The following is a 288358-nucleotide window of genomic DNA, read 5'->3' as shown; positions in this document are numbered from 1 at the left end:
TGAGAATAAAGTCTTCTCTGTCACAAAGGTGTTATGAGGGGAGAGGATATTTGCTTTTTTGAGTTGAGCTGAGATAAACTTGAGACAGTTATCTTGCTGTAAAATGCAAGGGGCCACAGGTGCTTGCAGGTTTTGCTAACAGCTAGGCAAGGTCAGCAGTATTCTAGACCCTCATGATTCAACCTCAGCTAGTTCACTTCCCAGTAAAACTAAAATACCTCAGTACATCCACTGTCCTTTCATTGTATAACAGCTGTGGTACAAGATGTCCTATGTTAAAAACGGCTTTCTTGTCACTGAATACAGAGTAAATTGTTCTGCCTTGTAATAGCTTTAAAGAGGTTCTATATAGCCAAGTTCTGGAAGCAGAGGGTTTGTCTACAGCATGCAGGTTGTCCTGCAGATGGTCTCAGACAACCCCTCAGCTTGAGCTATCATAAATACTTAGGTGGATTGGTACTCAAGCTTCCCCAAGGTGCACATCTAATAGTGGTGATTCTCTCCCTTTGGCTTTTCAGAAACAAAAAAGATTCTCCACCAAAAAGCAGCAGGATCAATGTGCTTCATATTTAGCAACAGAAAAACCTCAACAGGTTCACATAGGCACGTTAGCTACCCATCACCCCTGAGGAGGGAGCAGGCGAATGGACTCTCTTGGAAAAACTGGCCCTACTAAAATGAATGTCAGAACTCACACTGACTTCAGAGTGGCAATTTTACTTTCCCTAAATTGCCAAAAATTACAAAATTGCAGTGAATATCTTCAAGAATACACAGTCCAGAGATTTCGAGTACTTTTGTTTAGTCATGTTATCAGTACTTGATAAATATGCTTAGCCATAGCTTGTAAGTATTTCTGCTTTAGTGAAAAAGGAAAACACAATAAGACACACATAATCATTAACTTCCCTGTAAAAAAGGAAAAAAAAGTTTTAGAATTTAAAATAGTGTTTAAGTAACGTACTCTGTGTTAGCACAGTCATCAGATTTTTAGGTGCTGCCTGTGCTGACAAATACATTTTCTCCTTCTCCTTTCTTCTTTTTCTCCTTTCTAACAAACTTCTGAAGTGTGACTTGGCTTAGGCCACTGTTAAGAAAAGGGGACTTAAAAAAAACAGTAACATGCAAGAGTACTTTAAAAGCAATCTTAAAAAGATTTAGAACTTAAAAGATGTAGAACTGTTGTTCTACAGCTACCTCAACTTTTTCAGAATAAAGGATTATCTCACCTTACTGCATGAGATAGAAAAGGTTGGGGTCTTTTTTTGTGAAATCCTAGAAAAAAAATATTGTTGCTATACCACAATGTGTGTGCTATAACACAATGATAGGTTCAAAAGCACCTTCTTTAAAAACAAGATGGGAGGCTGCACTAGAAGGCAGGTTTGCTAAAGCTCAGAAGTCCCTCTCCCCTTTCGTATAGCCCTCAGGGTGATAGAGATTACTCCTATCAGCTGATTTGATGTAGTCAGTAAAAGTTTTTATGCTTCAGTTTAAGAAAGGGAAGGGGAAAGAATGTCCATGTCCTTGAACTTACAGTTCACTGATACTCCTCAGGTGAGGAAAACTTTTAACTACCAATGACCTTACTAGCAGCTGTTGGCTTTTACTAATGGATGACAGCAGTAAGAAATAAAAAAAAATAATAAATGAGCCTTTATCATAAGGGGAACTTTTCATTTTTTAATGCAGTGCCTTTTGGAATTTAGTTACTTGGCCAGGTTTCAGGATTAATGAACACTCACTTGTCAGGTTCAGTATGTCTATATATCGTGCAGTTTACTGAGACTATGCAATCAAAGCTTCCCCCTTCAAGTTTGCAATGGCTCTTTAAGGACTTAAAAGAAGTTTTAGAGAGAGAATTAAATTCACAGGTGTGCCTATAAAATTAAACTGCTGCTTTTTGATAGACCCATAACTTTTCTGACATCGAGTTTTTTCAGAAAGATTACAGCCTGACCCAAACAAAGCAGTGACTGTAAAAATTGTGAAAGCTACCACAAAACAGAAGAGTGCTCTTATAAAAAATTGCATAACATCACCAGAATCTTGTATCTAATTGTTCACATAGCCAGAAAAATGTTAATGGCACACTTCACTCAGAAATACACACCCACAAAAAAATGCAAGCTTTATTCTCCTAGCTATCTAAACACCAAAGCACCTGGTAAACTGTGGTTGTAACCTGAACACTTAAGTTGTGTGCAGTTCTGGTGTCCTCAACATATAAAGGACATGGAACTGTTGGAAAAGTCCAGAGGAGGGCCACGAGGATGATAGGGGACTGGAACACCTCCTGTATGAAGATAGGCTGAGAAAGTTGGGGCTGTTGAGCCTGGATAAGGCTGCATGGAGACCTCATAGCAGCCTTCCAGTATCTGAAGCGGATCTACAGGGATGCTGGGGAGGGACACTTCATTAGGGACTGTAGTGACAGGGCAAAGGGTAATGGGTTAAAACTTAAACAGGGGAAGTTTAGATTGGATATAAGGAGGAAATTCTTTCCTGTTAGGGTGGTGAGACACTGGAATGGGTTGCCCAAGGAGGTTGTGAATGCTCCACCCTAGCAGTGTTCAAGGCCAGGTTGGACGATGCCTTCGGTGATATGGTTTAGAGCAAGGTGTCCCTGCCCATGGCAGGGGGGTTGGAACCTGATGATCTTAAGGTCCTTTCCAACCCTAACTATTCTATGATTCTAAGTAGGGAGCTTCCACCAAGCAAGTTGCAGGGGTGGCTATGCTAGCCAATGGGCAGGTGGGAGCACAGGTATCTTCAGCTAGCACAAATGGGCTCAGAATCGGGTATTTCTTTACTCTCCCTGCTACCTGTTAACCCAGCTGCCAACTCTGGGTGCACAGCAGGGCCCTAGGACAGAGACTGACCCTAATGGCAGTATTAGATGCCTCCTGTGCCAGTCTGCTTCCTCATGCAGGTGATACCAAAACACAAGATCAATGGCTGAATGGGACACATGCCCTTATCCAAGCTATCCAAGTTTATAGTCTAATCTGCCAGAGTCAAATGAAAGTCATACTAGTGCATGTTAGCCTTGTCCTGGGATGAAAACTATGGTGGTACAGAAAGAATTATGCACACAGTCTGCTCCTGAGTATAAACCAAATATAAAAGGACTCCAGGTACCAGAAAGTCAAAAGGAAGGTTAAATAACAACATAAGTGTGTTCAGAGAAAACTGAAATAATTTATGAATCAAATTCCCTACTTTTTTAGCTCATTGTCACTTATTGCAGAAAGCTGTACATTAAAACATATTTGTATGCTCACTATCAGTTATTATGCCTCTGCTGAAGATCCAAACTGATGCAATAGAGCTGGCAAAATAGACTACTGGGCCAATTCTCATCCCACCCCATCCAGATTAGCTTCACTCACCACAGAAAAGCAACCAATGTACCCTAGGGGCCCAACACGGGGTCACCAAGGAGCTCTCCCAAGCTTCTCTATCAGGTCAGCTGCACGTTTAACAGCCAATTGTTGAGGAACAGTGGCAAATAACCTAAGAAATGAAAGACCACAAATGGGTCCAGCTTTTTCCATTGTTAATAGCAGAGTTACCTCAGGTGAGAGACCTATTGCCACCTGCTGCCTATACAGCAGGCAATCAACTTACCTGTTAGAGTTGAAGAGCACAATGTACCCAGATGGGGCTGCCTTGCCATTGCAGGGATTGGTAGGACTTCAGGCAGTACTTACATACAGCATCTTTGCATTGGTATGAAGAGGTTTATAGAATGGGTTTTGTTGGGTTATGAAGACTGATGAAAATAAAACCCACTCTTGGCCGAAAAATGCTAGGCTGTTACAAACAATGTGTGTGTGTGATTGGTCTGTGTCTGAAGCCAGAATGCAGACATGGTGCCATCTTCTTCCTCTCATACTGTGAGGGGTTTTCAGAGAGGAAAAGTTGGGTAAAAGCTGTCAGATGAGGCAGACATTCATCCTTCAGTGAAAAAAAATCCACAGAAAGCGAAACTACAAAACCCAAAGGTGACTGATGTTTTGACACAGCAGTGATTTGGGTGGCTCCAAGGCTGTTTCAGGCTGGCCTGTCTCAGCTGTCATGCAGATTGGTGAATGCCTCCTCACCTCTTCAAAGCAAAGCAACCTAGACCCAGCAGTGCTGTCAGCCCATGCCATGATGCTCCAGTGCAGCCCCCAGCTCTGGCATGAATTTGCTGTTTTCCAGAAGACCTCTACTCATCCTGCAGGTGTCTGTCACCCATGGCCCAACCAGCACTGAGTTTCTGCCAGAGCTACGCCCAGCTGCCTCCTTCCACCAGAGGAAGGAGCTTCCTCAGACACTCATTACCCGGTGACATTAATGGACCACAGTGTGAGATGGATGCTGTGCCTTTGGGCTGGCTTGGCTACCAACCCTTTGCTGTGGTGTTCACTCATGTTAGCTGCTTTTCCTCCCATCTTCAGAGATGTCAGTGTTGTTTGGGCTTTACTGGACAGTGTTGGTGCCTGCTTAAAACAGCTTTGAGCTGTCTTATGCAGGTGGAGAGGTGTCTTTTTAGAAAGCAAATGCATGTTGGTTACACCAGTGAGAAGCCCACTGCACCAGACCAAACTACTTCTCCTGCTGCCAATAGCACTACCAGGAGATGTTGTGCTGGGGTTGCTGCCTGATGACACCCCTAAGTAAGCATTAGCATCAGTAGTTACTTTCCCATTCCAGTCAAGCAAAGTCTAGGCAAACTAGCGGTGAGGCACTGGCACAGGTTGCCCAGAGAAGCTGTGGCTGCCCCATCCCTGACAGTGTTCAAGGCCAGGCTGGATGGGGCTTAGAGCAACCTTGGTCTAGTGGAAGGTGTCCTTGCCCATGGCAGGGGTGTCGGAACTACCCCATAAGTAGCTGAAACTAAAGGTCCCTTCCAACTCTAACTGTTCTATGGTGCTATGAAACTCTTTCCACTTATTTCAATATTTGTTAAGGCCTGTAGTGGTATCTTCCTGAAAGAGCAAGCTTGGGGCTGCTATGTCTTTTTCACACAGATTTCTCACAAAGTGATTTGGGAAAGGTCTCAGGGATCTTTGAGCCATAGCATCAGCACTGTAGTGAGGTTCCCAATGTGCTCACACCTCTCACTAGTACTGCTGTACACCAAAGCAGGCACCACAGCACCAATTGTGTGTGGTTTTTAAGCAGCAAGGGATGGTTAGGCTTTTGTGTCTACTGGTTTGTTTCTAATGATAAAAAAAAAAAAAATCTGGAAAAAAATTCATGATGTAGGAGCTCTGATCTGGGACTGAATCCAGCACTGGCTATAGAGGACACGAGTCATGAGGGATGTGTCATACTAGTAGCTTGCAGCTAATGGGCTGGCAGAGGCTGGAAGCTGTGCTGGCTTACTGCCCAGGGCCCATGGAACTGCTCAGGTAACAGCCTCCAACATCTTGGCCAGCAGACCTTGACAGTTTCTTCATCCAGAGGTAATTAGCTAAGGTTTCCACAGTGCATCAGCTCCATTCAGAGGTACAGTCACCCTCCCCCTCCTACCTCAGCTGTTTAACGTCTTTCTTGGATCACAAAACCACCAGTGTCAGTGCCCTAGGTTAATGCCTATTGCAAATTTCTAAAGGGTAGTAACTGCCTCTCTGCATCAGGCACAAGCAAGCAATAAGCGCTGACGAAATCAGACAGAGTAGGCAAGAGTGTCTGACTGTCCTCTGGGCAAAAGGATGTCAAAAAACCCATTCACAAGGAAAACATCATGAGAGTGACAACTGACAGCTTGTCCAACCAGCTTATGTCAGAACCAAATTCAGCAGAAAGGCTGCAACACAGTGTAAAACACTCATTCATTACAGCCTGGCATTAGCAAACAGGAAGCACTGATTCCCAGCCCAACTCGAGCCAGAAGGGGATAGTGAAAAGGTTAAAAATTATAAAGGAGGAATGGAAAATAGCAGAGCAATTGCTGGAGATTCTGCTTGCTTTGCTCTGAATAACAAGAGTGTCTCACAAAACTAAGAAAAGCAGTATTTAGCTCCATTATGAGAACCTCCTGCAGCAGGCTAGAAAACAATACTTTTTGATGAAGCTGAGGCTGAAGATGCAGCCAAGCCACGCTGCATTGAACAACAGCTGACAGACAAGGAAGTATCAAGGAAGACAAGGAGGTATGGTGGCCTCTGACTTTCTGGAGCCCTAGCTGACATGGCCAGGTACCACTTACAGCTGAGCCAGCAGCTCTGTATGCATGGTGTCTAACACCAACATCAAACATCTGGATCCTGCAAGAAACTGTAACACTGTCACCATAACCCTTTGTTATTTCTAGAAAAACAGCACATTTTAGGCATAGAAAAGAGACAGCTGTAAGCACAGATCTCCTTATTATAGAGAATGTTCCTGATCATTAGGTAGTTCCTATTGCCTTAAGGAGACCCAGGAGCCTAGATGAGACTGTTCAACTGAGGAAAAATTTACCAGTTGCAGAACAGAGGTGGCAGAAGCCAGGCCAGACAGAAACCCACATCCTCTCTTTCCCTTCACAATTTACCTACTATGGATGCAACACTATACCTTTTCTTCCTTAGCTTACCTTTCACTGCCTCTGCTGCAAATATTTTGTGCACCTAAGTTGTTTGTACAGTCCTAAATATTTATTGCTAATTTCTTCATTAAAGTGCCTGGCATAATATAACAACAATTCTTGGTACACAGCAAAACATTACGTTCCTAATATTCCCATTTTTCTGTTCCTTATGTTTCAGTTTGCAGAGTTTGCCTGCATTTTCGATTCCAAGTTCAGTGAAAATAAACTCTTGCCTTGTACAGAAAATGTTTGTTAGTTCTTCCAGTAGGGAGAATCTGTAATTCACCTGTTAACAGAAGATGGTGTGCTGCATTTATCCCCTTAGCTGCAAGAAACCTTTGACAATAGTGTGGGAAGCTTTCAAAGTTTAACTAGGGTGAAGAAGGCAAGAAAAAGCAGCATGGGTCACAAGCTGCCTCACAAATTATTATGCCTATGCTTTTAATAGCTCTACTAGAATGAATGCAATATACCACGAGAAAAACAAAATAGCTTTCTCCAAGGTGCACAAAATTGATACAATCATCAAAAAAATTCAGCAAGAATTTCCCATGTATTCTTTATGAGGTTTTATGGCTCTACTTCTCTCCTCTCTTTCCATTTCTTCCCTGGCTTCTGGCTTGCCTGCAAAGGTAAACTGCAACACCTCTGCATCAAAAACATGATCAGCTTCTGCTCTCTCTTCTTAAGCTCAGGAGCTGGCTAGGTTCCTCAGAGGCAAAAACCAGCCAAGAATCCACTGTTTTAACTCTAGCTGCAAAAAAGTCCACACCTGGACACAGACATCGTGAAAAATCCACAGGGTAACGAGATCTTAAGGCTATGAAGTTTTCTCAGGGATCATTTCTAAGAGGTGGAAAACTGCACATGACAAATAACAGGGGTTTTCTGGGTTTTGTATAAATCAGTTTCCTGTCACAGGCCTTCCTATGTTTTTTAGTATTTTTAAACTACCAGGCGTGAAGCTGGCAGATCCTAGTTTGCAATTTCTTGGTTTTTGGAGCTAAGTTTTTTGCTGTCAGGTGACAGCTGATTTACTGACATTGCCTTCATATATCTCACTGGGGTGAATAAACCAAAACAAATGATTCTTTACTACAGGAATTGAATTTCTTCCTAGCACCAACAGCTTTCCTCTTCCTTGAGATTTTGGAGATGACTTCTTGTAATTGCAAACCTAATGCTGACTTTGTGGCCCATATGGATTGCATCAAACATCACACAGTCAAATCAATCAACAATGTTATCGTTTAGTATTTCTTGCTGTTTAAGCAGATAAATGAGAACAGACATGATTAAGTCGATACATCAGTACTTTGGTTAAGCAAGCAATTAGAAGATAATCCCAGGTATCTGGGATCCCCAAATAACATATTTTGCAAGAGATGTGAGTCTATGGGTTCTAAATGTCTTAGGAACTGCAAAGTACATGCCTAATCAATGGAATTTATGGATCACATTTTTTGGTGGCTGGGAAAATAAATGAAGGAATGCAGAAATAGCTTTAAAAAGGTGGAGCCACTGGATTATGGAAAATGTGAATCATGAAAATGAATTCTGTTTATCTGTTTTTAAAGAACACACTCTAAATGAGGAAAAGAAAGCAAGGAAGGTAGTGTTGGAAGATCTCAGCACGCTGGGAGATGTTGCTGTGGGTGGTGTGCTTTCAAGTGCACTGAATGTTGTACATAAATTGATTGAGACCAGATGTAATCTGTGCTTTTGATATGGTGTTACTTATTTGTTTCTGTATATGAGTTTTAAATTAAATTCAGTGTTGATTTCCTAGATCTAAAAGTATAAAATAGCAGGCCTTCTACATAAGCAGTTACAAAGCATAGTGGTTTTGTGTTGCCATGAGAAAGACACTGACATACCCTGTTATTCATGTTGTATTTTTTAAGGGTGACAGCTTTGCTGGAAAGCAATTTCAAGGCAGTTCCAACATTACTTCTATCAACTCTCACCTTATTTTAAAAATTGCTTCTTACATCGAGGACTTTTTTTCTTTTAATAAAATTATGATTCTCCCTTAAGTGTTGTTTGAGGTACAAGTCTCAGAACAACTCAGACAGAGTTCAGCTCCTTGCTAATGAGTTGATATTGAGCTGACTATGAGCTGGCAATGTATCAACCGCTCATCATTAAATCATTCCCAAAATGAACATTAATGAACTTCACCTACTCCAGCAATGCAAGGATTTCCAATTCACTGCAAAGTAACTTGAATTCAGACTACACTGCTGACTTCATTGAATTGATGCATAACGAGCTGCCATAAAAACAATGAGGTTTTGCATGCACATATTGGACATTCTCATACATATTAATTTGATCACACAATGTATTGCAGCTACTGCAGTGAGCAGCGTGGAAATGAACAGTCCTAATATCCTGCTTTAAAATGCCAGCTCCTTGCGGGAAGAAAATACTTCTCTTTAAAAATCAAATAAAAACGTGCTTTCAATGCTGAAATTTTGTATTCTGTTAACTTTTTCCACTGGAGCAATAAAAAAAAAGAAAAAAAAAAGTAATTCAAATTAATCTAATTTTGCCATTTCCTTTTTCTTTCTCAGAGATATTTAAATGGGGGGTTAAAATACCAAAGCTTCAGTACCCACATGTTTCTGGAGGAGTCTGGCGTTACACTTTCATTTAGAAAGAAGCCTCTGTGTGAAGGGCTCACTTTTTTGTCACTGAAAGAGGTCTATGTAGATTAACACAGCTTGCAAAATTATATTCAAGTCTTATATCCACATGTTGAAACGTAGCTCAGAAAAGAATTACAAAATTGATTCAAAGACTCAAATGCACATTCTACAGTGAAAGATTCAGAGGACAGTGTACTCAAATACAAGGCTAAGAAGATACTTGATAATAACTGCAACTGTGGAGTTAAGAGGCACCTCAGTCTAGTACATTAAAGTACTGATATGCATGGTTGCAGCAAGAACCAATTTGGTTTTTATTTCTTGCAAGTTGCTGCCCAGGATGAGTTTAGAATCGTAAACAGCATTATTTCAGAAGACCTGTAGCCATCCCTGCTCTGGTAGGCAGCAGCCTCTGAGAAGGGGGTCAGTGAGCAATTGGGGAACAGTCGCTCTGGTGATCTCATCTAAGCCCAATGTTGAATGGATGTTAACATCTTTAGATAATGAAATACAAAACACCAGGGAGCTGAAATTAGAAACGTTCAAACATAACATGAAACGTGTGCTTTTCAGAGAGAAAACTATTTGAACAGCTTCCTGTGGGATACAGTAGATTTCTCATTATCTGATGTGTTTAGAACAAAACTGGATAACTACTAAAGCTTATGCTCAGATAGAAGATAGGGACTTTATGAAGACATCAGTGGATTGAATTCCATTCTTGCTTTATTTAGGAGGTCAGCATAGGTCTTTCTGGCCTCTAATTACAAGAGCTTGGAAGGCCTTAATAGAAGAATCAGTTGAAACTTGTACTCAAGCTACAAATTCCCACCATTAGGACAAAGGAGATGCTCAAACCACTGCTTTGCTACAGATGCATTTGATCAGAAGCAGCACTGGGCTAAAACATCTTCCATTTGCTGGTGAAAAAGAAGTTGCCATAGTCCTTTCCAAAAAGCATTTCAGACTTCAGAAATCACTCCCTGCTTCTTCCCTCACATTTCGTTAATATCAACTTGAACAAGATTTTCTCTCCTCCATGTTGCAAGCACCTTTCTTTCCTCAAGCCCTCAATGGGAGAGGAAAAGAATGGGGCTGGGAACAAGATACAGCTGAGATTTATGCCTGCAATGGAAGAATTTTTCTCCATATCCTCATTCAGAGAAAATTGCTGGGTTTGTTTTGGTTGCTACCATTGTTTTTAACTTTTAAAGCATTTCAAGAGACCCTTGAGATTTATGGGAAGACACTTTCCAAAGTTGTTATTTTTAAGTTTAAAAGAATATTTCCTTTATTAAAAGGCAAATAAAATAAATGTAGCATAACAGAAATTTAAAAGACACCCTATAATCTTTGAAGAAGCAACAGTTAACTAGATGGGTTCTGGAAAGAGCTAAATGTGCATGCATGCCCACGGGCACGCACATAGAATTTCCTTAATGACGAAGAATGATTAAACACACTGCAGCATTAAAATGTGTAATCTGGTACACCATTCAAATACCATCTCCATTTACCGTGTTTCCTAATTTTAGGACATGTAACTATATTTAGTTTTACACGTAAATGCATAATTAATTATTAAAAGCAACATTGCTGCTATCCGGGAACCATATACCTAAAGAAGTTCTCAGATGTGCTCGTACTGCCCACTCACTTAACTCAGGCATTTGTGGTAGCTGGCTATTCTCTCTGGGCTCCAAATATACCCTTTGTCATTCATCTGCACTGGTTTTGTAATGAACAAAAGTATCTTCAGTCCTTACAAAAGGATCCTAGAGAAATTGTGTGGTTAATCTTACCAGCCAACTTGCATATACAAAAGAAATAGATACCTCTCCTCGAAAGCCTAAGGTCTAGTTCTTGATGAAAAGGTGGCAGATTCACAGAGCATCCTCTGAGAGGCCCCTAACTGCCCACTTTCCTAAACATCTTCTGTACCTCTGTTCTGAAAATCAGATCTCTCTAAAATGTTTTCAGTTGAACACCAAAATTTTAGCTTCCTTTCACAACCTTGGATTAAAACCACTCTGAAAGAAGCCACCTTGTCAGCTCAAACCAGGAGAAATCCTTTTATATAGCCCCTCTCCTGACACTAAAAATACATTTAGTGGAAATCAGTACTCCATTTATAAAATGTTGCCCTAAAACCACATTTCATTTTAATTTGTTTTTCACAGTATCTCTTAGCACCAAGGGACTGCTAACAACATGATGCAACCCATGAAGCACTCATGCACTGCAGCAACCTATTCAGATCTCCATGCAGTCCCTGTCTCACAGCACTTTAGCACAGGGTAAAAAACAGAAGTGGTAAACTCCTGGGGCACAGGAGGAAGCCAAACATGCATAACAGGGTTCACCATGCACTGCTACACTTGCCCAACTGCTAACATATGCTGTTATGGCTGTCTAGATGCTGATCTTGGCAGGGGCTGTAGATAAGGAGGTGGATACATGGAAGCACATTGATCCTCAGAGGCCAGCATGTCAAGGCAGTGTCAATGTGATATGAGGCTGAAGCAGAAGATGAAGATCTAAATGGGGACATACAATTGTACTTAGCAGGGTAAAGTAGCATTTGTGGCACCCAAGGGCACCAGCAAAAAGGGGAAGGAGGGCTGGAGGACTACCACCTCCCTTATTTCTTCCTTACCACATTCAGTATGGGTAGAAAAATACCACAGATGTTCTATAGGATTGTGATGACAGCACTGTATTCTTGCACCAACAAAGGGCTGTATATCAGCAATTTCTTCCTAAACATGATTTTTTTTTCATTAGTAGACCAACTGGTTTGTCTTCCTTCCAAAGAAGAAATACATGCAAAAATCCTCTCATGAAGAATGTTTACAAAGTTCTGTCTAATTTTCAGAAGTCTTGGGAATTTCTTCTGAGTTAAGTTTTCACCTATGCCAGTCAGCTTTAAAAATTAGTAGCCAGCTATAAACATCTGAAGCTGATCTATTTATACTCCAGATTTAAGTCAGCAGAAGTTACAGTTGCTTAGAGTTTTCGGTTGAAATCCTCAGACAATGAGCTTTTTCTTCAGACTTGTAGCAATCACAGTTCAGGGGTGCAAGCTCCCCTCCATGTCACAAGGTCAAGTCCCTCTACAAAGATGGTCTTCCCTAACAGCACACTTGGTTAGAAGAAAGAAATGACACTTTTGGTGATACTGCCACTAAAGGTCACTAATCATGAAATAACCTAAAAATTGGAAGGTTTAGAGGTAAATCATTCACACAAGAGGCAACTTCTGTGAGAGAGAAATTCAACTGCTTTCTCACTTTCCTGGGACATAGTCTTGAATCAATTTTTATATTTATAGACTAAGGTATTAAGTATATCTTACTTGTCAGATTGCAGTGGATCGTTTAAAAGAAATTTAACATTTACGGTACCTCAAATTTTGTCTTTACTGCAGTACTTCTTGTTCTTGCTATAGAAGATACTATGAACACCACAGTAAAACTCAGTACCAGAGGGCACTAAAGTGCTGCTTTTCTAATGGCAGTCTCTAAACGTAGAGCTCATAAAATTGTAGTTATCTTAGTACCAGTAGTACTCAGAAGTGAGTGACAATAAGATATTCATGTTCCAGTGGTAAATCCACTAAAATCAGAGGGGTAAGAGCTAGAATTAACTTGCCGTTTGGAGGAAAAGAAAAGCGCAAGGGCCTTGGATGGGAGTTCAGGACAGGGATTTCTAATTAAGCAAGAAAACATAAAGAAGTGGTGGTCTTCCCAAAGGGCTCCCTGAAGATATAATTTGGGATGCTGCTGAAGCTCTTCTCAGCAAATGGTTCATTAGCATTGCCTGCAGAGCCAGAGGGAGGAGTAGGAGGAGATCTGGGGAGGGGGGGGGGGGTTGTGCTAAGAAAAGTGGAAGTCACAGCTCAGCCAGCAGAAGTGAAATGGGAGAGGGGAAAAACATTAAGAAGGGGACTTGACTGTCCTTTTTACTGGCAGCAAAGAGCCAAAAGCTGGGAGGAAGTTTCTCCAGAAAGTTGTAAGATTTCAAGAAGTAAAGTCCCAGAGGAATAACTGTAACACAGCTGAGAGTTTGTCAGTGTAAATCCTGCCTTACCTGGTTTGTCCTCACTTTTACGAACATGTAAACCCAACAAAACTGCTTACAACTGATTAATCTCTTCACTGCTGTCCTGGAGAGACCAGGAAATGAAGACAAATGGAGCTGAAACACCCATCTCCTTCATAGGCTGTGGCCAAGCTGTCCAAAGAACTGCACTAAAGATATGTAGAAATAACATTTCAAGCAGTGCCAGAGGGAGTTCAGCTCCCACCCTGATGATTTATAAACATGTATTCCCGAACACCAATCTTCATCAAGCAATGACAGCATCCCAGCTGCTCTTCCATATTTATAAATTATTTCCAGTTTATGAAAGGGTCTCCATCTTTGTCTAACACTGCCCATAATAATTTTTGGAATTAGACTGGACAAACTAGTGACTAATAATCATAGTATCCTAGGATAATTCATCTTGGAAGGGTCCATAGAGGGTTTCTGGGCCAAACTTCTGCTCAAAGCAGGGACAGCTCTGAGATTAGACTGTGGCTTTCTCCAGCTGGGTCTTCAAGACCTTCAAGGATGGAGACTGCGCAGCCTCTCTGGACAGCCTGCTCCGTTGCTTGCCTTATACCATCTGAACCGCTCATTGCAATTAATGCCTATTTTCCCTTGTCCACCCTGCTGTGAGGAACTTAGCTCCATCTTGTTGATAATCTCCCTGTGGTTACAGGAAAATGAAAAGTAAAAAGTATGTTTATGTATACAAAGCAATGTATGTCAATGTTTAATGTTTGGCTAGATCCAAATCAAAGAGTAGGAAGTCTAAAATATCACAAAATTTTAGAAATCATAATCTGGATGTAAATTTCACAAATGCCTTGTGATGCAACATGTGTCATCAAGAACCAGGTACAAAGTGCTCTCCCACCTGGCTTGTTATGTGTAATTAAGAACGTGATATGAAACTATGGCTTCCACAAGAAATGTTTTTGATTGCATGTGCAAGGCACCTCATTCACATGAGAGTAAACCGGGAGTAGTCCCATATAAAACTTGCCAAGTCACATAATTTCAGGTTAAACTGGCATACCAGTTGACAGCAAACTCAGAACAGTAGGACACCTTTCCAGCAAATAAAAAAAAACCTCAACAACCTCCTGAAAAAAACTAGCTTCTTCCTGAAGGTTTCATTTGTTTATTTTATCTGGAATACTCTAGCCATTCCCTTATCCATGTTCCTCTAATCAGTCTGTATGGTACCACTTTTCTGCTGGCAAAGCAGAGAGACAGCTGTGACTCCAATATGCCTGAAGCTTGCCTCAGGCATATCTCTGCCAGTTTAAAACCTTTACCACCTTCCTGAGTTAGACTAGCTCAGCAGAGAAGTAGTGATCCAAAAATCACAGCTTATGGACTTGTGCTGTTGACAGAGAAGCCTGAAATTCCCAAGTCTTGCCTTCAAGAGGAATATATATATATATTACATATTAAATATGTATAAAGCCTTAAATGAAAATTGCTATATACTTTATTCAGGAATTTGAAGTTTTCCACACAAAATTGTTTCCCCTTGTTATTCTTATCAAAGTAGCTTTGCAGTAAAAGTTTTAAAGAATTTATCCTCTAAAATCCACTTTCCCTCACTTAGGGAGTCATTCAGTGTCACTAGTAGGTTTTCTCAACAAAAGCATGCTAAATCAGACTGTGGGGCAGCATTTAATAATCAGATCATATTTAATGTTTGCAGGATAGAGCTGAGTCCAAGAACTATAAAACATCTTCAGCCATGTAATTTGTGCTGCAGCAGCAAAGAAGCAGGAGAAAGTCAAACGGGTGCTGGTGGCACACTAACATCTTGTCAAGTGCATCTTAGGCATGGTTAAATGGATCCAATAGCATAGGCACCTTGGTTGATGGGTTCTCTGTCAATGAAAATACAAGGCATCCCATTAAATACCACCTTCATGATTGAGAGGTAGAGTCTGGTGGTCTTTATGTCTGTGAGAAGAGGGAACAAGGTGACTCCTGACATTGGAGGCCCAGAAAAAGAACAGTTGCAAACTTCTTGTTGAAAGAAGGTCACAAATATCTCTTTTCTCACTCCTCTTTGGGTAGGTGGCGTCCCACATGGCAAGTAAGATGAAGTGTACACATCCATGCTCCCTAGGTCTGAGTTAGAAGCCCAGGAGATGCCACAGAGGATGCACTATACTGAATGAGCATTCCCTGTATGTAGAGAAACCCAAGGCACATCCTCTGCACTGCTAGGTAGATGTCCCTCAAGCTCCATGAGGCTAACACTGCCCTGCGGTGGCCACAATGTGAATCCACCTCCTTTTTGTACTGTTTGTTCCAGCAGCTACTTTTCCTTGGGTTTGGATTGGAGGCTGGAGGCAGCAGGAGGGAGACTTTCAATCCCCATCCCAATGCCTTCTAGTTTTTAAGTTTTCCAGCTGTAAAGTTACCAGGTATATTGCAGATGACTGTGCATGTAAAGAAATGAAGCTGTCTCCAGCACTTGCTCAAAGGATAGACAAGAAGGGAAACTAACTCAAAACTGCCAGATAGTAACTGATTTACAGGGTGCTGGGGAGGGCCCACCAGTGCCAAATGACTGCAGAAGAGGCTCTTGGAGCCAGACAAAATTTATGGCACTTGTATGCAAAACAATCACTCTGATGGTCATTTTTGTAAAAGGAGCACATTTGAGCCTAATCAATATGGAAAACTCTAAAGGAATAAAGAACATATCTCACTATCTCAAACCACTAGTAACACGATTGGTAAGCAAGATCTTCTTCTAGAAGTTTCTCATATACCCACACCAATCATCTCATCTACCCTCCTAAAAGTTTTCATGATGACACCAGATACAAGAGGACACAATGCATGCCCATCCTATGCTATTTCAAGGCACTCTTCTTGCTTGAAGCAATTTCAGCCAATGGTTTAAATCAAAACTTTGTCTTGTCTTCAAGCATCTTAAGGGTCTATAGAAGATGTTTCAGGGTTCTCATTTCCACTGCAATGTGATAAATACTACTACCACTATAGGCACCATTCTCAACAGCCTCAAATGCACTGGCCTTGCCTGTCTGAACTGCCTTGGAACGTGCCATTCCAAACTTCTTCCTTACAGAAAACATGATCAAGGGCAAGAAAACTTATACTGGCCTGCATCAAGAGTCACCCTCCATGCAGTCAGAACACAAGTAGCTGACATGTTGTAGCAGTTTGAGAAAAAGCTGAAGATTGCACCCTGAAACTTCAGTGCTGTTGACACCTGAACCACTCTGATGGAAGCCAGCTTAGCTAGACTGCTCTTGCCGCAGTCACCCCTGCAACTCTGCCATTGTGCAAGCATACCCAAAGGCTGAGGCCTTGCACATTCTAAAATTCCTTAAAACTCATTTTGACAGGAAAATAGCTCCTGTCCAGAGGTTTCTGGTTACGAAACACCTCTACCTTCTAGACCAATAACTTGAGTGTCTTCCAGAGGCCTGCTATACCTTTGTAGCGCATTTTCTATCTTCCCCTTCTTCCTCCTCTCTCCCAGTAAAGAGTAGGGTCTCCTCAGTGCACAATCAGGGGGGTCCTTGCCAGGGTGGAAACAGAATTAAAAGAACTAGAGTAATTTTCCTACAAAAATCAGCACAGCATCATACTGTATCCTTTGTGTGAGACTTTTCCATGGGTGGCTATGGCCTTCTCCCTCTCCACAGGATGGCAGAGAGCACACCCTGTAAATATGAGGTACCCAAAGAATAAAGTCACGTTTTATTTAGAAGCAGCCTGTCCCAACTCTGCCAGCCTTTTCTGGTCCTTTTTGTATTGCTTCATGATCCCAAATACTTACCTGCTTCCTCTTTTCATCATTGATAAAATTGTTTTAGTTGCACTTACCTTCATCTACAAGCAATTTAAGAAGCATTCAGTGATCCTGGCACCAAGAATAACAGAAAAGACTGTAGCTTTGGCATATAAGAATAGATACATAACGTCTGAAGGGAATAAAACACAGGTCCACATAGAAGCGTAGGAAATAAATTTCCTATCAGGAAGAATTTATTTCTACTTTTAGTTGGACTATATTGAATTATACCAGCTCAGAATGCCCAGCAAGTGATAAAGTGATTATTCCATCTTCTGCTACACCTCCCCATTTAGTCCCTGTGGAACATAACTAATGAACAGTTTACACTTCCCTCACAAAAATTAATAAACACCATAAAGAAAACCTTAACGTCACAGTGCTCAGCACCACCTCACTTGGACACCTCCTAGGATTCAATATGTTGCCGCAAATCACCACCATTTATTTAGACCCTTTCCATGCATAAGACAAGGCTTATATCCAAGATGCTGAGAAGTAATTGTTCAGGTTGGGAGGCATTATATCGAATTCTTTAATAATATTGAGAAATAGTTGTATTTCTGTCGTGCCGTCATTACCATTGGCTACAAATTCAGTGGTTTTTTTTTAAATACATGTCAATTTGGTATGTCAGAGATTATTTTATGTATGTATAAAGGTGTTATTGCTCATCAACTCTGACACCTTGACATTTGCTTCATTAGTTTTTATTAATGAAAAATGGACTTAGACGCAGTTCCCATCACCGCTTCCCAGGATCTCACATTTGTACTTTCATCATTTTCAAAAATTACAAAATACCACACCTTCATTTCAGTCTCCACCTCAGATTTCTACAGTCACAGCGCTCATTTTCAGCTATTTGAAAAGAGTTTACATATTCATGGGCTAATTTCAGGAACATCTCAGAAAAGCTATTAGGGCAATTTACCATGTACTACAGTTTCAAACACTAATGATGCAGCATTGAACTCTTATAGCCAAAACTCTAAGAATGAATTCTAGGAAGTGTTATATATAATATTTCATCTATTTAGTTTCAATGTGATATCCAATTGGTATTAAAAAACTATTAGTTACAAAAAAATTAATAATGGTAAAAAGAAATTATATGTTAAAGTATAGCCCTGAAAGAGTAAACCTAAGTTTAATCTTTCAAGTTCAGCCTTTCATTTTCTTACTGTTTCATTTTGATGTCTCAGACCTAGAATTGCATTAAAACTTAGAAGTCAGGTACATGAGCAGTCTGTTTGGATTTCTTTGGGGTTCATTTCTTTTGAGAAGTATGGTTTTGTGGCTGGATTTTTTTTCTTTTTAATCTAAGATTGGGGACAATTATGGAGTAAAGTGAGCTTTTCTTTCAGCACAGACAAAAATTGGGTGCTGGTATTATTTATATTTTAATCTATCCACAATAACCTAGCCTTCCTGAGAAAATATATGTCTTTAAATATATTCACAACTTCTGAAAAGAAAAAGAAATAAGGATTTACTCATTTATTACTCTATCAATTTTGCTAATATGCTCATTAGGACCTTGCTGGATCCTTTATATTTGTCAGCATTTAGCTGATCCACTTCCCTATTAATCATTAATAGTTGCCATTCTTTCTTCTAGCAAAACAGTCCTACTGGATATGACTGTTAAAGATCCTTTTTCTCCCATCAGTTTTTCACCCCTTTTTGGCAATGTGCTTACATTGTATTTTCTTTCCTGACAAGCACTTACCAAATAATACTGTGAGGTCTTATTCTTACAGTTTTTCAGTCTCAAATGCACAAGGAAAACAATCCCTTTAAGTTCTACCTGGACTTTGACAATGAAACTTTGCCCTTCCCATTTCAAATATCATGAGAAATAAAACTACAATCTGTCACATAAATTAAGCCTTTGCCTATACCTGCCCATTGTCCCCTGTTTTCATTTGGCTTGTATAGATGCAGTTGATTGGAAATTACTACCCCCTTGTTGTAAGGACTAATCAATAGTCTGCTGAAGTCTCAGCTGCTGAGCCTTCAATGCTCATCACTGAAAGATCTAGCTCATTATCTCTTAGCTATATTGGATGCTTAGCTATGTAGTCTTTGCAGGCCTAACAAGAGTAAAAAGCAGTCAAGACTTATTTCTGTCATAAAGTCGAAGATCTGACTGAATGCACACAAGTAGCAGTCATGCTGAGGAAGAAATACACCATCATTACCCAGCTGCTTTTCTGAGTAGACACACACTGTAAAATACATCTATCCATCTATCAACCTTCATGTTTAAGAGTTTAGTGAAACAGCTGAGCTTGGTTTTGCTTGTGTTTTTTTGTTAAGAAAGCAAACAGCAAATGTTTAACGTTTAATATTTGTAAATGTAAACCAAAAAAATCACAAAACCCTAAAAACTAGAACACTTATTTCAGTTTTCCCAAACACAACACCACATAATTTTCCATAAAACTCAACCTAAATATCAAGCAGCTTGAAATGAATCAGCTACAACTATTTTTCTGGTCATTTTAACAACTATGCTTGCAGGTACAGATTGAAAAGGGATCAGTTTAAATGCAGCAGTACTTGATTTGTCAGGATCATAAAAATAATTTCATGATCCATTGCTAACTGTGAGGAGAAGGCAATAGTATCCCTTCAGGAGGCTGATGGGCACAGAGCATTCCCTCTCATTGCTGCCTTTTCCAAACCTCCCTTCCTCAGAGGGAAACTCAGGGAGGGAAGTCTGTAGGAGACTGTTTTCTATGTGAACTGGTTGAAAGCTCCAACAGTTTAGCACAGTAAATATTTTTTCTTCCACTTTCCTTAGTGGCAGAAATCAATACAGTTGACTAATAGCAAGTCTCTCCTTCTTCCAAATGTTCAAACATAGGAATTTCAGGGAATTAAAATAACCTTCAAAATGCCTCTTCTTTGCATTTCTTGTGTTTTATTTATCTTTACAAGAAATGAACACGGTTCACGTCACTGTTCTTGTTTTCGTAAGGGATTGGCAACCTCTCTTTTTCTGCCTGCAGGCCTTGGAATAAATGCAATCTGCAGTCTCTGTAAAACCATTAGTAAACGTTTGTGTATTAGAAAAGCAACTCCCAAAAGAAATGCAGATGTACACATACCAAAATAAGAGGCTTGAAAGGCCACAAGCTCCTCTAAAGCTATCCAAAGTAACTTAAGGTAGGCAAGTCTCAAAACATACAGGTTTAGACTTTTTAATCCTCCTCTCATAAAAGTGGCAGACTAAATACAAAGTTCTGTTTTTCTTAGAAAAGGGTGTTTTCTTCAAGACAGGCAGAGAGCCCAGCTTTAGCTGCTTGCTTTCTGAGATCCCTGTCAGCACATAAAATGTAGGTAGTATACATCATCCTTTCTGCTAAAATGAAAAGAAAAACTTCCCTGATTGGTGGCTGAAGTTAATGGGGATTGATAAATTACTTTCCATCCCAGTGGACGTGAATTCTCTAAAGTTTTAGATTTCAATTGAACAAGAAATTACTTCTGCAACTCAGTCAGCAGGATCGAAAGTAACTGTAGGGTTTTAATCTTATCAGAATGTGACAAAAATCAGAAAATTCATAGCTTCGTGACTGCAATATGTGAATGCACAAGTCACAAGCACCCTGTTTAGAGACCCCTAATTCATGAGTGCCACTTTTGCATTCACAACACTCATTTAAAATTTCAGAATCCTTGGGATGCTGGGAGGCATTGTCTGCAGGAAGGGATGATGCAAAAAGAGTTACTCCTTTAGCCAGACAAGCCCTGTTTTCACACTTGCCCGGGTGCACCTTGCACTTAGACACTGAGAGCTCTCAGACACAACAGTTAGTTAAAATGCCATGCCAATCACAAAACCACTGGCTAGAGCTGGGACTTTTCTCTTTTTTATGTCTCTCTATTTGGAAACTTTAGCAATAATCACTTACAAATAGTCTTTTAGAGGAATTCATTTCTCCTGTGTTTGCTCTACCCCAGGAGGTGGGGTGGAGGGCCAATGGGGCTGTGTTTGCTGCTGCAGATCTGCATTCTCACACAAGCCCAGGGTTAGCAAGCTGATACAAATGAAGTCTTATTAGAAAGGACATTTTCCAAGTGGCGCCTGAGATAGCTATGAGAGAAACTGCCCTCTCCACTGCAGGCATTTGCCCTTCAAACAGTTAGAGTGAATGGTGTGGAGGCTGTGTCCTGTCACAGCCAATCTCCCCCAGATATAAATAGCAGCCTCAGCAAGACATGCCCTCAGTCAGCCAAGAGATTGCAGCCATTCGTCCCTGCTGGGGCCAGTGCTGGGATGCTCTAGGCTTTTCTCACCTCCAGGCTATGTGCGGCAGCACTGGTGGGTGATGTGATATGCAGCAAATCCTGACAAATACAGTGAACTGCCTGCCTTAGACAAGTACTCTGCCCTTGCCTCTCCCCCAGTCCTCCCATCTGCCACATTCACGGCTGCGAGGTCTTCGTGCTCCCCACACATCTCACTTTGCTCCATGGACCAAAGTCTTTGCCCTGCAGAAGCCTTGACCAGCACAGCCCAGCAGCATGGCCTGGCTGGGTTTCTCCTGGAGTGAGGCTTGTACTGGGAATGATCTAATTTAGGAACGTGGCACAGAGTTCAGATGCGTATCCAGAGTTTAAGGAGCAGATGAATATTTTATTCTGTGAAATGTGGCTAGGTCTCGCGGTCCTTATTCAGGCAAAACTACAGCTGGCTTTAATGGGAGTTCTGAGAGAGGAGAGAAATAAACAACAGAACACCTTAACCCCTGCAAAATTTAGCTGAAATTCTCATGAGATTTGTTCAGGCTACAAGAAAAATTTCAACACACTCTTCTCCTTCCAGTCACAACCTGAATCCTCAAATGTCAAAATAAGTGCCAATGAAAAAGATATGAGAAAATCTTAAGAGATAAAGAAAGCAGAACAAGAAGTCAATCACTGGACAAGAAGGACAAAACCTCATTTTATTCCTGGATTTGTAAGGAACAATGAAAGCATGGTCTGTCATCCTTCACCAAGAGATGTATATTTTAAATGTATATGATACTGCATACGTGCAGTGCCACATATGCAAAAAGTTCTTTCTTTTGACTGTGTAAAGTCCCTGTCTGGTCTGAAATGCATTAAACCAGCAACGGCTGCCAGCGATGTACATTTACCTATGCACAACACAGAGAGAGTGATGCTGTAGTGCACATGTACTCTGTTATTTGTGGAGGCTCTATGTGAGGAAGCCAGTCATTTTCTCTCTGACAATAACAAGCTCGATAGCCATCTAATCGTGTATGGTAGGAGTGTAACTGCCTACTTCCCACTATAGCTACAAGACACCATTTTATTTCTGGCTCATCTAGCTGTTCAGTCTGTTGTGTCCCTGAGGATAATTAGTCCTCAACTCAGGGAAACTATTTATCTTACACCAGGGATATTCTATCAAATACTTCTTCACACAAAAACTCATTTAAAAGGATAAGAAACACTCCCTGAGGAATTGAATACATTTTCAGTCTTCTAGTCAGTTCCAGCAGGTGACATATCTGAAATCACAGAGCCTCCCTTTGGTAACTATGTGGGAGACAATTAGCATCATTTTGAACTGGGGAAACTGCATCACAACAGCCTCTGAGGAGCAAGTCCTGTTTGCTGTAAACAAATCTGATTTACTCAGTTTTGCCTCCCTACAAATATTATACAACAGCCATAGAGAAAGTTGTTTTACAGGGCAAGCCCCCATTGTCACTGAAAACAGGCACTGGTTTTTTCTCCCTGGGAAAGGAAAAATAAACATGACAGTTTGCAGCTACCACAGGTAGTGGCTGCAAACTAAACTCTCATAACAGAAATTCCCCCCAAGGCTCCTTTAAATATTTCATGACTAACTAGGCCCAAATGCATCTCCCAAAGGATCAAAGTACATTTTTCTTTCATTTGACAAAAGGCACTGAGTGCTTGATATGTTTGCTCTTAGTCCGTTTGCATCACTGAGAGAAATATTCTTTGCACTTCTATTCTAATGCAGTAACTGTCCATGCCACCAGGGCTTTGTCTTGGCCAAACATGCCCATAGTGGTCTTTTTGGGAGGACAAGCATCTTGTTTACACCCCATTAAAAGAGGGAGCTCACCTTTCACAACAGATTGGCAAGTCTCTGACTCTGTAACTAGAGGTTTGCTGGCCCAGGAAAAAGAAAGAAACCCAAATTGACAGGACTAGGAATTTAAAGCAGATGAACCCATTTATAGGTAAGTCCTAGGTATATACTATAGCTTAACTAGCAATGCAGGCATGCCCCGAACCCCATATTTGGAGAAATAAAGTACCTTCAACACATTTTAAAACTAAAGGAGTTAAAGGACTAGAGCACCTACATCGGCCTGGGTCTTCTCCTGTGTGCAGACACAGCCCTCATGCACTGAAGTCTGCGGGATGAGAAATTCAAGCAAAGCCCTTCATGAATCTTGGTGGAAGACTATCTCCTCTGCAGTGTGCACAAAAGGCATTTGCTCCTTATGAGCAACACAAGGTAAATCTGAAAGCCTTGCATTCTGTCACAGTTCTGCCTTTACTGAGGAAAGTCTCCAGTTAAGGACTGAATAATGGTATGAAGCTAAGACATGTTCTTACCAATCCACCATCCAACTGGCTTAGATATGCTGCCTGGATAATAAATGCTATTCAGTCCCCATTAACATGTCCTTTATCAAAACCTGTATGGAGAGGGCAAAAATAAAAATTACAATACATAAAATTGACACCAGGCATGGACATCATGGTGCATGCAGTGTAACATGCTGGCTCCTTTGGAGTTTGCCCTTACTTTCCTGGGGGAACTAGATTTCCAAATTTAAGCAGCAAGTCAAGTGCAGGACCTCATATCCCAGCCTTCTAAGATATTAAGCAGAGGGCTGTGACCAGCTAGAAAATAAAGTGATTTTAGTATTCATGTTGACCTAACATGGGTAGATCTGGATGTATGTTGCCTAGGTTGAGAGACCTCTAGGTTGTCTATACTATATACCCATTAATTTCCATTAATTCCAAAATATTAATTTTTTTTTTTTTTTGCAAAGCTGGTCAATAAAGTTCTTGCCCTCTCTCCAGTCTTGGGCACTAATACCTGCTTCTCCCTGTCTCCTGTCTTGGAAGTCATGGCTTAAGAAAGTCATTGAACAAGCACAGAAAACAACAAAACGCACATGGAAATTTGGAAAGGGCTGTTTGTATTGTTTTACTCTTACAAAACATTTATTCACCTTAGGCAGGGTGAAAGCTTGTCTCCCTCTATGCATGTACAGCAAGGAGTACATGCTTCTTTTGAAATGGACTGTCACCCTAAATGAAGTCCTGGTTTGGTTTGGCTTCCATCCTCAACAAGTAAAAACTCCCACAGGTAGCAGCTCTCATTAAGGGCTGGATAAGGAGATGGGGCCAGGATGCACTCTTAGCAGCATGTTACTACTGATCTGCTTTCCAGAAGGCCTCACAAACAGCAGAACTGGTGTGGCTGAGAGGAAGGAAAAACTGCAGATGGAGCTGTGGGAAGGGGAAGAAAAGACTGGAGAGACTGTAACACAAAACCCAGCTCCTGGGTCCCTGAGCACCTGGGAACAAAGTGTCACTGTCCCTCAATTTCACCATATTTCCTTGTTGCAAAAGGCCTTTCCCAACTAAAACCACATTGACAGGGCTTCATTAACTGAGGTCTGTGAAGCATTTTAATGAAGACAAATGCTGTGTTTAGTTGCCAAGTATTATACTTCCATGCATGTTAAGCTATTAACAACAAAGACAGGAGCTAGGAAGATCTGGCAGAAGCATGCTGAACTTATCATGCTGTGGTAGACCAAAATGAAGTACACACACTCTACAAGGCATGTCTCCATAGCAGCAAGATCAAGATTGCATTAATTGTCATATTTATCTAGACTTCACCATGAACTTAATCATTGTGAGGGAGAAACAGACCCATAAGAAAACACAAAAGTCTTGAACAATTATATTATATTATAAGCCCTTAACAATATTGAATCCTCCGATGCTAAAGTTTTTCTACAGTTTGTTTAATTATCTTTAACCTCATGGGGAACTAAGATTAGGAAAAAAAGTGGATAAAGCATCTGTGTTTTGCGTCCTTCTGCAGCATGCACGTGAATATAAGGACAAATATTGTCAGATGCACTTGACAGCCGTAAAAGCAGTGGATTTTCTTTGATTTTATTCTTCAGTAATTCCTAGATAAGGAAAGATTCAGCTGTCCTTGGGTCACAGGCAAGGATGAAACGATGCTCCCAGAAATTCCCCCAAGATGAATTTTGCTGAATACCACCTTCATAACTGATGTCAACAGACATGACAAAGCACACAAAGAAGACTTCTTAAAACAGATCATGTGGGCACAGGGCAGATGAGTAATGGGGCTAGATGAGGTATGGGATCGGGTTTTGCACAAATGAGGTTTGTGTTTGGAAGCTGTCAGAGGTATGAGACACGGTCTCAGGCAAGGATTTGGGAATGAGTGGAGACTAGCAAATGATATTTATTTTGTTTTAAAATACTCCAAAATGCTTATCTGAAGTCCTGCATCATCTAAGGCCATCCCCTTCTGGGAGACAGGTCATATGTAGTTACATAAAATAATTACGTATTTTACTAAATACCTGAGGACTTGCTTTTAAACATCTACATGACAGTCATCCCACTGCTAAAATCTTTACATTGACCTATCTCAACCCATGTACACACACCTTTTGAAATGTATATCACACTCTTCAGATCACAACAACCTTAAAATGTGTTACCACAATTCCTCCAGGCTCACAGATCATTACTGCCAATGAAGACTTTGCAAAGATAAACAAGGTGAAAGCTCTGCTGATTGAACACAGGGATAAGAGCTTGTAACATATTTCATAGTAGTTTTAAAAAACAAACAAATGCATGACTGTATCCGTGAGCATGTGCCTAAAGCAAAGTATATTCAAGGAAAAGCTGGTGAATAAGAAAATGATGCTTTTCACATTTTTTCTAACTTAAGTTTAAATTTCCCCTTCAGTTTTCATGAGGAGAATATATTTTTAATTATTGCGCGTGACCTTTTTCATAATTTAGCCTGAGCATGAAATATCTGGATCGATGAAAAGTAATTTAAAGCAACTTGAATGAATACATGCCTATCTGACAGAGGAAGAATGTGAAACTTGCACTCAAATTTCAGTAGCTCTTGAAATTACCATCTCATGTGGATGTTCCAGAGCATTTAGGAGACCTCAAGGAAGGACCTGTACTTCCATGAGAAACAGAGCTCTGCCCTCTTACTGATAATACACAGAGTCACTCCCATGTATTTTCCTGGAGGGTTTTTCTGCTTCTGTATTCTCCTTTCCCTTTACTTATAACAGAATCATAGAATGGTTCGAAAGGATTGGGTTAGAAAGGACCTTAAGATCATCTAGTTCCAACCCCCCTGCCATGGACAGGGACACCACACACTCAACCGTGTCACACAAGACTCTGCTTTTCATAGTTCTGGGGAGCTAAAGTCCAGTGCATGTGGGAATTCAAGGATCTGTGCACCACAGGACCTTCTCCACTGCAGGACTTTCTACCAGCTTTTGTGGGAGTTTTTCTTTCTCCTTGTCCTAATCTGTACTCACTGCAATAAAAAAAGTCATACATAGATAAACTAATAAATAAGCCTATTCATCCACCTAGGAAAGAGTGGTGTGGACTCTTGAGAGCCTGCTGCTTGGATAAATAAGGTTACATTTAGCAAAAGAAAGAGAAAAGACATTTGACAATGTCCAGATATCTTGGTTCAAGAAAACACATAGAGTAGTTTGTCAGGAGTGCACCTCACCCTCCGGCCACAGAACAGCCTTTTGCCTCCTTTCATTCTGCACTGAAGTGTACCCACCTAGTAAGGATTACGTGACCTCAGGTAATGAAAGTTTAATATAAAAGTGAAAAGCATGTCTCAGATTAGTATTGTGAAAATATATTCTTTTACAGGAGAACAGCACATTTTTATTGCAAATAATAGTAAATCAAAGTTGGGTGAACATTTCCCACCAGGAGTGGAAAATGCAAAACTGCTGAATGACAACTGCAAAATCAGCATATAAGTATCCAGGGTAAGATGCAGTCAAAAAGTATTCTGATTGTAAGAACGAGTCCTTAGAAAATTTATTTAGCATCATTATCAAGAATAACCTAGTTTTCATGGCATGATGGAGCAGAGGGTGGGGAAAGACATGATCACACCAAGCCGGGCAACTTTCATCTGTTAGTCATCACAGAATTGTTCAGAATTGGTTCATTAGACAAATGAAGTCTTTGTAATCAATACTGTACAGTGCATTTGTGCCTTCCTTGCAGATTTAAAATTTTGTTAGGATTTCATTTAAAAAAGGAAAAAGTGCTTCCCTCTGCCATGCTCAACTCATTAGTCTTATCTGGGAATATAATTGTGACTTTGTAATCTCTAAATGATAAAGTCTGAGCCATGGGACCCATATAGAAGTACAGAGGTTACTCAGAGACATAAAGGAAAAAGAAAAAAACACTGTTCCCCAGATCTTGGTAGAAGAATCTCATTAAGTAGAGGGAGAAGAATAAGTAATCCTAGAACAGAAGCTATTTAATTAGATACAAACACGTCTGCAATTATCTGTTATGAAGTATTGTTGAAGGCAGAAGACATACTGCTTTTCTAAGTGACATATATATACATATGCACATTTATATATGCATTTATATCAGCCAGTACTGTTGTCCAGTTCTGGACTCCCCAGTAGAAAAGAAACATGGAGCTCCTGGAGCAAGTCCATCAAAGGTCTATTAGAATGATTAAGGGTCTGGAGCATCAATCTTATGAGGAAATGCTGAGGGAGATGAGCCTCTCAGCCTAGAGAGGGCTCACTGGGGGATCTGATCAATGTATATAAGTATCTGAAAGGATGGTGTCAAGGGGATGGAGCCGGACTCTTCTTGGTGGTGCCAGGCAACAGGACAAGAGGCAAGAGGAATAAACTAAACTGTAGGAAGTTCCACTTGAACATGAGGAAAAATTTCTTTACTATGAGGGTGACTGAGCATTGGAATAGGTTGTCCAGGGAGACTGGAGTCTCCTTTTCTGGAAATATCCAACAGCCATCTGGACACAGTCCTGAGTAACGTGCTTTAGGTGACCCTGCTCAAGCAGGGAGGCTTGACTAAGTGTCTCCTGATGCCTCTGATTCCAGACTCAACCATTCTGTGACCCTGTGATTATTAAGGTAGTCTTTAATAAGCCACATGACCATCCCTCTCTGTCGCCCCTCACACTTCCTCCTGGTCCTTCCTCTTCTGTGGCCCCTGACTCAGTGTTGCTTGCACAGCTGCTTTTGTGAGGCCATGTGCCAATCCAATGAAAATAATCCTCATTGTATGCTAGGTTAACAGCAGTACACAAACAAACTGATTTTTAGCCTGAGTAGTCCCTGGGTTGCACTGGCTTGCACCTGCACAAAGGCGGGGGAGAGAGATGTTTAATATAATACTCCCATTAAAATAAACGCTTGTGACAGTATGTTGTCATGCACACAAGAATGGGTCTTCTAAGACTCTAATAACACACAGTTGCATGGAAAGGTGGGAGCAACTTTTGTGATGTGGCAGCTAGACATAAGAGGCTCACTGATACCTTTCCACCATTATCACTGAAAAGGTTAAAAGTAACGTCCCTATGATGCTATGAGAAATTCTCAGACCACTCATAGTACACAAATGCCTTGGCTATCTATAACAAGATCATGGACTCATATGGGTTTGTCATATAAAACCCATCTCCCAGAGAAACTGAACCCAGTCAAAAAGTTTCCTAAAATATCCTCAATCTCCAAATAGCCTACCTGCAGAGAAAGGCTTCTACTGCACTTTTCACCAAGGACAGAAGGGATCCTGTTGACTCTGAAGGAAAGCTCAGTGTCTGGTAATAGAACTCTTCTGTTTGCCACACCTACAAAAAAGACGCAGTCCTGCCGAATTAATTTTTTTTGACAATTAACACGTGGTCCACACACATGCAAATGCAGTAATTGAGCTGTTCTGGGGCAGAGGTATAAATAGAGTGAAATATTTAGAATGATACGTCAATATTCCCAATAAGACTTAAACTGAGAATCCAATTTGATGGGTTTAGAAAAGCCAGGATTATTTATTTTTAGTGAATAAATCTTAGTATTGGGATTCAGGTGATTCATCCTGATCCTAGCTCTGTCACTGATTCAGAATGGGAGTTTGGGCAAGCCACTTTATTCTTTTTATTTTGCATCAGAAATGACAAACACTATTCCTTTCAGCAGAACACTTAATGATGTCCCCGAGGAAACACACCAATATTTTTACCTCTCTCATGTACATGATATAGACTGTAATACAGTGGACAACCAAAGGGATTTAACAAAGTTGCCTCTATGGATCAGAGGTAGCTTGGTGGGAAGAGGACAAATGATTTCAGAAGAAGTCTATTCTAAGTGTCCTCACAAGGGTATTAGTCACACTGATGACTCAGGGAAGGTAACTCTTATTAAAGCAATTGGCAACCAAACAAGATGTGAGTAAGGCCAGTTTCTGAGCACTTTAGCACATAGCACTGCTAATGACTTTTATATTAAAAGCTACTACTTAGCTGGAAGCAAGGCATTGGAAGTGTCATCAGAAAGTTTTCTAGCATTGTGTTGGCAACACAACAGCAGTGTTATGTTACATACAAATCATTTGATGTAGTTTTAACTACCTTTTCTAACAGCTGAGACATCTCTCCAGATATCAAGCTAATAAAAGCTACATGGTGCAATTTCACAACTGACAGGTCTGCAGAATACAACTGTCAATGAGGTGGTTTTAGTTCATAGTAATACAGTTGCTGTCTCGAACAGATTAGTCTCAGTCTCTGCAGAAAATCATGAAACTTGTAACTATATACTCCAGGCAGTCTTATCTAAAACCAGATACCTACTCTTCATCTATTCCCCCTCTCTTTTGGCTTGTTACCCTTTCAGCAAGTCTATACTCTTCCTGGCAATAACCAAAACATCTAAACAAAAAAAAGAACTCATGAAGAGCAGCACACCTGACATTGATGGATCTCATTAATGCTCCTTTCATGAAGGACAGCTTTATCTGCTTAGTTGAATAAAGTTTACCAGGTGCCTTGCATAAAGCCATTTCAATCATTTGAGGTCAGATCTTCCTCACTTCTTTTTGCCCTCTTTAGAGCAGGAGTGGAAGGAGGCCAAGGAGGCAGGACTTGAAGAAGTAATAAGAAGGAAAAGGCAAAATAGCACCCATACACAAATTTTCCAGGATTTCTTTTAACCCTTGACATAAGGTTGTAGGCTATGTGCTTGTATAGGAATAAGATTGTGCCAATTTGATGATGTCCTGGCAAGGGACAGTAGTAACAGGTCCACACTTAATTATTTCAGACTTGTCAGAAACATCAAATATTCTACTAGGAAGCTCTGCTTATAACTGGGAGCTGTGGCAGCATGGAGAGTACTACCACAGTGACTCATTGATGGCCCAAAGAGATCTGCAAGGAGTAATGACTATGGCGTACATTCCACAGTGCAAGACTGGCATGGAGCAGTTCAGGAAACAGTGGTCAGACAGAGGTACAAGCCACTGGCTGCCAGAACCAGCTTATCTAATTTAAAGGACCTATGGATAAATCTTTTTAATGCCTTACTTTTGTAAGCTGCAAAGTGTGCCAAGACATCAATGGGCTGGGCAAATTTAACCAGTGCAAGAAAAAAGGAGGTGTAGTTTCAAGATATTGCTGACACCATCATTAAGATAGTATAAATGCTGTTTCAATGCATTTTTAAAGCCACTGTGCATGAAGTGAAAAATTGACAAGCATACTGAAGTTATTGTGAAGAATGAAATGTATTGGTGGCCATCAGTGAACTCCAGCCCTTATAGTATATTGGACATATGTCAGGATGTATGAGAACCATGATTGTAGTGCATTCCAGACAGGTTGGCCCAGAAAAAAATGTCTGAGCACATTGGAGGATTATCCCTGAAAGGTGGCAGTACAGAGATGTTCTCAACTAATAGATGAGTCCCCATAAAGAGGTGGAACAAGCTTGGATGAAATGGGAGCTGTAATCTTATGACTGAATGCATGACCAAAGAGACACTAGTTCCAAGTATAGGTAGCTGTCAGAAAAGAAAGTCACTGGTCATTGCTTGGAAGCATGGCTTGTAGCACAGAAGCAAGAATTTTTATCCTGTGGCACTGCCCATGGGCAAGAGAGGTAAGCTACAGGAGAGGGCAGGGCCTCAAGTGTTTTCCAAGTGCTTTCAGTAATACAGTGATTGTGGTCAGACAGATCTCTGCTACACCTGTGTACAGCACTGTGATGTCCCCCAGAGGTCAAGCTGAAGCCCAAAGGTCTCTCAGTTAAGGTGTGGGGCATCTGTGTACTGAGGCAGGGGATCCTCATCCACACAAAGGTGTAATTCCATAGGGGTTCATGCAAAATCCTGCCCTTATGTAGGAGTAGGTGGTGGGGTTAGCAGGGAAGCAGCTTTGCAGGAAGGGGAAGGCTCAGAGGTAAAATAGCTGTTGGGTATGGCTCAAGACACAACATGATGCTGCTTGGGTGAAAGTAAAATGTCATTGTGGGATGAGCACAGAGTCTATGTTAGTAGGAAGTGAGAAATGATCCATCTCCTCTCCACAGCACCACCCCAGGCATGATGTTGTCTCCAAAGAAACAGTGGGTCCACTTTCCTGCCTCAATAAAGCCACGTGCCAATCCAAGGGAGTTGAAAGTTTGAGAGGGTGAACAGTCAGAGGTCTAGAGATGATAGTAAGTGAGAAGAGAGAGGAGGAAGGTGGTTGTTTAGTGTAGGGAAGAGAGGACCAAGGAAAGACATGATAACGCTTTTCTAAAAGCCTGCTTCAAAGCAAAAGCAAATAAATGTTCTTCAGCTCTAGGGAGAATACGATAAGAAATACTAAGCTTAGGCCTCAGCAAGAGCAACTTAATTTAGATATTAGGAAAATTTTCTAATGATAAAGACAGTTAAGCACTGGAATTGGTTATCTAGCAAGGCTGCAGGCTCCCTGTCATGGGAGGAAATTTAAGGCCAGCTTGGACAAACAAACAACACAGGAATCTATCTCAGAAAGGAGGGTGAGCCAGATTATATTAACAGGCCCCTTCCAGACCTACTTTTCTCTGATTCTCTGTCCTAGCCATAAAATCCAGCTGTGACTCTCTGGAGCAGCCTGTGTTAAGTACAGCATGGTTTAAATGTTTCTTGAATGAGTTTTCTGAAAACAAAACAACTACAACAATAAAGAAGTCCTAGTCCTGCAAGCTCTTATGACTTTGTCTTCAGTCTGACAGTACTTGACCCATTTTTTAAAACTGTGGCTCCTGGAGTCAAGCAGATTCACGGAAGCTTAGCTTAAATAAGCAAAAAGCTGTCTAAAATTTATGGTGCAGGAAAAAATGAAATAAAACAGATAAAAAGCATGACAGAGAAGTATTTCTAGCAGTTATAAATCCACAAGGGTGGTAAAATGCATTTTTTAGCTTAAAAAATCAAAAAAAGGTTGATTAAAAAATATATATCTTGTGATTGAGACTGACTCCATTTTTTAGTGTTCATTAATGTTTTAGTCTAGGCCTGAAATAAACAAAAAAGGAAATTGTGTCACTGAAAAAGGCTCAGAAACCAAAAGTCCTTCCCACTAATGGCATAGAGATACCCCCTTTCCCTCCCAATGAAAACAGCAGGTGACAAAAAACCAACCAACCAACGAAACAAACAAAACCAAAAACCAAGAATATTTTGTTCTCACAAGAAATAAAGTTAAGAAAGTGGAACGTCTTGCCACAGGATCCTGCGGATCCTGTGTGTGTGCCTGGCAATGCTGTGAGTGTGCCTACCTGTGTGAGCCTTCAGTGAGGGAACCCTAAAAGCCACGAATTGTTGGTGACTGGGGGAATATTTGGGAGCAACTAACACCCTGCATTTCCTCTTCTTTCATGGCACATTCCCCCTCCCCACCAGGGAGCTCTTATGGGTCACTGTTGAAGACAGGCTACCAGGCCAGACTTTTAATCTCGCCACAGAAAGATGGTCTCATGTTCTTTTACTCTTTCATTGTGTTCCTGATGAGCTGAGGCATACTGGCAGGGCTGCATGAGGAAATTTTACATCCATTCTCTGAATTGCAGACTTCTTTTTCCAAGGCTGTCAATCACACTCTGCCAATAAATTTCCTAAATAAAAACTTTTAAAATAAGTAAAACCCACAAATAAAACTGATAGTGAAGAATTAGTTGAGTACATGAATATAATATTTAGCATAAGAATCAATGCAGTGTGAGTTTTCATCTGACCCGTCATCACTCTGCAATCTTTGTCATTATCATAAATCAAAAAGCATTGTTTGGTTTAAATCTCTTGCTGCTTAAAGATGAATCACCTTTGATTTCCAGAGTTTTGCTTACGGCAAAAAGAGGAAAAAAAATACCCTTTCAAAACTGTACAACAGAAAAATTTTCTGGTCTCAATTTGCATAAAAAACCTCAAAACTCAGAGAGCTCTAAAACTTAATCTAGCAAGCAACATAAAATGAAACAGAACTGCGATTTAAGGGGGGGAAATATTTCTCCATCTGCAGAGCTATTAATCTACAGCTTGGTCCAGAGAGTTCATATACAGCAGTCTGTGAAGAGGGACCCCAAGCTCTAATGGCTTGAAGAAGATAGGCCCTCAAATGTTTAATCTAACTACAGGTGCATATCTAAGCTTCTCTGTAACATCTGTCCCTGTGGATAAGAAACCACTAAGCATCTGCACTGGATTGTGCAGACACCAGCTAAGTAGCTTAAAGCATATCCTGTATACTCATGACTAATGCGTAAATCACCCAAGCCACCCCAATAGGTTTGCCCAGTGAGCTCTTCCATTTGAGAAGCAGAGTCCTCCTGTCCATCCCACCACCCTGGCATTACTCCCCATGACCAGAAGTGCAATTAGATTCTTCTCACTTTTTCCAAAGTCAGGAAAAATAGGGTCATTTAAAAAGTCAGTTGAATAAACTGATGAGCCCAATGGGCTGGAACAGCAAAACAGATCACAACTTGGTGTAAATCATCCCCAGGAGGGAGACACAGAAAAAATATGCTGCATGCAATTGTATCTAGGTTTGTTCTGTGAAGAAAATTCTCATAAGAAAAGAAACAACCAAAATAAAACAGGCTTCATTCTTTATGTCTCCCATTAGCTAGAACCCTCATGGCAATTCCCATCAATTTAACTTTTGGATGTCTGGATACTAGCCAGGGAGCACTCAGCTTCCATATGCTCAGCAAAGAGAACAACAACAACTATGCAATGCTGTTGTCAGGCAAGGCAGGTAAATCACTCCATATTTCTTCACAAGGCATATTTTCTGAACCTTGCCACTCAACTTAAGAAAATGAAATTAGCAGAGGCTGGTAATGAGCCCTGCATGTCCCACATGGAACCCTCAATCTCAGAACCTGCCTGGCAGAACTGGCTGTGTCTGGCCATTCAGCCATACTTTTTCACCCTCCTTTATGCCCATGTGGAGAAGTGGAAATGGTTTCCTGCACAGAATCTAGAATTTTGTTGTCCTTGGGAGGCAGTATAATCTGAAAGAATGGGAAACAGGGGAAGACTGGAGTTGGGTGCACGTGCATTTGAATCTCAATTCTGTTGCTAACTGTCTTCAGAGAAGTCAGCTCATTTCAGCAACACTTTCCTCTTTCCCTGTAAAACAGAGACCTTATACACAACTGTGGGGAAAATGCACAATTTGTTAAACATACGAAGTAAAAGGGCAATTCATCTTGTTAATTTTAGCTATCTGTAAATTAGTATGTGGTCTATCTAGGTTGCCTCCATAGTCCATGGACAGACAGAAATTGCATACATCACCCACATTTCCTCCCCTGACTATAGAAGGAGGCCAGACACTGGGCTACATTTAGGCAAAATTAATCCCATCTTCAATGTCCAGGGTCATAGTAAAGGCCAGGAATCTTCTGTTGTTGACATATCCAGATTCCACTATTAGAAAGCTGAAGGATGCATACATGGTGAGTAGGCTTCTGAATTCTTCTCTTCAGAAACTGTGTAAGTTCAGAAGCTCTCTTTTCTTTTACTTAGCCCTTGATTATTTGAGACATTAGGAAAACATCACTCCCTGGCTTTGATCTGTCACTGCTACTAGGTTGCCAGCTTGCTCCCTTCTGGCAGTATACGTCAGCCGCTATGTAGTACACAGGTGGGATTTTTTTTGTCTGTGAGCATCACTTGTCTCAAGTCCAAATGAGATTATTGTGATAACATGCCCATATACTTTAATGAATATTCCTGACACTGTATAGGCAACCAGTACAGACCCCACTGCTCACAGTCTTTAACTAGAAGTTAGATGTGTCTTTTGGAAGAGCAATGAGGAAGAAGTGCAGTGGGATTTATAAGCCTACAGACCTCCAAATTCTACACATGTACAGTGATATTGCAGAACACCCTCAAATCTAATATATAAGCCAAACAGACATTAAAAAAGAAGGGCTTGTGGTCACTACTGCCTGACATTGAATTCACTTGCAAGTCACAAGGAACTTACACTGAGTTTTGAAGTCTGACCCTTGCAATCACAGGACTGTATTCTTAGTGGTACCTTTCCCTTCAAGCTGAAAGTTCTCATCATCATATGGAATAATAGTCCGTACTTCAAAAACCAGCCACTGGTGAATCTGTGGTTCATGTTGCCCTCCAAGTCCCTTGGCTAAGCTAAAATTTTCTCATGTATTATATCACTTCTATTAGCAGTAATAAACAAGCATTTCCATGGCAATTTCCATAATCAAAAGTTCTCCACTCAAGAGCTCCTCTGGAACTATCAGCTGACTTTGCAAGGAGGAAACCAAGGCAAAAGAATTATGCAAAATGCTCAAAGCCACAAAGTGAGTCAGACTCCAAGGGAAAAAGAATAAAAAAAAGGGGGGGGGGGGGGAATATCCCTTTAGTTCTTCTATCTGTACTTATGCCCCAAGGCAACCCCTGTCTTTCACAGCTAGGGACCAATTCAGATAACATTTACACAAAGATAATTCCACTGACACGTTCAGAGTTAGCCCTGATTTACTGCACCATCTGCGAGATCAGCATGCTGCACAAGACACTCTTATGACTGGAAAATACTTTGCTGACAAGGAAAATATATATACGTTTTCCTTCCTGCTCTCTGCACTAATCTTTAACGGCCACCTTTCTTCAAATGCTTTAGTCAATTTTTGACCAAAGCAAGAATTTTTCAAATTTAAATAGCCTTGTTAATTGGATTGAGTGTGATGCATCACACTGGCCATGCTGCTCCTTTGGCACACAGTCTGACCTTGTTGAGACACTTGTCCTAGTACTTCTCTTTTCCATTTGATTGTGTTTTCTGCTTCCTGGCAATACAGCCGTCATCTACATCTTGTCATTTGCATTACATCTCCCATCTTCTCAGCAATAATAACAGCCTGTCTGTGGAAAAAAAAACAAACCCTCCAAACAAAACCCTGTATCTTCTACCCACATTCGATTACAGGAAAGTCCCCAGTTATACCTGGAGAATTTTAACAAAGCACTGATGTCTCACTGAATCATCAAGCATTGCTCCTCTCTGAAAGGTATGTATAAACAACACTGTCTGGCACCTGTGCTCATGCAGATACAATACATTGAGACTAAAATAAAATGTTTACTAACACACAAATAAAAAGAAGTGGTCTGTAACTAGTGTATTTCAAGTGCTTCTCCATCCTGCCTTTCTTAAAGTATACTTGCAAAGTCATTGAAAGAAAGACTTATTAACCTTATTAACAAGTGTGAAATGAAACCACTGATATTAAATCACTCCAGTGATTAAATCACTCCGGTGTAAAAGATTTGATTATGCAGGGGAGCCCACTCCCTAAGTTGTAGTTTAGGTGAATTCCCTGTAGCACTGATTGCCAAAACTTCTGAACCATTGCTATCTCTTCCCCACTTTAACACAGGAGCCCATCTGGGATGTACTTATCTCTGACTCTAATGTAAATAGAGAAAAAGTCCAAAGCTCATCTGCTTTGTTGTAAGCAACAACAAGCTGTGTCCTTCTTCCCTGCTATTCAGAGAACAAAGGGAGTAAAACTTCACTCTTGCTTTCCCTCGAGCTCCTGAGGTAACTTTGCAACAGAGAAAAGCCTCTGCATCCTGCTCAGGTCGCTGTCCAGGCCCCTGCTGCGTGAAGACCAGGCTTGTTTGCTCCTCTGAGGGCCACGCAGCAACAGCAGTTGTGTTGGGGCTGCTAGTGCTGCCAACAGAGTCAGCACAGGTGTTGTCACAGCGACCAAAACATCTGGGTCCGGGACCCAAAGCATCTGTGTTGTCTTTCTGGTTACTGACATCAGTATCCGAGTTAAATTAAAAATACATGGCCATGGGTATTTGTAGGTACAACACATGTAATTTGTTCTCACGAGCACGTATCCTGTGAAACACTGGAAAAATACTAACTCTCATTTCAGATTTTACCACTAAAAGGCTCAGAAATATATAATCTGGATAATAATTTTAGGGCAGTTGCTCAGATTTCTGTGCTGTTGAACTGGTAGTGAAGACTCTGGTTTCTGAAAAGTGCAGTACCTTATACTACTACTAAGGCAATTATGTTCCAGAGAAACTTCAGGTACATTTTGTGCTGCATCTCCTTCTGCCTTGAATGTGGCTTCTATTGGACCAGGCTGGAAAACAAAATTCTCTCCTTGGTCTGTCTGGGCAATTTATTAGTTCTTGATGGTACCTGGTTTTTTTACAATGTATGAAATTACCATCAGTGATAAAGCTGGTGTACAAGAAAAGATTAAACAGTGGCTCCTTCACTAAGGAGCTCCTTAGCTTGAAAAAAGGAGATATGTGACTGAAAAAAATCATGCAGGACGTCAAGAATGATTATCAGAAGTGCTTTTAAAAACTCAGCAGGGAATATTACTTACCATTCTTTGCAGTGCAGAATTGTGGGGGTTGTCACAAAAATCATCAGGCTGCAGGGTAAAAAGGAGAAGTACATTTTCACATAGCACCAGGTTAAACTGTGGAACTCATTGCAACCGGACAGTACAAATACCAAAACCACAAGCAGACTCGTGTGCTAATTTAAAAAATGTATAGGAAAGAGCCACTAATTGAGGCTAAATTAGCGGACCTAAGCTGAAGTCCAAGAAATACATAAACTTGATGGTTATTCCAAGAGTATCCTGGGAAAACGACAGACACAGCCACTGAGCAGACATCCACCTGCATCTGCTAACAACGTATATATCCTTTTCATTGGATGTGGCTGGTGTGAACTGGCTGGGACCAAAGATGGATGGCAGAAGAGGAGGAAAGCCCTGACTAGGTCTCCTTTCAGCTCTGGGTGTATTAATGCTTGTTCAGGTAAGGAGCTAGCAATCTGAGAAAATGATTAATAGGCATAAACACCCAAATCTAAATTCTGCTATAGCAGTCCTGACTAATTTGCCCACCAGGAAAACAGGAACTGCAAAAACTTTCTTCTCAGAAGTGTTTTGCAGACTAACCACATCAAGCCCCTGAAGTGTTTCTAATTCTAGCAGCGGTATCACCAAGCCACTTAACACGTTCATTCCACCTTTGGCCTGCGCCTTTAGAACAGCAGCTATTAACAGTAACTTTGTAGATGCCACTCTTGGCCAGGATCCTAAAACACCCTTGCTCTTTATCAGCTCACAGATGTAAGAGGTGGCAAGGGAGCTATTTCCATCAGTGATGTCGCATTTATCTCAGAATGGAGAAAGTAGATTTTTGTCTTGGAATTGGGAGAGGGGGGAGAAAGGGAAAAAAGAAGAAAAGACAAGAAATTCTTACCACACATATGACAGGTTTTTGTAGGTGGAAAAAAACAGAGGCTCCTTAGGGTCAGTCATAAAGAAAATCTGGAACCTTACCAAAGTATTATCCCTGATTAGTGCCATTACTTGAATCAAGCTGTGTTTTCATGTGGAGAATGCTAGAAAGACACAATGCTCATCTCCTGCCTCTGTCTCCTCTCCCTGCTGCTCACCACCACACTGCAGAAAGCAGCTGAAATCATCCTCCAGCATGCACAGGCCTCCTGAACCCCAGTCTGCAGGCACACCAGCTCCAGCAAATTCTACATGTGTCTGTATGTTCCCCTAGGTACATGTGGTCCTTAGGTCAGTGTCAGCTTGAGACCGCTGCTTCAGAAGTTTGCATCAGATAACCCATTCACTGCTTAGGGAGAATCCAGGAGTACAAGGGCATAACCAGTTTTCTCAAGAATACCAATACATGCCATGCTAGCTGCATGATCCCCTTATGCTCTAGGCCTGGCATGAGCATCCTGGTCTTGGTGCTCATAGTCTCTGGAGCACAAGACAGGGGGGCAGTTCCAGGTTCCTCCAGACCAATCCCCTGTAATCAGGGCAATCATGTAACAGTTACTCGGTGCTCCAGACACAAACCCTTGCTGTCTATCCAGCACTGCAAACCCTGCCATGGGGAGAAGAAAGGGAAAAACAAAGCTCCAAAAGCTATGAAATCTCTTGCACATCCTAGGCCTTGTGCTAGTGCAGGTAGAGGGAAAAGCCAAGGTCAACACTGCCTCCATCCACAACTGAGGCACATCCTTTCCCCCGATGTTTAGCTGCTGTTTGGCATTCTTGCCACTGATGAATTAGAATGCAACATAGGACCTAAATATTTGTCCTGAATCACACAGAATCACACAGAATCCCAAGGGTTGGAAGGGACCTCGAGAGATCATCTAGTCCAACAGGTTCCTCCGTATCACTGGCTGCAAAACCGGGTCCTTTTTTGCCTGACCCCACAGAACTCAAAATGCAGCGGTGCAAGGCATTATAGAATCATAGAATAGTTAGGGTTGGAAAGGACCTTAAGATCATCAAGTTCCAACCCCCTGCCATGGTTAGTAATGTTTAATTTTGGAACCATTTTATGGAAAATGCCTTCTTTATGATAGGTGTTACACAAAAGGAGGTGAATCTCTTCTAGACAAGGGCAATAATATCATTTAGAACAGCATTTTTTTCTGTTTACCACATCTCCATCAGACTTGTTGCTGTCCAGGATAATATGGTTTTTCCTCTTATGAATGAGTTTAGCCTTTTGCAGACATGTAATTAGAAGTCCAGATTGACCTTAAACAGGGTACATAAATTAAGAAGTATGTTACAATATTCTGCTTTTCTCTGGTATGCCGCACATTAGTTGACATTTACTTTCAACTGGCTACGTTTGCATAGTATTCAGAAATCTTTGCTAGTAGGATCCAGTGCCCTGCAATCTGCCCACCTAGAGACCTGGTCTGTGGAATTGAAATCATAGAATCATAGAATGGTTTGGGTTGGAAAGGACTTTAAAGATCATTTGGTTCCAACCCCCTGTACTCACATGGTCTTCATTCAGCACAAGGCAAATGTGGAGTACACAAAACAGTCTCACTGCCCAAAGCTGGAAAGTAGGCAAGTCACCATATATGTCTCCTGGCTGTATTTGTTAATTTGCATTCTTCCTTCTCCTAAACCAGCCATTCCACCAGGTTTACAGTTGGCATGCAAGCCAAGCTCCTCAGTAGCCCAAACTGGGTTATTATGTTCTTCAATGTACAAAGGTTGGTGCCTTTTCCACTCTTCAGTAAGAAGTACAAGGGCTGGAAAAACTGGCAGCAGAACATACATGCTCCCCCCTGCCAAACCCAGCAATTCTGCAAATGACGTTTGCTGTCTCACATGGACTCAGGACGTTAACTAAACTGACAAGGACTAACACGGCAAAGAGGGGAAAGAAAGAAAACTCCTGCTTTTCTAACCCAGTGCCTGCAAATAAAGTTACTCTTAGGAGTCTCTCAAGCACAGCATACAGAGGGGTTTGAAAACCTGGGGGCTCCTGATGAAAGTGTTGTTATTTTCAGTGCCACAGCCAGGCAGGGATTGTGTTTCGGTCTTCTGAGAACAGGGACATAGTTTCCATGTCTACTTATGCTGTTTCTTAGGTCTCTGAGAGTCACTTCACTGCACGGAATCACTGAACATATACAAAGTGGGCAAAGGAGGACTGATGCTGCCTAAGAAAGTTTCCATCATCATCTGGATGATTCATCCTTGTCATACGTAAAGTCCTAAAGAGCACACATCCTATCTTTTCCACAAGAAATAGAGATATTCTATTTAAACTGTAAAGCCTGGCTTTCTGTTTAACACTGTGAAAATAGGCATATAGCAGATGCCTGCTGTTAGCATGACATACAGTAATGAATCAGTTAGCAAAGAAATTTCAGTGGAAGTGTTGATTCATGACATGAAAACAGGAACTGGGTTTTTTACAGCATCTTCCTGACATACCAGCTCCATTCAAAGCTGTTCTCACAGCACCACTTTTTCACCTCGGGTTTCAGCAGTTGGTTGAACACAGCATCCCTTTGCAGATTTCAGGGGAATAGCACCATACAAGTAACTTTGGGTGTTGGAAGCCCTTGAAATTGAATAATTTGTGCTCAGAAAGAGTTTGTTCCATATTCTTTCCTTTTTACTGAAGATGGCATGTGCAAATCCATCATGTCTCCACTTGACTCTGCACTGTGGAGACACACACTGTGACACAGAGGGATTTTGGCAGTAGAAAAATAGGCTTCAAAAACACCTCACTGAGCCTTGAAACATGCCAAAATATACCAGGCGCTATGGATGGAAACCTGCCAGGCCATTTCTTGGAGGCTCATCTGCCCAAGAGGGTGAGGGAGAGTTGTTCTCCGATGACCCACTCCCATCCTTCTCAAAAACGCATGCCATGAACATGCAGGAGATGTCAGTCATGGCAGAGCAGCAGGATTTGCTGTCCCTCATCATATCCATCCCACCCACAATTTCTCCAGGTGCCCAGTTCCTGTGTGATATGAAGATTTGAGCTGGGGTGGCCCATTATGGTTGACAGCACTGCAAAGCACTGCTAGTGCTCAGCTCTGAGCAGAGCTGAAGGGCATCCCGCAGTGTCTGTGGCAGAAGGTTGTGGGCCTTTTTAGTTTCTGTGATGATGCACAATTGTGGTGGGTTTTCTCTCACACTGCCTAATCTCTATACCTGCTCTGGAGAAACCTTAGAGCAGCTTTCCAGTACCAACAGGGGGCCTACAAGAAAAATGGAGAGGGACTTTTTACAAGGGCATATGGTGATAGGATAAGGGGGATTGGTTTTAAACTGAAAGAGGGGATTTGTAGATTAAATATAAGGAAGAAGTTCTTTACCATAGGGGTGAGGCACTGGAACAGGCTTCTCAGAGAAGCTGTGGATGCGTCATCCCTGGAAATGGTCTAGTGGAAGGTGTCCCTGCCCACAGCAGGAGGATTGGAACTAAATGATCCTTAAGGTTACTTCCAACCCAAACCATTCTATAATTCTTGGTATTTAGCAGATAACTTCCTTATTAGAAAGATCAAACGTGTATTTGAGAGATTTCATTTTTAAATGTCACCGTTTCAGTTTACTAGACTTCTTGCTGTGCTTAACACAAACAGTGAGTATTTAAAGTAACAACAAATAAGCTGTTAGCTGGGAGCACTCAGCAGCAGGCAGGACCTGCCCCAGGACAGCCTTTACTGGTGCTGCTAGGACAGGGGGAGTCCATGGATGGGCCATTGGCCCCCTTCCTGAGCACCCCTGCTCCTGCCTGGCTCCGAATCTGCGGGCTGACAGGGAAAACCACCAGTACCTCTTTTGAAAAGCCATTTCCCAGCTCCAGCAGGATCAGCCTAATTCTCTGCAGTGGTCCCTGGCTGCACCTTCTCCCTGACAGCATTTTGCTGAGGACATGGTGGAGTCAGATCTACCAATCAGTGGATGCGGGGATATGCCGTCACTTTAACTCCTGGGTACCACTGGCACCAGCCTCTGCAGGATAAAATATGCACATGATGCTCTGTGCACAGAAACAAAGGCAATCCCCTGCTGCTCTTCAATGAGACATCTGCAAAAATTACCCTGGGTGGGGAGGTGCCTGATTTCTGCTTTTATAATTCTGTCAGTAACAGGTCAGAAAAACAAAACAGCAGCCCATCTAAAGAATGGTTTGGATGGGGGAGGAGACTGTGGGCAGAAGTTCACCCTGGAGTCAGAAGAGAGGATTTCAGTGGAAGTGTGCAGTTGGATGCTCAGCAGTGCAGAGGATAGGGAGTACTGGTGGCACAGCTGACCCCCTTCTAAAAGAGACAATGGCACATTGGAGGACAGCTGCAAGAGTGATAAAGGACCTGGGTTTGATCCACAAAGCTCTGATCCAGGTTGACTCTGGGTCTTGGCTCTGGGTCCAGTTTCTCTGGCAATCAGCGTTTTAAGAGTTAGACTGGGTCACCTGCCAGTCTGGATGCTGGTGCCTACAGGGGGCACAGCCCTGACATCAGGGCAGCACAGCCATGCAGCCTTACAGCCAAACTAAATCTCCCTTTGTTCAATTTTTGGTGAGAGTGCTTTTATTGCTTTTAGAAACAGGGACCCCCAATTTCTCCAGCAAGCCCCAAGGAGGAATGGTAGGTGCTGGCTATCACCTTCAAAAACCTTGGCTTACACCTTCAGCAAGCACTGGTAGTGAAGAGGTTAAGAATTAGTGAGCCTAAAAGACTGCTTTTTGAGGGGTGGGTTTGGGGCAACCTGAATTAAGGAAGCAGCCTTAACAATATAAGAAAAGGAAGTGCTGGCCATTGGTTTGTTTGTTTATTGTTTCAGCAGTTTGTACTGTGTGTGTCTCCTGCTATCTTCATTCCTCAGTCTCCCAGCCGGTTAATTATCCGGGGGAAGCAGTGCTTCCTGCCAGCGACCTCCTGGGTCCCCTCCCATTGTTCCCGGCACTGACACACAGTGCTGGAGACAGCAGAAAGGGCTGCTCATGCCTCAGTCAGTGAGAAATACTCCAGAGGCTGCGGTTAGTTAATAAAACAGATGGGTTTATTGGCATCGGCAAATTTCAATGCTACTGATGCATTTAATAGAGCTCATCCAAAGAATATCCCAATAAAAATAAAACAAGGAGTTTGGGGGCAGGTGGATAGACACAGGAGAGACAAGAAGATGGTCCATACCTCCATCATCTCCAGCAGACCTGCAACTCCTCCACAACCTTCAGGTCTCATCAATGGGGTCACTCAACAGCTCTTTCTCTGCTAGGACTTATAAGTCAGCTTGAGAAGAGATCCCTGCCTCTATAGGCCAGGCTCAGCTGGCCTGAATCTCATCGAATCCTTGTGCTAAATGAGGTCTTTAAGTTCCCTTATACAGGACATCTGAGTGATTCTCAAAGGCCTGGTGATCTCCCTTTACTTAGTACAGGGGCTTACATGGAAATGAGGATGACTCCAAGCCACCAATACTGCAAAAACATTTTCTTCTAAAGCCCCAAGCACCTTATGTCCCTGCATGATCAGGCAATAGCACGTTACAGAAGGAATGTGCTTCTCCTCTAATGCTGTACGGACACTCCAGTATTTATTTTTTTTAGAAGAACACTTTGTACAATCCCTAAGCCTGCAGCAATGCAAGCAACAACAAACAGGAACGGGCTCGAGATGTAGAGCTGGGATCCAGATGTGCATCTCAACTTGAGGAAAGCTTGAGGGTACTTAAGCTGGGTGTTGGTTAATCTCCCTGGAAAATCAAAAATGAAGTGAGAAAAAGGGAGAAAACACAAGCAAAATGCAATTAACAAAGCATACAGGGGAACCCCTGCATCTCTGTGTGGTTGATAACTCCAGTCTTTTGAAAGACGTGACCCCATCACTTGAGGAGTTAGGAACTGTGATTAGCCAAATTTTTGCTCACTGACATTGGCAAAATTAAAGGAACCTGCTTCAAAGAACTGCTTTAAAGCATACTTCCACTTTGACTGTACAGATATAAAAGGGAAAAGAGGGCTTTGCTCTAAGTCACATAGTTTTGCTAATTTTCTCCACATAGTTTCACTTTCACATGGGTGCTGTCCTATGTAACTCCAGTGCCCAAATGCATCTTAGAAATTGTGCCCCATTTGGGCCATATTATGGCATTTAGGAGTCAAAATTCACTTGTCTATAGTTTGAGAGGAAAACCAAAACACAAATCCTGGGGTTTCTGTTTGGAGGGAGATGCCATTTCCAGCTGATTCTTCCCCTTCGGGACAGGAAGTGGCCAGAGGAGTGCTGTCACCACTGGAAGTTTTCTTTCATGAGGAAATATTATTTACACATGCCACATCCAAATGACAACAGCGGCAAAGAGGACCGTCGATGGATCCTGCTTTAAATAGCTAATTTTCTAAAGCAGGGAGGAGCATTTTCATGGTCATTTCCGTAACAAGATGTTCCACTCACTTCTGGCCCAGAGGCACAGCATCTTGATATTGCTTTCCCTTCCTTTCCCTTCCCTTCCTTTCTTTTCCCTTCCCAACCCTTCCCCTCTTGCCTTCTGTCAACAAACATGTAAGAAAAGAATTTCACCATGTCAGGAATTTAAGGCTTCTGAGATGGAGCGCACACACTTGACACTACCCAGCCTCAGGACAGAGCTGAGCTGTTGGCCAGATGGGAGGTCAGTCATGATTTCTTACAGATGTTTGGGATCAAATCATAGCGCCTAAAAGAATAAAAAAAATAACAACAGCAAAAAAAAAAAAGAAATCTCCAGACAGTGCAGAGCCATGATAAATAATTTAGAGAGTGGTTAGACAAATCATGTGAAAGCTCTGAGACTGGATCTTTTGGCTCCCTGATGGGGATACATTTAAATTAAACAGCCAGTAAATAATGAGCCAAAGACCATCATGCCACTGAATAACAAAAGCAGTTAAAGAGCTGGATTGAAAAGATGAGTGGATATTGAGTGCCTGCCATCATTTCCCTCTTCCTCTTTCCGTGATGAGAAAGAAAAGGGAAAATAGTAAAGAATGAGCAGGGTCCTGCCATTGTTCATATCCTCTTTCCTGGTGAAGAACCCATCAGAGATGAAGAAACAGAAGGAAAGCAGAAATTATTCGCTCTCTTCCTCACCCTCCACTCCTCAGGAGAAAAAGAGAGTAAAACAGCCACAAAGACAGGAAAAAAATCCTTAGGGAATTTACTCTTGTCTGTCAGAGTTAAACCTGAAAGAGCTGAGGGATAGCAGAGGAATGCTCCCCCTCCCCACTTACGTACTTTGCCTTGTTTCTGTTAGCCTGCATTATTTAATATTTCCAGTAATTGCAAACAGCCCTGACACCAACTCTTTCAAATGTATTGTGGCCACTGAACAGCTTAGAGAGCTCTTTCTCCTGCAGAGTTCTTCTGGGGCAGAAATAAAGGCACTGCCACTTTTCAAATATTCCCAAGTCCAGACTGGAGGAAGAAGCAGCTACTCATTTTCCAAAAGACTAAAAAAAGGGGGTGCACTGATTTATGTAGAGTGAATTAAAAGCTGAAAGCAACCTGGATTTAATGGATGGGAAGGCTAATCAACAAACACTCTTGACTCAGTATTACCTAGCTTGGCAAAATCCCTAACACTGCTATTTAAACCTAAGGACAGATTATCATAGTCAGACACAGGCAGCTTCTTGAGGGATGCATTTCTACTGTGCACCATGAAGCAAGCCTCCTGCTAAAATCAGCAGGAACTGCGCATGGTTAAGGACACTGGATCAGGCTCCACGTATAACAAGTTTCCCGCTGCCACTGCAACACTGGAGGGTAGGTGATGCTCAATAACCAGGAAAATCTCTCTCTCTATAACCATATAAAAGCTACCGAGTGATGGCTGAACACAAGGGCTCATGCTTGGGACACCAGCTGCTTCCTGATGACTGCAGCTAATTTTGGCAGTGGAGCAGGACTGCGGTGCCTATGCAACTTGAGGCAGGATATAGATTATAAACATTGTTTCCCTGAGATCTTGCTCTGAGTTGTTCAAAATTATTTTCAAAGGCAGCACAAATTAATCCTCCACCCACTCTCCTCTGAGGTTAGATCCAGTCATATTTAACATAAAGACAACAAACAGTCTTCAGACTTGAGACGAGGGTCCAGGCTCCTTCTCTCCCTTCCTCCAAGACTGTTTCCTTAACAATAGATCTACGCTGGGGCCTTTCCCAAGCCAAAGTGCAATAACTAGACTTTTTTGCAATGCCCATTGGCAATGTATGTGTGCCACCCAGGAATGAACTGGGTTAATTAAGAAATTCTCTTGGACTGCCTGTTGCACCAGGTAAGCAGCCAGCAAATAAAGAACAGCAACATCCATTCAACCCCTGCCAGCTCACATGCTCCCAACTTTGATTGTTTGTGATTGCTTTGGGCTGAGAAAGAGAACATATCAGATCTCTGCCAATGGTGAGCCTAAGTTATTTGCAGATAGAAAGCTGCACAGTTTCTCCTTCGATAACAAGTAGTAACACAAGCAGAAGCAGCCAAGCCTTGTTTCCTATGGGCGGTGTCCCTAGCTGAGCTCCCATGTGGAGTCTCTAGCAAAGGGTGATCTTGTAGTCCAACCTCCTCCACTGTGGAAGCAGGAGAAAGAGCTTGCACTGATGATTTCCTCCGAGCTTGTAGGATTTACTGTCTGTGAGCACTGTACCTCTACCTTGCCAGGCTGAAATTAGCTCACAGGGACAATTTGGAAAGGGTCTGGCACATCTACCCACACACACACACGTAGCAATGCGCCTTGTTTCATGGGAAACCAGGTCTGCATCAAACGATCTTCTTGCTGAGACTAATTTCAAGACTAGAGGATTCAAACCACAGACTTTGGCAAGAATTAGGCTGGATATTCAGCACGATTGGTGTTTCATTAACAGCTGTCTTCCCAGTGGTGCTCTCCCAGAGTGTAGCTCTCAGGGGACTACACTCAGTTTATGGAAAAGGAAACTGAGGCATGGCTTTTCCAAGAGAAACTGTTGGATGTTGGTCACAACCCAAAGTAAAACCACTGCAAATGTGCTCCTGCTCCGGGGCGTGAGGCACAGCTAGCCAGGAGGGTGAAGGACCCCCTTACCAAACATCAGTCCACGGCATGGGGTGATGATAGTGCAGGGCACTGGTGCATGGGGGCTGTGAGTGGGAAGCCTTCTGCCTGCACAACCTCTCTCCTCTGCCCAGATGAGCTGCATGGCCTGTGCAAATGCTGAAACAATTGTTTTTGCAGTGCCAGAGTTAGTTATGTCTGAAAGGGTACCCACCAGCACAGCAAGAAGCGTCATTAGGCTGCTGGCTGGGCACTGGAAGATGGATGTGTTGTTCACTTTTGTGCAGGCAGTTAACAGCACAGCTATTTGGTTACATGAATTTACAAGCTTAGCTGCTGAATAAAGGAGACCACAGGTTAACAGCAAGGGGTGAAGGTGCTTGTAAAGGTGCAAGCTGAGCCCTGAACCAAGGTGATTACAGCTCACTGGGAGCCTCTGAAACCCATTAGTGCCAGAGCAAGGAGCTGTCAAGACCCACAGATGAGCAGTTAAGTCTGCAAGCTCGAAGGTGACTACGTGCAGGGAAGGGAATTTGCTTTGCTCTCACATAGTCTCTCCCTCTTCTCTCTCCCCCACAAAACTGCCACCTGCAAACCAGCCCTGAGCTTCCTCTGGCAGGGACAAGGAACTCCCAGATAATCCTTCTTTTGAAAGCCACACTCCTACCTCCACCCCTGTGCCTCCCCAACGCCATGGGCAGCATCCCCATTCTTTGCCAGTGCCTCACAGGAACCCTCTCACCAAAAAGTACTGCTGATCCCCGACCTGGACCAAGCTTCAAGGTGTTCAAAACCCCTCCACACTTCAGAAAGCAACAGAAAGTGCTTTTCCCTAACAGGCCTCTTATTTCCTTGTGCTGTCCTCTCCCCCCAAAATAAATAAAAGTACTTCAAGGTGTCAGACAAGCTGTTGCACTTTAATTTCTCCCTTTGGCAAGCCTAGCCACTAATTCAGTCTTGTTATGGTTTTCCCACTAGAGACAAAATATATACTGAGCTTTGAAAATCCATTGTGTAGCAGCAATTGTTGCTGTAAGCCAGTGGCTGTTTTGCTTTGTTCAGCACTGTGTGCTTGTGTCTCCTGTGAGATATTGTTTTGTTAAGGCCTGATATTGATTAATAGGGAGAGGAACTGAATTCCAAATGAGAGTTAGCTGAAATGTTTCAAAATGCTGCATAAAAAATGTGAACATTTAAAATCATCTTAAAGACAGGTAGCTCTCCTAAACCAGATCCATTTTTCCCTCAAGCTGTACCCACTGCAGTATCTCATGTCAGGGCAGTCTTGCAGTTCAGGCTAGGACAAAGGCCACATCCTCACCCACATCTCTGGGGCTGATGGATGTTGCTGAGCAATCGGGAGGCTGTGTTAAGGGTGACATCAGGCTCTGGGGCACTCTATGGGGAGCAGCTCTGGGCATTTGTCCTGTCTCCTAATACTGCCTCAGAGGCACCACAATCTTCAGTGAGGATACAGAAATAAGTAAATAGGCATAAAGGTGTGCCAGGCTCCTACAGCTTCATCTTCTGCCCTATACAAAGAGATTGATTATTCCCTTGTTGAGCATCAAATAGATTGTTTTGGTCTACAACAGAGGATTTTTGTCACTCTAACTACCAAGCTGCACCAGAGTAACATGACAGGGGGTGCTCCAGCAGAGCAGGGCAGGGGCTGAACCAACCTGGCTGCTGCCTCACCACAAGCAATGGGGAGGGAAGGCAGGGGTCCTATGGGGTGCCAGATGGCAGCCCCGTCACCAAGTCAGACCTGATCTTCTGCATTGCCAGCGTCACATAGCACATGCTGCTACCCATGCCAAGCCACAGGCAATTGCCCAACATATCTTGGATCCTCTTGGTGGCACCAGCTGGATTCTGAGCTGCAGCACCAGAGGCTTGTGGTGGTTGCAGTCTCCTGCTCCAGGCACTTGTCTGTGTATTGTTTTAGCCCTGTTGTTCAGAAGCCACAGGAATGAGGAGATGCTGTGACACTGGTTTTCATCTGTCTGGGCAAAACTTATTTCACTGACCTTTGAAGTAATTTATGGGGTGGAGCTGAAGAGAGAAAGGATAGATTTCTAAAACCTCTTCCACCAGTTTCAGCATCTGCACTAGAATAATAACTGCAGGGCTGTGACATCTTTGATGCAACCTGCTGGGGTAGTGGATCTACCACTTGGGAAAACCTGGTGTCATTTAATAAGAGAGCACTTCAAGAGTGTACTGCAGGAGTTAGCCTGAGAGATTTTGATAAGGAATGGTGGAATTCCTCTAGGATTTTCTGACCATCCCATAGAAATGATAGCATGGAACACATATCAGGTTTGCTGTAGGATTTAATAGAAAACAGAGGTTTTCATAAGACCTGACATGCAGCCTGCTGCTGGCAGTCTTCAATAACAAAAAGTCAGCTTGCGCCACTGTGCTAGAGGCAACTTACCAGAAGATACAAGAGCAGAGGCAGACAGGAGGAGCCAGGTCCCTCTTTCCACATGCTGCTGGAGGAATAACTGCAAATAAACGCAACATAAAAGCACAAGGGACCACGGGTTGTGTCTCCACCACTGATTCCTACCCACTTCACCTTAGAGCCAATTAGCCTTTGCCTTCAAGTGTTTCAGCTCATTTTGCACATTACCATGTAAACATTTAAGTATGAATGATAGTAGTATCACATCTGTAAGAACTCATCTTGGACTCAAGGGTTCTCAATAGGCACTAAGCCCAACACTAAAATCCCTCTTAGAGGAATATGGAGCTAAAATACAGCTCTAAAGCAGGTGGGCTGGAAGATGTGCTTCCTGAGGTGAGATCCTGGCAGTGCTCTTGCCACAAGCAGCAGCTTTCAAAACTAGCCATGCAAAGCAGTGCAGCTCTCCCAGAGCAGCCACTGCCAAAGGACTCAAACTCTGTGTGCTGAGTAGCGCTGTTGTACTCACAGCATCAAATAGAAACGTGCTTAGCAAAAAGAGAGTAATGGTTACAAAATGTAGGCACACTTGTTCAAAACATTGTTATTAGAGAGTTTTGTGGAAAGGCGGCTGTGCTTGGCAGGAGAAGTCCTGTGTTTCAGCTGAAGGAGCACCGGCAGCAATGCCCCCCACTGTGATGTGCAGCAGTGTTTGTGGAAATAAGGATACAGGGTGGATCAAGAGCATACGCAGATTACAGCAGCCTCCGCCCGCGTATACATCCTTGGCCACAGCCCAGGTCGCCACATAACCCTGTGCTGGATGGTGATCAAAGGGTTCAGCGTTAGCTGAGAAGGTCACACAGGGAGGAGGGAGAGCGGCAATCCCCAGCCTCCAGCCCACTCTTTGTTCAGATCGCTCACGAGTTTCCTAGCTGTGTTTGAACTCCCATCTCAAACACTGCTAGTGGTTTTGGGGAGATGAGCAATCAACCTTGACTTCACATTAACTTCATCTGAATTACATTCGGGTCATTTCCAGATAAGCATTTTAAAGCTTTTTGTTCAAGAGAAGGTGTAGACAGGAAGGGAAAAAGAAAGAGACTGCAAACATGGGGGAGGAAATTAGATTTGAAAGAGCCCTTTGGAGTTACTTCAATTAATCTGGGTACCAGAAACTGCTGGAGAAAGGCTCCTCTTAGAGCTACTGAAGTAGAATAGAGCATTTCAGGGTCTCACTTTCACACTGAAATAGCAGCAGCAGAGGAAAAGAGCTTTTTCTCCCAATTCATTTATCTTCACGAATAGGGCTGCTCTCAACACTCACAGCAGCAGCTCACCTCTGACAGGTTTTAGAAGCATGTGCCTGTGGCCTGGCAGAGGGGATGCATGCAGGCACAGCACCAGAGCCCTCAGACATGGTGGTTTGAGAAGTGGAAACAAACGTTTAATTGTGGCACCAGTGACAAATGGGGGCCTGCTGGTCATTCCTCACCTTGCTGGTTGTTGATGCTAGATGGGTGGTCAATGCTCTGAAGCACGGAATATGGAACAGCACTTGATTTAGAGGATCCGTTTGTACTAGGCAGAGCTTTCTTGATGAAGAAGCTAACTTGCACCTAAAGGCTTCACAATGCATCAGCAGCAGGACTAGGAGAATTTCATGTGGGCAACCCCTCAGTTATGAATTTCCATGCATTGCTCAATCTTCATAACACCAAGAAGATCCCTCAAAACAATCAGGCCAAGACCTAGAGAAGCACACTGACTGGTTTGCTTGCAAAGACTCTTGTCATTTCTGTCTCAGGTAATTCAGTCTGTTTAGGACGAGAAGCTGAGTGACTGTGTCCATTGGCGTAAGTGTGTCCTGCAACATTTATTCCCAAGAGCAACACAAAGCAGAGTAGAGGAGCAAGGCTGGCCAGGCTGCACAGCATACCATAAGGGAGGTTGTAAAGGTAATGTGCCTGGACCTATCTATTTTTGTTGCAAGTTAACAGGCCAGGTTTCTCAAGCAGAAGTGCCTAATTGACAAGAGTATGTCCTGAAGGTTGGAAATAGATTGATGGCTGACACTGAATAAAAGCCTATTTCCTTTTGGCTCACAGCAGTTTGGCACTGCTGCTGATACCACAAGTGTCTGAGTGCAGTATCAGTGCATATGTAGCAGAGAGAATATTTGTTGGAAACAGAGCCTAAATTATTCATGAGGGCTTTACAATCTTGAATCCTTTAATTCCTTCATGCCTCCAGTACAAAACAAAACACCAATGTTCCCTGCTTATAGATTTTGTAAAGCAAAATTGGCCAGCAAAGCCTGACAGGTGAAACAAAAAAATTGTTAAGCATCTATTACTGTACCTTCCCTGCTGAAATTAGTAGAACTGATGCTTGAAACAAAATCTGAGATCGAGCTCTCAAGGAAGCAGTGAACAAGTTTGTTTGCAGGTCATTTGTAATCACCCATTCCAGCAATATTTGCATCTTCCTCCAAAAACTCATTGTGACTACAAGGCAGGACTCAAGGCTAGATGGGCTACAGGTTGGATCCAGGTACGTGGCAGTTCCCACCAATGCATGTTTGTTTTCCAGTTATTCCTTTCAGTAGTGGGAAGCTGACTTAAATTCTTGTTGCCACTAGAAAAAGGAAAGGAGACCAGAGTCCTATAAATTGCTGTTCAGACTCCAAGTCCAGTATCAAAGCACTTCATAATTACTAGTCAAGTGCACGTCCTGTGGCCAATGACTTTTCCGCAGGAGCTCAGAGATATTATTAAATGTTAGAACAAGCTTTCTCATAGGCAAGAAAATTCATCGATGGGCTACTGGAGTCATACTTCATCTTCTCAAAGGGTCCTCTGGGAGCTTTCAGCTGGACAATATCTCTCAACACATAACAGAAAAATCCTAGTTTGGACAGAAATGCCTTCCACCTGAAAACTTCTATCTCATCTTTCTTCAGAAGGCAATGGGCTACAGGGGGAAAATAAGTCCTTTGTCAAGGGCAAAATCCAGGTCTTTCAACCAGGGCTGCATCTTGCCAGCAATTTTCACATGTTACTTCTCATTCTTCCATATGGAAGACCCTCTGTCCATTCCCAAAGGGCGACTAGCTGCCTGGTACAGGAGAGCCACCAAAATGCACTGTATGCAAAGTTGCCCAGTACACAGAGGAAACAAAGGGAAGAAGGAAAAATTTCTCCACTGACAAGCAAACTTACATGTAGCTTATAACAAAGGGGAGCAAGCAATATTCAGGCAGAAAGATGATTTTTCAAGCTGACAGAACTGATTCCAAACGTAGAGCCTAGCAGAACCCCAGTCCAAGCACAAAGCGAGTGCTCAGGAGACCCTTTTCACTTACAGTAGAATAGATGGGGCCAGACATTCTGGCAGTCTCACAAAGGCACAATGAGCGGGAGCCCTCTCTCCCCATATGCATATAAACACACACACTCTACAATCTTTCACTACAATGTGCCAAAGCAAACACCAAATCGACTGGTGTATTTCGGAGAGGTGGCAGAAGCTCATAAATATTTTCCATGCGATCCCCTGGAACAATCTAGTGCTTTCATTAGCACAAAGGTGAAAATATGCATAGTGCAGAAAAGAGAGATTAATTTTAGAAAGAAACATACATAAACAGAAGCAGGTTTCAGTTTGGCCAGGATTCACTCTGATCCCAGCAGAAGCAATGCCAAGTTTGAGCACTAGGCTGCATGGTCAGGCCCACCTCATGCAACACATCATGCTTTGTTTCCAGGTAGGTTAGCTGACAGTTGCAGCTCCTCAAAATCCTGTCCTCCTTGACACAAACTGATTTAGTTAAAAATGGGTGATGCATTCACATCCTTCTGCTCCAACATAATCTCTGGTTATGAAACAACAATGAGGTTGAGGCAATCAGATGGCAAGCCAGGCTAGCCAGTCTTAGTGCACTTACAGGCAGCAGGACCCAAAAGCTACAAGGTCCCATCCCAAAAGGCTCAGGAGACACTGATCTTCCTATAGGCCTATGATGAATCTCAGTGTCCAGTAGCATGTGTGATGTGGCCAATAAACAAATTGCTAGATTACAACTGAAATAATGGCAAAACAGCGTAAGTGTTATGCATAAGTGCTTAGTGGGATTTCATCATCTTGTATAGCTTATTTTTTGCCATAAACTTGGCTTGAAATCAAATTGTCATCTTCAACTTGTGATTTGTGGAGCCATGAAATTGGCCACAGTCTGCAAAGTGCCTTTTTGAAACCCAGAACCAGCTGAAACACTTCTTGCTGTTTGTTCCTACTGTTGCACTATACCTCAGTTGCACCCAGATGAATTTTCACAAAACCATGAGGGGAATCAACTTAAAAAAAAGTAAAAACAAACAAACAAAAAACTTTCAACCTGAACTGGTTCCCCTGATGATTTGCCATGTAGTCATACCAGACTTTTGCTGGCACTACTGAGTTAACAACACAGGAATTCAAGGGAAACGCTCCTTGAATCGCATCCTAAGGAAAGCAAAGCTCTTGTCAGTAGAGCGCTGTGCTCCCCTTACCAATGGGAAACATCTGTCAGCTAGGTCAGCTAGGACAGTTTCAACTGTCCAACCCATTCAGCGCACAAACTAGTGAAGTTCAAGCTAAGTCAAGGACTTGAACTGCTGTTAGGTTTCCCCGCCAGGTATCTCTTCTCCAAGCTGAACAGGCCCAGGTCCCACAGCCTCCCCTCATAGGTCTAGCCATCCACCTCAAGATTTCCCTACTGAAATTTTATTTACTGATCTAAAATCTCACTTAAAAACCTGCATTCACAAAACTCACAAGACTCTCACATCAGTATAAAGTGAAACTCAGGATAAGTTTCCCAGATGACTTGTGACTCTCATATGAAACCACTATAAAGATTTAGCAGTTGTTGCAATGTATGCAACAAAGATAACTACATCAGGCTTAGCCTCCAGCACAGTAGGGTCATGTATAGGGTTTCACATGAAGGTCATGAAAAGCTTCCAATGTTTGAAAGTTTCAAAAGAGATATAGCAAAACAAAAGCAAGAACATCTTGCATTTGCCTGCTAGCTCAAAGGGGTCTGACTTGTGTGCACGGGATTCATTCACCAAAATCAAATCTGCAACAGCGTACCTTTGGAGGTCCCTCCACACAGCATGGACCAGGCTGAAGGCAGAAGTGAAAGCAAGACAGACTGAGAAACAGAAGGTGGCAGGAGGTCTGCTCTTCCACCCTTGCTTTACCAAAAATAGTTCAAAAAGTTAGCTCAAAGGAGTTCATCTGGTAATTGTTGACCAGCAAACCAAAGGTGACCAGAGAGATTCAGTTCAAGTTACCTTCTCCCAGAAGGAAATAAAATATAGAAGAGCAACGTCAGGTAGAAAGAACAACTGATCATTTCTTAATGCCATTCAATTTTTCTATGCCTAGTGTCCTAACTGATTTACCGCTTTGTAAGCTCCATTTACTTTTGGTGTTTCTCACCAAGTGAATACTGAAGATCAGATGAGTTATTTACGTTTTAGGTTTTATTTTCTGATTTTGAGAGACAATTCAACTATGGACCACATAAGTTCATATTTCTCTATATTCAGCTAAGGAAGACTGAAGAAACCACTGAGAGCACTGACGCAAGACACCCTCAACAAAAGTTAGCCTTTGCAAATATTATACTTTCCAGGCTTAAGTACTGTATCTTACTTGTTGCAAATACAGCAAAAGCAAGGTTTAATAAACTTATCCATTAATTCATCTATTCATTTCTTAATACTTAATAAAATTATCTATTATTTTCATGTTACATTACCAAAGGGGAAATGGAAGACTTTCCATTTTTATATTTTAAATGCAACATAGATAAATTTTAAACCTAAGATTACTTCATGCAGCTCCTTAGTTTTCAGAATTTCTTATTACATCTGTGTTGCTTAGAAGCTATGTAATAAGTACAGATCATTGAACATCTGAAAAAGGGAGAAATAATAAACTCGGAAAAGCCCACATCTGAAAGTAATACATGAAACTGTGCTTACACAATTTCAAAAAATTCAAAAAGTATGCAACAAAATAAGGAAGGGGACAGATACAGAGCTGACAAGAATCGTCAGAGGAATGGATCAGCTTCAGAAAAGGGGACACTAAATAAGCCTTGGAAAAGGAGGAGACAACAAAGCAGAATGAGGCAGACATTTCTGCTTATGAAATGGAAAAAGTGAACATCTGTTAGCCATTGTTTTTCTTAACAGAAGGGTGAGAAGATACGAAAAGAAGTCATCAGGCAGAAAGCTGGAAAATGAGGAAAAAAAAGTACTATTTTACAAAGCCATGTGACAGCACTGTACAAAGCACCACCACAAGATGTTGTGAAGCCTTAGACCGTCCAAAGGTTCCAGAAATCATTAAACAAAGTTATGGCAGAAAGGTTCCTTCAGGGCTGTCAGATAGACACAAACATATCTGACAGCTCAGAACATCCCAAGCTGTGTAGGATGTAAGGACCAAAGAGGGTTATGATGTGGCCAGCATTATTGTACACTAGCCCTGTTTCTTATACTCCTTTCCTGAGTGCTTGCTGTTGGCCACAGTTAGGTAAGGAAAGAGAAGCCTCAGGGGAGCTGAAAGGCCCTGTTCTTGCATTTTGCCTTCAAGATTAGTCTGCTTGAGCCAGGACATTCTGTCACTTAGCTGAGCTTCGGAGGTGACAGCATCAGGCAGACTGAGAAGAAGAACCACAACACCTCTAAATGCTTCCAAGAAAAATGATCCCTCTTTATTATGCTATAGCTTGTCATATAATAGCAATAATCACAATTGGTTTGTAATGCACTCAGAGCAGCTTTGGAGATTGATTAAATGCTTCAGCTTCCCTTCAGGTTTAATCAAACCCAGCAGCTGTTTATCGCCCACAATACTTTCGATCAATAGAGCTTATGCCTTACTTATACCTTTAAAAATATCATGCTCTGTACTAGCTCCCTTGAAGGTGCAAGTAGTAATTACAACAAGTGATTGTACTCCATAGAGTCAAAAGTTACAAAATTGATAAAATCTCTGCAGTCACTACTGTAACACAGTTTTGAAACACAGCCTTTCCTAGCTGTAGATTTATCCCAAGTTCTTTTATAAAGGAGGGACTGGAAAGGCTGTGAGCAAAATTCTGCTCAGACCCTGCCATCAGCTTGAACATAAGGACCAAAAGACAAAGGAGTACACCTGCCCATCAACCACGTAACTGTCCTCCAGGAGCCCAGCAGCTGAGTAAAATCCCAGGGTAAGGTTACCAGAAAGTCCTAAGCACAAATGAGAATACTTCAATTTAGATGCTAGTGCAACAACTGAAAGCATCGGTTTTAATGATTCCATGAGGTACACTTCTACCTTGTGACTGCGCTCAACCAGCGATTTCAGAAGCATATTTTGATTACATAAAAATAAGCAAAAATAACACTGAAGACAGCATGAAAACTTCTGACTGACTTCCACAAGCCTAGGACCTCACACTCTCTATTAATCATAGTGAGTTAAGTGAATGGAAGTTGAACTCCAGGCATAAAATCATCAAATCCAGATGAAACATACTGGAAAAGTCCATTTCATCATGCTGCCAGACAAGACAAGACAAACTTTTGGCTGGTGCCTTGAGAAGACAAATATTTGGACAGGAAAAGAAAGAGCGGGTAAAGTCATTGCTTCTAAAATGATATGTTATGGAAAATCATTGCATCACTTTTAGTAGCAGTTCACAGCTAGTCATTAATTTTGCAAAATTACAGCAGCTGCTACTCTCTGAGGTCTTCTGGAGCAGCAGAGTGTCTTGCCTGCTCATAATGGGACAAAAAGCAGTGCCTTAGAGTACCACCACATGAAAAATAGTGTTTATGTGGAAGGTGACAAGATTTGGTTCGTTCTATACACAGCCAGGACCTGTATTTGAAAGAGACAGCATTAGGACTGGCTTTTCCACCCACACATGCACAGCAATACAAGTCATTTCCCCAGCAGGGAAGACACTGTAATATGGTATTAATGTCAGGTTGTGTCAACAAATACATAGCACACCAGGATTTAGGAACCCTTTATGTGGGCTAGCCCTCAAAACCTCATCTGATCCCAGCACAGAAAAGGAAGAGGAGTGAGAAAATTGACAAGCTACTTTAAAAAGCACTGCAAAACATGCCACATCCCACATTTGCTTTGTTAGGGATTGAGGCATATTGAGTTAATGATCAATAAAATCCAACTAAGAAAGGGGGGGAGGGAACATTCTGGGTGCTTAGAAGGCCTCAGACTTCCAGTCAATCAGGCAATGGAAGGAGAAAATGAATAAAATGAGATGAAGGCAGCCTGCTATTGTCCTTGCCATTCAGAAGAGGAGGAACGTGGGATAATCTAGAGCTTTTCCACTTTGTTTAGTTTTGCTGGGTTTCTCAGACTTGACTGGGATTTCAGATGTTAAAAAAAGGAGGGAAATGAGGAAAGACTGGCTCTTCAAATTACTTTATTAACCCAGCAAACATTTCACGGGTTTCAATTTCTGCCACTCTGTGTCTCTTTTCACACTGCTAGCCACTTGAAAGCATCTTGCAGGGGAGAAGCTACCAGAGAAAATAGTTTTGGATGCTCCTTGTTTATTATATGCAGATCAAGCAGTTCTTATTAACTCAGTCTCCGTTCTTCCCTCATAGGTAGCAGTGCTGTGATATTATTTGCAAGCAGCCAAGGTAATTACCATCCAGCAGGGTCCAATTGTTTTCAATTAAAAGCTTGACTGAAGTCTTTAGTTTTTAATACCATTGTGACCATCTGCTTTCACTGAAGTTCATCAGCAAAGGCACAGGTCTCATTCTAATGCTGCTTAATTATATGGAGGAACATTTGTGGGTTTTTTTGGTCAGAGATTCATTTTTCCCTGCTAAAGAAAAGAAATGGGCAGCAAAGGGGCTCCCTGGCTTTGCTACTAGCCTGCAGTAAGATGGAGCATCCAGGAAGATCATTACCTTTCTGCGAGATCCAGCTGTCATCACACTGACAAGAAAATCCAGCAGACCAACAGGAGAAAGCAGTTAGCCTCAGCCGCCCTCCTCTCCATTCAGTCACTTGCCTCCTTCTTCTTCCAGCAAATCCAAAAAGGCCACAGGGAAGAGGAGTTCATCTAAAAACAGGCATCACAATCCTTCCCTGCTGATTACACTTTCAGACTCTGTTCCAGGCCAGGAATGCAGGCAGGCTCTCCTGTCTGGGCACTGCTCCCTCCTCCTTGCACGTGTGGTGAATCTCTTGCAGTCCTGTATCATCTCAGATCTGAGTATCTCCAAATCCCTTACAGGCATTCATTAAGCCCTGCACAATCCTCAGGAGAAGTAAGTAAATATAATTTTCCAGATGGGGAAATTAGGGTGGCAAGAGGTTAAGTGACTAGCCTGAGGCCAAACAATAAATAAGTGGCAGAATCAGCATGAGGATCTGCAAAGTCCCAGGTTTCGAGCGCTAAGCTCCAGAAAAGGAAAAACAACACCTCAAGCCCCAAATCATCAGGACTCTGAACTCGTTTACTGCAGCTCTGCTTCATATGTGCCACTGCTAATAAGCATGACTGAACATTTCCAACTGTACTTTGCAGAGAAAGGCATAATGCGGGAACTGCTGCTCAAGGCAGGGAAGCACATTTGATATTGCTTCATACTACTGAGCCAGGCAGGCACACATCTTCCTTACAAGTGCCTGCTGCCATTTCTGTTACACATGGCTATTTCCAATGATCAGCCCCCCAAGAGGCAGGTACTTTGCCAAGTACCAGTTAAAGAAGAAGAATATATGGTATAACACTGTCAAAGCTGAGGAGATTCACTGCTCTAGTGGCAGTTTGAATCCCTAAAACAAGAAGCTGGAGACCTTTCCATCTTCTTGGCTAGTCATATAGGTACACTCATCTCCCAGGTAAATCCCAGTAGCATTCATCCAAGACTTAAGCCCTGCTCATCACTAATCTTTGGAGAAAGAGAAAGTTGAGTTTCAACCTTACACCTAGGGAGGCTGCTCTCCTTGGCACATGTCTTCACTCTAACACGGTGTATTAGACCCACATAACACTCCCTCCCAAAGGCCAACGATCCTGCTTCAAGATGGTACACCACACACGAGCACTAAATATATTAAATAAAGACTCTTGTACAGCCAAGCCAAGCCCAAGCCTTTCATGCTATACTGAGACTCCTACAGCTCCTCTGCAAAGGCATTGCAACTGGAATCTGAGGCTTGGGAGATAATTACTTCAGGAAATGGTGTAAATGACTTCAGTATTTTGAAAGTCTTGAGGTGTTGCTCTTCAACTACCTTCAGCTATTGCAAATGCAATGCAATCTGTTCCCATACAGGTTTCTTTTAAAGCTGTGTGTAGTATGTGTCCTAAATACATAATTACACACCAGAGTATAATGGCACATTGGGGCTTATTTTGTAACCAATATGCATTTTAAAAGCAAATTCTGAAGGAATATGTAGCAACAAACATGCAGCACACACTCTGGAAGATAGTTTTCTTACATTCTTGCTCCTAAGAAGCTCCCAGAGGCCTATTCCTGCCAGAGAAACAGACAAGAAAAAGTGAGAAGAAATAAACCCTTTCCTTAAGAATTACCTTGAAGAAAACATAATGATCCTGTTAAGAAAATAGTCCAGTAAACACATTCTTGGCATGACTGTCCTGTGAATTGGATGGCCTAGGAAACTGGTAATAAGATTTTGTATCTTTTCTTCCTGCATTTGAAACTAATCTGTGCTCATAGCAGTCAGCATAGCTATTCCAAAGAGCTTTTCAGTGACCTATGCAAAATGATTTGGCAGTGTCCTTTCGGGCAGCTCTTGCAGCACTATGTGTGCACTGCAAGAATTACAGAGAAATTTCTGCCCCTTTCCTAAGTACTCTCTATAATCCCCTGAAATCCAGTGAAAAGTCCTACAGTGACAGGAGCAATAATGCATCAGTGCATGCAAGTGAGAGATTTAAACAGCACTCTGCTGATGGGAGTCACCTGAGGTTGATCTCTAAAAGTATTTCAGACAACCACTCCTACTTAAGTTATTAGTAGTTCAACATGCTGCTTTATTCACTAATTCTAGCAAAAAATACTTGGACTCTTCTTTCTTTTGTAACCCCATGTGCATGACAGGAGCTGCTTTTTGAAAGAAGTGCATAACCCGTGGTAGTGCCTTTCCTTATCCTCCCAGCAAGCTTCCACCACTATGAAGAACACTAGATCCATCATGCTTAATTGGGAGCGTTTACAATTGAGATGCTGAAATTGGGTACCATCTGCATCAGGAACCAGGGACTTCCAAAGGGCGCCTATGATCTATATCTCCTTTCAGAAGCATTTCTCTTTCTCCACCAACTACAGAACGCAATTTAGCACAAATAGGCTCCTAATTCAGGCACTGAGTGAATTGATTAAAGAAAAACAAGAATTAATCAATTCTGCCCCTTGAAACTACCTGTTAGCTATATTTAAGAACAGGAGCTACTGGATGTCAGATGTACCCTGTTTTAAAGCTGAAAGGGAGAGAAATACCTTGCTTTCTACTTTATGGTCATTGTGCATGTAAGTAGGTGAGGCAAAGCAAGAAGAGAGGTATCAAGAGTCTGCATGCCAGTGAGTAAAGGCAGTGGTGTAGTCTGTGAAAATCCATTTGGACAAAGGGGCAGGGGAATGTAGGTCAAGGCAAATATCAAAGTCCTTGTGTGAATAACAGGGACTTGCTCTGCTTTGGTATCTGGCAATGACTCTATGGCATCCTTCAAAGCAATAAATAAATTAAACCACACTGTCATTGCAGGGAGGTTTTGACCATATTTGCAGAGGGGAATGAAACAAGTATGGAAGGCAGCCCAAGTTTAGGAAAGACAGGAGGAAGAGCTTAATATCTGAAAGGGGCCTGCAGGGATGCCGGAGAAAGACTCTTCGTCAGGGACTGTAGTGGTAGGACAAGGGGTAATGGGCTAAAACTTAAACAGGGGAAGTTTAGATTGGATATAAGGAGGAAATTCTTTCCTGTTAGGGTGGTGAGGCACTGGAATAGGTTGCCCAAAGAAGTGGCAAATGCCCCATCCCTGGCAGTGTTCAAGGCCAGGTTGGACAGAGCCTTGGGTAACATGATCTAGCGAGAGGCATCCCTGCCCATGGCAGGGAGGTTGGAACTAGATGATCTTAAGGTCCAGTCCAACCCTGACCATTCTATCATCCTATCATAACTACATTCTAGCTAAATATGAGACCACATTATCAAATCTTACATGCAAAGTAGACAGCTCTTCCCACTTACTCTCTTTATAAGCCAGTAGCCTATGCACCTATACTGTACAGAAATGTGCTTTTCTGCCCACAGGGCAGGCCCATGCACCAGCAAGCAAACAAGGCCTTCACATAAACACCCATGATGTATAGCTATAGGTTTCTCATTTGGATTCTGAAAGTGCAAATAAATCTGCAAGAGGCTGACATGGAAAGACAGTATTTGAAAGGAAAGTAATAATCTCTTCTTTACCAGATGAGATAATGCCATTTTTCCTACTATTCTTCAATCTGACTAAAGTAAAAAAATCCAAAGTTTATTTCTCTTTGTTATTGTTCTTTTGATTAATTCAATAAAAACTTTATAGAATTTTTAAGTAAAAGTGTATGGAAAATTACTCACGGCCCTGGGATTTGTCCATCAGGTCTGCAGCACCTTATTATTATTGAAGCTCCAAAGCAAGAAAAGCTTCATTCATTTGCCTTCTTCCAAATAGCACTTTCACCAAATCCCAGTGGGAACTGAAATTTCAATGTATGTATTTGAGGTCAAAGGGCTGCAATATTAATTAATGTTGAGATTTTACCATACTTTTTCAGACCTGAGGAAAAATGAGATTTCCAAGTGCATCTGCATCATAACAACTCAATTGTATCTCATAATCCATTATTTTTAGATCTGAACATTGCAGTTCAAGTCTGAGATAGCTGAGCCTAATGAGATGGATCGGTGGAAAAGGACCCTTCAGCCTCAAGACACGAGAGGCATGCCACACCAGTCAGTGCTAAGGGGGAGGCTGATTACTCCTTCAGGTTTTTCTGAATGATCTCTATGTTTTGGTCTCCTGACTTCTTTTATCTCTTCTCCCTAAGTCAGCACCCACCACACTTTTTTAGAAACATGTATTCTGCAGCAAAATGCTTCAGACCCAGCTGAGGGTGAGGAAAAAGAAAACCAGTACCTCACACTTTGTACATTTTCTTCTGCGTAAAAGAAAAAGCTCTCTCGTTTTTTTCACTGTTCTTATCTCTTCTTAAAACACTCAGACAGCTTAAAAACATAGTTGCATATTTCAAGAATATATGTGAAAAATAATATTGTCAGAGGATCGCTCTGAAAACTTGTATTTCAGTGAGCTTTGTGCCATTTCCTGAATAACACACTCAGATCTCATGTACTGTCTTATAATTACAAAAAATATAACTTGGTATAGCATGCACTATGTCAGGTTTGATTATGCCAGCAGAGAAAGACATGGGATACAGAGAGAGAATAAAGGAAGAATGATGGCTGTCTACTGACTTACCAATTTACATCTCTCTACAGTAAATCTTAAGTCCTTTGTGCTGTCAGTCATGCACTCCTACAACAGTAATTGCTGGAATATGAAAATCACAGCTTTGAGATCCATTTGTACTTTCACATATTTGCACCACCTTTCTGGGCTTATTGTTTCAGTGGCTGCAGCATCCCCTATCAGCATGGGCCCCATGATTTGAGGCTTGATGTTTCCCTCTGCTATGCAGCTTATGTGTAACAGCTCATACCAACACTTTCTTAATCATCCTCTCCAGTTCAAATTAGGAAAGAAAATGGAAAAAGTCCTCAGGAAACTGTAAATGTAGCAAATGGTCCTGTGCTAGATGACATATTTCAGGCCTATAAATCCCAATAATAATTTGTGATTGTGGCTAAAAATAACACACCTCCTCATCGAATATTTACTGTGACATAAATAGCCACCTAGCCAACATCATGCTTTTGAACAGATTAACAGCAACTGCGTGTTTTCAGCTGAAATGACACACTGGAAATTAATTAAGACAAAACGACATGAACAAAAACCACCTTACCAATGCTGTTGCCTCTGCAGCAACTGTCAGCAGCAAAGAGCAGTTTCCTACAAGTTTCAGAGGCATGGTGTTCAGAAAACAAAAATCATACAGGCACAACATGTGGTCATGTACACATATACACTAAAACTAAATTTCCTGTGAGCTGAGCAATAATTCAGGGTTTCACCCTTCCCAAGTTCCCTACTGTCATGACCCGCAGCCAGGAGTGGTTCAGCAAGGTTTCTTGCAGTGGTAAAATACAAGCAGTCATAGAAGAACTCCCCAAACTTTTTATACAGCCAGTGAGGGCAAACACTCCACCATGTGAAATTTCCCACTGGACCACAGGTAACTAGTAAGGAGAAGAATCACAAACCATCCTTGCCCTAAGAACTGCCCTCAGCTATTCCTTTAACATGGAGTAAGCATTAAAATCTGTAGCTGAGTACTAACCCACATCTGAATACTGGAATATAATTTGCCTCTAATGGGTTAAGAATTGTGATGCAAGGAAAACAAAAGCTACTCAGAAATATAGCAGGGTAATAAATTATTGCTGATTTCCTCAACTTGCATAAGTTGATCAGAATCCCTTACAAAACTATCCAAGCACTGTTTCTGTCTTAAAATTCTCTGCATTAAAAAAGAGAGAACTGTCATATTCATGCACTTGGCTTTTGAGCTGCATTCCGTAAGGCAAGTACAATTCTTCCAGATCAGCAAATCTGTACAATATGGCAGTGTTTGGTTCCCACACTGAATAAAACATAGTCTGTCCTATCCAAACCATTTATCAGACTCAGCATTATTTTCTCACTATAAACATTCCTAATAGCTTTGAACCATTTTTGTCATGAAGTAACAAGAGCACGAAATCACTAGTGTGCTTAAAATAAACACCTACATTATGTTTTGGGTTGGTTTTTTTCCTCCTGTTAAGGCTCAAGTCTCCTAATGCTCAGTACTCTATGGGGCTTCTGCCACAGAAGGTTATTTCCTCCTTGCTATCTTGTAAAATCATCAAATTGATGCACCTGTGATGCAGAGGCATTACAAGCGAGTAAATGACAACAGAAAGAGCAGAAGACAAACTTTTTCATAACTTACCCTTAATTTTCACTGGAAAAAATACTTGAGACTTGGAGTTTGATTTGAACTAGTAAGGATCGTTATTCAGGGAACAAGGTTAGCAGCAACAAATATAATTTTGCAGCATTTGTTACTGGTAATAAATAACTCAAAATAGTATTTTCTATTTTTGCAGTTCCTTAGACATCCATGATACCTCCACTCAAAGCCAGTCTCCCTTATGGTAAGACCATCACCTTCTGCACCGTCAGGAGTAATAACTCCGGGATTAAATTAAAGCCCACCAAGCTGGTAGTCTGTTACTGACAGTGGCTGACTGACGATGTCCAGGAAGCAGTAAAAGAGCTTCACTGAGCCACAGTCATAGGCATGCATTTCTCTTCCATATCTGAGTGCAATATGAACTAGCCTGAATTTACATTTTAAGCTGCTGCCTGCTAAAACTGCCTTGGTAAGTCAAAGACAGAGCCCAAAACATAGTGCAGGGACTGCTCAGTCTTGAGTTTTAACTAACAGGTCTTGACAATATTGCCAAAACCCTGGAACTGTATCCATGAGCATAACACTAGAAAATCCATTAAAACTCTACCCAGTATTTCACCCACTCTGTGTTCTTTCACCTTTGAGACACGTTTTTGCATGAGAAGTATTTGAATGACAGCCCTAGCAGCAGCCTATCACCCCATAATAATAAAGGATTAATTACCTCCATCATCAGCACTCTATTATTATTTGTAACACCAAATGCCTGCTCTTTTCTTGTGAGCTATAAATGCCTAGGAACACAGAAAAGAAGACACTATGCAATAATTCAACAAGTCTTCTAGCCTGCACCTGCTTTTAATTAGTTACTCTCAAATCAGACCTGCAGAGCCAGAAGCTGCAAGTGACAGCACCGCTGACTGCTGGCCTGGCTGGGCTGCTGGCATAATTAATTGCATTCTTACCACGGCTCTGTCCTCTGCGCCAACAAAAGTCAATCATCTGCTGGGAAAGTCTGAGCTGATGCTTCTCTGCCGTTTGAGCCAGGACATAGAACACTTGAATAACTGCATCCCCCAGCTTCATATTACTGCCTGCCTCCCAAAATGACATGCTGACCACCTCAATGCCACTGGAGACTACACAGAGACAGGGGGTGAGAAGGCATAAAGGAAAAGAAAAAAGATGTGAAAACCTGAACTAGAGAACTGCTGACCACAGAAACCACCACTCAGCAGCTGTCCAAAAAACAAAGGCTTGCTTGGACAGAGGTTTGGCAAAATGACAGCTAATAACCTGGCTGTGTTGGCATTCCTCTAGCCCTCAATGTTACAGCATTCATGTGAGCTTCAAGCTATTCATATACATTAATTACTGTATCCCCAAAGCACTCTTTGGGAAAGAGGGAAGGTCATTATTGCTATTTAACATGTGACAGTGGCTAAGGATCTTCTCCAAAGTTTCCACAGGAACCAGCAGAAAAGCAAGGCCCACTGTGCCTTGGCATGGCTGCTGTTTTCAGCACAAGAACATCCGTTTTTGCCAGGACCTCAGGCAAGCACAGGCTATACCTCACCAGACGGTTGGCAAGAAGACAGTGCAGAAACATAGGTTTAGGCATGGAGCTGATACCTCCAAACCAACAGTACCTGTGGAGCATGTTTGGAGAGGACGGTGTACAAGTCTGAACAGGAACCTTGCACTTCCATTGCTGCAAAGGAGTGAGTGGGGTATTGCTGACAATTCCATGTCTTCTGCGCCTTCCTCTAAGGGCGAGCAGCACTGTTTCCAGGCAGTACCGATAGGGCTGGAGCAGAGACAGGAGGTACAGAACAAGGAAAGTGATGGCAGAACATGGCAAGCCTGGGAGCGAGAAGAAGCTTCATTGCCCTGCTTGCTGAAATAGCCCTCTGGGGTGATATGAACTTTCTTCTATATGAATAAGTGGCAGACAGACTGTTTGTTTGCAAAGGGAGAAGAGGGACTCAACCAACAACAATCTTTGGAGCTTTTGAAACACACAGTTTCGAAATTATGGGCTTTCTTTTTAAATCTTTTTATTTCACTTTTTGAGAGGAGCCTGGTACATCTCTTTTTAAAATTAATGACATATACTTGATCAAAAATGTTAAAATGCTAGTTCCAGCAAATTACACAGATAATTAAGCCTAATTTCAATAATGCTCTGAAACACTATTAATAAATCTTTGGGCTCTTGCAGTCCTTGAATATACACAAGCTACTTCATGAACACCAAATTCCATGCTCACAGCTCTTTCCTGTCGAGCTTTGGCAACCCCAAGCTGAATTCTGCTGCCAGTTATATCCCTGTAAGCCTGGAGCAATTGCTTGTCCTCGGTGGCATAACTCAAGATTACAGCTGTGTAAATGAGTGCAGAATGTAGCTTGAAACGTTGTAAATCTGACCTTCAGCTTGCTTCCATGAAAGAGGAAAACCCAGGAACTTGTTTTCACATCCAGTAAGCTTCTTGAAAAATGACCCTGCATAAATATTATGATTTCAGTCATACATATAGCGATACTAAAATGGAGCTAAAACTGCCCAGTGTCTAGGTCTACCAGGAGGGGGCAAGATGCAGTATTATGAGCTGTGGCAAGCAATGCTTGCTTTCAAGCACTGACATGCACTTTGGCACCATACTATGGCAAAGCAAGACCTTCACCTTATTCTTGGTTAATAGGTTGGTGCTTGACCTCAAGATACTGCAGCATTTCATCACTGGCAGCACTTGAATGTTGATCACCTGACCTCCCAACCCACATAGCTGGATCTATTCTTTTGGGGAAGCTTGGGGACTGTGAGCCCCACACACCACCAGAGAGAGTGAGACCTCTATGGACCTGGGCAGCACCATTGCTCCTGGTGAGGTGTTAGCATACTGACACGCCCAAAACCTGATCCAAGCCATCTGGGGCCACCTCTTCACATGGATATGAACAGATTCAGTCCTACTGCCACCCTATGTAATGAGTATTATGCCTGTACTCTCAAAATTCCCACATGCAGAGAGGGGCCAGGGAAGTGAAATCTGCCTTGTTGCCCCAACTCCTCATAATAAGCAGGCCAAGCAAATAAGAAAAACAGTCTCACAGCTCTTTCCCAGTCTCCTCTTAGTCACCATTCCTCTGAAGTCTTCCCTGTACAAGACTTGTTAAACAAAGAGTATTGTATAACACACTTACCAAACTGCATTAGAAGGAAGAATATCACAAAAAACAGTTTTCTAAACACAACATCAAAAAGAAAAGAGAAAGTGATAATTTAAGTGTCTTTTGTTTATACGAGCACAAGTTAAATAATTCATGATTGTTCTAAACAACTGGCTTTGGAGAAAACATGATTTGCCAAAAGTGCAGTACAATCCTTGCAGGGTTGCCACTTGCAGTTAGGAAACTATATCATTGTTATTACTTATATACACATACGAAGCATTAGCTAGATTCAGACCAGAAAAAAAACACCAAAATGTTACACAATAAGTGTTCCTATACCTGTTGATTTTGACCATCATGCTAGCCAAACCCCTTTTCCCTGTCCTGATATGTCCACATAACATTCAGAAATCTTTATCACACCACCAAGTAGAACAGATAACTGTCCTATACATTCAGGACTTTTATCTGCCCAAAGAATAAAATGATGGCTCTGTACTACAGCACACAGCTGGACAGAGATAGACAAAGATGCACATATCTGTGGCAGCAAGGATATTTATTAATGGAAGAAAAGCCTGCAGAGGATATGCCAGCATTTTATTCTTGCTTCTATGCAGCTTCTAGACTGCATTATCAATCTCTGGCATTACCCCAAATTAAAAGCCACTGCGTTTATGCAAAATACTTTTAAACAAGCAGCATCTCTTGTCTTCATTTCTAACTTTCATCTAATTTGATGCATTACCATAAATGAATGAAAGAGCCATGAATCTCATCAAAATGTGAAGGGAGACTGGATCCAAGTATGACTGCCTGTAGTTCACCTGCCACTGGGGGCTGCTTTTAAAGAATGGACCAAATTCACTTAGTGCAGATTGATATTTTAACCACTTCAAATATTTTAAAATAACATTTCCTTTTTTTCTTTGTATATTAAGGACTGAATGTGCTTTCTGTTTTCATTCCTAAACTGAAAAAGCAATAGAGCAGCATGTAAAAGCCATTTCACATCCATGTCAACACAAACATGTGCCTGGAGATAGAAGAGGGGCGATATTCCTGACCAATGCCAACAGACCCCTAGGAAACTCTGGCAGGTCAGCTAAGCACCTGTATCAGTGATGAGAAATAAGATGAAATTTCACTTAACAATGAAAACAGTTTTGATTATCAAATGTTCCTAGTGCCTGGTTTGTTTTGGAAACTCTGCGGGATCTGCATTTCCTTCTGCAAAATGGGGTTGTGAAATCAGAAAAAAATCCCCCATGGGTATTTACACTAAAAGAAATAATTAATCAAATTACCTAGGTTTAATGTATTCTTTTTCTTTCCTCCCCTGCTTTCCACAAGCTTATCACTTCTTCAGAGTTTGTCTTGAGCTAAATGTCACTGCAAACTGAAGGGCTGGGTGCAGAATAATAAATTTCATCCAAGGCCTTTTAATTTACAGGTGATTTAATATAGTAACTGTGGACAAGCCGGGCCCCATTGTGCTCCCACTAATGTCAATGAGTATTTGTTGCCCATGAGTTCAGAAATGGATACCATCCCTGGCTGTGACAGATTGCTCCTTATCTAAATTTGTCACACTCTGCCGCTGTCCATACCTCATTTTCTGGGTGCCCATCTTCAGGAATCCAAAGATTAATTTGCAGAGCAGGCAGATGCTACTGGAAGCAGAGGGAAAACCATCTTCACTTTGTGCGCAGACACTCTCACATTTGGATGCAGTCGCTGTCCTTCAGGCGCAGCCCTTGCGAAGGACCCTTCCCTGCTTCCGTCCTAAATGCAGGTGCAAGGGGAACAGCTTATCTGGTTATTGCTTTGTTTCTGCAGCAGAGTGGTAATAGCTCAGGGAAGCTCAGAACATAAAAAATGGAAACAAGAACTGGGAATTTATGCCCAGGACAGAGGGGTGAAGAAAAAGGAGGCAAATAAAAAAAATAAAAAGCCATTTTGCACTATTCCTGGCAGAAATCTGGATGCAAAGACACTGTCATTCATGCTTTAGTTCTCCTTTAGGTCAGGATGTGTATGTGTTTGTAAAGAAGCCCCATCCTATGTTAAAAACAAGCAAGCATCCCATATACACACCCCCAAACAAACAACAAACCAACCATTTTCTCCTTTCAGCAAAAACTATCAGTGGCCTCTTGTACCTGGCTAACTTTCCAGGTGGAAAAGATTAACACCACAAAGCTCAAAGCAATTTCAACAAAAGCAAGGTCCTCCAGTACCCTACAGGGACCTGCTCAATTAGCTGAGCCCCTTTTTTTGATTTTAACTCTCTACATCTAAGTTTTTCAGGAAACAAAAGGATAAGAGCACTTCAGTGCACCCAGTCAGCTCTGAATATGCGCAGGATGAAGATGCTCTGCTGAGAATGCCCCAGAGAGAAAATGACTGACCTTCTTCAGAGTCCAGGAAACCCAAACTCCCTACTGAACAGCAAGAGTGCAAAAGAAGAGATAAAATAAACCCATGCCAACCACAAAGGATATTTATTCAGTCAGGAAATACCAGCCATCCATAGCCCAATGTTTTGCTTCACAATTTTGATACGTTTCAATACTTTTTTTTTCTAGCCTACATAATATACTATTCATTAAATGCATGCATAATATTAGTCTTGAAAGACTGAACAGTTTCCCTTGCCAGCTTTTCTGTGTCAGATTTTCCCATGTTTATAATGTCTATCTCTGTTGCTGCAAGATAGACCTATACAAACAAAAATCAATCCCTGCCTGACTGCACAGGGAAGCACTGATCCTGAGTAACCATCACGTGCAAACGGTGTGGACAGCCTAAATTTCAAAGCTTTAACCTGTTCAACTCTCAGGATTTTTGTAACAGGACTTTGATTTTTTCCAACAGGTTTCCTCTCCTGGGGTCTCCGCATGACTATAGGAGGACAGGAGTTGCTGGCTGAACATGAGGAGAGTCTGTGGCGCAGCACGTCAGTAAAATACACATTCTGCAAACCCTCAGATGGGTGTTTAAGCATACAAACAGCAGGTGAAATTTGGTCCCAATGACATCAATTTTAGTATCAACATCAATGGAGGGAAGTTTTATCCAGTGAGATTAATTTATGAGATTAATGTAAAGGACCAGGGCCTAGATTTTCTTTACTCATCAGAAATGTATAATACTGAGTTTGGAGTAACACCAGATAACCAAATTACAATTGCATATAAACACATTATGATGGACTGCAGCAGTGTAAGTGAAAAATAGTATTCACCTTCCAGGAGAAAAGAAATAGTTTTTAAATGAACCTTTAATTTAATATATCCTTTAGAATATTAGCTTAAGAGAAAAAACTTATTACCCTTTAGGAAATATGGTCATAATGGAGGCTTCCCAAGTAGTTCTCATAGAAACATTCAAAATAGATGTGAGCCCACATTACAGGTTTCCATAAATGTCAACATTTGTTTCTGGTAAATATTGTCTCTTACTTTATCTCTGCCAGTGGTATCCCCTCAGACCAATAAATGCATGCAGAAGTCCATACCTACTTATTACTCTCATTGGATTAGCAATGATTACAAGCGACTGTTGCATAGAGGTACTGGATGGAGTCTCCAAACTCCTCCCCATGGGACATCAGGCTCACACTGCTGCATGACACCTAGGAGGCATTTTCCTTCTCAAAGACAGTCCTGGTGTTTATAGCGAACCAGGAAGGTCTGCCCCTCCCTGCTCTCAGATCAAAGTGACCACCAGGCTTTTGTTAATGATGAGTTGTCCCACAGCTAGAAGGGCCACCTTAACATCCTACTCTGCCTTGCTACACACATCTCCCTGGTTGACATGTAGTAATCACATATACTAATAGTAGAGACCAGAGGAACTAGATGATCATCAAGGTCCCTTCCAACCCAAACCATTCTGTGATTTAATGATAATTTAACATATTTTCTTCAGGATTCCTCTAAGAGAGATTCCATGCCCATTTATCAAATGAGAAACAGTACATATGTACCAATACAGGCCTATAAGCAGGCCTTTGCTACCAGTGTAGCAAATAGCAATCACAGCCAAAAAAGAGGAGCCATCTGGATAAAACTCTGCTAAAAAGGAAAGGACAAAATTTACCCTGGGACTGCACTAAGCATACAGTCCTGCAAAGCAGACAGTCCAAGAGCAGGGAAGTGGAGTGTAATACAAAGAAATTCACTGGTTTCCCAAAGACGACACTACTGGCTGCAGGTGGCTCACAGCCAAGACAAACAGAGATGCGCTGATCGTACATCTGCCCACAGGCTAATTTTGTTGTGGGAGAAGGGAGCTTCAGAAACCTTGAGCTATTTTCCATTGCAGGAAGCGTTGGTGATGATGGTGCAGTACAAATTGTCCATTCTTTCCTTGGGAGTGAATTGTCCCCGGGTTGCACCAGGTATGAAGTTTGTTGGCACAAGGTCCCTTTGAACCGAGACTGAGGATGTGAGGGGAGCAGGAGAGAAAGATGAAAGCAATAACAATTTCATAAGAATGTGGAGAAAGGTCTTTAGCCGTTTGCTAAAGGCAGAAAAAAGTAACAAAATCCACTGGACATGAACTCCAGTGCCCCTGAGTGAAAGCCTACCCCTTCCTCAGGAGAATGAGAAATCAAGCTATAGAACAGTAGCGGTGACAACACGTAGCAGACTCTCTGATTTTCTGTTTTATTGACCACAAGCAAGGAACACTCAAGAGAATACAAGGAAAACACTTTTTGTGCTATTGGTGAAAAACAAATACTTGTTATATGGCAAAGAAGTAATCTGGAAACAAGAGAGAGACTAGGAAGCCCTGTGGTAACTAAGCCTAAATAGCAAATGCAGGGAAATGTCTGGGAACCTTGCTTCTGCACAAGTAACAATATGTTCAGTTCTCCGGAAGCTGCTCTCAAAACATGCTCAGACAACGTGTTTGCACTGTTTCAAGTTCGTGCTGAAGACAATTAATTTAAATAGATGGAGAAGGCCAAATGGATGGCTTGACCTTGGAACTTGGCCTGGAAGGTATTCTTAGTCTCAGCAAGAAAAGTGCTGTTCATTTTGCATAGCAAAGCCTGAGAAGAGGGCATGAGAAACCCAGGGATGTGGTAGTGACCTATTTGTGTCTTCTGTTCACTTAAAGCCACCTCAGGCTTCAAACTGAGTCTTTTCTCCATTTGCCACAAACATTCCCCAAGCCTTAGAGGGGCAAGAAATCTGATCCAGCACTTTTCCCAACATGTTGCTGCACAGACCAAGAAGTCAGGATTGATGGAACAAGCTCCAGGTCAAACCTTCCCAGGTTTGTGGGAGGCTAAGGCCTGACCTTGCAGTACATATAGCCTTCCACTGGGAACTAGCCATCCTGCCCTAAGACCCTTTCTCATTCAGTAAAGGACAAATGCAGCAAGGAGAGGCAGACAAACCTGCTCACTTCTTTCCACAGGTAGATGGAGCATTCTGAAGACGCAGCTCAATAATGGCTGGTTTGTCTTAAAAGCTGGAAGTAGCTATCACTTGAATTGCTGTTACTGGAGCTATCGTGACTGTGGGTGTTGACATGGGTATGGAAGATACCAATGGGCAACAATCCCTCTCATCTTTCTGTGCTGGCTTATCCTGCTGAATACCATGTTTCAGTCTATGAATTGGAGCCTCAACTGAGTCACTAATACAGTACAGTTCATCACATTTAGATAGCACTTTCAAATCATTCTCAAGCCCATATAAAGTCCTCAGACTTGAACTTTGTGGCATTTGTGTTTATAAGTAGTGACTTAAATGTTGGACTCTGTCCTTTGTGTTGCCAGCCCACCTGCTTTCTATCAAAGATTCAGGGAAAATCCCCAACACTATCTGCACCTGGATATCATCCAGGCTGTCCAAAGCAACATGTGGAAGAGTCACGAGGCACCCTAGTGTACTGCCACACAACAGCTGTAGTAAGAAGACAGAGGAGACTCTCAGGGATAGGAATGCAATGCCGCACTGATGGCTGTGATGTGGCAGCTCTCACATGGGCTACCTTATTCCCTCTTTGCTCCCCACAGACCTGCTGCTAGGAGCCACCCTTTCCAGAAGTGACACAGTCCTTCCCATCTTCTGGATACCCACCTCCTCTCTGGGCTGCTTCTGTCATTCCATTCTCCAGGCACCAGCATCAGATCCTACACATGAGGTGACCGCTGAGGACACACACCTGCACCACAGTGGATGGCTCAAGACATAAACCACTGCAGTGGGAGATCAGTCAGCTCACATCCGTTCCAGCGAGAGCCTTGTCACCTGCTGACAAGTGACACACCAGAAAACACAGAAAACTTCTCTGCTGCCTTCCCCATTCCAATCCAGCATAAATCATATCAAAAGGCAGAAGAAGAAGCCACTAGTTAACTTTTCCCCTTCACTCACTCACCTGTCCCTCTGCCTGTGTTCCCTTTCCAGGATGAGAAACAGAGGCTCCAAAAGGCCCAGAGGGATGTCTCTCAGATTGTCCAGCCTGGTTGGAAGCAGAAGGTCCTCATGCAGGTGGCATGGAACCTAGTTTTGTAAGAGCTCATCTTGGAAGTGCAGAGAGCTCAAGACATGGTTTGAATTTGGCAGCTCCCCTCCAAGCTGCCCACTGTTTCCTTGGCACAAGAGCGAGCTTGGGACATGTCCCAGCTGGACTCTGGGATCCATTCTCCTCTGTGTGAGGCTCCAAAAACAAAGGGACAGAGCCTGTAAACTGCAGAAGGCCCCTTCCTGAAGTCATTAAGAGACAAAAGCAAATTAAAAATCAATTCATTGAAAATACAAACCCAAACACGATTCTTAGCATTTCCATACCCAGTACTGTGCAATATGCCTTCTGCAACTGCTTTTTAACCACGTCTCTGCTGATCCTGCCTTATGCCCACTCTGGCTTCTACTTAACTTTCCACAACAGACCAGACTCACAGCTTTTGGCACAAGAAAACAAATAGATTTCTTCCTTTTTATTTATGCATGTCATTAACATTAAACACATGATGCTGCAATGACAATGGAATTGATGGCTTAATGGGATGAATTTTAATTCAAGTAATATTTCCATTAATCTAAAAGCTCTCCCTTAAAAGTCTGTAGAATTTATTTATTGGAAAAATTCCAGCATAATTCTACTGAAAAGTCTCCTCTGAATGATAATATGTCAGACTTTTAAGGGTCTCTTCTGGCAGGTTTTCTTTTTGCCTTTGAATGTTACTGGCACAGGAATACATTTGTCATGAGCCTTCTGTGTAAGGAGGAAAAAAAAAGGAAAAGAAGAAAGTAGGACCGCTAAAGAAATCAGAGTAGGTGCAAAGCACCACAGCATCAGGTCTGTCCCCTTGGCTGGAGAAGTGCATCCCAGATTTGTTACTGGTTTATTTTAGGTTGTGGAAAATGCAGAGGATTAAAAAGGCAGAGGGAAGCAGATGCCATGCAGAGAAAGGCAGCTAAAAGCCAATCTCCATCTGAGAGCACAGAGGCACTGCACCCAGCACAAGAATGTGTTTTGAGGCAAAGCTAAGCTATGGCAGCTGGGGCTGGGACAGAGAGGTGCAGCTGCGCTAGAGGATGCGAATGAGCAGGTGGCATTCCTGATCTCAGAAAACAGCAAAATCCACCATGCAAACCAAATAAATGCTGGCCTCACACCCTCCGTGTTTGTACTTACTGGCTTCAGAGCACAGAGGAGTGGGATGGTGTTGGTGATGCCTCCAAGCTTGAGCTCAGCCTGCAGAGACAGGCTGTTCCAGGTTTGCCCCTTCCCAGCTACACGCAAAAGGCACTGATTCTGTCTCCAATAAGCATGTGCTGTCAAGGGTTCACCTACACACATCTGCACATGCTCTTCTCTGTGACAGCAAATCCAGGTATTCTGTCCAGACATGTTTCAGGGAGAGAAGGGAAGACCAGAGACAAATGACAGTTGTTATCATATTGCTTCATATTCTGCTGGACAGCACATGCAATCCCCAGCAACTCCAGTTAGGCAATGGGAAGTGCCTGAACAGGACAGCATGCTGCAGTGCTCAAGATACCACAGGTCCATCCAAGGACATTGGCCCAGCCTTCACCTCCTCCAGCCTGGGGATGAGGTGGTTGTGCAAACTCCAGGGAGGTGCAGGTGGCTGGGGATGACTACCTGTTTCCCAAATGACAGACAGCTCCTCACCAGACACGTAGCACAGACCCCTCTGAGTCAGCACAAGCCCGAGAGGCCCACTCAGGAGAGGGCTTCCCTCCTCCCCTCTCATGCCTGCCAAAACTGGCCAGCCCCAAGGCACAACCAGGGCTGTGTGTGCATGAAAACAAGGCACAGCAACCCAGCACCACCCCAGGGCCACACAAGCGTAGCCAGATCCTCCTCCCTGTTGCTTTGAAGGGTTCCGATCCAGGCTGAGCACATTGAGAATCCACCTTATTTGCTCTGGCTGGTACAGGTGTGTATCCCCACACCACAGCGAGTCCTCTCCTCAGATGCACAGGGGTTAGGTAGAGGGCAGCGCTGTGCTGAGCCTCCAGAAGACATGAAGATATCCAGAGCAGCACTGGTGGCCAGTGCTGCTCTTCCTCTTCCCCGTTAGAGACCCAGGTTAAGCAGCAGGAGCAAGGTCTGGGTCAGGACACAGCATCTCTCCCCCCTCCACCACCAAAACACCCTTGGTTATATTGAACAGCCTTCTGCTTTCACCAGCAACTTATTCATTTTAATTTAGGGTAATTGTCAGTAAGAGCTCAGAAATGAGTCACATGAAGCAGCAACACCTCAGCACAGCAGAATACGCTTAGGTTTTGGAAGTGCTTTCGGCCCATAAGAGACTGTCTCCACCAGTGGGTTGTACCTCTAAGGCAGGCTGCTTTCTTGAGCAGGGAAGGTGGAGCTGCTCCAGCAGCAGGCGTCCAGCAGCTGGAAGACTTTCCACACAACTATCTAACTCAGCAGTGGGAACACCACTCCAAGCAGCTCCATACAGGACCAAACAAATCCCACTTCTCTTCCTTGCCAACAGGAGATTTCTTATGGAAAGTGGTACCCCACAGTTTCACAGTACTCACAGACAGATGTGAGTGGAAAAGAGTGTGTTCCCTTCTAGCCACAGCCCTGTTGAGGTCTGTCTTTCTCCACAGTTAGGGAGGGTCAGGAAGGGCAACCAGCCCTTCATGTGTGGCCTGAGCCTGGTCAGCATCTTTCACTTCTTATCACACAGCCATGCCTCCCATCCGCACTGGCTCTAGATATCTCTTCCACAGACGGATTTTGTGATACATCCAAGGGAACACAGTGAAAAATACATTAATGTTAGCTCCTACCTGGACAATATAAAATGCTTCCACTGCTTGCCACCCACAGAGCTAAGTAAATCCACCCACCACCTACTACATGCAGCATACTGATGTTGACTGTCTCCTTACAGTCTTGTGCAGGAAAATACATTGTTAAAACACAGCTATTCTAAGTACCTGACACAGAATGCACTGCAGGTTGTCAGTCTCGTTAGCAGCCATTTGGTTAGTTCATAAGGCATCTAGAGAGTTACAAGGATTTTGCCTTCAAAGGCCTTGCTGTTCTCATGCATGTATTGCCTTCTTTCTTTCTTTTTCCCTTATCCTCCACTCCTAGCACCTCCCCACACCCACTCTACCTTAAGCCAGGGTTTGTTTGGTTAGGCACAGGGCTGACTGTCAGCTCTTATAATTGGGAGCCATTCACACCTCTGCAGCTGGTTCAGCCAATATCACTGAAGCCCTTAGTGGCTCTTTTTCCCCAGCTGGGAAGCAGTTATGCTTATCTACTTTGGGGAAGACATTATTTCTACTTAATATACTGCAGAATAGCATGGGGTATTGTTAAATTGGAAATCTAAGGTGAGAGAGTGTCCGCAGACTGCTTTGCACAGGCACACACAGCTACTGGAGAGACATCTAGGATCTGCATCCCCCAGGGCTGAACTAAAAAAAGCAGCATCAAGATAACATCTGGAGGAGCCCATCCATCTCCCTCCTAGCAGGGTGTTAAGCAGCTACACTAACAGCAGTTGACAGTGGGAAAGTTAATAGGTGCATGCATTAACCTACATAAGCGTGTTTAAGCTGGGAGGGCTAAGAAAAAATCCAGTGGGTTAAGTTTCTAGGCCTTCTGCTTCAGAGGTCATGAAATCAGCTCCAAGGTCTTGAGCTCTGTCTTGGGATGGCAGTAAGCAACTTCACATCATCATATGTTTTACCTCAGCATCATCAGTGAAAATCTCTGTGTGTACATACATGTGTCTGTATAGGCTGCTCGAACTAATGTGGTGTTTTTCACTTCTTCCTACTACCTCCATAAACCAGATCTATTAATGCATTATAGAAAGAGAGGTTTGTTTCCTTAGACTCAGAATTTTTCATGTTTAGCGTACTCCTGCTGCGCTCACTGGTCTAGGCAAGAATCAGCATGCAGTTTGCTATAGCTTGGCATGAGCCCGGTGCAAGCCACCTAATACATTTGTGCTGTAGCACCAAAAGGTTATGGTGAAATCTTATTTTCTCAGCATAAGCAATAGACACTACTGTTGGGCCTAACAGCCTTGAAGTAAATATTTCATGATAAACAAGAAACCTGTGTAAACACTGAGTATAGATATATAATTGATGATGGATGCACTTGGGACTGCAGCAAGATCGACAGCACTTGGCTTTAGACACAGTATGCAAAGGTGTTTCTTCTCTCTCCATGTCTGACCCCTGACATGTTCTCCAGGGCAAGCTTGTTCAGTTCAGCTCTATCTAGGAGCTCGAGATGCCCGAGAGAGAGCAAGCCATGTGGGCTGGGAAGAGGGAGAGGGAAAGGGCATGAAGCCAGGCTTGGTGTGTGGAATATCTCTCCCATAAAAGCTTGCAAGACCTTTAAGGATCATTGTAATGGCTTTTGGTTGTTGTAGTTGTAGGGATCATTTTTTAAAACAAAGAGATAACAGTTGGCTCATTTCTTTCCTTTTGGAAAAGGGCAGCTCCTAGGCCCTTATCGTTAAGAAATAAGAGCAGTGTTACATGTTCAAAGAATTTATGTGAGGATCCTGCCGTTTGTTTTGGGAACAGCAAGTACAACTGCAAGTCCATTATCATCCCTCCTTGCCTCTGCATGCACTGCATGAGCAAGTGAAAAAGATTAGGGGTAAAAGCAATGGAGCTTACAAAGTCAGTAACAAATATTCAGTACTTAAAACCCCTTCTAGGGCTCTGTACACCAAAGTGAGGCTCTGATTTGGTCAACAGCCAGACAAGGACCCACTGATTTTTCTTCAATTTACTCCAAATCCCATAACATAGCAACCTCTATTCACTGTCCTACGGGTAAGGAACAAGCAACTCAGTGCCACCGCAGTGCTCTTCCAATGCCCCAGTGAGCTGTAGTGACAGGAGGTGGGTGACAGACCTGATACAGGTAAGTTACCAGAGCTGGAAGGAGTTCATGGGTACTTGGCTGTGTAAAAACATGCCAGTTTTAGCTGCCTTTTTACTCAAAAAAAAAAAAATATCACATTGCAATGGCATTACATTCTGGTCTTGTTTTCAAACCCACGCTTCCTCTGACCTCCGCTCCCCATATCTTCACCCTCCCACTCACAGCTAATCTCTCCCTGCCTCCCCTTGCTCCTCTGTTGCTCCTGCAGACACCACATTTATGTTGCAGTGAGTCTGCAGCAGACGACAGACCATTCCTCATAATAAACCACTCCTGGCTGCACAGCCAGGCTGGGCCACACTGCGTGAGCAGTCGCAAGTTTATGGGTTTTGAAAAGAAGGAGCTTTGCACTCAAGGTAAAAGCCACATCTCCTGTAACAAAAACCTGTGCCAGGGAAGGCACAGCCAGATGGAGGGTGAGAAGAGTGGGGACAAGGAGGTTTTGGTGCACCCTCCGTGGTGTCCCATGGTGAGCTCTCAGCAGCGAGCCTATTGTGGATTGGAAAAAAGAAAGTCAGTTACCAAGAGGCAGCAAGGAACAGCAAGGCACCTGCTGGATTTACTTGGTGAAAGCCTTTAAACAAAGGGAAGGTTTCTGAGGAGCAATAGAAATCAAAACCGCAATTGAAGCAGCTTCCTGAGAGCATGGCTTAGCTGTTCAGGCATGTCCCTCTGCTCAGCTCTTCTGCCTGCAGATGCAATTAGGCACCCATGCAAATGGAGGGCCTTGGAAAGAAGAGCCCGCCTGCTGTGCCTGTTTAAACAGAGAGCTCTGTTTTCCCATCACAGTGACCTGCCAGGGCAACGGCTGACGCCAGGACAGGTTTCAGGAGGAGTTTCCCAGGGAAGGTGTCCACCAGGAAGAGGTGGTTAGCTCTTAGCTCCTGCACAGAAGCTGGCAGCTCGGGGAGGGCTGACCCCATGCCCGGCTGCATCTGCCACCCCACAGATGTGGCGATGCTCCCAGCATGGGGTCGGGGTCCAGCGTCCCTGAATGTCTGGAAGGGCAGCAACTTGCTCCAGCATGCAGGTCTGTCTGTGACCAAGGGGTGAGGAGGGCTGGATTGCAGCAATGTCCCCTACAACCTCTGCAGCTAAAGCTGCTGTCAGAGCAGGCAGCACCTTGACATAACTCCTGGCCATGAGGTTTTAGTATGAGCAAAAGCTGGAGTACTGTAGTGTGTTCAGTTCTGGGCTCTTCAGTACAATGAAGACAAGGAGCTACCGGAGAGGGTCCAGCAGAGAGCCACAAAGATAACTGGAGCATCACTCTTACAAGGAAAGACTGCAGGAGCTGGGTCTGTTTAGTCTAAAGAGAAGATGAGAGGAGATCTTATTAATGCATATAAATATCTCAAAAGCAGGTGACAGGAGAATGGTGCTGGACTCTTTTCAGCGATGCCCAGTGACAGGACAAGGAGCAATGGCCATAAACTAAAACATGAGAAGTTTCACCTCAACATGAGGAAGAACTTTTTTAACATTGAGGGTGACAGAACACTGGAACAGGCTGCCCAGGGAGGTCGTGGAGTCTGCCACTCTGGAGACATTCCAAACCTGCCTGGACACGTTCCTGTGTAACCTGCTCTGGGTGGCCTTGCCTTGGCAGGGGGGTTGGAGTCAATGATTTCAGGGGTCCTTTCCAACCCCAACCATTTTGTGATTGTGAAAAGGGGCAGGGAGATGAGGAGACGACTACATAAAGCAACAGGATCCTGAGCTGATAAGCTGCCAGGGAATATAGAGGGCTCCTCTTGGAAAGAGCGGAGCATTGAAGGAAACCCCCTTCAGGAAGAATACATGAGCAGTGGAGGAACACCTTGTCACGGGAGAAGAGGAGGAATAGGGGGAAGTTGCTGTAATTGTTCAGCCTAATTACAGTCGTGTCCTCCTCAGCCTCTCCAGTAACATTCCTGTGCCTACGGTGTCTTCCTCCCCCTTCAGATGGAAACAGATTTATTGGCTTAGCTGACATTATTCATTTCACCAGAAGTTTGAGAGGGAGCCACTTGTAAAAGTCTGTGTAAAACAACAAAAGAAAAATGGCAGAGGGACAGAGGTGGTCGGTATTGACAGTTACAGAAGTCTTTATCTGTCTGAAACAGGAGATCTGCATGGAGTACTCCAGTCACCTGTACCAGCAACAGGGAAAGAAAGAAAAGGGTAAAAAAATAACATATTCAAAGGACAAACAGGCCCTCAGGCTTGCAGAAATCTACACATCACTATATCCGAGCTGAACTGCTTGCTTCAGGCCCCTGCAGCCACCGCTGTGCCAGAACAGGCCTGTTGTGAGAGGCCAACGCAGCTACCACACAGAGCCTGAAGAACAGCATGGTAACTTCTAAAGAAATCAAAATGTGGTAGGAAGCACCAAAGCTGTGGGAACAGCAATTTTGCTCTCTTTGGCTCTCTTATTGGAGCCTCAGATGCTTTGGACAGTGATCAATGAGGAGAAAACAACAGCATTTTCCATCTGTATTTGCTAAACAGACACGTTGGTAAGAGCAGCTGCTGCAACCAGGGCATCCCACTGGCATCTTCTGCCCACGAGTCCATAGCTGGAGCAAGATGACTCCTGCTACTGAGGTTTGGAAAATGCATCACTTTATAGACTAAGAAGTTTGGTACCAGTGAGACAAGAATCAAAACAATGATCCCAGCAAACACTGTTTTTGTTCTCAAAACTGCTGTCAAAGCAGTAAGCGAAGGCTGCCAAAGAGCACAGCCAAATTGCTAAAGCAGTGTGGCACTGAGGAGTTGCAGCCTCCAGAACAGCTCTGGCACCCCAGCGCATAGCAGGATTCAAGGCCAGGCACTGGGAAGGTCCAAATTCCCTGGCTTTGGGGTCAAATGAGACACATCTCAAACCACCACTACCAAGGCTTTCTGGAACAAACGAACCAGTGCAGAGGAGAGAAATAATCACCCCACAGGAGTGAGCAGTGAATGAAGACTTTGAACCACAGGTCAGACTATAGACATGAGCCTTTGGGAGAGGAGGCATCAGACGATAGGGGAGCTCAGAGACATAGAATCATAGAATCATAGAATAGTTAGGGTTGGAAAGGACCTTAAGATCATCTAGTTCCACCCCCCTGCCATGGGCAGGGACACCTCACACTAAACCATGTCACCCAAGGCTCAGTCCAACCTGGCCTTGAACACCACCAGGGATGGAGCATTCACAACTTCCCTGGGCAACCCATTCCAGTGCCTCATCACCCTTACAGTAAAGAACTTTTTCCTTATATCCAATCTAAACTTCCCCTGTTTAAGTGTTAACCCGCTACCCCATGTACATGGTTGAGCCTCATTTCCTGAATGAGCCTGGCAGAGGCACCACCCAGCAGCATGGATGGTACTGGCTACCCCATAGCTGAAGGAATGGCCTGATTTCAAGCAGTGGTGAGTACCTAGCAGGTTCTCACTGAAAATTCAGTCTGTATTTCAAGCCTAATAAATCCTTACCTTAAGCAGCTCCATGGAGCTACCTCTTCAGCAGTCACAGCTCAAGGTCCATGTGCATATACATGCCTGGAGTGCATCCTCATGCTCAGGCTCTCCTGTGCCAGGGAAGCACAATTCCTGCACATCACTCTCCCTGCTACACCCTCTCAACCTTGACTTCCTCTGACACCACAGGAAGCACTGGGAAGCCACTGGGGATGGTGGGGAAGCTGTGCTCAGAGCCCTGCTCCCGAGCACGAGCGTACCCACTGGGACCAGCTGCTTTAATTCACCTTCCTGCTGCTGCTTCACATGTGCTGGCAATACTAGTGGTGTCAAGGGCATGATGGCAGGGACAGGTCTTTATTAAGCAAACGGCAGAAGAGGAGGGAAAGAACTGACCTTTCGGTAACAGAGACTGGGTGAAAGTGTGAATGTAAAATCAAAAATCCCCATGTTGGTGGGAAATCATTCCTCTCACAAACAAACACCAAATCTGATCACTAGAGTGCTGCAACTGCTGCAGAAGACTTTAATCTCTTTTGGCAATGCTCGTGCCTAAAGCCATGGTGAAGACAGTGCTTGCAACACAGAAACATGTGCCTAAGACCCTGCTCCATTGCTCAGCGCCACTGTGTACCTGATGGTGCCATTGCCATGTGCTAAATCTGGCCTTCTCATCCTCCAGAATGAGGGAAGTGAAGGTGCTTGACATGCGTTAGCTGCATTACCAAAAGGATCCTGTAAATACTCCCTCAGCCTCTCTACTGCAGTGTTCAGCTCCTGCAGACTACACTAATTCCTCCCTGGCCTTAATCACACCAAGGATGGGGAGCCCCTCCATGGCTCATTATCCTGATTCTTCACCAACCCAGACCTCCTCTTTCTCTTTACTCCACAGTCCCCACGGATAGGGGATCTCTGACCTAAACCTATCAACTGATTCATTATCCTGGCAGCCGTGAGCAGGAAACTCAGAAGCTTCAGTATCATTGCTGTGCACACAAATCCAGCTGTTCTGTATCTCCTATGGTTTTTACCCCTCAATCCCTTATGCATAATTTAATTCATACAATTTGGCACTTGTTGTCAGAGATGTGTGTCCAAAGCACCATGAAGATGCCTCTCAAACTTCTACATAATTCCCCAGTTTCTCTGACTCCTGTAATTGAATGGATTGGAACATCAACAGAATTTTGTATCACATATAGAGAACACAAGACTTAAAATTAAACCTGAGTGACCTCTGAGGGCTCAAAGCCACAGACTCAGTAAAATGCATGGCAGAGAAGAACATCAACACATTTGTTTTCATGAACCTTTTTTTCAGCCAGTCTTATAATTTACAAGCCAGGCTGATCTGACTTCCAATTTTGGAACATTTGGACTTGGCAGCAAAAGATGCCCCAGGCGTGTTTGTACCTCGCTGTCTCTGAAAAGGTCACAACCACTCGTTAAGTGGTGTTTCATTGCTTTTGCGGATAAAGCATCCACACAGCTGGACAAGGGATGTACAATGGAGCTGCAGTGTGTACTATGTTTTATGAATTAGGATGCTGTTTCACGGAGGGACTGACCAGAACAGGCAGCTTGGTTTCCTTCTGTCTTTGTAATTTCCTGAGATCCTGTGACGTCAGAGAAAGTTTATGCAAAGAAAATGTTGCAATACTCAGTATATTCATGTATCCACCACATAGTAGAGATGTAAATGTGAAATTTATTTCTCCAAAACCCACTTTCACCTCTCTATTGTAGTCAGTAACATCCTTTTCACAGCTCGCTCACATGACTTTCCATACTGAGCTAGAGAGTTCACCAAATGAACAGATTATGTAGCAATTTACTTTTGGGATTAAAATCCCTACTTACTGTTTGTCCGTTTCCAAAATTACAGAACCTGTAGATGGGCAAACCTGCAAAAGAAAAATACCAGAAAAAAACTCATACACGTATATTAAAACATCAAAACTGTCTATAAAATGAAAGGTTTCTCTTTGCTTTTCTTAGAGAAACAAACCAACCAACCACATGTGTTTGAAATCATTAACATAAAAAAGAAGGATTTGTTTCTATTATCATACCAAGCAGGAAGCAACACTGAAAGGTTCACAACTACACAGCAATAAGGGGGTTTACATCAGAAACACTGCAAAAAACAATCATGGAGCTGTACAAATACAGAGTAGTTTGCTATCCCTCAGTCATCCAAGCTAATGATACTGCCATGTCACAGCTGCATGCCCATGCTGGGTGGGTCTCCAGCATTTCTGTTTTGCACCCATGGATCTGACTCAGCCTTCAGACAGATGCCAGGGCCAGTGCCTTTTCTTGGGGAGGTGGGAATGGGGCAAAAAATGGGATGGGGGGCAAAGGGGGACCTTAGTCACAGCTCTAATGGCTGGAGAGGTGAGAGCGGAAAGGTGAAGCAGGTTAAGTGTAAGAAGCACTGGAAATGACAAGTCCTCCCTCTTCCAGCAGGAGCCACTTCCCTGCATCCTGCCTGCCCTTCCTCAACATCTCTACCCAGCTTAGCTTCTCTGGGCTGTGGAATGGGCATTCTATGATGAGAATCATAGATGAGACAGTGGCTGTTTTTCTGCTAGAGGTTTGCCTTGCCTGTGCCTGAAACCGGCCCCATGTGCTGACTTCATGGTTTGTTATAGCAGTGTGACTTTGTTTTAAGCAGATATCCGAGCTTAAGACCTGATGGTTGTTGAAGTTGCCTGCATGGACCAGAGACAGCTAAAAAAACAATGTGTTAGTTTGGTAATAATGACCCTTATCATCCAGCAATTAATAAAAGCTGTGCATTTGATATTTGTCCTGAATCATACATCTGTATGTTTGTTTCAGCCAACGGAGACTGAGACAACTCCATCACCATCATGCTGGTTTGAGCAGGTACAGCTTTTGGAAATCCTTCCTCTCCTGGATCTATATCACCAATTTTCCTGCCTCCTCCGTGGTTCCTGTGCCCAACAGCAGAGCAGGATTTGGAAGAGGAGCTGCTCAGGACTCTGCTACATCAGGTAAGAGCTTAGGACTCACCTCACAGAACCTGGCTTCCCATGTGTGCATGTATTGCACCAATCTACAGCTGCAAGCTCAACAAAATCAAAGCAGCATAAGGCTAGCGTCATGCTGCAATGAACCAGACCACTGATATCCAGGTAAAAGTTTCAGATCGACAAATAATGTGTTTTTTCTCCTGTAAGGGTTTCAGCTAAGAAAGGCTTTTCTACATGAGATTCGGAGAGGCTCTCTCCTCTAATTCCCTGAAGAAAACCAAAAAGCAGAAAGCGAGACCAGCATTGCATTGCTATATTGGCTGATGGGTACAAAATCTTCTGACAAGTCGTTTGCTCAGCCCTGATTGGAAAATATCTTTAATTAAAACAGCACATCAGAATCCTGAACCAATTTCATCCCAGCTCTGCTAAGTGCTTTGTACAAAACATTAACTCTAAAATCTCATTACACATTAGCAATCCCTGTGACAAACATAAAAGATAATTTAGCTCTAATGCATTCTGGAGCAGGCCATTTTTAAGGGAGGCACATGATATCAGCTTGCTAGGAGAAAGGGAAGAGTTGAATTTATCTGTCTCTTTATTTTTAAACAAATGGCTCTAGCTGGTTCAGCAATGGGCTGTACAAATCACTGTAGTGTGTAGATCTGACAGTACACAGCAGCTGTTTAGCCCAAATCTGGGCTGGGTTTTGAAATCCCACCAGCAGTGCCAAGTTCCCGGGTATTTAAGCATTCAAAGGAAAACAGGGATGGGGAAGGTGGGGGTGTTTGTTGATTTTACAGGACAGTGGGGAGAGAAATATATCCAGGGACAGGAGGCAATCTGAGCTTGCTGAAAAACACAGGCAGAGTCAGAGGTGGGGAATGAGGAGGTGGGACTGACAACCAGCAGTCACTGCAGCTGGCTTCAGAGGCAAGAAGTGTGAGTGTAAAAAGGGCAAGACTTGCAGCAGTGGGATGATCCCTATCACTGGTGGAGATTTTGCACCACTAAACATTACACAACCCAGCGAGGACAAGAGGAGACACTGCAGTGGACAATAGTTATACCAAGTACAAGAACTGTCTTAACGGGACTTCTAGGCCGGAGGGATGGCAGTGGAACTCCTGCTATTTGACCTGCTTATTGTCAGAAAGTTGTAAAAGATCCCTTATTTGATTAACAACAACACCCTTTATCTCTCCCCAGTCTGGAAAATGACCTTTCTAAACTCCTCAGGCTGCACATGGATCATTTCTTCTGTTTGCAAGTGGGCATGGGGGCATTTAACTTTGTGAAGCTGGGAAAATTATGGCTACTTACTATGGAATTATAAAGCATGTACATGATGAATATTATACTTATAAAAACAGGCAAAACCCATCAAGCCTATCTTGCCCCACATTTCCAAGTACCATCTACCAGATTTGGTCATTTCCTTGAAACCTAGAGCTGGAAGCAGATCTTTTTACTGGCTGACATGAGGTCAGTGAAGTTTTCAGTGAAGGGAGGGCTTTTCCCTCATTTGTACTTTGTGGCTGTACTGGAAATCAGAGAGGTCATTTCTGATCAACTTTTTTCTGGGGAGATGGGAGGGAGAAAGACTACCTGCATCCATTCTCTTGTCAGAGCTGAGACATATCCCTGTGGCTCTGTGGATGTGATGTTTTTGGTGGAGACACACTGTTGCACCTGGAAGGAAAAAGATGTGAACCAAAAAAACCTTAAATTTGACATTGCTTTCCTTTAAAAACACATGAAAACATGTATGTTTGCTCCAGCAAGGAACAACCCCCTTTAAAATCTGCTGTAAGATGGATGCATTTTCAACCAGCTCTTCTTTCAGCAGCAGCTGTGCTTTAATTCTGCCCCACAGAAGTTAAGATGCTTCAATGAGTGCCAAAGCACGTTAGCTCCACATGCTTTTGAAACCTCTTTCTCTTATGGTAGAAGAAAGAAAATGATCACATTACATTAAAGAAAAGGATTTTGTTTTTCCTTGCAACTAAAATGTCATTCTGTGATTTTCCATGTTTCCAGTCCTGGGGGCACTACCTGGTACTGACAAAGCCACACAGCTCTGTATGGGGAAAGCTGTTCCTTGCCTTCTTCCTGAGCTCTGAAGTGGGTGGAAAGTCCAGCAGTCTCATACAGAGATCTGCTAAGTGCATGGCATTTTAGTTGCACCTCTGTTTCCAAAACATCCGAAAACTGTGACACATAACAGACAATGAGGCTCTGTGTGAGAGGTAGGAAAAATGAGAAGCCCCATAGGAGGTTTTTGTGAAAAGGCAATGAACATTTCTGCAGGGAGGCTGACGGCTGTCAGATGGTGGGGGATGGCTGGTTGCTGCAAGGCCAACTGTTCCCTGATTTTTACTACTTAATAATAGTAGCTTGGGGTTGCTTCTCTCTCTCTCTTAGTCTGCAGTGAAGATCCATGCTCCAAAATCATTCAGCTTCTTTAGAAGACCTTTCTTTTCAGGGTTCTGCCTTTCCACCCTGGCCACCCAATGGATCCACTGGCTTGCAGGAAAGCCTTTCTGATACATACTTTTCCATTAGCTACTCTTACCTCTTCAACTGCTAGCACTTACAAATTCAAAGGGGGCAAGCGTCTACCATTTTATCTTCTGTATCTAATTCTCCTTCCCCTTAGCTTTGTTCAGATTGGATTTCTCCTTTCTGAAAAAGACAGAAAATGGGCTTAAATCAGGTGTTGGACCTTGCCACGTTATTGTGTTGGGTTTTCCTCCTTGCCTTGCTGGTTATTGCTGCAAAAGCCTCCTCTGCCTTGCATTCAGATAAGATGACTTGGAGCCTTCCCGGTGGGACCACAGATCTTCATTTCATCACTTTAAATAAAGCTTTCCTGAATTATCTTGTTTCTTCTGTAGGATTTGCCTTCAAACCACCCTGCCATAGTGCCAGATTTCAGTATGGTTTCCCTTCCTCTCCCCTTGCCACACATGCCTCAGACACTGAGTGCTTTTATCATACACTTTCAGTAACATGTAGCATGATGTGAAGGTAGCACTACTGCTACCTAATTGCACTTATGTTAGGGAGCAGTCCCATTTCTGTCCTCTGGGCTGAGAACAGTGCACCACGTTTCAAACACAGTTCAGCCAAAAAACGCTGCATGTTGCCCATGGAAGGGGTGGAGATTAATTTGAGCTGATACTCGTCTTTCCTCCTTTGCATGCCCTTTGGCTAATCGCTAAGTCATGTTTGCTGGCTCTGCAGAAGCAACTCCATTTTGGAGGGGACCAGCTTGATAAACACCATAGGGTGGGAACAGGAGCTGTGATTAAATTTGTGTTTGGCAGTGACAATCAGCATTATCAAGTGATGCTTCATTAGTCATGTGAAGAACAGGACAATGCTGTTGCTTTGTTTTACAGCCTTCTGCCTCAGTTACAAATTCATACCCTGACCTTGGTCCATATAGCTCCAGTCATAACACTGTCCTTCTGTAACCTATCTAACAAAAAGTCATTAAGGTCTTTGATAACTCTTGATGTGTTTCACAGCTCTGCCTACATCCCTGAACAGCTGTGTACCACACCTGCCCTTGTTCAAAGGCACCAACACAGCCAATGTAGCTTTAAAAAACGAAAGAAAATAAGAAGACTGAAAGTGCCCCACTCCTTAGTTCAGCTTACCCTGGAAAAAGTCGCTGCTTGCGTGATTTGTGCCGGTCACATGCTCAAAAACTACATTTGGTTCTCATCAACAAGAACTTACTTATCAACACTGCTCCAGGAGAAAGCACAAGGTTCACTTTCCATGGAACACATTGCTTTGCTCCAAAAATAGTCTGATACTTCTTCAGCTTATTTAAGAACAATTGAGCTACCTGCTCGAGAGAAAATCTATAGCTACAGGCAGGAACCATGCTGGAGCAAGGCAAAAAAACTAGCTCTTGAGCTGCAGCATGGTGCGAAGCAGCAGGAGGAAGGGGCAGGGGAAATTAATCAGGATGGGAAGCCTGAAGGTTGCAAGGAAACTGACACAGTGAAGGACAAGAGAGAAGCATGGACAGGCCTTGCGTATGCTCTCACAACCATGGACCACATATGTCTGGATGTGAACCAATTAGATGGGTGGGTCAAATACAAATAAGCCTGCATTTGTGAGAGATGAGGTAAGTCTAAACTGGCAGTGACACCGCAAAGATTAGAAAATGACTATTTCAGACCTGCAGCTCTTCATGCAGCAGACTCTGGTTCACCTGCAGTCTGTGGTGTCAAGAAGGCTCCTCAGTGCTCCTACTGCCTTCTTCCAGCAAGGGCCCGAATGCTGTTTCCTTGGCTTTTGTACACTTTCCTCTGGGGGTGCCCATGCCATGACCTGCCCCATTAGGCTGCAGCTTCTCCACTCAGCTGGGGCCTGGGGAAGGGAAGCATGAGGCAGAGGCACATCAAAGCTTGCTGGTTCAGACACTGCCTGGGATCAGCCTGGACATGCCACTGCCCAGCCACTTGGGCAGCCTTTTCCCTCCTATTGAATGAAGAAGACATGAAAGCATCAATCTTCACAGGATAACCACTGCCCAGGTGAAAAAGACCCTCTTGGAACTTCTGCTCTTGGTTCTTCTTTCCACTCCTTTGCTCAACCAGATGATATTCTCTGACAGCAACATTTCTGTAAGGAGTTTCTGGTAGGACACCCACAGGTGCTGCTGGAAGTGATTGGGAAGCTAGGCGTTGGAAGTGGTAGGACTGATCTGCTCTCAGATACAGAGCAGTGCTCCCCGTTGGAAGGGGCCTGTGGGGGTCATTCTCCAATGCTGCAGCCCTTGCAGTATCTATGGCATCCTCTTCATAGCCACCTGTTGCTGGTTATGCAAGGGGAAATAATTCCCTACCGCATCACACAGGCTGTACCTGTCCCAAGTGGTGGCTGCCCTGGCTCGTGGTGGTCATGATGTCCTTTTCAGTAACCTGCATTCACAGCGATTTATGACTGACTATAAATATGCCACTCGTGCCTGGTGCCACCAGAGCTCTCCCAGGAAAGCTCCTTGCCGTGGCATCTCTGCCTGATGTTGACCCTGTAAGGAAGGCTAGGATAAAAGCAAGCTGTGCTGTGCACTCTGCTTCATGCAAGGCATCCCAAAGCACAGAGTGCAGCCATCCGTGTGGAGCAGCTAGGCTGGCCTACAGCAGAGCAGCCAGGGTGGCCCACTGGCCATGCTGGCAAGTCCTGTAATGGGTTTTGCTCCAGCATCATCCTGCACAGCACAGTAAGGGGTCAGCCACGACCACCCAAACAAATGCAGATTGACTGCATCAGCTGAGGGGCTGACAAACATAAGGAGGAACGGGGTGTGCAGCAGCTCCTGGTGGGATCAGAAGCAGTGCTGCTTTCACACAAGTTTTGCTTAGCATAAAGGCTCCTCTGATGTTTCATGACTATCAAAGGCTTTGAAATTCACAGGAATTTCAAGGAAGGCAGAAGTTCATCTGAAATGAGAGAAAGATTATATTTTCCCTCCCACCCTATTTCCAACTTCCCGAGAATTTTCCTTTGAAGACTCCACTACTCCTAGAAATGTCTTTGTGATATTTCTTTAAGCCATTTCCTATACAGGATCATCACTGCACAGCACAAGCAAATGGCAGAGGTTCATAAAGCAAAGCGTGGGAGCGAGAAGCGAGGGTGTTGGTGAGCTTCAGTTTCCCAACAAAAACCACATCATCCCACCATGTAGTAGTGTGCCTGGAAGGCAGGTATACCAGACGTCCGATACTGGAGAGAGAGCGGACCCTTTCTGAGGGGCAAAGCAAGGACTGAGCAGTGCCTTACAGCCTCATGGCTGATTAGAGCAAGAATACAGATTTGGGCTAAGGGAGAAATTCCACTTTTTCAAACTTTCTCCTAAGGGAAAAGGGTCTCACAGCAAGGCATTTTCCTTCCCAGCCCCTGGAAGGGGACTCCTTTAACCAGTCTGCTCTGATATCTGGCCACCAGGGAATAGAGAAGCATGAGGCAGACTGCAGAAACAATGAGATGAAATTGCTCCTTTCCCTCTGATAAAAGGGTGTTGAACCTTTTAGTCAGAGTATGGTGGATCTGAATTTGTTTCCCCTTGAGCAGCAGCTACAGAGACAGGGCAGCTGGAGTAAGTTTCACATTCTTATGTAAAATGACTTAACTGGGTAGATAAAACTCAATATATTTGTGAAGCCTCATGTGTTTTCCTGAGACTTGATCTCAATAATGCCTTATGAATGCCTTGCTGATTGTTTAATGAGTTATTTTTCTCCCCCTCAGACTGTTAATACTAAATTGTAAGTAGAAGGAATGTACAGACTGCTTGAAATAATTCCTCTGACATGAGTTCTGCTGAGAGCTTGCACTGTTTTGCCTCCTGCTACCTCTGAGCAAGTGCTTTAGATGAGAATTTTGGGGCAGAGGAGTTTCCCCTGCTCTTGTGGGGCAGGAAATCCCCAGGGACCTGAGGGGCAATGAAAGCTGCACTGGGGAAGGTCAGCTTCACAAATACATGTATTTGTAAATACGGATTCAGCAGGAACCAGCTAGCTTTGTGCACATTGTTGCATACCTCCCAGATGGACCTTCACTCTGCAAAGCAGAGCCAGGAGGGACAGAGAAGTTTCGTAGACAGGAGGGATAATCTTGTTTCAAGGCTGTGGACAGGACTAGGATCTCAGTGTCTACCTCGCTAGCCATGGGGTTCAAGAGAGGTTCAGCACAAGTCTCATTCACCTCACATTGGTTTTGCTGTCTGAAGGGCTCATGTCCAGCCAAGCCAGTGACGTGGGGAGCCTGGGCAGGACACGGAGAACAATTCCCCCTATTTGTATTAGACTTTTCTTCTAATCTAGGAAGAGCTGCCCTTACAGCTGCCTGTGTCCTTCAGCTCATGAAGGAGGGAGCCAAGCTGAGAAGCCCAGACCAGGACTAGTCAGGTATCCCACTGCTGGTGCCAACAACACCCACCCATATAGGAGTGTTATGTGGATGGATCTCTATTAAAAAGCTCTTAACTATAAGTGGGAGGGGGTGGTTGGGGAGGTGTTAATACCCATGAGCTATAAGAACTTGAAGTTCTTAATGCCTGAAACTGTTTTCAGTATAATCCAGAGATTACGAAAGTTTGTCCCTTAGCACAGCTCACCATAGAGGTTTCACAAATCATTTCCCTTGCGGGGTTAAAATAACAGCCCACATTACACCCCTAGGCATGTAAGTGGATCAAACTCAGCTACCCCAGTCACTCTGAAGCACTATGTTCACAGGGGCAAAAACAACAGCATTAAAATAGAAGGACTGAGCACCAGAAGAGAGTAAATGAAAGATGGCATGAAAGACATGGAGAGTTAGAATGTCAGCTGCATTTATAAATTTCCATTATTAGCCTTCACCTTCATCCTTGCCTTTTCCAGATGAAAGTGCTTTCACTTTAAATAGCACTGTGAAGCTGACGAAAACATCGAGTTGCATAGTTTCCTGCATGCAGCCAAGCCACACCATGCTTTGCATTCAAACCAGAGGCAAATGGCTTTCATAATCCCCAGCATGTTGGCACCACGGGTGGAGCTTAAAACCAAGTGAAGACATTGAGGATATCCATTCACTCAGGGGAGTGAAGGTGGCAGGGCAGAGCAGCCTTTGAAGTGGTGAGATGGGCACTGTTCCACTATGGTGTGGGCAGGGTGGAGAGCAGGGAAGACAGAGAGGGCTAGCATGCTTTGTGCTGTCCCCAGGGACACAGGGCCACTTGTCCAGAGACAATCCCACGTGCTTCCTCTGCCAAGTTACTGCACATCAGCCCAATCAGGTCCAGCTGGCCAAGTTTCTCTGGGCAAGATGAGAGTTGTCTGCAGCTGAAGTCCTGGTGGTGAGGGGTACAAAAGGATTATTCAAATAAAACCCAATTCTGCAGCTTTAGAGGGAAATGCCAAACATAGAAAAAACATAGAAAGCTTCCTAATTACTTATACTGAGTGCTGGATCATAGGTGGATACTACAAAAGCATTCCTTCCATTAGTAAGATTTGCATTAAAACCACTGTCCCAAGGTCCCCTCTGCCCAAAAGGGAGCCCTGAGACACACCACTTCCCTTCAAGTGAAGAACAATGAGATGGGCAGATGAGCACTTTCGGCATTGCTCATTAGAGTGACTCACAGCTGAGTTAGACAAAGATTACTCACTGCTCCCTTCAGCTGATCAGAATCCCCTCTTTCCAAAACCAGAACTAGCAATTGCAAGCAATCTAAGTCATCCTGTGCTGAAACACTGCAGTGCCACAGAAAGGCCTCGGAGAGATGCTCTGGCTTCTCTGCTCTGCCTGCTTTCTCTACAGCTCCCACAGTATTAACCAGCTGGTGGCACATCGGTTTCCCAAGACCACAGCGTGAGGGGCTCCCACTCCCTGCACAGGGCACAGCCAAGTCACCGGTGGTCCCAGGGCTGGAGGCTGTGAGGTTTTAAGCCACTGGATAACATTGCTTCACAACTGCCATTTGTGTGAGCCAAGCTGCTGGTCTGCCTTTCTCAAAGGACCCAGAAGTCACTGAGGCCATTTCAGGAGAAAAAAGATCTCAGAAAATGTGAAAGAAAGACAAATAACGAAGAGCGAGTCTGGGCAGCTGGAAAGCAGAGGCAAAAGGCAAGGGCTGGAAAAACAGAAATGACACCTAGTCTGAAAAGTGGTGGCAGGCAGACTTCTTTGCCCTGAAAGACATGTAGGTACCTAACTGCTGACTGACATCAAGGGTAAGGTAGATAGATACGTTTGTTCCTTTAAAACTCACAGTGTGGATTTCTCCCAGGCTGGCATCTGATCCTCAGAAATAACACACGAACGGCAGAGCCCCAGAAAGTTCTTCTGTTTCATCCCAGGTATTACAAAGTGGGATATGACAAACATCTGAGGTACCCCCGTTCCTTTTTCTCTGCTCTGATAATGAATATTTTGATGTCAGCTACTCTCCCCCACCTCCTTATCTGCATGAAACCACCATTTTAAAAGCTTTGGGTTTGGTGTTGCAATGCTGACTCCTGCACTTGGACAAAATTGCATCAGAAATCAGAAAACACTTGTGGGTCAGCATTTAATAACCTTGTATTAAACTGTGTGCTCATTATTGCCCTTGTGTTACACTATGCTCTTGGCAGTCACTACAAGCTCTTGTAAAAATACCTACTCACGTCTATACTTTCATCATGCTGCTTTACTAAAATAACTCCTGTATGGAAAATGCTCTTCCACGATTAGTTCTCTCTCCCCAGCCATATTGCTTGTACAGCTGCTTCTCCTTTGGTTGTCAGACCCTTATGGCACCAAATCATCGACCTCTCCTATGTTTGGCAGGGATCTAGGAAGCATTTCCCTATTTCCCCACAATAGTAACATCATTATTTTTAGTATTTGGGATGTTAGAGAATAGGCAGAGAACAGAAAGGAGATTCTATCTAAAATACATGCTCCAGTTCTTAAAAAATGTCATGTTTCAGGCATTAATTCAGCCTCTAGTTATTAGGGACAAGGCTAAGATAACCCCGTAACTAACAAACACTACAGCTGCTGGTTGAAAGATCTTTGGCCTGCCTGTAACAAATCATAATAAAACGTCTGGTGGTTGAAGTTGTAGCTTATTTATAAGGATGCCTTAAAGCAAAATCTGTAGGAGAGGGAGAGGAAGGGAGAAAACATCTGACCAGAAATTGTATTTAATCTATGGAGGAGCAGGTGATGACTTAGGAGATCCATGAATCCTGTTTTTACAGCCATGAAAATAACACTGAACACTGTAGTTCTGCATTCAGGCCACCAAAAGAGAATGCTCGTAAAGCGAGCAGGTGGGGCTGATTTTAATGCAAGGAGGAAACATCTCTGAAGTTATCCATTCTCCTTTCAAAAAGATTCTTGCAGCGGGCAGGGATCAAGTAATTACTTTGCCCCTGTTCACAAGATATCTCAGAATAGTAACAGACCACACACCCAGGAGATGATTAAAGGAAGTCAGGGGTCAGGAACACAGAAAAGCTTGTGATACAGAAGAGGAGATTTACATGTCCATTAATATTTCATGACTTACCAGACATGTGGTTCAGAACAAGTATCTGCACAATGAAGTGGAATTGTTTGCCATCAGGTTGCATATTTTAAGACATATCTGAGTCATAAAGGTATTATTTACATGCCTTTAACCATGATCAGAATGCAAAACTCTCCAGATCCTTGTACCTGTCATAAGGGAAACTGCAAGAACTGTCTGAGAGCTTAGCAGGATTTAAGTGGGGCCTCTGCCCTGGGCTAGACCTCTGCGCAGAGTGAGTTTCAGCCTCAAACCAAAGCATAAGTAGTATTTTTCTTCCTGCAGGCCTATTTGGTCTGTTACAAAGGAAAGAGCTGATGCATTGTTAGTACGTCTCTTCAGCCATTATTCCAACCCGTGAAACGAAAGTGCTATTTATACACGAGTTTATAGGCAGAAGACCTTGTATTCTCCACCATTATACCCATTATAGGCACATCAAAGCTGGTAATTAAATTTTGGAGAAAAAAACCTCCCATAAATGATTCCTTTCCTCCTAATAAGAAGAGCAAAAAAGTCAAGGATCAAGCAGAAGTATTTCATCGCAGGATCTTGGCAATTTGCTTCATGAGGTTTTATTCTGAGTGAAGAGAGTTCACTGTGGTAGCACAAACAGGTCCTTTCCTCAAACGCAATCAAAGCTGAGAATTTTCCCTGCCTGCACATGCCTGTATGTGGCTGGAATAAGCAAGTGGAGCAAGTGGTTCAGCTGATCCACCGGCAGAACCAGACACTCCTGCTGCTGTGAGCCACTGATGCAACTTTGTTCGTGCCTTTGCAACACAGCTCTCCCTTTCCCAATCCTTCAGCAATGAGGCTCTTGACTTGAAAGGAACGTTGAGAGCCAGAGAAACATTGCTAAATTGCCCCAAGGAGCTCCTCGAAGGAATAAGGCATGTTGGCATTGCTGGTCAGAGCAGGGGTTACTTTCATTCTCTTAGCATTCTGTATGCGAATGAAGAAAAAGAGAGGGAAAAGGAGGAGCTGTAGAAAGAAATAAAAAACAGACGGCGCTGGAATTGCACCCAGTGTTTTACTGACAAGATATACAAGTCCTTCCTTGGAGAATTTATAGCTGAAATGAGTCTAATAGCACAGGGCCTGATGGCCCTGTCTGTGTGCATCACAAATTACTCACATGAGCAGGCTGACTGACTCCATCTGAAGAATTCTTCAACATACACAGTCTGGCTCACAGTGATTAGTGACAGCAAACTGCAAGGGGAAAAGGGATGACAAAGGAGAAATTGCTCTAAAGCAACATTCATTACTGTTTCCCTACCTCCTAAAAAGAGACGGAAGTGTGACTATTTCAGTCATTGGTTTCACTTCTGTTTTAAAACAGGCACTTGCCAGAATGGAAATCATTTATTTCAAAGTTTCCTCACACAGGGAAGGCTGAAGACAAGCCCAGAGCAGCTGAGAGTCCTGCTTCATTAATGTAATTTATTATTATCACTGTGATGTACATGACAACTAAGAAAATGCAGTTGTTTACTGCACCAAGATAAAACCTTTGAAGTGTCTGGACTGAAAAGCTAAATCCCCACTTCTCCACTTCCCACTATACTGAGGCTGGCCAAAAGTGTTTGTTTGCCAGCTGACTTGCAGTGGAGTGTGACCAAGGATAAATCAGCTAATACTGGGCCTTTTCTGGGACTGGTGGTATGAGATAATTCTGTTTTATACCTACCTGCTAACACTGGCTCTTGCTTGAGAAACCCAAAGCTCCATCTCACAAACCACATTTATCTCTTTCCTTCAGAAGCAAGTAGAAAGATCATTGCAAAACTGGCATCCCAAATGTAACCATTCACAGCTACAAGCCTGAGGCTGCAAACACTGTTGATCTTGCATCAGAGGTAATCATTTTAAGGCATTTCAGTTTCAAACATCATACGGTAGCCTGAGAGTTAAAACAATCAGAACCTCACATGATTGCAGAGGAGATCCGGTGTTTGTATGCTAACTTTTGCACTAAGGATGAACCATATTAACAAAACAAAAGGCAACATCCACTTGGATGCTGATTAAAAAAAAGTCTCTGATTTTTAAGTTCTACTCTCAAATTGAGATGGTATATGTCACAAGTATCCTCTCCTACATCCAATAACACTCACTCACCTTTGTTTAAGAGTAACGCTGAATGCCACCTCACTGCATCTTTTTCCAGGCCCTTGAATTTACTGCGTATTGTAAAAGATCTACATTTGTAAAGGGCAGAGTGTGTTAAACCATCACTGTATTGTAATGGTATCAGGATTGCTATTGTCAAAATATCAAAGTTGTTCAACCTCAGCACACAAAAATCAGAGAGAATATCTGTGTGCTAGACTCTCCAGTAGGCTCTGTGAATGCCAAATTGTTATCGGAGTAGGCGTTTTCCCAAAAGGCAGCAGAAAATTTAAACAAGGTTGGTTTTTCGAAGCCTGACAATACTAACAATCCAATGAGTAAAAAGCGGTGTGCTAACATACTCTAGTACTATCACCATGCTTGTCTCCCATGTTGTACTGGGAAATTTCACTTCTACCAAGTGGATTTGCAATACAACCCATTTTGCCTGCCCTGGATCCCAAGTGTAAGCAGGATTCCCTGCTTTTACATTCCACTGGCAGAGACAAAGCAGTGCTGATCCCTGCAGCTGCATCTCTATCTCTTCCCCTCTCCTTGGACATGTCAACTGTGAAAAACTGGGATGCAGCTGTTCATCCACTGTGAGCCTGCAGGATGAAGACAGTTATGAACACAAGTCAAACCAAAGCAAGAGACAGCCATATCTGGTACTACTGGTACCCACCGAGGTAATCTGGTCTGAGACTACGACTCGGCCAGATTACAAGAGTCTATAGTATTTTTATATCATGGGTTTGACTAAGAAGTCAAGGTATTTTGTTTTGCTTACATGCTTTATTTTTAAGTACATTCCAGATTGTAAGACACTTGGACTGTGATGATACTCGAGAGCACTCAGCATTGTATTATCCGAGCACTCCAGAATCTTGAATGCCATCATCCACAGCTAATGCTCTGCTGGGGTACTCCTGTTAACCTCATTTCACTGATGGGGAACTGAGGTACTAAGATTCAGAACAAGAGCAATGAAAGTACTTGAGTGAAACGGTACTGAGCTTCTTTATGGGTAACTGGGGAATGCAAAAGGTTAAGTTAGGACCATACGCATTGTGCACACGAAAATGAGACACATACACAAGCAGCCGAGCTGCTGGGCTAACTATAGGTGTGGTTGAAAGACAGGCAATTTATTAGTACTTTCCCCCTGCACTCAAGCCAGGTATGTCGTTTCTGGGTACTGAGGACTTTCTTTTTTGTTGATGTTGTTGCTAAAACCAGACAGAAGATAAGGAGATGGTGTTTCTTCTACAAAATAACATAAAAAGACATTTTTGATGAAAACCTATGTAATCATACTCCCTATTTTGACACCTGAATATGGCCTAATTCCCACTTCAGGTGGTTTTTTTTTGTGAATTTAGCTACAAGGGTGCTGTCAAAATTGCACAAATCAGCAGCAATAAAAGGAACATCTCAAACCCAGGTGTTTCAAGTTGTTACATTTGTGCCCTTCACCATGGAGACATTCTTCTTCCATCTGCTTGAATGGAGTCATGTATATTTAAAAGAGCCTTTCTAAATAATGTCACACTTGCACATCCTGGATTTAAACCTGAAGTCTTGCTTGTAATCTTTCTATACCAAGAATGAACTGTGACACCTCCTAATGTCTATAAAATTTAAGACAGTGCAGAAGGGGTCAGGGCAGAACCTTAGACAAAAAGAGCATGAAATTCAAATTAGGCTGAAGAAGTGAAATATTTCCAACAGAGAAATTAACAAGTTTGCTTAAGATAACAGGGAGATATGGCAAACCAGCTCTTCAAGGACAGAGAGCATTTTTCTTCACTTAAAATTCCAGCCCACAGACTCTGATGAACATCTTGTCAGTGCTGCTCTTGTTTCGGTTTGTCTTCCTCCTGGCTCATATAAAGTCCAAAGTAATTTTATTCACTTGTCCAGGCCAGGATTCAAAGCTCTGACATTACTGTTATTCCTTATCTTCTTTCAGTGCAGATAGGTAAACATTTCCTACTTTCTCTCAAAGCTGAAGATCTGCTTCATTCATTGACTTTCAGGGAAAAAAAGAAAAATCAAAATCTTCACTAAGGTGATACGGGAAAAGTCACACAAGAGCATGCAAGTGGTGGCCTTGTGCCCTGCTCTGCAGTGCTGGATCCACCCTCTATGAATGATCCAGAGACATACTTGAGTAGTACACATCTGAAGATCTCCAGATTTTATCCATCTTAAAAATAAGGCATAGATTTTGCCATGCAATTAACACCCAAGAATCTCAGAATTGGTAACAGATGCTTAAACTTTTGGTGATTAGAAGGTAGAATAACAAACTATGCTTCCTGCATCACTATTTTACTATGTATTACCTAAAATCTGAAGCCAAGACCTAAAAACCTCCCTTTGAAAAACATTGTGCTCCATGTAAAAAGCATGTATGTAGGAGTGCTTTGCAGTATCTTGCCATTTTGTTTCCTCCGAACTGTACAAGGTCCCATGAAAACCAGCCTGCATGGAAGCCACAGTTGAAGCAAATAACAAGTTAAATGTTACACTATTATTACCCTCTGCATTTCTAATGCCTGTAATACAGTGAGACTCCAAAATAATGACCCTAGTATCTTTATCATACACTAACATGTTTCCCATAATACTCCTGTTCACTTAACCTGCCTTTTACTGTAGTAATTTCGATTTAAAAATATCCTTGTAAAACACTGCCCTGCAAGGTAGAGATTGATACATTTTTCATGATATTAAAAAGATCTGGATATAAAAGATGGGTTTCATTTTTGTTATTTAAGACTATGAAAGCAGGCCAGAAGTAACACTGGGATAATTGCTTGCTGAATTACTGACAAGAAGTAATTCAGCAAGAAGACCTGGGGTCTTCCCAGCTTCAGGCAGTGAAAGTACCACTTGTTTCAGAAAGGCCAACCTTTAGGGAACTGAAAATCCACAGAATTCATTCTGAAAGGCTCCCACTAACAAAAGTAACTTCTCTACTTAGCCTCTTGTCTTCGTAAGTGATTTACAAATATCCAAGATTGAGAGAAAGCACCTTCACTTAAGTGATGAGTTGCTGAAATACCATGTTGAGAGGCGTGCCATTATTTGGTGTTTTATTCTTGAACCTCACTACTGAGTTTATTCAGTTTACTATTCAAAGCAGTCAACCTTGTTGCTGAAGATAAAAACACTGAAAATGGAGTGACAGAAATTAAAAAAGGCAAATATATGCTATGCTATTCTGTAACAAATACTTTAAAATGCCTAGTTTGGGGAGTTACTGGTTACTTGGGATTGATAATTTTTAAGAGTTCAACTCAACAGGAGCTGTTAGTTGTCTATTTTTAACTGTTCGAGAACAACAGGGGTACAGAAAACAGCCTACTGATGTTGGTAGACCTGACCGTCAAAGACAGTAATTTCAGACACTGAGTTTTGCACTCTTTGGTACAAATGCTTCCCATTATTTTGACACAGATAATGATTAAGTTTGTATTTCCTCAAGGGAACTACGGTAACTGTAGTAAAAACATTCAGGAAACATCTCATAATGTTAGGCCATTCTCCACTTACACACAAAGCATTGGTAGAACAGTAGCAAAATCTATCAACAGAAACTTTCCAATCATTAGATTCCACTTCTAGCTTTATTTTGTAGACCAATAAATGCAGTTCCTAGCATGAACAGGATCATTAACAGGTATTACTGACTTAGTGCAAGACATAAGGAATTACAATTCTGTTTTCCAGGGATATAGGTGGGTTTGCAAAGCCATCTCACACAGAAAGTGAGGCTGCGCCCACACTTCAAGCCAGGACTACAGTGTACAGGCAAGCTTGTATTGCCATCCAAAGTAACCGCAACAATGTCCAGGGATGCTTTACCTTCTGGAGTGGCACATGCTAAACAGCATCTCTACATTCTGTGAACTACTAAGATTAAAGCTACCTCAGATATAACTATATGCCACCACTTGGTTTGAGATTCGTCATGGAAGCTACTTTGTAATGCTAAGTATGCAAATTTTACTTCCTTCCTGGAGGAGCACAGGAGAGGATGTGTGCCTAAATGTTGGTATTCAGCTTCCTTTCCCCTATTCTATCAGACTCCTGAAGATGTCATATTTCATCCACTGTACACTTACATCTGAAGCAAACCATTTTTCATTTGAACAGTGTAAAGCAGAAAGACTTCGTAGGCAAAGAATACCCTGGTAAAGAAACTGTGTTAAAACTATCATCACATAAATATTACTGAAATAGTTAAAACACTATAATCTACTTCTTCTCCAGAGTGTTTCTCACTTGATTCATACTAGATAATAGTCAGATTTGTTATTATTTTCTATAGCAACCAGAATCCCCCCAACAAGTATGCTAGCTTTACTACAAAGTAGTACTCCTCTTCCTTATTTGCTCTATGAAGTTGTAACATTACAGAGATACAGTAACAGAAAAGTCACTTGGCTGTCTTTCAGAAATTGATAGAATCGGTGCATCCACAAATCTACATTCAAAATGTGATCTGCATGTTTCCAGTACATAATGCATACTTGCCTTATTTACAGTTACAGACAACAACAGCATATGCAATAAGAAACTGTTGAGCAGAAAATACCTTGGTAATCAGAGGTCCATGAAATTTAAGCCTCTTCAACAATGAACATCCTTTGTAACACTGCTAAAAGCATCAATGAAAATTGAAGTGTGAAAAATGTACATTCTTTATTCTGCTGTTTGGATACAGAATAAAATTTAACTTTTCAGAAAATAGAACTAGCTACAGCTTTGAGAGCTGTCAGTTTGCTTTTGAGGATAAAGTACATGCACTTTTTCCAGTTACTTTATTGCACATAATGTACAGTCATAAATGGTGTTTTATTTACATGTGTTTTGGCAATGTCCATGTTTGTTTTCCCCCTTCAGAATACATTATTTTTCACAAACAAAACCTTATATGTTTCACACAAACTGCCATTAATACAAGTCAAAGCATATATGTATGTATGTTGTTTGATGTTGGTGTTTTCTCAGTTAATTCTTCTAACATCTCAGTTAATTTTTGCCTTGGGAATCAGATTTCTCCCAGTTAGTTTGCTGTCAAAGATGGACATCTGAACTGCTGGCACCAAGAAATTAGCACCGCGACCTGCTGCGCCCAACACCCATCTCCTACACAGAACCATACCACCTGCAATTAGTGCGCAGGCACATAGAAAGAAGAGCACTGTACTTTTGTTAACCAGTTTGATTCAACATTGATTACCATGTGCTAATGCTAAGGTTCATGTGTTATATGGACACTATTCCATTAATAGTGTTTTAGAAAAATATATCAAATTTATTAAAAACATAATAGAGATTCCAAAACCAATTATGTACTTCCAGACCTAGGAATGCGTTACTCAGATTCCATTCTGTACAATGTGCCGATTATGACGGCTGCTATTTTTACAAAGACACAAAAAATCAGGTTTCGTGTACTTTTGTTTCCCCCAAATTAAAGCAATTTCTTAATGGATGGCAACACCCTTCCATGTTTCCCTACATTTTCAGGGCAGAAAAGCTTTTTAGTGGTCCCCCCTCACAGAGTACAATCTAGGAGTAAGCCATTCATTACGTATGGATTTGGGATTAATTTTTAAAGGTATGTTCAAATAAAGTATCAATGTTGTCAGTATACATTTAAAACATTCCAAAGATGCCACTGAAGACTCTTTATATTCTGGACTGGTAGCACAAGAACCCACCCAACAAACTCTTGGAGAAACCAAATTTGTTGTACTTTGCTACAACAGTTCACTTTAAAGATGTGAATAGCATTGCTCAAATTTTACTTTGAAAGGCTCTGGGATGCTTTTGTTTATATTCTGACCTACTGAAAAAAATAACATTTACCTTAAGATAAATCCCACTTGATTGGATCAAACAGCAATTCTCCAATTGACTTGAATGTATGATCTTTCAAATGTTAGGACAATTTAAACCCAGAATAATAATACAGGACAACCTGGCTTCAGCGATGTAGCAATACTGAAGTCATCCTTAAATTCAGCTTTAAAAATAACTCATTTCTTTACTATAAGCAGGCAAAGTATAAAATAGTTAAATTTTCAGACAGGCACTTATGTAAACTGAGAAATACACCTGGTGGATAACAGCTAATACAAAATTTTGACTTTAGAGTTTTCCTTTTTTGCTGTCATTCAGCTTACCAGTACTTCAAAACCTACAGCAACCTTTACTACTGCATATAAAGAAGAATGAGATGAAATGCACTGTGGACAAATGCACTGTGGACAAAGTATGACAGTATTTCGTATGTAATAAAAATACACAACAATAAAAATATTACAGAAAGGCAGTAGTTTTGGGAACAGAAGTATTCTTCAACATAGAATACTAATCTTTTGTCCCATCTGAATATTTTCACCTGAACCTTCTGACAAAATTCTTTAGGAACATATATTTTTGACTCTGAAAGGACAACCAAAAGGTCCTGATGTTATCTGTACTAAATGTCTAAATTTATCCTCTCCCTGTGGCTGACGCTGAGGATAGCAAGGTATTCATGATCTGTTAAATTAAGAAAGATTCCTGTACAAGTAAAACTACATGCCATTAGAAAACTAACATCTTCATCAGAGCTAGACTGTTTTTCTCTATAAACATGCATTCTATTTTAATTCCTACAAATACTGTGAGAACTTCTTAAAATAAAAGTTTTATATCACATGGATTTCAAGATATGTAATTTCAAACATAAATTAAAGAAGGCATTTGAACAGATGCAAAGACTCATCTGATTTTTTACTATCTACACGAGAAGACTAAGCTTTCACAAAACCCGTTGATATCTGAAGAGTTATCTACATTGAGGATCTCCCTTGACATTAGCTGCAATCACTGTCCAGTTAAGATTACAAATCTGGGAGAAAAACCTGGGGATATGTAAAGGAGCCTCAGGCAGCAGAAGCTTTCGGAGAGAAATGTTTCTGTAAAAATATTTGCATAGATGTACATTCAAAACAGCATTTTCTCCATTTCAATTCCCTGCATTCATGTTGCTACAGTCATCCACAGGGATAAAGATGACATAAAGACAGCCCTGGAATCTGAAATGGCTGTTGCTTGGTAATATAGTGAAAGGTGTATTTTTGTACTTTCTGCAGTCATTAGGAAATGATCTGGTTTGACCTTTGGCTTACAGAAATCGTACTCCCCTGAGCTACACAATACTGATAGACTATAGCAGAAGTACAAACAAAAGTTCAAAACCATGTGGCAGGAAGAAAATAAGGCACTTGTGGCAAAGAAAACCTCCAGATTTAAATGTATGGTAATTCTATCTAGAAGTATTTTGTGCTTAGAAATGTCGCATGATGCAACAGTGAACCAGGTGCCAAAACCAACAAATCACAAATTACTACGAGATTAACTGCAACCTCTGAATGGTTCAACAAAGAATCAAACTGGTTTCTGTACACCATCACGATTTACCAATATACAGGCATCTTTGCTCTTTTGCTGTGAGCCGACAGTCATTATTTTAGAGAGAAAAAAAGAAAGTGTGGAATTAGTAATGCAGATGCTGAAAGGCAAGTGGCAAGACTCTACAAGAAGAATGCCTCAAAAATGCTACTTTGTTCCCATTTCTACTGGCACCTATTCCCCAAGGTAAAAGGCCAGAATGACCAAAGCCAACTTAATAGTAGTGTGCAGAATGTCAAGCCGACAAACAACATAAAAACAAGTCACGTTGTGTTATCTGTGGTCACGTTCTCCAGGGTTAGTCCAGTAACTCAAGACTTTACATTCTTCCGTCTTTATTTGTTTATTTTAATTAAACATGTAATGGTTAATAAACAGACATAGTCCAGAGTTAGTAGGTTGGTATTATAACATTTATTAAAATAATGCTATGGGTTAATAGAAACAGCAAAGAACCAAAGAATTTAAATGCAAGCTATGTAAAAACCCAACTAAAACCCAAATATGTCTAATGTATTCATCCAGTAGCTAACTAAAAGCCCAAGAAAGACAACACTCCCAATATAATAAAGTACTGCAAAACAATTGGCAATTTTTCAGTTATCAAAATTGTGGGTTTTGCATTTTGTATCCTTTTTTCTCAATCAGGAAAAAAATTCTTTTGAATGTTATATAACATACATATAAAACAAGATAGAAAAATACATTATAAACTTGTAACAATGGCTGTAAATACATTATCTTACATGTTTCTCATAGGCAATAGGTTGGTTATGGTACATACATTGCATGAAACTACTAAGATAATAAAGAATAGACAAATACATGTCATCTGTACGGTTACATACAAGCGACACTCCCATCTACCCACTCTAAAAAAATTACATAATACTGTCAGAAAGAAGTCTTAAAACTACTTATTTTAATAAAGAAAAAGTAATTAAAGAATGATAATACTGAGAACCAAGGCATTCAGAGATTTCAAAGTCATGCTTTTTTTTTTTAAGTTCATCCAAAATTTTGTCAACTAAATTTTCAGAAGTTTGTTCAGAGCAAACATTACTTTCACATGTCACACGTCTATTTCATACAGTTCCCCTCTGCCCCACTAAAAGACCTTTGATAAACATCTAAAATGTCCAAGTTTTATCATAGTTGAGATGAAACTGGATCAAATACTGGTATTGTTTTAGCAAATCTCTCTTCAAATGTTTTGAGTGTCGCAAGTTTATTCAACCAACCAACCAAAATTAAATCAAAATGGCACAGCATATACTGTAAATAAGATCAACACAACTGTATGTGTAACAGGAAGACAAAGCCAGTGGCACAATAAACAAAAAGCTAGCTGAATACCAAGGATGAATGTCTATTGCATAGTAAATAAACTGATAATTATTTCCAGGTGAGACAAGATGTAAGATGAGGTCACCATGCAGGTGCTTAAAAATGTAAGCCCTCTTAGCTTACTATTGACCTTTCATTTGGAAGCTGTGAAGATTTGCAGGAGGAGAATAAGTTGACAAGAGGGGAATAAAGTTATCACCTGATATTTGCCAAGCTTAGTACTGAGCCCCACACAAAGTAATACTTAATGTTGTCAGAATTAAATACTGTGCGTTCAACAGCTTCAGCTCTTGCAATTGCTCAGCTGTATGAATCTCGTGGAAATAAGGGTTAAAAATAAAGTACAGCTGGACTTCAAAAAACTAACTGATGTCTTTCTCCTGCTTACCTTATGAGGAAAAGCCAGTGGGCAAATCTAACAATAATCAAGGAAGAACTGATATAAATAACTTGCATGCTGTTTGTCACTGCAGGAGCTGCTTGTGAAAACCAGGGACATACTCAGACTATCACTGAAAACCAGCTAAGCACTTTCGATTTCATTACCCACAGAACATCAGTTTTCTGGGTGATGCCAAAGCCTACTATATTTGATGTATATTTATTCTAACCGAAAGCAAAAATACTCATCTCCATCCCTGAACAAAAATGACATACTTCCAGCTCTAAAAGCTTTTGTCAGCTAATAGTCTCATTTAGCATGAGACAGTGTATCACGGAACCCTTTGGTTTACATTACACAAGTATGGCATTTGCTATGATTTAAAAAGTAGAGTGGTTGAAATACCAATGGGCTGGTTTGGCAAAACCTTAACAAATATTTTATGAAATGAGATTTTGGCAAAGTCACGTCACACTAGTTATGGCAAAAATCAGGTAATTAATATGGTCAACTCATCATTTGTCTTCCCTCACAGCTTCTTTCACATACTGGGCGACTGAGTGGCATGCAGTAACTTGTCTGAGGGAGAAGCTGATTATACAAGACATTTGACTAAATGACCATGAAGAAAATAAGGCACTTCCTTTTCTTTAGACTTATTCCAATACTTAAAAAATAAAAAAGAAAGACTAAAAGGCTCTTTTGGTCTTTTGTTTCTTGACAACCACCAGAAAAAATCATTTAATGAAATAAAGGGTTTCTTTGTTCTTTTTTTCTTTTTTTATAACACTTGAAAGTATAAAATGCTACATTTCAAAAAATATATTTTTTTTTCTGCACCAGCACCCTTGTATAGTAAAAGTATCTACTTTTTTGTTCATTTTGTTTCAATGCACTACACTTTATCTACAATTTCATTACATGTATACAGCAAATAGGCAAGCATGGCTTTTACATCCTTAATGAATTTTTTTCTATACAGGGAGGTTTTAAAAAAAATATTTGAACAGTTTGCCCAGTAATGTGACACATAATGCATGTACCTTGTTCTCATGTAATCTTCCGAGGAGATTAAAATATGGTTAAAGTAATTTAACGCAGATTTTGTTTTAATAGTGTTGCTGTTTTGTTCTCTGCATTAATGTAGCTCTAAAAAGTCATCGTCATCTGCATTTCATGGCACACTTTCCTTTAAAATGTCCAATTTGGCAGGCAATAGAAAAAAAGGCTGCAACATCTGCCCTTTGAGGGCACCGGTAGTGACTAAACAGCATATCAAATTTTGAATACTTTTTGGAATCCCTTCCCCAATGACATCCCTGACCAAAGGTTCATGCATGATGCATCATCACACAGTACATTCAGAGAGAGCTTTGACTTCCTTATTTTAGTTTTTCTCTTTTTTTTTTTTATTTTTTTTTTTTTCTGAGAAGAAAAATATTCCTAGAAGTCTCTCACAGTAACTGCCTCTGTCATCGGGTAGTTAAGGGACATCTGTCTCCATCTCGTGCGAGGCCTCCTTACCGTTCGCTTGGGGCAGGACACTAGAGGATGATCAGTGCGGAGGGATGAGTTGGACCTTATTGCTTTACTACTATTCAGTGCAGGTTCTAGAACCACTTTCACCCAAACAGGAGAACAACAAAAAGCGGAGTTGGAGGACAACAATTTCTTTGTCTGTTTTGTTAGATGGTAAGACGAACGGACAAGTGCCCCAGCTCGCTGCACTGAAGACAGGCAAGCAAAGGCGTTTACCAGTTAACTGATCAGCAGGCAGGCATGGTCAGGTCATCATTGGGTGAAGAGTTCAGAGGTCAGAAGGTCATAGGTTAGTTGCCGGTGGCGGCTGGGTGGTTAGAAACAAAAAAAAAAACAAAACAAAAAAGAAAGAAAAGATAGAGAAGAGATTAGTTCCAGCTAGTGACGGCTTAATGACAACATGAAAACTAATCACAACTAATAAAAACCAAGCATGTTTAATTCTGACATACTGATTGACACCATCTACAGAATGCATTAAAATCATGACAGCCCTCCATCATGATTTGGACACGTGAAGGAGAAGCCCGCTCCCACAAAACTGGTTAACAGGAGAAATAGAGATAAAATACAACTATCGACTAATGGTTAGTAGCAGTCGATGAAGGAAACTGGAAAACAAAAAACAATGAACAGTTTTGGAACTGGGTAGAAGATTTCTGGAACAACAGTCAGTGCACAGCATCAGTATCTGACTGCTATTAAGCATTAGTATCTCCCCAGGTGCAAGCATTAAAGCAACTATTAATGATGGATGTGATTATTAATAACTGGTTGTTAAAAGAATGGAGTCATCTAAGGAATTCTGGACTTAGAGAAACAATTTGGATCAACAAACTATGGGCCAAACAAAGGGTTTTTGTTCAATAAATTTTTTATTGCCTTTCATTTATTCTATTTACAAACAACATGGAATTTCTTGGCCTCATGATACAAAGCAATACTAAACTGTAGTCTAGCAACGTAGGCATCACCGTGGGAACCAGGAAAACGCTCAGCCTTCTACTTTAGCCAGCATTTTCCCGTTCAAAATACTATTTTACACATATAGGACACTTATAAAATGCACTTGCATGTAAACAGTGTAAAAGTCCTGCCATTTTAAAGTCTATACTTAAAAGCTCTAAGTACATCAAAAAATAGAGAAAATATCTAATTGGTACTAATAAGGCATTTTAAAACTACAAACAGCTCTCTTTATTCATTTTCAAAGCTAATACTCTGCAAATACAATAGAATCTGACATTTCATATACATTCCTGCTTTATATTTTTATATTTTAAAAGAAGCCACCTGTAAATACTATTTTCTCTTAAAAACAAAACAAAACAACAACAAAAAAAAAAAAAAAAACCCCAAAACCATAAACAAATTACAGTAAAACATAAAAAAGTTCTCAAGTGGAAAGTTATCATTCCAAATGTTCTGGAGCTGTTCCTTCTTTAATCATTCTCTCACATTCTCCTTCACCAAACTTGGTCCACTTAACAGTAGTATGATTTTTTTTTATATTTTTTTTAAGACTCGTTCAACAGCTTAATTATAGCTAAAATAAATTCTGAGGTTGATAAAAGTTTTTGTACTGTTGCCATTTTGACTAAGGCAGAGGAGATGAAAGTGAGAAAGGTATTCAGTGCAAAGTCAGATTTGTGCCATTACATAAAATGAAGTCCAGTAGGTGTAATATTCACAGATAGCACTGATTTAGCAATCCTTCTTGTGGGCTAATTTACTTTCACATAATAGAAATGGCCTATCATTTAGGATACAGTTCATAACACTACAAAAAAATTGCTACTGTAACATAAATGAGACCACATGCTCCCTGATTTTTTTCAGAATCATGCTAAGTGGGATTCCTTTAAATTAAAATGGCTCTTTCAAAAATAAGCAAAAATAAAAATAAATATCTTATGTGGCACAATCTCACCACTTTACAGGTATACTAGAAACAGACTCTTAAAGCATTTTGATACTGATAACAATTTTGATTAAATGGTATTAAGATTTATATATAAATTATGTGAAAGTTGGTTTGATAAAACATTCAAGAAAATTCTCAGCATTAATATTTCTTGTGGAGTTTATAATCAAAGCAAGCTACCTTTTAAAAATACCAGTACACCTGTGATACATCCTCTGCCAAGTCTCTGGCCTTCTACAGTACACACAGGTTTCTCAACTGTGCAACACCATTTACAGTTTATTACAATTAAGTCAGTCAGTCTCTCTGTTATATGCATCAAATTCAATTTTGTATTATTTATAAACTGGGGAGTTAAAATGAGCTATACTTTTTCAACCCTTCACCAATTCTAAATGCTTAGTTGTAAGAGTAAACCATTTAAACATTTGGGGATTCTTGCTTTTAATGCAGTGCTTATCTACTAAAAAAACCCACACCCTATGCAAAGAATAAAACCTACTTAAAAAGTGAATGCAGTAGTACTACAAAGTCATCTGAAAGTGGATTTAGAATTTAAAAACCCAAAAATGAAAACAACTTTAGACCCAATGAATGTGAATATAGATTTAGTGATATTTAACTATATTAAAAAAAATGTTCTGTATTGAAGAAAGAAAGAAAGAAAGAAAGAAAAAAATTTCGGTTTGCTGACATTGTTTTTCATGGCCACAGCTGCAGAAGTATATTGGTGACAGCACTACCAAATAGGTGAATATTGTAAATACTGATATGAGCTTGCAATATTGAGAGATGAACACTGTAACATCAGAAATTGGCTGTATTTTAAAAGGTGAACTGATACCAATAATTGCTTTCAATTACTTGTAAGTGACCCAGATGAAACATCTAGGCTCTTTGCAAAATATTTAAAATCTATGTTGAGTAAACACTACAATGATGAACTTAAACTACAAATTGGTATATTCCGCCCCCCCCCGTGCTTTATCTGTATACTTCCTAGCTGTCTCAGGCAAATATCTAATTATATAAAAAGGTAGTTTCACTTGTCACCCGAAACTACCATTGCAGATCATAAAAGACCATTAGCACAAACTGTCTTTTGCAACATCTGGTCAAGCTTTCAAAGACAACCAAACCCCTACTATCCGTTACTCTTGACAGAGATAGGTTTTAACCTTTTTTTCTATTTTTCTATTTCATTCCCCCTCCCCCATGGGATATGATTATACCCTGTTGCCCATTGAAAAGTTCTCGAGAAATGAGAAAAAGCCAATGGGCTGTAAATAGTGTGCAGTGATAGAAAAGAAGAAGCACTCTTCCAGAAAACTTAAGTAGTGTTTTGTTCTCAGCTTTGTACTTTGTGTAAAGCCTAAAAACATATGCACAAATATAGCAACTATCCATTAGGGCCCTTCTTTCTGTACTGCCTGAAATCTGTATTGTTTCTTGTAGTTAATTTATGGAAGATTGTGAGAAGTGAAGTATAGTCAATATTAGGAGATGTCAGATCTGTCACCAGGATTTGACTTTTGCATATTACAATATCATGGAAGCCTGCACAAGACTGATTTTGATGAGAGCAGAATAATAATACTTGGCACGTAACGCTTTGCATCCTCAAAGCCCTGTACAAAACAAGAACCCCCACAACACCCCTGTGAGGTAGGGAAGTATTATTATCCTTGTTTCACAGATGGGAAAACATACACAGAGAGATTAAATGACTTGCTGAAACCCACAGTGAGTCAGCAGCAGGGATGGGATAAGAATTCATCCCACACACTTCTTCCTCAGCAATGTCAATAAACCGAAAATATCACTTTTCTCAATAAGCTTAATTACTTCATTCAGGGGTCCAAAGGCATTACACTTGAGGAACAGGAGAAAAATGAAGATTTACTTTCCATTCAAGGGTTAAAGAGAGATGCCCAAATATTGGATGTCATCTCACCAACAGGACTTCAAAAGTTGCTTCTCCTTCAGGTTACACATTTTAGCAGCAAAAGGCAAATACCAAGAAATAGATTTTGGTAAAAAAAACCAAAACACGCTCCCTTCCCCCACCCTCAGTAATTCAAACTCAAACAACTTTTGAAGTAGTATCTTCACAGCCCTTACCTTTCTGAATTCAGTCAGGTATCTGAGAACATGCATCCTCCTCATAATATACAGTACAGTGGCTCAAAAGTTTATTGGAAAAAAAGGAAGCTAAATCTTCAGATTTCTCCAGACACAGACAGGAGGCATTTATTCCTTTACTTCTTTCTCATTAAGCAACCATCCATTCATTTTATTTTGCAACACCAATCTGATATTTCCACACCAATTAAAAGAGCAAACTGGGGGAAGAAGGGGCAAACATGGCCAAATTAATTACTGTAGTAGTGAATTCATAGTGTTTCCTGATACAGATGAATCTTTAAATAGTTTTAAAAAGGGAATCAGTTATATAATTTATATTAAACGCATCACAAAGCTTATTTATTTAACTGAGCTGGGAAAGCCAAGTTTACAAAATGTTTTTAAAACCACAAGCATTCCCAAAGCTTTAAATTGCGAACTGTTCTTATTTTGGGGAAAAATAATGAATGGGTGAAAACTGGGTATTTGGTTAACCAGCTGTGGTGTTGCAAATCTCATGTACACTCAAAGCACTTCTTACAAACAAGAACTGCAGAACTAAACTAACCTCGGTCTGCGGTCACAATCCTTTGGTAAGGATGGACACGCATATCGTGCCTTCGAACTTTAGTAGCCACCGCACCTAGTTAAATTGCAATTACCAAGACAAAGTTAGAAAACATTCAAAGAAAACATTAACAGCAGGTTTATCAAAATGGATTTAAATGATCATTAACTACAAAAGTTCATTTTAAGAAAAGCAACAAGTTAAGGCACAGTAGTTTCAAATCTTAATCTTAAAAAGAAGTTTATCTGTGCAGATTAATATTGCATTTATTTTAAACATCCTGGCCTTAACCTGTTTAATCCATTCATTTACAATCCCAAAATTACAGTATTTCATGAAATCTATTAGACCCAAGCACATTTAAGCTTTACTAGTCACATATTCACTGAAGTGCCTTTCTTGCAGCAGGACTATTTTAAATAATGCCATCTTTTAATACTGACAATTATTTGCTAACCTTAAGATCACTTCCAGTTCTACCACAAAAAAGTTTTAAAGCAATTCTTCAAGCCTACAGATTGTGATTTTAAACTTTAAGTCAATAAGTATGAACTGCAATGAATTAGGTGATTAGTAAAGCAAACACTATATAGAACACTTAGCAGTCAGTATACTACTATACACTCATAAATTACAGCTACTCTGTAATAATAGGAGCTAATCCAATTAATAGCACTATTTTTATTTTAAATCTATGTGCAAAAAAGTGCAAGTAAGTCACTGACTGCTAGGCCAAGCTTTTTTCAAGGCTGCTGAAAACTAAGCATTTGTTAAAATTCAGATCTGATGAAGGATCAGTTAAGACCGTTCTTGAATTCTTAGCCTTTCGTTGGGAAAGCCATACCTGAAGATAAAAGGAAGGGAATTGAAAATTAGTCACCAACTAAAATTTGATCCCAACACCAATATCCCCAGAATACTAACAGGGATGCATTTCTCTGTCATTTTAGAAATAATTTTGCTAAGACATCTTAAAGGTCCACCACAAAAATGGACAAAATATAATATACTAGTAATGAGAATGAGCATATTATAAAACACAATAAAAACTAATTTAATTCAGTTAACTCTATACAATTGCTCAGATAATAGAGCAGATGTATGAAGAGCTACTGATTTAGTGCTACTTAAGTGAGAGTGTGGTCTTCTCCCCACTCTCTCCCTGCTTTTTCCTATTTTAAATACAATTATTTGGTGAGATCTGTTTTGGCCAATACACATGTGTTCTCACAGCTATGCCCAAAAAGAATGTGATGGTTTCAGATACCATTTTCAGAGTACTCTTCCCCACTCCTTACAGAAAATTTTGAGAGAAATCCAAAAGCTCCCTGCATCATATTCAATTATTATTATGCAATAATGTATTTCTTTACTCGCTATTAACTGAATTCAGGAGGGGACTTTGCCACTAACCAGCAACTGACAGCTACTGCTATGACCTCTGTTACTGTAAGCTTATCCCACAACATATCCCAAGTGGACTTGCAGACTAGGGGTAGAGGAGCTCAGGAGGATATTTACATGTTTGTAAAAAATAAGTAAACGACATCATCATATGCTCACCGAAGTTTGGCTATGGGGTAGCTCACAACTATAAGCTGATTAAAGATAGACCTTCTGCGTACATTTGTCCTACTATATTTATATTTTGTCCTATTAATATTTTAAAATATTATAATTTTTATTATTGATTCACTAATCCTGAAATACATTTTCTTTTTTACTGTAAAAAGTATAGTGTGGGAGCATGCATACATACAAGTAACTCAACAAGTATTTGCCACATAAGTGAACAACTATTTTTTCAATACTTTCAACAAAATACTGACTTTGAACATTACTGTCTAGTGTTCATTAGAGATGTTTAGAATTTGTTTAAGTCAATAACTGCCACTGAGCAAACTAAGATCAAAGTCCTATAAAATCAACATTATGCAGCACTGAGGTTATACACAATTCAGAACAAATGGAAGAGAAAGATTATTTAGATTGTGTAGAGGGTAGAGAAGAAAGAAATTGTTGGAACTCCTTGTTTCATATTGACCAGTTAACTGCACTGCGATGGCTGCTTTATCATTCTTGCCTTCACACAGCAAGTGAATCACCTGAAATATTAGGAATGATGGACATTTCAACCCGATGTATGTAAAAAAAGCCATCAATAAAATTGCTAACTGTGTCATCCTTTAGTTTGCTTTATATTAATTCACTGAAATTATTTTCTGGTTATAAACTGAAAAAAGATCCCTCCAGCTTTACTACTGAAAAGGAATAGCAAAATAGGAAGTTTTCTCATCCACAGAATACTGAACATTAAAATTTATGTTAAAGAGAGCACAAACAAATCTGACTATTCACAGGAGCCCAAACAACATATAACGGATGTCAACTGCTTAGGTTTGGGTTTTTTTCCTTGCCTGTCTATCTACCATACAGCATCACACAAACGTTTTCTTTTCAGTAGTCTTATTAACACACTAAACACACAAACATTTTAAATATTTTTTTGCATTAAGAGTTACACCATGTGAACAGTTTTCCTATGTAGTTTTGATACACCTGGGATAAGACTGTTGCTTCAGTTTTTTTTTCTTTGAGCCCCATAACCTCTACCTTGCAAATATCACAAAAGCATAAGCAATTTATTCTCCAATCATCCACATACAAAGGTCTTACCTAATACACCACTAGGTTCAATAGGATACTCAAGGATTGATGTAGCTGGTGCCAGCGTGTAGGGGTATTCATATGGTGTGTAAATTAAACCAGCTTCGGGTCCAGGTGGAACTATTGCAGCAGTGGGATGAGGAGTTCCGTTTGGCATGACAGCGGTTTGTATTTGTCTGATCAAAGGCATTATGGTAGGGCCAGCTGGCGTAGGAGTACGCAGGGCAGCTGGTGGGAGAACAGGCGCAGGCCCAGTAATAATCCTTGGAGCCTGGGCTGTTGCTGCAAGAGAAAAGGCAAGGGCTGCTACAGTAAGCAAAGAAATTCAGAGGAAAGTATGGAGATAGCAGTACAAAACGTGGAAAGAATGGGAAAAAAGGAGAAAAGTAGGAAAGAAGAAAAATAAAAGGAAATCATTAGTACATGCGCTGATCACACAGTGCCAAAGCACACCATTCAAATGCAAACAGCTTTCCATTTTCCAGTGTGATTAAGTATGAACATGCAAAATAAAAAAGCCATTATAAAACAGTGAGGTAGATTTCTCAAACAGGTTACACAGCACAAAAGCTCCATTTTGACCACATTTCTTCATTTATGCTATCAAGACTGCATGAGACTGAGATGCATGCAGAAGATACGAGGGAAATACTGTCATAATCAGAGTACAAAATTTAGTGCCACTATAGAGTCCACAGATACTCAGTTATGCAGAGCTGCCCTATGAACCTACAGTTCTTACATGTCTTAAAAGCGTATTTAAACATATACACAGTTCCAGTTTCCAGGATCAATGAAGTTAAAGATGACCTAGAAACACAAAGCATCCCCTCTCCTACTCTAGCATGAAGTAACAAACACAGAAATGGTTGATTTCCATATCAAATTCCCCAAAATAAAATACCTGCTTTGTATTAGAAGAAAACAGGTGTTGGGTTCTTTGATTTTGGTTTTGTTTTTTAAACTGTGCTAGCACATTTCATTGCATGTTATTTGAAGCCTGCTGGTACAACAAGATGAACTTCTTAAACACTAACATGTCAGCTGCTAACAGCCAATCTTAAAGGGTTATAATTTATAGATTTCTGTGCACTGCTGTCAATCTACACTGGTTCCATTAACTTATAGGTGTTCTGAAAAGAGAAATGCAGTGGTAGTTTTTCTGATTTGAGACTCTTTTGTTTAAAAAAATAAAATAATAAAAAAATCACAAGTGCTCAGACTGAATTCATAATTAAACAAAACAAACACACCCTCCAACTTTTTCACTTTCTTAAATGGAAATAAACCATTATTGCTTCTAGACCCTCAAGAATTCAGTTAAATCAAAACACAAACAGTGAAACTCTATTATCAGAAGAAGTGAATATGAGTGTGGAAATTTCTAGTTAAAAAAAAAAAAATCTCAATCTTCCCACTTACACTGATAAAAATAGACCAGTGGAAATACATAAAAGAAATTGTTCTAATTAATACAAAGGTTTCTATGCAATAGTTTGCATCAACTTCAACTAATCCAAAACCATTTTACTCATAAATTTGCAATAATTTGAAGACTAAAATACAGTTAAAACTCATCTAGCTTTAAATATTACAGTGTTCACTAGGGCTGAAAGATTTACCATTACCACTGTAGTGGTAAAAGCCCTTGCTTATGTCTCTTTTCAAATTTGAATAATTACACTGGTGTAAGCAGTCTCAAATTGACCTAACTGCATTCCAACCTTTAAACATATTCAACATTGAAATGGTGACTGTGTGGAGAAACAAATTTGCAAATATCAGTAGGCCCTTAGTGAAAAGACTGATTTAACTGTGCTTGTATTTGACATCTGTATCACAGCTACAGCAAAATTTACTTTGGAACAGTATCAGCAGCTACATTTTCAGGAGGAGAAATTAGATTTTCCACTAGAGAAAATAGTTTGTATTACACATAATAGGTATACACTCTCGTTAGTAGGTGTATTTAATTAATTTTCAAGTGTAAACCTCTGCATACATGCATTTGCAAAAGCATTTTCACACAAATGTAATGGAAGAAACTGTAAAAATGGCTCATTACATCACTGATCCCTGTGAACTCAGCTGTGAAATCAGTTGATGAATTGTTGGAAAAACGTAACATTGGGGGGACACATGCAAGCAAGATGAAAGGAAGAATACAGAAAAATGTATCCACAGTATCCTGGACATCTGTAACATTTTCAGATTACATCTCTAAAGATAAAATTGAAAAGGAGTCTATTGTCCTTTATACGCATTTAAGAAAAAATAATTGTAAAATAGAAAAAACTGTCTTAAGGGTTGAATTTATCTATATATTTGTAAATATTTCAACCGAGACATACTGTTAAAAGAAAGGGGAGATGATGAACTAAACAAAACTCCCCAAAGTATTAGAATTTATCTCCAGAAGATCTTTTGCAACAGCTGCCTAGTGTTTTGTTGGGTTTTCACTGCTTTCTACTTTCAAACACAGCTGCCACTGCACATATGCCAAAAAGTAGCTTTAGGAATCAAAACCAAATCAAATATTACTATGGCATTGACCCCTGAAGTTTATGACATGCTTACGTGATTTGATGTTGGCATCTCTGTAGGTGCCATTCAGAATTGCAAGCTCCATCAGCTGCATCTTTTTAAGGCTGTCTTCTCCTTCTGCCTGCATGTGAAGAGACAGGAAGAAAGTCAGGCTTATTAATTTACTAGCGCACAAGATCTAAGGGACCTAGAATAAAATGCCTTCAAGTTTTAACCAAGCAAATTACCTGCTTACCATTAGGCGCAAACCTGGTAAACTGTGTCAGCTTTTCCTTAAAATTAAGTGAAAATTGCCTGTTGTGTATCATTAAGTGGTGTTGATAAATACCTTAAAACTCTTGAAAAAGGCTCACACCATAAATTATAAAAACAGAGTTAACTGTAAGCTGTGCTTGATAGAAATTGTTTGTCAAGGTTCCAAATTCTTTTCTCAAGCTTTACTAATTGTTTTTTACGTACTCCTGAAGGGATCTTTTAAAAACTTATGTTATTCGGCTGGAGGGAGAATAGACACCACAAATTTTAAGCAACTTCAGTTTACTGTAACTTGCTCCACTCTAGATGATACCAACTACTTAAAATAACAAATTTTGAGTAGCTTTCCAAACAGAACATCAACAACTATTCTAAGGCAGAAATCATAATTATGGCACATGTAGATGTATTCTTCTTACGATGTAATTACTATTTGCATAGCATACTTTATTCTTGGTTTTTCATCAATATACATTACTTCCCTGGAGTTACCCACTCCATTGCTATACAGTAAAAAAAGCTAACTTTTTCCATTACTAAGCAAAAATATTTCTGATTAGTACAATTTTACTTTCAAGACCAGGCATTTTCTGATCTGCCTGTCCAGAAATACTATCCTTTGTTTAGTCTGTATCCTATGAAGCAGAAAACAAGATCATGATACAAGAAACCCAAGAGAGATGATCAGCATCTAATGTTAAGTTACTACCTTGTTTTTTATATTGAATGCCACTGCTGAAATTCTCAGTCAGATGGAAAAGAGCAGCGTCAGTGTCAGCTGCATTGCATTCTTCCTTTGCTAAACAGGATTTCTTGTATTTTTGCTTATCTTGTCTATTCACACAATGTTTTTTCAGATATTTGGAACAGCTTTTTCCAAGTTAATGGGAACCCAGATAATAAAATACTGTGCCATCCACTCTGAAAATCTTAAAGTCTGGTTACAGAGAATTATTCACCTATATTAAACCACAACTCTTACAGACGGTTTGAACTAGGGCTTCCAAGAGCACAAGTGATTATCAGAAAATGACAGAATTAAAAGCCAGAAAGAATAGCAATCACCACCAGTAAGCAAAAAAACCCTATACCTATTAAATAACTTTGTGGCCACTACGGCAATGCAATAGTGAAACTCTCTCTAGGTAACAGGATTATTTACGTGGGGTCTTCCAAATGTATAGACAAGTGTTTTTTCAGGTTAGTTTGTAGGATAATGCTATATATACTTTATTCCTAAATTACAGAGAACTAATTTACTAAATTACAAGAAAAAAAAAAGCTTTAAAATTGTATCTAAGCAAATACAGTACTTAGTATGAGGTATGCTCAAGGAACACCACCCCATGAAATGGAAATTTTAACATCTGATTTTTATCAACAACTTCAAATAAACATGATAAGACAGATCAAGACCAAATTACTTTCAGATGGCAGAAATGAAAACTCTAATACTGAAGACTTGCATAAACACAAAGACTACACACAGTAAAAATTAATGTTGTTATTAAACATTCAGAACATACTGAAAGTTAGATATTTTCTTTAAATACTGTGTGACAATCCAACTTAACACCAACACTGAAAAACTTAAAACATTTTCAATTACCACTCTAACAAAAACAAAAAGACAAAAATTGTACCATACTGTACCATCCAGAAAGCTCAGACTCCATAGTCATTAAAATGAGACCCTCTGGAACACAAAATGCACTATTACAGCATGCTTAATATGACATACTCAGAACAGGCTTATAATTTACATGCCAAAGAAATTTTGGTGGTTTTTTTTTTTGTTTGTTTGTTTCTTTTTGTTTGTTAAGAAAGTATTATACCATTGCATCTTTGCAGGTAAATTATGTAGACAATCATGACACAATAAAACCAGTTCCAAGTCTATCTCCCCACCCAGGAGGTCACAAATTCTTGTATTTTGGATATATGTCATCCAATTTATTTTAGCCATAAAGACTTTCTAACACTTTGATTTTTCTTTTCAAAGTGGCTGTATTTTGTTACTGGCTTTTTGCTTGGGTTCCTTTATTTATTTATTTAATTGAAAGCATGTAATGAAAAAAACTCCTCATAATGTCAGCTGCATCTCCCATATAGTTCCATTAAAGTTACTAAAATTACTCACTTCCTCCAAGTAAGAGTTCTGGTGATTGATCTGACACCATTACTGAATCTCAGTAAATGCTGAGTCTTACATTCCACTTGCTAGGATAATTTTAGTAACTCTAATCCCAGATTTTGCACCACAGTGACTATTTCCCAAACATAACTATTTATAGGATAATAATTTTAAGATAGAAAACATTTTTTTCCTTCTGACATCTCCAAAAGAAGGAGTTATAACAACTTAAAGGCAATAAAAGGTGAAGCAATCATTCTTACTTTGGATCTTCAGTATTTTCCTATAGGTCACTACACTGCCTATGAGAAAAGATGTTGCAATTATCTAGGTTTTACAAAGTATATTTACAAAAATAATAATGGACTTCAGCATACAAAGCAGACCGCCCTGTACTGCTCAGCAGTTGGTAAAAATCTGTTCTTTTAAACAGACACCAAAACACAGTTTAAAACTTTTCCTTAAAGACTGTATCAGTGATAATTCACAGACATAAGATGTGGACTTGCATTACCAGATATCAGAACTCTATTTCAATTTCTGATATAATGTTTTTCAAAGCATTTATTAGATAGAGAAAAAAAACCACCACAAACCTGCAAAGAAAACAAACAAAAAGCTACTAACCCAAACCCCCAAAACAACAACAAAGAAATCTCAAAACCCCCAAACCACTTACACCCCACCTTTAATGCTGACCACAAGGACATCATTCCGACTCCTCCCAGAAGATGGCACTGTTTATTACACAATACTGTCTCAAGACATGGGTGCCTGGCACTACTGCAACCACCCTATTAGTACTTCTCAAATCCCTGCTATGCCCTCACCCTAACAGACACTTGCCACCCTTCTTCAAGGTGTAAGTCACAGAAGTGGTCAGGACCCTTTCAGACATGCTGTCATGACCTTCATTCTCTGGCATCAAGCTCTCTTCTTGAACCTCATTCATCAATAGCCAAACCCCTCAAATTTCCAAGAGCTCAGATAGAGCAATGGGTGCCTGTTTTTGCCTGCCCTACCCTCTTGGTTGCTGATTCAAATGAGGCTCACCGATGCAATCTATCTTAGCTCCAGGCATTTCTTCAGGCACTCTGTTAAAGCAAAGAGAGGTTGCATCAGGGGTACAAAGACAATCTCTAAAGGGACAGTATATTACCTGTACAATAACTACAACAAAGCTCAGCCATTTGTACCAAAAAGAAGCCACTCTGAGCAAACATCAATAAGGTTATTTAAAGCCAGATTTGCATTACTAAGTTGAAGCTCAAGTGATTGACTCAAACCTCTCATCCTCTTAAACCTCCAATGCTTTCCTTGTATTTCTCATGTACAATGTAACACGTAGATTAAGAAAAAACCCTTAAATGGTATCTTGAAACGTAATTCTTTAAACGTAAGCACTTGCAACTGCTCACTGAATACAAATACTGAAAAGACACAAGCAGTAAATCTTAACAAAGCCAACTGTGTACAGACAACAGTGGTGACTGATTTTGGAACACAGAGCTGTATTCACAGTAGCTCAGGCCTGCCTGGGCTAGGACTAAAAAGACCTGAAGGACACCAAATGTCAGTGACCATTGCAGTAAGTTGCTTTCTAATCTTTATCAGAGTAGGATTAATAGTCACGAGCTTCTGAACACTAGTAACAACTACACATTCACCCCTACACGAAGTCTCTGGGGAAACACTTCCCAAAATAAAACCATTTAAAATGAAATACACAACGCTGACAATACTGATGCCCAGATAAAACCACAATTCCATCTCCCACACTGGGCTTCAAACAAAACTAAAGAAGAGAACTGCAGTTATGTAATAAGCTGCTGTTAGTAAATGTTTGTTTCATGTCACGAAATGGGGAGCTCACGTAAAGAACTCCATTTAATTTTTTAATGACTTCTTTTCATTAACAATGCCCAAGCAATACTTCAACCTCAGATACCCCAAGCTCCTCAGAGAATTCTTCTGTTTAATGCTTCTGAACTTATTAGGCACTTAAATTCCTCAGATTCTCATACAGTGTTCCCTAAGAGTACCATACAATTTAACTTCTTATTTCTATATAACACACACACAATAGATAGGGCATCAGTGTGGAAGACAGCCATACAGACTCCAAACAAAATGCGTTTATTGTGTAATGCCAATGAAGGACTTCTGAAGACTGACTCATCTTCATATGTGACAGGTACACTATTAGATTCTGTGTACAATCAACTCTGAGAAGCCTATACCAAATTACAGTAGAGAAGGAACTACCTTAAAAGGATCAAGTAGCAATGCTCGCTACAGAGCAGAGATCCACAAGGTTGCATCCATTGGTGAGAGGCAGTGCCGATACTGCTCTGCCATACTGCTGCCCGACTGAGCCTGACCCATGTGGAAGGTGAGTGCAGCAACAAAGCAAACAATACACTCACTTGTACGATAGCAGGGACACCTTATCCTGACAAGAGCTTCACAGTCTTACGTAAGACTTAGAAGGTACTCTGATTCTCATCACCACCAGCACTGGCAGGGAAGGCTTTCAGATTTTTTGTACAAACATACATACTTTCTCTGTAAAATGCTCATTTTCCTTTTAAAATAACTGCTTTGGAAAAGATAAATATACTCCCCCCCCCCCCCCCCAATACTATAGATACACTTATTTAGGTGATGTTAGTGACTTTCACTGACAGTCTAGCTTTCGAATGTCATGTATTTTGGATGTCATTTTTGTAATCCTATCACACATCCTTGCACTTCAGCTGAATTCTCATGAACTGAACTGAGCCCAACCCTAGGAAGCGCTGCAGAGAGTTTTATCTTCCACCAAATGTAGCTAAGTCTGCCTTTGGTTAAAGGAGCAGTCCTTTATAAGCTGTTCCAGGGCTATCCTTTTAGGATAAGAGCAGAAGCAACAAGTGGGAAAAGGAAATGATGATGAAGAAAAATAATGGGTAAATCAACTGCAAATACAGATGCTAAAAATCAGTCTTGCTCTTCCCCAGCCACATGCAAGCAGGCCTGTCGCACCGGGCAGTCACAGCAATGCAAAAGCATCAAAAAACACCACTTATTTTCCAAGCACCTCAAACTTCTCATGCAGACTCCCTTCCTGCCTGCCTCACACCACCTCAGCTTAAACAGCAATACCCAACCACAGCTTCACACCTTTCCTGCCATCTCTGGAGAGACTTCCTCCAGTTACCACATTCTGTTGAAGATCATATGCTTTTCTCAACATTTACTTCAAGTAGAGAATTTTTCCAATAACACATTGTATTGTCTAGTACCCGGTTAAGGCATTAAATGATGTTACACACACTTGAAACGGAAGTGCAGATAACTTGGCAATTATGGAAGAACACTGTACTAATGTGCAAGAGTAGATACTGGGGACTCTTCCTCAAATACAAAAAGTCATTTACAATTGCCACATACTATCAGCATAACTTTTCCATCACTGTCTCTGCAAATATGTTAAATATAAAGACTTTCATGATTCTTTAGACTGCATAACTGTATAAGCCACCTGCAATTTACTAATTTAACACAAATTTTGGTAAAACACAATAGCAACACTGAAATATTTTACTGTTACTGATCTTATCCTTCTTGAGAAGGAGGCACTGCTGCCCCTCAGGGGGCTGTCACCCTGCCTTTCTACAGTCCCTAGCTGCTACACAGCTACAGCTTGGAGGCTTGTGCTGTGACACTCGCTGGATTCTCCAGGACCTAGAACAGTTTTACCTCCCTGACAAAGAAATATGTTCCACTGCAATTCACTTGGAGATCAGTAAGTATTCCTTAACACACCATGTGCTAGTCAAACAGCCTTTCCACATGAATGTCTCCATTCAGGGACAAAAACTTTCCATTCATAATTTATAAACAAAAAACCCTCACAAATAATATACTACAAACTCCTAGACAGGTATTAAACCAAAGGACAGACCTCAGACATCAATATACTGCAAAAACACACTAGAATTCTTGAAACTGATGTATACACACTTAAACCTATGCTATCTTTAGGAGGTCTTTTTTCATATCTAAGTTGTTATGAGACTGAAGTATCTATGGCAATGAAATCCGAAGCAAGCTGACAGGTAACCAGATGTAAAACACACAGAAAAGAGCCTTTTAAAAGAATTTGAATGCGAGTTCCTAAAATAATCACCTACTGCAAGACATCACATTTCACTTAAAGCCTTTAACTTCTGGTAACCTATTAGTGTTAAGGAAAACATCCTGTCCTTGCTTCCCCTCAAAAACTTTGACAAAGACTTCCAATTTTCCCGTGTCCAGAACATAAATATTGATAGTTGCTGGTAAATGTATGTCACTTAGACTTTCTCATCCCACACCACTTCTGACTCTGATGGAGCAGAAAGCCTACATGCTGAGAATTTGCCAGAGGTCTTCTCTGACATCATTTGGCAGCTATTCTTGCCTCAGAGGAAACTTTTCCAAGTACTCTTGAGACAAAGTAAAACAAATCACTACTCTAAGACCAGCCATATTTCTTAGAGCCCTGTATAGAGCCCATCAACAATACCGTGGCACTGAATAGGTGGCAAGCTATAGCCCAGTTATTTCTACATTTCCTTTTCAACACTGACACACACTGCTACGTCTGAGGACAGGCAAAGATAAATTAGCATCATTATTTCTTCTGGGCAACACAGTCCGCTTATCTTCTTCAAAGCAAGCTCTCGGTTCAAACGATATGCAAAGATGACTGTGCTGTTTCACTTGACAAATTCACTGGTCATTATGTTAAAGATACACTAGGGGGAAAAGGCAGCATATCTTTTTACACTTCCCATCACCTTATCTGACATATCCCTGTTTAATCATGATACTTGGCTTACTGGTAATATTTTCAAGAGTCCTTATGTCCTCCCTCCCTCACTTTCCATTTCTGCTAGCAGAAAATACAGATAAGGTACAGAAAATCAGCACAAAGAACATTTTATAAGCCAGGCTGAAACACAGCATCAGTGGAACTTGTGGGTTTGCTTCACCACCTGGGTACTTTGTCAATATATTGGGCAGGGGGCCCACAGGGAATGACTAGGTGCATTCTGCTTGACCTCCAGGGGTTTTATGCCTACCCCAACACTTCTTTTGGAAAGGCATGATAGGCTTGTATTTAAATCACAAGGGTTTGGGCTTTCAAGGAAATGAGGTCTCCATCAGTTATACTACAGACACTCAACAATACTGAATTCCAAAATCTGCCTTACGTTTAGCTGATCTTTTTTTAATTATCCTTCCTCTTTCCCTCATACCTCAACCTTTTTATGGTGTTAATAAAACCAGTGACAAGAATTTCTATATCCCACACAGAACAGCTTCAGCAATTCATAAAGCTCCAAAACAGGAATGCATCTTTTGTAACACATTATCTACACTGAACCCCAAAAAATCCTAAAAGAAAAACATTTATACAGTACTTTCTAAAATGTTTTCAAAAGGACAGAATTATACTGAAATAAATTCGGATTTTATTTTGTTAGTGTAGACATTTGCTAATATCTGCATTAAGATTCAAATGAAATAGATATCAATAATGTAATCTAAAGCATTAGATCTATTTTTAGCAATGTGCAAGCTCAATTTAAAAACTTTCAGAATTAAACACTATTTTTGGTATTTCTAATTTTGGAATGCTACACATTCAAAACTCCTCATCACTAGTTAGTTTAATTCTGAAACCAGGAACTAAAGCATAAGTATACTGAATGAGAAACTATCAAGCAAGTTTCTGGTACAAATTTCCCGTATACGGCTCTACCAGAAACATCCGGAGTACCACGAACATCCCAGGAATCTGAACAGACCAGAAATCAAACACAGCCTATATTATGCAGTTCATTTATTCCAGCTGTAGCCTTTCAACCAGAGTGAACTATGCCAAAATGCTTTGAGACTATGTTGACACACTCCACTTTTATAGGGACAAATGCTTTAACCCATCCTGAGTTTAAAGTGAATTATAAAAACAACCAAGCTATGCTACACAACTACATATGATCAAGGTGGTGGTTCTAATAGGTACTGAGTACAGGTAGTTCTTAGAAATATATCAATGGAATAATTAAATACTTGTAGATTGCCTGACCTGACCTGCAGTATTTATTTTAATTCTGATATCCCAGGAGGTTTATATTCAAGTTTGAACTGTATACTTGGGATAGCTGTAAATTCCCCTTAAGTGCAAAGACACTGAACTTGGTAACGGTGAGGTGACCAACATGGAAGGTCAGACACACAGGGAACAGACAGGGCAACACAACAAACCCCATTAAGGGGTTTCAAAACTAGCATTGTGTTGCAAATTATAAAGACTTCAGTGTCAGCTAATTTTGTTTCCAGCTATGCTAATGTTTTAGTACATAAAAAACCCTTTCATTCTCAAAATGGTACTGAAATATGACCCCATGTTTTCATATGGAAAGCATGCCCATTGTGTTTTTAATTTGTTCCTACCCAGAATTACATTAAAAATCTTAAGAAATATGACAATTCATATTAAATTTAGTAACCAAGAAAGAATGTGAGAAGTGACTCTCTACAGAGCAACAAAAGAAAACTAACTGCTGGTGACGCGGAGTACAGAGACTGTTGCTGTGAATTAGTATAACTTTCAAGTCTAACATCTCTTCATTAAACGCAAGATTCCGGGCTGCAGACTACCACAGAGGAATTCCAGCTGCAGTAGTGACTTTTAAGACATTTTTATCTTCAGCCCTAGATGTTAAAAAAAAGTAATGCTAATTAAAATAATTTCATGTATTACAATACAGAATAAAACATGACTGTTTAGGCTTATCCAATTATAAAACGTTAGTATTCAGGGAGCAGTGGTCTTCCAATAGCTTCTTAGACTGTCACAATCCTGTAGTCAAATTTTCGACAAGAATCATGACAGTTAAATGTGATTAAATGAATTGTTTCTGCATTTCACCTACATTCCCTTTTGTATAAAGTTTAAATAAATGGTTTTATTTTCAAAATAACAACATTGTCTTTTTCTATATGCACACAACCACTAAGGTGGAGTCACCCAATGACTTTTTAATCTAGAACTGTCTGTAAAACTATCACCTAGAGAAATATATATATATGTATTTTTTTTAAGGTAAGTTGACCCAAAATTCAACTGACCTGAGTTTTAAATTTCTAGTCTGAGGAAACACAACATTTAAAGTTAAGGACCTATGCACTCAATGTATTTCAGTAATTCTCACAGCTGCTAAGTGAATGAGTACTAAAAGCTCACAATTAGTTCCAGCTGCTCACAAGTATGTAAGCTACCCATAGCTCTGTTGATTATATCACATACATGTCTTACGTGTGTCTTACTGGTACTCATACAAATGTTAAGTGTTTAAAAACCCAAGTTAAACCTTTCAAAAACACTACAGATGCCTCTCCTGTTCTTGAAATTTCAGGACTGATGAAGCCCAGAAGGACGGGGTGGTACTATTCCAACTGGCTAGTCTTTTCTCTGGTAAGGCTGGCTAAAAGCTGCTTTCACACAGCCAAATAATACAGAGAAATAAAAAAAAAAAAAAACAAAACACGAATTGTGAGCATTCTCTTTAGAGGACAAATATGTCAACCGTATGACCTTTCATTCAAAGGCTCAAGCTGCTCAAGGCATGTGTTGCTAGGCACAAGGCTTTCTTTGCTATTTACTAGGCTTTCTTTTCAGCTTTTAGAGACTGGCCAATGCTTATTTTCCAGAGACAGAAGAACCCGGCACTGCCTGGCAGAGGCTGGCACAAAGGGCTTTTGAGGAACCTCTTCTCCAGGGAGCTACACCGCTGGGGCCACCTGACCAACTACCCACACTTCCTTATTCACAAATAGATCCGTAAACTGTGGCTATCACATGGGCAAGCAACCCTTCCTGGCCCAAGAATGAAAGATGAGAGATTCTTGCTGCAGAAGGCTGCTATTAGAAGCACATGCTGCCAAGGAGCAGCCATATGTGTGTACTGTGAGCTGTCTACCAGGTAAGAACATCGGCTGTTAGAGCATTCATTTGATGATAAACTGACAAAAGGCAGCTTGAACTCCAGGTAGTCCTTAACTCATGGACATTCATGCCGTCACATAAGAGCTGAGGGAAGGCATGAAAGTTTCTCCTATCAGTTTGTATCATTTTATTTCTACATGACAAGTTTAGCATTACAAAATATTTTTAAAGCTTCCTAAGTCAAAGTCTCATACATTTAGCCAACAGACTTTTGACATTTAGAAATATTAAGAAAAATAAACATGCAACAGCTTTTCATTTTGTAATCAATTCCTTTAATCCTCAGCATCTTTAGTTACAAAAGATTAGTGGATCCTTAGTAATTCATTAAAAATCATGCAACATACTTCAGCTGCTTTTAACTACTCCAAAATAGTAAAAGTGATAATTTGACTTTATTTTTTCAAAGCAGTCACATAATTTTCAAGTGTAATCATCAAGATAAATTTAAACATAAGCAAGTCTTATTTTAATTATACATTATAGTTCTTGGGGAAAAAAGAACAGAAACTTGGAGCTGGAATAAGAACCATTTGTTGTGTTAAATTAAAACAGCTTCTTGTTTCAAGATACTCATCACCTCTTTGGGAATTTATTACATACTTATAGGTCAGTATTCAGCATCCAGGTTTTGACAAATAAAAACAACCTATTCTGCATAGTGTAGCAAGAAATTTCTTATGACAGTCAACTTCATATATGAACTTTTATACTGCTGCATGTTTTAAGGGCATATTATAAGCCCATAATACTGAAATTAGGAGACATCAACAGTAACAATAATTTAGTTTTGAAATTATTACAAGCACTGTAAAAAAATCAAAACCAAAGCCCCTTACATTCTGAAAAAAGGTTACTCAATTGCAATGAAAATACCTTTGCAATTGCAAATTATTTACAAATTTGCACAAGAAATACATGTATTTCAGCAATATATATAGAAAGCAGAGCTAGAGAAACTTTTCTAAAATTGTTGTTTAATTAGAAAAACCCCAAAACAACAAAACCCAACCCAACATAGATAAAACAAATTTCCATAAAAAGGAAAAAAAAGTGTTATCTGGAGTAGAGCGCACATGACTTACTCTCCCGCCCCCCGCCAATGCCTTTGATAAATAATGGAATGTATCATTTTCATATGTGGGCCATATTTCAGAACTCTATCTCCCACAAACAATTATAGGTAATGACAGATCACATACAGAAAAGAGACTGCAATGTATTCTTCTATCCAGAAGAGACTGGGACCATGAGGTGTCTGAGTATAAATCAGCGACTTGCCAACAGAAAGCACTAGTTAACCTACAGAAAATTGCCAAAGAAATTACTGACAACAATTTTTTCACCTCTTCTTTCCTAAAATACTACGTTACTAGAATCAACTAATCAGCATTTGTTTTCCATATAATAATTAAATGAAACTACATGATTAAAGCAATTAGGTTAAGTCTAATTTTCTGTCCTAGAATGAGAGAAATATGTATCAGGCTTATCTTAAATAATTAATTTCACCATCCTTTCCTGCTGCTCTACACACTAATTTAAAGAACTGCTTCCTCAGCAGAAACACAGACACTACACTTAAGTAACCATTTAGCAGGACTCCCAGTATAAATTTGATCAAATTTTACTGCAAGTTAAAGGCTACACCGGGACAGAAATAATCAAGACTTCCGTGCTTCTGTTTGTTGCTATCTTTGCATGTTTCCTAGTGTTGCATATGAACAGCTTGCTACAGACTCTGGATCAGATCTTACACCAAAACTTCATTTAACAGTTTTCCATTTTCTAAGCAGCTGAGCACTTGAACTGTAGCTGAAACAAACTGCAGTCACCAAGCCACCCTGGATCAATGCTGTTACGTCACGCTCACAAAATCATTCTTGATATGCAATTCCATCAGTTTTCAGAATGATCTCTGAGTCCTTGTTAGACAAGTAAGGCTCTCCCATTTCTAGATTTCATCCTTGTTTTCCACATACCTCTGTAAAAATATGTTTAAATACTCTTCAGACACTCTAGTTCTCTAAACACTTACTGTTCTAATCCAATCATTAAGAGAAACCAACTCTTTCCATTTAGATCTTTGAAATATGTACAATTACACTGTATTTCAGAGACTACAGAATTGTATTTTCATGTTCCAGTAGACAAGGCGCACACCCGTAAGTAAAAGCAGCTTACAATACATTTTCTACAAGATAAATCACCTTAGTCTCTCTTAATCTCCTGAACTCCAGAACTTCATGAATATTTAAAACTAATACCTAAAAATCACATATTCACTAACTTTATGGATTATATGCTTATACACAGTATTTTGCATTAAACCCCTACTTTAATGGCTGTAAAAATTTTACACATATATATCTAAAACCCAAAATGAATCCAACTCAAACTAAAACAGAAAAAGTACAATTAAAGCTTTCAGTTACAAGATGTGGCAGTAAAACTAAGACACAAATCTAAAAAGTAATGCAGATTTTTGCATCCTATCCGAGAATAACTGAAGAATATTAATTTACTCATCATCCATGGGAAGATGGGTAGAGACAAATGAAGTCCTTTTCCTTCAGTCAAGGGAAATACAGACAACAAAGGTTCAAAAGGCTTGAAAAGCTATGGTATTTCTGAAGCAACTCAAATGGAAAAATGAATGGAATTTTGTTTCCAGAATGTGTAAAAATAAGGTGCTGTGTATCTGCACATGATCATGTTCAAAAAGCTGAGACCTTAAAAACCAGAGAATGGAACGGGAATCAATCAGATGGAAAACTTACAGAGAATATTTTCACAGGAAATATGTTCAGACAAGTTTACCTAGAAAATAGAACAGCCAATACTAGAATGTAAAAAATTCAAATGCTATCTTAAGGCTTTTTCTCGGGTACAAATTAGTTCTGGACGATTAGGCTGAGGTTTTACGCTGCAGTCAAAGGAGTCAAGAATAGTTTCTGAAGATGTAAAAAGCCTCTCAGCTGGCATTCCTGTGGTACTTTAAGCCAATTTAACTGGTGGTGCTCACAAACCTACTCTTTCCTCACTGTTGTTTTCCTGTATCCATTGCTGTATTCATGACTGAAACATGTCAACCTGCTAATCTGACAAGACAATAATTTTTTTTTTTAAATCTAAATAGTTTTCTGTCAGATTACAAAAGTGAAAAAGCTCACTGCAGGGTCAAATGTATGCCAGTGTAAAGGAGGAGAGATTGAAGGGAGTTGAGATCTCCCCTGTTCAGAGGGAAGTTGACTCAGCTGCACGTAGAATTAAGAGTCTTAGTCTTGCTAATACTGGAGCCCAGCAGTCTAATTTCCAAACTAGAACCATGAATTTTTCCTTTCTAACTGGAATCTACCACCTGATAAGCAACTGAACTTTTTCATATTAAAATATTTGATTTATCTTTTCTGATTCCTGCTTATTCTACAATTTGTTGTTGGTCTTCTTTTTGTTTGCCTTTTATTTTTTATTTTTTTATTTTACTCATTTTCTGCCCATTGCTCTTTACTACAATCATTCTCCTTTCTGATTTTCTTCTCTCTTGATGCTGACCCTTCAGTGGAAGAATACCACTGTAGCGCCCTTGACCAACTGTACTAATCACAATCCTCTACTGCTTACCTTAAACCATGTGAAGTACACTTTCTAAATTTGTAGATTTACTCATCAGAAGCAAAGGCTACAATCTCAACCATTTACTTACTACTATAAATATCTATATGCATTCATGTTTTACAGAGACCTTTGAGCTTCTTTGGTATTTGCACTCTGTGTTCTAAAAACACTGGGGGAGGGGGAAGGGGGGATCTCTTCTAAAACATCACCATCCTAAACTGGCAATTTTTACACCTTAGACCACCAACTTTAAATCCATGCTAGTTAAACAGTATACCCAGTACTTAGAAAGCTCCACCTCAACAAACTGAAAATAATGTATGATTTGATAGTGAGTACCCTACAAAAATAGATCTCCTTATTAATACTTTTTCCTTTTCTTGTACCATATTCTTCTATAGAATTATCCTAAGTAAGAATTGTTGATATTCTTCAGCCAAGAACTGTATGACTTAGGATGATGCATTTTATTTTCATGCCTTTGCATGCAATGTTAATTTTAGCCTAACGGTATATAAGAACTATTCTGATCTGGAGTTCAGATACCAGCAATATGCATGCATAGCTTCTGCTTCCAAAAGCTTACATGTTAGCGACTAAGTGAAAAGAATTACTGAAAGAAACAAACTGCTGGAATCTAAAGATCAGAGGCCAATGTAACAAAGCCCCAGCAGAAGCAAAATTAAATGGAGAATGAATGAAAATACTTTAAGAGACTTTATCAGAAAAGGGGGAGTGCCTTGAGAAGAAACAGCTGCTACCTTTATTGAGCTAGCAGAATGCACATTTCTCTGATTCTCTGGATTCCTGGACCAGCAGGAGCCAAGAACCCTAGAAATATAACAAATTAAACACAGAGAACAAGTACTTTGCATATCTTCCCACTTCTCTGCTATGGCATTCCCATTTTTCTGTATGCATGCGGGACACCAATCAACCAAGCAATTTACGTCTCAAAAATCACTAGGAAATTTTGTGGGCTACTTTTTTACCTTTTAGCAAATAAAATCAGCTCATGGAAAGGCCTGACAAGTGATACCACAAAATAAGTAGTCTGCATTTGAGCTCAGTGAAGCAGAGAAGCAGAAAAGGGACTTTTGCTTCTAACTGTTAAACAGGCTCATCACATCTGAAGAAAACATACCATAGCTGGAACCAAATTCAGATCCCAGCAGGTACAACTCCATTTTACTTAAGACAACATAGTAGATAACCTGACTCCTTGTCATACTTTTAACTGATAACCGTTTCTCTGCACTGCTCATGGCGTAAAAGACCAAATAACCTTTAAAGAAAATACATTCTGTCAGATAACCTGTCTGATGCATGTCTTCATTTACTCTGGAGAAGCATGTTTGTGATGTGACTGATCAATAAGTTTCACGTTATAAAAACCTTTCATTAAAAAATTAAGTGAAAGGCAGCAATTTTACTTTTCCCCCATGTATTGCAGAACTTAAGATCATACTATGTAGCTCCAATTCAGTTATCAGTAATTATCAAATATCTCTATCCCTACGTCTGACCTGGCAGAAAAAGCAGCTAAGCTGTCTGTACTCCCATCGTCCCTTATTTCCATCTCAGCTGTCAATTTGAAAACTATCATACAATAAGCCCATATTTTTTTACTGCCCAGTTTTCTGAAAATAGCACTGATTTGCAGAACTGCTGTAAGTTACTGGTACTATGGAACTAAGTGATGCACTCAGTTCAATCCAGTATCCCTAAGAGTCCTCTCCAGCACTGCCTTTTCTATACTCTTATTCTGGTGGGTCTTTTGTTTGCTTGTTTTTAAATGCTGTTAGTGTCCTCTAATCATTTAGCATCCCTCTTGTGATACAGACTGTAGAAGTGTTCATAGTTTCAGTTTTGCAAACCACTTCAGAAACCCTCAATACGTGTACATTTTGCTGTCACGTTCTACTAACTCGTCTTAGAAAGTATGGGGGTGGGGATTAAGTCTGATAAAATCAATTTGCTGGCAATTTTAAGTACACACACTGTAGAGCACAAATAATTAATATGGGGGACCAATACTTCTTGAAGGAACTTCAAATGAGCAGCTAAAATTCCAAGTATCAGTAATAGCAAATGCTGCTCTTCATCTAATTTCTTTGGAGATAGTTCTAAAGTTTCACAGAAACAGTACCCTGAGGCTACCAAACAGCGTTTCAGCTGCATCATTAGTAACAGTTCAGGAATTTGTTAGAACTTAGCAGCTGTTCAACCACTGAATCACCAGCACAAATTTACTATTTTCCTTTGCTAATTTACAGGATTCCTGCTAGTGATGTAAGACTGCATCAAGGATTTACAAGCATATCTTTACTGCTTTAAACAAAAGTCTAAATTACTGCCATTACAGCAGTACTGCTCTCTTTTTAATTAGTTCCTCCACCATATCCTAATAGTTATGATGAGTAAAAATTTGAGATACATACCGAAAAAGGATCATAAGGAAACATTTAAGCCTTAAGCTATATATGCAATATGAATTATTTTTGGGAAAAATATCACATACTATTCCAAATATGCCATGTCCTTGAACATGTACTTTTTAAAATCTGGTATCAAAGTATTCAAGCACATATAAGCTTCCATATTTCTTTCTGTAAATTCCAAATAAGCAGTTTAAAACAGTGGTCATCAGATCTTACTACCACAGCTGACTTCTTGAGCACAACTGAAGGTTAAACAAGCATAAGTGATGTTCATCACTTAAGACATTTGTGAAAGCACCAAGTCCATCTTCTCACATTTCAATAGCATCGGTGTTGACAAAGAAGTCAACAGGTCAAAGCCCAGCTCCCTTCTGAGAGAAGGCAGGCTTGAGCTGGGAAAACATTTACATGTGACCTGAAAAAAACAGTTTGAAGGGCCATAGCACTTTATGTGTTTTCAAAAGAACCCTTCAATGCCCTCCTCCCCTTTCAGAAGCAGATTTGACAAGTGCTGTAATAAATACTACATGCACAAAGGAAAGTTGAAATCAATAGCAGGTTAATGTTTATTGAAACAATACAGCGAACCATTTTTAATAGCATTACTTCAAAATAGATCTAATCTAGCAAAGGAAATTCAATTTATATTTAGAGCAATCAGATTTTGTTTTTTACTCCAGGGATTTGTTGCAAACTCTGTCTCTCAAAATGTGCTTACTGTACTGTATTTAGCAGAAACAGTTTAGCCTTAATAAGCTGATAGTCTGCACGGGAGCATGGATCAACTTATTCTCATTAAGAATGTAAGCAGCTTTCTAACAGCCGCCTTTGCTGTTCAGCCTATGCCAGAGAAAGCGGGGATCTCTCCTCTAAAGCCCATAATTTATGAGTTTATTCAAACCCGGCAAATTGCTTTAAGTAAACGCCTCTTATATTTGAAAATTCCCATGGCAACTCATTTAGTTTGGCAGGAAGGCAGACCCAAATTCAATCCTTTTATCCTCCAGCTAAACCATTACAATGGTAATTCTGCTCTGACAATCTGAAGAGACTGCTAATTACTGTACTCTGGTCCCTAGACAGATTTCCCATTCAGATTAAAATGGCTGTGCAGGGCAGAGAACAGCAGCAACACCTTTGTGTACAGGAAGGGATGCACTCCCACATGATGGCTTTTTACAAGAAAGGCTCCCTAACTGCAAAGACAAAGAATCTTCTATGGGCTAAGTTGTGCAGAACAAACATTACAGAAGGAAAAAAAACCAAGGGGCATGACAGCAAAGTAGACAACTGAACCATTAACTTCAGGGTTTTGACTACTGGAGTTCCTTAGTCACCACACAAACGAAATTAATTCATCTTCTGCTATTATTATATACTGCATGTGCTAGTCTAAACTATAGATCAAGGAACTACATAAAACACTACTGAATCTTGTATCTTGTGCCATTACACTGAAGGTGTGTAAGCACCCATCTGTCCCCAGAACATCTTAATTTTTAAAAAGGCAACCAGGCCCTTTTACAGCATTACTTGTTTTGAGAAGGGGGAGAGAGGGTGGGTTTGTGACAATGCTTCCCCCCCCCCCCCATCATTTTTAATCAAGAAATGTGAAGGAAACTAACAACTGCTCCCTTGCTCTTCTACCCCAGTTGTTCCCACTTTCCATTGAAATGTAAACAGCAGCTCAATGTTGAACAAAATAAACATTTGCTGTCTCTGGGCCCACATTTATTGTATTGGAAAAGTCTAAACCCCAGCTTAATTTTGTCTTTTAAAGGAATAAAGATGGTGGTCTCAGGGTCCTCCTATAAAATTTATTTTCTCAGTACTCTGAAGAAGCAGAAGGTAACTTCTGCTTTTGTAAAAGTGGGAAAAGGGAAGCATGAGTATTAAAATCAGACAAGAAAATATCCTAACTGAAATTAATTAAACAGGACCAACATCCTCCCTAGACTAGCAACTTCCAAGTCATTTGAAGAAATGCTCTTTGAAAAATCTTAAGATATATTAGCATCTTTTACAGGAGATCATAAGAACAAGCACTAAATCTTCTGATAAAATTCAAGTATGGTTTCCTATAGGTACTACACCTTCTTCCCTCCCAATTGTGACAGAACTAGCTACCCCTACGACAGTGATTTAGCACAGACACCAAAAACAGGAGTTACCAATAGCAGCAGAGAGCAAATGCACTAAAACATCACAACTTATGAACTTTTATTTTTTCCAGTGTAGGCAATGATCTCTTTACCAAGAGTTCTTGCCATATAAAATGAGGTCTGTATGCTTTTGTTTATTTTTATATCTTCCATAGTTCCATTATAAATAACCTAAAACTTCCCAGTGCTATGAGGTTATCTCTTGAAAATCTGTTTTAACAATTTATCCTAGTTAGCTCCTGATGCACTGTATTAAGTAATCTGTATTAGTTTTGATCAGCCCGCGTTTCAGGTTCCACTGAATATTGTAGTTCCATCCACTGAAACGAGTCAGCATAAGGAACAGTATTTGTCTAAGTACTGCTAGGCCATTTTGGCACTAAACTTCAGGACTTCTGCAACACACGACTTTGAGAACAACATCCATGCCAGCGAGCAGCACTTCAGAATGCATGTGGTTGGTTTGCAGAGTTCATCATTGAAAAAAGTCACAGGTGTGTGGTTAACCCAACATGCATTTTAAAGAATCCTAAACTAACTGGTATTGGCCATGGCTGCAAAATTATCTCATAACCCTTTTACTGGAAGGCGACCACCAGCTTCAAACCAGGCTTTCTCTAGATAACAATAGAATCATAGAATAGTTACGGTTGGAAAGGACCTTAAGATCATCAAGCTCCAACCCCCCTGCCATGGGCAGGGACACCTCGCTCTAAACCATATTACCCAAGGACTCGTCCAACCTAGCCTTGAACACTGCCAGGGATGAAGCATTCACAACCTCCCTGGACAACCTATTCCAGTGCCTCACTACCCTAACAGAAAAGAATTTCCTCCTTATATCCAATCTAAACTTCCCCTGTTTAAGTTTTAACCCATTACCCCATGTCCTACCACTACAGTCCCTAATGAAGAGGACCTCCCCAGCATCCTTATAGGCCCCCTTCAGATACTGGAAGGCTGCTATGAGGTCTCCACACAGCCTTCTCTTCTCCAGGCTAAAGAGCCCCAACTTTCTCAGCCGATCTTCATATGGGAGGTGCTCCAGTCCCCTGATCATTCTCGTGGCCCTCCTCTGGACTTGTTCCAACAGATCCATGTCCTTTTTATGTTGAGGACACCAGAACTGCACACAATGCTCCAAGTGAGGTCTCACGAGAGCAGAGTAGAGGGGCAGGATCACCTCCTTCGACCTGCTGGTCATGCTCCTTTTGACGTAGCCCAGGATACAGTTGGCTTTCTGGGCTGCGAGCACACACTGAAGCCGGCTCATGTTCATTTCCTCATCGACCAGCACCCCCAAGTCCTTCTCCACAGGGCTGCTCTGAATCTCTTCTCTGTCCAGCCTGCAGCTGTGCCTGGGATTGCTCCGACCCAGGTGTAAGACCTTACACTTGGCATGGTTAAACTTCAGGTTGGCATCAGCCCACCTCACAAGCGTATCAAGGTCCCAACAATTTGTTTAATTTTTTTTAGAAAAGCCTCTCTTCTGTACAAGAATCAGGCTGAGACACATTAGAAGGTATGGGGTACTGTACATTAACAGCTCTGGCTTCAACAGGTCCTTTCTTCCAAGTAAGTGTAAAGCTGGGAATGCTCTGGATACAAACCTGACTTCCCTCTTTCTCAATCCTAGATTTAATACATGACCCATTGGGAATGAGTTTTCTTTACTACCTTTCACCTGTATAACCTTAAGGTTAAATAAATCATACTATTTATATAAGATTATAAAGATTCTACTTTCACTCATTTATAACCCAGAGAAGAAACCCATTTATTGATATGCCTTAGTTAAACCTTCTTAAACCCACACATAAAACTGACTTCACTTTCACAAAAAAAAAAGGTTGAGGCTATTGTTATGAATGTAAAACTTTTCTACAAGATTCAGAGACACATGAATACCAATGCTCTTCCCACTTTATCTGGACGCACAGATATCAAGGATGTTTATAAATCACCCCATCATTTACTTAAAACATACATGCCTTTCATACGATATAGCATGCATAGCACAACCTGTTACCATGATACTACATCGGTTGGTCCATTCAGAAACTGTACGGAGCAGTTTGATGACCTTTCAGTTAAAGGTTTTCAACTCTTTTGCTGACTTCTAAAGACCTACTAGAGTCAAGTAATTTATTTCAATGCTGTAATTCTGGCCATTCCCCCCATTTTCCCTTGACTTTCTCATCTGCTTCACTTACATGCTTATTAAGCTATGCATTTAATTGACATTTCTAAAATGGAAGTCAGTCAGTCAGTAAGGAAAAAGAGCCAACTGTCGAATGCCACCTTTGTTCAGTTTATGTTTTCCACTGTTGACCGTGACCTGAATAGTTTTTGTTTCATTATAGTTAATACACTTAAATAATTTAAAAATAATCTGTTTACATGAACAGTATTTTAGATGGTCAGAATTTAAGTACTATTTTAACTTCATATGTCTACCACTGGCTTCTCAACTGAGATGAGCAATCTGTCACACATACTACCAGCATTTGCTCTGAAGTTTGACTGTCTCTCACACCATTCTTCATTATAAATAGGGTTTCAGACTTAAAATATGCATAGGAAAGCCTAATTACGCTTTGTTTACACAATGCTGTCTATTCTTGTGTTCATCATCACATTGCATTCAGATGTTTCAGTTTGGGGGGAAAAAAAAGTATTCTCAGCTTCCACTCAGAGGCCTTCATTTACTGCCATAAGCAAAAAACCATACTTTTACAATTCAAAGTGTTTTGACATTTTCATATCAGAAAACATAGTTGCAGTGAAATGAAGTATTTTCAAGCCACAACTACTGAATTAGCCTTTAAATCCTCAGGATGCATGTATACATTTATTGCCTTTTTTTAAAGGTAAGTATTGCAATTTTGGAACACTGAGCTGAAGTGTCACTGAAGAAATATTCAATTTAGCTGTAAATGTGTAAGTTCAGTAAGTATTCATCACAAGAAAGATAACTGTAATATGCTCAGCATATCTAGGACTGTATGGCAATCAAGACAAAAAAAAAAAAAAAAAGAAAAAAAAAAAAGGAATACCTTTCCAAAAAAGCTCAAGAATGTGAGGGAAAATGGACGTCTCGCATACTCAATCAAGGAGTCACATCCATAGCACCCAAGGCTTCAACCACTAGGACTTAACAGTCCCTTTGTGGTGGGGAGCCCCACTGAACAGCCAGGTGCCCTGTGTTGACTCCAGACACTCACATACACACTTCCCCTCTGGCTTGACCCTAGGTTTCCCTGAGTGGACTCTCAGTCAGAATTCAGTAAGTTAATTTATTTGGTACAGTGGTGAGGTACAGCTCAAGCTGGGTGCTTCTGAAGAGGGACCCTGAATGAATAAATTCCTGGGCAGTTACATCCTTACAGTCTGAACTTCCTGCCCTTCACATGACACTCTGATAGTAGCACTGGGGCCTGGGGTCAACTTGCTCCCCACTGGGTCTCTTCACTGCCTCTAGGCAGGCCATTTCTCCTCTTATCTCTAAGGTTGCAGCTTCTGCTGAGAGGAGTAGTGCCCTTCCTTATCTTCTGGTGCTAACTAGCTCTGGGCCCTACTTTTACTTAAGTAGGTAAAAAGCTCAGTGTATCTATGTGGAATTTCACAGCTTGCAGCCTGTAGCTACAGCACAGCTACCCACTAATGCTAAGCTAGTTACATTAAGCAACTGATTTCCTTTATCTCTTTAAGAACAAAATGCAGAAGTACCAAATCAAAGCTATGTGGGAAAAAAAAATGGTGCAGAGTAACAGAATATTTCACTGATGAGGTGAAATTAATTAGACTCGATACTTTGTGAGTCACTTCAGGAAACAGACCACAAGTCTAAAAGCTGTTTCAGATCTGTGCCCAGCACAAAATGACAGCAAGGTAGGAAACAGCAGCTACAAAGTTGCACTTATATAATAAACCGTTGTAGGAGAGTTACAATGTTGGTGAGGACAGCACTTTGAAAGGGAAAAAATCTTTGGAAAGCAGCTGGAAAAAGACCTTTCATATAAAATACAGGACTAGGAACAAATATCCTTTTTACTCATAAAACTTAAGTACAAAGATGAACTTTTGACCTTTTCTATGAACTACTTACTTTTGGTCACACTGCCATTTCTTTTAGAACAAAAATACCTGTAGCAAACATCGTAACTTCTATTCCTTTCTCCAGATGGAAGCATATCAGAACTAGTACAGAACTAGATGTGCAAAAATTAAACACATTCTTAAAAGCTACACAAAACAAAAGCAAACTCAACTTTTAAAATGTTCAGCACTTCATTTCAAAACTTATTGTCTGTTTTCTCTTTTCATCTAAAATGTCGTAACAGCTAACATCTCATTTTCTCAAAGTATGATTTTAAATTCCACACTTCTCAATTTGTAACATTCAAGAAAGTTAAACTTTCATTTCTAAAAAAATACTGAGACATTCTAAACTTACTGCATTTTCGTTTTAAGAACAGATTAAGTTCTAACATCCTACATGTGGTGGCAAACAAGAAACCCGAAGACAATTTTATCACAAAGCATTTCTAATGAAATATACCCATATTGTTAAAAACATCTTTTAATTGTAAGCTGACTCATCTAAGAAAGCAGTCAGACCCATCTGGCCCAATTAGTGAAGCAGAGCCTACAACTTCTATTAACAGAAAAAGCAAGGAAAGTGACTGATACATTGCTCCACCCGACCTCTACATGCAATTCAGTGGCTTGTTAAGGATGCTAGTGAAGTCAGGGCCAGTACCACAGAATAGGTACACTCTAAAATAATGCACTGTAATCTGAGACGCAAAGAGCATTTGAATGCATTAAGTATGATTGCCAAAGTTATATATGTTGATTTAGATTTTTTAAAGTGCCTGCTGGTGTTCTAGAAACCTGTAACGTATCTTCATATGCCTACAAAATATTCAATGCATACCTATACTGTAGCATCAAATACTGCACATATTCCCCTACATACAGTGTAGAGTTCTACAACCAGAACAGAAGATCAGCTCCACTACAGAGAAGCGACAGTGCAGAAGCCCATACAAGAAAGCAGGTCTGTTAAGTATTTTATATGAAATTTCTCTTCAGCACATTAGGTGTTGAAGTTTACAAGTATATTACATGTGAGACATCAACTATGCATATTCGATATATACTATGTTGACAAGTACTGCATACAAATTCTTCCATAGATGAGTGAGTGCCACTTTCACCCTCCCTAAGGACAGCTCGACATCAAATTTCAACTATAGAAATACTGTCTGTCTTCATTTAAACAAAGTAAGAATTAGTATCTTGTATTAATATTTTAATAAGTAGACAACTTCATTTTGATTTTGGGGTTTCTGGTAATTTTCTAGGTTGAAGACCATTCTATACTCTTGTATTTTGCAGCTTATGAACAGAGAGCTCTGTTTGCTTTATTGTGAAGTTAAAACACAGATTACCACATTACCACCCTTAGGTTGCTTCATCATTTTTAAGTATTTGTACAGCTAATCAGCCCACCTGGTCAGTGTCCAAAATCACTACATGGTTTCATACTTTGTACTAATTTTTGATCTTTTTTCTTCACTTACCCCATGAGCCACCAAACAACAACAACAGGAAGTATGGGTTTGCTTGTTTTGATGACAGTATTCATTTACTAAAAATGTTCAAGACACCTTTAATTATCATCTGTGCCCCCACTTTTAACCTTCTGGAAGCTCTTATTTCAACAGTCTAAGACTGACATGGATAACTGCCAGGAAGTTGTAACTGCAGAAAGAGATTAGTGTCTAAAAACATAATTAAGCATTATACTTATGGAAGATCTTCAAAGGTGATATTCAACAGTTTTCTTTGCCCTGTTTAGTTCGAACCTATTTATACTTGCATACCTGGAAGGTTTCCTGTTGCTTCTTCCAGTATTTACTTACAAAGACTAATTTCTGGAGGACAGAAAGATCTGCTATGATGAAAAGAGCCTTGAAAAAATATCCCGATTCACAGGAAATTACACTAGCCTAAATCCACTGCATTATAAAACACACATTGAATTAAGTGCAAACATGCACCATACCATGTGACAGCAGCAACCAGAGAAATGCTACTTACTCGAATTCACTACCACAAACATCTTTTCATATGTTTTACAGTGCAGTGCATTTCACCTCAAACTCCTGCCATACAAAGAAAATTCATATAGATTAATAAGAATTTTTAATCAAGAGTTTTGTTACAGAGATATAATTAGCAGTACTGATATCGTAATATACATTAACTATCCTTCCACAGGTTAAAGACTCAGAATACAAAATCTGAGAACATTTCATGGTAAAGGAATGGTTAAGCATTTCGAGGAAAAACGGCCTACTGGGAAGAAGTGAAAACATACCCAAATCCCAAATCTAACTTAATTCCTTCCCAAAGCAGTGGACCTAAAAATGCTAGTGTGCAGATAAGAATACTTTCACAGATTAAAAGTGTAGTTGCTAAAGCTAGGAGTCTTTTCAAGATCCATGGATAATATTTGTCACTATGTATCTATACGCAAAGCAGCAGAGATGCTGATGGCACAAACAAAAGACACTCTTGAAACCAGGAATGTGAAATCATAGTGAGAACAAAGATTTATCTGTTCTGTATTGGAGAGTGGCAGTTTTACTAGGGAGAGTAAGGGGTGTCTCAGGAGTAAGAAAATCCAACTGGCTTACCTAAGGAAAAACAAGGTGACCAGCAAACGACATAGCAGAGACTTTTTTGCAAATCAGTACACACAACCGTTGAGTGTGCATAGAAGCAACCAAAGGTACTCTTTGTATATGTTGCAGGGGTGTGAGGTCTGGATGTTAACAAAACAGGCCTAAGTGACAGACTGCTTCACATACCATTTTATGCATTCTTTTCCCAGAACATCTTGTGGAGGAGGCTGCAGGACTCAGCAAGGGTTCAGAACACCCGTTGCTACACTTTTCTGAAAGCAACGCGTTTGGAAGAAGGCAGCAAACAGTGTAGCAAAGATTCTGGAAGGTGTTTTAGACTCTACAGAAGACCTAGGAGACTCCTTCCAAAATTCCTGCTGTGAATAGATTTATGTACTGAAGAACTGTGCTTGAATAAGGTGCTCATCACTGAAATGAAAGGCAATTTCTCTTGTATCATATCCTTCAGGATTATGAGTGATCTCCAAGCAGGATGATACTCTGTCTTTTAAGACATTCTTCTTCTCCCTTATATAACTGTGCAGAACTAAAATCTACAAGAAAGGACAGGAAAACCATGCTCTGGTTAGCATCCCTAAGATGCTACATTTCAGGTATCAAGAGGAAAGGAGGGCCCTGAACTATAACAGCAAGTACATCTGGTAGGAAAAAGAACTGAGAGGCAAATCATGACCAGAGCTTCGAGATCAAACACTGATACACGTGTAGGAATAGTTACCTGTATCAATCTCTCTTTTCCAAGAAACAAAATGGAAAAAAACTTAAGTTCAACCATGCTTTCTATTCTAGATGGTACCATTGTTTGTCCCTCTTAACTATGGATTGCATGCCACACATTCATGTTCTTTTGAGGAACTTTCACATCACCAGAAGCAAAAAAATGCTCCTGACAAAGTTAAGGAAGGGTATTCATACGCCTGACATCAAAGCCAGGAAAAGAACTAGTCTAATTAGACAGACTTCTAAAGTATGGATATGTATAGAGGAGTACTGAAAGGGTAATTAGGAACAAAAAAGAGTCTCCTCTACTAAAATTCACTAAGACATTATTTCTGTGTTTTACAGTGCATAATTTAACTTGTCTGGATTAATAACACATGCTAATAATATTAATGCTTTAGAGGAATATAGACATGCTTACTGTTTAACTTCTGCAATTACAAATCTCAAAGTAGGACTTTTTTCTGAAATGACTTAAAAAAAAAATAAAATTCTTAAGTTAACTGGAGGATGTCCTAAAGGTCTTTTAAAGACAAAATTTTATTTTTCTGCCTTTTACATGAGCTTCCCTTGAAGCACAAGCTGTTTAGAGAAGTCACAAAGGAGCAACATTTACTGCTTACATACCAGTTATGCTTCCCTGCTACTACACTGTTTTAAACAGGATTCTATTTTGACACTTTGATGAAAGAAATTATTAAAGCAAAAATCAAAGCTTATGAAGAAACTAAACTGATACCAGAACACCAAAAGGGTAAGGTTTCCCTCCCTCTCCATGTGCTACTAGAGCCACCTCCACCAGTTTACTGAATCTCTTCAGAGAAGCCATGTATTATACCACAGGTGCTTTTTATTAAATGACATTTAATCACACATCTAGTATCCTTGGTTCACCTCAACCTTAAAATTGGGTTCCAAGGATGTGTGTGATTCACATTTGAAAGAAACTGATTAAACAGATTAAAATGCAGCAAAAAATAAATAAAACTAGCACCTAGAGAACATCTCAACTACATCATCACAGAAGCTGTCTTCGCAAAGGTTTCTGAAGTTTCCAGATCAACTTGAGACTTCTAGTAAAAATCAATTCCTAGATTTTAAACCTAAACCACTGATCATTACTATCATATCCACACTATCATCTATCATACTTTCAAGTTCCTAAAAGTAACTAGACTAGGATTTTTAGAAGAGCCTGTATACCCTCAGATGTACTGGACTCACTTAGGACCTTTCCTAAAAATCCCAGCTACAGTAAGTAGTGAAAGAAAGTATTATTTAATGATGCTTAACATTTACATGTTAGGATGGCCATAAGCAGATTAATTCTAGCAACTGCAAAATATACAGAATTAAAATCATGGCATAATAAGAATAAATTGCACTGTATCAGCTTTCTATCAGCTATACCAACTTCACTTCATTTTCCAAGCACTGCGATATGATTTACAGAAGAAGAAGAGATGGCATTTCTCAAATGGTACTGTTAAGTCCCTTTAAGACTGTCTAGTTGAGCACAACTCCTAGGTGACTCTGCAACACTGCTAATCTTTCTATTTATTTTTAAGGAAGACAAGGTGTATCATTTAATACCTGATTTACTACACCCTTAAAGCACAAAGGCTAAACAGCTGCGCATATATATATATTTATATTTTAAAAGTTCCTCCATAAAAATATTTCAGTAATATGTAGAACTTACATGAAAGGCTTGTGCAACAAAATAATTTTAAATTAATTCCAAGTTGAAATCAATGAAAAACTATTTGTTTAATTCCATATTCTTATCACTACAACTCTCTGCATGAACACTAAGAACCTTTCAGAGTTCCTCCCACAATCTCCAGCCTTATAATATAATCTTTGCTCATTCTTCTGTTTTCAGGACCACCTGGCGAAACTACAGATTGGTATAAAAAAAATTCACGTTCCAGTAATGACCTTTCATATATATTTTTTTCAGTAAACATTTGCCCCTCAATGTTTTACAAATCCATACGGAGTTATAACCACATTTTACAGATGAGGATGTTAACATTTATTTAAAGAGTATCTTTCCTAGCATTGGGGAAAACAAGTGTTTCTATGACCAGAGGAACCTTAAGAGTTGTTTTTTTTGTTTCGTTTTGTCTGTTTGTTGTTTTTGGTTTTCTTTTTTGTTTGGCGTTTTTTTTTTTTAAATGTGTATCCTTCTTGAATCTTATTGACCTTTCAATCTTCAAAGGTATCAGACTTCCCTGAAGCTTTGCTCACTGCCAAGTACTAAAGAGTAACTTTCCAGAGTTCTTCACTACCTACTAAGACTGGAGAGCTCATACTGCAAGGATCACTAAAGGAGTCCCTACACAGAGCCCAAGAACCTTCTTTAGAAATCAATCAGCAATTTCAGGAATGACTACTGAAAGGCAAATACAGGCCTTGATTTTGCAGGCTTAAGGAAATAACCAGTATTCTTCTCAACATTACAGCAATAGTCTAACTGTTCCAAATGATAAGAAATACCATTAACAGAAAATCAGATCAGCACATTACTATCACACGTATTACAGTGGGTTAAAAATGTGGGAGAAACTCAGACATTCCTTTTAGTTCCCTTTGTCTTTCAGACTTTATCTTCCAAGGTAAACCAAGTGGTTATTATACTCTCTCAAACAAATTCCCTGCACAGTGACATGAAGATTTTATTATTTAACACATCTTTTTTGATTGCACTGATTTTGATTATAAATTCCAACCAACTAAGGAAACAAGCTATCATTTCAAAACTTTTCTTAAAAACCCCACCAGCTATAGAATCATAGAAGGGTTTTGGCTGGAAGGGACCTTAAAGATCACCTAATTCCAACCCCATGCCATGGACAGGGACATCTCCCACCAAATCAAGTTGCTTTGCAAAGCCCCATCCAGGGATGGAGCATCCACAGCTTCTCTGGGCAACCTGTGCCAGTGCCTCACCACCCTCGTAAGAACTTCTTCCCTTATATCTAATCTGAACCTACCACCTTTCAGTTTAATGACATTCTGTTTGTCCTGTCACTACATACCCTTGAAAAAGTCCCATTTCCAGCTTTCTTGCATGCCCCCTTTAAATACTCATTAAAAACTAAAAGCTCAGACCAGCAGATACAGAAAAATAAGGCCACTGGCTGCCTAACACAGCCAAAAGTTTTATCAAAGAACTAGAACTATTTGCACAGTTTCTATCACTACGGCATTCCAGGGTCTGTGAGTACATATGACAAATCTCTACTCTTCCTTCTACTCTCATTTCACCTTTCCAAATACATCATTTGTTTATGTTAGTGCAACTGTACCAGTATATTTACTATAGCTGCCAAGTAAGCCGGAGTAGCCAAAGTTCAAATTCTGTTCTCAAACTAGGACATACAAGCTAGAGAGTGAAGAAATCCTGAAGAACCTACTTCTAAGATGAGAGCATAGTGGTGCATGCAATTACACAACTGAAAACTAGTTTTCATCAAAAATACTAAAAATGATCTTAAGACAAATAACCTCTTGCCAACCCCAAATGGCGAGTCTGAGGGTTTGACCTTCAGTCTCATAAAAAGATTCACAATGTACAGTTTCTGAAATTAGGAAAGTATCTACCAATGGCTGAATTTGTTTATTTATAAACAAAGCAACTGACATTCTTAGTATCTACAGCTGTGTTTGTTCAAAAAGAAAAAAATCACATCTTCCAGTCCGTTTATAAGAGGCTGCAGTATCAAAGGACTGCGTATAGTGTTAGAGACCCCTGAATTTTTCCTAAGATGTGATGCCTGCTCATATTTCCTTCTCAACAATAACTCCAAGGTTTTGGAATTGAAAATATACTCCACTTTCTAGATATTGTGGAAATATTAAAAATTAGCTAATAACGGTAACACCGAAAACGTAGAAGGCAAGTATTTTGAAAAGAAGGCAGAGCTTTTAAAATACATGCTAAAATACGTAAGATAATAAGGAAAAAACAACAAAAACCACACACAAAAACCCCAACAAAAAAACCCACCCCAAACCAAAAAACCCCAACAACAATCAAAAAAAACCTAAAACAAACCCAAACCCACAAAAACCACCAAAACATGCCTTTTCCTACAACACACAAACCCTAGTCTTAAATGCCTCTCATTAATAATTGCTATTCCAAGCAATGCAACTTTCCAGTAATCTCTCATCTAATCTTTCATTTTCCAGGACAGTTTGCCACTCAACAGTTTAAGCAAAAGTGTGCTATAAATGGCCCAGTCTACAATTACGTAAGCTATTTAAAATAGTTCACTCCCTTCTCCTATATTATGTCCACCTATGTTTCTCCTGATAACAGGGTGTACAATATTCCCATACTAAAGCCCTACCTATAAACAACTTACAAAAGGAAATCTTACTAGTCCTCCACTGAAAGCTCAAGCATTTCTTTACTGGTTTAAAAAAAGAAACATTTGAGTTTTCTATTGAATAGAAGCTGAAAAAAGCTGGGCACTTTTCCAAAGGTTAGAATCTTCTGTGTTCTGACATCAAAACAGCATAATGTAGAGCAACTTGATGACTATAAATCATCAGTCAGCATTAAACCACAGATGCTTCTATGACAAGCTTTATTTTTGTATAATTACGAATCTAGATTTCAAAACTAACACTGGCAGTAAAGAATGCTTTAAATAGCTAGAAAAGGAAAATGTTTACTGTACTTTACTATTACTTCACACAAAAATCTTTGCAGTTGGTAAGATCCCTCCAGAAGCCACTGCCAATATAACTTATACATAAAATGATGTGAGCTCCGCAACACAGTCTTATTAATATTTAGTATAAAAGTTCAGGACAACTAATTTCTACTCCTTATACTGTGTCTCCCCAGGAATCACAACTCTACAATTAGCATTTCCTCCACTTAGGTATAAGGCTGTGATTTCAAAAAAGAAAACCAAACAAGCAAAAAACCAACTGTAATTAAATGAAGGACAAAAAAATAATGCATGGGTAATTTGTTGCAGTTTTCTTGTAAACTTTATCAAGATGGACAAGGAGAATCAGTTTCATTAGCTACTTCTTGCATAAGAGGACAAATACTTCAACAAGTTTAATATAAAATATCCCAGCTTACATGTTCTATAACAGCCATCAACAGAAAAAGAACAAACATGGGGGGCAGGGGCAAGCTATAGGAAAGGCTGGTAAAATAGCCAAGAAGCAAGAAAGCAAGTTTAAAAATGGGATGAAGAATGAAAAGAAAAAAAAGTTAAAGGTACCACAGAATTAATTACCAGAATAGGTCAGTAACGTTTCTTTCTTCCGCAACTGTACCTACCAAAAGCCAAATTGGAAGACAGACAAAACCCATGTGAAACTTAATCATTGTATAATCCTGCTTTGGAAGGACGTGTATCTGAGTTTCAGGCAACAGACTTTTGTTGTTTCTCTTTGAGAAAAGACTGTTTTGTAAGTTATTCAAGGTCTTTTTCATAAATTAAGATCTACCATTTCTCCAGTTATACATCTGTAACAACTTAAATGAATTATTGCATCTCTAATAAATATTTTGGAGAAGGAAAAGGGGAAATGAGATAGGGTATTCAGCAGCAACCATATGCAGGCAAAATCAGCTGATTTCCCTAGGTTCTAAAAGCCATCAAAGATGTCCAGAAGAAAATTCAGAATAACAGATTAAGGTGTTTAGCAATAACTGTTGGAGATAATTCTTTTTCCCATTAGTATAAGAAAAGCCTAGCGAGAACAAGATCAGTATGAACTGCTGACTAAGTTACAAGCTAATAAAATGAGACTGATTATATATGATTATAACATATCAAAATTTGTAAAACGATCAACTGAAACACGTGAATGCACAGATCCTCATAAGTTTGTATTTTCCCTTTATTTGACAACTTTTGGAAAATGGGAAGTTGAAAACAAATTAATAATCACAAGTGACAACATTTTATATCTGCTTTCAAAACTGTTCTTCTGATTCTTCTGATGAATATTACTTTTCTCCTTAGTACTTCAAAGATATTTCAGGAGAGTTGATGAATTTAAGAAAGTTTAAACAAGGTTTTATTCAATTAAGTTGTAAATCACATTGATATCTTGTAGTAAGTATGATCTCAAAAAATCATTTCCATCAACAGACTTTTTTTGGTGCCAATGAACCGCTGGTCTACAGAGTTGCCACCACAGCACTCAATGATGGAGAGAGCTGTTTCACACTTGCAGCTGGTCTGAAACAACTTTGGTAATTGTCAATACTAGTGTAAGATGAAAAATTTAACCCTGCAACAATGTATCAAGTACAATGCGTAAACACTTCCGATGTGAACTGATGTAAGAGATTCTTGTCCTCATATTTAAAACTCAGACTTGCATTACAGTAAACTTTCAGCAGGATAAGACTGATAAAATGTATACCAGAATTTACTAAAGGACTGCTCAACGTAAGTAATACTTTATTCAACTTGTGAATAAGCTACTGAAATTATCAGTACTAGACAAACTGGACAGTGGGAAAGAGGAAAAACTACACACAAGTAGGCTTTTCTCTTGTTTTTCACTGTCATATTCTACTACAGGGAGTGCCTGATTATTTTGTTCTCATCCTATCTGCAGGTGAACATACTCACTTGCAGTTCTACAGAAGGTTAAATTTATTTAAGGGTGGTCTGTTTGCTGCTACCCCATTTTTTCCGGGCTGCGCATTCCCATTCCATCACTTCTGTCAGTACTAAAATAAAACTGACTCCATAACAAGTCAGTTAATCCAAGGTTAGGCTCTTCACCAAATGGACTAGCTACACGGTCAGATGAAGGCCAGTACTTTCAAATGCTAAACAGGAAGCAGGAACAGCAAATCATAAAGGAATGGCAGGACTGCAGCAGGCCTTGCTCCATACTATCATGGAAGCATTAAGTCTGCTTCACACTACTAAAAATAACACACTATCACCTCTCCTCCACATCAAAAAGTTTACCACGTGTCATTTAGCAGTCACTCCCAAGAAGTTTGGCTGCTTCATTTTAGTGTGAGGCATCCCTGTCATGGCAGGCGGGCTAGAACTGGATGATCTTAAGGTCCTTTCCAACCCTAACTATTCTGATTCTATGATTCATTATTCTATCCACAGAGCTCCCCTTTTGATCATTTACATGATGTGAACTGTGAGAAACTTGCATCTGACCTGACAAAACAGATGTAATGCAGGAATTTCCTAAAAAGCTTTAAGGACAGCAGTGTCCCTTTTCTATTACTGTATCGCTTATTCATTTGCTAACTTTAATAGAATAAGCAGCAAACAATGGATTGAACAGCACAACCAACATTTCAACAGGGAGACTATAGAAGGTGGCACTATATTCTCTCACTTGTGAAAGCAAAATGTAAAACCAGCACACCATGCAGGAGTGAATCAGAGTTAATCAGGAAAGAAAAACTTACATAGAGAACTTATTGTGGCTTTTTAGATGGGTAAAACAAATTAAATCATCTCCTACTATATTTCCATTTTCAAGCTTTTGCTAGGTTTTGCTACAGGGTAAACTATGTACAGCATTACTATAATACCCACTTTTTTTTTTCTTAACTAAAACACGATTAAAAATTCTTAAAGTTCTTTCTACTCCATCAAGTTTTTGCTATGGAATTCACAGCACACAAAGTTCTCAAGGTAAAAATGAAGACCATACAGCCAAATTTAAAGATCTTCAAGACAGGGAAGTCTAAAATCACTATTACAGGCAAGGGCCTAATGTACTAACAAAATTAAATAATCTTCTACTGAAACACTATTTCCTAGCCATCACAATCTTATAATTCTATTATTGTAGTGGCAAATGATATACAGTTTGACAGGGAGCATCACTGACTAATACCATGTTGCAGCTGTCTTCAGACAAGATGGAGGCATCAGCCAAGTAAAATTACAGCTGTCCTGATGCAGGAAGAGCAATACAAAGAACTTGAAAAACACTGATTCCAGACCAATTAGAATAATTATGTAGAAGCCATAAATATGCTCTTTTCCTCTGAAAAGAAGAATGTGGAGTCAAAGGAAAAAGGGATTAAAAGTGTATGCAGTTGATGTTATGCATCAGATACATATGCATTGAAATTTGAGTTCTGTTTCATGTACCTCATCCTATATAAAAAAACAGTATGAAGGTGGATTAATAGAGAGACTGTAACTAAAAGGGCATCTAGAAAACACATTCAGCTAGATGAGAGTATTCAACGCTTCTTAGAACACGTAAAAGCCTAATACATTTCTAGCAGAGGAATTCAGCCCTACTGCCTAAGACTTTAGAGTAATTCCAAACCCTTAATGTCACTGGAACTCAGTATGCTATACTTATTATGTACATTCTTTTACACAGGCTCTGAGTTATTCCTTACATTCTCCAGTGCACAGTCCAAAGCATCTTTTTTCTTTCCAAGAGAACTGCCCATTCTTACTGAACTCTTGCAAATAACAAACTCCCAGCGATCTCCCAATGAAGATCAATAACCTGTTGGATTCACTTTAGGAGGGATAAGAATGGTACCCCTCAGTGAGATCCCAAAAGCCTGCAGACTGCTTTATTCTTCCCGCTTTTCTTCAGAGGAAAACATGAAAGAAGCAGTACTATATTATCCTGCAGGTCGAGGTAATGACCAGAATCTCACTGAAGTACAACAAAAGAATTAGTCCTACAGAACATTAAGCACAGCCAAAATAAATAATAAGAATTTAAAAAATCATACCAAAGAAATGTAAATGAAATACAAAATAATAATATATATTAAAGAAAAAAAAAATCTTGTTTTTCTCCTTATGGAAAAAAAGATGTCTTATTCAGCCAGTCTGCCTCAAGTTGTGACTTTTATTTGTAAAGAAAAACTGCTTGACTATACCACCATCTTGGTAAGAATCCAATAGCAAGCGGAAAGGGAAATTAAAAATTCACATCCACAAGGAAAAAAAATCACTAGTGATCCAGATTCATAAAGAAGCCCATTTTACTTTTGAAACAGTATCTCTTCACCCAAGTACCTCCAAAATGGAAATCTATTTAAGAAATGTGCCTATTTGTGCACTGTTGCTATAAAATGTAATTAGACTTTTTGGACTCTTTAGTGTAAAAATAACTGATTATTCCTAGAAATTAATAACTCATTCCCATCTCTAACACTAGCTTGCTTTTCTGAAATGTATCTCAGAAAAACAATGCATTGCCACTATAAGGCAGGCATGAGACTGCACATTTTCTCCTATATAATCTCAAATTTTATTCAAGGTAAATGGAGCTAAAACAAAAAATGCATTAATATAATTTATAAATCTTAATCTTCTGACGTTTATTTGGAAAACAGTCATAGCTACAGGTATTCTACCATGTAAAAGGGAATCCCCAATTTTCCATTCTTATATGTTAGAGCATCGTTGGAATCTTCCAGCATCCACAGTTTCCCCACATATCTCATTGTCATTACCTAGGATTTATTTTTCACCCCTCATGCTTAACCTGATTATTTAAAGGTTTATGGCTTCCTCCACAGCAGCTTTCAATTTGTCTAAATTTGTCTAAAACCTAAATCAGAACTTATCAACCCTCAAACTGCCTGAAATTGATTAAGCAGCCGTATTTTATACTAATTGAACAGATGCAATAGGTAGTACAAAAAGTAAGTTCACCTAGATACTAATTCACTGGTATGTAGTACACGAGTTCACCTATATATTAATTCATTAGTGGGTATTAAACATGCCTGTTTCAACAAGCCATAATGCCCATAAATGGGAGACAACAGACCTTTAACTCTTGCACATGTAATAAGCAGCACCCAAACTTCTTATGCGTATCTGATCTTTGGTAACTTTTAAAAATGTATTCTGAATAAATGTTTACAGAGACTGCATACGTCAGCACAAGTTTCCTCATAGCCAGCAACTATTAGCATTCACCAAAGTGCCTAAAATCATTTGGTCATTTTAATACCACCTACTATTTTTTTTCCCACAAGATAATGTTTTCTCGCAATATGGAAACTTATTTCCACCACCGAAGAAGATGTGATTCATTTTTACCATTTTATAATGACACAAAAGTGGTGGTAAAAATAACAAGATGCAAGCTAATTGCATGGGATACGCTATACAGCCACCCTGAATCCCCTTGCTTTGAGTGAGAATGCAGAGCAGGTCTAAGAGAAAGGTTCTCAAGGGTAATTCTGCTTCCTCCAAAAGGCTTTAAGTCATCTGGCTGGGCAGAAGGCAGTTCATACAGTCAGCAAATGAGAAAGATAATCAATTTTCCAGCTGCACTATGTTTATTTTTCCCCAGCATATTGACAGTATATCCTGAAGGGTTTTGTTCTTTTTGGAAGGTGTTCAATGTAACGATCTAAGAAAACACACCTTCTTTTCTTAAAGTATCATGATCACCTCAAAGTAAAACATAAAAGTATGTCATATTTCCCCAGCCTTAAACGTAAGCATCACTGAAAGGTGAGAAAGCTAGTATTTGTTAACAGTTCAGCATTGCTTTTTAAAGGTGATCTGCATCTCTTTCTAAAAAAGACCAAAAAAAACCCTCAAAAAAAAAAAAAAAAAAAAAAAACCACACCAAAAACCAGGCAAAAAAAATCCCCAAAATAACATCTCTTAAAAATATATTCTGTTCTGTGGAATAATTTTATCCAGGATGAGTCACTTTAAAGATAGGTAGAGCATTACAAAATAATATCTAAATTTCATTTGAGGATGTTGCTCTGAAACCTCACCCCTACTGCTGCAGCATAATTGTGTATCATACGTAGCTTCTAGAAATGGAAACAGAAGACTTGTATACAAATACTTACTGCGGGTATCAGTAACTTTTTTACTTCTTCAACAGCCCTCTTCAGCTTTATTTCTGCTCTGTTCTGAGCATCCTCCACAGTGATAAGTACATGTAAATCTTCATTCAGGTGTTCCCAGTTGGGCTTGCCCCGGTTCTGTTCTTCCTGAAAATAAACAAAAGCTATGAAGCACATTCCATATAGAACAACCACAAACACTGGACAAACTCAATTCTGTGAATAGTACACATTATTTTCAACAAGACGGGGAAAAGACTTCTTTGTACTGTGAAGGCTGTTTTGTTTTACATAGTTACTTAACAAGAATTTAGGCTTCAAAATATCTTTTGGGGGATTTTGTTTGTGTTTTGGAACCTCATGCCTTTTTTTTTTCTTTAAGACTACAAAGAAACCAATTCAGAGTACCTTTCCCAACTGAACAAATTAACAAGTACTACAAACACAGTATTGCTCTCTTTGGAGCTTTTCGAGGGTTAAGCAGATAACACATACTCGCAGTTAAGCAACCTAATATTTTTTAAGAAAGTGGAAGAGACACAATACAGAAAAACTCCATGTGAATCACGCCAAAGGACAACAGAGCAATCCTTCAGTGCTAAAAACTGCTTTTGAACACTCATGAAGAAAAGGTTCAGGAATCAAATATTACAAAAGGAACAGAAATGAAGGGCGGAAAGGAGGTGACAGAAGAGCATGTAACAAGATAGTCACCATTACATAAGTACTCTGTTACATCGGTGGCATTCATAATCCCAGAGAGAAATCTTAGCTTGCTGTTTTCAGAAAGAAAGGGCAGGCTAAATGAAAGTTTTTGTTGGTTTTGGTTTTGTTGTTTGTTTTTTAATATAAACATTTCTGAACAATAGAGATCAGTAAATTTAAGTAGCACATTCAAGTATCCAGTCTTATAAAAACCAGGAGAAACCTTCCAACTGTTTTTATTTAATAGAAAATAAAGCCAGCTAAATTTCCCAGAACCATAATTTAAATCTGACAATATTTAAAACGTAATAAAAGAAGTTACAAATTGAAAAGAGGAATACAAAAACTTTAGTAAATGAGAAAGATTTATTATAACTTTCACATCTAAACAAAGGCCTGCACAAACAAAACACACTTGCTTAAAACTCAACATCCTTGGCATAATGTAAGAGTCTCCTATCTGTAAGTAACACACCTGCAGCTTAATCACAAATCACATTTTAAAAAATATAAGGCCAGCAAAGTTAATTGAAAATGCATCTTTTCCCCCAAATTTTACTTAAATTTTTCCAGGAAATTACACAGAGGAAATGCTAGGAGACTGAATACCAACAAATACTTGCAATACTTCATAGTTTAGGTACATAAGGGAGCACTGTTCCTTAGAATGTTTTATGTTTAACTCAGTTGCTTCAAGTCTGAAATGTTTTGTGCAATATGGAAGGATAAAAATAGAGAAAAAAATAGAATCATGAGAGATGTATGAAAAAAGTATGTAAAACAATCAGTACTTTAAAGGAAATTTATTTTCACTAGTCATCATGTAATGTGCATGTGTGCAACACACTCCATACTGTTATCTACAGTGTTTGGGTTTTTAAAAAGCTATCTTAGCCAACTTTCTAAACAATGGTGGCTGTAAAAGTATCTTTGTGAATTTCAGAAGCTGAAAGGGAGAGAGAAAAATAGCCCTCATTTATAAAACAGAACCTGATGCAAAGTGCAGCTGAGTTATAACATGTTCTCTGCTGTAATTTAATCTTTGAAAGAACTATCTAACACAAGGTACGTGCAGCTTATTTCACTCGATCAAAACTTCACTATTACTATTTAAACGATTATATTTATTTTTTTTTCTTTTTTTTTTTAAATCCAAAGCAGGAGTGAGTCATTTTCTTTCCAGATGGTGACAAGCAATATTAATATAACATAGCAGAAAGCATTACATTACAGTTATGATGAATGAGAGAAGGTTCCTAAACCAGCAGAGGGCAGAGCAAGAAACATGCCACTACCTCTTGCACTGACTGATGGGGAGTTGACACAATACTGGAGTGAGAAAGGTACGGGTTACTAGCACAACTACAGTACCACCAGGGAGTAAGGAGGGGCTGAAGGTAAGAGGGACAAATGACAAGGAAAGGTGCCCCCAGGTAAAATGGCAAGGCCTGTCCTGAAAGAGGGAATGCCTAAATGCAGTTTTAGCTACCATGTGATAAAATGGCATGCTTCTATGTAGTGTGGGCAAGCATAAAGGGACTTCCTTGCACTGCATTGGTTTATTTCATAATGAAAATAATATGGCCCAGTCTCAAAAACCTGGATGATATGGAGTTCAAATCTGACAGCAAAATGCACAATGTTGTAGTGGATGTATGCCTGCTTTGTAATTTCTGGAACACAGAAAAATACTTTCTTTGTTACATAAAACAAAGTAGTCTGCCTCTATTACTTGATGTTTAAATATTTTAGATTAATGTAATATGAACTATTGGTGCTGAAATTCAAATTATTCTGTTGCAGCGTGAGGATTTTTTGTTCAAAGAAAAAAAAAGCATACGTAGGACAATAAACAGACAATACTGCCGATTTTTTTTCCACACCCCCTAAACTACTTTCAGGTGGAACACACTGTGCACATGATTAATAATTATTAATATCAGACCTCACAGCACATACTATCATACAAATACTTACTGCTACGTTAACTGAACTACTTTATCACTAGCTCTAGACAATGCTTTTTCATGGCTAAGAAGTACACTAATGAAAGTCTGATTGCTGTGGAGAACACTATTTCTTAAGTCAAACAGTAAGACCGAAAGGAAGCTTAAGAATGCAAGCTCACACAGTATGCTTTGAAAAAACAGTCAAAAAGAGTCAAGAGTTTGGAATGGGCTTCTAATTTCTTCTGTTCTAGCTCAGCCCACTGGGGCTTCAAATTCCTTCATTGTTTCCATCCTGTCCCATGAGCTTGCTTTCTTAGTGGGTTAACAGTTTTCCAAGAAACACCTTTTGGTTTACCAAAAATGCAAGTTGAATGTTATACCAATGTGTATGTATTTGCTTGTTTTCACCAAAACTGGAGAATTCAGATCTACGCTAGGTCATTTCATTCAAACAGAATGTCAGATGCAAATGCATAACAGGGCTAGCTAGGCTCACAGAGAGAGAACTTGCAACCTCTTGCAGTTAAGAGCTGCAACTTTTTTGTTATGTTACCTCATCCTCCTTTTAAATCCTGAAAGGATGGTTTGGAAAAATATATTTTCCCACCCAAGTAAAATTTTAAATTAAACTAGCCCTCTGTGTAACAAGTCTTGAAAACATCCTTTCCCAACCCTGTTTTATTATAAAAAAGGCTGAATGGGTATATTTGAATAGATCTGGAATTCAAGTTGGGCGGTGTCTTTCTTAAGACTCATAAAATATGGTCCAAGACTCTAAGGGTTTGTTGGGAATTTCTTCTAAAATTGTTTGAGGAGAAAATGATGAAAAGATGGGCAGGAAAAAATGACTACCTGCCTTGCTGCATAACTTTGTAGAAGGAAAATACAAGCTATGGCTATCTTGAAGTGAACCACAGCTAAGACAAACCAGACAACTTCACAGAACCAGAGAATGGCTGACATAGGAAGGGACTGTGGACATACTCCATGTCTTCTTCCATGAGTTCCTGCTCAAGGCAGGGTCAACTCAGGCATACTGCCATATTGCTGAGTGCCAAGTTTTAAGTATCTTCAAGTATGGAGACTCCACCATCCCTCCGGGTGACCTATTCAGTGCTCAAGCAGTGTTTAAACAGTGTTTGGTCACAATAAGGAGGTTTTTCTTATGTTAAAATGGAATATCATATTCTAGTGTGCCCACTGCCTCTTGTCCTTCAGTAGCAAATGTTGAGCAATTCAGCCTGGTTGTCAGGTCTACCTACAGAAAAAGGAGGAAAACTGCCATGAGGGTGATTTTGGGCAACCCCTCCATTTGTTACCACAGTAGGAATGGTATACACAGAAAAGCGAAACAGCACCAAGAAAACGTGAATAAAAAACTAGGCAAGAAGAAATTCAATTGCATGTATTCAAAATTATATTATATACACAAGAAGTAATTTACAGCACGAAGTTTTCCTGCATCCCAGAGACTGTTTATGGAAGAATTATACAGGAAAAATGGAGGCAGTGATGATGCAGGGAACTACAAAGTAAAATGACTTATATCACAACCTTGGGGAACAACAATATTAGAAAAGCTTAATTACAACCAAACTATCTTATCTGCTAAATTAAAGAACATTAAAACCAACATAACTGGCAGATGAAATCTCACTGTGCTCCTTGTTTGGCAGAAGTTTCAGTATCCTTAAGTATAGCCTGATTCTGTAAACAGATTTTGCTTTCATTCTGTTGCCTGTGCGTATACACTCATTATCCTCAGGGTGCCTATATACAATAATGGACTTGAAGAAACTGCTCAATATTTATCTTGCTATTAAGGTCAATGTAGTTTAAAATAATAACAATAATAAAAAGAAAAGGTCTTGCTACAACTCGTCAAAATTTAATTGCACAAAAATAAAAGTAACATACTTACAGCTTTATCCCCCCCCCCAATTATTTCTTGTTTTCTTGGGAAGGAGTTATGGGGAGAGTCAAAAGCAGAAAAAGGATGCAACTGACCTGCATCCACACAGCCAAGTTTTAATATTAGAAAAGGTGCTGCATGAGGAAAAATACTGAAGTGTAGTCCCTTGCTGATTTGTGCCCTGTGTTGCCATACACTTCACCATACCACAGGATTTCCAAGTCAGGGTCTTACAGCTCCTACATCCCAGGCCGTTAAGGCCAATACTATTTACATCTTCATATCCCATCCCAAAGCTTCCTTCATGTCTTTGCTATTGACTTAACAAGAAAAAGACAGCAGCTTACTCATTTTCTGTGACCTACACAAAGCAGATGACTGAAAACTCGGTACACCCCTTCCCTCCTCTAGAGGTATTAAGTTACTCCTCTATCTAGATAATAATTTTCAAAAAAACATTAAATCCAAAGGAAAGAAGTGCCTGTCTAGCTGGACTGAAATGGTTAAAAAGATTCAAATGGTGAAAGCAGAAAATAATTTCAGAAAGCAAGCTATCACAAAATATTATCAAGAACTTAAAAAAAAAACACCCTCAAACTTTACTTCTCACCACTAAGACCTCCACAGTATGGCCAGCTGACTAACAGTTACTGTTAAAATTGAAAAATTCAAAACTGGTGAAGTAGAATCCAGTCATTCCCAGCTGTCAGAAACTTGCCATTAAAGGAGAATGAAATAAACACTGAAAAGAAATGCTTCACTAGTACCTGTTTATATGCAGGCAGAGATATATTACTTAAGACAAGAAAGAAAGAATGAATGCAATATGGTAAGAGTGGAAGGAAGTTTTCCACTTGGCTGTTGGGGTATTTTTGGGGTTTGGCTTTTGTTAGTTGTTGTTTTTCCTTTTTTTTTTTTTTTTTTTTGGGGGGTGTCAGAAGGCTATGGCCTGTAGCATTAAAAAGTGCAACTCCCATCCTATGCGTTTTTTCCACTCTCATACAATTTCCAGTAATGTTGGCCACCACAAAATGCAAACACAGCTCAGTACTACAGCAGGTGCCTTTTGAAGAAATAAAGCCACTGACTCAAGGTTGAGAATCAATCTTACTATCCTCACTCATCTTGAAGTGATAGGTTTTTATATTGTTTTCACCAACCTATTACAACAGGCTGCTCTCCCTACTCAATGACAAAAACCACAGAATAGCAAAAGGAAGAACCATTTTCACATAAAGTTAAGTTGAACACTAAAATTAAAAGGCATCAGAATAGATTTAGTCCTTTAAACCATACAAAGGTTTAACTGAAGTATATTCTAAGAACTTCAATTAAAATTATCCTAAGATATAAGTAACAGTATAATCACTCATACCCACTTCTTGCAGTCAAGTGGAGGAGGTAAGATGTGGAAAGAAGAAATTCAGCTACTTTGTAAAATTATCATAATGTATTTTGTCTAATATACTGTGCTATAGGTACAATTGACAGTATTTCTAGGTGACTTTCTTTTCCACAAAGAAAACATTCACACATTCACATATCAAAGTCTTAAAAATAAAAAAGTAGTTTAAAAGCTGCATGAACTAAAAAACATTAACATGTCGATTTAAAGCAATTTTGAAACAAAAGTTAAATTTAACAATAAAGCGATAAAGATCATTGTAAACAAATTCTAGTTTTTCTCTAATTTAAGTATTTTTAAAGAATACTGTAGCCATGGAACAATGTCAGGTCTGACTTAAAGAGTCTGAAATATTACTCACCCATTAATTATGGATTACATCCTACTTCTGTCAACAGAGTTGAACTGGTAAACCCAAGCCAGAGGAATCCAGTAAGAATGCTCTTTTCCCTAAACTGAGTCACTGTTCTTAGCCTTTCACAGGCCACAAAAGCTGTTCAGCTTGCGTTGTTCAACGTTAACTTCTGGTCTCCTAACTGCTCTGTCTACTAAACTGAGCTACAGTATTCCAGTTTTAAATTTTTGGCACCTCTGCTGCAGAGATAATTGAAAACATTTGGAAGACAGAGGATTTCTGTAACATATTGTGCAATGAATAAACAACTTGTAAGTCTCAGATATACAAATAACTCCACATCAGTTGATACATATTCATGAGAGCTCCAGCTCTAATGAAACAAAAATCCCTTGAATCATCTCTTACTGTTGTCTTCTGCTGGGCAAACGAGTTGAATTAAATCATAAGGGGCTACTGATGCCAGCACAAGGTGAGCTATAAGTGGGAAAGGTAGAGATGAGGGACCATATTTTAACACATAAATGCCACTTCAAGACTGGCTCACCATGACTCATAAAACTAAGTGAAATCTAATTATGCATGCGCCAGGGACTGAACACATAGTTGCCTTTATTATCTGACACAAAGCAACTTGCTCATCTATTTAAGAACTAGGTATTAAATGCTAGTATGGAGTAATAACAATACAAACGTTAAGAGCTTCCTCTTCCATTTTTGCCGGTGAATCTAAGTCTTGACAGGACTGATCACGGAAAAACAAACAAAAACCCCTTGAAAAACAACCCTCCCCCCAAACCTGTATTCACATGATATACTTCTGACATGAACAGTTCAGTAAGATTTAGGAGAGGTCTGCAAGCAAAGTGCTTACGTAAGCAGTAAAAATAGAGGGGTTTATCAGAAGAAACTCTGAGCTAACCCTGCAGAAAACCAGTTTGAAATGATGCACTAATTACAGTATCTGTTTGAACAACAGAAGTAATTTTATAACATGAAGCATCGGAACACACTGATTGCCCTAACCCCTGCTGATAAACTGCTTTAATTGTGCAGTTACAGTCAGGCAAATTAACATAGACTTTTGCTCCTACTGAGCTTCTAATGGTAGCAGTTCACAAGCAGAAAGCTGGTGAAAAAGTAATGTAACAAAAGAAATGCTGAAGGAGTAGCACCTGGTCAGGGAGAACACTACAGCTTACTTCACATGTAGAATTTCTGACTGAAGTTTTCTCCTATACAAGCAACAGATCAACTGCTTAAATTAAGTCACATACTCACTGGTTTTAATGCCAGACAAGACTGTTATTTAGCATGTCTTAAATTATCCATTATTACTGCATGCTAAGTCCCCTTCAAGACAATTCTGGACCAAGAAGTGTGTGTTTTCCAGCTCATATTAAACTAGCCTGTAGCTCTCAAATGTTGTCAAAAGGCATTATCTAAAAAATCTTTTAAGATCTGTTCTGAAAAAAGCTGCTGGTAAGAAACAACCTAATGTTTAGATGCACAGAAGAAGATTCTTCTGTGTAAACTTCTGTGAAATTTACCACAGACTTCGTGCTTGGGAAACTCCACACCAAGTGCCACCCCAAGTTCAGATCTCCCCTGAGGACAAAATGGTTCCTACATGCACAGACACCACACTGGATCTTTCTAAACGTGTGGCTTCACAGCACAACTGAGCTGATCCAACAACCATGGTCTGCTGACAGAAGAGGAAGCCCCTGTCACTGCCCAAGCCAGCGCACTCTGGACAGTGAACCAGCCACAGAGTGGAGCCAGCAGAAACTCTCCACCACAACAGATTGGTTTCAATGAAATAAGCAACAAGATTGCATCTCTCCAGGATTTTCTTCTTACATATTTGTCTCAAGTTGTGCTAGTGTGAAGAACAACAGTAATTTATATAAAAATAAGAGATTTGTGGAATGAGCTCTACTGCCGAATGCTATCAGTACACAGGAGCCTGTTAAGACTGAATGCTTCACTATTTGGGGGTGAAAGTTACTATGCATTGGTATCCTCAGGAAATAAATGAGAATTTAGCAAACAAAATGCACAGCATAAAACTGGATCAATTTTTTAGAGATTAATGCAACTGTTAATGCCAATACTTAAAATTACCATGAAGTCTCTGACTTTGGACCACGGGTAAGATTTTTAATGCTTTAACATTAGCAGCATTCCTGAAGTAGTAAGCTGTGTATGGAAACAGTTACACGCATATCCAAGTATAATTTTATTCCCTTACAGGAGAGGGAATAAGCAGTAAAAAGGATAAACACAAGATGGAAGGCATCATCCAAGCATAACTACAGGCTGAGAATGGATCGAGAGCAGCCCTGAGGAGAAGGGGGGTTGGAACTAGATAATCTTTAAGGTCCTTTCAAACTCAAACCATCATATGATCATATGAGCCTGCGGCTTACTGAACTGGGAACTTAGGGGAAATATCTTAACAGTGGCTTCATATTTCTGAAGCTTAAACTGTGATTTAAAGAAAAGTGCTACCACTATTCCTTAGCTATATTTAAGGAAAAAAAGTGTCCATTCACTGGTTTCTCAGTCTTCTAGTCTATACAGTATGGTCCCCCAAAAACTTTTTCAGACATTTAACAGTTAAAAAACACCACCAGAAATACATCCCCACCCCCCAAAAAAGAAACAACAACAAAAGAAAACAATAAAAACCACCCCCAAAACAGTTCTTGACTGCAATTTGGACTACTCTTCACATCATACTGAATTTTGAACACTGCAATCAGTGAAGTATTAGTCACCACCACTTGTACAAGTAGAAAAATACAAATTTATGTTTTGGCATTCAGTGGAGAACATGATCAGCTCATAGGCTGGTAGTATAATTTTACACTGTCTGAAACGTTTTTCTTTCCTCTTTTGAAGTACTACCATGTAACTTTCATCAATAGTAAGTGCCCAAGACAATGGTGGCATCTGTCTTCACTGAATTTCAACCTTTTTTATCTAATCCATCCCATTTCCCCTCTGTCTTGCTTAGATTTGACTGCTGCTTTGCATAGCAAAGCTGGTCAACGCATGAACACTCCCCTCCTCAATAATTTGAGCTCAGAGTTAAAACTGATCCATTTCTAAGTTAAGCTCATCTTCAAACACCTTTGCTCTGGCTCTTCTATGACAGCTCCACATATAAGTGATGCTGAACAAGCCATGAAGATCAAGAGATAATAAAATAAAAGCACATTTTTCTTCAGGTTCTGTTTGTTCTTAATCTAAGCAGGAAGTAGCAGGAATTGTCGCTCATTTATGTTAAGTCTAAAAAACAGTCAAAACTACAGTAACTCATGTAAAATTTGCCACATTTCTTTATCACTAGGAATAACAAAATTATTTATTTAAAAAATTCAAGACTGAATTTACAGCACTGCTAAAGAAAAGGAGGAGAAGAAATACAGAGGAGAAAAAATGTGATAACTGACCTTTTGGAGATATCAGAATAAACTGACCTGCTTACACTCTGCATTTTAATGCAAACATACACACATTTCTACTTTCCTAATTTCAATTCTCCTACCACTTTTGAAGTCCAGTTACTCAGCCTCTGCTTGACAGTCCAACCATTTTGCTTTTAGTATTTCCTCAAGCATGAGGCACATATATGCCTCATATATACACATATACACACATATGTAAGAAAAAATGTATTAATAGGGATTTCTCTGCATAAATCTTGGTGAAGGTCGTAAGTGAGCATATTGTGAAGACAATTTGAAAAATGACAATGTAGTCATGCCAGCGCTTCACTTTTTTTTAGTTACAAAATAATTGTAAGTTTTTAAGAAAGAACTCCTCCCCCTCTTCTCATGCTGTTAACATTTACAACAATACCTCATTACTAACCTCCTTAACATCTTTTTAGAAACAGATTAACACTTAAGTCAGGGAAGTGAAATTTCCCTCACTCCAAATCTTTGCACAAATGTATATGAAGATGTTAATACAGAGTATTTTTAATAGAAACTCAGATTGGACATGGTAACATAACCTCAGTGTGCCAAGAAAATTGCACAGTACCACTTCTTAACCCACAATGTAATAGACAAGTTTCAGATAGTTATAAAACTCTGCACAGAACTGTAAAACAACAACAACAACAAAAAAAAAAATCCAGAGAAAAATTCCTCCCTATTCCTCATACCAAAGTAAAAAAGAACAGGTTCATAGTTTTTACCTTTTGAATGCACAAAAAAAAGTTAATTGACCTCTTCTACAGAATAGGAGCAATTTCCACTGGTTTTGGTTTGTTGTTTTTATTTCTTAATCAGATGACTTGTAAACTAAAATCATTTTTATAGTAACAGGTTGTTTGTTTAGCTTTGTTTTAGGACACTGTGATCTTTAGGCTTTTACTGTTTGTCAAAGCAACAAACAACAACAAAAAATAAGAGGCTCGTGACTCAAATCAAATACACCTAGGTAGTAGTTATGCTTCCAATAACTTCCTGAGCCATAAAGAAGCTAGTTTTGCTCAGTGAGTTTTGAAAAAATTAGAAGAGCTAAACCAAACATTCATCACCTCTGTTTAGATTGGTCTGGGGGAGGCCAGGGAGGGGAAATCTTAGAAGGGAAGTAACTTTAATCAGTGACAATTTGCCAATACTACTTTACTGCTGGCCTATAAAATATGCAGGCCATGCTCAGAAAAGCATAGCTGTTTTTACTGTCAGGGCCAGGTTGACACAGTTGCAATGCCAGAGCTTTAGCTTAAAACCTGTTTCTTAAACACGTATTCATAACAGAAAGAGCCATTCCCAAGCAGTGCAAGTTAACAATACCTGTGAGTTTCAACAAAAAACATGCACAGTCAGAATGCAAAAAAACAGGGTAGATGAGTGGAGGGGTAATAAATGTTACAACAGATCTCCTGTATAAGCTGAAGTGCTTAACAGAATCCTGACCTTAATCAAAAACAGGGTATCAGCGCTGAAATGCTTACATCTAACATTTTTCTTGTTGCCCCTGTCTTTTCTTATTTCCCCTATTCTGTTTCAATCCTTAGGATCAATCTGCCTTAAAGATTTTCTCAAAGATGCATAATGAAGACCAGGTGCCTAAAGCACTCCTGCTTCCTGGACATCTGCAGGGACAGTAAGAAGATTCAAGTGCCTAGGCACTGAATAATTACATCCCAATCACCTTGCATGCCAGTAAGTAGTGCTGAACAGAAACCAAACCTTTCTGTGTTACTTAAATGAATATTGTCAGCTTTAGACACAATGTCTGCTTATAATTGGAACACTGATCTTACCTAGTCACCTCAGAAAAAGAAACTCCCAAAGTTAGAATTGTTCTGACTCTTCTTATATAGAAGAGTTTCTTCTGTAGACTGCTGTTCAACAGATCTGAAATGGTAACTACTCCCTTCCACAAAGTGGCTCCATTCTCTTCTCCCTCCTCTTAGCTGCCTGCAGAATCCTTCCCACTTCTTTGGACTAGCTCTCACTAGGCCCTTCCAGAGCCAGTTTAACATGGAAGCAAACTGCTGTCAGATTAGGTACTGCCTGTTTAGCAAGCTGAACTGGCTCAGTGACAAATTCCAAAGGTAGCAGCAGACTGAGCACAAGAGGGCACAGGCATATTCCCTTTGTAGGAAGCTGCTAGCTATCAATCACACTTTAAGCAAAATTTGTCCCACCAAACCACTCCCACAACAGCGTGAGAATAAAGGAGCTCCACTCTGACTGAACTGCAATGCTGCAGACATGTTGGACACTTCACAGCACTGCTTACATCAAATGTAATTTTGCTGTCATACATAAATTGCTATTTAAGTATTTTGAAAACTCAGGTTTCCACTCAGCTCAAGTGAGGTGTGCAAAACTCTGTAAATGTTACATCTCAGGTGCTTACCTGAGAAATGAACATACTGTTCCCATGGTTTTAAATAAGGGTGTGGCACAGAAAAAAACCCAACAACTTGTCACTCACAGCACAGTGATTAACTCACAGGAAAAGTCTGTTTATACAAATAGGTCCTCACTAGCAACCTTCATTCTAGCATCTTGTAATTTGAATTTGCAATCTCAACATTCTTCTTAAAACCACATAATTTCACAGGAAACATGAGCTGGGTTTCAGTGACCCCATTTCCCTTTTCATCATACAGCAGCAGTAATACTGCCCTTTTACATAAAGCTTAAAAAAAAAAAAAAGCCTTCTGTAATCTCTTCAGCATGCTTTCCACTAACGAATTATGTAATTAATATGTCACTCAGATATTTGCGCTCTCTCAGTTCTATACACAGGGATTTCTCCCACAGTATTAAGTTCTGGAATTTTCAGATTTACAGAAGCATTAGAAGGATGCTGTGCATTTTGGATTAGAGGACTCAGACCAGAAATGATGCTCAAAGTTAAACCTGCAGACAGCAGACCTCATGAAACTGTTACAGAAGGTCTTGGTCTCAGTGACCAGGTGCTGTTAAAGCAGATGACTGCCCATGGTGGCTTGCTCTGCTCTGAAGAGTGGCTCCCTCTATCGCCTGTGGGTCTTTTGAAAAAGAAACAAATTCATTGACTAATGTAACAAACTAATTTCCCACACAATACTGCTTTTAAACAGACATGCTACAGGTAGGGTGAGCTCACAGCATGTTCCCATGTGTTGTCCTGACATGGTTAAGAGGTTCTTCACAAGCCAGAAACAACAGAAAAGCTAAATTTCTGGGTCACTCTAATCCATATCCTATACTGATTTACTCCATAGCAAGGAAGCTCACCAGTTAATTGCAATGCTTTTATTCAGGTTGAACCTCCCTCTATTCATACAGGTCTCCTGAGGTTTTGGGTTTTGTTGGGGTATTTTGTTGTTGTTGCTTCGTTTATTTGGGGTTGTTTGTGGTGTTTTTTTTTTTTCTTGAGGAATGGGCTATATGTTGTCTGGTTTAGATTTGAACTATGGCAATATTTCTTAGCAGTATAAAAATAATACTGGGGTATGTTGTTTATTCATGATTTATTCAAATTTTCTTCAGCAGTGATCCACAATCACTAGTACAGTAGAGAGTGAAATAAAGAACACTGTTTTATTACTGCTAAGACTGTTACATTTGATCACATTTAATAATAATAGTCCAGCCTTATATCTTATCTCCATTCTCTTATTTTTTTGCTAAGCTGCTAAAACAGGAAATTTACTCTAAAACTGTAATTATTTAATACTCTTGTGACTGCACAAGCATGCATTTATATATCTTCGGATTTTAATCATTTTACTCCTTCCTCCTGAAATAGTTAAAATCTTTCCACAGAATCAGACAATAGTTAGGAGTGGAAAGGACCTTAAGATCATCAAGTTCCAACCCCCCTGCCATGGGCAGGGACACCTCGCTTTAAACCATATCACCCAAGGCTCTGCCCAAGCTGGTCTTGAACACTGCCAGGGACGGAGCATTCACAACTTCCTTGGGCAACCCATTCCAGTGCCTCACCACCCTTACAGTAAAGAACTTCTTCCTTATATCCAATCTAAACTTCCCCTGTTTAACTTTGAACCCATTACCCCATGTCCTGTCACTACAGTTCCTAATGAAGAGTCCCTCCCCAGCATTCCTATAGGCCCCATTCAGATACTGGAAGGCTGCTATGAGGTCTCCACACAGCCTTCTCCAGGCTCAGCCCCAACTTTCTCAGCTGATCTCCATACGGGAGGTGCTCCAGTCCCCTGATCATTCTTGTGGCCCTCCTTTGGACTTGTTCCAACAGATTCATGTCCTTTTTATGTTGAGGACACCAGAATGCACACAATACTCCAAGTGAGGTCTCTCAAGAGCAGAATAAAGGGGCAGGATCACCTCCTTCGACCTGCTGGTTACACTCCTTTTGATACAGCCCAGGATACAGTTGGCTTTCTGGGCTGCAAGCGCACACTGCTGGCTCATGTTCATTTTCTCATCGACCAGCACGCCCAAGTTCTTCTCCGCAGGGCTGCTCTGAATCTCCTCTCTGCCCAACCTGTAGCTGTGCCTGGGATTGCTCCAACCCAGGTGTAGGACCTTTCACTTGTCATGGTTAAACTTCATGAGGTTGGCATCAGCCCACCTCACAAGCGTGTCAAGGTCCCTCTGCATGGCATTCCTTTCCTCCAGCGTATCCAGCTTGGTGTCATCGTGAAACTTGCTGAGGGTGCACTCAATCCCACTGTCCATGTCAGCAACAAAGATGTTGAACATGACCAGTCCCAACACCGATCCCTGAGGGATACCACTTGTTAACTGGTCTCCAGCCGGACACTGAGCCACTGACCACAACTCTTTGTGTGTGGCCATCCAGCCAGTTCTTTATCCACCAAGTGGTCCACCTCTCAAACTGATGTCTCTCCAATTTAGAGGCAAGGATGTCGTGTGGGACAGTATCGAACACTTTGCACAAGTCCAGGTAGATGACATCAACTGCTCTACCCCTGTCCATCAGTTCTGTAGCCCCATCATAGAAGGCCACCAAATTGGTGAGGCAGGATTTCCCCTTAGTGAAGCCATGCTGGCTGTCACCAAGCACCTTGTTGTTTTTCATGTGCCTTAGCATGCCTTCCAGGAGAAGCTGCCCCAAGATTTTGCCAGGCACAGAGGTGAGACTGACTGGTCTGTAATTGCCCGGGTCATCCATTTTCCCCTTCTTGAAAATGGGGGTTATATTTCCCTTTTCCCAGTTATCAGGAACTTCACCTGACTGCCATGATTTTTCAAATATGATGGACAGTGGCTTGGCAACTTCATTCACCAGCTCCTTCAGGACCCGCAGATGGATTTTATCAGGTGAAATCCATACTTATTCAGTTGCAACAATTACAAAACAAATTGTGTTTCTGAACAGATAACCCAGACATCAGTTCAAGACACAAGTAACACACAAGAAACATATTTCTACTTCAATGTTTTGTTATAGAGAATACAGAAAGGTACACAAGTTTGGACTGAGTTGAGAACTGACAATAAATATTAGCTAATGAATTTAAGTTGAGCCTTTGAAAGAATTCAGAACTACTGCCTCAAATGATCTCAGCAGACAAACTTTCTATGTATTTATGGCTGAAACCTTGTACACAGTCTGTAATTATATTGTTTTATTGCAGCAGCTGCCTCAAATCCTTGGTAGAATTATATGTGATTTGACACACCCAAGTTACCACCTAGATAACTCAAAAGTGTCACCACTGTTACAGTCTGTATGATTTCACCCAACAACTCTGAACAACTGCAGAAGAAGGGGTATCCAGCATGTGTTCTCAAGGCCTGATTAAAATTTAGTAATAGCTGTGCCAGTTAAAAGACTCTGTAACTGAGTGCCAGTTTGGCAACAGTTATTAAATGGCTCAAGAATATCACTGATAATGTATTAAGGAAACCTTTCCTACAGTATATAGATGACAAAGCTTCAGGCTTGGTATCCCCCTTTACCTCTCATGTGACATCAATCAGTGACAGAAGAAAGCGAAAGCTTTAATTCAATGTTGGGTATCATGATTTTTTTACTCTGCATACACATATACCAATCTTAGGACAGAATGTCTAGACATGCATTCTTCAAGATCACTTTCAATTAGCAGTCCTGCAACTGCTGTTTAGGAGACACCATACTTCAAGAAAGACATCTGGTTTCACACTAACTTTTTGAAGCCCACAGATTTTGGAAAAATGTACAGCATCATTCACCAATGAAAAGTAATTTTTTTAAAGTACCATTAAATAGTGAATCTGATGGCATCTTCACTTGCAAGATTTTGAGTAAAACAGCGCAAACTGAATAAAAACCACAACTAACCAAATTATCCAGCTCCACTGCAAATCACCATAATATGAAAAATTGAGACTGACTTAATTATGCAAAATTTCAAGTTCTGCTTTTTCAACACAGTGCCCAAAGAGAAGCACAGGTAGGTACAGTCATGTCCCAAGGCTAAACAAAGATATTAGTGAAAGAGAGAAATATAATGAATACACACTGGACAGATTAAAAGAACCAAACAGAATGTTAGTACACTATGAAGCCACAGAAGCAAAGGAAATACTTGCTGGGTTAACCAAGTCTGAAGACATTTAAAGTGAGTAATTTTTAACAGATTCCAGTACATTATCAGAAGAGTTACAGAAAAGAATAACTGCTTCTACTCTTCAGCAGCTAAATTCCAAGCTTGTTTTGTTAAAATATTCATTACATACAGTTTGAGATTGAACACTTATCTACCCACAAGAAAAAAAGAATCAAAGCAAAAAGTTCCACAGTTTAAATTAGTATAACTTCTGAGTAACAAAAGTCAAAGATGGTAAGGCTGGGAAAAAACGTCATTACATGCATGCCTTTCTTATGTTCTACAGTAGTTTCATGCATCACATCTTAGAAAATAACACAGTATTATGCATGAATTGGGGATAATAATTACGTGCTCTGCTCACATGCTAGAGAGATGGGTGGAAGAAGGGTGACTTCCTTCATCCTAAGTGTTTCCTACTCTTCAGAAAAGCACAAGCATGATCCCTTTGTTCAAAAGGCATTTTCAACAGACGACAAAGATTTACTCCAACCAACAGGTGCTGACCTCTCACTTCCTGACCTGGCCACATTCTTTCTTCCCTCCTCTGTCTTCTCAAACTGGCACAGGTATTAGTTTGGGTTAGTACAGCTTATTAACTAGCAAAACTTTTTAATCCCAGGATCTACACTCTTGTATTAGCTGGCCAAAATCTGGCTTCTTTCTTGTCCACACTGTAACCCTCTAATATTGCACATTCCCACCCCACCTCCCCAAAAGAGAAACTGAGAAAAACTGTCCCAAATATATGTAACCCGTCATGAAACAATTTAAATTGCCTCTTTTTATTTACAATAAGCAAGAGGAAGGAAAAAAAATTAAAAAAACTACTTTTCTAAATGAAAAGGTTTGAAGAAGGTTCTTTACAAAGCATTCAAAGAAATGCAGTAACGATTAAAAGCATCAGCATGCTACCTATTCTCCATGTTACAATTGTAGGCTGCCAACAAAATTAAAACATCTCAAAGTATTCACTAGTACATTTTAACCTTTGCACTGTATTGTAAGAATTCATCCAGATGTGTCACAAATTAACTTCACTACTTTCAAACAGGAAAAAGACACCAAACCCACAAAAAGCCTCTAGCCCTTCCCCCCAGAAACAACTCTGATATTTCAAAGAACTAAACCCAACGTGTACAGTATCACAGTTTTGCTTTCCCACTTCTTAGCACCTATCTAGTACCATTCACAGTTAAACAACTCTGATGTTTCAAATGTCTGCATCTTTAAATAAGAAGATTAAGCCCAGCAAAAAGATCAACAGTGGTGGAGAGAATGAGTATTTCAAGACTGTACCATATTTTGTGACTAAAAAATTATCTTGGGACCCGGCATTTATCATCTGAAGATATAAAAAGCATCACCTCCACAACATGTCAAGAAGCCACAGTCATCCAGCTCAACTAATGCAAGAACAATAACTGAACTTTGCCTAAAGCCCATAATCGCACAACAGTTTAAGCTATTGTTAAGTCAGCGATGCTAGTCCCACCTTGACATGCTTGTGATCCAGTTCATGGCTCTCAAAATCAAAAGGTTTCCAGCTCTAGTTTCCACCTGGTTTAGCACTGAAGCAGGTCATCACAGTCATTTAAATCACCAGTATCTGTCACAAGGCAGAGAGGAAATATGCCTAGCCAAGGCTGTTCAAATGGTACTGAACAGCAAGTACTGACTTCAATTGTTGTAAGAACAGCTCCGGAACTACAGCCTGAGATACCTGAAGGCATCAAATTTCCAGATGATTAGTAGCAGTCAGAGGCTGACTGATATTTTAAACTTCAGCAATGCAGATGGATAATTCCTTCCTGTGCCTCCAATACATCCTTCAGAAAAATGCAAAAATACTGATTTAAGAACACAAGTCATACCTTCAGGAGAAACTCAACAAGAACTCTCAGAAATGTCCCCAGCATAGAAATAATTACAGGTTTAGATCCAGTACGGAAGAGGTTGTTGAGAATACTGAAGAGCCAATTTGAACACCAGCAGTTGGAGACAGCAAATAGCAGCCACGTTTTTTCTTTTAAACAAAATCACTGTGATGAACAACTCAATTTACATTTTGAAGATGGGTTCAAAAGACAAAAATTCAGCAACCATTATCACAAAAACCTTACTAATATTAAAGTTGTGTATTTTTACACCAATGAAATGTCACACATTGATGTGACACCTGTCAGCAATCAACAAAAGCTCCTCACATCAGGCATACTAAGTGAGTACACCATTTAAGGAAGAGAGGGTTGCAACTCTTTTCCAGTCAGGGTCTCCTCAAATTACAGGTGATTTGAAAAAATGCACTGGAATGTTTACAAGAAGTAAAACATTTACTTGCCTCTACCTCCAAAACTGCTGGATCATGGTTGTCTCTGCTCTTAAAGGAGACCTGAAACGCAAAACAAAATTGGGCTTGTGCCCTATTTTGCTTCTTTAGGATGTTTAAGAGATTCATGAAGAGCTGGAATTAGTGTTTTTATTTTATCCTGGGCTGGACACATTTTACTCCTTCCTGATTACACTTGAGATTGAAATCCCAAGAAGCCATAATATAAGACAACCTGGTTAAGGGAAAATAATGGAGGAATCAACAGATTCTATGATTTCCATGCAACTATTTATCTTGATATCCCTCCTACCTATGCAACTATTTCATCCAACGCAGTAAATCCTATTTAAATGTTACAGAACAAAAACAACTAAAAGATTTATGAAAAGAACTGAGAATTATATCAAAGCATCCCAACCACCACTTTCAATGCTATTCTCCGCAGTAACACACAGTAATCTGAAATAAATTAACCTTCTGCTGTAATTTACAAACAATGCTTACACCATATACTCAAAGTTCTTGCTGCAAACTCATATGGCCTCACAGGAAAAGGCACCTTCACTAAAGAGTGTCCAGAAAAAGTCAGAAAAAGTTGCCAGTAGGAGTTTTTTTCCTGTTAGTAAAGTGTGCTTTAACTATTTAACAAGCTACAGTAATACTCAACAGAGTAAAACAGAAGTTTTCACTGCAAGTCATGCCCATCAAAGCGTACACAGTATAACCTCCACAACCTCTCTGTTACACCCCTAGCCCTTACCCTGCAGGGTTAATAAGGTGCAGCTCACTTCTGTCAGTAGAACATCACATTCTCATAATGGGGATGCTAAAGTTTGCAACCAGCTCCAGTAAAATTTTAGCAACTAGACTGATTTAGTACGCAATATACAACTACTTAACACAGCAGCACTCAAGATCTTCAAGGCAAGAAAGGGATACACTGCAGGTCCATTGTATGCAAAGTAAAGAGAAGGCATAGCTCATCATTTCTGAAGGAGTTAAAACAGGTCAACAGGGTAAAATACACACACAAATCAGTGGACAAAGCAAGCACTTACAAACATTTCACATCTGGCTTTAAGACAGCTTAGGTCTCCAATGATGACAGCAGCTTTTTTGAGCTCCTTTTTTTTAATATAAATATATAGAGAGATAAAAATTGGTTTTAAAGCTTTCTCTAACCTAATAAAACACACCCCATAACTACCTGTTAAGAGTTTTAAAACACTGCCCCATCTTAGGCAGGAGATGCTACTCCAATTCTTTACTCTGAAGGTACCAAGAAATAAACACTTACATGTGATAATCAAATAGTGCATAAAAATGCAACACATAAAATTCAAAACCATGGTTTTCCCCAATATACATACTTCATTATAGGCACTAGGAAAATAATTAAACTGAGAAATAAAGTTTACACTGGTTATATTCACCAAGAGTCTGAAGAGCAGTGGAATTTAACTCTGAACAAACATGTAACTCCAAGCACAGAAATAACTAGTACACAGTTCCCAACCAAGCTTTTCATTTGTGCATTTCAAATGTTTCCCTTTGTAAAGGGATTAACTTTTTTTTTTTTCATGCCACACAGATAACCATACACAAGTCTTCTCTCAGCTAAGTCAATGCAGGACACTGAAATCCATACATTCTGTAAGTTCTGTACGTCCTAATATCCACCTCCAAGTAATTATGCAGCTCTTAACGCTATAAGCACAATAACTGCTGTTATGGACAGACTGAACAGACTGCCATTCAAAGAAGTAAAATACCTGGTTTGACACATATGAAAATTACTCTTCTCAGTTGCAGAAAGTAATAAACTGTTTATCATCATAGAAAACATTTTTAAAAATCCCAAATCAGCATTTATGGATAACATTTCAGGAAAAAAACACGGGCTTCTGCTACTGTTGTCCCTACTCAGTGGAGACAATGTCTTGTGCTCACTTTCCTCCTGATCTCTAAGATCTGATCTTGTTCCGTCTCAAATCTGCCATAGAATTTAATCTTGTTACCTATACAGCAAGATCATGCTTCACTTCCTGGTTTTCCCCTTTAAAAATCCTTTAAGACCATTTCAAATTTTTTACACAGTTGAATGTACTTCACTTTTCTTAAAAGATCTCCCTAGACCCTGATAAACCTATTTGAATTACAAAGTTCTGCTAAGCTAAGGCCAGGAACAAGACAACAAAAGCTCAATACTCTAATCATTAAAACTTGTTGCTGAATACTCTTCTTGAATTCAAGATCAATGAGGTACTGGCTACTGCAGAAGTACCCTACTTGCAATATGCATGACCAAGGCAATAAAACTTAATATTTAATAATATTAATAATAAGAATATAATGCCCCTACACAATTTAAATATAAATCCCCCAAGATTACATGTAGCTAAACCATACTGGAGCCCCAAAATTTTTGCTTTATCCTCGCCAGTAAATTATTTTCATTTTAGCATATAGGAATTTATGAAGCCTATGATGCATAAAGCTGGATATGGAGGGGGGTGAGGGATGGACACAACAAACATAAAATGTAAACTATCTTTAGCTTGTTACATACCTCAGTGGTGTACACATAAACAGAAATTAGATATATAGTAAGAATGAAAGTTTTTGTGATTTATATGAAACTTTGACAAATTTTATGTTCCATTATACTATATTGAGATTTTATTGAGCACGTCTTATCCCTCTTTTTTATTCCTAAGCTTAACTCCAAGTCAGTTTTTTCCAATTTCAAAGACTTTGACCAGAAGGAATCATCAGAATGATCTAATGTGGCCTCCGATACATCATAGGCCATTACTTTTCATCTGAAAAAGAACTGCTCTGACATTAATCATTACAAATTGGTTTAGAGAATATCCAAGGTCATCATAACTTGACTCTGCTAATACATGGAATTAAAAGTTCATTTCTAGATGGATTCTTCATATTTCCAAAAGAATTCTGAATCACTCCAAATCTGATTTAAAACAATTCTCAGCTCTGAAGCACATACATCCCAATGGCTAAATGGTACAGTCTCCTTACGTACTTTCACCATAAATTTTGAACTTTTTTGCCTTACAAAATCACATTCTCCAAACTATCCAAATGGCTAAGAAAATGGAGCAAGGGGATAAAGAACATCAATACAAGCACTAATCTACTTTATGTAGTTGTGCTCAGAATGACCTCAATAGAGAGAATACTTCAAATACCAGATGTATTTGTAATCAAGTACATTGTTTTGCAGCTAAATGTAACTACAAATATGAGACACGCTCTGTAGGTCCCAACCATAAATAAAATATTTTCAGTGTTTTAGTTGCTGAGCATGATCTAGCAACAAGATCCATAGGCAGGATCTGAGCATGCTGGAGATTATGATTCATTGTGTACATCTGCAATAAAAAACAAGTTTTACGCCATATCTGCAGCAGTGCTGTATTCATCAAAGGAAAAAAAGCAGGTTTAGCTGGTGTATATACATTTCAAATGACAAGTACCATCAACTTAGATTACGGGGGGAGATAAGGAGTCTGGATTTTCCTCATGTGGTACATAAACCCTGTCACTGGGATGCTTAACAAACAATATTCTTCTGAAGGACTACTCGGAGATCTGGAAGTCAACTCTCTCAGCTTCTATATTATTTGTGTCCTAAAGCTTACTGGTAGAAAAAAAAACAACCTGTGTGGGTTCCCCCACTTACCAAAGGTTACTGAGATAGTCAGCTTTTGCTATTTGAATACATGTATGATTTAACAACACTTTTGTCCAACTTGAAAATGAAATTCAGGAAAAACTCTTGATGGAGTGTGCATTGAAATTACCTAACCTGTTCATTCCAAATGGTATTGGGGGGGGGGGGGAAGCTGTAATAAGGAATTTTTTAGAAGAACAAAGAACTTAAGAGGGAAAGCCTGCTCACATAAGAACGGTCTAGGAAATGCAATAGCTAAAGGAGAAAGTGTCCCTTAATTTTTCCACATTTCATACTGCAAGTCATTTCAACACAAACTCTCCTCTCACCAAAAAGATTTGCATGTAGAGATTGTGACAAAACAGAAGATTATTTATTCAAAACCTGAATATCACATTATTTATATTTTTAATATAGAAATAGCAAATTTCTCTAAAAGAAAACACATTAAATACTTCCTAAAAAATCTTACTGAAATGCCTAATAAAGAAACGCACAAATGTCAGTAAATTATTTTCAAGTGATCCAAGTCAGTGAAATATATTCAGAACAATTTTAACAGAAAAACCTGACAAGCTTATGATCTTTGCTTTCTGAAAACAAACAGTATAATATGTCTATTTAGGATTATATGTCCTTGAATAACACACTCTCAACTTCACCTGAAGTTGGGATTTCATATTAAATTAATGGAAGTTTAAGGAAGCCTCAACAAACTAGCTTCAATACTAGAAAAACTAACTGTTACTGGACAGTGTGGGTTGCAATACCCACTTCTATAGTGAAATGACTATTCAGCGAGCATGTCTGATCATAGGAAGCTGTTTAATCACTGCAGAACTTAATCCTACATGGATGAGTTATAGCAGTTATGCTAATACTGTATTTCAGCAGCACTGTGAAGCCATGAAATAGTTCTACTAATCTAAATGCATCTCAAACTCACATTTCACTTTTTTTTTTAAATTGGAAAAAACAGTTTAAAAATGGACAGAGATTGTTCCACTTCAAAATGCTACATCATAAAATTTAATATTATTTAATTGTATTTAACGCTTATCACTGTTTACTTTATCTGAAACAGGAATTGTAAATTTGTCCCTACTCACCACACATTTATTGATTTGTGAATTATCTAAAGAAAACAAACAACAGTCATGTGATAATTCACTGCTAATGATATGCAATTAAATAATTTCATGAAACTCGTCATTTAATAGGCACAGAAAAATATCTGCTTCAAAAGAAAAGCAGATTACTTAAAAATCATGCCATTAATGAGAGCTTATCAACCCAAGAATTTCTGCAGTTGTCTTTCTGTAAGTCATCATAATTTCATGTAATTAAAACTTTTTTTAACCTGACTTTTCACTGCAGTTTACTTGCATCCTGTAAGACTACAAAGTTCCACTACCAAATAAATGCCAGCTTTCTGCTCCTTAATAATGACACACTGTTCAGGGCTTCAACAATATGAGACCTTTCAACTTTTCCACATCTTACAAAACCTTTTAATGTAGTGTTTTATCTGCAATGATTTTGGGCTTTGTGTGTATCTAATTCTAAGGTTGTACCGAAGACTAGTCATCAGTATTCAGTATGTACAATATGCCTTCTGAAAAAACTTTATTAACTGTGCCTAATTATTGCAGGCAACCAATCTTACTTTCTGCATGTGACCTCTATTCACCTAACAGTTGAAGCTCTGAAGTTCTGCTTGAATTACCATGCCTTGCCATATCCGCCGAGATCTTCAAAAGAATTGTGTGTCTGCACTTTAAAGTTGTTAATTACTCCTTTTCACTTACTCTTTCACATTTTTGGCCAAATTAGTCTAGCATCACACACTGAGCTTTCACCCCAGAATAAAGCTACCCAATATTTAATCAGAATAAAGCTGTGTTGGTTAAAACAGACATTCAAAACTCCTTAGTAAAGCAACCAAGCCATTTCTTCATTTATTTGGATTAATGAAATAAAACACATTTAAGTATCACTGTAGCAATTCTTTTTTTCCCCTTCTTACTGTCTACTGGTGTATTTCGTACATTTTCGCTTTTAGAATATTCTTCATCATTGGTAACTAAAGAAACAAAAACAACACAAATTATCAAGTCTTTCCTCCACATTAACTTCCTTGCCTTCTCCTTGTTATTTCTCTTTAGATATGCAGAAAACAGCTGCTACTTAGAGAATTCTCTCAGGCTGAAGGGCTCCCACTGAAAATACTGCATTTAGTTTTCTCAGATGCCGAAGAAATCAAAGAGGAAAATATTAAGCTGATTGCAAAATCAGATCTGAGGACATTTTTTTATAACATAAATATGAGAAAAAAAACGACTACATTAGAAAACATACTTCTAGTACTTGGAATACAAAAGCTTAAGATGATACATTTGAGTTTTAAACCCCCTCTTTTTCCGACATGCAAGCAGTGCGATAGATTTCAAAAAGCCAGCAAAATGAGGACCCATGACAACAGACACTTCATACAGAGAAAATGTATGGAACAGGACAGAACAAGCATCTTCCAAATTTGTATCTTCCACATTAAAGGTAAGGAGGGTTTAACTTTTACCGCAGCCATTCTTTGTAAAGTGCAAGATTTAAGAGTCAAAGAATTAATAACATTATTAATATTATTATTAATAAAAACAACAACAGCAAAAGGAACCCAAACCAAACCCCACCACACCAAAAAGACAAAACTCGTTTGCCTTTAGTCACTAGGTTCACAAAACAAAAAAAAAAAAAAGAAAACCAAAACAAAACTTCTTCACCTCTTGTCTTTCCCACCAGATAAACCAGGGCATTATCACTGTTTAATACAAGTTTTAATTGAGTACTGTCACTGGTGGGAAGAAAACTGCAGAACCACTACTTTCCATATCAAACAAAGCAGGTAATTAACAGCTATTCTGGCACAATCCCTTATCACCAAAATACACAACACTGTTAAGTTCTCTCAATGCCAATGCTTTCCTTCAACAAAGGAAAGCTGATGTTTCAGGGTCACATTCACTCCCTTAATACACAGGCATAAATTTACTGCTCAGTCAGACACCTATAATTAAACACAAGAAGAATATAATTCTAATATTCAGACAGGCTGGCATATAAGTGGGATATTTCCCCCTGTAAAGATGATTGCCTTTCATTTTTTGGTTTCAAGTAGCTACAGTTCACTTAGTTTTGATTACACAGCAATTAGATATGCAAATACAAGAGATCTAAAAAAATGCTTTTTCAAATGTCAGATTGTAAGCAATCAAGCCTATTCTTTTCTCCTGTAAACACAAGCTATTCATTAAATAGCTATTGTCTTAAAAACATTCCAACAGATTGCATTTATCAGGGTTTTAGAAGCAAATATGAAGTGCATATCCTTCAGAACACAGCTCATCAGGGAACGAAAATGATCTTACAATTAATTTAATATATACATGATAGCGGTTAGCTAAATTGGAATTAGAAATCATATTCTTTGGGCACTCTGGTACTGTTATTATCAACACCTAAGCTCACTGCATCTTCAAATTAACAAAAACTCATTAGCTTAAATATTCAATGATACTGTTCTGGAAGTAAAATTCACAGAAAAAAAGCAGAATTATTGAGTATTTTTTCACTGTACACTAAAAATACATTCATATAAAGAAAGTCACTATGAAGCCACATGGTTAGTATAATTTTTGCAAGAGTAGCCATTTTGACATGCATACTCCTTCATTTTGAGGACCCACAGATAGGTTCTACTACCAGTGCAGACTTACAATTTCATGCACCTGGATCACATGTGCTTGGTTCTTTGTGACCCATTTCATAGGGCATCTAGAAGCAGCCCACAGCTCCAGAGATGTACTCATCAAAGGTTAAAACCATGGGAAAGGATGTTTGGCAGCAGCTTGGAAAAGCCTCAAAATGCAGAACTACTCTTAATATTACATGGTAATGATATAAAAAATTGTTACCCGCATCCATGGTCTGTCACTGACCATTTGAAAGCTTGCTCCTGCAAAACTCTGAAGAACGAAATCGGATAGGGGCAGAGATTTGTTGGTCGGTTGTTTCTCTAAATGATCACAAAATCACCTCCAAGCTATCACAAGGGGAAAAAAGATCTCCCAGAGAAGCCTGTGTTTTCAGTGACTCAGCTATGAGGAAAAGGCACTAACAACAGAAGCTGAAACAGCTCTTTCCTAAGGCTTAGCTTTCAAGCCAGGTAACTAAAGTAAATAAAATGCTTTCCTAGTTGACTCCATGATTGCCAACCACCCTTCAAGATGTTTCTTGCAGAAACACAGATCTTTTTTCAAAGTCAAGATGCTCAAGGCAGAGATCCACTTAAAAACCTGAAAAAAAAGAAACAGTTTAACTCTGAAACCCAGCTGTAGGGTCTGAAACATTCTGGAAAACCAGATCCAAGGAAAAAGCTGCAAAGGCTTTTTACAAGAACTGACATTTATGAGCTAACAGATGAAAGTGTGTCATAAATTATTTGACATTTGAGGGTCTTCAAATTTGTTTCATTTTTTCCCCTTAAACGTCAACTTCATTTTACCTTTTCCTCCTTTTGTAATAAAGAAGCCTTATTCAACCAGCCAGTGACGCAAAACTCATTGCTTGTCAGTTTGCTGTTGCCCTGATGCGACGTTTATATCCCTTCTGTTGCTACTTCCTTAAGGGTCACTATAAACAACTGTCTGAGCAGCAAATGCAACCTGAGTATTTGAACTCCCACCCAGTACAGTATGACTTAAAGAATGATACTGCTGACAGGAGAACCTGAACATTCCTTGCCAGTGGTGCCCCTTCAAACGCTCCCTCATCTATTATGTGGCTCTAAAGGACACTAGGAAAATCTGCATCTAATACTGTGAAAGGCCAGGATCTGAGAAGTATACTCAAAATGCCAGATTCTTGAGTTTCTGCATCTGCAAAGATTGGAAGTACAGCATTATCTAGTTAAATTTACTATACTTAATACAACAACTTGCAAAACCAGCCAATTTAAAGTGAATTTAATAGGAACACATGTAATAGGCCAAGTACAATTCATTTTATCCTGTTACACTTTATTCTACCTGGTTGGATATTCTCATATAAGCCATGAAACACATACTCAGTTGTGATGCAAACAGTAGATCTGAAACCTGCAGTGACCAAATAAAATCAGATCTCGTTAAGAGAACTGAAACAATCAATATCACATGTGGGTTTTATTTCTTCAAAACATTTGCTTCTTCAGATGTATATAGAAAACATAGCAAATTCAAAGTTTCTGATTTTTCTTAGAAATGAAGAAGTGTTGAGTTTTTTAAAAGGAAGTTTAATTTTACTACCAACTTAACTATTCTAAAAAGATGCACTTCAAGCTAAATGTAACTTATTTAAAATGCTGAATACTTGAAAAAAATCTATTAATCAGGCTGAGAAAAAGAAGGAAAAAACAAACTGGCATTTGCAATACCCCTGTCTCCTCACCACATACTGACTAATTTCCAGATTAGTTTCAGTATTTCAAACTGCATTAATAACTACAAAATTTATCACTTATTTTGGCTTGTAACACAGCTTATCTTAAGACCTTCCCTGATTTATGCTGTTATGAGTCAGTGTGAGTTAGCAGATAGAAGGTCTAGGTCTTTTTGTCAGTCAAAATTTAAGTGAACATTCAATTCCAGTGTTGTCAACCTGAAATACAGATGACTGTTTCAAAACCTCCTCAAAGACTACTTGGTCATTTGAAGCTCATTTATGCACTAGGTGGAGTCTGAATGTAATATATATATTATGAACACAAAACAACCTGTGCTTTTCTCTACAAAAAAATTCATTCTAGATCTTAAATTTGTCAACTACTAGCTTTCAAATTATGTATTACAGTGTGTTTTGTCAGGTCAGCAAGCTAGTTAGAATACCACCAAGACCCCAAGCAACCTAAAAAATTCCCTTGTATACATATGGTTGTAAACATATGGAACACTTGAAATCAATGGTACTGCATCTTAAGTGGCTCCCAAATAATCCTGTAGAGTGGACCAATTAAATCAGTCAGCGAATTCACGTGATTTGACAGTTGGCTAAATGTGGTTTGGCATTCCAATCCTTTAGCAATGTCTGATTGCTAGGGAAGCATTAACCGTTTCTATGCAGCTGCAGAACTTAGCATTCCAGATAACCATTTCTAAAAACACTCCAAACTGTACACAAGCAGTGATAAAGTTGGTATTAATATGCAAGGGGTCCCATCTTTCAAAAACCTGCTTCTTCCTTACACAAGACAAACATGCTATTGCTAAAGTAAACAGCAGCTTTCTCACAGAACAGACCAGGTGCTGTCAGCACTTCTTTCCTTATGCTTCCGAGTGCCACCACAGCAGAAACACTAAGGACCAATAAGTTAAGGTACATGATCATACCCACGAAGCAGGGTAGGGTGAGGGGGTGCAGGGTAAGCATACCAAAACCCTCAAACAAATTGCTTATCTAGGCCCAAAAGTCAGGTCTGTCGTCCAGAGTTTAAAGACCTCTTCAATAGAACAGGAACCAGCATTTTGGAGAAACACGGGAGCCACAACACACAGAATCACAGAATCCTTTAGGCTGGAAAAGACTTTTAAGATTATCAAATCCAACTGATAACCTAACAATGCCAACTCAAACACTAAACCAGGTCCCCATGATTCAGACAAGATTCATAGCATGAGATATGTGTCCAATTGGTCAGAATAGTAGGGAAAGATTTGGAACAAGTAACAACTGCACTGGACATCCTAACCACAGAAGAAATTATTATCATAATTAACATAATCAGAATTATACCCACATATTTAGATTATATGCACTTGCTGGCCATGTGCCAGAAAAAGGCATTCAATTAGCAGGCTGCTCTTTGCTTTTGAAGAAAAAATCCTTCCATCCTGCATGGAAAAACACCATTATCGTACTTGCAAAATGATGCCTAAAAGCCAGGACAGTTAAGTTCATAATTTCATTACCTATTTTACTTCTGTCAGGACTAAAAATAGATCTCAAGAACTCTAGTGGAGATACCAATAAATCTTAATCTTCTTAATCATTCCTCATGTTGCACCTACAAATCACCTATAGAAACCTCTAGCCAAGTCTGAGGGCAATGCTGTTAGCTACTCTCCACATCTCTTCAAAAGCTACTAGATTCAAGAGTTTATGTTCCATTTAGTTTAAGGCAAGTAAATACTGCAAATTCACCAATCACCGTGACTTTCAGAAAATATTTTTTATGATATTTTTGCTGTTGATTTGTCCTTCCCTTTCACATGGTCTTTCTGCATGTCAAATGATTTTTACTGTTGATGACTTAGTAGCTTGAAAGCCTGTCATGAGTTGAGATCATTCACTACCTTCATACAAATATATGAAGTGCTGCTAAAAACCAAGTCAGTTTAACGTACTTTCATGGCATCTCATCATACTTTCAGAGGGTAAAAGAAGCACCATCCAATTTCACCCTCCTACTGTAATAAGCATGTGACTGTTCAGAAGGAGGTCAGCAAGTACCAAGATGGAAAAAGAAGCCAGAGAAGATATCCCTAGAGACTAAGAGGAACCATATGTCAAAGCAAGGAAAACTACTGTGACTTATGAAACAAGGGAGAAGTTCATGGAAAAAAAAAGTTTCCCTAGGAGGGAGGGAAGGAGCCATTTTCACAGTCCTGCAAAGACTTGAGAATAAAAAAACCAAATCCCGTAGCTCTGGCTATGAAAATTAACTGCTCAGTAAACGATTCTGGACTGTTCTCTATACTGCCATACAGTTAATTCCCCAGAAATACCAGCTCTTCAGACATGAACTTGCATGCCCAGCAACTGTGGCAAATTCACTTTTTTATACCACCCAGGCACCTCCTCCCTGTACTGACTCTACCTGTTCTCATCAAATATTTTACATAATTCTGTAACATCTTCTCATGAAACCAACCAAAAATTTGGTATTTCCATTGGTTTTCTACAGCCAGGGCCCAACTTCAGCTGCCACTTATTTCACTGTCAGGCATGCACGAGCTACTGCCTGAAGTCGCTCTTTAATGATGTTACTCTCAACACCCCAAACCAGCCTCATGTCTTCTTCAGTCTGTTAATGTTAGAGGACAAGATTTTGGTTGCCTTGTAGGAATACTGTTCTGAATTATGATACACATTTTATCCAAGAATTACTCACATTACCAAGTCTGTCAAGCAAGCATGAATACTGTATGTTTTGTGTGTTCCATAGTGAGTTTGTGGCACTTAATCAAATCAGATACTACAATATGACAGTTAGTATAACTTAAACAGTCTCCAACAGCTTCAGCGCTGGTCACTGATCAGTTAAACACTTTACTACTGTACAAATAATGAGTTTTCTTTACCAGAAAGACAGATTTCTGTACCTGGCTTTAACAATCATTTGAGTAAGTTTTCATCCATTCATGCAGGTACTCAAAACATACTTAAAACAGAGTCATTATGAGTTTACAAGGGGTTTCTTTAAAAAATATATTCACTGTGTGCATTCACTTGAGTGAGTTCTACAGGCATCAAAATACTACCCATTTATTGCCTAAAAGATGTCAAAAATGTGAATTAGCAGACAGAAACTGCTAATTATTCTCAGAAAAGGCTTATAAAAATGTGCAACTGTTTGTCAAAAAATCCTTCTCCATCTGCAACAGGATGAACTGTCCCACTGCATACCCACCAACTTCTACAGAGCTATTTGGATTTCATTCATATTCTTAATATACTGTATTGTAGGCCATACCTAGCACCAAGTAAACAAGCGCGATTAGTAACATCTTTTAGTCCCAGTCTAGGAAAGGCAAAGGCTAATGCAGGCAGCAGATCTGAGAAAAGTGAAAAATTGTCACCATCTAAAATGAAGCTTGAATGTCAAACTGCTCAGGCATCTTAGGAATTAAGATTTGTGATTGTTATCATACAGTTGACTTTTCCAAGTTGAAAAGGAATTCAGTATCTTACCACAAGGAAATACTACAGATTAGTTGTCTATATCTGGAAAACAATAAAGTAGCAAAAAGTTAAGTATATCTTCTAAACGTTCAACCAGTAATTTAAGTATTTGGTTTCTCAACAGTGGTATCTTATTTTGTGCTTACTCTTCTGCTCCATGTAAAAGAGCTTCTTACCAGTCTCAGTCAAATTGCTAAACCTGACCCTAAGAAGCCACATCCAGGATGATAAAAAGCAACCTGTACTCTGACTGCCAGCAACCTCCAACCGCCCTCACCCCCCCAAAAAATATGGAGAACCAAGAGCTGTCAGTAACTGACACCTACTCAAAAAACACACAGCCATGCCGCCTTCCTCCCTGAGCCAACAGGGTCTGCCTCCATTCCCACATTTAAGTGGACTCAATCTTCAGGCACTCCAGGGAAATTCCTACAAGCCTCAAACCAAGTACAGCCTTTCCCACACAGAACAAGCAGAGTTTCATGATGCTCAGCAAACACACTCAAACACAACCCTGAACACAAATTACTTCTGGTAAGCAAGCTTATAATATCACAACAGTAATTCCTAAGAAAGTTCTTTAAAAAAAACAGCCTTATTTCAAACACAAAATCATCCAGCAACAGGCAGCCAAACAGGTTAAGATTTTAACCTAGAAAAATCTGGACATACTTTAATGGTGCTGATAAATGAAAATCTAGGTAAAGTCTGTGGCCCTTCAGAGTGCATCATAAAGACATGGAAGTGTCACTGAATTTTTGGAATCTCACAAGAATCAACTCCCTCATTTTGGCAGTATTAGACGATACTCAACACTATTAACCCTGCAAGAGAAGGCTAAAGTTTTAAGAAATCACAATGACTGTACCCCAAGAATGCCCATATTTTGTTAAAACAAAGTCTCACCTACTTCAGTAACTCATCTCCCAACTTTTTCTGCTGAGTAAGCATGGAAAAACTTACAGTAGATTTTCATTATTTAAACCATTCACTTCTTTCACTACTTTTCCAGATAAAGTAAAATGCAGGACCTATCTTTGCAGACAATTTTGTCAATACCTCAAAACAACTCAGTATGAATTGTCCCCTAAGCCTTTCAAAACTTCTATTCATGTGCCAGATACAAACAGCTGTGAGCTGCAGCCTAGTCAACTTTTTTATAATACAATTAACACTCTGTACTTCCCACCTAACAAAAGCCTAGGAGTAATTTTGCAGAAAGACAGGTTCTACCATGGTAGAGATGAAGATGAGTCCATTACTGTTCGACAGACATAGAATTTTACTGTATAAAACAGAGACTTGTTTATACACAGATGTTCAGGCAATGAATCAAGATTCCCTTGGTATATACTTTTTGCACTACACTTCATGCTACTTTTTTCCAATTTCAACATAATCTAGGTTCTCTTTCCTCTTGATCATAAATGTTGGGTTTTTTTTCCTCACAGGGAACCATAATCCCCCCACCCCCTGCCCCCAAAAAAAACCCAAACCACACTACCAACAAAATGAAAACAAAGTATTATACAACCTGGTTTCTACTAGCATGACTTTCATTATACTCCTCTGGTTCTACAGCTTCCAGTGTCTTTAACAAAATAGTTCTTGAATGCCATTAAGGCTGTTACATCCATATGCAGTTAGTTCAATAACCAGTTAAGCATTTACCAGCTTAAGTGTTGTCAGAACAAAATGACATATAATCAAATACTGATACCAAAGTTAATCATAGTCAAACACTTTGGCTACTTTTCATATTACATAGAAAAACATGTCTTATTACTGCTAAAATCTGCTCAAAGCTGCAACACTGTATTGAGCACATAAAGAAATATATCCAGTATATGCTGGATGTAAGTACATAGCCATTAAAAAGCAAAGGTATCTAGTGAAATCAACTTACTTAAAAAATGCTTTGCATCAGATACTGTGCTATCAGAAAATGTCAGTGATATTTTCTAATATTTTCCAATAATTCTTAAGGCTCTAAATTTTTCTGTACTTCAAAATAAAACCATTCTACTCTTGAAAGTAAAAGCATCCCTCAGAATGTTAAGTGGAAAGATTTTTACAATAAATTACTTCAACTGAGAAGCGTTTGTCAAATTATATATACAACGTAAGGAGAACATTCTTTTTTGTAAAATTCACATTCCCATACATAACTAAGCTAATTGCACCTACACTGCATCCTTCAACAGTCATTGTGAACTGAACAGTTTTTACTTGAAGGTGCGTGCTGGTTAGATTTCAAACATACTCTATGGACTCTGGACTACAAAACCCCCATGAACAGGCTTAAAAGAGCCTTCAGTCAGGGTAATTCAATAAATAACATCCATTACTTTCAACATTGCTGCCTTGAATTTCCCGAAGTATAGTTTGTACTTGTCAGCCTTTAGCACTTAATTATGTAATTAACAAAGCAACTTGCAAAGAGGAGTTCTATTATTCTTTTGTGATGACTTCTATTTCTTTTTTCTACTATTGGCTAATAGTATAACCTCTTATCTTTTCAGAAGGTCTTTGCTCCCAGACTACCAAGGATACAACACAAGAGATGTCTATTTTATAGGTGAAAAGGGAGAAAAGGCTATGCTTCGACAATTCTTTAATAAAAGTAATAATGATAAAATCCAGCTTTACAACTCCTCCTGCATTCAAAATAAGTGGTTACAAATGCAATAAAGGTTTTAAAATTGGAATAGAAAAGCCTATTTTCTGAAGTACTTGCTACTGAAAAAGAAATTACTATCGTACAAGCAACCAAAATTATTTTCATTATATCTATGATTTACAATGAACCTCTAGGAAGGCAAAGTGGTATCAACTACCAAGTATATTCTTAAATGGACTTGGATTCTAAGCTAGAGGATTTTTCTCCACCACACAAAAGCTACACAGAACTTTTGATATAGCTTAATATGGTACATTCTTCACTGTGTATTAAAATGGCAGTTGTGATATGCTGACTATGTAAGGTCAGTAGTACCTTTATGTGAGTATGATTTTTTTAAAAGCTAGTTTTAGAATAAAAGGCCAGTTACTACACTGATAAAAAAAGTATGAAGAAAGCCTCCCAAGTTTGATGAATCCATATGAGAAATTATCTTAATCCAGACATATGCATACCAAAAACCGTGTTTAGAGGAAACACCACTGTAGAAAATGAACTCTGAAGTTAATTGTTCCCAGGGTAGTATCTTAAATGCTGCCATCTGAATGCCTTAAGTAATTTTCTGTTAAAAATTTATAACCTGAATGCAGTAGGTTCAGGAACATGGTAATATCTCAGTCCTGAGCAGTCTGTTCATACAATGACTTTTGATGTATACTCACTGAAATTGATAGCAATTACAACTGAACATAAAGTTGCAGCTTTCATGTGCAACAAAAGTTAACAAAACCACAATCCATTATATCCATCATACTGAACTGCCACCCCACACTGCCTCAGCCAGTGGGGTTTCCAGTAAGTAGAAGTCAATTAATTTTAACAAATAGTACACTTATGATAGCTACTGACATGGGATTCTGACAGTTACAGTTCTAAAAGTAAGCATCTGACCTCCAGAAACCCCATAAGCATTGTCAGAAGAGGTTTCTTTTTTTGTTAAATAGTCATTTCTAGTTGCCTGCCACATAAATGGACTTAATTTTTCACTTTTACATGCCTAACATCCAAACCATTTAAAGATTTTTTCCTCCCATTATTCCTAATATTACTGACAAATGCTTAAAACCCCATCTCTGCAACTAGTTAGATTTTTAACTGCTACTCCAAACCACTGATATGGTTTTTCAACACAGACAGACTAAATTGTCAAAAAGCAGCAGCATGCTAGTGTGTAGATGCACAATTTTAGAAGCAACAGGCCTGAGCCACGTAATTTACTCCCAGAAGACAAGAATAAGGGCTGGTCAACCTTTCAATCTGAAACACAGCGCAACTCTACCATTTGCTACCATCTGCTAAATATATTCCATTTCAACGTATGTGTCAGGACCAAAGCTTTTATTATTTTTTCACTTTCCACAGAATGCAAAAGTTGAGCATCTTATAATTAGTGTAGCAATAACATACTCTTCTAACAAGATGTACTGAAAAGTACGTATTATTTAATGTCAGTAACTTCCGTTTATAAGCTAAACTGAATGCTTAAGATTTTCTATTGGAAATCAAAGTGTATCTAATGAATATACTCCGAAGTATTTCAGAGACTAAAAGGCATTAAAATATTACAAATATATAATACTTCAATTCTATACAGCATATAAATACAGTAAAATACCCTGATCATAAAACAGTTGATTTTTTTCACTAATGTTTTCCTCAGGCTTTGCACAGATACCAAGGATGAGTTTTTAACTCCTTTTTAGCCTCACTATAAACCAGAACAAAACTGGAGAGTCCGAAGAAATGGAATTACCTATTTACTGTGACAACTGCACCAGCCAAAGGACTAGACTGGTACTAACCAAGAGTTTTGTCTTTTGTGAAACCTTATGTAATTTCAGCTTGTAAGTTTAACAGTGATACAGGAACAAGTAAGCTGTAGGTTAGGAACCACAGATCAGTTCAAGCGACTTAATATGGAGCAAAGTGCAACAGATTTGAAGCTGCTACAGTAGATGAAAGCACCGAGTTCTTCAAGTTTAGAATTGCACAGCTGTCTGATTTTCTCTTAGAAATAATCAATTTTAAGAAAAAAATCAACTGTAATAAAATTGTAAGAAAAAACAAGAAGATGCTTTCTCATGAAATAAAAAAGAATGCTGCCCTCTTTTCATACACTTCTGGAGAAGATTCTTGACTAAATGTAGGAAGAAGAAATGGGAAAAAAACATGCAGTTGCCAAGACTACCACAAGCCATCAGCCTGACACTGTAAGGCTTTATACACCTGTAAGTGATAGAGGGGTACAGAATACCTATACAGCTGACTCCTTATAGATATGTTAATGCCTGTTTTATGGAATTCATGTAAGACAAGGGAAATGACAAATACCAATGTTTTGCTTATCCATCATTGGACAGTCTTCCCTTTAATTAAGCAGTATGCTTAATTGGTGTGAAAATTGCTAGTTTTCCTCATTACCTAATGAGAGGTGCATTCAGACTAAGCTAAAACCACCTTGGTTTTAATAAAGTTACACATTCATTAGCTTTTGATAAATGCCTGCAACCCCTCTCCCCTCCTCAATAATCTCCTCCAAGCACCTCCAGGCTTTAATCACAATAGTCTCAGCAATTAAGGTTTTGATTTTGAATTTGCCTACAGCTGCCCAGAGAGATGTTCTGATCGCCACCTGTGTCTCAGATCCTATTTGACTATTTCCCTTTCCTTCTGGGGGAAGTTTGTCACAAATTTTCAAGATTTGATTCTAGCTGGAATGATTTGGTTACGTGACAAAGATTTCTAATTCATTACTTCTGTCTGTAGGCTTACACAGGAGAGCAGAATTTTCTATAGAGCAAATATAAATGGTTCATTTTCCAACATGTCAGTCTATTTTCTCTTGGATTCTGCAACCACTAGCAAGGTAGGAAGAAATGTGTAGATGGACAGTTTATTCTAGGAGAAAGTATTTAGCACCACACAGCTTTCACATTACAGACTGACACTTTGTTTAGTAAGTAATTCCTTCCCACATTCAATACGGTTTCTTTTACAACTATCACCTGGCAACCAGGTTTGCAGATGTGAAACACAGAATATACATGCAAATTAACCTGCATTTCTTATTTCCTCCAAATTGCAAAGCAGTTCAGTAAAAAACTGGAAAAACCTTGAATATTCACTTTTCTAAATAGCGTTGACTTATATGAAAAGGCTTTAAAGAACTGCTAGAGTAACCTAACCTTTCCTGAGAGAATACTATTACTTCTGCATTTTACACTTTGAAGTACATTAGCATTTTGAAATAGAACCTGCAAAGAGAGGAACCCCTTGAGAAAATAAAAAGATTGTTATCATTAAAAAGACACTAACTGCCAAGTCGGTCATCTTGCACTGCAAAACTAAGGAGTTTATCTATAAGTATAATTCATCAGGAAAAGAGGCAAGCGCTAATAGCAATAAGTATACTTACTCCTCAAAGTAATAAATGTCACTTGTTCTTACTTTAGTCTGTTTGTGATCACTGAATCTTGAATATAGCTTCCAAATCTTTATTTTTAGAAGAAACACCATATTGGGGTGCATCACAAACTGCATCATCATCAACGGTTATGAAATCCTTCCTACTGCAGCAACAATCGTATAGCACCAAAAAGTTCAGTCTGAAAAAGATAAACTACTGGCTAATACCAATCACCTCAGGAGAGAAAATCGCAACAGAAAGATTAGGAATGGATACCATGAAATAGATATCAAGAAAATTATCTGGTACTCAACATGACTTTATAGCCCGTATTATACTATGGGCTATTCAAATACATTATACTATTATATCATTCAAACATACTGAACTATGTAATATTCAACACCACTGTAGAATTATCTCATGAAATCAATGGTCAAGTACACTGTGCCCTGAAGTATCACACAACAGACAACTCAGAAGAGGTAACAGGCATCAAGCACTGTCTGGGTCAGTTTGTAGCTTTTCATGCATACAAAGTTCTATCTGATCTGCCATACAGAACTCGTCCTTATCAAAGACAGCTTCACTTTTCTTACTAAACTTCAAAAAGACAGGCAACTCATACTCAGAAGGTCTCAGCTCCTCTGTCTTCTCAAAAAACAAAACTCCAGTAGCTGACTATTGCCTAATCTCCTCGGAGCAGCTAAAGAATAAATAAATAAAACTAAAGAGAGTGGGCACAGCTGGGGGGTGGGGGGAATCAGTCTAAACCATAACACTTTCCCAGACAGTAAACCTCCCCAAACTCTCTAAGCAAGGTGACTCCCCATAGGAGGCCAGGTTCTGAAGTACAGTAGTGGGAGGCTGCAGGTGCTAAACCTAACAGCCATTTAGACGCAGTCCTTGGCAACCTCTTCTAGGTAACCCTGCTTGAGGAGGAGTATTAGACAAGAGAACCTCCAGAAATCCCTTCCTAACCTGACTGATTCTGTAAAAGACATTTCATAAACTCCAAGACCTACACAGATGTTGACTAGGTAAGTCAGAACACGTGGTCGTGACCAACACCACTTCAGAGAATGTGCTTATCCTAGCTGGCAGCTGAGAGTAATGAAGGACGTGGTACATGTACAGGTACTACAACTGGCTGGAGGTGCGCAAGTCCCTGCTCTGCTGGTAACATGGTAGTGGGACTTAACATAAAAAGCTGTCAAAAACCAAAGGCTGTTACAGCTCTAACAAATGCTCTGTCAGTCACAGTTTGCAAAATGGCTACCATACCCAAATGTGGAATTCATTGGGCCACACTGGTTTCTGTTGAGGCTAGTATGAACACAGACAAGGAAGAGATGGAGCATGATAGGGGTGAGGGATGGATTATGATATGTGGGCCAAGGAACACAGCAATTTCCAGAAATCTAAAAGTAATTTTCACTCTTCTAAGTGATTTCTATCGAGGAGTCTGCAAATCAAATATTTATAGGAAAATGGGTCCCATCAGAAGAAAAGCTGAGGCCTCAGATGCAGTTTTATTCTTTCTTTTTACACTTTGGAAGCTGTTTGCAGTATAGCTATTGCTAATGCAGCTAAGTGCGATTTTCTACACGGCAAAGCTAGTCTGCAGAACTTCTAAGGATGTATCAGAACATCATTGTTAATGACTATTTTAAATATACATACATTCACTACTAACAGTGAGACATTATTTCTGGACCATTAAGCTTGGGGCCTCAGTCTAAGTTTCCTGATGTTTTAGCCTATGAGCCTAAATGTTTTAGCTTATGAGATCTATGAACATAAATGAACCAGAACAAAATTTTTTATTCAGTTACATAATCTAACTCCTGATGATCCACCCCAACATCGAATTACCATTCCTAAAACAAAGATGAAGAAGCAATAAACTTAAATTTTGCCCATAAATGAAGGTAAGGACTGTAGTATTGATAAAAATACAATGTCTTTTAAAAACTATGTTTAAATAAGAAAAGAGCTGAAAAATTCCTGAAGTACTCACTTTTTTTTTTAAGGCATCAGTACTTCTCTGTGGAATTAACAGCTTGAAAATTCATTCGTTGCAAACTATATTTTAGTGTATTCCTGGTGGTGAAGATTTACTTTGTTACAATTGGCATCAGAAGTCATAAGGTCTAATTAATCTACCAGACAAAAAGTGGCAGCTTTCAAGAGTAGATTGAATAGTCTTCTCTTAAAGGGAGGCACTATTTTCACTGGATCTCCTGCCCTGGGATACATATATGTATATATGTATACATACATACACATATATGTATGCATTTTTAAGCAACACAAGAGAATATGTGAGAATTTGACTACTATTAGTAGTCGCAAACAAAGCTGTATGCTTAAGACTGTTCACATACTGGCAACCATACTTTCCTTTAACATGTAGCATCTACACCCGCACAATTTGGTATGTTTAGTGAAGCATGATGAAATTTTAATACTCAGAAATTTTAATGTCTCCTAACACCCCCAGTCATAGGAAACCCGTGTTTCAAAATTCTCTACTAAAACCATCAATTCTACAAGTTCTGTTTACCCACCCATCACTTAAAACCCCAGAACAGTAGGAGTTATTTATATGTTATATGAGCCCCCAACCAAGCAGCAGAAGGAATTCAGGACAAACTGTGTTTTGTTGGGTTTTTTTTTGCCCTTTTTTTAAGTAAACCTTCATGAATAGAGTCTTTAAAACAACGTCACCCTCTTACTTCTAACAGAACATGGGCAGCCAAGAACTCTCTAGGTTAAAACAGATCTTTGCTCAAAAGTCAGCAATCTAAGCAGCCAAAACAGCTATGGGGAGAATTAGAGAAAGGATGGTGATAGTATTTACATCAGACTATGAAAAAAAAAGGTATCAAATGGATTTTGAAAGCTACACAAACTCTGGGATGTCTGACATTTGTAACTGGGTAGACATCAGCTTTCTATTTTGTGATGTATCAGATGGCTGATCAGATAAGGAAAAGAAGGGGAGAACAAAGAGGAAACAAGCACACATTTCAAAAATGCAGTGGAGATGCTGATGCAACTTGAGCAGTAATAACCAGAGATGGAGTGAAATAGCTAGAAACAGCCTGCAAAACTAAATCACTTCCAGGAGTTACCACCAGAGCAACTTGAAATTCAGGATGTAGCTTACCTACTTATACAGGATGCACATACATACTACAGGACAGAGAAAGGAACATTCCTAATTACATTGCAACTCCATCTTAACACAAATCCAGAAACACAGTGATTCCTGGTTCACTCAGAGAATTCACTGCCAGTAATGCATTCACCATTTTCCCCAATCCATACTACTTGCACAAGACATTATTTTGGTATTTCAGTGCTAGAATGTTACTAACAACACTTTTAAGATTAACAACTCCTCCTCAGGAAAATGTATTCATCTTCAATTTTTTTTACTTTATTTTGTGAAACATGACACAATTAGAAGTTAGTTACTGATGAAAAATACTTCATAATTGCTAGTTAGACTCCCAATTGCACCATTATGGAATATGCATAGTTAACTTCTTTAGGGTACACTGTTATTTAGTAAGGCTGTAAGAAAGGCTAGATAATTAAAAAACACACAGTAAGAACACAACAAATAAAAGAGACATGAGCTTACCCCTCTATCAGGAAAAAAACCCTGCATCTGAAACTACACTACCTTTTCAAAAGCTTACCTTCTTTTTGTCCCTCATAGAGCCCTTCCCTCGGACCATTATCTTGCATCCTGTTTCTGCCTCAAGCTGTTTAGCTGTTAGTCCTCTGGGCCCAAGGATTCTTCCAACAAAGTTAAACTGGGGGAAAAAAGAACCATAAATTATTATTCCTATAAAAGCAAGTAAACAAGACTATTTTAAAATTTAACAAGATGAATTTCTTTCTCTAAAATATCATCAAGTGTTTATCAGTTTAGAACACTACACTAAATACCTAAGGTTACAGAATGAGGTAAATACTACTTTCACGCATTAGATAACTAAGTGACCCTTACTTTGGGGGATACAGGTTTCAGGTGAAGATAGGTATTTTTTTTTGAAGGTTAACATCCATTAGTCTAGGGCAGCCTATGTGGTACTAATTTCCTCCTCAGTAAGTAACTGTATCAGCTTACAGAACTTACAGAACACCTCCCCTCATCACTAACATGACCAGACATGCTCATTACTAGGCAAACAATATGCATCATCACATCACAAAAGCACAAATGTTCCTGCTGCATGACCAGGCATACACGAGTCTCACCACATGGAAGCTATGTGCACGTCCAGTCCCATAATGGCATCAGGCACTCAGGCAAGACCCCTATGCCCGCTATTTGTTTGTTCCTCTCCTACGCCTAAGGAGCCTACAAAAAACACTATTTTTTTTTCACCTTTCCACACTGCTCTAGTGCACTCAATCTGGACAGCACACTGCCGGCTGGCCACCCACATCTACAGAAGCTCTTTATCTACCTGTGACATAGCATTTCCTTTAGAAAAAGACCTGAGGCCAGCTTGTTATGTAGTCACAGTCCTGGAAAAGACTGCGTGTGTGTGCAGATGTGTATATATAGATACATGACAAAAGCACATGCCATTTTTGTAAGTCGTATACTTTACTCAGTTGTGCATACATACAGAGCAAGTATTTCTTGTTTAATTGGCTAACTTCAGTAACAGCAGACAACCCCCTGCCTACGTTCAACACGGTAATGCCACCATTTACCCATACATAACAGTATTTCTTAGTTACTTTCCAGGGTTTTTACCTTTCCTTATTTTCAATCACACATTCTGAAAATTATGACATAAATAAAAAATAAAAGCATTAAATGCAGGTAGCATTAACAACATACAGCAGTACTCTGTCACAACTACGGTGCAAAGATGAAGTACCAGGCTCAAAGGATACATAAACCTAGAAACTTCAGAGTGAAGATTAAATTCAAAGAAGCTATTAAGAGAACAGAAGCATTGCAGAAGTCTTCATATTTTAGATCCTAGTAAACAAAGCTATTCAATGGAATTATGAAGAAGCTGTTTGCATTCATTTCCCAGCTAATTAAAACTGGTTTTGAGTACTACAACTCAACATATTTGAAATCCTTGTAGAACTGAAAAGACCAGAAATGATTTAGGAGTGAGCAGAAATTATGAACAAAACAAAATTAAAAGTTCTTCAACAAAAATAATCATGTTTCTCAATGGCTAAACTGTTCATAGGGAAGATACACTCCAAAATTATTTAGCAATCCAAGCTCAAAAAAACAAAGACATACTATGAAGTCTGAATCAATTGCGAGGTAAAAACATAAAGATTAAAGGCACTTGTGAATGGACACATGACCTGTGAATCACAGGAAATTATGGAGGACTCACTAAGACTGGATAAAACAATGAACCAGCCACAAGCGATAAAATTCAACTGTGAAATACTATCCAAATCCTGCATTTGCTACACGTTTCATGTTTAATACCAAAATCATGCAACTATCATGACGTAAACAGAATCTTACTGCCTTTCTCCACAGCCACAGTCACTGCACACTAAATCTTTAGCTAAATATCCCATTTTCACTGCTAAGGCTAAAGGAATATTGTAAACCTGACCTTGAATCACTCTTCTAACCAACACACAAGGCAACTATCACTACATTCTCTAACTCCCAAGAAAAACAGCATCCTGTAATATTTTATTAACTTAGATCATGATTAAAAGAATAATTAAATTCTAAGGTAAGATAATTTGGATTAAAAAAATAAATAGAACAATTTATAATACTAAGAAAAAAGGCAGGAATTTGTATTACTCTCAAGCTTGCAACTTTATTCATTGCAAAAAAAAAAAAAAAAAAGAAAAATTTTAAGCCAGTTTCTTCTCTAGCTGCTTCCAAAATATTCTCCTTACACAGAGCCTTCATAAATCTTTCGAAGGTAGATCAACCCCTTGCCTTTTCTTCCAAAACTGCACACTTTGGCCTTTGAACCTTTCTGGACAGGTATTCTTTCTAAAACTCTTGACTGCTCTTGTAACCTCTCACTTGCCCTCCAATTTGCTCATTTCTTAAAGCAGGATGTCTGGACAAGGCAGTGCTTCAAAAGAGACCTCAACAAGGTTAAGTTACTGAGACAAATTACATCTTAAAAAACACATTCCCATTAACACATCCCAGCTTCTTCTTTCCCTCCCAAATAATTCAGCTCTAATGCTTGATTCAACATTCACTGACCCCAGATACTCTTTTCCATTACTTCTGTACTGCCAGTTTTCCCCAGTTTTGGATTTGTATGCAACTTTTATACCTCCCTACAACACCACATTGCTCTGCATTTGTGCAAGGAATTCCACATTGCTGTTGTGCAAAATTAACTCTCAAGAGACAGCAAATATTGGGAGACTGCACACAATGACTGCTGTTGTTGAAGGTAACAGAAACAAACTTATTAGGTAAAAGTTTGCTCTAAATCCTAATTTTTGCACCTACTCTGGAACATTAATGATTACTCTGAAGCAACTGATGCTCCCAAGCCCTGACAAAATTTCTATCTGGTGTTCTACCTCACAAGTCAGAAATTCCCTAACAAAAGCAGCTTGAATTCCCTATGCACAAAACAACCATCTCCCAAACAGACAAGGGGCTCTTACAGTCCTTCTATACCTCACCAGCATCTACACTCAAAGCAAACATAGTAAAGAAAAAGAGGAACAAACTATGCTCAAGACTCAAAGCTGCTGATTAATAAGAGGTTGCAAAGAAGTGTGTATGGGAAATGCAGTGTTTGAGAAACTTTCCATGCAAGTTAAAACCCGAGGAACCTAAGGGAGTCCAGTAGTACTAAGTTTCATACTATTACTATGCCATTCATATTTTGTATTTTCCTTTGAAACCTGAAAGTAAGATATGGCAAGATCTAATTTATTTGTTCTAAAAAAATAATACCCTCTTCCCTTGATTATTGGGGAAGAATTTGAAAAAACATTATTTGATTAAAATAGTCAAATCTCGCAAAAAAAAAAAAAAAAAGAGCATAAGCACATGCATCTGCTTAAGCAATTATTCTTCTCAATTAAAAACTAATTTATTCCACCATCTTATTAGCAAATGTTCCAGTGATTTGCTGTACACTGAATTTGTAGAGCTAGTTACTTATCACTGGAAAAAAAGCCAAAACCAAGCTATTCTTGAAGTCTATTTCAACTTAAGAAAATCAAGAAAAGCTGTAGAAAGGTTTTATGTTGTTCAGATACAATGCGTATTTGAGTACAAGTGTTTTGCACACAGCCTAACCATTATTTTAATGAAAATCTCAGGCAAACTCCAGTAGCTCCTCATTATAACAAAAGCAAAAGATACTCTATGCTTCACACTGACTTCTTTAATAATACTTTAAGACATAATAATAAATATTTAAATTCAGCAGAAGCTCTAATCACACAAAAGAGAGCCTTTTACAATGATCCACGAACTTTGCAATTTGTTTCATTTCTAGTAATCTAGCATTTGGTCTCTCCTTCTGATCGCTGACTTAGAAAAACAAGGTCAATTCTGTGAATTTCTTTAAAAACCCTACTAACTACTCCAAACAAGTATTTGTAACTATAGATGTCTACACTTGATGTTACTTAACTGCTTGCAGAATCAACTTCAATAGTTATGTCATACATGAAAACATATTCTGCATTCTGAGACTACCTCTACATACCATGACTTCCCCCATTTTTAATCATAACACAGCACAAAAACTTCAGGCTTCTGCAGCAGTTAGAAAGCAGCTTAGCTTTCCCTTAGTCAGGCCTTTTCCAATTACAGTATTGTGTTTTATTTTACAGCTAAGTGTTAGACATAAGTCTGCCAGCTGTAAGTGGATTTTCATGAAGACAGAAAACATTCACCCTCCCATATGCAAATTAGCTTTCAGGTTGTATACTAATACATCAAACAAACTAAAGCATCCCAAAAATGTGGTTCAAAATGTCCTGGCATTTTGTTTTTGAAGACATTTCCTGCTCACTTCATTTTCATGTGCTTTTCTTCACCAAACAAAAGACACCTGAAGATGAAGACTGCATGGTTCAGTGGTTAAAATGTTAAGGCTAAGAAGCAGCTGAAAACTGGATGTTATAATGGAGAACGTCTGTCAATTTTATCTTAAGCAGCAATGCTAACAGTCAGTTTAGCCATTTTGGAGGGAACCTTCTATGTCTTCAGATCCTAATAGTCCTATTCCAAGAACATTTGGGAAGATTACTTTACCTGACAGTAACAGACTAAAGTGCTAACTGTGGAAACAAAGCAATGAAGAGACACAAAGAAACTGCAGTGAAGAGAAAGGCATTCAAAAGAAAGCGTAATAAATATGTATGACAATGTTTTTTGTTCAATATGAGTACTCCGTGTGAGCAAAACTGACATTACTCCTAAGCATTAATACATTTCTTAAAGTTACAAGCAAATTTGAGTACTTATTTTTATCCACAGTTTTGAGGAAGAAAAGCAGTTAATGCATTTAATTGAAACATTTATATGCAAAATTAAATGGGAAATACTACTGTATAAGCTAAAAGCACTATGCTGACAAGACACGCAGAAGACAAGGCTCTGAACCCATCAAAAACTGTTACCGGCCCACCAAAATTAGCAAATTTAGGTTTGTGGGTTTTAATTATTTTCTTTTTAAAGAAGCACTGGTTTATGATGCTAGTAATACAGTTACATTTAAAAAATTATTTCTGCATTTATTAGAAATAGTTTGAATTGCTTTAAGCTGAGTTTTAAGTAATCATAAAGACACCAAATAAACAGCCAATTAGATCTTTGAAAGCCTGTAACCGGACACAAGAATAAAGCCACTTGAAGTAGTGGAAAACAAAATACAGCATATTAGATCTTAAAAGGGCAATTGCCATATACTTTCAGTTAGGTAGTTTATTTGATAAAGGAAATAAAACTTGTAACATAACATTACTCATAGGTAGTACATAGACATTAAGGAGAATGATGTTAATTACAGTAATGTATACATAATTTTTTTTCTTTAGTCAAAATGATCACACATAAATTTGCCACCAACAGTTAAGATAACAGGAGGAATTAATTAAAGACACAGCCTTTCAACCCCACAGTTATAGTCTCCATCCTCAATTTTTTCAGTCTGAATAGTTTTTTTTAATTACCTACAACTATTGCCACTATCTCATCCAGTACAGAAGATACTGCTAGATTTTGACAGGTGGTGACTAAGGAAATAGTATATTTTCCACGAATAGAAAACCTTGGATTTATTTCATGCCTTGTTAAGTATTTCCAGTGATTCAACACCAGTCATCACAAGAGACTACAGCTACACAGCTTTTGTTGAAGAGCAGTAAGAAGAACTACTACCAAATAAAAACAAGTGCACCAACCATATACACAGCTTACTCAGTGACCACATCACAGATTAACTGAAAACAAAGGATGAAAAGTTTACATATGCAGCCACTTGTACAAATTTAAGAAATCAAGTGGGAAAGGTATAATGTCTGAGGAATGAAAAAATCTTGAAATAACAAAATCTTTCACTAACTGCATTAACATGCATTTTGAGGATTAAACAGACCCTAGTAGAATTTGGCAAATGCTGTGCATAGGTAAGAGAACCAGACTTATCTGATGAGATTTTACAGGGAGAGGAGGCTGATAAAGCAGATGGCATTATCATTGCCCAATACAGTGAACCCAGACAAAAGTAACCACATACAGAAGTTAATTTTTAAATACAAACTAGCTTTAGGTAGCTGGCAAGAATGCTAGTGACAACAGTGAAGTTGTTTCCTGAAGTCTCTTCCAAAAACACCTACTGCAGGCAACAATGCATGAGAAACATTCCCTCCACCCCTAAACGCAACATGGTTTCTATGTGAAATAACCAGCAAATGCCAAAGTACATATGTAGTGAATAACAGCACGACACATATAATCTGCTTATGTCAAATATATCCACTTATATTTGCTGGGTGTATGTGACATACGCCATTGTAATAATATAATCAAAACTAAATGAGACCTTATGAAGCATTTAAGTGATGAAGTTTACGAGTAAATTAGAAATACTGTGCTGTAAGAAACACGTAAATTACAAAACAGAATAGTCTCTTCACTACCTAAAGCACAAAACCACTGAAGTACAGGAGAACAAAACACAGAATAACAACCCTCAGAAAGTTAGGATTTGTCATATTTGCAATTATGTACTTCTCTGCTGGATAAACAAAACCAAAACCTCTTAGCACACCATTTGAAATACTTTCAAGATTACTTCAAGTGTCAGAAATTTAATCCCTGGCATTTAATAAAACTGTCATTACCGCTGAAACTATTTAAAGTGGTTCGAATTCTCTGAAATTTCAGTTGTCACAAAGAAAAGAGCAAAATCTGTATCACTGATGAAAAAATGAGATAGGAAAATACTTTTCTTCTTAGTTTAGTAAATGGCCAAACAATTTTCAGTGGATCTGTCATTCACTAAAACAAGTTCCATTTTTATTTAGTACGCTGTATACTTTTTCAGCACAGATTATGGGGATTTTTTCTTTTGTTCCCAATTCAGTTACGGTAATCCCATTTCCACGTCAAAGCCAGAGAGTAACTCATCTTGTTACAGGCAAGGACTGACATTTATTATGGGAGAAGACAGGCTTAGTCTTGTTCCAAAACTTCTGTACGTAACATTTATGCAAAAATAAAAGACTGCATTACAGAAAAATATCATCATCCAGCAGACTATGAAAATGACACATTAGCACAGAGATTTTGAGCATAACACATCTCAAAGGTTACAATGAAAAACTCACCTAGTTATAGAATGAATGAGTTCTCTCCATACAAATACCTACACATCTATTGGTCTTTCACAGCTTGACATTTAAATTGGGCATTACATAATGCAATTGTTAGTGTAGCAGTAATCTTCGTGATAAATTACTTCAAATTGGGGAAGGGTGGGGGAATGAAATACTTTGAGTACAACTTCTTAATTCAATTGCAACAGTAGAGATTCCATGCAAACTCCAGAATGCAAAAAGATCTCCAGAAAGTTTTTCAAGCTCACCAGGCAAGCACTATTTGGGGCTGGAGAGAACACCTTAATTCTCAGTTCCAAGCACCAGGGTATTTATGTTGCATGGCATGCATGAGTCAGTTCTCCCTCCTGCTGTTTAACCTTCAACTCACCTCATCCAGAAAGCCAGTCAAATGGCATCAGTACAGTTCAGACACTGAATAGTTAACATTATGTTCTGAATTAAAATATCTTCAATGAACATGCAGTGAGACAGTTGGCTAAGCAAAACTGAGCATTATATTTAGAATGTTGGTCAGTTAGTAAACAAACCTATATAGAGAGTGCACACAACCTTTTAATAAGAAATGCTGACACAGACACTTATCTACGTTTTCCAGTAAAGCTTTAACAGTAAGAAAGTAAAGAATCCATGATGAACAGCAGCACCTTGTTCTCCCTGTGATGTCCTTTTGGACATCAGCAATACATGTTTTTGTGATTTCAAAGATGGATTACCACATTAAACGGTATGGTCTACCTTAAGAACCGCTCATTTATTACTTTCTTATTAGTAAAGTTCTCTGAGTAACGTTAAACAGGTGGTACAATAAGAACTTCTAGGAATTTTTAATACTAAAAACCTTTTGTATTTATATTTTTCATTTTCTAAAACTAAATTCTTTTAGTTACAAGAATGACAAGTATTAAGTTTTCCAAAGGGTAACCCTGAGTCCTACTCAACTATAAAGTTATTTTTGGTAGTACCTATATTCCATCAATGTAACGTTATTTAACAAATTTGAAACTGCTTCAAACAATGTTCTGGATTATGTCAAAATAATTACCACACCATGAAATTTCACATAGAAAACTGAGGTTGTTTTAATTTGGTTATAGATTTTAATAAATATATTGCTTGTTTCAATAAAAACTAAATTGGTTTTATGAAGCAGTAATGTGCAGTTTAAACCCCAAGACAGCACAGCCATATTAAAGAACGTAACTACCTTAAAATCATCAACGTGTTCCATTTAAAGACAGCACAATTCTGCAAGGTTAGTTTTATTGCTAGACTTGACTTGCCAATTACCGGATTATTTATACTTGTTCCTAACTGAGCAGAGTATCAGTCACGAGTGATCATTCAAAAAGCTCAGAATCTTTATCTGATCACTGCAGCTGTAATCTAGACAAACAAGATTATCCATGTGACGTCAACAAAATATAGTTTTTACTCAGCAGACTGAATCCTAATGCTTAAAATGCTCCTTTAAAAAAAAGGGGGGCATATAAAAGTATAGCTGTGATTTAGAATGAATTACTAAATCCTTTAAATCCACATTATTCACCTCTAATAACCTCTGTGCTGAAGGCTTTGAGAGCTTGTTTAACTGACAAACAGCTTTACAAACCCCATGTAAATACAATGGATCAGATCTATAAAAAGGGGGTGGGGGTGGGGAGGAGGGGAAGGGAAGGGTGGAAAAACAAAACCCTACACCAGAAGCTACCCCTCCAAGTCATTCAGATTAAATATTTTGTGTTTCAGTCAGACGGCCAGATTTTTAAACACAATGTTATTACAGGTAGAAATTTACCTAAACATTCAATTTTTAGCACAGAAAGTCTAATACACAATGTCAGCAATAGCTAAACCCAGCTGACTGAATGCATTATTACAACTAGGCAGAGAAGTCAACATATGCTTTCTTTTGTCATCTGTTTGAACTAGGTGTCTGTCAGAAATTACTATCAAAATGTAGCCATAAGAATTCAAGATGAATTCCCATACATCCAAAAATCCAAATATTCAAAACATATTTCTCTTTTTTATCTAGTGTACCAATGTAATTTTCATCCAGACATGCAACCATGAAATGTAACACAGTCTTCCCAGAAAATCTATTTTCAGCTTCCCTGGGAGGAAGATTACAACTGATTTTCTTAAACACCATGTGTCCATGTGTTATCAAAGGTGGGAAAGCTGAAAAAATATTTTAATATGTCAACACAAAGACAGTATCTTTACTCTCAAGAGCAGGTTTGCCTGATTAGCTACTGAAGAGCTAGCATCATTTTTTCCACAGATTTTGATAATTTCAAAGGTCCCTGTATCTAACAGCATACCAAGAAGTTAAATATCCCAATGTATTAGACTTGAGAAATTACCACATCTAACTGATATTCAGTTTAGTTTTCTAAAAGTTAAGAAGTATGTATTTATGCCAAGACATTTATCATTTAGTTTAAAATCAAGTGATTACTAAGGAGCTTTACTGTCCTAGGATTGTGTAAGGCATTTTTGTTTTGTTTTTTTTTTCATTTTTCTGTAGCAAAATTATACGTTTATTGTATAATTTTGGCATTATATAATACAACCTTCAGATGGAAGCCATAAAGTAAAAGAAACCCAAAGGAAGATCTCTTTTTTTGTGAAAACTAATGACATAGCACTGCCATAAAGACCTTGCATTATATTGTCAAAAGAGTGAAGAAACTTTAAAACATTGCGTAAGTTGTACTTAAGTTGCTTTAAATAGAAGCAGTGGAAGTTAGAGAAATGGACTAGGAAGTTTGAGAGAACTGATTTAAGAGGAACTTTTAAATTACTGACCTCTAACATGAAACTATGAAAGCTGTGTGCCTCTGTCTCTTACTGTACAGAATTAGATCATCTGGAAAAAAACTAATACTGTAAACAATCAGCACTTGTACTGGGTAGAAGGAAATAAAGGTTAAGTTTATTAGATTCACTACAGTTTTGCCAATTTATTCTGATATTTTTGTGCTATGTATTACATAGGTAGTATTTGCACTGACCTAAAAAACTTAGAGAATTCAAAATGAGACCTGTAGCTAATTCAAAAAGTAACCAGCACTTCATAAATGGTATCACATATCAAATGCAACAAAATTACTATATAGCTCCACAGCTATAAATCTCACTGTAGAGGCATGTAAAAAACAAATATAAAAATCAAATTGACTAAAAACAATACATCAAATTCCCTGACCAAAGAAGCTCAAATCTCTCTAATCTCCTTTACTTGAGGCCTGAAAACCACACAATGTATCATCATACTATGTACGTGCAGTCCACTTGAATTTCCTCATATCCATTTTTCCACTCTGCGTAGAAAAGAAACACATACAAAGACAATAAATCCATCTCAAATAAGACTCTCTCAAACTGACAGAAGCCCATCCTTACAGTACTATTGTTACATGCACAAGCTGCTTGGATCATGGGGGAAAAAGAAAAAATCCAGCTCTTAACATGAAGACAAATGAGCCCCATCTGTCACTGGAGACATCTTCTGCAAACTGCCAGTAAGCTCCTGGGCTACACCTCCCTTCTACAAACACTCCAACAAACCTTAAGGAAGAAGACATACCAGCTCCTCCTACAAGGAGAGTATCTGTAATTTCCTGATCTCTTCCCACCGTTTTAGATTATGCTGCTGCACAAGGCGCCTCTCCACATTTAAGAACGAAAGAAAAAATGGCAAAAAGCCCTCTCCACTAAAGGCTTTTAGGCTGGAGTACAGTTTCCCTCTTTTTAGCCCACTGCTTCTTTTAGGAAAGGCCAGGCCCATTCCTTATTACCTGTTAAGACCAGCAGAGGACAGCCTCTAGGGTGCCCTACCAACAGACACTTATTACAGATTGTGAGAAAGGGCAGAAAGGCTTGTTCATTACTAGTTTACTTATTGAGAGTCATAATTGAGATTTTGCTCTTCACTGCTTTCTGGGTCAACTAACAGCTGTAAGGCAAGAGAAACAATCAAATCTAGGTAAAAACTAAGTTCTTGAGAAGAAACAGCAGAAACCTCAATCAACAAGAAGCAGTAAACAGTAACAAGGCAGAACTGATCTTCCAGCTCAGGTGCTGGAGTAATTTCAAACTTGTATTCTAACAGTCTTCACTGCATGTAAGAGAACTGGATGCAGCTATAAGTTATGTATAAAATATGAGGCTTTTATGCAATTAAACACTGATTTTTCCAACATTATCTTTCATTTTGTAAAGACCTCAAATACAAAATCACATTTTTAAACCACATGATACTTTTCCACATCTCTAATAAAGGAAGAAGATACCATCCAAAAGCACTCATGCTTTCACCCACTACAAAAATAAACATTTTTAATCATTTTAATTATTAAATGGTAAGATACTTAATCAAGTATCAAAATGTTTCTAAAGAGTCCCGCTAAGGAGTGAGGGAATGTCAAAAGATCATTAACGTAACGTCACCAACAAACTGCTTGAATCAAAAATAACTAAGTACTTTTTTTTTTGGAAAACAACTGAAGCATGCATTTCTTTTTGCAATGAATGAGCCACGGAAAACTGCAAAGTTTTAGACTAAATTGATAACACTATTTATATCAAATCAAGAATTTTATGTTACTAATAAAAGCACTCTTTCAAAGTTCGTCCTTCCAAGCTCTTTAACCTTCTCTGTCATTTAGGCTGACTGATAAGCCACCAGCTGTTTCTTTTTCTTCCTCGTGCTACAATGCATTCTCTTCCTTTTTAAGGCTAGTATACCCAAGCAACAAACAGCAGGACTTAAGCCAGCTGCTAGAATGTCACAAATCTATATATTTAGCTCCCATCTCATTTATTTCCTTTCCTCAGCGTCAGCCATTTAATGTCCCTTTTGCTCCAGTCTACTGACATTCCTCACTGAGTTGACAACACTGCAGGCTGGATCAGCAGCCAGGAGGTACAAGAACACACAACAAAGCCAGACCTTATCTGTTATCAGAGACAAAAGCCATGCCTTGTCAAACATACCCAAGGTGAAAAACGTTTTGGGTTTTAGTCACATCACTGTCATTCCCTCCATGTCCCTTCCCCCCAGTTCCTGATCTCATTTTTGCTGTTTACAAACTGTGCAGTTGTTTATGCAAATACTAACTTTATATCTTTAGTGAAGCTGCAATTTGTCTTTTAACGTATTTAATGAGCGCTGTTCTGTCTTCACCTAACAGGACAGAAAACCTCCCATCAGTATTATATTTATTTGCATTATTTGCTTCATTTGTACCTTCTCAGTGCTTTTCATACATACTAATACAAACTGTACATTAAAGTCATATTTGCTTTTATTTTAAGACTGTTTTACACATTAACCCTTTTCCTGTTGCCACAAGAAATCTTAATATGTTAGTTTAGATTCAAATAATTATAAAATAATACTCCTCAAAATGAATTTTATGCTGCATGTTCTGTTCATGTAAAAACACTAATCTAATTACTGTCATATTTTGGAAATAATTGGATTTTAAATTGCTTAGAATTATCAACGTAAGTGAGAAAGCTGGAAAGATAGACAAATTAACAATTTCATGGTTTTAAAATAGGAATCTCTATTATCATTAGAGGCCCATTCGCAATCATTTAAAGGCCCACAGTACAGTCTGGTAGCTCCCTTCTTCAATGGTCATAAAACCCTTTAAACAGTAACTGAAAGACTGTTAACAGAAAACTCTTTCAGGAAATCAAATCCCGTGAACAATCTAATGGTAGGCATGCTTAAGTGAGATAGTGAATAATCTGTTTCATCCTATTCACTAAAATGAGGTTTTCAGAACAGCAACAAGACATCAGTTTCAATAACACCAGGAGTAAAATTGTTCAATTCCATGCTCTACTTGGGAATTGTGACACATTTATCTAGAGAATTAACAAGTTGTGCTGTGTGTAAATAGGTCTCAAAAAAAAAAAAAAATCTAATTGTAGGTTCCAGCAGTGCCCTCTAAACCTCACAGTTCACATCAAGCTCAGATTCCAGTAAAAAAGGATCCTCACCATGTACAGTCCAAGAACTGATTTCCACAATACCTTTCAATTACATGTGACTAATGTGTCATTACCCAAGGCACTTAAAGTTGGCAAATTTGCTGTAAAAGACTTCCAATTTTCAGTAATTAAAAGTGAGAAAGATATGTTTGAATTGGAGCATTACTGCAGATGGTGACACTGTTGTTAGAAAGGCTCTACAGGAATGGAAATTCTTATACTTTAGGGACACCATCCTCTTTTTTCCAAAATTATCTGAGAAATGAAGTCACTCTTCCTCTCAGGAAAAGGAAGGGCTGACCAAGAAACAGGCTCTGAGGTTATACTTAAGTTCATGCAAAGAAGAGGTCCTCAGTAACCACTTCATTTCATCTTACTAGTTACTGAAACTTTGGACAAACTTCTGCGTACCTTTCAGGCAATAAATTTTATGCTCAATTATTCCGCGTTTTATAATTCTAAGCTCCAAAAATAGATTTATTAGTCACCTTGAAAAGTGGGAGGAAACACAGAAATTACACACTCTTAGGTCAGAAGACCTTAAAAACTCTTTTCCTCTAGAACAGCACTTTGACAAGCAAAAGTTTCATAAAGAACAATAAAAGGGTAAAGCACCACACCAAGCAACACAGCAAATAAACCCATGGTAAAGATGCATAGTATTGTTTTGTGGAAAGCATAAACATGCTTTCCATTCATGTGACTGTTTTTAATTACCTCAATCACTGACTAAATCATGATTTATGATCACAATCAGTATTAAATAATTTTTGCTTTGCTCCTTTACTTCTACACACATTCAAGTACTGGTAACATAACTTCACAATTCAAGTACTGGTAACACAATTCAGGGGGGTGGGAGAGTATCAAAATTCTTACCTACTTTGAGACAAATCAACTTTTGAAATACCTATTTATATCTTTAAATATAGTGGATCAGCTCAAGTATTTCAGCAATCAGAAGTACAAAACATCATGATTCAAGCAAAGAATGATAATGCTTAGCCAAAGGAGCTTTGTACATTGCAATTGATTTCTATATACATAGTTTGCACTGCATTAGGTTCATTTACTAAACTAGGTCTAGAATTTCTTGACATGGAAATATTGAAAACATATCACAAAGTAATTTTCAATTGTTTCATCAAAACAAAAGAAGTCTCCCTCCCAAAAGTTTAGAAAAAAACAGTAGGGATATATAATTGTTAGTGTTTGTCATTCTACTACAGACCAAGTAGTATAATGCTTCAACCAGTGTAACAGAAAAAAAGACTACTAGTTTTCAGTCTACTTGCCGTTGTCCAGTTATTTCTTCTAAGAAAATCATTAACATGTTTTTCAATATTGACCATATTTCAAGTGAAAAACTAAACAATTCCGTTCAGCGTCTGAAAAGGCTGTTACAGAAGTGTTCAATATACACATACAGCTACCAGAATCAGTAATTCTTGCAAAATTCAAGTCTAGAACTGCAAACAGGTCAGAAATGCAAAAGCTATCTCAAAGTACAACCCTCTGAATACTTAGTGCTTTATGGCCTAATCTTCCTTGTTTGCTTTAAATGACTTATTCAAGGACAGGTTGGACGAAGCTTTGGGTGGTATGGTTTAGTGTGAGGTGTCCCTGCTCATGGCAGGGGGGTTGGAACTAGATGATCTTAAGGTCCTTTCCAACCCTAACTATTCTACTATTCTATGACTTCTGCTAAAAGCTGTTAAATTACCAAAGCTTAACTCTGTGCTCTATCTGTAAGAAGGTAATATATAAAGAGGAAAAAAAAAAAGGTGCAAAACCAAAAGCACCTGACACACCTTAAAAAGCCCACTGTTCAGGAGCATTTAAGGCTGCAAGTCTCAGGACATATGTACTATAGAGTTACATGCTTCAGCCAGCATCATGAAGTACAGAGCAGTAGCACTGCAGTCTAGTATTACAGTAATAATAGTGCCTTTGGATATCATATTGAATGTATTATTCTAAACATTTACAACACCACTAAAATAGCACCTCATCAACAATTACTACATTCAGGCTTCATTTATGACTATATTTTGCCTTTTACCCAGGAACTTAAAGTAAGAAGACAGACAGACATCACCATGTTGAAGAGCTCTGTGATGACCACCACCACACCGCAGTCACTGCAACAGAAGAGGAACTACCTCATATTTATCACAGGAAAAAAGGCATAAGAGTTAGGATAAAACTTTGAGATGCTCTTCAGGTTCACATGCCAATCTACCTGTCTGTAGTAACATGTACCTCTATATTCTAAACTACCTTCCATCCCTATTGCATGCTACAAAACAGAGTTCCAGGTCCCTTGTTCAGCTTGCCTATCTGCTGACTCTGAAGAAACAGAAATCCTTCATAAAGCATCACAAGCCCTTGTTTAAAAATTTGTAGGTCTCAAAGACATTTGCACTTGTAAAAGAGGGAAGAAAAAAAAAGGGGGGGGGAACGACAAAATATTTTGGCCAAATTAACTCCAAAAACTCTGAAGAGCCCAAAACCCAAGAAGTATTATTTTAGTATTCGTGTTGAGTGACACCAACCATGCTTTATTTTAGAAAGCAAATGTCACCTTAAAACTGATAGTAATCAAATACAGTCAAATGAGTTCAAAATATAAAATTCAAATTATTAGGTTAAACACTATGACCCATATGCTTAATACATTAATTTGAATAATATATTATCATCAGTACTTAAATACATTAACAAGATAACAGCTGGTCATTTCTACTGACCACGGTGAGTTTGGACCAGCATTACAGAAATATTTATTTCATGCAGCATTCAAATTTTTAGACCACTTGTACTTGGTGGAGGAAAAAAAAAATTACAAGAAACTGCTGCATACTTATGGCAACTTTAAATCATAATTCAGTTGATCTTCCCAAAGCAAGCATCCCTGACAACAGGGCAAAGCCCTTAGTGTCCTCTGATACTACAGATCACAATGTTTATAACAAAAATGAACTTGAATTTTTAGTCAAAATAATTCCCATGTCTGGTTACTACTGCTGACTGTGTACAAACCACATAGCTGAAAGATATTGTGCAAGCTTATGTCACCACTCCAAAGAAACAGAAGCTTCTAAAAAAAAAACACACAAAAAAAAACCACGAACAAAAAATAAAACAAACAAAAAAACATTAATCAATCTAGGCAACTTAATTTTAAGTGTTGGGTGGATGAATGTACACCATTAGAACAGGTGCATAAGGCTTCCCAGAAGACAGCATATATTATACTATATATAAGAGACAAGTAAAATGAGTGCAATTAAAGGGCAAAAAGGAACTGGCTGATCATCAACCAGCATTATTTTGTTTAAAATGCTGAGGGCATATAAAAAAAAAACAATGCAGAGTTTCAAATACGTGTATTATATTTCAAATCAGTAGGAAATCAGTGCCTTCACAAAATTCAACTATTTTACATTGCTCTTAAAAAAAAAAAAGAAACATCTAAAAGCTTAGAAGTGCTAATTAACATTAAGCCAAAGTAACTGAAATGAACAACTGTGTCCCAACTACTGTTCTTACCAGCTTTAAGAAACAGCACAGGCTAACCGAATAAACTGAGTAGATTCACACAACAAAAGATGAATACCTACTAGCTACACAATCAGAGAATCTCCTATGCAGAGATATCTACTGAGGTAGCATTTGTGTTTTATTCTAAAGCCAGTGTTCAAAACTAAGGCAGGTAAGCAACAGTTCCTCCGCTATGAAACAAAACACAGAAGAAGGAATGATCTGAACAGGAAAAGCTTACTCCTATTTTTCTGAATTATGGATCAAATGCAAATCAGAAGTGAAGGCTGTAAACGCAACATTACACTGAAGATTTTTCCTTGACTAGTGATACACTCTTTATCAATGAGTTCAAAATTTCAGAAACAGCAGAACCTAAAAGCAGCACACCTCAAAAAAAAAATAAAAATCCTCTTGCTAAAAGGCACCCGTTTTTGTTTGTTTTTTAATCAATATGCACCCCCAAGCCTTACTTACAGAGCAGACTTACTCTAGTAAAAAACAACAGACTTTTTAGTATTGAGGACACATAAACTGATTACTACCTGAGTGTATAGTTTAGGAGAGATACAAGCAAAACATAAGGCTAGTATTTTGACAGGTGCTCAAAACTACTTTTAATAGCAATTCAGGATGGGGGTCAGTGCCTTCTTATCCTAGCAAAACACGGAGCAAACATCATTAGTTAAGACTTGCATTTCACTGATCTGCCTCATATGAAGTTACAGAACTCATGTGGTCCTCTGACAATAAAGTATTGAGTTACTTTTGCAAGGGCAACTAACTGCATAAAAATCTGAGCATGTAAACAGAAATACCTGAGCTGCAGAGCTCCTAAAAAGGAAGGAATACCTAATACTCCTGTTAAAAGGACCACCAGATACGGGGTGGGGCAGACAAGGTGGGAGAAGTAAAACAGTTTTATAGGTCTCCTCTCTTAACTAACCAGAGGACAAAAAAAAAAAAAAAAAAAGTGTAAAACCCTCTTAATTCACAAGAAATGCTGTATGTCTTACCCCCAGTTAGTTCAGCAGGTGTACCCAAGTGCACCTGACCTATACATACCAGAGAACCGAAATGTTATGCTGAAGCTCTCCGCATAAAACCTTTATTTACTGATTTACTGCAATAAACATCTGAAAGAACAGACTGACAAAAAAGAAAACCAAAATCAGTATTTTACCATCTCTCTGCCCCACAACTGACATTTCATTATTTGTATTTGCACACAACTCTCTGGTATTCCGTCATACAAGAGCTACAGCACAAAGTAAGGAGAAGTTCTGAGGAAAACGAGTTCAGCAAAAGGAAGTGCAGATGAACTGCCATAGCAGAGCTATCCAAGTTAACCACTTTTAGTAAGATTAATTTATTCTAGCTAAAACTGTTCATATTTCATTCACAGAATACAAACTGTTAAGATGGATTTTTTAGTCTAATGTTCTCCTGCCACACTTGGCTTCCCCACACTCTGCCTCATCCCAAAGGTGCCCAAATGCTGTTACTGTCAAATTAAAGGACTCATAACGAGTCATACCAGTACAGTGACTAAACAAGAAAAGTAATCCACATTCTAGTAGAAGTGTCATATACATGCTGGGCATCACTAAAAGCTTAATCCTGTGATGTTAATTTGAAAAAGTTATTAACACATGCACCACCATAACAAACTGGTATCCTAAAAAGTATGTTCAACTTGCGTATCAGTACCAGATGCAAATCATTTCTTCTCCGATTTCCAAATTTACTTTAAAAAATATTACAGGAAACATCCCTTGCTGAAGTAAGGGCTATTTACACAGTCTTTACTTGCCTTGCCTCCCCCTTGCTTCCTCCCTCCCTGTTTTTCTAATTCTTATTTACATACATACAAAACAGAATACCTGCAAATAGTTAAAGAGCAAATTTGAAAGTAAGCATGAAATGGGAATAAGAATATTAACAGATAAATGATTAAGTAATCACCTGTCTAAATGACACTTATGCTTGAAGAGTTGAACGGGGAAGAAATAACTCACTATGAGATACAAAGTTCGTAAGTACTGCTGAATTGATGCTGAGCCTGGAATATCACCATCAGAGACTAAAGAACAGGGTATTTATCTCCAATATATTCTAGACTGTCTTCCACACTTTTGTCTCTGAGGACAAACATGCTCTAAAGATTTCACAGGCTTATTTCTGAATGAAATTATGGCAACGTATGTCATCTTTCAGCAAGGTGCTACAAACGACAACAACAGAAGAAAAAAATCCAACAACCTACTGAGTGTGAACCAGAGCTCAAAACCAACTTATCTTTCAAATGGTTAATCAGTGGCCAGAAGGATATCCACTAAAATATTAGACAGAAAGGTAAAATAAGATGAATAGAAATATTAAGGTATGTCTGTTTCATTAGCATCTAAATAAAGGGAATCTTTCTCAATAAACGCATTCCCTTACCACTTGCAATTAACAGTGTACAAAGCCTCTCATATATATACGTAAAGTTCAAATGCCTAATTAACTTTTTTGCTTCAAATATTTTTCCAAATACCTCATTTGGACTGGAAATGAGTAATCACACTATTTTAGTTCTTTCATATACATTTGCACTTGTATCCATTGCTGACCTTTTGCCAAATCTTCCTTCAGCCCTGCTGGTACTCTGCAGCTTGAATTTATTTACAGGGACCAGCTATATTCTGTCTTTGATTCCTACTGCAAGGGTAAACAAGGCCAGCTCTTTTAGCCTCCTTCCCTGTTTACCACTAGGGAATGAAGAGCTTAAGTAAAAGAATCAGAACAATAAATAAAGATGATGTTATCATTTTCCTAATCCACATTATGGATGCTAATAAACTCTGATATTACCCAATTGAAAAAGGATTTAAATGTTTTGTCAGTAAGTTCCCCATAGTAAAATGAATCCCTGTGTTCATCATTCTGTTGTACTAATTAAACAGTTTTAACTAAAATGGTAAAAAAGTATGCACAAGCTGTTTATCACTGCTGGCCTTTGAGCTTCAGTATACTCAAAGGACATGCTACTTTAGATGCAATAATTACTGAGTTCTTACATTTTTACTGAGGAGGCACAGAAGAGTTCCAACAGAGAATTTCACATTAATCAGAGCTAACAGGGTACTTAATAATAAAGCCATGATTATAATAGAAAAAAAAAACATTTATTCAGTCTAACACTGGTAGGTACTAATTCCAAAAACTGTTTAAATTGATATCAGACAGAAACTTTAGTCTCAGCTCTTCAGGGAAATTCAGGAAAATTAATCATTTATCTGAAGCATAAGAAACGCTAAAGACCATTAAGTATTCACCCACAAACAATGGCATATCCTCTATTCTTCTCCTTCCTAAGAGCTCAATCATCTTACTTTTTTAAACTCTGACAGAAGGCATTTTTCCATGAACTGGAAATGCCTTCAAACTTTAGCTGTAGAGAGAACACATTTTTAACTGAAGGGCAAGTAATGGACACCTACTGGAATTTCATCTTCCAGGTGCCTTCTGCACTTGTCTCTCAGGTTTCAGGAGTGCACTTGGTTCATAAAAGTTCAAATCTCAGTTTTAAGACTAAAAACTCTGTAAAGGTCTAACACCTTCCCAGGGTGCTAGAATAAGCTGTACAAATACAACTGCATTACTACAGCTTGCAATGGAAAAACAACGAGACAGAAGGGAGAGCACCCCAACAATTATGCAATACATCAGATGCGATTACACCATAGAAAAATGTTCCTTATTAACATAACATACAAAACAAGATCAGTTATTCTCTAGCAAGATTTTTGCGTATCTTCCACTTACTAGTGCAGAAGTAGAAATGCAGACTCTACGCAGTCAGCATTTAAAATCAACGGGCTGTTTCATACAATTGCTTTTTTGGAAATTCGAACCTTGCATCAACTATGGTCTTAGAATAAATCTTAGCATAAAACCAGTAGGAACTCAAAAATCTAAATTAAGATACTATAGGGGATTATATATATTGATTTTAGTTTTGTAATTATATTTTATATATTCTTTCCTCTGTGTAGGAGGAACAACAATAGTACCTAAGTAATGTAGGCTATAAAGATTTATCATTTCATCTTTTACACATACATGCATATGTTTTTATACACACAAACCAAGTACGTTTAAACTTATGACAGACCATTATTTTTATGCCTCAATTTAGGATTCTGTGCACAGAATTACACTGTAGTGGTATTCAGGATTCACTGCAGTCAATTAATCAATATACTTACAACTGTAAGTCACAGAATCATAGAACAGTTAGGGTTCGAAAGGACCTTAAGATCATCAAGTTCCAACCCCCCTGCCATAGGCAGAGACACCTCACACTAAACCATCTCACTCACGGACCTGTCCAACCTGGCCTTCAACACTGATAGGGATGGAGCATTCACAACTTCCTTGGGCAACCCATTCCAGTGCCTCACCACCCTTGCAGTAAAGAACTTCCTCCTTATATCCATCCAATCTAAACTTCCCCTATTTAAGTCTTAACCCATTACCCCTTGACCTGTCACTACAGTCCCTAACGAAGAGTCCCTCCCCAGCATTCTTACAGGCCCCCTTCAGATACCAGAAGGCTGCTATGAGGTCTCCACACAGCCCTCCCTTCTCCAGGCTGAACAGCCCCAACTTTCTCAGCCTATCTTCATATGGGAGGTGCTCCAGTCCCCTGACCATTCTCATGGCCCTCCTCTGGACTTGTTCCAACAGATCCATGTCCTTTTTATGTTGAGGATACCAGAACTGCACACAATACTCCAAGTGAGGTCTCACGAGAGCAGAGGAAAGGGGCAGGATCACCTCCTTCAACCTGCTGGTCACGCTCCTTTTGATGCAGCCCAGGATACAGTTGGCTTTCTGGGATGCAAGCGCACAGTGAAGCTGGCTCATGTTCATTTTCTCATCAACCAACACCCTCAAGTCCTTCTCCACAGGGCTGCTCTGAATCTCTTCTCTGCCCAGCCTGTAGCTGTGCCTGGGATTGCTCTGACCCAGGTGTAGGACCTTTCACTTGTCATGGTTAAACTTCATGAGGTTGGCATCAGCCCACCTCACAAGCGTGTCAAGGTCCCTCTGGATGTCATTCCTGCCCTCCAGCGTATCAACCGAACCACACAGCTTGGTGTCATCGGCAAACTTGCTGAGGGCGCACTCAATCCCATTGCCCATGCCACTGACAAAGGTGTTGAACAAGACCAGTCCCAACACCTATCCCTGAGGGACACCACTTGTTACTGGTCTCCAGCTGGACACTGAGCTAAGTCAAAGAATAAAAATTTATTAGAAAATTATTTTTTAAAAATTGTTAAATCTAGATTAGAAAACAGTTTCTGGTCATTCTTCTTTGCATAAAATATAATTTTATCCATCTTTATGCTTTTTTAAGGCAGACAAGATTGTCAGAAAAGAATGATGACAACAGAAAGAATTAACTGGATTTATCTGACACTCACTCTGATAACATGCATAGCATGTCTTCCCTGTATCTGGTAACAAATCAATTGCTAGATATGAGTAAGAAGTTTCACATAACTCTGTGATTACAATTAAATTATCTTTACAGGTGAAATTAAACATTAAAAACAAAATTTACAGACAAGTTGCAATCACTGTACTCCAGATCTTCTGAATGCTGTACAAGCCTGAATGCAAAGCAGGTTATTTAATTTCTAACTTGGAGACAGATGTAACTTGGAGACAGATCTTTCCTTTCTGTATGTAGTGGTATATTCTAGCTGCTTTACCGATTATTGAGGATTTGCAGATCCCATTATGGGATCTAGGAACAAATACAGACAACATGCAGACAGGCAGGAGCACAAAGAGAACACTAGGCTTGGCTCCTCAATGAAGCTTGAATTGCCAAGTACCAGAGTGGTAGAAGCTGTACATTTTCTAGCAGACATTTTACACCATCTCACAAGAACCAACTATCACTTTATTCTAGGTCACATGTATACAAATCATAAGTCTCTCCAACTTCTGAAGTTGTAAAAGTTTATTGAAATAAATTAGTGACAACTTCAAGAGCATTTTTCTGAATGCACACAAAGACCTAGCACTAGCTAAAGAAATTGTGCACCCTGTTTCACAAGTGCTTTGACCATAAGTACAGACAAACTCTCTTGCTTATTAACACTACACTTAATTATTAACTGGCAGTGAAGAGCTAAGTTACACTATGTTTGATTTCTAGAAGAAAAGCTTAATAATAATTATAGGAAATCCCATCCCTTTTTCTTCCTCCTATCTCATGATCCTGGTACAGCAGCCATCAAGTTCTGTAAAAACTGCAACTGATAACTAAGGCAACTCCTTGCAAAGATGCATTGTCAAATTATAAACCCAAAGATTTCAACAACTAAGCTATGTTTTAAAAAGCCAATGAGCAATGTAACTCTAAGGTATATACAGATATCTAAGTACAGAGCTACATGTATCGCTTTATGGCACAATAGCATAGCAAAAGTTCACAGAATCACAGAACGGTCTGGGTTGAAAGGGACCTGAAAGCTCATCTAATTCCAACCGCCCTGCCATGAGCAGGGACATACTCCACAAGACCAGACTGCTCAAAGCCCCCTCCAGCCTGGTCTTGAACACTGCCAGAGATGGAGCACCCACAGTATCTCAGGGTAACCTTTTCCTCTCAAAAATATGTAATACCACGGAGTTTCAGAAGAATCTGTATTTTTGTTGTGAGGATATGTGCTTGTGTACATATAGGTATGTATATATGTATATGCATTAATTTTGAAGAAAAAACAAAGGGGAAGGAGATGCCCTTACTGGCAATGCAAATTCTTTGAATACATTCCTCTGTACAGGTATTTTAACCCAAAAGCATCAAAACAGCTTTGTGAATGCTGAAAAGGGAGAAGAGAGATTCATTTAACTCTTCTGTTCTGAATAATGACTTGCACGCAATTTTCTTAATGGAGTATGGCATGACATTTTATGGTATGGAGTATTCCTTTGGTTAGTTTGGGTCAGCTGTCCTGGCTGTGGCTCCCTCTTCCCTGACAGAGCATGCGAGACTAAAAAGTTCATCATAGGTGTTAGCAACATTATTCTTATACTAAATCTAAAACAAAGCACTATACCAGCTACTAGGAAAAAAATAAACTATATCTCAGCTGAAACCAGGATAAATAATAAAGTTCAATTTGGAGAGCTTAATCTTATTAATGATCCAAAGAAAAGCCACAGAGATACACAAGTGTTACTTCAATTTTTTGCTGTTTTGTACTTTCTTCCTCTTTATACCATTTCAATGTGCAAATGCCTCACTTGGACCATGCACTCCTCCACTGTAACAGGGCATCTAAAATATTAGGGAGGAATAACACTACTATTTTCTTCATTGTGGGGCTAGATTGGCAGGACTATTTATTTTCTCACGAGTTGTTTTAAGAAGCCATTCAGACCACAGGACTTCTGAATAGTTCTTCTAGTGAAATGAAACCATTCTCCCTTCAAAAGGTAGGTGTACAATAGGAGAAAACAGCCATGCAAGCAAACAGCTCTGATTAAGAAGGCAGGGATGGATGAGGGACTGCACCAACAACAAAATCAAATAAACAACCACCCCAGTTAAAAACACTAACTGAAATTAAGTACAGTCTCCAAAGGTCTCCACAGAGTATTTAAGGATTCTTTAACTGACTTTTAGAGACATTGTAGGAGGAAAGAAATATTCCCAAAAAGTACTTCCCTCCTAAAACTCTACTATACAGTATCTCAGGACAAACAGTACTTAATGATAAATATAATTTAGACCTTAGATCTACAGCTTCATAGTCCATACTAGTTCGGTATTTAACACAACCTTCTTCCACTCACACTCACTACAAATCAAGCCATCAAGCAGAACATACACTGCTTTCCTGACAAGTATCTCATCAAAAGCAATTCAGTGTGATCCAAGGGTAGCATCACATGAAATTTACATTTAAAGACAACCACAAGGATCAAAAAATAATTTAGGGACTAAAAAGATATACTTACATCTGGATATTCTTTTACAGGCACATATAGTTTCTCTTGCAACTGTACAATAGGTCCCACAGCATCTGGTAATTCTGCACTTCTCTTCTCCGTACTACCATTTAATGTGTCGTTATACATGTCTTTCCGTACTCTGCTAATTTCTGTGGGGGGAAAAACGTATATTAGGTATTAAATACAGTAACAGATTATAATCTAGCATGACAGTCTTCCTCTAATCTTTCCCCAATCTTAATGCCACTTTCTTCCTCTCTACATAAGCATCATGGTAGCTTAAAAGAAAAAAAAATCTACTCTGGTTTTGTTTAGGGTTTTTTTTCTGTGATTTCTGGGCTCTTTGTTTGTCTTGTTTTGGGGTTTGGAGGTTTTTTTGGGGAAAACGGGATGTGACGTTTTGGGGTTTTAACTGCACCACAAACACTTTATTTCTGTAAATCTGCTGCCTACTCATACTGTTTATGAAATTCAAGTGTTTGGATAAAAATTACATGCAGCTCCTTAGAAGTCATACAAGATTGTTCACATCATTTAAAAGGTGTATAAAAGCAGGTTTTATGCATTTTTTATGACAAAGCATCTAGAAAGCAAGAAAAAAAAAACCACCCCCGAAGTAGAAATCTGTGCCTAACAAAAAATACAAAAAGCATCTATACTATCTGCTAGTTATGAGATTAATGATAGCATTTGGAAATGAAATGGTGCATCACTTAGCAGTGAGAAATCTGCCAACTCAAGGGTGCAGTTACTGAGTACACACTGTGACCAAAAAAAAAGTAAATTTTGTTCTACTGACTACCTCCAAAGAGATAATGAAAAAATGAAGACAAGTATGGCACCAGAGACCTCGGCAACCTCCTTATACACCCAAAAGTCCTTCTACTTCATTGTAAAGTAATGGAAAACTCCTTGACAGCACCAAGGAATATCACAAATAGGCGCATACCTACTGTTTCCACCAATGACACCTGTACTACCCGCACCAATCTACTTGCAAGAGGTAGCTGAGTAGCTATAAACAAAGAAGTTCAAAATGGATAATTTGATTCAAATCCAGGTTTCTTTCACTAAACTACAACAAATCAAGAACTGACACAATGTTTTATTTTAGGCTATACTTCATTTCTAGAATTGTTAAACTGGTATTTGAATTGGTGCTCTAAGAATAAAAAAAAAAATCTTTGAAGTTTCGTAATTCATGGAATCCCTACTTGCATAAAATGCTATAAGAAGTTTATTCCAGTATCACTAGGAATTACTTCAAGTGTATTAACGAAGCTGCAAAGTGAAAAGTAACATTTAAACAGCACTGTTCTCAAAGCATTAATTCTTCCAATACTGAAGTGAAACTGAAACATAAATTTTATGTTTTCATCTGACCACAGGAAGCCACAGAGACAAGAAGTCACACAAAACTGTAGCAGCAAACAAGAGATTAAAATAACCTATGTTTCAAAACCGATTTATTTTCTGAAAAATCATTTTAGCTGAGATTTCACCACTTGAAAAGCTAGGGGAAGAGAGAAAGCATCAGAAATGACAAATGTCTGAAATGCAGCATACAATTTTCAACTGAGTTAGTCTGAATTAGTTCTTAACAAACTTACTCTGCATACTCAAGAACAAGTTGTTTCTCTACTGGCAACTGACATACTCTATCATGTACACTATATAATCATCTGGTGGTTAACGCCCATTTTGAATGGACAAAACAAATCTCATAATCACATAATCACAGCACAAGGAAAAAAAACCACAGCTGCTTCTACACTGACAATTTTGGCAACAGGCACAAAATCCTCAGAACTAGAAGCAGTATTTATACTGGCTTCAGTATATAAAGAATTTTTTTAGCACATCTCTTTGAACAAATATTATCTTTTGGCACACTTTGTTTCCTTTTCATTCTCTTCAGATTTTCTATTAACTTACACTATACTGAAACAAGCTAAGGCAGTCTGCCGAAGAACTGAAGCATAAGGAGCAACACGGTCATTTTTATTTATATTTGGGAGCTACAGAGTAGCTGCATCACAAATTTCATTTTAAATTGTATCTTTCATGTAGAATATAAAAACTAACATTAGATATCCTAGTTTTCACAGAAGAAAAAGAATACTCATTTTCATCTTTCCCTTCAAATACTCATACATCACAGTTATGACAGTGTAGAACCAAACATTCAGAACACATGTGGATGAGCATGATAAGCTGCCTTGAAGACTACCACTGAATTACAGCTTGTGTGAAACCTAAGCCACCTATCATGCCTTAAATGTTATGTACAATGAAGACACCTGCCAACTTAGGGTATTCTACTCCACTACAGGAGCAGACACATACAGTTTAGTTTTCACTGTATATGTAGGATTTTATCTTCTCTCCCTCCATTCAAGCCATTGGTAACACTGACAAACATCAGGACCGCATCAGCCAGCTACATCAACTCAGTGTTATCATCAGCTCCTCAAGTGCTACTGTTTCTTCTGATTCTTGGCAGTTTAACTTCTCTCTTAGGTATCTCACCCAAGAACTCAGGAGAAACACTCAGAAGCAACAGGTGATTAACAAGCATGTATTCACAGTTTAAGGTCTCCAAACTCCCCTACTATACTACAAGCCTCCCCTTTCACTCTATTTAGCAGTACTGAAGGACTACTGATCACATGTCCAGGTCACCCGTTCTCTCACTTCAAACTACAGACAGAACACAACCCATCTTTCTTTCCAATCTGTTAGCCCAGCCAGCCACAAGCACTCTTCAAAATACAAAACTTTTGAAGCTACTTAATATGCACCCTGGGTTTTTTCCAGATTCTGCTGAATCTTTTTACATATCTTCAAGATTACTCTTTTCTTCTATGACTAACAATAGTTTTCTTAGACACCTGCCTCTTGCTTTATCACACCTCTTGTATTCGCCACAAGACTGCATACAGAAGTACTGAATTTTGATCACACTTTTACCATCCCCATTATGCCAAATGCAAGCTTAGAGTCTCTTGAGTATCTTGCAACTCTGCCACTCACTTTTAAGCAATTACAGGTATCTACAGAACTACCTGCTACTGTATTTCCAGCACCTCCCTCAAGAGCTTATCAGAAGTGCAGGAAGACTCCAGAAAGCCTCACCAGCAGCATATTACAAAAACTAAAAACTCTAACCTCCTTTCACCTCTAGGAAGTATCCATTTTATTATGTTCTGAAATACTTAAAAATACTTTAAAATACTTAAAAATCTGAGGCCAGAATTAGTACTGATGTGGGAAGTTCACATCCAAAGAGTGCACCTTTTTATTTGTTTTACCATTAAATTCAAATATTAAAAATACAAGAACAAAAGTAAACCAGACTTTTATTTACATTTATTTCATATAATTTCTTACACATTACTTAACAGATTTCTCATCTTCCCTTCCCAAACGCTTCTTTGGCATGTCTTTCATGAAATCACACTTCCTGAGTTCATTTGCAAGACTCTAGATCCTCCACATTTACAATTCTTTACAAATTCTTCCACCATGGTATCTCACAGGAAGCCAACTGATTTAAAAATAAGGAAAGCTTTACTTTGAAAGTGAATACCTAAGTACAATTCTACTTTACTTCTATCTTAACATTGCAGTGGTTATTATTATGTAGAACACATGGGGATTTAAAAGAGAGTAAGGAGAAATAATTATCATAGCAGATATAACGAAAAAGCATACAGCAGCTTCACCATACCTCTGAAACCTGTGAGCTCTGCAAAAGCAGTAATAGGTTCCCTTTGAAAAGATCCAAGTACCCATCTTTACTATAGGCAGAAGCAGCAACTCATACGAAGAATTTCAAAATCCACATTATTCACTTTTAACAATACTCTGGTCTATATGTTATAAGTAATAACTTTATCAGTAAATGACAAATTTGTCTTGCTCACAGCAGTGCTGTGAGAAATAGACTCAAAAAAAAAAAAAAGGACAAACTGATTTCAATAGAGTTATCTTGTTCCAAGTTAATACAGCATGACACTGTCACCTATGGTGGCAATGAAATGCATTCTGGTCCAGGAGAGCATTTTTCTTCCTCTGTCCCTGGAAACTATGCAAGTAATGTGATCTTCTGTTTCCTTCATCTAGAGATAGTATTTTTCAATCTCCCCAACACTCAAGACATGATCAGAAGCAGGACACACTGTTTATACTATGTTTGCCTACAGGGATGCACTTTTTCGATCTTTTTCATGATACTTAATGATATTCTTCCCTCTTGAGCACATGAAGGACTACGTTCAGATGAATGTTTGTCATCACATTAAAATACACTAAAAAGTTACTTCTTTTACACTGCCAATTATCATTCCCTTAGAGAAAGTAAGGCTGCATGTATGTTGAACGACTGTTGGACTGCAACATAAAATGGGTTTACATAATCACTCAGCATGCATATTTCCAAGTAGGAAATCACTGAAAAGGTCCAAATTCTTCCATCATTCTCAGAGCTGCAAACCACTCCAGTGCCCACAGCTCTAGAATTCCTCAGCATGAAGGCTTCTTCTAAATTATGAATCTTTTAACTTCTGAAAGAAGCTGACTTAACACTGACTTTAAACCAATGGATTCCCCGCTAGAACTAAGAATTTGAAGAACTGAAAGAAATTTTCTGATGCTATTTGCTCCAGTTTAGCTACAGCAGTTTAAACAGAGATCAACTGATGCCACTCTCAGCCCATGTTCCTTTCCCAAGTCTAACACAACATTAAGCCATCAGTGCAGAGAATTCTTTAAAGATACTAAAAAAGCATTTACCTATCACAGAAGAACCTCTTACCAATTATTCCTGTTTTTTACAATACACAGCAAATGGGGGTGGAGCAAACCAAAACCAGTTGCTACAACTGGCAAAGAGATTCAAAATGAATCCGGACACTAAGCATCTTGAAACACCAGCCCGCATACTTAAGGAAGCGGAGCACCCGCACTTTTAGTTCCACTGTTAGCGGAAACAAGGCAGTTTCCGTATGAAAATCAGTTTTGAGCAATTTATGTTGGGTTTTTTTTTTATTAAAAAGTTGAGGAGTATGGCAAGAAAAACAGTTATGCTCATACAGCTAAAATCTACACAGTATTTGCATCTCAGTGATGCATAGAACATTCAGTTTCAGTTTTCTACTTTCTCACAGAAATCAAGTTATGCCTAAAACATCAGTAAAACCAAATTTTTTATCTACACCATAATTTTACATGTTTTGACAAAGTTAATAATTACAATAAATGTGTTTCTTACAGACTACAGCATTAAAATCAAGTGTAAATAATGCCTTCACTATTTCCACAGTAATGTTTTGTAAAAGTAAAAATTCTGGTAACTATCTAACAGAGATAACTAGTAAGTCTACTCAAATACATGAGATCATATGCACTGAGCTAAGAGGGGGGGGGCAGGTAAGGAAAACAACTGATTCAAATCCCTTCTTATTCTTTACTACTAAGTATTTCAATGTAGTCTGGGGTGGAAGGGGAAGGACATTTGGTTTTGGGGTGCAGGTTTTTTATGTGAAATGCAACAAAAATATGCACAACAGTTAATATTTTTGTAAAATAATTTTGCTGCACACAGCTGCTGCTGTCATCGATTTGGGAAATTGAAAGGTACTTCTAAATAACTAAATGCATGTTTTTTAAATTCTTTTGCAATCAGATAGGTCTAGAAACTAGTAAATGAAGGTTATAACCATTCTAACATACAGACATACAATTAACACTTTGGAGGGTCCAAATCCACTAAATATGGATCCAGGATTTATAGAACAGAATCACAGACTCATAGAATAATTCGGGTTGGAAAGGACCTTAAGATCATCTAGTTCCAACCCCCCCTGCCATAGGCAAGGACACCTCACACTAAACCATGTCACCCAAGGCTCTGTCCAGCCTGGCCTTGAACACTGGCAGGGATGGAGCATTCACAACCTCCCTGGGCAACTCATTCCAGTGCCTCACCACCCTTATTTAGAAAGACAAACCATTCCATGTTCTATTAAAACATTACCCATCAATTAGCCAATTTCAATGTTTTAGTCAAACAGCATCCAATAATACTGTAAATGAAGCACCCGAAAAATGTAACTGAGAATGTAGAGAAAAAAGTAGAAAAGTACATAACTCTTACATGCTGCTCTTAACCAAAAATGTCTGAAGACGAGTGGATAAGAACCTCTCTGAAAGAATTCTGAAGGCTACTACAGGCTACTTGGGCTCAAACTACAAGATGTGTGCTGATGTTCACTTCCTGCCCAAAAAAAAACAAATTTAAATACTACCTTCACTGTAAAAAACTGAAACAAGAACCAAAACAACATGACACTACTCCATTTATTCACTAAATTGATGAGCACTTGCAGAAGAAATTAAAATTTCTAAGTTCTGGACACTGAGAATATAGTGTACAAGCCACAGAACAGTCCCCATTTTCCAACGCCTTGGGAAAACTATTTAGTTCGCCTTTACTCCTCTGAGACCCATCCAGCAATAAGCTTCCAATGATTAAACTGTCAGTCCTGTGATAAGTAGGTAGCACCTTAAGCAATTTGCCAGCACTCTTGGTATCAAAATTCAGTCACTTCTTTTTTCAAGATAAGGCTGCAAAACTCCTTATGTTGTGGGCAGTTGCAAGGTTTGCATCAAGCTGACTTCAAAACCAAACAGACCACACTCATCTGTTCTCGCTGTATAAATGTCAACAGAAAGCTTTTAAGTACTTTATTATTGGTGGAACATTGCAACTCATGTTTTGTAATCTAGCAGCTTTAGTACACTTACTTGGCAAAGAAATAGTCGGTTTTATTCATCACAATTTTAACAGTCTCTGCTGTTAACACCAGTGCTGTTTGTTACTATTGCTGATGCAGCAGAAATAGCAGTGTTAACAAACAAGTCATTTTTAAAGTTCTGCCACATGGACCTGTACCCTGCATGCATCATCAGTGTATGGACTAAAATGTTAGCAAGCACTTACCCTACCCACCCTTTGCTATTAATCAGTGAGATGTCTGAGCATCAGGCAAACAAGATTCCTGTTATCTTTCCTTATCTTACCAATACAGAGTAAACAAAATGTATACAAACATGATCAAGCATTAAAGCTGATGAAACAGATAGCCCACTTCACATGAATTTCCATACATCAGCAGTTTTAGTTCAGAGCATGACACTGAACTCTGACATAACTAACTGGCAAGCTTAACACAGTCATGCATTTGTTTCCACTCACTAAAGCTTTCATTTACATTACTTAATACAACAGTATGCCAGAATGGCCAGAACAGGTCTGATCAAAAGTTCATCAACTCTGCATTTACAACTGACAGTGGCAATCTGCATTCACTTAGGAAAATAATATTAAGAAGATTAAACACAGTCTCCTCATTTTCTCAGTAACTCAAAAAAGCTGTATATTTGAGAGGAAGTCCCGTGTCTCCTCATTTCCCAGTACTAAGCTCCAAAAAACCTAGGTATCTTTAACATAAAAATCAGTTTAAAATTCCTAAAAGGACAGCTGAATAATCCTTTCATCAGTCTACTTGGCACCTGCAACTAACACCACCTAGCAACTGACACACACTATCTATCCACATCCAAATTATTATCTCTGTAAAGCTTCGAGTAATTAGCCAATAGAAAACAGTACAACTAAAGAGTCAAGGAAAACTGTCTTAAAAGCAATGTTCACCTCCATGTTAAGTCTTAGCACTACACCAAGCTCACACAGTGACTCAGTTAAGTGAACATATACTCTTCTGCTTGCTATAAATTTTCCTTACAATATGGGTTAAATTAACAGTATCACACTCTTCAAAATATTTTCCACTAGTAAAGTCCATCAGCACAGTATGAACACTGAGACAGACTTAGTGGCTCACATTCAGATTAGGCTTTATTATTGCACCCTCAAAAATCTTCTACTTTAGATCCCTTAAACAGCAATTTGCCCCCAAATACTTGGCTACAAGTAGCAGAGTTACGCAAACATTCGGCTGCTAAATGTATTTGAGGTTATTTTTTCCATGCCCAGTAGCATGAATCAAATGTTTGGCAGCTAACCATAATAAAAACCAACTTGGATATCTTTGACGCAGCACAATCAGCAATAATACAATTCTGTGCAAACTACTAATCATGATCAGAAAGATGGAAAAAAGGAGCCATCCATTCTACGAGATTTAAACAACATTACTTGTTGCTGTTTTAACAACATCAGCTTAACAGTATCAGGTCTAACAGACAAAAAAAAAATCCCATCGTTTGTTCCTCAGTTGTGTATTTTTTAAACAAAATGTGCTCACCTCAGCTCAGTGTCTGGTTTTGAAATTGCTCTTTATGAACAACACAGATTGACTGGTCTGCAACGGATCTTCCCTTCCCAGACACTATTCCACACTCCCTATGTTTAAATCCATCCATTCATAACAGAATCAACTGCTCTCCAATTTCTACATGTATCTTCAGCACACAAAATAAACAACTATGGAGTGATGTAGTCAGAAGCTCTCCAGTTACAGCTAGAAGGACATCTCTGAAAAAGTATACTGACCACTTTGGAAAACAATAGCCTAATTAACACCAGAATCCCCCCCTACCAGCAAAGAAAGCCTACACCCTATACTATCCCATCAGTATGTGCAAAGAGTGCCTAAAAGTAAAACACAAAATGGTATTTTATAACCTTTAAACAAAAACAAACCAACTGAAACAAATCCCTGGCTGAGATCCTCCAAAATAATCAGTTTTGAAGTTTAATGGAGAATTAAAATTCTGATGAAGTTACCTAAATTTCAGTTTAGTTTAGTCTTGACAGGAAATTAAATAGTGAAAACTACTTAACACACTGAAGAAAGCAACCAAACAAAAAGCAACCTTGAAAGAACTAAATGGCAGTGCTGTTAGATTCTTTCCTGTCCTCCAATGGTCTTAACACTTACCATTTGTAAAGAATAATGTAAAGCACTGGCAGATTATTTTCTCAATCTTTTGGAAACCATCCTAGCAATTACAAGAAAATACTTTGTTAATGTTTTCTTTGTATTTTGTATGAAAGGTGTGAAAGCATTTTTATTTTACTTCCATGATCACTCAAAAATAATTAACTATTCATTAACACAGGAATGTTATGGAAGACTTCTCCCTGTTTTACTGATTAAGGCCAAAGTAAATTCCACGTATCTTCCACATCCACAGGTAATCTGAGAAGCACAAAAGGCTGCAGCTATGAGAAAGTATTTCAGGAATTGCTAAGAAGTGAAGATGTATATCCGATGTCCCCTCTCAATTTTTCACACAGCTTTGTATCAGCCTTTTACATGCCATAAAACTGTCTTCTACAGTAAATGCACACTGTGAGCATCTGTTACATTAAAAAAGCTAGGTATCTGAGCAAAACACACTTGGTCAGTTAAAGAAAAATATTAATCAGCATTAGCTGATTAGTTATGAAGAATTAATATTATGTGTTTGCTACAAAAAAAATACTATACTGCTACATAGATGCTGATGAAGACACTTAAACAAAAACCTGGATTTCAGCACTAAATTTCTGTACCTGTGACATGGGGGGGGGGGGGAGGGGAAGTGATCACTGGTCATCAACCACATAATTTACCCAATTCTGCAAGAAATGAAACACCAAAACCTAAGAAAGCAAACATATGTAATGATAAGCAAATGATTTAGTTATAAAGTGAACACCTCTAATTCTAACTGCTAGCATATTTAAACAAAGCTATTTCAATATTCATAAAAAGCAATGTCTCTACATACATGAAGTACTTTTTCCTGAGAGGCTGACCTGACAGGTTTCATCAGGTCAACCACAAATAATCCATCTGAATAGGACCAAGTAGCTCCTCTCATTCCCAGTTTACTTTTTAACCGATCATGTACAACAGTAATAAAATCCCGCTTTTGAACCCACTGCTCCCTATCACATTCTATTGTTTTACACACTACCCTACCCTGGCTCTGTGAGCACTGTATTCACAAGACTGTAAGAAAGTAACAATTTCCAGTTGACAGGTACCAACACATGGAAAAATTAGTCATCTATCACATTAAATATATTAACTATTGCACTGTTCTGACATAATATATACAACATCAAAACACACTATTCAACTTCGAAGTAAGTTGTAAGTACTGGAAGACTTCCTGAGATAGGCAGTACACAAACAAAATCTCTACTGATAATCTCAATTTAACCAAATAGATAAGCAACACTGTAGTTTTTGAAATTTGATACCACAACTGACCAAACTACAGCCATAAATTAAGCATTACTCATCTGTGTTAGAACATGTCCAACATATCTTTAGCTTATATTCAGTTCCAAAGCTTAATTAATGCATACAATACTTAGCACAGCAGTAGTCAGTATTCTTGCATGTGATAAACTGATATGTTTTATCCATTACTTTGTTGATGAACCAAGAAAGTTGGTTTACACTTGCCTTTAGTAAACAGAGAAGACTTCAAAAGAGAAGCCTATCAAGTTATAAACAGAGACATTAAACAAACAGAACAAAAAACAAATTACCTAAGCTTAAATTTCAAAACTTGATGGAAGTAATGGAATGTGTGAGGCAAAATCATCCGAACCGAAGAGGTCAAAGATGAAATTGAAAACTGGAACCTCCAAGTTGGAAGTACAACAATCAAACATGTACTCAATGCAGGAAAAGGCTCCAAAATTTACTTGAATCAATATTCCAGCCAGACAAATTAGTCCATCTGTATTACTACGCCAAACTTCAGAAATGTTGGAGAACTTAAAATACCGGCAGAAGTCTGTAAAACATGCTAGAAGTTTAGCAAAGCTAGACTCTGCTAGGCTAATATGGTAAATATTAGAGTGCTTAAGAACACAGAACAGTGGTGAGTTTCCCATGCAACAATTTAACTAAAGAATTGGTGATTCCTTGAAAAGCTAAAACGAAGTGACACTAGCAGTGCTAAAGGAAGAGCTAATTAAAAGGAGGTTGACCAAAGGTGATGTAAAACCTCATAAAGGGTGAATTTAATAAACTCTAAAAATGAATTAGTGGAAGTGGAATCTCACAACAAACTGTTAATGCTGTAAAACTAGGTGTGTTTTTATGTCTGTCCATCCTTCCCCATCCCCAGTGAAACATGTTCTATTTCACGCTGCCAGAATGCAAAACCCATTATCAACCACACACTCACCACCTGAAGGGATCAGGCAGTGACAGCAGTGGAAGAGCAAATATCTTAATTGATGTAGGTCTGTACAATATTTTTAACAAAGAATGGAAGAACTGCATGAAGAACTGTGATAAAATGCTGTAAGCAATTTTGGTCATCCTCATTCAGAAAAAATACTGAAGATATGAAGGGATATTTGGAGCATATAAAAACGGCCACTCACAGTTAAAGATAAAGAGGTTGGCTTGGGGGAGGGCAAGGAAATACACATATAACTGACACCAGAATTAAGAGTTACAAGAGCAATATGTGCTGTAAAACTTCACATACTTTCACTGGCCACAGGTAAGTGCAACAAAAAGGAAAAAAAATAACAAAAAAAACAAAACCAAAACCAATCAACAAACCCACATCTGAACTTGTGATTTTGGAAGAACCCACTGTAGTGAATCACCTTATCTGGGAAAAAAAAAAAAAGTTAAATCTGTTTTCAGATAACATATATGATAGACAGCTTGGGAGGGGCATTCTAATCAAGACAGTCTTAAAATTACATCAAATTGGACAGGTTGCACATCAAAAAGAATATCATTCTGTATGAAAACCAGTTTTCAAACTGCTGTATGACCCACACTTATGTACAGTAAAATGAAGTTGTTATTCAAGCACCTATCTTAAAAAGAATTTAAGAACACTACATATGCTAGTAAGTATGGTTTTATCTTACTGCAAATTTTAACTTACTACACAAGCACGAGTGGCAGAAATTTATATGAAAAATACAAGCAAAAAATTTTAGTAACATCATTAAATGTGTTGAAAGGATAAAAGAAAAATGTCTGGATTTATGCTGAGCAATACATACAAAAAACAGCACTACTTAAAAACTGTCACTGAGTTCCTCTATTACGATTGTTAACTTCAACTGAAGTGATTAAGATAACTAGTCAGCTTTGACATGCTGCTCATTTTTCAGCCTAGAGGAAAAAAACTGTGTTTGAATTCACTGCAAATATATACACACCTGAATAATCTTCTAAAAGATAAATATACCTATGTAAACATGGTTCTCCAGGGAACTGAAACCTGGCAACAATTAAACTAAATCTTGCACGACTGAGGCATAACTTCAAGGTAAAAAAAAAAAAAAAAAAAAGGCTGTTTGTAATTGACATTTTTTCTAAATATGAGCATTTTTCCAGACTTGAACATAGGTTAAATTGAAGAGACATATTAGTATACTAATCTTACTGTTATCCATCCTTTTGTACCATGCATTAGTTCAGCCATCTGACTCGACACATTACCAGCAGGCAGAAAATCAGCAAGGCAACTTTTTCTAAACATGCACAGCCAGCAAAACTTTAATGAAGAGAATCAACTACCAGTAAAGCATCAGCCCCTGACAAAGCGAGAAACAAGATTGCTACTTAGGTTTCTTTCACAGCAGTGTAAAGTACTAGCTGTTATTTGCCCTAATTTATTTGTTGTTATTCCACATAGTGAACAGGATGTTCTATCTAGTTTATAGTTGGGTATATTAAAACATACTTTAGCCCATCTTGCAAAGCTTTATTTCCTTCAAGAAAAAAAAGTAAAGCTCTAGAACTACAAAAAAAACCCTCCTTTTATGCTATGGCAAAATCCCACTGAGCATCAGAGGTATATGTAGGTTCACAGCCTTTTTGCTCTTTTACATGATAAAAGCATAGTCGCTTTCCAAAAACTAGCATTACCTGCTCTGACAAGTGGATTCTTATCACGATAAATCCAAAACCACACTCACTCCCTTCAACCATGACAGAGCTTTCGTTAAGAATAATGAATGGTAAATGGCCTGCCTACTCCATAAACAGTAGTAAATATTTGGTTAGCAATACTTCTACAAAATTGCTTCTATAAACAATCCGAATAAAGCAAGATTAGGCTGGACCTTCCAACCATCCTCCTTTTCCAATTTACACACAATACTGTATTTGAATGTAACACTGGGTCCCATTAGGCAAATCTGCTTTGACAGGTGAAGTAGCCACAGTCAAAACTGCCCTCTTAGTATTTTGGTCAGTGTAGGTCTAAACTACCTTGAAGATATATGTGTAAAGGTCTCTTCAACGTACATCAAAAGTAGCTTGCACACTCTTGACACGATATTCCAAGTGGCATAGTTAACCTGGCTATCACAACAGCAATCAACTAAAACCTAACAGAAGAAAACAGGTCTTGCATCAAAACACATCAGCTGCACTCTCTTCAGGAACGCAAAGGGGTTAACATTTCTTGATAAATTACTACTATCTTTTTAGAGTTGCACAATGTAAACTCTCCTCAGAACTATGCCAATGTTTTCATACACCCTTGATTTCAAAATACATAGCAAAATTGCCATTATTATTTGAAATCATTCTTCAGATTTCTGATCCAGAAATGTTATTACTAATCAGTAACATTAGTTACCATTACCAGGTAATTTAAGGCCCTGCCTTGAGACAATGCATCAGTAAGATCACTTTGAAGAACAAGCACAATGCTCCTTTTCATGTAGAAAATATACACTGTGTTTGTCTATACCTTATTATATCTTTAAGTTAATATTCCCTGGCTCAAGGCCAAAAGGTCATTTTCCTAAAAAAAAAAATAAAAAAAAGTGAAGGAACCACACTTTCCTACGAAGCAGACCTTTTTGAACAACCTCCTAAAGTACCAGAAAGAAATCAAAGAGTACCTTCACATACAACTTTTTTTCCTCTGTGACACCCAACGTAATTGAGCCTAGAATCCATATTGCAAGCTTCAGTATTTAAAGCACTCAGTGCCTGTGTTTCACTTTGAGCTGAAAACTGAATACACTTGTAGCATGCTTTTGTGTACTTTACCAAAAAAGGAAGCATGACTTCATGATGCCCTTCAGGGCACAAAGTCTGTTTAATAAGCATTAACAACATTAATGAAATAAACCTTCCCTATGCAGATTTTTTTTGTTGGTTGGTTTGGTGGGTTTTCTTTGGTTTTACAAGAAGTTTAATTTGAGACAGCAAAACCCAGCACAAGATGTACACACAGCATAACAAAACCACACGTGTTATGCAATGTATTTAAGAAAACTGACATGTTTTCAGGTAACAGCGATTATTATTCATGGTGCAAAAGTCGGATCATTTTTTCTTCTTCCTTACTTATTGTTAAAAAACTTTGCTGTTCTACAAGTCACCTACGATAGAAACGCAAATCCAGTAGCAAGATGGTAGGATACAGCAACCTTTCACAGAAGCAGGTCTGATCCTTACTCCTCTGCCACAAAAAAACAACCACCCAAAACGGTCAGGACAACGCTGCCTGAGATCCCCCAGTACCAGAAACATCACTTCCTATGAGGAAACAAGCATGCACTGAAGTCCTCATCTCTGTACATCTTCTAGACTAGTTTTACCACCACAAAACAATTGTTCTCATATCTGCAAACTTGCTAAATACAACCAGTCAGCTAAGCTGTCACTTTTACATTCAAAGACCCATGCCACATAAAACAGAGCATGAACTGTCAGCACAAGAAGATACCGTCCAGCAGCAGAAGAGAAACAAGACAATTTGCCTCTGGGTTTGTCAGATATTTCCTGACAGCAAAGACATGGCAAGAGTCAAAACCTGGGTTTACTCCAGCCTCTGGAAAGCAGTTTCCTCTAGCAGACATATGCTTTTGCCTATTTTCCTCATTCTTCTGCTCCCCAACTCTTTCCTCCATATTTGAGTCTCATTTCTTACCTTTGGAAGACGTAATCCATCCTTCAGTGAGTTTTAGTTCCCGCTCAACATTCCCTAATACTTTCAAACAGTTCACAAACCTTGAAGGATGGCTAGCTACACCACCAGACAGTGATACTTCCTGATTTTAAAAATTAAAAAAATTCTTAAGCACTGAAATTTCAGAAGAAAGCAAAGCAATTGCTCACAACACAGGAAAGTAAGTCCCCTCTCTCAAGTCCATTCCCCAAATCCAGACGCTGACAGCTATAAATCACATAGCCTTCTCAGGCTGGAGTAAAGCTTGCCTTTACTTTGCCTATTGCCACAGTTAAGTGCAATAACAGAAACTGCATGGAGGTGTAGCACATGTTCAGCAGGACAGCATTTCTGGACATTTTTAGAGCTCAAAGCCAACATGTAATCTGTCTCATTTCAATCTAGACAGACTGCTAAGCAAAATGATGAAAGCACTCACATGTCTCAGAGCAAATTTGCAAGGAGTGTACTTTTTTGTTTTAAAATACTGAAGACTGTTTCCCTTTTCACTGTTTTAATTGAAGCTTTCAGTATATTTCTGCCTAAACCACACAACTGGCATAAGAAGTTCTGGGTAATTCTGCAAAGTTACATAAAACACAAGAGGTCATTTAGTGCTACTGGAATATATAATGTAATCTTAATCATAAGTTGCATCAGAGCTACTTAAAACATGTATGACAGCATGGCATATTCCAGAGGTCATATCTGCAACTTTACATTACATAACTCATACACTTCTTCAGAAACACACTCAATAGTCGGGACGAGTGGAAACTGGATTTCAATTTGTACACTAAAAATACTAGGATTACTGGCATCTTATTAACAGTGTATCTCTTCAGTGAGACAGTCCTTGGCACCAGAGACCACAGTGAAGGATAACATCATATTTGCTTGCCTGCCCACAGTCACTATCTGAATGTTGTTTCATGGTTGATTTTACACATGAAGAACATCCCCCACACAAACACAAAAAAACCAAACAACCCTACCCACATACAAACACATCCCTCCCTTTGCAAAAAAAAAAAAAAAAAAACAACACCCACCCAATGTTAAAATGTATTTCAACTTTAAATACAAGGTACTGAAATAGGACCAAGATGAGGCCTCAATTAATACCCTAACACTACTGCTTCCAACATTAACTGCCCAGAACTACATTCTGCTTGAGCGGATGAACCACAGCTCGTTAAATCACAGCCATGCACAACTACTAATGGCATATAACTGAGATGACATTACCATTAGGGCAATAAAATTTTAATGCCTACTATGTTGAATGGGAGTAGGAAAGTTTCATTTTCTTCCTCCATTTAACATTCAAGACTTGTTTTTATAAGCTTTGAGTATAAAAGCAGCCAAAACCTGAAATAGCTTTTCAGGCTTTTATTGTTTGCTAGTTTCTGTCTCTTTCCCTTTAACTCTTCTCTTTCACTCACCCGTTCCCACATACTGGCTGCAGGGTGAAGCAACTGTCTTCTGAATACATCTTTGAACGATGAAGAAAAAATCATAGCCAATAGTCAAACCACTCCTGCCACTAGATCTCCGGAGTATCTGACATCTGCCTTCAACTACATTGTGATGGCAGGAAAAAAGAGCTACCAAACAAAAAAAAAAACCAGAAACAAACAAAAAAGACAGCCCCAAAGAACAGAAGAGCATAAAAGAGCTTTTTGGGGTCCTCTATCTATCACAGATGCTTTAGAAATTCATTTCAACATGATTTCCTTACAGAAATGAGACCAGACTATCACACCATAAAGTGTTCTTGGTAGTACCAATAAGCACTCTAGGTAAAGTTTATAAAGTTCCACAGAGTGTAACAAGGAACTAGAAGTACAACCAGTAACACTAGTTATAATTACTATTTCAAACAGCCTGGATGCATGCTGAACACATTTCAGCTTGCCAAGAAAAGCTCACGTGAGGAAATTCTATTAGCTTCCCTCATTAATGTGATGCATATTGAAAAGATCTTGGTTGGTATATTTTTTTCAACTTTGGAAGGCAGCAACGTCACTTGTATCAACTGTCATGCTTCCTCTCAAAATAAAGAAAAAGTTAACAGTGAACTGCACATTGTAGCTGCGCACTTCAAATGAGGACACAAATATTGGGGGATCTGCAGTCCATTTAACTAAGTGACTGCCATGACTCAATACAACTCCTCAAGGATAAAATTTAAAAGGTACTATTTGGGGGAAAAATTGCTGTCACCTACAGTATTTCCCCTTTAGGTCAGTAACAAAATTAAAGTGAAGCAGGGAGATATTGCTGATTGCATGATGGAGGAGAAAAAGCAAACCTTAGATATCTGGACACCTCTTCAGAACTCCCAGTACTGGGAGTATCAATATAGAAGCACATTCTGCAATGAAAATAACAGACTGGTGTATTTAAGCAAACTACTACTAATATTTACTAGGACTTTGCCAAATTATTTCAAGCTTGTGAATAACATAGACATTGATGAAACTTATTAAAATTTACTCTGTTTCTGGATTTCAGTAAACTGAGTTTTGCTCACTTCAAGAAGCACCCATGACCAGTAAAACTGGGAAGTACACTGTTTTCTGCCCTTCATTTTTCATTCTTGTAAAAAAAGTAACCTAAAGGCAAGTCTAATTTACTGATTCAAGTCCCCACTTCAATGTTTTAGGTTTTTGCCATACTTAAAACAGTACTAAACTAAAAAAATAAAAATAAAAAAAAAAATCTTTTCTTTTTGAAATAACCTGCTCCTAACACCACTTTCATATCTGGTTAAGAACATGAAAGATAAAAAAAGTTCAGGATTAGGAGGAGGAGGAGATGTTTTTAAAACATCTCAATGAAACACTACGAACAACAAGATTGGACTTGCCATTTTTCATAAAGATATCTCAGATGACATTAATTCTCAAATTTAACAGATTTTGGCCTACAAACAGATGCACAGAACAATTCCTGAACTTGGGAATTAGATCCCCTGTTTAAAAGTTTTCCTTAATGACAAATGCCAAAATATGTATTTGCTAGATAGAAACCAAAAGTAGAGCTTTATAAATTCAACCATCAAAGCAAAACTGATTCTAAATTATGAATGGTAGGACTACAGTAAACAATACTTATGAAAGCTATGAAATGCTAAAATAGATTCACTCTTCAGGAGGACTGGAGCATAAGTTGTAAGATTAAATCCAATGCTACATGCGAAATAAAACTGCATGAAAAAAAACTATGTGCTCTCATACATTATACTGCAGTTCAACAGCAGCAATTCAGGAAAAAAAAGTCCACACCATTCCCAGCAGCACAACAAAGACATTTAAAAATTAATGAATTTTAAGGCCCCTAAAGAAACATAATGGAATACAACAAACAGAGCATGCTGAAAATAAAACAATGGTTACCATTACAGAGTAAGCGAGCAGCACAGAATACAGATCAAAGTTTAAATAAGTAAGAAATTCAGAAGATACTGAGTGTCTTTACTGCAGCTTAGAACAGCATCAAGACTTCTTGTACCGGGCACTGTATAAACAATCTCTCACTTTACCCCAAGAAAAAAAAAAGTAATTCTAAAAGCTTATAGCGTAGGTATCAGTATGGGGAAGTAGAAAAATGAGGTGGAAGTAGTCAGTGCAATATATCCAGTTACAAAGAGAGACCTAAAAAATGAGAGAGGATGAAAAAGAAAGTAAACCAAGACAATTTCCCTTGTTGAAACAAAAGAAGACCACAGTGGATGAAAAGGGAGAAAAAGGAAACCCATTTTGATATAATACATACAACACCACCAAACCACAAACATGACTTTATGCACCTACAGAGGATAAATGTCAATGTAATCACTGCCACTAGAAATAGACCATACAAGCTTGTTAAGTGCACCCCACACACTCAGAAATAGTGACAAGAAGTTAGAATATCCGCCCCTCTTCCCATTATGGGCATTTGCTCTGTTTTGATATGAGCAAAACAAACAAACAAACAATAAAAGTGAGTAGGGAAAAACTTAACTTGAAAATTGATCTACACCAGTGTTAGAAGAAAGCAGAGCATTAATCATAAATTGTACTGAGAGTAAAATGTTACTACCAGAAGTTTTGTTATGTCTTACCACTATTTGGAATACAAGTTGCAACTCATTTTAAAAAGGCTATTACATTCTTTTGGGTTTTTTCATGTTTGTTTGTTTTTAATCTGAAATTTAGGAAAGATAAATGGCAACACAGAAGCTTAAGTCTACACAGACATTTAATCAACAGAAGAGAGAACAGTGAAAATAAGGTTAATCCTAGCCAAATGGAAAATCCAAAGAACTATCACAGTGAGCTGTTACAAAATTACTCCTGCTCTCATGTACAAAAGCAAATAATCACATAGCTAAAAAGGCAGCATGCTACTCATCCCAGAAAACAACTACAGATCTCAAGAAAGCTGTAAAAAAAAGGAGAAAAATTATGACAGTACAAGGAAGTTCACTACTCTGAATGAAGGAGACTGCATATACCAGATTGTACACAGAAGTCCAGAAGAAATAACAAATCTGGAACACCAGAAGAGCAATACTCCAGAAATTCAGGACTGCTATACCGCTTCTCCTTCCTTTGAAGAGTAAGCAGATTTACCAATCTTAACAGCACACTGCTTCTGAGAAATTAAATCACCACCATCTTCTCACTCCCAGCTGCACAGCTCCTTACAATCTCTCACACCAGCTCTGCCTTAGTAAACCAATTCAACTCACTAATGAAGCAAAAGACTATTCATAAGTTCTCTTTTTTTGTTTGGTTAGTTTTTTCCAGCTTTCCTGAGCTGAAACAGATCCCTGAACAATTCACTGAATGCCAGAATTAGCAGAAAGGCAGTAAAAAGGACACCTTCCCAAACAGGAATCTTTTTTTGCATCATCAAGCTACTAAATTAGTACTGCACAATCTTGCATAGCTTCTTTCCAAGGTTTTCCACTAATAAAATTAATAATTAAAACATAATTAAAAGAACCACAGAAAAAACGGGCCTGTACAGTTTTTTGCCAGTAAACAGGTTGGACGTAATATCTTTTGCTGTTAACTCAGCATACACATTCCAGTTTCAACACTACTAAGGACTTGGTACTTGCTCTTTCCTAACTGAATGGGCACCTCTGAATGCTTACACAATCAGAAGGCAACAAAAGGCACCTGAACAGGAGCAAAAGATACACAAGCCAACTCAGGGTGTCTGTATGTATCTGACCATGTCTACATGCAGTAAAACAAGAATTGGAAGGAAAAGGTGGTCCCTCATACAACAAAGCATGGAAGACCAGTTAATGTGTTCATCTGAATCTACTGCAGTCTCAGAAAACTAACATAACGTAAAAGAAGATTATAAATGCAACTGCAGATTTCTCAAGTTAGGCCATGCTTTTCCTGTGAACAGAAAGTAGTATGGAAATTTATGCAGAGAATATATTCTATAGGTATTTTATTCTACATTTTCTTTAAAAAATATAAACAATCCAAAATGGTGAAACACATCTAAGAATCTGTCAACAATTTATTTTATTTTGCTACAAATCTGTACTTTAAGAAAAGGAAGATGGATAAGCTATTCATTAGCTACATACAGAAAGGGTATGGGGCTCAACTATTTTCACACACAGCTACTTAATAAACTTTATACCTTCTGGTAATAACTGATATCAACTCTTGGAAGCTTTACTTGACTAAAATAATAAATAAATATATGAATGCAATTAGGGTTGGTAGCAAGTTTGCCTTCTGAAGAGCAGAAAAAAGTTAAATTGAGAGCAAGAAATCAGCAGCTCCTGTTTCATACACCTTTGGCCCACCAACTGTGCCCTATTTTACCTTTGGGAATTTTACCTTAGGGACCACATGACCAAAAGCTCTAACCAAATGCTCTAGCACAGAGCATACTTCTGACTTCATTGAAGAGGAGAAACAGGACCAACGAAATACGGAATATTCCTACCAGCTTGTTTCAAATGCCACACAATGTTTTGTTGATGTGTTGCCACGGAATTAAGCATTCCTGTTGTCTTCACCCTAAACACAGTGACAAAATCCAATGCTATTCTTTCTTAATTCTGCCCGAATGATGAGTACCTCTCACACACCTAAAAGAGCAGTTCAAAGCGCTGCAGTAAGGATATTTAGTGAAGTATCCAACAGAAGTATATATTTCTCAAGATACTTCTTTGTAATTGCTTCTATGAACAGATAGTAAGTAGATCACATTTTAGCAAGCTCCCTAAGGAGTGCTTTGTCTTTTTTAATATAGCACTCACCATCTATGGGAATCATATATATAAAGAGAGTTCCTACTTATCATATAGGAAGAACATCAGCACTTGACACTACTAAAAATAAGAGATTAAAAGGATTGTTTACTGCAATGTGTTAGTACAATTTTAAAAAACTACGTGCCTCTATCAGAAACTTATGTTACATACTATTACAGCAAGTATCCTACCTTCCAGTGGGACTTCAAGACCAGTTAAATCATTTATGGCACTGCTTCTCACATCAGTTTAACGCTGAAAGTGAAAGCAGCCTTCAAATACACGGATATGCTTTTTTAAATCTCAAATCACATAAGGGTTTAACCTGACATAAGGGCAAATCTGTGAAGCAATTGATAAGTTTAAATTAATTATGCATATTAGGTGTTACTTTATAGCAGGCGTAAATTCCAAGCTAACAAAGGAACAGAATTTTTCCAAAAGCCTTACCATGTAAAGTTGAAGCAGCAAGGTCAATTTTTTTTTTTTTATTTTAAGAAATCCACCACAACACTGTATCTAGTTCTTAAATAAAGGAACACTGAAGTGTCATCTATCTGAACTAAACAAGCAAAATACCCTGCAATTCCTATGTTCTCCTCAATGTCGAAATGGGTGGATAAATTTAAAGCCTGCTCTCTCAGGAGTTGCTTTATAGGCAATTTTCTCCCAGTATCAAGGTCTGCAATTTCCATTTGGCTGCCAGTTTGCGATTAAATTCATCACCTTTATTATAAAAATGTGCTGCACTCCATGGCCTGCTGCACAAGAATCATAAGGAAGACATTTTTCACTGCTAACAGCAGCATCATTCTGAAGCAGCCATCACATCCATTCAGACATTAGCGTCTCCAGTGTAATGCAAGGACCTATCACTCACATGAAAAAGCCGTAACAGTGGGTATATCTCAGAGAAAGTTCTTCACAGGTGGTACCTTTAGTTCAACTTTTTCAGTAAAAGCCACCATTACCTTTTATATTAAGTGTTTCCAGAAGTCAACAGTTTAAAGCCAAGTATATGGACATTAAACTTGTCTACCTGCACTGCTCAAAACATTTCTGACAGTAAAACCACTCCTCATAGTGACTACAACTTTACGTACACCTAGTACTCCTCACTAAAATATATGAAATGGTCTTGAAACATTTGTATTTAATAAGCACTCTACAAAACTTTTTTTAATGTACATTTTCTCTTCATATTAATTGTCCCTTTCTTTCCCACAAACTCACAAACTTTGTTTTCAAATTTCCACTTATTTTTGTCATCTCTCTAGTTTTCCCCTAGAGGTTTGGGGGCAAGCCTAAAAAGTACTGGTGGGAGGAGTAGAGAAACAAAAAAAAAAACAAACCCCACCCCAACCAACAAATACGAATATTTGCTGTCTCTCCACATGGAAGCAAACGCAGCAAATGCAATTCAAGCAAACTACTCTACATGTTTTATTGCCTTCGTCTGCTAAGAATCAAAAGGAAAAAAATCTATCTTCATTTTGCTGCTTCTTATATATGCTACCTGAGCTAAGTAGGATATAATATAAAAAATAATACTTAAAACCAGAAATACACTATTCAGAGCATGGAGCAGCAAAGTGATAGCTACCACCACCAAGAGCTATCCAAAAACCCCATGCCAAACTATGAAGCACGGGAGTTAAATTCACATTGACTTGTGCTTCACTAAATAAAAGACTTCAAATTACACTAAAAATGAAAGGTATCACTCAATCATCAATTAAAAATATTAAGCCCATTGTATTCTAGTAAAAAAAAAAAATCCCACTAGAATGTAATTTTAGAATCACAGAATAGTTAGGGTTGGAAAGGACCTTAAGGTCATCAAGTTCCAACCCCCCTGCCATGGGCAGGGACACCTCACTCTAAACCGTATCACCCAAGGCCTCGTCCAACCTGGCCTTGAACACTGCCAGGGATGGAGCATTCACAAGCTCCCTGGGCAACCCATTCCAGTGCCTCACCACCCTAACAGGAAAGAATTTCCTCCTCATATGCAATCTAAACTTCCCCTGTTTAAGGTTTAACCCGTTACCCCTTGTCCTATCACTACAGTCCCTAATGAAGAGTCCCTCCCCAGCATCCCTATAGGTCCCCTTCATATACTGGAAGGCTGCTATGAGGTCTCCACACAGCCTTCTCTTCTCCAGGCTGAACAGCCCCAACATTCTCAGCCTGTCTTCATATGGGAGGTGCTCCAGTTCCCTGATCATTCTTGTGGCCCTCTGGACTTGTTCCAACAGTTCCATGTCCTTTTTATGTTAAGGACACCAGAACTGCACACAGTACTCCAGCCAAGGTCTCACGAGAGCAGAGTAGAGGGGCAGGATCACCTCTTTCAACCTGCTGGCCACACTCCTTTTGATGCAGCCCAGGATACGGTTGGCTTTCTGGGCTGCAAATGCACACTGCTTTTAGCATGTGAAATAGCAGTAGTCATCACACTGAAAGGTAACCAAATCGTATTAGAGGTAACCAATCCATATGTACAGTATGATTTAATTACACATATTAGCTTATTGAAGTATTACTCAGTTGTATTCATTAATGCTGCATATAAAAAGGTGTGTTTCTCTCACAGAGTTTTTCAAAAATACTTTATCAGATAAGCAAACAGTATGTCAATATTCAGCTACTCTGTGGTATTTTCTGAAATCACTTAGCTCTGCATGGCCACATAAGTGAAGAAACAATTAGAAATGGTAGTAATTTTGTTCTTTCTTAAAACATAAGAAAAACCTGTTTTACCATGCATCTCCTCAGATGGGTCACATGAAATAAAATGGAAGTGCCATCTAGACATCAATGACTAATAAAAAGGACATACTGCATGGCAGTAGCAGTACTGTAAATTAAGAGAAATAATCTAAAAAGCCATTTCATAGACAAACTTAAAAAAATGAAGTTAAAACACCAAAGGCTCCTTAGCCTATATATCTATAAAATTAAATTTAAACCAAAACTGCAAAATATTCCTTTCTATTGCAGAATAATACTAGAAACTTCCTTTTGGCAATAAAAAAATGGCATCTTGTAACATTAATTAATTGGTTTCCACTGCAATGCAGCATAGAAAGCTATTTTTTCAACTCTACTGAAAAACAATAGCTTGGTATTTGCAAGCTGTACTTCACAGCCCAGTGCATTTAACAACTGGCACACCAAGTTCCGGGGCTATTAGATGAAATTATCAGCTAGATAAGATAATGCAGCATCAGTGTTTACCTCCTGCCACTACAGCAAAAGCTGAGGTCCGACCTTTTCTAACTAAAACCACAGAATGATAGAATAGTCTGGGTTGGAATGGACCTTGAAAGGTCATCTAGACCAACACCCCCTGCAATAAGCAGGGACACCTTTAATTAGGTCAGGTTGCCCAGAACCACACCCAGCCTGGCCTTGAATGGCTCTAGGAATGTGCATCTATCACCGACCTGGGCAACCTTTTCAGATATTTTACCACTTTCATTGTAAAGAACTTTTTCCTCACATCCAGCCTCAATCTCACTTCTTTCAATTTAAAACCATTACTCCCCCCCCTTTCACTAAAGGCCCTGATAAAAAGTCTCTCCCCATCTTCCTTACAGACCCGTTTTAAGAACTGTAAGGCCACAATAAGGTATCCTGGGAGTTGCCGCCTTCTCCAGGCTGAAAATGCCCAACTGTCAGCCTTTCCTCTCCTCATAGGAAAAGTGCTCCATGAGGAAACCATGAGAAGGATTACTGTTTTGTCAAAATCTGTAGAAGCAACTAAAATGTGGTTTACTCTAAAGTGCTCTGCATGATACCAATATCAGAAGACAGGCAACAACTAGCATAAAAACATTCCTTGTATGACCTGCCATGATAATATCCACCATGTTCCTACATGTGACTTTCAATATTGTATTTTAAGATAACCAGACTTTTTAATAAAATATTTCATTTATCCAGTCAAAATTAAATTTTTTTTCATTACATAATTAAACCCAAAAAGTTTTATTTTAAATGAAAATACTTAAAAGTAAACAATAACAACTCAGGTATTTCTAGACGACAGTAGAATATTCTTCATTCATAAAGAGAACATTTCAGTTAATCAGAGTACATTAAAATCTGTCATATAAGTGAAACCTGAAACAGTAGACTCTTCCCCCTCCCCTTCAGCTTATATATACTTTTATTATATTAAAAGCATACATTTAATTATATCAGAAAAAAACATTATTTCTAAACATATTAAATGGTGTCCATAGAGACAACATTCATAAGTAGGCAACATCTGCCTATTACTTTAAGAAAGAAGTATTAAGTAGTATCATTGCTACAAGAGAAAGAAAAGGGGAGCAGAGGGGGAAGTGGGGGTGGGAGAAAGAGTGCATCCACATTTATCTACACACATGGCAGAAACAGAGAGAGTATATTAAAACAAAACTAGTATTTACTTTATCAGTCTGGTAGTTAAGATCTCTGCTATCCACAGAACTAACACGTTGGAGATATTAATATAAGTTTTCACGAAGAAGCTACAGAATCAATTTTCTCTTTAGCTGGCAAATTCAGAGTTTAAGAGCAGTCTCTTTTAGGAATAAACTAACAATTTGAAGAAGCGCAACCCACCATACAAATTAAACATCCACTATTTAAAAACTAAATACTAACTATAAATCAATGTAATATTTTTAACCCAATTTTATAAGCTTCTAAGCCAATATAGATTTGAATAACACTAGTTCCATCTGTTAAATCCACCAGAAAAGATCTTATGAACTAAGACTTCCTATTCAGGATCAATTTAAAGAATAAATTTACTACATAGGCAGGATCTGCACTGGACCACTATGTTATAAGCTACATTCTTCTTTTTTCCAAGTTCGTTTATCACTAACACCAAACAACAGGTACTTTCAGCTCACACAGCTGTCTATCAGGGAAGGAGAGAAAATCTGGAGAAAACACACTTCCTGAAATACTTACAGCTAGAGGTACTTGAGCATCTGGAACTTGTTTTAATACCCTTATTCATGAACCACAACAGTGTGGCTATTTTAATGGAATTAAAATTGAAAGCTACCGATGCCCTTAAGGACAGTTTACTACTGAAATCATTCTACAACAGCATACCAAACTAGAATTTAGTAAGTTTTCTCTCTTATACCTAACTCTTGACAATTAACATCTTAATGTTTTGGCGTTCCCGTGCTGCAAACCGGACTCTATAGATAAATACAATTAGATTCTCTACATCTCACGTGGGGAAAACGTCATACTTACTAGTTCAGTAAATATGTAATAGCAGGAAGTCCTAAGAACAGAATAAATGCAGGTAGGTGAAACAAGTTTTAATTTACATAATGGTGAAAGCAATTAATTTTCATTATGCCTGTGAAGTTTGTTTCAAAATTTTACTGTGGCTTACAGACAAGGACAACTGCTAGCATGAAAACGCCCCTTAATTGGGTCTTCAATGTTTTCCACTTACAAACTAAAAAAAAAGTTACCAAAAGCGGTGAAATGAAGGCTCCGTGTAACCTATTTAAATCTTCCCAACTACAGACTTCCTTTTTCTTTGTTATCTTCAGCAACTCTTCACATGCCCTGGGTCTGCAAATCACAGATGGAAAATTACGATTCTGGTAACTCATATTGTTTTTCACTTAACTCCATTTACCTTGCAAACAAAAAAGACGTAGTCTACTTCAGAGAAGAGCATTGTCTCAGAGGTCTCACATCAAACACTATCTTGTTTTCATGCAACATCAAAATATAAACCCTTAAGAGTTACATTTAGGAAGAAAATCTCTGACGTTACTTTTTGTGCAAGTGAATGCACAGTTTCACTGCTGGTGTTGCAAAATGAAATGCACCTGCTTTGTAATTCTTTGCTATGTCAAAAAAGGCTGCTACAGGGAATGGCTGGGGCAGCTCAGTGTGACAAGCATGAGGAAAAAGCTATAGATTAAGTTCAAAAAAGACAGTACATGCAGAGGAAATTTTCATTAGATTGTACAAACATGAACTTCAATGTAAAGTATCTCCACCTCTCAGCCTAAGAAAATGTTATGCCAAAATGATGTTTCTAACCAGATGACAAGCTACTCTGGACCTCACACTACGACAGCTTTTCTCAGAACTACATTAAAAAAACCACCATTATTTCTGGTTATATTAAATCTTGCCCACAGAGACAACATTCATAACTAGGTGTGGGTATCATCTTCCTACTACTGTAGGAAAGAGGCATTAACTAGTAGCACTACCGCAAAAGAAAATAAGGGAGAAATTACACCTTTGTATCTCAGCACCATTCTCCTCTCCTAAATCAAGCGTGGTGTGCAACCTCTTGAAGTTTGAAGGCTAACGATTTATTATTTTTGTGAATTGGAAACATTTTCAGAGCAGAAATGCATTTCAGTTAAATAAAATGTATTCCAATTCTTCTGCTCCTTTCACATAATTTACCAGTTTCAAGATCAACATATAATACAATTTTTGTAGTTACACAATGTGTTCTTTTGTGTCTTTTGTGTTAAGTTTATCCCATATTGATAAATGCATAGTATTTACACCCATACTTGTGGCATTGTTTGATTAATCAGCTTAATTACCCTGGAAACTATCCAGGTTTCATTACTAGCCATATTCATTCCTTTACCTTCCAAGCAAAAAAAAAACGTTAGTAGCAGCATAAGCTGCATTTTAATTATATATGTTACATACTACAAGAAACTACTAATCCTCAGTTAGACTAGGAAAAAAAGATCCTTGAGTGTTAGTGCTTTACTAGCATCTTGCCTCTGTATCTGAAATTCAAACCTAAGAGCGCACAACAAAAGTATGAAGGAACAGAACGCAATACCCTTCTAATTATTCAAGAACATATTTTAGTTATTACCAATCATGCAAAACTTTCAGCCACTAAACTACTTAATCCAGAAGAGAAAAAAAAATGCACTAAAAATTAGTTTGATCTGTGTAGCAATTTATACTATAGCATACCATTGCACTATACTAGTTACGACTACTTTCTGCTCAGGGCTGAAAAAGCCTGTACATATACTCTAGCCTGCATATGTAAGTTTATTTCCCTATGGTAAGTAGTCAGAAAAAAAAAATCCAAACAGCCCCTGCAAAGTAATGAACTTGGAATGTTAATGCTTTAAACTGTTCCAAGTGTTCAACAACTTGAAATAACAATGAGTGGTCAAGAACAATTCTAGCACAAAACATTTGAAGTAGAATTAGAAAGACCTGTGCACATGGCAAAAACCACTTAAGCTACTACACTGATAAAAAAAAAACCAAAGGCAGTACTACTTCTGGTTTAGCCACCTCAAATTTACAATAATCCTCTTTATCCTGGAAAAGAAAAAGTAACCAGTAGCTGAAGTAACCGAAAACTGTGACCTCTAAGAAAGGTAGCATAAACCCTGAAGAGAAATTAAGTTCAGAATAAACTAAATCTGCCTCAAAGTTAGGTTATCCAAATTTTTATTGTCAAAAAAGACTTGAAAACATCAAGGGGAGTTTTGGAGTCCGTCTTCAAAATGTAACTCACATTACCAGTCCTAAAGATTCATACAGCTTTTTTAGTAAAGTACAAATCAGTTGTCCATCTGTCATTTTAAGCTGAATTTAGTAACCTTCTTGAACTGTAGAAATAGTGTTTCTTTTCTACTTAAACAAGCAAAGGAATGCAGTCCCTCCTCACTTAATTATCCAGCATACACCTAAATACCAACTGCCATCCCTCAACACTCCAACATTAGCTGTGGTGGCCATCTAGCACAGCATCCATTTCACTCCAATTCATCATCATCAGCTTTCTTGCTGACACTCTTCAGAGCAGCCTAGTTGATTAACTGCTCTGTTATTCATCCTATGTTAATCCGAGGCTGCTGCAGGAATACCTTTTTGAAGACATTTAACAGTATTAAAACTCGGCACTACCAAGTGCCCTCAGTGTGCATTAAACCTCCCATTTGGAACCAACAAGATTCCTCATGAATAGTTATGAATGAAATACAGTTACTAAATCAATAGGCAGTAGGTTTATGTACCCCATTACCTACAGACAGAGCTCCCGCACAACACCTTGCTTCCCTGGAAGCTACATGTGAATTATTAGAAATTGGAAGTACTTTTGATCCATACAGAATTTAACCTCAATTAACCCTACATTAAGTTGATATAGTGAAGCTTTTACCTTCCTGCTCCTCAAAATACCAGTAGATTTCCTAAATGTCACAGGTCTCTAAAGAAAAGTTCTTTAAGTCCATAAGCTTAATAAGCTTTTCTCAAGAAAGCCACTTTTTTTCTTCCAAGTTGGGTTTCATCTTTAGATAATGTTTGCTCCAGATTTTTTTTCCCAACAGATTGTTCGTCCTGTCACTAAAGGAAAATTTAACTATAGAGAATGAACACAAAAACACTGCAAGAAATTTCAAAATATAAGACCCAAATCTCTGTAAACATGTTATTATAACACCTAAATATACCTCCTTTCTAGCAACTGCCCTTGCTAAGTTCAAACCTGAGAGATGCTCAGGTCTCATTTCTCCTCTCAAGATGTTTTAATGTACATATATATAATCAGTGATCCTGACAGAATCTTGGTTAAAATGCATTTTTGACCCCTACCATTTTATCTAGGCCGAGATCTTGTTCAAGTCTGTTTACTAGTTGGGCACAAAGTTGACAGAACTATGTGAAAATTGAGAACAAAAGAATCCATATAAAGTCTTGCTTCACATTGATTCAGAGCCAGTATAAGATTTCCATAAGAGCCTTGAGTGATTTAAAGAAGTAGTCATTCCCTTGTAAGATGACTGCATATGAGCCTGACTATATTTATCTTTATAGATGTTACTTACTTAAGCAATTAAAGAACTATCAACAATTTTGTCTCTACCATCATCAAACACGCACCTTCTTCTCACTGCTCAGGCAACCTTCACAGCAAAATCATACTTTAAACAAGACAGCTGGGCCTATTACAGCATTTTAACCTTCAACTTTAACACACAAACCAACTGTAAGAGAACACACTTGTCAACAGATTATACAGTGTCATATTTAACCAGTAAATCTGACTGAAAGTTTGGCGGGGGGAGGGAGAAGAGGAGATCACAACACTTTGAGAAGACTTTGAAAAAAAAAACCAACCACCTTTCTGGTAATTTCTGATTTAGTGATGCAGGTGGTACCCCTTCAAAACAAGGTAAACTGAAAGTAACTAAAAGGAGCATGCACAGATTAGCAGCACCGCTCCCAAAAGCAAACAGCACCAGGTCAGAGAATTTTCCCTTGTGTTCTGCTCCTCCCCATTCCTGCAATGAAACCGAAGGTATTCCACGGCAAAGAGGGCCAGCTTGGTTTACTCTTCATGTAAAAATATTGAAAATTATGCACTAACTTTTGATATAATCATTTGCAGGTTATTAGATTAAGCTGCATTAAAGACAACATTAACTGATTTGCTACTGCTTTGAAGTCTGATAAATACATGGAAGCATTATGCAACATCAGCTGAATGTTTTAGTTGCCATTTAAATATATGAACCAGAACATTGTGTTTTTATTAATACTTGTGCTAGACAGATCTGTTGCTTACTTTTTAAGATTTAGGTTTATTCCATCTCCTAGACACTAATGAAGAAAACATACTGCATTAGGACAGGACATTTCAACCATATAATGGTTACAGAGATTTCCAAAATAGTTCTGTAATTTGAATTAGAACAAGAAGGTTCATTATTTCAGCAGCTGAAGGATTCAAAGAATTCAGCAAAGTCTGGCTTCCATCTAGTGTCAGCTAGTCTGAAAATAGTCACATCCTTAAAATTCTGAATGGACCAGATGCACAATCAGTTGACAGCAATTGGGAGTTTCGGATTTTAAAGTAAATGTTTAAGCAAATGTAACTCTCTGCCCAAGGCTCTGCTTTACATCCTTGGTATCAAGCCACTTCAGCCACTGCACCACACAACTACTCTGAGATCACATACCCGAGCTCAATCACAGCCCTGATCTGCCTGAAAAGTAAGCCAGCACCACACAAACTCAAAAAAACCCTGACCAGCCTAGAATATCAGCTGACCTTTTAAGCCAGTAACTGATCCACTGGATAAGAGTATAAAATGCTCTATTATCCTCCCCTGCCTCTGCTCCAACATCAGCACGATTCTGATGATTCTGACCCCTCAGAACTACACTAACTTCTCAGCAAAGTATCAAGATTTTAACTGTTTGTCATGCTGGGACTTCTTTTCCCTTTCAAATCAAGTCTTAAAGAACTGTAAACATTTATAAGGTTACATACCATTAAAAGTGTTACCTACCCCAACTACCAATATGCTCAGATGTCAGCCAGTTATCACACAAATTTCTTCATGATTTATAAAATACTAATATGCTGAGGGCCTTCCCACCCAGGCACATCCTGGAGCATTGCAATGAAGTTATCAAATATCTAAACAATGCCCTAGAACAGCCTGTGCTGAAAGCACAGAAAATCTTCTCTAACCTACTACAGCATAAAGTACAAGTATTCAGGTGCAGTCAAAAATATAAACTCAAAAAATCAGCTTCCAGTGTGCTACTAAATCAACTACACACCACCAAAAACACTAAAAGAAAGCCCATTAATAGCTATCTATTTCCATTTCCCTTCACAAAAAGGGTTGGTTTGTTTGGTGTTTTTTTTTTTACAATGAACTAAGAAGCAAAATTTTCCCTTTTGATACCAGATATTTAAAAATAAAAAAAAAAATCAATGCCTAAATGAAAAGTAATTGAAAATGCCTTTTCAAATTATACTCTGTATTTTAAACCATGATAATAAAATAGTAATAATAAATTAAAAAAAAAAAAAAAAAAGTTAGCATTACCACACTCATTCCAAGCACTAACACCTACTAAAATAACCTCAGAATATTAAAGCCTCAACTTCCAAGTTTGGGCTCCAGACAGTAGAGGTTTAGTAACCCAAGTGCCTGAATAGAAGCACTTTAACTTGCACTATATCCTGTCTTTCTCAGACACCCAACTAGCCTGCAACAGACACCTTTCTAATGGGAACTGTAACAACACTGTTGGAGGGGCAGCGCTACTAATGAAGCTGGGTATTATTTCTTTTTAAAGCTGTCAAGACTGCTTTGCTCATTCAAGCATAAATTGTCTCCAAAATCTAAGTTCTGCTATTGAAAAGCTAACTCCACTTCTATTAAACATTTCCAAGAAAAACAACCAGAAGAAACCCAAAACCAGAAATTACTTTAACTGCACTGCACAAGTAGCATGGCGTATTTTCAAGCCAAAAGTAGAAATGTAATGTTGCTTAACTATCAGCAACCCAATCCTTTGTCTCGCCAGAGCAAAGGGATCTAATCTGGATTATAAACATTACAGCCATCATGTTTCAGTATTCAAACAGAAGGTCTAATGTCCTCCGCAGACCTTGATCCTGGCTACATAGCACAGACTTATCTTACGTAGTACTTTTACTGACCTAACCAGTCACATTAAACGAGATCAAATACAGCTGCAGTTTTACTGTTCCTACTAGTTTTCTTAGCAATGGGCTATTAAATTTCAATAAAATGCCAAAATCAACAGAATATTTTCATAGTACACATTTTGATTAAAATCAATACAGAAAATCCACACAGCCCGCAAGAGAAGTTGTGAGTTATGTCTCAATAAAGACAAGGGTCAGCCAGCGAGGGCATTTCATTACTTCACAGCTTCCCTGGCAAGGAGTTTCCCCTGTCTCTCAACCCCACCCACGCCACCCCCACTCCCAGTCCCCTGACATTCCATAAAAGCAGTGGAAGATAAACCATGGATCTCCATGGCAGACTCTTGTACTTCCATCAGTCTGTCAGGATGGTCAGGTAATTAACACTAACACAGGTCTATCCTGTCAGCCAGAGAATATGTATCATATCAGCATCTGATAATACATCTAATTAATAGGATATCTACATCAGTATGCATTCTCAAAAAAGGACAGCATTTTAAGGTTACAGACTAATTAAAGACAATCCAAATCTACCTGCTTTTCTACTGAGGTCTAAACAACTCATATACTTGTAAGTATCCCACTCTGGAGTTGGCATTGTTTAGTACACTCAGAAGAAGAGTTTTAATTTAAGTACTGAAATAGACAACCTGATCAAAAACGTTACTGAACTACAAAAGTAACCATTCATTTAATGTCCAGCCTTCTCACACACACACAGCACTCACCCAACACCTGGCATATTTCTTAACTTGGCCTCTTCTCCTTTGATGAGTGTAAACTTAATTTTAATAATTAAGACATTCTAAGTGCTCACTTAAAAAAATATTCTCTCAGTTGTCAGAGGCTGGGTGGATTTTTTTTGTAATATTAACCTACATACCTTTAGCTGTTCCTTCATGTGTTGGGAAAGCACCATGAGCCACTCCCTAATCTAATCACCACCTGGTCAGTTGTTTCTAACCATAGCAAGATATTTTTATACAACACTAGTTACACTGGAAACTACTCCAAAGCATTTCAGGTGAGGAAAATGCAACTCAGTTCCAGCCTTACAGAACCAGTAACTCTTAACAAAAATGGTAACAAATTCAAAAAAAAAAAAAAAAGAAAAAGAAAGAATTAACGTTGGACATTTTAATAATTATTGGCAAGAAACAGTGAAGAAACTGCTTTCAAAACATGAGCTTAAAATAACTGTTTTACTAACTTAAAACTTTTCTTAGTCAAAACAATGCCCATCTTTTAAAGTTACATGCCAGGTGACTGCAATCCCATAAATACACAGATACAGCTCCAAAAATAATTTCTTTTAAAAAGATCTGAAATGCTTGGGGTGAGGGGGAAGTTTTGAATATTATTCCACAAGATTAAAAAACCCAAACTTTTTCTTGAGTGCAATGGAACTTCTGGTTTGATGTTTTTAAGAGGCTCCCAATGAATTACAAATAAAACCCACCCACACCTCAGAACAATTCTTATGAAGTTTTCAAACACTTCAGTTCTAGAAGCTTTACACCCTCATTTTTACGAGACAGCTATAAATCAGAAAAATGCCTCAGACATTAAGATGTAGAGAGGACTAAAGAATCATATTCAAAGCACACAAGAAATACTCAATGCTCTTGTCACACACTGTGTTGTGCAATTTTAACATTACAACTCAAAGTTTAAAATCAGTTTAAGACCCTGGGCAAGCACATATCATAAGGCCTTCATCCTAAATAATACTCATCTCCTAACTCTGCATTAGGAGGCACAGTTTGCAATGAAATAATGGGGTTTTATTGCAATATCTGATACAACTGAAAACCAAACATGCTAATGTGGCCAATGCCCCTTCACAAAATCTGACAAGTCAGCAAAACACTAGCTAAGCATCAGCTACATTTACATAATCACAAACAATAAGGTCATGTACAAAAGTAACTTCTCCCTGAGAAGTTATTTACATGACCAGAACACAGCTCTTCAGTCCTAACTTACGCAGACATTTTGGTTTAGACAGCAAGACTGACAAGAAAACTGCAGTTTTGGTCACTGGGTTCTGCATGTTCACACGCACTTTTCTCAGTGAGCACAGCAGAGAGCGGAACGCCCAAGAAAAAATTATCCTACTTAATCCCTACCTGGATGTTTTTACAGCTAGCTTTGTTGTAACTGCTAGTCAGAAAGAGTCAGCCTATTTGTCACAAAATCAGATCTACCTCCAACAGTTATATGCAAGGCTTAATTCACGTTAAAGGTAGACTCACTTTAAGTCAGCTTCAACACAAGTTTGACAGGAGGAAGAAACCGTAGAGATACGGTTTACAGAGGAAAAATTAGTTCCTACAAAAGCCTGCATCAAAACCTTATCTAAGAGAAGTTCAGACTACAAATTTGATCTGTGTACATTCCAATAACATACAAGATTGGAATGTATGATTCTAATCACTTACAGGTTCAAGAAAACAAAATACAAATATAAAAGTTGCACTACTCAGATCTCAGTTAATGGTTCAGGCTTATTTGTTCAAGATCTGCTGAAAGAATAAATCCAAAATACCTTATTTATTTCAGTAGATCACAGTGCAATTGTGGAGTTTGAAATAGCCAATTTATTTTGAAAAATAGCGCAAGAAAAAAGGTACAACTTAATTCACATCCCACAAAAAGTATTATTAAAAGATATAAGTTGTTCAAAAAAGCAATCTAGGTTAGAACCACAAAAGTTAGTATCTTGAGAAGCCAAAGCTTAAAAAAAAAAATCAGGTCACATTCGATGGTGCAAACAATTACAGGAAATACAGCCTATTCCACATTCAGGAAGAGCCCTCTCTTCCCACAGGTTTGCACTAGTCTGATAAAAACAATCCAGCTTCCTAGTTATTATGATGTGCACTTTAAACATCCTTGTTAATCCACAAAAGCCTTATTTACACATAAGAAGTTGAAAGCACACATATGCAAAAATATTTATATCCTAAACAAAACTATGACTTTCATATTTTATTATAAAGTAGGGTTGTTTAGTTTTTTTTTTTAAAGTTTCTTCCATATACCTCTCAGATTTAAGCTGATCTTGAAAACTAAACGCCGTAAGGCAGAAGCACTACAATTTTCAATGACCAAACACTAAGATACAGTTCAGAAAGGAAAATGTGTTTGGGTAGTACAGACAGACCAGAAACAGAATAAAGAAGTACATATACATTCTGAAACCTAGCTAGATCAGATGTACTGTTCATCTAGACCAACAGGTCCATTTCTGTCTCTTGGTGTATACAGTAAGTAATCACAACACAAGCCCACCTGAGTTTTGTTTAAATACTGGCATGTAAAAATAAAAAAGGCCTAGCATTCCAGCAGGGAAAGCAATCCCACATTTTGTTTGAATTCTCAGGGTTGTGACTTTATTTCTTTAGTTCAATCATCACAAAATGAAAGACAAAGACTGACTGTAATTAGTCTTCTCAAGCATAAACAAAATCTTCAGGAAGATGGTTGTACAGTTACTGAAAAAAAAAACCCAAACACATACCTAAAGCACAGAATAAACTAGAAACAGCAAACCAAATTATAAGGGGAGGGGGAGGGAGCAAAGACTACATAGGAACACTATTTTTAGATCATATAAATCTAAATATACACACACATGCCCCTAATATTTGGTATTGTCAAAGGTGCCATAAAACAACTGATGAAACTATTAAATACTATACTTTAAAGCATTCCAAATCCTGCAGACTTCTCTAGCAAACCTACAGGTTGCTATTGCTGAACCCCTCAGAGGATGTCAGCATAGCATATAGTTCAAGGTATTTAACACGATGCCCCTTTAATAACCAGGATAGTGTTTTAGAGAACAACAGTTGTTCCAATTTCTCAAGTGTTCATTGCTATTGATTATTCCAGCCCTGTAATACTGCTGGTAAGCATACAGTATATGTAAGTCCATGCAAATACAAATACTTGCACAAATCACAAGTATTTTGTCATTCTTTGGTATCTTCTATTAAATCTGTTAATTTCACTACTTAAACCAGTAATGGTGTTCGGAGGCCCGCCTCACGCCTCAGAAAAAGAAATAACTGGCGCCCCTTAGTGTTCAAATTCTGAAGTCTTGAAGCAATTTACCAGATCTGCATGAAACATTTTTTTCAACATTCCAAAAAGTTTTCTGCCTCCACAATACTTCCACCCAATTGCCAACGTAAACAGGAAAAGCAGAAAAGCTTAAAGGGATAGCAGACTTCTTCCTGAGACTATTAGCAACACAGAATGTATTTTATCTTTGTTTTAAAGTGCACAAAGAATAGCTCCAACACAATCCTTAAACTTTTTCAGCAAGTCTCAACAGCTTCCATTTTGGAACTTCAATACTTCACAAAACGTACTTCCAGAGCTTTCAGTATTTAAAAATATACCAAATGCTGTGGGGATTTCAGACGTTCTTTTTTCAGTGTCTTTTTCATATGGGGAAGATATTTTTTCTTTCTTTTGTTCTCCAACATACACACACACACACAAAAAAAAAGTTTCAGGCCTCCTCTGGCCAAATACAGTAAGTTGAAGAGATTCAGGAATCTAAAAATCCAACATTAAGCCTCTGGAAGGCTCATAACATGTTAAAAGGAGTCTTCTCAGTCAAGTTTCTTCTTGATATTTATTGTAAATCTAACTATCCTGAAGAGGGTGTTTGCTGTGGTGACCGAGAACATTAGTGTTACTTTTCACATCCGTATTTGCTCCAATACGATTTCAAATTTCACCACAAGTCTTGATTATAAAAATAGAATCTCCCATTATGTCTCTTCCCACAGTCCATCTTTCAGTATTCTTCACTGGGCTTTTTTTACTCTTCTATCATGTATTTCTGAAGGCAGCATTTTCTTGATACACTATTTTCTGTTGTACTACAGTCACTATCTCACTTTTACAGTGTTGGGAGAGGGTGGGGAGTTGTTCTACCAAATAAAACCAGCTCTTTCATCTTCTGAGGTCAACAACTTCCCAAACTTCTTTTAGCGAGAAAGAATACGTCCAAACAAGAATCCTAACGTGAAATCTCAGAATTCAGTATTTCATGCTAAGATTCCAAACAAGTTGAAGCTACGTAAATAATTTACAGCTTTACCATATTCTACAACGCTACCAATACGATTAAACAAACAAGTGCCTCTAACTTTCCTTAAGGTGGTAAGAAATGAAATGCTTTTAAAAACAAACCTGTGAACCCAAGCATAAAGCAGATTTTAAATTACTGAGAATAAGTGTATCGCTTGATTTTTAACACAGATTTTTAACTCCAGTACTGTAATGAGAAGACATATGGGACAAAGTTCCCAGCATATACTTTCTTTTTTTTTTTCTAAACTGCAATTATTTACTTGTAAAACTACAACTTACTGGGAGCTCTTTAGGGGAAAAAAAAAGGGTTGGGGGTGGTGTCAGCCCGCCGGAACGGCCCCTCGCCGGTAGCGGGGCTGGGGGGGGCGGCGGACGTTTGGCAGGAGCAGACGAGTCAATTTCGTAATTTTTGTTTTTTTTTTTCCCTTCACTAAAGTCACACGTAGGAGTCTTTCAAGTTAGTTTCTTTAAAAGGTAAGGATAGCTGAAAGACGGATTTGTTCGCTTCCCTTGCAATATAGGGAAATTATAATTAGTTTGTGGCCACTTTGGGGTGGGGTAAAGCTGGAGTTGAAGAAAGAGCTCAGCCCCCTCCGTCTTAGTCATTCAAGTTCAAGCAGCTTCCAGAACAGCCAAATCTCGAAACCAAACACTCTCCCGCGCCCCCCCCCCTTCCCCCCGCCCGGGCCGCGGGCCGCTCCCCGAGGGGCTCCGCGCAGGACCCCTCTACCCGCCAGCCAGCCTTTCCCCTCCTCCCTGCCTTCCCCCAGAGCGCATTCCTGAGCTCCTCTCCTCGCTCCCTCCCCTCCGCTCCGTAGTTACCCTTCCCCCGGTTTTAGGAAAGGGTGCGGAGAAGGGGAGAAAACAAAAAAGGGGGAGCACCCTCCCCACACCCCGGGATCGTGGGGAGCCGTGCGGCCAGGGCTGCCTCTTCCCTTCCAACCCGTTCAGCGAGTCCCCCGGCACCACACGGCAGCAGCCAGGGCGGGGAGAACCCACACTTCCCCTTTGTTTTAAGCTCCCCAACCCGGGGGGCGGGGGGAGAGCGGGGTGCGAGGCCAGAGCGTGCGGAGAGCAGCGGGGAGAGCGAAACAGGCCCCGGGCTCCCCCCAGCCGCCCGGCTGGGGCCGGGTGCCGAGCGGGATCCCGGGAGCGGCGCGGAGGCCCGGGGCGGGGGGGAGGCAGGGCCGGGCGGCGGAGCGGGGGAGGGGACGGCCAGGCGAGCGCTTTTACCTTCGTCCAGCAGCCTCTCGAGGTGGTTGAAGATCCCGCAGAAGTTGGGGAGGCTGCTCATCAGCTTCTTGTCGTTCATCAGCTGCATCAGGTAATCGGGGCTCGGCTTCGGCTTCTCCTTGGTTTCCATTTCCCCAACCATATTCCAAGCCCGCGCAGAGACGGCGAGCGCCCGCAGCAGCTCCGCCGAGCAACGCGACCGCGGCACGGGGCGCCCGGCTGGATCCGGGCGGGCGGGGAGGCGGTGGGGGAGGGGAGGGGGCGGGGAGGGGAGCTTCCCCGAGGAAGGAGGAGGAGGAGGAGGATTCAAATCCGGAGACAAACGCAGCCCCGACGCCGAGTCCGAGGGAATGAAAAAAAAAGAGGAAACTCGATAGAAAAGCCCGTGCGGGCTGCGCCCTCCTCGCCGGGGCACAAGGACCCGCCGCCGCCTCTCGGTGCTGCCGCCGCTGCTTCCCTGCTCCGTGCGCCCTCGGCCGGCGCAGTCCTCGGTGTGTCCCCCCTCCGCCTCCTCCCGCGCACACACACGCCGAGCCCGGCTTCTCCTCTCCGCGCTGCCCCCTGTCTCCGCGGCGGGTGAGGGAAGGGACGAGTGGGGCGGGCGGGCGCTGCTGCCGCTTCCAAGGAGCCGCCGCCGGTATCTCTCCGCTGTTGCCGCCGCCGCCGCTGTTGTTGCCGCCGCGCTGCGCCTGGCGTGTCCTCCGCTCCGCCTCGCGCCCGCCCGCCCTCCCGCCGCCGCCTGTGGCTGGTGAGTCTCAGCCCTGCCGCCGCCTCCTCACTTCTCCTCAGTTCGCTTCGGAGTTCGCTTCAGTTCAGGCTGCGCTGCCAGCAGCAGCAGCGGCGGCGGCGGCAGGAGGGGCGGGGACGTGGCGGGGGCGGGCCCGGGGCGGGGCAAACGTTACTCGGTGGCGGCGGCAGCGCCGCTTGGCGGAGCCAATGGTCACTCCCTCTCCGCTCCGGGGGCCTGGGTCGGCAACGCGGCGGGGGGGGGGACACACCGTAAGGCCCAAAGGGCCTTTATCTCTTCTCTCCCACCTTCCTTCGCGGTCGTCCGCCCCCCCCCACCCCCTACTCCCCGCCGACCACTCCCCGTTCCGAGCGTCTGCGCGCGGACAGGCGGCGCAGCCGCGCAGCGTCGTGTGCGGCTCCCGCGCGCCTCCACCCACCGCCGCCGCCGCCGCGCAGACGCACGGCGCACACACAGAACTCTTCTAAACAAAGTCGTGCTGCTTCACCTACTCCAAGCCAGAGGCGGGGGGGGGAGGGGGGCGGTTGTGCCGGGTCACGTGATCTTCCCCAAGGGGGCGGGGACAGCCTCACCGAGGCGGGAGGACGCGCGCGCCTGTGTGCCTCCTGTTTACAACGGGGCCGCGGTGTCGCGCGGCAGGGTGGGTTTGGTGGTGCTGGCGGAGATGCGCATGCGCTTGCGGGCGGGGTGGTGCCAGGAGCGGTTCGTAGTCAGTAGCGGGGCTGCGGGATTGGGGGATTTGGGTAGGTTTCGGCGGGAGGGTGAGGGGAAGCGGAGGTGACAGACTATTCGTTTCTCCGCTGTCTTGTCGGGCCGAGCCCGTGTGCTGCGGGAGCGGCTTAATGACAGGCTTTGATACAGAGAGGCATAGAGTGGGCTGGGGGTTGGCCGCCGCCGGGGGTGGAGGATTACCGCAGGCGGTGGTGGCTGCTCAGCTGTACGCCCGACCCCGGAGCAACGACGGTGGTTCCCAGTGCCCCAGTCGGGCAGCCAGTGTCAGATCCGGGTGCCGGTCGCGGCGCTGCCGTCCTGCCCGAGCCTCGTCAGCAGGAAATTAGGCGCTCTCTTTGTTTACAGGGCAGCGTCGTGTTTGGGGGTTGTTTGACGGGTTTGGATGGGAGACGTGATGGGAGCAGCAGCATCCGGCAACCAGAACCAAAATTAACGCGCTCCATCCACTGTAGTCGCGGAAGCAAAGCAGCGCGACGCGGTTGCTTGTACGTATTTCTCCTTCCCCGTGCAGCTACTCGGTGTTCTCACTTTATTACTTAGGAGGTTGTCAGAAAGCTTCGATTGAGATTTTCATTAGCTTGGTAGAGTTTGTGTTGTAAAGCTAGGTAAAAATAACTTCATTGTTTGGTTTAATTCGTTGGAAACTGCTATTTTTAATGGGACTAAGTATGAAGTTTAGCTATTGTCTGATCTGCAAAAAAAAAAAATAAAATGTTTCCGTACATACTACACGGTATTTGGAGAAACTTTATGTATTAGATAAATCGCAATGAGCAATGCTTCCAAAACTAAAAAGGTGCAGATGTGTCATGTTGACAGGTGTACAGTTTCATTGGTATTGTCAATCCGTATTACTCTGTGGCTCTTGAAAGATGTGCATTGACAAAACATAAAGAACATGTAGTTGTCATAATAGTAAAAATACCCTGGCCAATTGCATTCCTTTTAGTGTTTTATTCCCTTTTAAACATGCAAACTCATTATTTGGATATGAGAGTTTCAGCCGCATTTCAGGGAGTTGTCAACATTAGACATAAAAGGCTTATGTAAGATGAGTCTGATTTATTGCTTCTGTCTTTTTAGCAAAGAAAGAGTAGCAGTGTTGCAAACCATTTTTTATAATACAGATTTTTAGTCCATTAATACCATGACCAAAGCACACTGCAGCATGGCTATGGGTGATGAAACAGTACAGTTATATTTATTAACAAGATTGTGTTTGTTCTTTTACAACCTTGTTTCAAAATGCTAAAACACAACCTTACATGCTTAACAAAGTGCCATAATTTTATTTAGCATAGATCAGTCTGAAAGGTGATGCAGTTTTGGAGCCCTTTGTTTGCTTATTTTTAACGAGTGACTGAAGGCTCTTTTTTAACCCTGAGAAAACTTGCTATCAAAACCTTCAATTTGATTAAGGGCGTCTTTGAGAGTAGGCTTTCGTCTTAAGATTAGATGAATGTAGATAATTTTAGAATAATTGTTGTGGACTGCTGATTTGCACAGTAAAAATAGCATACTGAGACTTTTTTTTCAGCAGCTTTGGTGCAGCTGCTCCCATACCTCCTCATTATTGCTTTCTGCACATATAGTGCTTCCAGTGTTTGCACTTGTCTTACCTACTAATAGGAACAATATATCTTATCCTAAGCTATTTTGTACTCCTTTACCAGAGGATAAGCTGGTGCACACAAGCAGTTATTGAGGAATTACTCTGACTCCTCTGTGTTAATCTGAATTATTTTCTCGGTCTGAACAGAAATTGAGGCAATGCTATGTGCTGAAGCTGCCCACAGAACTGGGCATAAATGACTTACTTAAGGAAAATCCTCATTCTTGATTTTTCCATAAATACCTCAAGACTTTGAATTTAAGTAATGGGGAAAAAATATTGGAAAAGCCAAATGCTTTACCAAAATGTAGGTAACACACCATTGTTTTATATAAGTAAGCCAGTGTGACATCTTTTGTCATCAATTATAGAGTAAAAACAAAAACACAACCTAAAAGCCCCTGTCAGCATATCTTCCATTCTTCTCTCTGCCTCTAACTTCCCACACTGTAACATCCCAGGAAAGGGTGTTTTAAGAGTGTGTGGGAGATGAATGTTGAATTCTGTTTAAAGAGCTGTGAGAAGGTATAGCTTCCGTCAGGAGCGGTGTGTTTACAGCCTGATCTACAGAGGCACTAGAAATACTCTTGTAGTATACAGAACTTTCCCATGGGGGAAGGAAAAGGGCGGGGGGGGGGGGAACATGGAACTGGGTGAACATATCCTGTGGGTAACGGGAAGAGGTTCTGTGGTATTGATGTTAAAGATGGGAGGGAGGATGGTTGATTTGTTTCAGGGTAACTTACTGGTGATGTAAGGGTCTTTAGTAACTACCTAGCACCTTCTGTCTGGATGCAAGCAGAAGTCCCTCTTATGTTTCCGTCTAGGTAGCCCTTCTTGTATCATGTAACCTGTAGTATTCTCCAGCGGCTCCTCTTTTAAGATGAAGTTTTATTGCATTAATGTAATCTTGAAGTAAGAAAAATTATGATAATGACAGCAGCAGCCTCTGTATATTACAGTAAAAGCCTGCAATGATCATAAAAAGCAAATTCAATTACTGCTATAATGTTCATAGCTGATAGCACCTTGGGAAATAGGAGAGCTTAAGGCTGATGACTACTGGGAAGCATACTCTTAAGTATTGTCTGTTATTTCCAGCATCTCTGTTGACCACATCATGGGTGTATACAGTAGGGTGTTATCAGCCTTCAGCAATGCTTCCTCTAACAGGAAGATACCAATGTGCTATACTACTACTCTTTAGTGAAAGAAGCAATTCTTCCTTACGCATTACAGTCTCTCAAGAAAAAAAAAACAACTGTGTTTGTGATTCAGTATTGAGTCATTTATGATGTACAAGATTGTAGCTGCTCTAAGAGTAATGCAGCAGTCAGACGTGGCCACTACCAGGTGAACATCCGAAATTCATTCATCTCTGCAAGGCGATTAACACTTGAACAAAGTGAGGTCTAGAGCTAGACTGAAAAAGCTGAAGAACCAATTGCATTGAAGTTCTGTGATGTGTCTGACAAGACAAACATACTTTCTTTGACATTAAGCCAAGCCGACAGGTAACTTTTCAAACAGAAGCCACAGTAGTGCATCATTCGATGCAATATGCAGACAGCAGTGCCTGCTTAGTCTAAAAAGGGAGATTTGAGTGCTGTGTATAATCTTGGAAGAGACAAGGCTTAAATTTCTCCTCTACTGATGCTAAGTAATTGCTGCAGAAGTGGAAGATACGGGTTTTAACACACCTTAGTCTGGAAGGATTCAGATTTGTATCTTTTATACTTAACATACTTCAAGCTGTACAATAACTGTGAAGAAGGGTGTAGTAACCCACAGTATCAGTCCTGTTAAAACTCATTCCTCAGGTTGGAATAAGTACATACTTTGGTACCTTTGTTTTTTTCCAACCCTAACTATTCGATGATTCTATGGTAAGGTATGTACTCCATATACCTGAAGCTACTACGATAAGCTACTCCTAGACAGATAGGATGGAGGGTCCTAAATTCTGCTTAATAAAATGTGACTAATTTTGTTTGACTCTGTAATAAGGGAAAGCATCAGCATCTCTGTTGGGCTTCACATTATCTAACTACCAATTCACCACAGATATGCACAGTAAAGATATGAATCAATATATAGTCGAAAGTTTTACATCAGTGTTCAAGATTGACGTAGGTAGTATTTTTAAGTGGGCAGTTTCCATGGGTGTGTAATCTCTGTACATGCTGTTTCTTTATGTACTACTATGTAGACTTCTCTCCAGCAAAGACAAGCATCTGAGCAACAAGAAAAGGTGTGTGTTTAGAGAGGGTGCTAGTTCTGCTAAACTCCCAAGAAATCTCTCTGGATTAAAAACAAAGTTTAGATTGGTTTAATTTAACATTCTTCAGTAGGAGATGAAAATGAAATCTCATGTTTGCCAGTTTAACTATGATATTGCTAAGAAAAGCAGAAAGTGGTGAGAAGGAGGGGAGGGAAAGAAAAGCAATCCAAGAAAGCGTAGAAAAGAAAAAAAAAATGCCAGCAATTAGAGAGAAAACTAAATTGAGGTACTACATTGAAAACATAACATTTACCAACTTTATCATCTCATTCATAGGAACACAAATTTAAAACCTGGGGGGAAAAAATAACCTAATCATTCACAGAACATATCTGAGTCCTGTATTTTGAAGGTATATTTTACCTCTAAGCTTATGAACTTCTCTGTATCTTGTAATTTATAAACACTGGCATTGGTTTTACGCATTTTATTACTGGATCATGAGCTATCGACACTCTTACTAGCTTGCTAAAAGAAGCCAAATACTTTCTTGAAATATACTGTGAACTTTTCCATCCATGTTTTTAATCCCTTGCACAGTCCTATAGCTTCAGATAATGTGCTGGATACTACACTTTCCATCTGTACAGTAACAAAACTACTACAGTAGCTATACAGCTCTTAGCTTGCATAGGGGAGAATTTCAAATGGCTTCTGGCCTTTTCATTTTGGAGAACTCATGGTAACACTATGTGAGTCAGCCTGTGCCACGCATTGCAGAAGTGAGATTAGCAGTTGAGTGTGTATTACTGCAAGTGTTGCCTAGCTCTGTGGAGGTACTGAATTGAGCATTGCTAAATACAGTATCCCAGATCTTGTGCCATCTTTGTTGGCATTTGTAAGCTGGTACAAGTCCCTGCTTGACTGTCACAGAAGCTAAAAGGACAATTGGTAAAACACAACTCTTGGGTTCAGAGCAGAAAGGTGAACATTTCTGGGTTGTTAACTAGTTGAAGAGCTCTAACTCATTTTGAGCTATGGTAACTTCATACAAGATCATATGATTTTACCTAGCTAATATTGCATCTGGTTATTATTTGAGTTCACTGCTTGATTACAGTAAGTCATAGTTACAAGTTTACAAGCACAATGAAGAATGGAATTCACTTGCCTTATGGTATTCCACTTGAACCTCCAAAAGGTCCCTTTTCTTTTGCAGTTCTTGTGTAACATTTACCAGCTCTGTGCAGCTGTCGCTTACACCTTTTGGATGTGTGGAGTGGCCATGGCAAGCTATTGACCAGTCAGCTGAATCTCACTGTAAGCATGCAGAAACATTTTTCTATTAACCACTTTTGCTCTCAGAATAGTCTGAGCAACAGCTTGGGTACAGGATTTTCACAAGAACTAGATGACTCTGTTGAAGGTAATGTGGTCAATTCCCTAGTTTTGGCTTTCAGATGTGTGTGTGGTAGTATTGTACCTTCATCAAGTCCACTGTTTTGGATAGACCACAAAGTAGAGGAGTAGGGGAGGAGGCTGAAGAGTTCACTATGGTCTAATCACTCTGGTTTAGATATAGTGGTCTGATTAAAAAAAAATCACAGCAGCTAAATTTGAAGCATGTGGAAATGGCACTTTTAAGCTGCTGGCCATCTCTCAAATTTTCATTAATTTTTATTATTGTTCCTAGTTTGAAATGTTTCATGTTTGGGCTCTGACTGTGACTGAAATATAGGGAAGGGAAACATGATGCATTTCCTGTAGATTCAAATTACTTTTGTACAGATCCAGTTCACAGGAGTCAAGGTATTCCTGTTCATTTAGAACATGAAAAGTTTCCATGTACATGTTAAAACTTTCTTACAACTTCCAGAAGTTTTTAAGGTCTCTTTACTTAACAAGCAGCTTTATATTATGGAATTTATTGTATCATTCATAAATAAAGATGATCATTGAAATGTTAACATTATGTCTTATGGTATTGTGTTTGTTTAAAAATACTATTCATGGGCAGTTTTCTTTAACTTTCAGATATTTACATAACTTATCAAAGGTTATTTCAGTTACACTGATGGCAGGTTGGTTTTTTACAGAACAGGTATGACAGTTGTGTCTCTTTCTTTGCACGCTCACATGCCCTCTGCACACCCCAAATCCTGACAGGACTGAAGAACTGTTAGCATATCAGCTTAAGGATTTGAGAAATGCACAAATAAGTTTCCCATAGTCTGCTATCCAGTTTGCATAACAGTACTGTTTTGTTCTGTACTAGAAAATGAATATTGAGTCTGGTTTGACAACATGCTCAAAACCCCAGCAGGTTTTGGCAAGAAATACAGATTTAAAGCAAGGCAGGAAAAAAGTTATCTTGAATTTTTGTAATTCTGTTTTGATTAAAGAAGGTTAGCGTAAGAATGGGTTTTAAGTAATCCAAATTGGGCAGCCTTCCTTCTTTCTACCCTGGAAAGGCCTGGAAACTACCTGTTAGTTGAGAAGCTGGCAATCCACTTCTGTGTTAGAAAGGGAGAGATGATGTTGTTTGACTTAAAGCATTTCCCCATCTCTAGAATTTCTCTACTTACTTTTAAAAAGTCATGATGTACCTAATCAGATGGCTTATTTTCATGCCAGGAGGTGGTTTTCCCCCTAGCAAGTCAATTAAAGTATACATCCCTACTTCAGGTTTCCTTCCAGGTAGTCTATTAATAGCTATCCACCTGATTTTCATTACTAGAGGCATAATTGATCTTTTGTCCCATTTCAGAGTTTGCATGTACCTGTCTTACAGGTTAGTAGTGAAATCAATTATCCCTCTGGCTACAGATACATCTTGGTACTTCATTAGAAGTTTGTCAGTGTAGGTGGAGTCATTTGTGATAGATTGACAACAGGTGATTAGTGGGGGAGTCATAGCAGCTTGCATGCTCAGGCTTGTACCTTGATGCTACATTGATAATGTTTACTATTTTGCTCCAATTATAGGGGTTTGGGAGGTGTGGTAACAAAAACCAACAGCCAAGCAACAAAAACCAGCTCTTTGTGTTTAAGGAGAAGACTGGAATAGATATTAATTTGAAAAAAAAGTATATACTTGGATTTTTCTGTTCTAGCAAGTACAAAATAGAAGATTACCAATGTAGTAAGACCAGTGAATATTATGTGACTAAAATGATCATTTTGCATATAGTATTGATGTAAGTCTCGTATAATTCAATTCGTAAGATTGGTGTGGAGCTTGATTAATCGAATTACAGTATTTCATTCTAACTTTGTCCTCACAACAACCAAAGAACTGTTCTTTTGATTGCCTGTGCTCAAGAATTATGTGCAAAATCATTGTTTGTATCTTAATTACAGACTTTACTGGTTAGTGGCCTTTATGTCCTTTTGGTTGAAAAGGATACCTAAGCACAGCCATCATAGATCACAAGTCATTCATGTAGGTGGTGTGATGTAATCCTTCAAAATGAATTTGATCTCAGATCATGAAATAAAAAATAATTATTGAATGTATTACATTTTTTTAAATAAAAGTGAAAAAAACAAAAATACAGAATTCCATGTGTGGATTAGAACTAGATGCTCTCAAGAGGTCCCTTTCAACCTAAATGATTCTGTGACTGTTCAATTATGAAAATACATTAACTACAAAGTTTTATTAATGTTCTGGGGTGTTTTTTCCCTGTAATTTAGAATTTTTGATGGTGGTTGTTGGACATAGTGGAGTTGCATATATAAATACATACAGCACTTGGTCCAAATTGCATATTCTTGTAGCTGTACAGCAGATAATACACTTTAAGCTACACTGTGATCTCATTACCTCTTGTTCATTGTAAATTACATAAACCTGGTTTTCATATAACCTACTTGCCCTTTTATGTGCATGTATGTCAGCATATAGACCACAAGCAAGTAGAAACATTTAGAGGAATTTCTGCAGCTTCCGAAACGTGAGATATTTTGGTTCTCTTCTTGAAAAATTAGACGATAGAACAAAACTAGGAAGAAAGCACACACATCCTTTGCGGCGTTGTCTTTGCAAAAGTAGTCTGTTGGGTCATGCGCAGAAAGCAGCCAAGCAGTGAGACTGAGATTGTATTGACAAGAACAAGATGAATGGCCCCCTGGAGACTGCAGGGTTTGTATGCTCATTTCCACCATCTTTTCATCCTTTTGTACCCCTTTTCAGTTCATATGCAGATTAATTCAAAGCAAGTCCTCACTAAATACTCTTTTTCACTTCAGTTTTGGAAGGGAGATGGAGGAGCTAAATATTTATGAGGCTTTTTTCCTCTGGTTTATGATGTACTCTTGTTGAATGTTGAGAAATTACGTTAATGAATGCATGCCTGCACACACAGACACAGAAACCAGGCAAAAGGGAAAAAAAGAAACACACATAAAGCATTGTCAGCTCTAATGTCGGCACTTACTAAACAGTTCCCATAAAAAAAAAAGTGGCAAAGAGATTTAAAATCCGTTGCCAGGAGAAAAATAAATTGTATGGCTGGGCACAAAAGAAAGAACAAAGTTTCATCTTTGCTTTCCTCAGCTGCAAATGTAACTCTTGTTTCAGCTCTGAATAAATTTGAAATAAAACATGTTAATTGAAAAATGAAAGCTTGTCTAGAAACCCTTAGCTGGATTTGCGTTTTCAGTAATGAAGAAAAGGCAAAGTTTTAATCCTGCACAAGTTTCCTGTAACATCAGTAGTAATAAACATGATACGTTTTGGGTTTTTTTGTATGGTACCAGGTGCAGTTAAGTATGATTTGAGTTACAAGTCAAATAATTAAATTAAACTGGTTTTGCTATGATTTTGCTAACTTCAGTATGTTTATTTAGGGTGGCTATATATTATGAGGGTTAGATTTTATGAGACTGGGGGAATTTCTAGAAAGTAAACTGGCATATTTTGAAATTAGGTGGAATATACCGAGACTACAACTAGATGTACTAGAATATAAATTTATTTTCAGAATGGGTAGTTTAAAACTAACTTAAAGAACATGCTTTTTATAGATGGAAGATTATATTGCGTTAAAATATTAGAACTGAAATAGGATATATTAATTCTTTTAATACTATGTTGTCAAGAAGCCATCTCTTCAACTTTAATCATCCCTCCTTTCCTTCTGCACCTTTTTATTTGGTAATGCGCAAGTAGCTGTGGCAGAGAGGGCCCTAAGTTATACAAGTGGAACAGTAAATTAACATTCATGAGATCTTAAAACATGCTTTCATTTTATCATTTGAAAACTTACTGAAGCAGTTGCAGAGTGTTAACTCAGCTCTTCAGATGCAATAGTATTACACTGTCTAGGCTCTATTATTTTTCTTATTTATAATATGCCTATCTGAATTTCATAATAAATATGGTCATGTTTTTATTGTACTTTGTTTTCAAGGTTTCAATTAAATCCAATAAAGCAATCTACATTTAATTCTAAAGTTAGCATGATCTTGAAATACTGACTTGGCTATTTTCAGTGACTTTGGCTGTGATAACCAAGGGTTAAGTGTAAGAAATTTTGCTTAGCAGATCCCAGGATACTAAAGTTGCATATAACCTAACAAAAAAAGAGTATTTGACAACTGAAATTGCATCACTTTTGTTCAGTCTTTCATCCTGTAACCTGCACCTTCTCCCTCTTGCTTGGGTCTTGAGTTTTGGTTTGGTTTTTTTTCTGTAAGCCTGCATTACCAGTTTTTACCACAGATACAATTCTAGATATTGCTGAAGTACTTAAACCCCTTAAACTTAAAAGTGATCAAAAAATCTCAGTTTTGCTCTTAACTGGGGCGATTGCACACTTACCTGGACTTAGCTGGCCTGAGCAGATTGAAGCACTTCCATGGGATATTAGTGAAACATAGCTGCACATCTGTATGACTTGCCTCTTTTTGCTTTGGGCGGATTTGCAGAGAGGGGAAGAAGGACTTCCTCCTGTAGATACATGTACAGGATGCAGTACATAGTAATAGGTGAATGAAAAAATGCATCAATGGTAAATGTTGGTAGAAACAAGCAGCAGGCAGACAAGATAGTTAACTAAGCTTTGAAGAAAGAAGAATTGGAAACGAGGAACAGAAAAGCTGGGGAAAACAAGAGTGATGTGATAGTAGGGACAAACATAGTGAAAAGCTATGGAGGACAGTAAGGAAAAAACAAAGTTGACAGATAGCTTGACTTGCACAGGATTTTTTTTTTAAGCTCCCTTTTTTTTAAAGCTCCCTTTAAGCTATTAACATTCTGAAGAGAGTAGGAAAAAAGTGACACACAAGCCAAGGCGATGAAAAGTAGTTTTTAGGGATAATAAAGTTGGATGAATCACAGGCCTAAGTCTGGGAGCAAGTATGTCAGACTCCTGTAAAAGGCCTTAATTTATAGGCCTTAATTTTACACTGGAAAAGTAACCCCCCCAAAAAAAAAAATCAACGCAAAATCCCAGAAGCTAAAGAGGTTGTAGCCCACAGGAGCTCCATGTTAATGACGAGGAAAGCAAATAAACTGTCATTTGCCCAAAAGGAAATGCACAGGAAAGTACAAGAATTTACAAAGATAACAAGCCTGAGACGCACACCATACACATGCACTTACCAGCTGCATCTCAGTTCAGCATGCTGTTAAGGACAAGCCTCTTGCTCCAGTCTCAGAAGTTTCTGTAGAAAATGACCTGTCTGAAGAGCCAGAAAGTCCTGCCTAGAACAGCTGGGCTTTTGGCCTATGAATTAGCCAGCTTGCATTCTTTAAATAGAATATAAAACATAAACTAGTTACCTAAGCCGAGCGTTTATTTTCTTACCCTGAAATCCATTTGCATCCACAGATTTCTATCCTATTAGAATAAGCTCTGCTTCAAGAAGATGAAAAAGCACAAATAAAACAGTAACGCTTTTAGTGGATTCTTCAAGGCCAGACCACAAACTTACCCAGTGATCTTCTGCCTTGTGAAGTTTTGCCTCAGAAAGAACCAAGGGTAGGAGCACATTCTTCACTCTCTTGAACCAGAGTCTGACAATGGACTCAGACTTAGTCCAAATTCCTGGAGGAAAAAGAAAAAAAGGTCATGGAACTGATTGTAGGGACCCAAATCCCAGTGCTGTTGGGATTACCGAACAGGTTAAGATTTCCAACAGTAGAAATTCCCTGTTGATTGCTACATGAAGAAGTTAGTTTACATATTTTTTTTACTCTTTTGCATTGTCTGGATTTTGCTCAAATTCAGAAATCTCACAAGATATGTAGGGATCAAAAAAAACACACCAACCCCTAAATCCACATCACAACACCAGTGGAAATTGCAGGTAAGCTCTCTCAACACTCATCTTCTGTGGTGAGCAACCTTCCTTTCCCTAAGGCTAATTCTGAAGGTTGTCACATTTTATCTGAAGGCACTGGGGTGCAGCCATGTGTTTTCCATGCTAATCTTTAGGCTGGGATTCTTCCAAATAGATTCCTGCATAAATTTATTTTTTTTCCTTCCCAAAATAAATTTCCTGCAGTTGAATCATAGCATTCTAAAGGGAAATTACCATTCTGCCTGAGCTATGACAAGTCTACCTGTTTCCATGATAGTGTAAGATGGAAAACGTGTATCTCCATGGGTGGCACAGAACCAAAAGGAAATCTAAAAGGCAATTAATTTCTAAGTGAGATTGATGTACGTGGTTATAATATTCCTCTTTGGTGCCTGAACAACTGATTTAAGTGTATAACATGACAATTGTCTCCTATATGCACTAATGCCTCAATTTCTGCTGATGGGCTATACCTAGAGCTCCTAACAGCATACACAGTGCTGAAGCCACAATTACGAAGTTCTTAGAGGTCTGGCATAAGATGTCCTAAGACAAATTTCTTAAAAGATATTCTGCATGCTCTTCTCATACATAAGCAGTGTTCACATTCATAGTGTGAACATTCATGAGTGTAGTTCTTCCAGGACTCCCTGCAAATCTAGTTTGCAGAAGTACCCCTCAGGTGCCTAATCTTCATCAATTAATTGATAAAGGAACCTGAGCCCACTTCTAGACACAAAGATGGATTACCTTAAGTACAGAGCTCCTCTAAGGGTTGAGTCTTGTAACAGGAAAGCTGCGAGATGCTTGTGGAGTAAAACAGAACATCATTCCTCCTGCTTCACAAATCAACACCAGATGTCTTTACAAATCATCAAGAGGTTAGCAGTTGTTCTTCCAGGCAAGCAGCTTCCAATATCAACAGTGCTGATTTAGGAAGAAGGAAGGTGGATTTGGGAGAGTTTTTCTCTCCAAGCACAATATTTTTCTTACCCTGCTTTCTCCTGTTTGAATTTCTCCATGTAAATGGGAAAGGGCAAAAGAACAGGCTTCAGTTTGGTAACTGTTTTTTTACCTGTGACTTTTGCCAGCAGAATTTGCACGCTTTATACATAGAAACTGATTATTTGAAAGGGAAAACCCTTCATCAGCAATGAAATCTATGAAGGAAGCCTACAGAAACCTCAGGCATCGTTCTTTCCTAAAGATCATTCAGGTTTAGTTAGTCCTAACCTCAGTGAACTGAATTTGTTCACACAAGTGTAATTCCACCAAATATCAATGTTCGTAAGTTGAATACTTATTATATGATCTCATTTTGGAGCATTCTAAAAGTTTATTTCTGAATCAGTTATCTTTTGTTTCATTTCTCATCTTGGTTTTCACAAAAACAAAACAAAAAAGTAATTGTCAAAGCTGGAAACAAACAAATCAATTAACATTTTGTGATGCTTGCCTGAAGAAAACAAAAAGGGTTGTTTTGTTCTTTAAGCACTGCATTAGTCATTTTACCAGGGGGATTTTTAAGAATAATGTCATATAAATGAGGGAAATTATGTAGAAAGGCACTGGAATGAGACAAGAAGAATCTGGATTTAATGTCAACTGACTGTAATGCCAAGCACGCTAAGCTGACCATGTTCATACAGTTAAGATTTTGTCCAGTGCAGTATGGTCACCTATCAAACAGCGCCCAGGAAGTCTTTGGAAAAGTGCTAGTTGGCCTCCAGGATAAAATGTCCTGAGGCCCTTCTCACACTTGAAGACCATGACACAGGGATGCACTCCCTGGCACTGCTTAGTTTCTCAATGCAGATGTAATCCCCATGTCAGTTTAAGCAGAGCATGGGATTGTTCTATCATTAAATGTCTCATTAGTGGGGAATAACTATTTTTTCCTCTTGTTATCTACTACATCTATTTGGATTATGGTATCACTGGTAAAAATCGTTTCTTTCTGTTATGTGTAAACCACCTGTTACAGTAAGATCATAATTTAAAGTTAGTTCATAGTATACTAATTAGAGTAGCAACAAAAAGGTTCCTAAAATTTAGAAAAGCCTGATAAAAGAAAAGCAAGCCTTTGGCTTCCCATACAGATATATGTATTTCTTTAAGTGTGAATCTGTAAGTATAATAATGTGTAGTAGTGTGTGTATGTATACACATACATACTGAATATTGTCTGTGTATATATATATATTTAAATATACCATGCAAAAGAGATCTGCATTACTACAACCCTCTGCCAGCAGAATTAAGATAACAATCTCTTACAGGAATTTTACCGTTAATTAGATACACTTATTCTTGCACATTTCCACACAGGTGTATATGACATCTCAATCAAAACTGACAGTGTTTTACAGAGAAAACAGTAGTAGCTACTCTCTTTCTGTTAATCTTTTCAATTATCTTTTAAGATCAGGTTACATACCATATCATTTAAATTATAACATGGAAAACACTTTTTGTGAGGGATGAAGTTAACCACAGAGATGAGGGATGGCATAAGAAAAGTAGAACCCAAGAACAGTACAGATGTTTTAATGATTACATACTTGAGACTGAATTTCCTTCTAACAGTGGTAGCTGTACATGGAACAAGAAAGGGAGTAGAGAAAACAGCAAAGGACAACAGTAACTGCACAAAGAGACACCTTGCACAACAATAAAAAAGCAAATGTGTAAATCAGAAACTTTAAAACAGGAACTCAGAAACTTACAAATCTTTTTTTTTTTCGTTTTTTCTAGTAGTCATAGTTCCACGTAAAATTGGGTGAAATAGGCAAGAAATAAACAAAGTAGCCGTTCAATTACACTTCAAAATGGCTATCTACATATGCTCCAGACTTCTTCTGGGTTTACCAGCTCCATCAAGACTGTGCCTTTAGTACCAGCTGCCAATATTTCCAAGGACAAACATATTGAATAAATACTGCAGTGTGTGGCAGAACTTCCTCAAGCAATGGTAAATGATGCGACTTTGCAAACTGATAGAGTACATCCTCCCTTAAACTAGGGAAAGGAGAAAAAGAAGTGACAGAGCCAAACACTTATTAAGGCCCTTCAGCCCTGATTAAAGTCAAATTGCAGGAAACATTTACTTTAATATAAAATATGCACAACAACATTAATTAGACACACACATCTCTCAAGATATCAATAAATGTTTCCTTTTTGATAAGTCTGATTTAATAGACTGTAATAATGGGAATGTTTCTGAAACGTCATTTAAGGAAGTGGGAGAAATAAACAAGCATGAACATTTAAACCTCAACACAAATTAGCAGCCTATTCTTTTTGGAAAAGAAAATGCAGAATTTCAGATTTATTTAGTTTCAGCCAAACACAATATTGACATAGTTTTTAGAATAATTGGTTTTGAAACTTGAGCAACAGCTTCTGGGCGTTTGTATCTTCGTACACAGAAGCATAAGCAGTAAAAGTGTTGGATGATTTAGGTCTTAGCAATGAATTAGAAAATACATTTTAAAAGAGACCTCCCCACCTGAAGTTTCTTTGTCTGTCCTATCTTTGCATTAAGGAGAAATTGAAAGGTCAGAAACAGGATCTCTTGTGTTGTGCAGCTATCTGACAACAGCACTGTGTTCAGTTTAACCATGTGAGTTCTCAGCTGGATTAGCACCTTGAAGCAAGCAATATATGTTACGCACTCTCTGCAGTTTCAAGCAAAGTCTTCTGTGTTTATTCACAAAAGTGCTTATACTCCCTTTTTGGCCATTTACACCACAGAAAAGCTTTTGCAGTTCGCTTAAAACTCCCAAGAACAAAGCTCCAATATCTATTTTCATAAGGGTTTCTTTTCCAGTTCAGACTTCGTGTGTCTGATTTGTGTTGAACAATGGCTTGCTGGTTGCTGACAGGAGGGAAACTGCCACTAAGACAGACCTGCAAGAAGAAATGAGGACCCAATGTGTCTCCAAGCATAGGAGAGGGCTGAGCAGAGGGTTTGTGTCTGGAGCCAGTAATGGGCGTGAAATAAAGTAGTGACCTGATCCTTAAATCTCAGATCATGTCATACCTGTTCTATGAACAAGGCCAGGGCTGCAGAACAAGGAGATCTCTTTACTTTGCCAGCCAGGAAGAGGAAAATGAGCAGTCCTACATGACTGCAACCTGTGAAAACACTTACCTGCATCTGTACCAATACTATTTGATTTTTTCAAAATGGTTTCCTGAGTATTGGTGGGCTCTAGTTTCTCCTGTGTGAATGTAAACAGCCTCAGTTATTCTGCTGTCATGGGATGTGAAGCAAATCATTACTTTTGTTCAGGTTCTTGTAATTCAGAAGTAAGAATATTTAAGCATAAAGTCAATAGTGGATTTATACCACAGTCAGTTCATAAAACAAGATAACACTTTTTTTTAAAATACAATGAAGATTTAAGCCCACATTATCGTTTATCAACGGATATTTTGATTCACTGATGCTAGGAACTCATCCCTAATTTTCCAGAACAATGATTAAAATTACAATATCCCTTTGAAAGGGGATTTTCTGAAAATGACAGTATTTGAAATGCTTTAAAGCTGTGTCTCATATAAATGGTGGCTGACCTGTACAATAAAAATGACCAATATTTCATGTGTATTATTGTTTCTTATACATCAAATATTCAAACATGCTGAAATAAAAGCCCCCACAATTAACAGCAATAAAAATCATAGAACTTAAAACCAGAGAGCTTAACAATATCATTAAATGCAAATAAACTGAGTCTCAAACTCAGCACTTTATTTCTTCATGACTTGACTAGGTTTTTAAAGCACAAAACACTTTTATAAAAGTGCATGGACATTCAATGGGTTTACTGCATTAAAATCAGTGGAACTGCCAGGCTGTCACTGTACACTCAGTGAAAAAGAATGAATACTTCATGAAGACCCCACTTGGATTACTGCATACAGTTCTGGTGTCTCCAACATAAAGGGGATATGGAATTGTTGGAGCAAGTGCAGAGGAGGCCACAAGGATGGTAAAAGGGCTGGAGCACTTCCCATGTGAAGGCAAGCTGAGAAAGTTGGAGCTGTTCAGCCTGGAGAAGCTATGTGGAGTCCTCATAGCAGCCTTCCAGTACCTAAAAAGGGGCCTACAAAGATGCTGGGGGGGAACTCTTCATTAGGAACTGTAGTGATAGGACAAGGGGTAACAGATTTAAGCTTAAGCAGGGCAAGTTTAGGTTAGATATAAGGAAGAAGCTCTCTACTGTGAGGGTGGTGAGGCACTGGCACAGACTGCACAGACTGTGGCTGCCCCTTCCCTGGCGGTGTTCAAGGACAGGTTGGATGGGGCTTTGAGCAACCTGGTCTAGTGGAAGGTGTCCCTGTGCATGGCAGAGGGGTTGGAACTGGATGATCTTTAAGGTCCTTTCCAACCCAAACCATTCTGTGATGCTATTAGGTAATCTCTTTTAAATAATCTGGATGGGGTGCTGGGCTGTGTGCATATTTCCCTTCAATCCACTAGATCACAGAAGTGGTCAATATGTAATGAGGCCTTTGAGGAAGAGGGGTGGGGAAAGCAAAGAGCTTTAACCTAGGTACTTCTCACTCCTGGTCCCTATCCTTCAAAGATATTGAAGGAAAAAATGCACTGTTGCTGGACACTTTATTTTCTCAAAGGTAAATGAAAAAATAACATGCAGAGAGGACATTCCCTGGGATCAGAATACAAAGAGGTTTCTTCTCTTTTCCCCCTTGCCATCAGCCCTGACCTGGTCATGTCTTCCAAAATTTAAAAACCACTAACATGATTTTACTGCTTCTCAGGGAAAGTCTCAGTCTCAACAGATGGGAAGTAGGCCCTTCTTTTTCTTGCTGCCAGAAAACCAGAACTGTTCATCAGAAGCTGTGATGCGTTTAAGGAATAGAAGAGTAAACTGCAAACAGCAGACAGAGCAAGCAGCAAATTAATGCTGTAGGTGCCAGGTCACCTGCAGAAGAAAGCATTCTCTGAAACAAGGGGGCTAACGTTCATCCATCATTCCATAGACAAAGGATTTAGCACACAGCTTTAAGTGCCTCCCACCTCCACTGCAGCAAAAGCATAACTTGGAAGTAGAGAAATTTAAAGAACTGGAGCAAATAACACAATGAACCCAAGAGGAATTCAGAGTGGTGGCAAAGGACACTCATCATGAACTGGATAGAGCAGCCACAGTAAGCAGGCGATACACAGAGTGCCAGAGGCATGAGGGCATGAGCTGTGGAAAAGAAAGTTTGTAACTGCAGACGTTTTAAGAATGCATTCATTGAGAACAGCGCAAAGCTCAGGATGTCCTGGGGCGCAGGGAGCTGCTCCTCCCTGAAAACCCAGTTTTTCTTTAAAAGTTCCTTTTTATGGTGTTGGATGGTACACTGATACATGTTACTGAAACTTTCTCCCTTTCCTGTTGTGCCAAGTATAAAGGGCCTCTAACTTTCCAGGTGAATGCTTTTACCTGTGCTTCCATTACTAGCAAGTCCATAAATAAGGATATTGCATACTGCATATAGATAAGGATACACCATTAAAACCAAGGGTAGCTCTCTATCCTCTGCTACTGTTTTGTTTACTGTAATGCATAGATAACCTACTTGATCTAGTGTTCCCTTGCTCTCCCAGCTATAAGGTACATTTTTCCTCCTTTTTCTTGCCTCTGTACCTTCTTCCATCCCCACAATACACATCTCACATCTTCAACTTCCCTTTTTTCTCTTATCCTAATGTTCCACTACCATGCTTGCTTCCAGAACAGACATACCTCATCCTTCTCCTTCCTTAAATTTCTTTTACTGCTTCTTCACAGTTCAACTTCTCCCCTTCCTTTTGCCTCTAAGCCCCAGATGATCGCTATAAAGCCACTCAAGTGGCCACAACTTCCTTATTCCTTTCACCTGGTACTCTAAACATATAATTCAAATAATCAGATCTACTCTGTTTGTTGTTCTGCTACATCTCTTTTCATTTATCTCACAACTCCTGACTCTCCAAGCTTCCTGCTAAATTTCTTTCTTGCCCAATTATCCGGACTTCTCCTATGGTGCCACTCCTCCTTAGCTGTGCTACTCTGGTCAGCTTCCCCACACCACATAACCCCTTGTCCTGCAGCAACGTACACCCTTTTCTCACAGCTCATACTCTTAAAATTTATCTTTTGAGCTGACCAGTGTTACAGTATTCCCACTGTCACTACAGCTCTCCATTTTGCTGTGTTGTGCGGACACACAAAGGTTTCAATTAGCATGTAAGCTTGCCAGGACAAGGATCTTTCTTGTCTGAACTATAAAGGACCTTTTAAAGCACATAACAACAAAAGCAGAGATTTTGGCACCATCTTCTTTCCAGAGGCCTTATTTTGTGGAAAATAAAGCTCAGCGCTTCCTCTCCTCCCCCATCTTCACTGTTCCTCTGATCCATTTGGATCTCCTGGCACAAACATGATTTCACCAGGGGCTTTCTGCAGCTCCACAAAATTGCATCAGACCCGAAGAAACGTAGAGGTTTCTGGGGTGCCTGTTACTCTCTTATGATAGCGCAGCCTACTGGCTGCTGTTTCCTAGCACACTGAGAGTTTAAGTTCACATCTTATTCTAACTACCCCTATTAAAAAGGAATTAAGTAACAGAAGTAAGGAGCAAAAATTAAGAGACATATGCCTCCTGTTATTCTTCCGCATATCCTTCATCTTTCCTACAATTAAATTTACACTTTACTGTCCTCACTCATACTTTGGATGTTTCTCCACTAACTCTTGGTGTTAGAGGATCTGTGTCTATGTATCACAGACCAGAAGAGTTATGTCAGTCATATCATGAAATGGCACCTTAGCTGTCTGCATGTTTCACAATTCAGTAAATTCTGTACCTTGTTTTACTACTGAGATGCATTTTAGTGCAACATCTACATAAGCAAGAATTAGAGGTGTAGTTGTATAACAGATTACGTATCATTGTCAAATGGGGGCATAATTTAAATAGCTTACCAAATTTCTTTCAAGGAGTACATTAGACTTTAAGGATCAATTTCTTCTGCCAACATTTTCACAAAAAGTTGAATTGTTGATTACTGCAGCCTCCCCTGTGCATCAGATGGAATCCTGATCCTGTGTTCAGTTTCTTTTTTTTCCAATAACACTGCTTAAATATCCTTCCCAACCATATAGATATTACTCCGTAAGAACAGATGGAGTTTGTGCACAACTGGTAATTTTTTCTATAGCCAATCGAAATGAGCAGCCAGATAAGAGAGAAATTTGCTGAAATTCTGAATTCTTTCTGCAGGTTTAAAGGTTTTACAAGTTATCATTTGTTGATCATAGAACATCCATGGTCACAAGCATCTGTTGGCTGCATATGGGAGTTTTGACAAACTCCTTTTTTATGCTGCTGCATAAAATAAGACACAAGTGTGTAACTTGATCAAAAAGAGGAGCACTACAGCAGCTTTGCTTGCATGATGAGCTCTCTGAACCGGGGCAGAAACAATCAGCAAGAGAGGATGTACTGTATGTACTGTACCATGCACCCCAGGCACTCAGGGACAGACATGATAAAGCCAGATTTTCCTAGCTGGGCAGAAACAAGGGGCACTGTGGCTGAGATTCAGCTCTGACAGCTTACAGGAAGATTACGAACAGTTCGTAATAAGCAGAAGTCTTTCTGGCAACTGTTTCATATGGGTATTCAGATAATCTATCCATTTGGAAAAACTGCAGACCAGGTATATTTAAGGCTCTTGAAACTCATGGGTTTATTCCAAATCATCAGAAGACAAGCTTCATTATCAGGACTCCAGCCTTGAGATTTCTGCCTCCGACCTCAGCTGCTTGTTTCAGTCCATTCAGCTCTATGAACACTGGAAAAGATGAATAAATCCTATTTCATAGTCTTTCCCATTCCTGACTATCAACAGTTCAAACATAACCATTACAAATGCAGCATTTACTTAATGGCATGCTTTGTTAAGTAGCCCTTTTGAATATGCCAGGAACCTAGGAAAACAACTTAAAAAAAATAGGAAAATTACCCTGACTCACTCAGTCTGTTTCCTTTTTTTCTACCATGATGAAACACTGAGCTGTAAGAATGGAGGCTTCCGGGGAGCACTAGGGAATTCATGTCACAGCTGAGTCCACTAAACATATCAATATGCTGTGGACTTTTTTTTGTCCCCAGACTTAAAATTACCAGTTTATTAGGGTGCCTTTCCCAAAGGTGAAAGAGAGGAACATACTAAAGAAACAATAGCATAGTGAAGAAAATAGGTATCACTGAAAAACAGAACAAAAAAGGCAATCCCACACCCTCAAACAGCAGAAAGACGGATAGCAGTGAATTTAAATCTGAGAAGAAGTATTGACTTGTCTTGGCTTTTCCTGGATTTTCTGTCCTGAGTTGAGACCTGCACATTTTACCTTCCTGTTCAACTTTCTCTTCCACACTGTCTCCTTCAGATCTCTTCTTCTTTCCACCCCTGTTGTCTGAGTGCTGGCTTTGAACTTTCTTTCCAAGTATCAGATCTTTACTTTTAATTTTTTTTAATATTTTAATATTAAAATTAATAGTAAACCAATATTAACATTTTATGACTGTCAAGCCATTTAATCAATCTACACAATAAAGTTAAACTCACACAGAGTGCTTTTCAATCAGTACTTCACCCAAGGTTCAGTCCTTTGGAACTTTCAGGTTTCAGACCTGAAATCCAAAACTGTTTTCCAAAAATATCATTGGGTCTTGCAAAAGAGATTTATTTCTTCTCTCCTGAAAGGAGCTATTCTTTTGCAAACACTACCACCAGTGTGCTCCTAAACCCAGCTCTTGTACGCTGCTGTCCTGTGTAGTATACTGTATTCCTCTGATTTAAATCATAAATTACTCAAAACCAGCACCTTGCCTATGATAAGAATTTTAACAAGGTTGCTCTGCAAATAACAGTCCTGGATGAGATCAGCTGTGTCATTGCTTTGCTAAAGTTCAGTACAGCATTTTGCTTCCTCACTGTATAATAGTGGCTTGTTTAGGTCTATCTTGATCCAAAAATCACATTCAAACTTTCTATCTGGATTTTAGAAAACCCCAAAGTTCAAGGCAAACTCCAAAGGCTGGGAGTAAGTTTGCATTCTCACACCCCTCTCTAACACACTGTAGCTCATGCAGTGCAGTATGCTATGATTAATGGCTTCATTTTTAGCCAATTTATTTTCTAATTTCATCTGGCTTTATTTTGCACTTTCACAATCCAGTGTCTCTATTGACACTGCAAGATAGGAGTAAGTCACACACAATGTCAAATTTAGATGCTGCAATATATTGCAGAACACAGACAGAAATAGAAAAGGGCAAAGCATGTGCAAAAGTCATCACAACTTTGCAAAGGCATTCTGGTGTTTCTTATGCTGGCTGGTATTTTATTCAAACTTTTACAGAACACACATCAACATTTTTTGGTTTGCATAATGAACATGGTCTGCTTAAAATCATATTCTTCCTTCTATATAAACAAACCACAGCCTCTACACCTCCTATATTTAATCCATTGTAGCAAGTAAGGCAGGGGAGAGAGCTATGGCAGGAAAACTGCCTAGCTGCTGTTTCTTGACTTCCAAGAACTGTTGGACTTTTACAAATGAAAGGGGTAAAAAAAAAGTCTTTGTATCTAGAATCTGCTGGGTGCTAATTTGACATGGCAATGAGATGAAAGTTGGATTCATGCTAGTTTCAACATCAGAGGATTGGAATGCAGCCTACTTAGCATAGAAGTCAAACAATTCACTGGCAATAGATTGCTTTCCACTTCTAGATCTGCTAAATAAATAGAAAACTAATTAACAGTGTAGTATGGCAGATGTAGCGGGTTTGAATTTCATTAGAGCACTGGCTAAGAACTGAAAGAATCGAGATGTCATTATATGTCCCGGTGTCTAATGAATCTTCCATAGTGTCTTTTCCATGGGGCACACACAATATTATTTATATGCCCTCTGTGTAAGAATTTCATGATACATTTCCACTTGAAACAAGAATGAAAGCTGTTGAAATTACTGCCAGTATTCCTTTCATTTTCCATACAATTACTTTGAATCTGAAACAGCAGGATTGTGTTACTTTGTCTTGTGCATTTTTGTTCAGCTACTTAAAGCTTACTAATGAAACAAAAATGCCCTGTGAAAAAACATCTATCTGTATTTCTTTCTCCCTGATGAAAAGTGATAATAGTTTTTATTCCCTATAGTAGTTAAGAACAGGCATAATACAAAAGAATACCTATAGTCACACTTTCTGAAAAGAAAAGGTTAAGGCACTTATTTTTACACTTTTCCCCCCTAAACACACATTAAACTGAAATTCCTATATCCAGAATTGCATAACCAGCTTTAGCAGTATTAATTAACAATAAAAGTAGTGTTTTGCCCCATAAGAATCAATAAGATAATCATGTTACTTAGGAAATTGTAGTCATATGATTTTGCTTTCAGTGTATAATGAATAACATTAAGTTCTGTGCAACAAAAAGGTTTTACAAACCAAACCAAAGCCCTAGAACCTGTCTAAAATTCTTCCAGGAAAGCCTGATTGAAGCCCTATAGCAACTACCTGATTTTACTAACTCTTGTGGGTATGTATATACGCTTGGAAACACATACTTATTTAATCAAGAAGTACATAAATTCTTAACTGTATATTCCCAGGAGGTAGCTTTGGAGCATGCAGGAAATACCAGAACCATTCTGATTTTAATATTTGGACCTTGGAACAATTTTGTCACACTCTACGTAGCTTCATTCCTGGGCAAAAAAAATGAATTAAATGTCTTTCAAGTGGCCATTATGAAGTAAGCGCTGTACATAAATATGCATGAGAGGTCATTATTGCCAAGAGGTTCAAGTGTGTCTTATAAGATTTTTCTACTTGCTCTATGGCAGTAGAATGAGTAGTTCAAAGGTGCAGTTCCATTTCCAGAAACTGATCTCTGTTTTTTGGCTTCTCCCTCTTCTGGTTTCTTGTGGGGTCTTCCAGTGATCAAATATAAAATTGTAGGTATCCCCTGCTGCTAAGACTGTATGCTGGAAACCATCCCTGTAAGCAGTTGTACTGCCTTAGGGATTATCTACACCAGGGGCCTAGCTGGATCCCTGTCAGTCCTCAGGAAGCAGCAGTCACTGCTAGAAGACTGTCAGATCAATTGCGCCCTGCAGCCTTTGCTTTCAGCCCGAGCAGAAGCCAGCTCCGGAGTCAAGTAGGTGTCTGGGATCCTCCTTTCTACAGCATGCCACTCCCAGCCTGCTGCACCTTAGGGTCCCTGGGCAGACACCCTTGAGGAGTCACCGTCCTGCTCAGCAGCAGGCAGGGCAGGAGGTTAGCAATGCAGCAGCACAGCTGGCTCATTCCCCACCAGCTTTCCAAGAACAATGGGAGAGTGCAATGCAAAGAGCAAGGCATTGAAATTGAAAGAGCAATCATCGTGGGTGTGATAGCAGGGCTCAGGAATGCAAACATACACTCCCCATAACTTTGGATTTCAGTCTATTCTGTGACAAAGCAAGACCCAGCGGAGATCACACAGTCAGTAAGTTTAGACTTATGTCTATAGCCTGCTGTTTTTTCTTTTTCCAGCAAAGCAGTTACATCTCCCAGTGATTACTGTGGGAGTTGCATACAGTCAGCGTCTCTCTCCAAATCTTGGGGTAGACTCTTATCAACACTGTTTTCAGCAGTTCTGTCATGCACAGGATACCTACAGTGGCAGCAGATATGCTTGTCAGCTGCCACACTTACTGTGTATTTCCCCTGCCTTTTCCACCCCTCCTGCCCAGTTCTTCCAGCGGGGATTTTGGCTCTCACGTGCATATTAGCTTAGTATGATACCATTCTTCCAACTGCACAAACCTTTCCAAAATGCTTGTGAAACATGGAACTGTTGTAGCTTTTTGCTGGTTTGTTTGGTTTTTTTCTTTCTGAAAACATGTGGGTTGAAGCATGAAATACATATTCCCAGCCTTTACTCAGATGCAAGGAAAGCTTGCTATCGCACAGGGTAGCCTGGAGAAGGTGACTATGTGGTGGTCCCTGGCTGATGTTGCTCATTTTCCGCCAAGTCAGTCACATACTATGTTACAGATGGCTAACTTGTAGATAACACCAGGGGGCAAATAGGTCCTTCACTCCTGATCATTAATTTATTCTGGTGTCTCCCTCCTCCAAATCGCAGTTTCTACCACACAACATGATTAAAATGAAAACCTGTAATTATTTTTATGTTTCGGGTTTTTGCTTACTGTTTAATCATTTTTAATAACATGGTCTGTGTCCCCTCAGTACATCTAATTACAGGGCCATGGTTCAACTTGGGAGTATATTGGTGCTTACTCTCTGGTTAATGCACCCATTTCTTGAGTTATTGTCTTTGCATTGATCTCTATTGATTCAGTTAAAAGACATGTTATCCTTGTTTCCATTTCTGTGAGGGAGATGTTCTTGCATTATGGGACCCTTAATGGCAAGGTTATCTCTCATGTCATAGCCTTCATCTGCAACATATTTTACCGATTATTTTCCATGAGTAATCCTCAGCACAGAGGCTGCTCGAGAGATTGAATAATGTACGTGTCTGACACTGTTCTGTATTTTGCACTTAGCTAATGAACACACCCATGCAACATGGATCACTGCTGACTTGGACCTATTCTTCAGTGGTAAGGGAGGATGTTGTCAAACCTGTAAATCTATCCAGGCACAGAAGGAACAATACCCCAAAGTATGCATATTAAAAGTATGCATATCCAGCACAATTAGAGTTACAGTAAAGATGTGATGACACCATCTGAGAACAGTAAGGAAAAGAGCAGAGGAACAGCTGGCAGAAACTTCCCTGCTCCTTTATAGCCAGATGTTAAGCAAGACAAGTGGAGGTCCTATGCTCAGACAAGAAGCTGTTTGGAAACATGGGAAATGACAGCCATCAGGAGGTTCACTTCCTCCACACAAAGGCATCCTGGTTTCCAAAAAAACCTCCTTTGCTAATGAAAATGTTGCAAATGCAGCAAAGCAGAAATAGAAGATTTCTTGCTAGATCAGCAAAAAAAAAAAGAAAAAGAGAAGATTG

The 288358-nt window shown here is 39.1% G+C and overlaps 1 protein-coding gene across 9 annotated transcripts; it reads right to left on the bottom strand.

Annotated features, from left to right (window-relative positions):
• Nucleotides 1-106949: 106949 nt before the first annotated feature.
• On the bottom strand, nt 106950-262400 carry QKI (QKI, KH domain containing RNA binding). 9 transcript variants are annotated; one of them, XR_009729297.1, is made up of 9 exons: nt 261628-262400; nt 222515-222657; nt 197782-197898; nt 175300-175354; nt 156571-156710; nt 119683-119770; nt 117115-117411; nt 114439-115282; nt 106950-110129 (listed from the first exon to the last, which is right to left on the bottom strand). XR_009729297.1 is itself a non-coding variant. In XM_061378742.1 (9 exons), exons 1-9 carry the CDS (start codon nt 261767-261769, stop codon nt 110113-110115), a joined length of 1074 nt encoding a protein of 357 aa, XP_061234726.1. In that variant the 5' UTR covers nt 261770-262400; the 3' UTR covers nt 106950-110112. The 9 variants fall into 9 exon arrangements, 8 of the variants coding, with proteins under 8 accessions (XP_061234726.1, XP_061234728.1, XP_061234729.1 ...); XM_061378742.1 differs by having other exon boundaries at nt 114439-114513; XM_061378744.1 differs by having other exon boundaries at nt 114439-114513; nt 117115-117408.
• Between the last annotated feature and the right edge of the window lie 25958 nt (nt 262401-288358).

This window comes from Neopsephotus bourkii, unplaced genomic scaffold (genome assembly GCF_033783945.1).
Source record: "Neopsephotus bourkii isolate Nb327-2 ecotype Australia unplaced genomic scaffold, CSIRO-AGI_Nbou_v1 NB_1767, whole genome shotgun sequence".
NCBI classification, from domain to species: Eukaryota; Metazoa; Chordata; class Aves; order Psittaciformes; family Psittacidae; genus Neopsephotus; species Neopsephotus bourkii.
This window is presented reverse-complemented; position numbering and strand designations above follow the sequence as displayed.

What these genes read in the sequence shown, in the direction of transcription:
- QKI (XM_061378742.1), bottom strand. Translation starts at nt 261,769, where the DNA reads ATGGTTGGGGAAATGGAAACCAAGGAGAAGCCGAAGCCGAGCCCCGAT. An exon ending in AAAAGTTACTGATACCCGCA is followed by an intron (nt 119,771 to 156,570) that starts GTAAGTATTTGT and finishes CTTCACATGCAG; the next exon opens with GCAGAAGGAGAAGACAGCCT. An exon ending in TGAACCTAGTGGTGTATTAG is followed by an intron (nt 114,514 to 117,114) that starts GTAAGACCTTTG and finishes CAATTTAACTAG; the next exon opens with GTGCGGTGGCTACTAAAGTT.